The sequence below is a fragment of the Engystomops pustulosus genome, chromosome 1, assembly GCF_040894005.1.
Source record: "Engystomops pustulosus chromosome 1, aEngPut4.maternal, whole genome shotgun sequence".
NCBI classification, from domain to species: domain Eukaryota; kingdom Metazoa; phylum Chordata; class Amphibia; order Anura; family Leptodactylidae; genus Engystomops; species Engystomops pustulosus.
In genome coordinates this window covers 140,152,660-140,441,017 of record NC_092411.1, presented here as the reverse complement: position 1 = coordinate 140,441,017, position 288,358 = coordinate 140,152,660, and the positions used below count along the sequence as shown (strand labels likewise).

Below are 288,358 nucleotides of genomic sequence, written 5' to 3'. Positions count from 1 at the left end.
TATAAATTGTATGTCATAGTGACAGTATTTAATATTCCATATTACGTAAGTGAAAAAAAAATACCATTTGTGATCAAAAACCACATTTGTGCCATTTTCTCGTTGGCTTGGTTTTACTGCTTTCACTGTGTGCTCCAAATTACATGTTTCCTTTGTTCTTTGGATAGCTATAATCCCGGGATGCCAAATTTACATATGTTTCATTCTGATTTAACACATTTAAAACAACTAAAACCTTCTATACACCCTCTTCTGACTCTTTGAGAGAGGGGGGCCTTTAGTCACTTATGGGTGATCATGTATGGGGGAGAAGGGCCATTAGTCACTTATTGGGGGAACATACCCTTTTAGGCAACCTTATCAAATTGATTTAGTGCTTATAAAAACCAGTGACTTGGCAATGCTCATAAAAAACAGTACAGTACTCGTAAATCTCTGTCAGCTCCATAGTGATGAACGGGCCAGCCCGCCCATGTGCGACCGGCTACTCCGCTCATCTCGCAGAGAGATAAGGGGTCTGACGTGGGTATATCAGACCCCGCGTACTCGTGATCTGTGGGGGTCTCATAACTGAGACCCCCCCAGATCAGCAAGCTAGCTAATTTGTTTATTGGGAAAACCCCTTAAAGCCATTCATTTGATTCTGCTTTCACTTAAAAAGAATCACAAGGAAAGTACTGGGACTTTACATATTGAATTTTATGTGGAGTTCTACATGTATAACTTGCATCAACAGTTTCTTCTTAGTCCCTCATTACCTTTAGTTAATTGTAATTTTTTTTTATTTGGTCCCACTAACAGATCCTTTTCCCTCCATGGAAGAATTAACAAAGCTGTATGATATGTTGGACGATAAAGTAGAAGAATAAAATATAATTTAACAGTACAAATAGTCAACTCATAATTTCTCTGTAAGGTAAAGGTTAGGTTCATTGTTCAGGTTTATCAGATGTTTGGACACAAAATGTGCAAATAATATCAGAGGAAAAAGTAAACTGTAGGTGTACATTTACCTTGGTTGCTGGTATCAGAACTTCAAACCTTGCTGATAATGGCTAAGGTAGCACCCTGTTCATGTATAAAAACATGCAAGCATTAGGTTGGCTCTACATGCTCATATTACAGTTCTATAGGTATGAGGGATAAGCCAGTTGATATCATTCACTCAGTAACTCCCAAGGTTTTTAAATGTACCTAATGGTTCACATGATGTTTCCGTCAAACCTACACTCCTATTGTGACATACAAAGGTTAGACTATCCTGACTAAACACTAGCACAAAATATGGCTATTACAGCCAGTCCCCGACTTAAAGGGGTTATCCAAAACAATCGAAAAATACATATGGGGCTGGTGGGGGGATGTTTAAAAAAATAAAGATGTACTGGCCTCTGCAGTCCCTCCCGGTGTGTCCCAATGCTCCTGTTTGTTTACAGCTTCCGGCCACCTTGGCTGACCAAAAGCTGTGCACAGTGCAGCTTCCATACCCCTGTAAACAAACAGGGGCACGGACCACAGAGATGACACGGGACAGCAGGAGGGACTGAGGCGGCAAGTACAACTTAATTTCTTTAATTGGCCACATAAGTATTTTTCATTTATCTCTGACAACCCCTTTAAGGACACCCAACTTACAGATGGCACCTAGTTACAAATGAACCTCTGCATATTGGTAATTTACTGTACTATAGCCCCATGCTGTAGTGATTAGCTGTAAAAGTTATCAAATGTCTTTGCAATGAAAGTATTTCATAATCCTTGTCCTTATGACAGCCCAAAAGTTAGAAAAAATACACATGCACCAAAACATTTTGTCTAGAGTTACGCCTATAAAATATATGTGTTCTGGCTTACATACAAATTCAACTTAAAGGAGATCTACCACCAGGATTAAGCATTGTCTACCAAGTACACTTACATGCTGGTGTGTGCCTCCATGGCAGTACTTATAAAGTATCTATGCATGTAGAACCACAGATTATACAAATGAAAATTTTTAGAGCACCTAGGGTTCCCTGAAGGTTTACAATGTTATTCCACAGTCAGAAAGGGGCTACTAGGTCTACTATTTCTGGCCATGTGGTCGGTTATGAAAGTTTTCCTTTATCAGGAAGCTATTTGAAGTCTTTCTAGATGCAATGTGAATTTTATCTGTGTGAATACTTTCGACAATGTTGCATCTTCTAACGGGTCACACAGACAACAGAACTAAAAGTCTCTATGGGAAGAGTCTGGAGGGAGGAGTCTGTGGATCAGTGGACCCTCTGGACCACCGCAGGAGATGGTATGCGGCCCGGGGTGGCAACCAAGGTACAGGGATGTGCAGGAAACAGTCCAAGCCTGAAATGACAGCAGCAACACAGAGGAACACTGGTGACACTGGCATGGACTGGAGACACCGCTGGACTGGAACCCTGGAAGGCACAGCAGGAAATACGGAGGCATCTGGATACGCTGGAGGAACACTGAGGCGTCTGGAAACGCTGATGGGCAATCACTTCAACAGGAACCGCTGTGGGAAGCGAGGTGTGGAAACCTTGGAAGTTCCATTAGAATGCTGAAGATCCGGCAGGGAGAGAAGGGAGGTGCCGGATTATAAGGGCGAGCCACATTAGCAGGAGCCAATCAGGAGGACGCTGGCCCTTTAAGGCTTGAGAAGTCCGTGCGCGCGCCCCCTAGTGGTGAGAGCGCGCGACTGCAGGCAAGGAAATATGCGGCCTACACGCTGGGAGCCGGAGCACAGACAGGAGCCAGGAGAGGTAAGTGAGGGCAGGGGGACAGGGACCGGCAGGCAGCGGAGCACAGGTGAACCCGCGATCCGCAACATGGATCGCGGGAGCACCCGTGACATATCCTTTGCAATTTCATCTGCAATAATCTCTACTATGTAAAAAGTAGTGTGTAGCTTCCTCCAAGTTGTATGTGTATAATGGCCCCAGCCTAAGCCACCTCATTTTATGGTATAAGTACACATCTACACATATAATTAACTTTTTGGGGGTCATGAATATATGGAGAAACCAATGTGTTATCTGCATTGTAGTCAATTTTAACTTTGTTTGATCTATTATTGAAATTGCTTATATTATAAAAAGTATTTTTGTTTGTTTTTATTGTAATTGTATGATGATAGTATTTGAACAAAGTATAAACATAAGAACTATAAACTGTATCTCTCTATAAGTATCTCCAAAGTGTCATCTATCAGATATATATTGGTATTTTTAATGTAATGTTGCATTATTATTCTCTACTAAAGAATCATACATTGGGACATGAAATGCACATAGGTCAGTAATGTAGAATACATGAAGTAGATAAAACAAAAATAAATCTGTACATATATATCTCATTGCATAAGTAGCACTAATGCCTCTCCTACTAGATTTTCAGGGTTTTTTGTACATAATATATAGTATATTATATAATTAATGCTTTCAGTAACTGTTTTAGTTTTACCAGTATGTACTGTAATAATAATGTTATGTAATGGCAAAACACTTAAAACACTTACGCAATATAATTTGGGATTGCCAGGTTCCTAGTTTGACCCCTTACATAAGAAAGTTAAAGCAGTAAAGAAACTATGCCTAGTTAGTGGAAGCAGACAGGTGGTCAGTTGTCGTACGTAGTGTCAGAGAGATTGTCACCTATTCCCACCAACAGGTGCAGGAGCTTCATCACCACAAGCACTCATAACTCTGGGAACAGATCACAGAAAGGAGCCAGAAAAAAGGAGAAAGATAATAATACCATCTGATTGTGAGGGACTAAGCACCTACAAGTTTACAAGCAAAACCTATAGAAAAGAGACTTTAGAGATGCCAGAAGGGCAAGATATTTATAGGCCAGTAAGGGCTAAAGACAGAGAGAAAACTAAGAGAACATGCCTGCAGGAACCATTGAGTGGTGGTCATGTTTCCTTGTGCATTTCAACAGTTTGCACACGTCTCAGCTTTGGGCTTGGGCTTACTATCCTACTCCCCCTCATCAATGGTCCCCTTTACAGGGTTAAACTGCCTGACCAAGCTTCTCTCCATGCCAGGGATGCACTACATACACAGCAATGGAAATAATCCATTTATTGCAAATACCATTGGCTGACACACCCACTTGTGAAATACATTGAATCAGGTTTGTAATAATGCTATTATATTATTATATTGTAATAATGCTATTAAGGTCTAAGAAAATCATACAATTAATGATAGTTTATAAGGATTATATAACTAGATAGAACTGCCAAAATAAATATAGATTTTCTTTGTTGTAAGCAAATGGCACAGCTTTTTGAAGTGACCTCTAATAATGCTATTATTTTGGTATTATTATATACCATATATATATATATATATATATATATATATATATATATATATATATATTCGTTTTCTGGCTTAGAAGCCCTGAAATAGTCACAATTACTGTCTATTTACTCCCTTATGCCAACTTCACACCAATTAGGCGTGGAGGGACATGAAGGGGGCTGCACCAGGAACTGTTTCAGGCTGCAGCGCAAAACTCTGATAGGTAGGACCTGGTGTAGAATTACCCAGCAGCGCAACCAGACTCCAGATTTCATGCTGAAGCCTTTTGATACATCCAGTGCAGGGTGAGCGGCAGGTTTTCATCATTCCTGACAGTTGACAGACGGGTCCTTACTCTCGTAATTTACTAACTGGTCAGTACTGCAGTGCATTTTATCCTTCATTCCTTCCTAGGACAAAAGAAAAGTTCTTCCAGCATTCCAGTATTTGTGCCTACCCAGAAAGTGCTAATAAAATGTTGTTATGGGCACCCCAAATGGACAAGCCCTGAACAATACATACGGTACATGGAGACTCAAAAGTTATGTCTTTAAGAATGCGATAATAAACACTTGAAACCAACATTTGCTGCTGTTTTTCACGCCCTACATGCCAGAAAACAAATGTAAAGGAAAAAGTCATGATTTGAGTGCATAACCACTTGCAAATGTATACAAAATCTTTATACATAAATATGATACATTTCCCAGTCCATTTAAAAAACAAGTAAAATATTGAGAAAAACTTGAATATGTATGGTATATGCAGGGAGTGCCCCACTCCATCATGCCTACTTTTCAAAAAGAGGGGGGAAAAGTCATAATTTCCTGGCCATTGAACTGGAATTGCGACTTTTTATGCCCTGTATACTACAAAACTGGCATAATATGTTTATGTTACTTTACCTATAAATAATGTGCACCAATATAGACATTCGGTGAAAACATGCTTACAGGTATATACTGTGCAATGAGACTAAATATACCCTATGGCAGAGAGTTTCTATATAGAGCTGGTACATAGTATGTGGTGTATATTTTTTTTGCTTCTCCAGGGGAATGGTGTATAAAACATGCAGAAAAGCGTACTTTTTCAAATCATCATGTAGTAAAATAAAAATTGGAATGCTCCACCTAGGTACAACAAGCCTGCAATTAAAAAGTTTTCCAAGTAAAAAACTGTGAATCACTGATCATTACTTTCCTGTAAGGAGGTGGCAATAAATCAGAAAGTACCATGTAGAGTTCTATTTTAATGTCTTACATAATAAACTTGTTTTAATTACAAATTAACCATTTGCATTTTAGACTTTGTAAATATGTACATGGGAGGTTTCTGTAAAATGATGAACAATTGGTCTTTATTAGTCACTGGATCCTTCATAGGCTACTACCGTCCAACTTATGAGAATCTGGTGTTGCAGCTAATTTTTCCACTGCAAATGTGGAAAATGCAACTCATGATCTGTATAAATAGGAAGAGCAAAGTTTTGTTAGTATTATATAACCATCTGTTTGATACAGAAAAAAGGTCAACTCCTGACATGATGTTCCAGATGTGTTCTATTGCAATGATCCCCAACCGCTGGGCCACCGCCCAAGACCCGGTGGTGGAACACTTGATTTCCAGTAACCCATGCCATAGGTTCGCCACCACATATATATACAGTCCCCCTATAATAACTATATATAGTCCCCCTATAATAACTATATACAGCCCTCTATAATAACTACATAAAGCCCCCTATAACTATATACAGCCCTTATAATAACTATATACAGCCTCCCCATAATAATTAACTACATACAGTCCCCCTATAACAACTATATACAGCATCCCTATAATAAGTAACTATATGCAGACTCCCATTATTGCTATATACAATCCCACTATAATAACTATATACAGTCCTAGCTAAAATACTAAAATTGTACTCACCTTCCATCGTTCTGTCGATGTGCGCCATTCTCATCTTCCAACGTGGTGTCAGGATGGATATCAGATGCAAACAAAGGTGGCGCCCCCATCTTTGTTTAAAACCAATCATCTATGGCAGAGCAGGGAATTTATTGTTCCCTCGCTCTGCCATAGACCAAAGTAAGGCTCATCGGCAGCATTTGTCCCCAAGAGCCTGGAGCCAAATACACTGTTGGCGATTCAGGTGGTCATGCGGAATTGCGGAATCGTCCACACTTTGAGGCGGCCCCTTCAAGGACAAAGTGGTGGGGTCCTTGTTCTAGCCACAAGGAGTTTTATAAACTCTCCTTGTGAGGTGGCGAGCTCAATATCCTACCAGTACTCTCTTTTGCATTGCAACAGTAACAGTACATCTGATTGGTGACACAATTACATATTCATTCCCAGGCAGATGCATTACCATTTCCAGACACTTGAGGTCCCCCTGGTTTATCAGGCCATAAAGAATACCCTATTGAAGGAGAGGGATGTTGATTTCGCAACACAAGATTTAACCCTGCATTGGCAGCGGTGTTGCACAAGCATAAAATAAAATGGTCTCCAGTTGTACTACAGCTGAATGGATGAGGCATGATGTTATGCAGCACACAGGGATCACACGTAGACAAGATTATGAACTACAACTCACAGTTCTTTTATTCCAGAACTCAAACACAATAAAGGTAGCAGACTAAGATAACCGTCCAGGTCCAAGGTAGCTGGTTGGATAATTTCTGGCAAAGGAGGCTCACAGCCTAGTTTCAGTAGCTTTGGGCTGGAGAAGTTAGGAGCTGCAGGCTCAGAGCTTCAGGAGGCCTAAAGTCTACAGGCAGTGGGGCACATTTACTGACGGATGCCTTTCTGACAGACTTTTTTTTAGGCGAAAACTGCTTGCACAGGTATTTATGAAGGGTTTGCACTGTTATTGTGGGCGTTCTGGTGCTCTGTCTGACCATGCATCGGATATAACATGCAAATTGTGTCGCGCGTTAAAGTTGTTGCATTTTAAATGTGCAACACAAAAAAGTTGGTGAACTCTGTCGGATCAGTGCAGGGAAGCGGCACTTCCATGATTTCTGGCGCACGTTCTTAATGAATGTGTTGCACCCAGCATTATACACTGGAAGAGCACTTTTAGTTAAGTTTTTAGGGCGGATTTAACAATGTGTCTCAGGTCCCGCCAGTCTCTAGCTGGAAAAGACTAGTTTGTTGCTGCCCCAGATTTATCACTGTGATGATTAATTCTTGTGCAGCATAAGACTGCCGGTTCCTACTTTAGACCTACTTTTAGTTGGTCTAAACTGCGACAGAATTTTGTGCGGGCGGAGGATTCCCCACAAGCCACACACCTGCGAGGCCACACCCTTCTCCCAAAGGCCACGCCCCTTAATTGGTCAAGTCGGGAAAGTGGCAAAAAAAGGTCTAAAAGCCTTGATAACTGTGGTGAAAGGCATTTTAGACAGTGTTTTTAGCGCAAAACCACCAGAATTGTGGCGCAAGTGCGTTAATAAATCCCCCCCAATATGTGAACCCTTTCCTTCCAGGCAGATACTGTGCTGCAGTAATACCAGTTATGGTCAGTATATACATACTAGGGAAGTAATACATAATTAAACGCAATGGATATATTATTAAAGGCAATTTCATTTAGAAACCACTCAGAGTGTAGTATCCAGTTGGCCATGCTTCATCTACATCTCAGAGATATTAGAAGTGCATAAGGTTTGTAAAGGACCCATCCAGCAGGCCATTACAAGTGTATGAATCACATTGGGGAGGTTTAAAATGTACATAAATCTCCCCGCTCTGCATGGCACTTTGGGTGTGAAGGGATGGAGAATGAAGTAACCAGGGGGTATGAACACCCCAGCCTGACGCATTTACTATAGTCTCTGCCAAACTATAGTTGAAATCTCTGCCAGGTCAGACCTGATCTAAAAAGGTCCCACCTGGGGCGAGATTGTACCTGAATCTAAGAGGCTGGAGCCTCTTAGGATGGTGGCACACGTGGTGTTTTGAACCTGTTTTTAGGCCATTTTTAAGCAGTCTGTTAAAAAACACATGCGTTTTAAGACTGCTTAAAAACGGACTAAAAACAGGTTAAAAACGCCACATCTACATGCCTGCCCAGGCCTCCCCTGCTCCCCCGGAAAACCCTTTGAACTGGCAGGTATGGGGGGAATTTGCATGCTTTTCTGCTAAGAAACTGGTTGAAAAGGCATAATAAATCTCCCCCACTGTGTTTGGGAAATTTTGTTATGCATTTGGTTTCATAAATAAAATCTAGACAAATCTTTATACTTAGTCCATATTAAAAAAACTAACCTGAAGTTGTGTTGGCAAGGCTTATTTTTATAGAGTTATAACATATATATATTATATTACCCAGTTATTTTATAATGATTGGCTTGTGCAACAAATTATAAAGTAAACAGAGCAATCATTTATTTATAGCCTTGCAGCTTTGAAACAGTTGGTAAAGTTACAGGATTAGCCTCTGTTCACATTAGTTTTGGCATATACATCAAGAAAACCACTGGTTTAAAAAACAAATGTTTCCATAGGCCTCTGTTTACCTAATGGATGCCCAAAGCGTGTTAACCTTTTCATTTGCAATTCTCGTCAGGAAAAATGGACCATTCTACAAGTATTAAACCTGGGCCTGCATGAAAAAAAAACAGAAGTTTGGCCAAATGTGACAGTCCATAGTGACTTGGAATTCACCACATACATGAATCATAGCTTTCTGAACAAGCCAACACTAGTGTTGAATTTTAGAGAGAAACAATCTTTTTGGAGACAACTAACAAAAAGTTATTTTGAAATTGATGTATTAATAAAAATAATCTTTACATAGTACATTAACAACAACAAAAAATAATTCATGAAAAATATGTGGGTAGTACTATACTGTATTTTTAAAATAAATGCACCAGCAATTTTATAGGGCATTGTTATACTGGCACATTTATGCCTTTTTTGTGCTGTCAGATGCCATATTACCTATTCATCCATAGAAGCACTGCTGCAGAGTATTTCAAATATTTGATGGTGCATGTTACTGCAGGGGCGATACATGCTGCTAACACATTCTTTATAGATGCATTGCTTGTAGACACAAGAATCTCTATAATAGCCAGTTTCAGAACTGTCATTTACAACGACAAACGATGCAGCCCCACCTAAGAAAAACAAGCCTACCAATACAACACAGTGGGGGTCATTTATTAAGGGCCCGATTCGCGTTTTCCCGACGTGTTACCCGAATATTTCCGTTTTGCGCCGCTTGTACTTAAATTGCCCCGGGATTTTGGCGCACGCGATCGGATTGTGGCGCATCGGCGCTGGCATGCGCGCGACGGAAATCGGGGGGCGTGGCCGAACGAAAACCCGACGTATTCGGAAAAACCGCCGCATTTAAAAACCGAAAATGTGTCGCATAAGGACCGCTTACCTTCACCTGGTCCAGCTCGGTGCATTCCGGCGCGATGAGTTTACTTTCAGCGCAGCAGCGCCACCTGGTGGACGGCGGAAGAACTACCTTATTAAATCCCGGCCGGACCCGAATCCAGAGCGGAGAAGCCGCCGCTGGAACGCGAATGGACCGGGTAAGTAAATTTGCCCCAGTGTTCCAGGTTTACATTGGTGAGTCATAGGGCACCATTTGTTCGAAGATTTAACTCAAATGAGATCTCAGTTGAAAACCAAATGAGTTAAAGTATATATAATTTTTTAAAGCATTGCAATTGTAGAAGAATAGCTAGAATAATTGTTTTCCACTGTAAGCGTAATCAAAATATTTATGCTGCACGATAAAAAAGGCAGTTCCAGCGTGAATTAGATGCATGCTTAACAACAATAACAATACATTCATACAGACAGATGGTGGTGCAGAAAAGCATGCAGTGTTCCCCAACATACTGTCAGGATCAGTGGATCCTCTGGACCACCGCGGGAGATGGAACTAGCCGACACCTGGGACCGGAATCCAAGTGGCACCTGGTTTTCACCAGAGCCCGCCGCAAAGTGGGTTGGACTTGCTGCGGCAGGATACCACCAGGTCGTTCCCAGGTGTGACCAGCCCGCGGTGGCAGCCGAGGTCAAGGTACCTTAGCAGAAGACAGTCTCGTAGTCAGGTCCAGGCTCGGGGTCAGGGCAGGCGGCAGAGATACGAGGTCAAATCCAAATCCGGGGTCAGCAACGGGAGGTCCAGGCAGGTGGGAACAGGAACACAAGCACATGGAACACAGCAACACGGAGGAACTCAGGTAACACGGGAACACAGGACTTGGGAGCGGAGACACACAGGAACGCAGGAATACATAGGAGAAGTCCAAGTTCACCTGGAACTGGTTGCACAGAGATCTCCAGAATTTGGACACAAACTGAACTCCTCGATCCGAGACGATGTGCCCAGGGAGACCATGAAGCCGGAAAATATGCTGGAAGAAGAGGCTGGCGAGACGTGGAGCAGAAGGCAAACCTGGTAGAGGGACAAAGTGAGCCATCTTCGAAAAGCGGTCAGTCACCACCCAGATAATGGTGTTGCCAGAAGATGTCGGCAGATCCGTAACAAAGTCCATAGCCACATAAGACCATGGGCTGGTAGGCACGGGTAACGGCAACAGAAGACCAGCAGGTTTTAGTCGTGAGGGCTTGTTGCGGGCACAAGAGGCATAGGAACCCACAAAATCCTGAACGTCCTTGACCAAATCAGGCCACCAGTAGAATCGGGAAATTAAGTCCACAGAGCGCTGCACCCCAGGGTGCCCAGCCACACGAGAGGAATGTCCCCATGTCAGGATCTTCTTTTGGAGACCAGGTCGCACATAAGTCTTGCCGGGAGGCAAGCACAAGTCTCTCTGGCGGAACAATATGCCTCGGAGCAGAGTCCTCCCCCATAACATCAGAAGCACGGGACAAGGCATCAGCCTTTATGTTTTTCTCTGCAGGACGAAAATGGATTCGGAAGTCAAAGCGAGAAAAGAAGAGGGACCACCGGGCTTGATGTGGATTCAAATGCTGAGCCGTCTGCAGATACTGAAGGTTTTTGTGGTCCGTGAAAATGCTGACTGGAAATCGGGCTCCCTCCAGGAGATGACGCCACTCCTACAAAGCCAGCTTGATGGCTAGAAGCTCCCGATCTCCAATGGAATAATTTCTCTCCGCGGAGGAGAAGGTTTTGGAGAAGAAACCACAAGTGAGTGTTCGTCCCCTGGGACCCTTCTGGGTAAGGACTGCCCCAGCGCCCACGGAGGAGGCATCAACCTCCACCTGGAACGGCTTTTCAGTATCCGGTCGGGTAAGGACTGCAGCAGGGGAAAAGGCAGTTTTTAATTTCGTGAAGGCTTCTTCTGCCACTGGTGGCCAGACACGGGGATTAGCACCCTTTTTTGTTGTAAGCGCCACCATCGGCGCTACCAGAGATGAGAAATGTGGGATAAATTGTCTATAATAATTAGCAAAGCCCAGAAATCTTTGTATAGCTCGCAGTCCCACTGGGCGTGGCCACTGAAGAACCGCAGATAACTTGGCAGGATCCATCTGCAAACCTTTATCAGAAATTATGTAGCCGAGGAACGGAAGGCTCTTCTGATGAAACTGGCACTTCTCCAGCTTGGCATAGAGGTGGTTCTTCCTGAGGTGGCTGAGAACTTGCCGTACATGAGACTGGTGGGACTCCAAATCGGCAGAATACACAAGGATGTCATCCAGATAAACCACAACACAACTGTACAATAAGTCCCGGAAAATATAATTCACAAAGTCCTGGAAAACGGCTGGCGCATTACAAAGTCCGAAGGGCATAACTAGATATTCAAAATGCCCATCACGGGTGTTAAAGGCGGTCTTCCACTCGTCACTCTTCCTGATACGGATGAGGTTGTAGGCCCCACGAAGATCCAATTTGGAAAAAATTCTTGCACCCCGCAGACGATCAAATAGCTCCGTGATAAGCGGCAGAGGATAGCGATTCTTAACGGTGACCTTGTTAAGACCGCGATAGTCTATACAGGGTCTATACAGTGCCAGCTGGTGAGGAGGATTTGTGGATGAAACCTCTTTGCAGATTTTCCTTAACATATTCCGACATAGCGGCTGTCTCAGGAACCGAGAGCGGATACACCCGACCCCATGGTGGAGAAGATCCAGGCAGCAGGTCAATGGGGCAATCATAGGGACGATGTGGAGGAAGGGTCTCGGCTTGTTTTTTAGAAAACACATCTGCAAAGTCCCGGTACGCAGCTGGAAGTCCCTCCAGAGGCTTAGGAGACAAGGTAGCAGTCTCTCTTTATGTAATGCACCAACTTGAAGGAGCAGGGGTTCAGTGCGAAACCAGATGGGCACGGAGAGAATCTGGCCACTGACTGAGGCAATGGACAAGGGCTTCTCAAGGCGAACCACCGGGAAGTGATGCAGGGCGACCAGTGCAGCATCTACAAAGTTCGCTGTGGAGCCTGAATCCAGGAAAGCAGAAACCTGGACCGGAGTACCGGTGCCAATGCTGAGGAGCACGGGGAGAATCAAGCGTGGAGAAGCTTTATTCACACCTCCTGAGAAGCCTAGGTGCTGGCGTTTCCCAGGCGTTGGGGACGTACAGGACAGGTCCCGACGAAGTGCTGTGGGCTGGCACAATACATGCACAAGTTCTCCTGACGTCGTCTGGAACGCTCTTGTAGAGTGAGCCGGGTTCGGTCAACCTGCATGGGTTCCTCAGCAGAAGATTCAGGCGGGAGCTGGAGCGGCCTTTGGAAGACTGGTGCCAGATGAGGAAGGCGTCTAACACGGCCTTGGGGATACTCAAAGCGTAGTTCCTCAGCGCGCTCCTTAAACCAAACATCAATTTGAGTAGCCAAGGTGATGAGGCCACTCAGGGTAGATGGAAGGTCCCGAGCTGCCAGTGCGTCCTTGACCTGCGCAGAGAGCCCTTCCTTAAATGTAGCAATGAGGGCTGCATCGTTCCAAGCAAGTTCGGAAGCCAGGGTGCGGAATTGAACTGCGTACTCTCCCACAGATGAGTTGCCCTGACGCAGGTTCAACAATGCAGACTCTGCAGAGGAGGCTCGTGCTGGTTCCTCGAAGACTGACCGGAACTCTGACAGAAACACGCCGAGGCTAGACATAACCGGGTCGTCTCTGTCCCAAAGCGAAGTAGCCCAGGCCAGGGCTTTCCCGGAAAGAAGGCTGAGGACAAATGCCACCTTGGATCGCTCTGTGGCAAATTGCGACGGCATGAGTTCTATGTGCAAGGAGCACTGGGTTATGAAGCCCCTGCACATCTTACTGTCAGGATCAGTGGATCCTCTGGACCACCGCGGGAGATGGGACTAGCCGACACCTGGGACCGGAATCCAAGTGGCACCTGGTTTTCACCAGAGCCCACTGCAAAGCGGGTTGGACTTGCTGCGGCAGGATACCACCAGGTCGTTCCCAGGCGTGACCAGCCCGCGGTGGCAGCCGAGGTCGAGGTACCTTAGCAGAAGACAGTCTCGTAGTCAGGTCCAGGCTCGGGGTCAGGGCAGGCGGCAGAGATGCGAGGTCAAATCCAAATCCGGAGTCAGCAACGGGAGGTCCAGGCAGGTGGGAACGGGAACACAGGCACACGGAGCACAGCGACACGGAGGAACTCGGGTAACACGGGAACACAGGACTCGGGAGCGGAGACACACAGGAACGCAGGTATACACAGGAACGCAGGAATACACAGGAACGCAGATAATCACCAGGAAGCTTTCTCTTAGGCTGTGAGGCACAAAGATCCGTCAGGGAACACAGGTAGAGGCAGGATTCTTAAAGGTGAGGTGTTCAGCCAGTGCACCAATTAGCGGTGTGCTGGCCCTTTAAATTTTCGGAAGGAGCCGCGCGCGCCCTAGGAGGTGGGGACCCGCGCGCACGGCAGTCCGGGCTAGAGCAGGAGCCGGGAGAGGTGAGTGAGACCGGGCAGCAGCGGGAGCACACGGAGGAGCACGGATGCGTCTGCGATCCAAAACAGGGATCGCGGGAGCACCCGTGACACATACATTCTTGGCACTGAGTTTTACCATTGTATACTTCTTTTGCAGCAATTGTAGTGTAGTAAGTATATATGAGACAAAACCTATGATTCAAAAAAGACAAAAAAAAGTCTATGATACCATAGTACAGTATGTAAGACAAGAATAGAAAATAAATTGCCTACTGCTACCAACTCCAGGAGGTCACAAATGTATAAGTGTCCCCTGCGTAAGCGATTCTGTTACTGTGTGATGTGTCTTTAATATGTTTTTACACAGTCATAACTAATATTAGAACTGTGAGTAGTAAAGCGCCCATACCTTATGTCAAACCGCCCACTTCCTAAAAGTGGCAGGTACCACGCCCCCTTTGATTCAGAAGTACACACCCCTTTGATTTAGTCCTATTTCTCTCCCTTTTTTATGGGGTTCCGTAATGTGAGGGTACCTGGAGCCTGTGCAGAGTAAATCCCCTTTTATGTGATCTATAGCAGATTCATATTATATTGGATGTCACACATAGTTTAATTTAACTTTAATTGTATATTTATCTAATGCAGTGTTCTTACTTGAAATATAAATTGAAACCACCTATGATTCAGTCCTATTTCTCTTTCTCCCTTTTTTACTGATACAAAAAACGATCTCCCAGATAAAAAGAAATATTACTATGTTGTAACACAGAGTTTAATATAACTTTAATACAAAGTTAAATATTGAGCAAAAATGTATACAGCAAAGAATAAAATTGTGTATGTTTTCTGTAGAAGGTCTGGACAAGAGCCTGTGAGAGGCTCAATAAGTTTAGAATCTAAGGGTCGCTCTGTCCTTATATTCTGTTCTCAGCTGATAAGATCCCATTAGCACACTGCCCCTACATTAATTACACTGTATGATGCAATATGATGTATCAGAAAAGAAAAAACAAAGTTACATGAATGCTGAAGTGCTAAGATAAGGGAAAATCTGTCAGGAAATACCTGACAGGATATACTTTTTACACAAAAAAACTGAAGTTTAAATACACTTACCCAATATGCTACATCAGCATGTATAAAACTAGTAGAAACAATTGCATTACACACAGTTTATAATAAGGGGAGCCCCCTTTTCTATGGGAGTAAACTGCCCTGTGTTATCCCCGTTAGGGTGGATGAAATAGACATGCCTCTGCGTGTAGAAGTGAATTATCCGAATGGTTCAATCAATGCCATTTTTATTTCTTTAAGATTCTCTCGCGTAGTTGAATTACCCACAACTGTAGAGGGGATATTTAGTTCAGCCACGGCAGAAATATGTCTCATGGCCCACAATGACTAGACATGGAGGCAGCCGGCAGCTTACCTTGCATGCAGTATATTCTAAATGTTACTGAATTGAAACAAGGATAAATTAGAAGTTGTTAGAGATTAATTTCGGTGGAGGAGGAGCAGAGCGGCAGGACGTAGCGGCATGACGTAGCCCGCGTCGGACTCGCCGTGCGATCCCCCGCACCCAAACCCGCACCCAAACCCGTACCCGGACGCTTTATTTTTTTTTTCCTTATATAGGTGGCATGGACTATCATCCTTGAGAGAGGAGCTTATAGGAAACTTTGGTGGACGAACCCCATACTATTCTTGTGAACTCTTATAGCACCGTCGATGAGATTCTTTGGACATTAGGTCATTTATTAATTGCTTTGTATGGTCCAACTCTATTTGAACTAAGTCTGATGACAAAGGTTAATGTGCGATACTAATTGATGGTTATTAAATACTATGGGGCCAAAAGCGAATGCCAGAAAATCTCTGGGGACTTCCCCCTTGAAGGGAAAGACAGAATCTCAAAGTAAGATTGAGAAATTGTGGAAAACTCCCCCAGTGAAGACCAGAGGGGTTGGTAAAGGTAGTGGGCAGGAGGGGCAACAGGAAAATAGACCAACGGGATCAAGATATACCCCACTGGATGTAGAGGAAGAGGAAGAGGAAGGAGAACAGGGTAGAGAAGAGAATGAAGAAGTGTTAAAAGAAATTCTGTACTCAGTTAAATTGTGTAATCATTCAATAGAAGGGTGTCAGAATACCATTGAAGACCTGTCCAAGCAGATAGGGGCAGTCAGGAACGATATATCTCTCTTGAGAGAAGATGTTTCTAAAGTTAAAGAAATGCAAAAAAATCTCAGAGGAAAAAATTAAAAAAGTCGAACATGAGTTTCTTTCTTAAAAAAAAAACAATGAAAAAATTAAATCAGAAAATAAAGAACTGAGGGATAAGATAGCAGATCTGGAGGACCGCTCTAGGCGGAATAATCTGCGGTTTATAGGGATCCCAGAGAAGGCAGAAGGGGATAATATGATCAAGTTCATCCATGACTGGCTTATAGATAAAGTGGGCAAAGACAATTTATCTTCAATATTTGTTGTAGAAAGGGCTCATAGAGTTACAGCAAAAAGGTCCCCACCAGGTTCATTTCCTCGCTCAGTATTGTGTAAAATTTTGGTCTCAAATGACAGAGATTTGATTCTGAAGAAATTACGAGACCACCCGGACCCTACAGTGAATGGGGTAAAAATCTCGGTCTATCCAGATTTCTCTAGGGAGATACTAACTAAACGGAAATCATTTGATGAGGTAAAAAAAGGATGAGGGAAGCAAATATTGTATATGCAATCATGTTCCCCGTGAAATTAAAGATCATCTATCAAGGGCAATCACATTTTTTCGGGGATCCTGAGTCAGCATCCGAATGGCTGGACGCTAAAGGCCTGTAAATTATGAAGAGAATATAGAAATACGGGTGTAAGCGAAGGGGATCATAGGCAGGTCCTGAGCTAGGAGTTCCATTGATACGGGAGCAAAAAGGGGGAGGGGAGGGGGAAGGGGGAGGAAGGGCAGGGTGGGTGGCACTGGTGGGGATCACCTTTGTGTTTTTTTTGTTTTTTTTGTTTTTTTTTTTGTTTTTTTTCTTTTTCTATTCTTTTCGTGTGTTTGTTGTGCTCTCACTTGAGGTCCTATGGGGATTAACCTGATATCGTGGAATATAAGAGGGCTAAATAACCGGAGAAAAAGATGTATTATTTTCGATCTAATTAAAAGACGGTTGCCAGCGATCCTGGTTCTCCAGGAAACACATTTAATCAGGGAGACAGTAACATGTCTGAAAAAAAATGGTGTATACAAGAATTCCATTCAGTATTCTCAAATTACTCTAGAGGTATATCTGTTCTAATACACAACGCTATTGATTTTAAGGTCTCTGATAAAATGATCGATGGAGAGGGACGGTTTATATTCCTATATGGAGCTTTAATGGGTATCAAATGTGTACTAGGTTTAGTATATATTCCGCCCCCCTTTAAATTGGAGATTTAAAAAAAATATATGTTATTCCTGGATAAACACGAGAACTGTCCGTCATTAGTTATGGGGGATTTTAATTCGGTTATGGTTCCTAGTAAAGATAAATGCAGCTCCAGTGGGGAACCGGGGAACTTGAGGGACACAACCCAACTATTTAAGTTTTGCGGGGAGATGGGACTGCTTGATGTTTGGAGAGAGTTGGGCGACAAGACTCCCACTTATTCGTGCTATAGTACAACATATAAAACACGGTCGCGCATTGATCTAGCTCTGGTTAATGGTCAATTTTTTCACTATATTGCGAAAATGAAGTATTGAAACAGAGCGGTGTCGGACCATTCCCCAATGTTCCTTCAGTTACAGCTAGGGCAAAGGAGAGAGAGAGTTACCCATTGGAAACTTAATGCCCACTGGCTATTCCTATTAGGGGACCTGGAAGTAACAAGAAGGGAACTCGAATTCTTTATTAATACCAATTTAGGTTCGACTCCTATCAATTTAGTATGGGAGGCTCTTAAACTACATTTTAAAAAAATTTTATGTAGAGAGATTGCGGGACTGAAGAGAAGGTTCTATGAGAAAGAGAATACCCTACGTAAGAAGTTGAACATACTAGAGAGAGAAGCTATTAATAACAAGACAACAGAGGCAACTCAGGCGCTAGAAAAATGCCAGAGGGATTATAATTCTTATTTGAAGGAAAAAGCTCAAAATAAAATGCTCTTTCTGGGTCAGAAATCATTTATGGAAGGGGGTAGGCCTGGGAGTGGATTAGCTAGGAGAATCAAGAACCAACAGGATTACCATTTTTTTGTCAGTAATTAAAAAAAAAAGCTCTGGAGAGTTGGTCCATTTAGAGAAGAACATTGTCACAGAATTCCAATCATATTTCATGGACACATATACCTCAGACTTAAAAGCAGTAGGACCTAGGATTCAGGAGTATCTAGATCAGCTGGAATTCCCGACCCTCACAGAAGAAGCTAGTGCACTATTGGATGCCCCAATATCTATTCAGGAAATGTGGGAGGCTCTAAAAACATGCACGGGAAACTCATCCCCAGGTTTGGATGGGTTTCCCTTTGAGATATACAGGAGATTTGGTGACATTCTATTTCCTGTATTACTGAAAGTGTGGGAGGCTAATTTGGGGGAGAACTAGGGTTTGACTAAAAATAGAGTTTTTTTGTTAAGATAAAGATGGGGGTGGGGTCTCTTTCCCATCCCCCTTTCACTACTTTGTTTCATCACAAGTACAATTTACAGGGGAAAGTAGAAATTCGGCAGTTTTTAAGGAACTGCTGAATAAGTTCAATAATATAGGGGATAATATATTTGCACTACTGGAATCTGGAAGGTTGATGAAAGAGAAAGGGGAGAAACCCCCAATTATGAATTTGATTCACAATACATGGAAATAGTTTAGAACTATTTTAGGAATTCAGGGTTCCATTATCTTTTCACCTTTATGGCATAATGAGCACATTACAGAATTATGCAAGATAGAAGAATCACAATTTTGGAGAAATAGGGGTCTAAGGTATATATCTGACTTATTTCACGAGGGTTCACTGGTGTCCTTCGATAAATTTCAGATTATTTCAGAGTGGAGAAAAAGTTAATACCTAGAAATAATGTTTCATATCTGTGTCAGAAAGATGCAATAATAGACCTTGTATTTTCTACGGTGCCCGATAGCCGCACCACTACATCTATGTCAGTAGTGGCACTCATTACTACCATTTACTGCTTGTAGTTACTCAACTAGTTGTGACCGTAGAAACTAATTATCGAGACATAGTCATAGCGATGCCTGTGTCTCGTTAGAAGGAATGACTTGCGTCTCTCTCCATAACTGGATATGCCCAGTGTGAAATTTATACCTTTCAAATGACTTTGTCTTATAAATTTAGTCTTATTTCCAACTTCTACTATAACAGATCATTTAATCAAATAATAATTTCATTCAGATTACCAATTTAGTAGTTTTATTATAAAGTACACTACATTGTAGTAAAATTTTGTATATCTGGCACATTTTATATTTACAGTGAATTGTATTGAATTGTATTTCTTGAATAAAAAATAAATAAATAAATAAATAAAAAAAGAGAGATTAATTTCATGTTTGCCAATAGCTCTACTTGGTGAGAATAGTAGAGCGAGACTGCTTTTGCAGCCCATATTGTCAGCATCCACTGTATCTAGTCCATCTATTATATTACATACTTCATGCATTACATTTCATTTCCAGGTATATTTCCTTACCTTAAAAAGATGAAGATATGAGGAGTCTTCTATTCGATCGCAATGCCTACTGGATAATGCAGCTAAATACTAAATTCACTCAAGAAATGAGAAACGAAATAATGTTGCATTATCATTAGAAATATCCATGCCTTAATGTCCCTGATCCTGAATGTCATTTTGGTGTTAGTTATTTGCTAACTTGTTTTAAATTCACTATTTGCATTTGTGATAACATTTTAACAATATATAATATGTGTAGTAACATCATATAATTAATTACTAAACATCAATATGCATCTGTGATATGGCATATTTATTTATTTATCACATAATGAAGACTTGCAAATATATCCATCCACATGAGAATCAATTTAATATTGACTATATTTATGATTTATATACCATATCCGGTAAAATCTCTACATACCTAAATGTATTGCGTTGTGTGAAGTAGCGCCATATTTTTGCATTGTCATAGCGCATGTTCAACATATTTCCAGATAATTACAGATAGGAATAGAGACACTTTGGTGAAAGAGTTTACTCAATTGTTCAGAGCAAACCCCACAAGAGGAAGGAATTGTCTCTACTAATCAGAGATTTAACATCTGAACCCCTTAATGATCGCCCTATCGGGATTCTACGGCGGTCATTAAGGGTACTTCTTCTGACGCAACACCTTTCTACAGTGGCGTGTCAGAAGAATATTTCGGGACACCGGGTTTAGCTTGTGCCGATGCCGGCACTAACACCCGGGATTGGAAAAACTCAGATCCCGGGTGTTTAGCCCCTTACACACCGGGGCGTGTAAGTGTCCCCACCGTGGATCGGACCCCTCCCACATACAGAAGTATAAGACCATTTGACATTAGACAAGCAGTGACTTCAGTATGAGACCATTTGTGATTAGACAAGCAGTGACAGGGTTATGACGGGTTCACATTAGACAGGCAGTGACTGCAGTATGAGACCCTGAACATGGACCCAAACTTCTGACTGAAGTGCGTGTTTGGGTCTTTGTACCCAATTAGAACCATATTCGAAACAGGATAGAAATGCAGTGGCTGCATTGTGAGACCATTTGACTCTGGACAGTGACTGCAGTTTGAGACATTAGACAGGCAGTAACTTTGGTTGTGAGATTTTTTTATGTAAGTCAAGAGCCAAAAACTGGCGTTTTAGAGCAAACTTCTTTGGCACCTTCTGATGAAGTAGAATCCCGGTCTAATCTATCCTATACACATGTTTCCCCTAAATGTTACAAATGAAAATTATGAAATGTCACACAGATAGGAAGCTTACATAGAAGAAGATATTTTCAGAGCAAGAAGAAGACCTTCAAATGGATACTGATGTGTCTGTAGTGAAAATGTTTGTAATTGGACCCCCGCAGCCTTTGTGCAGTGCAGTCAGGAAAGGCCCAAGCGAGGGAAGCTGCATTTCAGTGAAGACTAAATACCTGAGATTACAGGTAGAACCTTGCAAATACCAAAACAGAGATAGGGTGAAACCACAATGAATTTACATGTACAGCTACAAGTGAGCACTAGAACTACAAGTCCCAAACTGGGCACCATGTAAAAATTGATACTTTCAAACAACTGAATTACTGTCATTGTCATTGTAATTCAAATAAAAATAGCTCTTACGTGATCTCTTGAGATTCTTTTTTCCCATGAGAGATTATTTTTTGACTTAAAGAAACTTAGTGGCCCACATTTATTAATAGTGAGGTTAACTACAAATGCAGAGGGCACCTGATACATGAAGACCAGAGCATGTTCCTCATGAATCTTCCGTGCCCTGTGGGCACCCAAAGTGCATGGGTTTATAGGGCGTGTGCCACAATTATGTTGGACTTCCGCACCAGAACACCTCTTCAGCTGCACAGTATTGTGTTGCACAGTGCAGCTGTGGTGAAATGATGGGGCAAACACTTTTGCACATGTATTTACAGACTGCTTAATAAATGTGGACCATTGTATTCATCCATAAGTATTCTACACCTCCCTATGTGAATGCTTATTGTTTTTACAACTACTATCTGATGGAGCTAAAAGTGAATGTGATGTCATGTAACTGCATGCTTGTGACTGTATGTGTGTTCTGGGTCACATTGTGTAGATCAGGTTTCTAACCTCCTGTGCTGAACAGTGATTCAGTCTTATTTCTAGTAAAACATGTTTAAGAGCTGCAGTCTCCTCTAATTACCTGTATTTCTAAGAACTGGGTAATGACATCATTGGGGCACATTACTAAGGGCCAGTTTTCTGACGGACTTTGCACTTTCGTTTCAGTGCAAACTGCTTGAACGGGTATTTAAGAAGAATCCAACGTTTTGTGGCGCAGCTGCGCTATTCTTCATGTGAAAAATGTCAAGTATTTGCAATTAAAAGAATACTAGAATAATAACTTCTGTGTGAAATACAGGTGCAAACACCACTACAGGGCACAGATTTGATCTTAGAGTCCTACACTGGCAGTGGGTACATTGCGGTACGAGTGCAGGGTAAAGAAAGACTTCAAGGAGCTATCTGAGATTTTGCATAAACATTTCCTTTTGGCTGCAGAGGTCACACCACACTTTTTCCAGCAGAGTAAAAAATACCCCTTTTCGCCTTTTTAGACCAGGAGAAGTAGTGACTTTGCAATAATGTAAATACACATTGTAGAGTTCTACAATATGTTTAGGAAGTCTCCATTAATGCAGGGGAACCATTTATAAAGCTGTTCATGTTCTTGCCTGCTCTTGCCATTTTTTCCTTTTAACCAAAAAAGGATTAAGATATAGGCCTCATGCCACTATATGGGTAATGTGAGCAAACAATGAAAACAACTTTATGCAATTAAAATTAGTGAAACAGTGGGGAACATTTACTAAGAACAGTGCAAACTGCACTAAATGCAGTTTGCCTGTGTAGAGTGTGCCAGATTTAGGACTTCTGGCGCACATGCTGCAAGAATATGACGCCCTCTGCACTGCTCCGACAGAGTGCACCAACCTCTTTTTGGTGCAGCTTTAACATAGGGCTTGCGACATACTTCCGTCGGACTTTGCATATTATATCTGGCACACAATCTGATTGAGCACTGGAGCACCCCCTAATTTGTTTTGCTTAAAGACTATTGAAGCTGCGTCACAAAAGGGTCGCATGCAACACAATTGTGGTGCGGACACTTCTTAAATACCTTTGCAAGCAGTTTGCACCTAAAAGAACGTGCAAAGTTTGACAGAAAACTGACAAAAATGTCTTAGTAAATATTCGCCAATATCTAATTATTAAAAAAAAAAATTTAGATAGCAAAATAAACATAAACTCCAACTGCCGTGACAAGTAGAATAATAGTGTAAAGTTTTCTACAGAACTTAGTGAGTGAGGAGTACAATAGGTAGGTGAACGTATGTTCCCGACCTCTTCCATCTAGTGGAGCATATGAGAGAGTACAAATGGTGGAGAACTATGTTAAAAGATAGGGCACATCAGGTCCCGACACCACCCCGTCAGGGTTTTATAGGGACGTCCTGCCCTACACACCCCATTGGGCGCACTACCTCAGCCCATTTCTCCTCTTCCTTTGTCGGTTTTGTATCGATTCACTAATCTTCTTGCTCCTTTATATTTTCTGGATTTTATTGTTTTGATTCCAATAAAAGTCATCTTTTAACATAGTTCTCCACCATTTGTACTCTCACAACTTAGTGAGTGGCACAAAATTCAAACCTAAAAAATACTGAATTGTAGGGAGGTTTTCAAAATGCTTAAAACAGAGTGTTTTCACAGCTGTTGTATAAAAACTTGTAGCTGTATGCAGTAATGTAAGGCATTTGTATAGTGCATACAGTGAATGTAAGAGAATCTACTGCACATATACAAAATACACTATGCCTTTATTGTAAACATATACATATATTGTAAACATATACTTCCCATATATATTGTGAGCCCTCACGGGCAGGGTCTACTTCCCACTTCTTTCAGATCTCTTTAGATTTGTATTTGTACTTGCATTTGTTCTCGTCTTAGTGTTATGTACAGTGGGTACGGAAAGTATTCCGGACCCTTTACATTTTTCACTCTTTGTTTCTTTGAATGTACATTAAAGAGCACAAAAAAGAACTTTTTTGATCCTACCAATTGACTGCAATTAAACAAATTTGTGGAAAATTTATAGCACCCATCATGGTTTTCATGTAATCTATAAATAAATTATAATAATGTCTACAACCGATGCTGTTAAAGTAGAAGTATACATTAGAAAATGTCTTTATATCAGCTCACCCCATGGCAGATAATGCCCTTGATAGGTTACAGTTTGCTGCATTGTATTGTATACCTAGGGCAGTGATGGCAAACCTTTTAGATACTGAGTGTCCAAACTACAACCAAAACCCACTTTTATGTCGCTAAGTGCCAACATGACAATTTGAGCAGTAAGCTATTGATCTCTGCTGTATCACAAGTTTCAATTGTATTGGCGTCCTGAGGACACCAATACAATAGAAAGCAGGAGACATTTGGATTGCAGCTTCCCTCCAGGATCCCCTGCAGAGGAAGCAGGAGCTCCAATTATAATCCATCTCTTTGAACACCTTCTGGCCTCTCCTGTAGTCCTGGCAGCCAAGTAGGTGTCACTTTATAATAGCACGGAGCGTGGCGCGTCCTTGGCTGTATTGGACTGTCGAAAGAAGCCTTGAGTCCTATCTGGCAAATTCTGTGCTGGGTGCCCACAGAAAGGGCTCCGAGTGTCACCTCTGGCACCCGTGCCATAGGTTCGCCACCACTGACCTAGGGCAATAGAAAGAGTATTAAATGAGCTAATTATTTTGATCTGTTCCACAGAGGCTGCCAAAGTAGCATTTTTTGTTCAGAAAAGCAAAGGGTGTGTAGGAAAGTAAAGTTTAGGTAAGCTGGTGTTTTCCTGTGATCCTCAGAATACCTTTTTTTACTTATAATTTATCATATTAATTAACCTCTTGCTGCTAGTACTAGTACAGCACAGAGTCTAGCTAATAGTACGCCATGCCGTAATGGTATGGTGTGGAGCCGATGCTGGTTCAGCTCTGCACCAGCGCTGAGCCAGCATCGGGAATCGCTGGGTGTCAGAGGTTATCTACCACTGACTTCCCTGTGTAACACCCCCAGTCGAAGCGAGCTCCGATCGCTGGTGTTAACCTTTTAAATGTCACAATGTTATAGCAACCCTAGAGGTTGTCCATAATAAAAGTCAGCCTATGCATCAGCATTGTTGCAGTGTAAATACCCTGCAATACATCAGTATTGCAGGGTATTATAATGAATAAGCATTAAAACGATTGCTTGTATCATTAAAAAAGTTTTTTAAAAGTAACAAAAAAGATTTTTAAATAAAAATAAACTAATAATTGTAAAAAACTGAAAAAATGCAAGCAAAATATAGAAATTTGAAATAGCAGTAATTGTACTGACCCGTTGAATAAATCTAACATATTACTTAGGGTTAATGGTGAACATCAAAAAAAGGTTTAAAATCGATTATAGAAAATACAGTAAATTGAACGTTAATGCTGCACAGTGTTCAGTGCACAGTGTTTGTTCAGCAGAGATAAACTGATGAGATAAAGAAACATACATATACATGGAAAACAAGTATTTATTGGTATTTCACGTTCCCTCTCTTCTCAACTCCTCCATACAGAACCAATCCCACAGTTCCCAGATTTTATCAAACAGCAGGGTTCGGTTGTTTAAGGAGGCAGTCAGGGATTCCATACTGCTAATTTTCCGTACCCTGCCGAGAAGGTCCAGAAGGGAAGGAGGAGTCTTTATTTTCCAAAATTGTGAATTAAACACCTTGAAGCCGTGAGAATGTGCAGCTTTATTTTGGTATCTCTCTTACCCTTGGGTTGAGCGGATATATTCAGCAAGTAAAATAAGGGAGAGAGTGGGATATCTACTGCTGTGACTGAGTACAGAAGGGTCCGTGCCTCCTGCCAATAAGACTGTATCTGAGGACATGTCCAGAAGACATGCTGAAGGGAGCCCCTGGCTGAGCAGCAATGCCAGCAAACATCTAGTGCAGTGATGGCAAACCTTTTAGAGACCGAGTGCCCAAACTACAACAAAGACCCGCATATTTATCGCAAAGTGCCAACACAGAAATTCAATTTGTGATTTATACTCCCTTCTATGTCACAGATTTCATTGATACCAGCCCCTGAGGACACCAATAAAGCAGAAAATAGTCCCAGGTAGAGCTGTCACTTTAAAATAGCTCTGTGCACAGTAAGTCCTGGACTGTCTGGGACTTCAGGAAGATACCTGGAGTCATCTCTGGTGATGGCCTGAGTGCCCACAGAAAGGGCTCCGAGTGCCACCTCTGGCACCAGTGCCATAGGTTAGCCATCACTGATCTAGTGTGTCTGGGAACAGTCTATGCAAAAAGGAAGGTGTATAATACCAGTGTAACATCAGCTTATACATGTTTTCCATTTGCATAGTGAATACAGAAGTCTTATCTGCACTTCGCCAGATCAATTGCCAGGTCTCCTGGGTTATTGGTCCCCCTCGCTATCCATTACAACTTGGCCATGTATGGGTGTGATACAGGTTCATCTAGGTTGGGGTACAATAGTATCAAGTAGATTTCAGAGACAAGGCCTGAAGTGTGAATAGTGGACTTACATATAAGCTCAAACAAAGTAGGTGTGGAGAAATGCTATTCAGGGACTGCAGCAAATGTCTAATGCGCACGTAGTGAAGACTAGCTGAGGGAAGGAGAATAAATTTTTCCTGCAGAATTTCAAAAGGGAGGTTTTCCTATCCCAGTAATCTACAATGTCTGCAAATCTGAATAATCCCTTATCATGCCATGGCTTCATTTCCAACCCAGATCGCATAGAAGGGGTGTGTAGAAAATACTGCATTCTACCAAAGAAGGATAAAGGTAGGCTGTTCCAGTTAGTAAGCAAACTCCTTATTTCATGGAAGGGGGAAATTTTGTGCATATAAAGAGCTATGGGAAGAGGTTAGAAATACCCCTAGATACTCAATTCAGTCACTTTTCCAGTTGTATTTGAATGTAGATTTAAGATTTTCTACTAGTTGTTTTGGGAGGTTGAGTGGCAAAGCCTCAGTCTTGGAGATATTTACTTTATAACCTGAAAGGTGGCCTTACTGCGACAGCCGTGCTTGCAAATTGGGAAAGGAGAGTAAGGGTTGGGTCAGGGTAAGCATGATATCATCAGCAAATTCTGCCAACTGAAATTCCCTATTTCTGATTGTAATGTCATGAATATTGGGATCGTGTCTGATAATTGAGGCTAGAGGTTCTATGTTGAGTAAAAACAAGAGGGGGAAAAGTGGGCATGTTGCGTGCCCTTTCTTATCTGGAAAGGTGATAAATATGCATGAGGGAGTTTAATTTCAGCAGTGGGGTTCGAATATAATCCCTCCAGTGCTTGAAGGAAAAGGCCACTATACGTACTTTCTAGTACCTGGCAGTGCGCAGAGGTCCTGATAAATATCCCCCATTGTTACTAATCACAAACTGCATTGCCTGACTTTCCAGGTTCTACCTGCTGAGTCAACTCTTGTTTCTCTATCTTAGATTATTTTCCTCAACGTTTTCCACAAAATGCTGTAGCCCCACAGGCCCCAAGGCTGCAATAATGCTTGTTCCTAGTTGGACCTAATATCTCAGACCAGGCAGGTTAGTGCTGCAGCTTTTCAGTCTCTTGCAGTCTCTCAAGACACTCACCACAAGCCCATGTCATGCAAGTACCCACCATCGGAGGAATACATACATAGGAAGCAGCATTCTGTTAATGGCTTACAGAATCCTCAAAATAACATGTTATGTCATGGTAAACAGTGTATAACACAAGTACAGCATAACACAGCCCCAAGTTATTTTATTACAACAGGTGCAGTCTAGAAACATATCTGCCAAATGGGAATAGTTCATGGTTTAATGTTTTAGCTACATAATTCTACTACCAGGGACAGAAAAAATGATGTTAGACAATTTGGTTACTAGCAGTACTGAAGGAGTACAATCATCACATCTTATGAATTTGGTGTATTCCATACCTCCAAAGTGTTATGATGGAGGAAAAGGAAAAAAGTTGAAAAGTATTCTGCCCTAAACCACACTCTTCGGCCTACCCACAGTATTCTCATAATGTCCTTAATGGCCTTGACACTGTATACTGCCTCCCACACTGTACACTCCATTTCTGAGACATCCAACCATGAATGGACCCCACTCTATAATGCCCCTGTTTCCTGTTGAAACATATTGAAATATATATATATATATATATATATATATATATATATATATATATATACACACACATATACCGGTATATATTGCCCACCCTTCTTTTTAGTTCCCACTTATATCATTCTCTAACCAGCCCCCTCCCTTCAAAGCTCCGTTTTTTGCTGGCCACTTTCCTGTTGGATACTCACATATAATGACCCATTTAATTTTGGTCCCTTATTTAAAGTGAGAGCTTTAATTTATCCCCCCTTACTTATAATGCCCCCTTCCCTTTCTGTACCCCCTTCCCATTGTACCCTCTCTCTTGTTTATGTATAATTTAAAAAGTAAATAACAATAAAACAACATATTGTCACGACTGGGAGTCTGTGGACCCTCTGGACCACCGTGGGAGGTGGTACTAGCCGACCTGGGACCGGAGTCTAAGTGAATCCCAGTGTTCACCAGAGCCCGCCAAAAAGCGGGATGGACTTGCTGCACCAGGTCGTTCCACAGGTGCGAATAGCCCGTGGTGGCTGAAAAGGTAGTAACACAGGAGACAGTACCCGGAGTGACGGCAGGAGAATAGCACAGGAAGGCACACTAGGACTCACGTCGGGAATCGCAGGAGCTGGCACGCAGGTATGGAGGACCACAGGGACGGGCTGGAACACAGGACCACAGGAACGGACTGGCACACAGGAACGCAGGACCACAGGAACGGACTGGCACACAGGAATCACAGGAACGCAGGAATCACAGGAACGGACTGGCACACAGGAACACAGGAATTACAGGAAAGGACTGGCACACAGGCACACAGGAATCACAGGAATGGACTGGCATACAGGAATCACAGGAACGGACTGGCACACAGGAATCACAGGAACGCAGGAATCACAGAAGCTTTCTCTTCAGGGGAGTTTGAAGATCCGGCAAGGGGCTAGCCCTTTAAATCTGAATGAGCTGGTGCGCGCGCGCCCTAGGAGACGGGGACACACGCGCCGAGCCGCAGGAGCAGGAGAGGACATCGCTGGAGCCAGGGTAGGTGAGATGATCGGAGGTCCGGAGGGACGCTGAGGGGATCCAAGACAGGGATCGCGGGAGCACCCGTAACACATATACTTCCCTTCCCTAGTACCCTGTAGCAGCTGTGCTACCTACCTAGCTGTGGTTGTATGCATCTTTGAAGTCGATGATCACCAGTGAATTCATTGTTCTATTAAATTGTACTATTGTATTTTATTTGTATTATTATTTATTGTAGCTCTAGATTTTATTTTGTGACATCCTCCTTGAAAAGCGGAGCAGTCCCTGAAATATATATGCTACAGGAGTGTTCCTAAAGGTAGAACATCCTATACCTTGTACCTAACCTGATCTCCTGACATTGATCCTACTGCTAATCCTTATTGGTGATTGATTGGAATGGCTCTCCACAGTAAATGCCTAGAAATGAAAAAGAACAACAAGTAATTGATACTGTTATGTTATGTTACTGTAATGAAAAGTTATACAAATTACTAGTATACTTTCTGTACCAATTCCTTGTGGTTTTCTAGATCTCTGCTTGCTGTCACTCTATGGAAAGCTTTATTGTTTATTTGCAGTGGACAGAAATCTGACCATGGTCACACAGATGCACAGATCGTTATAACTCTGATTACTGCCTGTGATGAGCCGTGCACCTGTGTGACCATGGACAGATTTCTGCCCACTGGAAATAAAAATAGAAGCTTTTTGTATATTGGAAAATTGTATTATTTTCATCGTACAAACACTAATATTAATTTGCCAAAATGGGAATACCCCTTTAATTCCTTGAACACACATTCCTTCCAACTTTGATGACTGCAGAAGAGAGATCTGAACTGTGGCCCCCTCTTAGTATAATGTCTTTTTCCTTAAAGGGAACATGTCATCAGGAAACTAATTTTCACTAAAGAAAGGTTGCAAAAGCCCATTACAACTGCATTGAAAATATGCTTTTCTGCCTTCTTTAAGCATTTGCAATATAATATAATTGGCTTTCTGACAGAGTTCTCTGGTGATTCTCAGGGTTCGCTTTGGTTTGGATGCATTTAAAGAAATCTAACTTACTCATGAGCTCTCGGCCCCCACCTTTGTTCTCAGGTAAAACTCCCTTCCCCACTGTCATCTCACTATGCAGTGAGCTCAGTCCCTGCGTCAGTGAAGGAGGAAGGAGTTGTACAGGAGTAGAAAGATGGGGGCTGAGAACTGAGAAGTGAGTGAGCATCACAGACAAATAGCATGTTTTTTTTTTTAATGCATCCCAACCAAGGCAAACCATGGGACTCAGAATTATGTCAGGAAGCCAAGTAAATTAAAACACACTTTTATTGTAATGCAAAAGTTTAGAGAAGGCAGAAAGGCATCTTTGCAATACAGCTGTAATGGGCTTCTGTAACCTGTTTTGAAAATTAGGTCCCTGGTGACGTTAAAGTGCCCCCACTTATAATGTCCCCTTTTATGTACCTATCCTCACTTATATTGACCCTATATATAATTACACCATATGTGTAGCCTTTGTTACATTTAAATGAGAAAGTAAATCCACAATCGTATATATTAAATCCAATACACTACGACTATCCTACTACACTAATCCAATATAAAATTCCTTTAGTATTTTTTTGCAAAAAGGAAACTGTTATTTGTCTACATCAAGGCAGAAAAACACTAGGCCCTTTGTTATACAACCAACATTATACATATTATCAGTTTACAGGATTACTGACAAATTTAATATTATATATAACAGAAGAAGCAAACTCCATACGTGATATTGCAGCTCAATGATGCCACCCACAGGCATCATTCTAATTATGTTTTTGTCAGATATTTACTACTTACTATAGATGCAAGTTAAAACAGGACCTGTCGCCCCCGAAAAATACCCCCACCAAATTAGTTCCCCCTAATCCTGTCCCCAGCCCCTTTATATTTATTGAATTTTTATTATAATGTGTGTGTGCATACTTAGTTTTAAACGATCCGACCTTTTACCAAATAAGAGGTCGGATCGTCGTACAGGTCCCCAGGCAGTCGAGCGTATTCATGAGAGGGCCGGCTGACACACCCCCTCCACGCCCATGTCAATCACGGACATGTAAGAATCGCCGGCAGCAACGCAAGTATTTTGCAATCGCTGCCGTCTCTATGTGATGCGGCGCGCTAACAGAGGGGCTTATTCACAGCACTGGTCGCATGTTCGGCAGCCGCTGTTGGCGCGCCGCATTGCATAGAGCCGGCAGCGATTGCGCAATACATGCCCTGGTGCCATCGATTCTTACAGGTCCCTGACTGACAGGAGCGTGAAGGGGGTGTGTCGGCCGGCCCCCTCATGAATACGGACGACTACTAGGGGACCTGTAAAAGTATCATTGTTTAAAACTAAGTATGCACAAACACATTTTAATAAAAATTCAATAAATATAAAGGGGCTCGGGACAGGATTAGGGGGAACTAATTTGGTGGGACTATTTTGGGGGTGACAGGTCCTCTTTAAGTAAGATATACTTATTCATACCTATAATCCCATTTCTCAAACAATGACAGACAGGGCACATTTACTTACCCGGTCCTGTCGCGATCCAGCATCACTTTCTCCGTCGAGGATTCGGGTCTTCCGGGGATTCGCTAAGGTAGAGAGCCCGATGTCCACCAATTGTCGCTGCGGCGCCGTGGTCCGCCGGAGTTCACCATCCTATCCTGGGTGCATGTAAGCGAGTGTCAAGCGTCACATTTTTTTTTTTAAATACCGTGTTTTTTCCGAATCCATCAGGTTTTCCGACGGCCACGCCCCCGATTTCCGACACATGCATGCCGGCCCCGATGCGCCACAATCTGATCGCGTGCGCCAAAAGCCCAGGGCAATTCAGGGAAAAACTGCGCAAATCGGTAATATTCGGGAAACTCAACGAAAAATAGCGATTCGGGCCCTTAGTAAATGACCCCCATAATGTCAACAATTTTGTTGTAACTATAGAAATTCAGATATGTATGGAGGCCACCTATCTATTGAGTTTACTGTAGATTATTTGTAGTGCTTGATATTAACATGCTGGATTCATTTTATGCAAAGAAATACTTTCCACCTGAAGTGCCTGGAAATGATCTCCTGTTTATCCTCCATTTTTAAATCAGACTATACCTTTTTTTCTATTATTGTCTTCTGCCACAATCACCCTTTTACATGTTTGCATGATGGTTGCTGACATGGCTATCATTCTAAGTATTGGCAGTGCAAAAGCAATGGCCCACATTTAATAAAGTGTTTGCACCAGTTTTCTGTCTGACTTCTTGTCTGACTTCTGACTTCTGTCTGACTTCTTGTGTATAAATGTGTATTTATAAAGTGCCTGCGCCAGTTTTGTGATGTAGCAGCACTGTGTCCGACAAGACAGAAAAAAAGGGCGTGTTAGTGCTTAGACAGAGTTTGCACCACACTTACTGACGTGCGCCACAATTCTGTCTGTGCCACAATTCTGCAGCATGAACAAAGTGCTCCAAAAAAATGGTGCTGTGGTGCTCACTCTGCACGCTCCACAGGCAAACTGCACATAGTGAACTTAACTAGTATTCATAAATGTGGGCAATTGTGTGAATGTGACCTAAAATGTACATGTAATATTTCTATGTAGCAGTAGAAGGGAACCCACAATCAAGTTTGATGGTGGGCCCTATGCCCCCCAGTCCAACACTGTGCTTTTCTACCAATCATACAATACCTTCTTTTTCTAGGTCCCTAACCTATCAGCCATTCTTTATGTTATAATCATTAGCATTATGCTGTATAAAATTAACTTACTAAAAAATAGGTCTAGCAATGAAGGTCATTAGACTATAGCGCCACAAGCAGGAATTCTTAATACAAACAAAATTTTATCTCAGTAACCTTCAGCTATTATGATTTTACCTTGTATGTTAAAGAAGTAAAAGAACATTGCGAATCTTCAAGGATTATGATTTATCAGTTCACTGTGACCGACATTCAGTAAAAGAAGGTCATTTACTATTCAGCTCATATTCTTCATATTCAGCTCATATTCTTCATATTGCACTTTTCTACACAGTAAATATACAATACATTTACCTTTTAATAAGATTCATTTCCTCTTTCCATTAAAGTTAACAAAAAAGCTGACTATTAGTGAGGTATTGTTGGTGTTAATGTTAGATAATAAAAAAACACATAAATAGGTTATAGGTTTACACATTGTAAAAACTACAAGAATTGTTATTTACCAGTTCAATTGACTAATCTGTTTCTAGGTTGACGGAGTGAAAAATGTTTTGTGAAGGTCAAAAAACAATTAAAAAGCAATACCCATAAATCTCACAACACTTCTAAAGCCCCTTTCACACAACTGTCACGGGTGATCCCCCGTCCCCCGTGCCCCTCTCCAGCGCACCGCAAGCGCGACTTACGGGTCCTGACTCCTGCCCTGCTCCACCATCTTCGGCTGTGCATGCGCGTCCCCGACTCCTAGGGCGTACGCGCACCGGCTTCTGTAGATTTAAAGGGCCAGCGCGCCACTAATTGGCGCTGGCCATTTCAGGTAAATCCTTAATTTAATCCTGCCTCTTCCTGTGATCCCTATGTGCCTATAGCCCTAGAGAAAGCTTTGTTTATGCCGTGTGCTGTTTCTGTGTATTCCCGTTGTGACCCTGGTTCTGCTTTTGACTTCGCTGCTTTGCCGCCTGCCTTGACCTATTGCTACTCCGATCCTGCGCTGCCTGTCCTGACCTCCTGCCTGTCCCCGACTATGAGATTGCCTGCCGTTTCTGTACCTCAACCTTGGCTGCCATTGCGGACAAGTCATGCCTGTGGAACGACCTGGTGGTACCATGCTGCAGCAAGACCATCCTGCTTTGCGGCGGGCTCTGGTGAAAACCGGGTACCACTTAGACTCTGGTCCCAGATAGTGGCTTGTCTCATCATCCGCAGTAGCCAGAGGATCCACAACCTCGAAGCCTGACAACAAGCGTTTGTACACACACATTTCTGACATCCAAGACTTGCATTCTATTCGGTTGGTTTTGTCAGACATGAATCCGATTGCAATGCAACAAAAACACATTGCACTCAGAAACGCATGCAAGTGCAATGCGTTTTTCACTGATCCATTGCCATAGTAAAGATAGACAACAGCGTGAAAAAATGATCAAACACGCTTGTCAAAAAATTGACATGTTGAACAAACTCTGACTGAAAACTGATTAAACTCTGTGGAAAGTGGCAGTTTTTCACTGACTAAAAAATGATCGAACACTGATCTGACTCTGAGGAAACACACTGGGGCACATTTACTTACCCGGTCCAGTCGCGATCCAGCGGCGCGTTCTCTGCACTGGATTCGGGTCCGTCCGGGATTTAATAAGGTAGTTCCTCCGCCGTCCACCAGGTGGCGCTGCTGCGCTGAAAAGCATTTTAACGCGCCGGAATTCACCGAGGCCGTCTGAGTGAAGGTAAGCGGGTCCCCAGCGACACATTTTCGGTTCTTAAATGCGGCGGTTTTTCCGAATACGTCGGGTTTTCGTTCGGCCACGCCCCCCGATTTCCGTCGCGCGCATGCCGGCGCCGATGCGCCACAATCCGATCGCGTGCGCCAAAATCCCGGGGCAATTCAGGTACAATCGGCGCAAATCGGAAATATTCGGGTAACACGTCGGGAAAACGCGAATCGGGCCCTTAGTAAATGACCCCCACTGTTGTTTTTGGTAGTCATTCTTGAAACAGATCTACCTCTGATCCAGTCATTAGGTGGTTATCATTGTGGCCAGATCTGCTCATTTCCTCTATGTCAGGAGGCCAGCATTTCAAGACAACAGGACTATTTGGACAGTGTAGCACTACCTGACAACGTGGGCAAAAGACTGAAAAAGCATGTCCAACCTACTGTAGAATAGCCCTCTCTCTGTATTCAAATATACTGTTGTGAGATAGACCTATTTATGGAAAGTCCACAAGATTCTGGAAAAATTTACAACAAAAAAGTTGAATAACTTGCTTGTCAGACAAGGGAATGGGGCTTGGAGGAAAATGGATAGGGCTTGGTTTGGCCAAAGATGCAGCACAATGTACCATTAAATGCCAACTAAGCAAACAAATGTGTGTTGTAAAGATAGACTAAACAGTCTATAGATGCAGAGATTTAATAGTCATCATTATAATAAAATAGCTGCATTTTAAGACATGACGATTTACAGTGTTTGACCACTATTCTGTCCCTGTAAATCGCTATGGGCTGGCCATGGTTGTTTCAGGTGGAGCTCACAGTTCTACATTTGACTCTAGTTTAATATGGCATTAGTTCATCTTCAATGGGATGTGTACCAAAATGTACAAGGTGATATTTAAAAGGTCTTGAATTGTTAGTGTTCCAAAACATTTAATCCTATAGTGGTATGTTTTTCTACAAGCTGGTTCCCCAAAAAATGCAGACTAAAGACTTAAAGGACATCTACTATCAGATTACCTAATGGTAGATGACTATTACTTACCTCCCCATCCTGTGTCTCAAGCTTCATTTCCTATTTCTTTGCATAGCCGCATTTCTGTAAAAAAATAAGTTTAAAAGATAAGCAGAGCACCATCAGATTCCACCATAATATAATTTAGGCACACCCCGGGGCAGCGCTAGAGCCAATCTGAGAACCGATGACGTTCCTGGCTCTATTCACATCTCGTGCTAGGCAGATTGCCAACAGCGCAGGGAATGTTTATGCTATTAGCTATCTAGAGCTAATGACATCACTGGCCCTCAGATCGGGGCTGGTGCAGCCCCGGGGCGTGCATAATTTCTATTACGGGGGAGCCTGATGGTGCTCTGCAGAGCACCACAGGCTCATTTGCATATCTTATAAACATATTTTTTACAGAAATGCGGCCATGCAAAGAAATAATAAAAGCTTGGGACACACGGGGATAGGAGGGGGAGGTGAGTAATTGTCATCTATCATCAGGTAATCTTAAGGTAGATGTCCTTCAATGGGAACCTGTTAGCAGAAATGGACCTAATAAATCACTACCAGTAGGTTGTCAAGCAGCTAAATACATTCCAGAACCTGTTCCTTTCACGGTTTTTTTTTATTGACATCATCCAGAAAATAAACTTTGAAGCAAGTTGAAAATTAGATGTATAATGCCACAGAGCATTGAGCTTAGTACTGAAGTTCAGCTTCTCCTGTCTCAGAATGTACATTTCACTGTAATTGACTGCTCTGCATGAAAGGACATCAACAGTTTTCCTGAATACCGGTGAATAGCGACAGCAGAAGGGGCATTCTGAGGATGGAAGAGCTTGACTTCATTATTAAACTCTCTACTGGTAGTGGTTTATAAGGTCTATATCTGCTGACAGATTCCCTTTAAAAATTCAATAATTAAAGCCTATTTCCATTCACTGAATGTATATAAATAACTTTGGCTTAATTTTAATGCATGAATTAATGCATTAATGAAAAAATAAATTGAATCTATGTACACATTTTTTAAATTGTGTCAAATGCACTCCCTATTCACTTGTTTATAATGCAACAACAAAAGCTTGATTGAGAGGTTGGAAAAACAGATTGAATGATCTGCACCTCTACTATACATCCGTCCTCTTGACTGATAAGCAACATTAACAGATATAACATGAAACACTTTCCTGTTCTATCGGTTTAGTGTGGCGCATCAACCACAGACTGTCATAAAGCAACTTGCACCATATGACAGGCTGATAAAGAAGCTACAAGAATAGCTCTATAATACTACATATTATCAACCATGATGGTGATTCTGCACCCTTCTCCTTAGTTAAACTGCAAAGTTTCAAATAAATATACCGGTAGATTAAATTTGACAGTCCATATTTTTCAAGTCTGACAGGTTTCTGACATCTAACATTCCCAGATGATTTTGAGATTTTGTTCAAGGCAAATTGCAGTTCATGTTATTCATACTTGTATAGTCACACCACCCAAATGATGTAATAATAATATAGGCTTATAAATAAGAGCAGTTTTATTACATTTTTAACCCCTTAATGACTGCTGTATCAGGTTTTTACAGCGGCCATTAATTGTATCAATTCTGATGCGCTGCCTTTTTACATTGGCGCGTCAGAAGAAGATTGCGGGACATCTAGTCCTGCTGGGGCTGGTGTTGGGCTGTGACATGACAACCCAGACCAGGGTACTAACACAGGTGATCGGAGTTTTTCAATTGGACTAAATAAATATTGAACCTGCTCGGTGAACGACGTATAAAAAAATATACAAAAAATCTTCCTGTAATATATTTTTCATCAAATACCCTGACCCTCACAAAAAAATGTTCTAAAAAGGGATCAAAAATGTGTTTGCCCAAATCTGATACAACTGAAAAGAACAACTCTTTTTGCAAAAAATGAGCCTTCAACCAGATCTGTCAACAGAAAAATACAGAAGTTATGGTCCTAAAAAATTTTATTTTCTCCAATAATGGTTTGGCTCAGTAAAATTGAGCAAAGATAAGAAAAAACAAATAAATGAGGTATCAAGATAATCGTAGTGAACCAAAGAATAAAGATAAAATGTTTTTTTGATGTTATGGCAAGCGGGGAAAAAAAAGTGCTACAAATCCAAAATAAAAATTGATGATTTTGTTTGTGTCATGAATAAGCTGAATAAGCTTTAGACCTCCAAGATTAATTATCTATACATTGAATCTCACTCGGCATATATCAAGCCCGCATATGTTCGCATTACCAAAAAAAAAAATTCTATAGACTACTTCTATGCTCGGCGGTGCACCCATACAGCAGTTTACCATCATGGGTTATCGCTACATTCTGGAGAAATTGGGTATCAAACTTTGCAGAGCATTTCATCATTTAGTTCATTGTGAAAGTGTCATTTTTGGCTTAAATAAGTGTATTTTCCCCCCAAATTTAAAAGTTTCTAAATCACTTCCATTTTGTTTTAATCCATATGAAACACTTAAAGGGTTAATAGACTTAATAGAAGTTATTTTACATACATTGAGGGGTGTAGTTTCTATAGCTTTACTATAATTTAGTCACTTGAAAGCTGAGTTGTCCCTCAAAATGTGAGCTGTTCTCACCCAGAAAGGGCCCAAAGGTCGAACCCTCACTTGCGGCTTCTTCTCTGTGGCAGAGAGGAATTATTCCATAGGTGATCGGGGGCTTCTGGCCATAAAGCTAGCTTTGTAAGAATGGCGTTATCTTCTGGAAGGAGCTTGTCAACCAGTCTGTATCTAAACAGACCACAAGAATCTCCTATATCTCCAGACTGCTCAGTGCCTAAATCCTCACCAGGCTTGTTGGTCCCTTTTCTGCTCCCGCTTTAACTTCATGATACATTTTCATCCTGCAGAGAAGAATATTAAGGCTGATGCCCTCTTGTGTGCCTCTGATGTAACTGGGGAAGAACCGGTTTCTAGACATATTGTTCCTCCTGAACAGCTGGTTCTTGCTGCTCCGGTGGTCCTTCGGCAACTTTTTCCTGGCAAGACCTACGTCCGGCCTGCCCTTCGGAAGAGGATACTGACTTGGGTACGTTGCTGGGCACCCTGGGGTGCAATGCTCTGTTGCTCCTGTGCTGCCTGTCCTGACTTAACGCTATGTCCCCGACTCTGATCCCGTACTGCTTGTCTCAAACTCCTGTCTGTCTCTGACTACATTTTTGCCTTACGACTCTGTACTACGCCACTATGGACATAGTCATGCCAGTGGAGCGGCCTGGTGGTACCACACTGCAGCAAGTCCAACTCGCTTTGCGATGGACTCTGGTGAAAACCGGGTACCACTTAGACCCCGCTCCTAAGTGTAGGCTTATGTCATTGTCTGCAGTGGTTCAATGGGTCCACTACCTCTGAATCCTGACAGTAAGATGCGCCCATGGATCCCACCAAGGTTCCGCTACCTGAACTGGCTGATCTCACTATCATTGTGACCCAGCAAATTGCTGTGCAGTAATACATAATAAAGAGGAGGATGGTATTTTATATAGGGGCCACAGTATATAGCAAAGACAGTGGGCACAATATTCATCTATATTTATTACAAGTTGCACAGTATGAATTAAAAGGAGGGACTACGTGTCTCCATTCATTGATAATAATAACTTTATTGTCCTCCAAGGGGAATACAGTTGTAACTTGCTATTCCATAAAAACAAGATGCATTAGAAAACATTACAATTAATAAAACAAACATACATGCATGTACAACTAAGTCATATAAACATAAAAACACAGATAATAAACAATCCTTAAAATAACCATACCCCATAATAGTTTGTTCATATCCATTAAAAATAACTACCTTTAAACTTTACCTCACTGAGCAGGGATGAAACCATTCTTCATTCTTTCTGTTTTACAATTCCAATCATTGTACCTTCCGCTAAATACGCTTTGCTGTCCAATGAACGTGTCATAATTCAAGTTACCCGGATTTTCAATAATCTTGTTAAATCTTCTAACAACACGTTTCCTAATCACCGATTCCCACGGTATTCCAACCACTGACTGTCACAGATGCTCCTGCGACCCATGTTCCAGGTTGCAGGTCAACCTGTGTGCCTCTCTGCACACCTGGAGCCCCGTGGCTGCATTTATCTGGCCCTGTTACACCGATGGTCCCTTCGCTCCAGCGTGCGCGTCTTTCCCTCCTAGGGCGCGCACGCACTGGCATTCTGAGATTTAAAGGGCCAGCGTGTTGATAATTGGCTTTAGCCGGCCCTGTTAAATGCCGAATCTTCGAGACTTGTGCCTTAAAAGCTTGTTTCCCTATGTGCAGTGCGTTTATATTGATTCCCATTGTTACCTTGATTCCATTCCTGACTTCGCTCTCATTAGACCCGAGGCTATCATGGAGACGGATCGCCGCTCCCCGATGACGTCACGGGGAGCGACGATCCTAGGTAAGATGGCGGCGCCCATGCGCCGCCACCTTTTTGAGGCTGCCGGCAACATAGTACAACATAGTATGGGGGTCCTATATGCATGTAAATTAGAGTGCTTTGTCCACATGTAAAATAATTTGGGATACTGTAGATATATGTATATAGGGATCGGAATTGGTTCTGGTACTTTTTTTCTGCATGAAGCTCAGTTATAGTACTGTACTTATGCATTGAAATCCATATAAGTACTGTATTTATGAACTAAGCTTTTTTCTGGTGAAGAATATATGTAGATGCTATTATAAAAATTCTTAATTCTAATATTTTAAATTTGGTGAGGGAGGGCCTGTTTATGCATTGTATATATTTTAATCACCTGGTGGGGGCACTTTTTTTTTAGATCGACCCAGTACAACACAATGCTGAGAAACTGCTCTGATGTCAAGCATAGCTAATGCCACTGTGAAAATTCAGTATATGCAGCATACACATCACACCTAGTGGTTTTGTGTAATGCCAGAACAGGATACGACTTCTTATCATAACGAGTAACTCGAGACTCAAATAAGATGCATTGAATAATTTTTATTTATATTTATGCAATCCACAATACATCATACATGATGTAAAGTGATGATAATATGACCTAAATTCAGATATGGATTGCAGATACTCAGATGGTAAATAAGCGAAAACAGCTGTTAAATCTATAGATATATGAGCTGAATTGGAATGGTGCTAGAATGGGATGTCAGGTCTGAAAATTCAGTTCACTAGGTTAAATGCCAAGGGGCATATTTATCAGGACCTATGTGCACCGCCAGTGGCGCAGAGTCCCTGAAATAATCGCAAATGCTAGCTTATTGCTAGCTTTTGCGATAATTTTCCCCAATCCGCCACCTTCACGGCAGTGGGGCGTGAAGGGGGGGGGCGGCCAGACGGGAGTGGGCCGGCGCAGGGCGTTACTGTCCCCGCGCCTAAGCGCACTCGCTGCTGCCGGCGACTTTTCACGTATGCCTGGCGTAGGGTAAACGCTGCGGTGCTGGCAGCCCGATACATCAAGAGGCAGAAGCCTCTTGATGTATCGGGTTGCGATTTTGCAGCGTATGATAAATATCCCCCCAAGTTTCTATAATTGGCAAATTTCTTTAATTTTTATAATTTACACTACATTGGTGGGTAATTACTGAGGTTCCAAACAAAACAAGAAAAAGGTGGAATGCGTACACAAGGCTAGACAGAAATAACAAAAAATGTTTATTGGACAAGTAACAATTTTAAACACAATCAACCTTGCATATGATCTTCGTCATCAACTGGATGTACTGGACCAGCATGACATCGTCCTTGCCCAAACATGGCTACGGACTACAACTTTATTGGACTATTTTTATTACTTGACTTCTTTTTGAACCCAATAGGCCAGGTTTTGGAAGGGCTATGACCCTCCTGCCTATTAAACCTTTGGTGCACATTGACTCTCGGGCGAGCATTGTTGGCTGCCGATCTTATTCACGTGTAAATTACTGCATATCTTTGTTCATGTGTACTGTTATTAATTTTGTTATTCATATACTGTTGTGTGTAGTTGCCCCCCCCCCAACCCAGAGGTACCTGTCAGTATATTACTTGCCTTATTTGCATTTTCCATCGGAATGTTGGCCACACTAAGCCTTGGTGCAGTGTATGTCTGGCCAGATTGCCACGCAAGCACTAAATATGGTGATATATCCTAATATAATGTACGCCTGCGTCTACTTACCTTAGATTATTTGTTTATTTTGTATACCATCCACACGTCCTTTTATGAGCATATTCGTCTGGAAAGGGACATAATGCGCGAAGACATTTCTCAGGCTTGGTACAGCCCATACTTGTACCACATATTTTCGAACGTCACATATTTTAGCCAGTGTCTTTCCGCATGGTTAGCCATTTCTAGTAATAAATGGTTCTGTTTGTTTTATACATGAGACCTGATTTCTTCCTTATTTATGCACGTTTTGGGTCTCTCCACAATATATGTTGGAGATCCCGTTCCAGGCTACTTCACAGCCTTGCATAGCTATCTGCTATGCCTTTGCCTTGTCATTGATTATATGCTTGATAACTCACAGCCTACACATTTTTTTATTATATTTTTTTATTTTTATATATATATATATTTTTTTGTTTATGTGTTCACTCACCCCCCTCCTCCTTTTGGGATAAATACTCTTGTACCTGTTCATCTTTATCTTAGTCTTTCTGCACGCCTGTTCCAGGTGCACTTCCTAGTGTTTTGTATTTGCATCTCTATTGTGCCGATCTTAATGTTTTGGTAATATGTATACTGCATTGTTTTTTAACACTTTGTACAGAGATATTTTTATTATTTTCTTGTAATGGTCTCACCCATGGACGGACATTTACTTGTGCTTGATTGCTAGCACTGCTCTCTAGGACCTCCGACGTACCACATGACCAGTCACTTGACCGGTATACAGCTGCAGGTACCAATTATGTTGATTCATCTATTACTGCCTCTGGGACTATGATTGGTTGGGGGGGGGGGGGGGGGAGGTGGCTCCCATATATACCCGGGAATCCTTCACTTACCCCTGAGGAAGTCACCGAATAGGTGACGATACACGTGGGGTCTGCCTACCCCCCCCCCTCTCTCTGCTTACACCTGCCTGCCTTGCTTTATTGTCTTATTCTACGACAACATGGTATTGTATATGCTGGGCATGTAGGGATCAATGCATCAGAGCTTTGTTACATTGTTCAAATTGCACTTTTCATGCATCATTTTTTGCACTTTAGCTCTATATGGTTATTCATATTCTGGTCCTTATGGTTACTGTAGTTCTACTATTGGCAGACTGTAGTAGGTGGTTTCTAGGGCAACTTGGCCCTTGGCATCTTTGTACACCCCTCAGGTGTACTTTTTAAGTGTTTTTATATTTATTGTTCTTCTTGATTGTGTTTAAAATTGTTTCTTATCCAATAAACATTTTTTGTTATTTCTGTCTAGCTTTGTGTACGCATCCCACCTTTTTTCTTGTTTTGTTTGGATTGTATAGCTATCAGGGTGCGTTAGCTTACATACATTCGTATACCTTGGTAGTGCCTGTCCTACACAATTTCGGTCTAATTACTGAGGTTCTGACTAGAAACTAAACCCAGCCAGGAATTTTGCAATGGTCATAGTGACATCAGATGTGATTTCATAAAATGAATTTGCAATAGATGGTGCAAATGCAATTTAAGTGCCCAGTTACCAGAGGCAAAAAAGCAAAACAGTTACATGGGTTATCCACAGCAAACACTGGACGGATAATGTGCATCTTTGTAGATGGCAATTGTAAACAACATATTCCTATTTAATGGTATTCCAATAATCCAATTAAATGGTAAAGTTGTGATTTACACTTCCATTACACTTCCATTTCACTGTCCATTATGTATTCATATCTGGAAACATTCCTGCAACACCTAGGGGTGTAGATCCATCACTTTAAGGGAATGTGTTGCCAAAATAATTTTCAAAGATGTTTTCATGTAAATTAAGGGTTTTGTGGAATTTTAATTTTCGCCATATTTTAGGGAATATAAAAAATGATTAAAAAATAATCTTTATTTATATAGCGCCATAAAATTCCTCAGGGTTTTACAGATTATGGGGAACACATAGAAATAAGATAATATATTACAGAGTAATAACAGTCATATGAAACAATGGGAATGAGGGCCCTGCTCGAGAGAGCTTACAGCCTTTGAGAATAAAGGATCTTCTGAGGTCCATTGACCAGCACCACTTCTAGACAAGCTGGAGACCACCAGGTGCAGGCACATGGGTATGGGAGAACTGTGCTCACTCCATAAAAAACAGACCGTGCATTGTTGGTCCTCTGCAGTGTGGTGGATCCAGGAAATCTGGTCAGCGTGCGCTCCATTTTTCAGAACAGTCATGTGGCACCTTGTTTTATTTTTTTCTTGTCCGGGCCCCCGGACTCCCAGACGTTAAAAGAAAAAAAAATATCATAAGTTATTATTACCATGTACTGCTGTCGGCCATTAGAAGAAGCATGATCTGTGAACCATGTAAAAATCATTTGGTGTTCTGTGCTTTGGACTGAGTGAAGTATCTGTGATGATGTTATGATTAGGAAGGGCAAGTGCTGCCTTTGCCCTTCTGAAAGCAGAACACATTTGGGAAATACGGCATACCGTGTATGGTACTGTGCTGATCTGGTTGTTGAACTTAAGTACAGATACAGTGCAGACAAAGCTGTCTTCTCCATCATAATGTCATCATGGTAAGATACTGTTCACTACCTAAGCATAGGCGATAGGGTCTGCTCTGGTCCCTCTATGACAGTGGTGGAGAACCTATGGCACGGGTGCCAGAGGTGGCACTTGGAGCCTTCTCTGTGGGCACCCAGGCCATCACCCACCATTCAGGACTACTTTCCCTGCAGTCACAGGCAGTCCAGGACATGCCACGTTCAGCACTATTGTAAAGTGACTTGAAGTACAGGAGGAGCAAAGAGTTGAGGACAGAGCTGGATTATCATTGGAGCCCCTTCTCCGAGCCTGTGATTCATCCTGCTAAGGGGACCTTAAAGGGAACCTACCACCACGAATCTACCTATAAAGGTAGATCGGGTGGTAGGTGGATGTAAGGGACGTGAGGAGAGCTCTTTTTAGGTTATAAATATACAATATCATACACCAATGTTTCACTGATTCAGATAAGGTGACCAAGATTCCAACCTACATAGGTTCTGACTCGTAGTTGAAATTCCGTATGTTTAATAATTGTGGAGGCCAAACATACGGAATTTCAACTACGAGTCAGAATTATTGACCATGTCCCACCTCATAGATTAGGGGGAAATAGGCTACATAGACTTCGTAGGAAAAAATTGGAGTGGATCCATAGATTAAACACTCTGAAACCCAAGGGTCTCAATATTGAATTTAGAACCACGGAAGTTGCTCTATAATGGGCGTAAACCTATGTAGGTTGGAATCTTGGTCACCTTATCTGAATCAGTGAAACATTGGTGTATGATATTGTATATTTATAATGATTATTTCCTACCAAGCCGTATACTTACCACTTTTTCTTCTTTTTTAGATCTCGCAAACACTTCACTAGAGGCACCCCACTGTTTTCTTCACTCTGCAGATGTGATCTCCGCTGATTATCCTAAGGATCAGACACTACATATCATGATTCACCTCCTTCAGTAACCTTTATTGATCTATAGGGAGACTGCACTTATTTTGGGTTGCAAATGGTCTCTATTATGGGCCAGATATAGAGTGATAACCTGACCTACATTATGCACCCGCTGGACTCCGGTCCTGAAAGGGTAGCTACGGATCGGGCCGTGCTGATAACTCAGTCACGATAATGTGACTGATGTCTGTGCATGGCACTCTGTGGACCCATTGAGACCCGGCACCCGTTTTTGAGACAATAATCTTGTATTTATTATACACTGCATGGTTCTCCCTTTCACAAGATGGCGTCACGTGACTGCCAGCTCTGTTTATATGAGTCACATGATTGTATCAGAGGCGGTGCTCCATGGGGGCACGCCACTATTCCACATCCTGCCAGCTACTGATCCTTAGGTAGGCGCTAGATCTTCCTTTTATTATGCACATGACTGCACTAGGTCTCTAACTTAATGTTTATATGTAATTGTAAAGTCCTTTTTGTATTCAAATATGTGATTTAAACTTGGTATTGCTGTGATCACATGACCTGTAAGATGATGTCACTTCCTGTGTATTTTGTATAAATTTTTCACTGTGTTACATGCACCTTTGCTTGAGAAAGGCTCCAGATGCAAGGAGCCGAAACGTAGCCTTGACACATGTGTGAATAAATGAGTACGTTTTTCTGATTTCCACAAATCTCGGAGTGCTGCCATTTTTTTGCTGTTCTATATATATATATATATATATGTATATATATATATATATGTATATATATATATGTATATGTATATATATATATATATGTATGTTTATGTTTATATGCTGTGTATATGGTATGTATGTATGTATATGCTCTGTATACGGAATGTGTGTGTGTGTGTATTTCCCGTATGTCTGTGAAAATGCTGTATATACTGAATGTGTGTGTATTTGCTGCATGTGTGTATATTGGGGGTGAGGCGGCTGTATGTAGCTGTGTTACTGGGGGTGAGGCGGCTGTATGTAGCTGTGTTACTGGGGATGAGGCGGCTGTATGTAGCTGTGTTATTGGTGGCGAGGCGGCTGTGTGTAGCTGTGTTACTGGGGGGCGAGGGGGCTGTATGTAGCTGTGTTACTGGGGGCGAAGCGGCTGTGTGTAGCTGTGTTTCTGGGGGCGAGGGGGCTGTATGTAGCTGTGTTACTGGGGATGAGGCGGCTGTATGTATCTGTGTTACTGGGGATGAGGCGGATGTATGTAGCAGTGTTACTGGGGGTAAGGCGACTGTATATAGCTGTGTTACTAGGGATGAGGCGGCTGTATGTAGCTGTGTTACTGGGGATGAGGCGGCTGTATGTAGCTGTGTTACTGGGGGCGAGGGGGCTGTGTGTAGCTGTGTTTCTGGGGGCGAGGCGGCTGTATGTAGCTGTGTTACTGGGGGCGAGGCGGCTGTGTGTAGCTGTGTTTCTGGGGGCGAGGCGGCTGTATGTAGCTGTGTTACTGGGGGCGAGGCGGCTGTATGTAGCTGTGTTACTGGGGGCGAGGCGGCTGTGTGTAGCTGTGTTTCTGGGGGCGAGGCGGCTGTATGTAGCTGTGTTACTGGGGGCGAGACGGCTGTATGTAGCTGTGTTACTGGGGGCGAGGCGGCTGTATGTAGCTGTGTTACTGGGGGCGAGGAGGCTGTATGTAGCTGTGTTACTGGGGGCAAGGAGGCTGTATGTAGCTGTGTTACTGGGGATGAGGCGGCTGTATGTAGCTGTGTTACTGGGGGCGAGGAGGCTGTATGTAGCTGTGTTACTGGGGGCGAGGCGGCTGTATGTAGCTGTGTTACTGGGGGCGAGACAGCTGTATATAGATGTATTACTGGGGGCGAGGAGGCTGTATGTAGCTGTGTTACTGGGGGCAAGGCGGCTGTATGTAGCTGTGTTACTGGGGGCGAGGCGGCTGTATGTAGCTGTGTTACTGGAGCGAGGCGGCTGTATGTAGCTGTGTTACTGGGACGAGGAGGCTGTATGTAGCTGTGTTACTGGGGGCGAGGAGGCTGTATGTAGCTGTGTTACTGGGGGCGAGGCGGCTGTTTGTAGCTGTGTTACAGGGGGCGAGGAGGCTGTATGTAGCTGTGTTACTGGAGCGAGGCGGCTGTATGTAGCTGTGTTACTTGGGGCGAGGAGGCTGTATGTAGCTGTGTTACTGGGGGCGAGGAGGCTGTATGTAGCTGTGTTACTGGGGGCGAGGAGGCTGTGTGTAGCTGTGTTACTGGAGCGAGGCGGCTGTATGTAGCTGTGTTACTTGGGGCGAGGAGGCTGTATGTATCTGTGTTACTAGGGGCGAGGCGGCTGTATGTAGCTGTGTTACTGGGGGCGAGGAGGCTGTATGTAGCTGTGTTACTGGAGCGAGGCGGCTGTATGTAGCTGTGTTACTTGGGGCGAGGAGGCTGTATGTAGCTGTGTTACTGGGGGCGAGGAGGCTGTATGTAGCTGTGTTACTGGGGGCGAGGCGGCTGTATGTAGCTGTGTTACTGGGGGCGAGACAGCTGTATATAGATGTATTACTGGGGATCAGGCGGCTGTATGTAGCGGTGTTACTGGGGGCGAGGCGGCTGTATGTAGCTGTGTTACTGGGGTCGAGGCTGCTGTGTGTAGCTGTGTTACTGGGGGTGAGGCAGCTGTGTGTAGCTGTGTTACTGGGGGCGAGGCGGCTGTGTGTTGCTGTGTTTCTGGGGGCGAGGCGGCTGTATGTAGCTGTGTTACTGGAGGCGAGGAGGCTGTGTGTAGCTGTGTTTCTGGGGGCGAGGCGGCTGTATGTAGCTGTGTTACTGGGGGCGAGGCGGCTGTATGTAGCTGTGTTACAGGGGGCGAGGAGGCTGTATGTAGCTGTGTTACTGGGGGCGAGGCGGCTGTATGTAGCTGTGTTACTGGGGGCGAGGCGGCTGTATGTAGCTGTGTTACTGGGGGCGAGGCGGCTGTATGTAGCTGTGTTACTGGGGGCGAGGCGGCTCTATGTAGCTGTGTTACTGGGGGCGAGGCGGCTCTATGTAGCTGTGTTACTGGGGGCGAGGAGGCTGTATGTAGCTGTGTTACTGGGGGCGAGGAGGCTGTATGTAGCTGTGTTACTGGGGGCGAGGAGGCTGTATGTAGCTGTGTTACTGGGGATGAGGCGGCTGTATGTAGCTGTGTTACTGGGGGCGAGGAGGATGTTTGTAGCTGTGTTACTGGGGGTGAGGCGGCTGTATGTAGCTGTGTTACTGGGGGCGAGGCGGCTGTATGTAGCTGTGTTCCTGGGGGCGAGGCGGCTGTATGTAGCTGTGTTACTGGGGGCGAGGCGGCTGCATGTAGCTGTGTTACAGGGGGCGAGGCGGCTGTATGTAGCTGAGTTTCTAGGGGCGTGGCGGCTGTATGTAGCTGTGTTACTGGGGGCGAGGCGGCTGTATGTAGCTGTGTTACTGGGGGTGAGGAGGCTGTGTGTAGCGGTGTTACTGGGGGTGAGGCGGCTGTATGTAGCTGTGTTACTAGGGATGAGGCAGCTATATGTAGCTGTGTTACTGGGGGTGAGGCGGCTGTATGTAGCTGTGTTACTGGGGGCGAGGCGGCTGTATGTAGCTGTGTTACTGGGGGCGAGGCGGCTGTATGTAGCTGTGTTACTGGGGGCGAGGCGGCTGTATGTAGCTGTGTTACTGGGGGCGAGGAGGCTGTATGTAGCTGTGTTACAGGGGGCGATGCAGCTGTATGTAGCTGAGTTTCTAGGGGCGCGGCGGCTGTATGTAGCTGTGTTACTGGGGGCGAGGCGGCTGCATGTAGCTGTGTTACTGGGGGCGAGGCGGCTGTATGTAGCTGTGTTACTGGGGGCGAGGCGGCTGTATGTAGCTGTGTTACTGGGGGCGAGGAGGCTGTATGTAGCTGTGTTACTGGGGGCGATGCGGCTGTATGTAGCTGTGTTACTGGGGGCGAGGCGGCTGTATGTAGCTGTGTTACTGGGGCGAGGCGGCTGTATATAGATGTATTACTGGGGATCAGGCGGCTGTATGTAGCGGTTTTACTGGTGGCGAGGCGGCTGTATGTAGCTGTGTTACTGGGGGCGAGGCGGCTGTGTGTAGCAGTGTTTCTGGGGGCGAGGAGGCTGTATGTAGCTGTGTTACTTGGGGCGAGGAGGCTGTATGTAGCTGTGTTACTTGGGGCGAGGAGGCTGTATGTAGCTGTGTTACTGGGGGCGAGGAGGCTGTATGTAGCTGTGTTACTGGGGGCGAGGCGGCTGTATGTAGCTGTGTTACTGGGGGCGAGACAGCTGTATATAGATGTATTACTGGGGATCAGGCGGCTGTATGTAGCGGTGTTACTGGGGGCGAGGCGGCTGTATGTAGCTGTGTTACTGGGGTCGAGGCTGCTGTGTGTAGCTGTGTTACTGGGGGTGAGGCAGCTGTGTGTAGCTGTGTTACTGGGGGCGAGGCGGCTGTGTGTTGCTGTGTTTCTGGGGGCGAGGCGGCTGTATGTAGCTGTGTTACTGGAGGCGAGGAGGCTGTGTGTAGCTGTGTTTCTGGGGGCGAGGCGGCTGTATGTAGCTGTGTTACTGGGGGCGAGGCGGCTGTATGTAGCTGTGTTACAGGGGGCGAGGAGGCTGTATGTAGCTGTGTTACTGGGGGCGAGGCGGCTGTATGTAGCTGTGTTACTGGGGGCGAGGCGGCTGTATGTAGCTGTGTTACTGGGGGCGAGGCGGCTGTATGTAGCTGTGTTACTGGGGGCGAGGCGGCTCTATGTAGCTGTGTTACTGGGGGCGAGGCGGCTCTATGTAGCTGTGTTACTGGGGGCGAGGAGGCTGTATGTAGCTGTGTTACTGGGGGCGAGGAGGCTGTATGTAGCTGTGTTACTGGGGGCGAGGAGGCTGTATGTAGCTGTGTTACTGGGGATGAGGCGGCTGTATGTAGCTGTGTTACTGGGGGCGAGGAGGATGTTTGTAGCTGTGTTACTGGGGGTGAGGCGGCTGTATGTAGCTGTGTTACTGGGGGCGAGGCGGCTGTATGTAGCTGTGTTCCTGGGGGCGAGGCGGCTGTATGTAGCTGTGTTACTGGGGGCGAGGCGGCTGCATGTAGCTGTGTTACAGGGGGCGAGGCGGCTGTATGTAGCTGAGTTTCTAGGGGCGTGGCGGCTGTATGTAGCTGTGTTACTGGGGGCGAGGCGGCTGTATGTAGCTGTGTTACTGGGGGTGAGGAGGCTGTGTGTAGCGGTGTTACTGGGGGTGAGGCGGCTGTATGTAGCTGTGTTACTAGGGATGAGGCAGCTATATGTAGCTGTGTTACTGGGGGTGAGGCGGCTGTATGTAGCTGTGTTACTGGGGGCGAGGCGGCTGTATGTAGCTGTGTTACTGGGGGCGAGGCGGCTGTATGTAGCTGTGTTACTGGGGGCGAGGCGGCTGTATGTAGCTGTGTTACTGGGGGCGAGGAGGCTGTATGTAGCTGTGTTACAGGGGGCGATGCAGCTGTATGTAGCTGAGTTTCTAGGGGCGCGGCGGCTGTATGTAGCTGTGTTACTGGGGGCGAGGCGGCTGCATGTAGCTGTGTTACTGGGGGCGAGGCGGCTGTATGTAGCTGTGTTACTGGGGGCGAGGCGGCTGTATGTAGCTGTGTTACTGGGGGCGAGGAGGCTGTATGTAGCTGTGTTACTGGGGGCGATGCGGCTGTATGTAGCTGTGTTACTGGGGGCGAGGCGGCTGTATGTAGCTGTGTTACTGGGGCGAGGCGGCTGTATATAGATGTATTACTGGGGATCAGGCGGCTGTATGTAGCGGTTTTACTGGTGGCGAGGCGGCTGTATGTAGCTGTGTTACTGGGGGCGAGGCGGCTGTGTGTAGCAGTGTTTCTGGGGGCGAGGAGGCTGTATGTAGCTGTGTTATTGGGGATGAGGCGGCTGTATGTAGCTGTGTTACTGGGGGCGAGGCGGCTGTGTGTAGCTGTGTTTCTGGGGGCGAGGAGGCTGTATGTAGCTGTGTTACAGGGGGCGAGGAGGCTGTATGTAGCTGTGTTATTGGGGGCGAGGCGGCTGTATGTAGCTGTGTTACTGGGGGCGAGACGGCTGTATGTAGCTGTGTTACTGGGGGCAAGGCGGCTGTATGTAGCTGTGTTACTGGGGGCGAGGAGGCTGTATGTAGCTGTGTTACTGGGGGCGAGGCGGCTGTATGTAGCTGTGTTACTGGGGGCGAGACGGCTGTATATAGATGTATTACTGGGGGCGAGGAGGCTGTATGTAGCTGTGTTACTGGGGGCGATACGGCTGTATGTAGCTGTGTTACTGGGGGCGAGGCGGCTGTATGTAGCTGTGTTACTGGAGCGAGGCGGCTGTATGTAGCTGTGTTACTGGGACGAGGAGGCTGTATGTAGCTGTGTTACTGGGGGCGAGGAGGCTGTATGTAGCTGTGTTACTGGGGGCGAGGAGGCTGTATGTAGCTGTGTTACTGGGGATGAGGCGGCTGTATGTAGCTGTGTTACTGGGGGCGAGGAGGCTGTATGTAGCTGTGTTACTGGGGGCGAGGCGGCTGTATGTAGCTGTGTTACAGGGGGCGAGACGGCTGTATATAGATGTATTACTGGGGATTAGGCGGCTGTATGTAGCGGTGTTACTGGGGGCGAGGCGGCTGTATGTAGCTGTGTTACTGGGGTCGAGGCTGCTGTGTGTAGCTGTGTTACTGGGGGTGAGGCGGCTGTACGTAGCTGTGTTACTGGGGGCGAGGCGGCTGTATGTAGCTGTGTTACTGGGGGCGAGGCGGCTGTATGTAGCTGTGTTACTGGGGGCGAGGCGGCTGTATGTAGCTGTGTTACATGGGGTGAGGCGGCTGTATGTAGCTGAGTTTCTAGGGATGAGGCGGCTGTATGTAGCTGAGTTTCTAGGGGCGAGGCGGCTGTATGTAGCTGTGTTACTGGGGGCGAGGCGGCTGTATGTAGCTGTGTTACTGGGGGCGAGGCGGCTGTATGTAGCTGTGTTACTGGGGGCGAGGAGGCTGTATGTAGCTGTGTTACTGGGGATGAGGCGGCTGTATGTAGCTGTGTTACTGGGGGCGAGGAGGCTGTATGTAGCTGTGTTACTGGGGGCGAGGCGGCTGTATGTAGCTGTGTTACAGGGGGCGAGACGGCTGTATATAGATGTATTACTGGGGATTAGGCGGCTGTATGTAGCGGTGTTACTGGGGGCGAGGCGGCTGTATGTAGCTGTGTTACTGGGGTCGAGGCTGCTGTGTGTAGCTGTGTTACTGGGGGTGAGGCGGCTGTACGTAGCTGTGTTACTGGGGGCGAGGCGGCTGTATGTAGCTGTGTTACTGGGGGCGAGGCGGCTGTATGTAGCTTTGTTACTGGGGGCGAGGCGGCTGTATGTAGCTGTGTTACATGGGGTGAGGCGGCTGTATGTAGCTGAGTTTCTAGGGATGAGGCGGCTGTATGTAGCTGAGTTTCTAGGGGCGAGGCGGCTGTATGTAGCTGTGTTACTGGGGGCGAGGCGGCTGTATGTAGCTGTGTTACTGGGGGCGAGGCGGCTGTATGTAGCTGTGTTACTGGGGGTGAGGCGGCTGTATGTCGCTGTGTTACTGGGGGCGAGGCGGCTGTATGTAGCTGTGTTACTGGGGGAGAGGAGGCTGTATGTAGCTGTGTTACTGGGGGCGAGGAGGCTGTATGTAGCTGTGTTACTGGGGGCGAGGCGGCTGTATGTAGCTGTGTTACTGGGGGCGAGACGGCTGTATATAGATGTATTACTGGGGATTAGGCGGCTGTATGTATCGGTGTTACTGGGGGCGAGGCGGCTGTATGTAGCTGTGTTACTGGGGTCGAGGCTGCTGTGTGTAGCTGTGTTACTGGGGGTGAGGCGGCTGTACGTAGCTGTGTTACTGGGGGCGAGGCGGCTGTATGTAGCTGTGTTACTGGGGGCGAGGCGGCTGTATGTAGCTGTGTTACTGGGGGCGAGGCAGCTGTATGTAGCTGTGTTACAGGGGGCGAGGCGGCTGTATGTAGCTGAGTTTCTAGGGGCGAGGCGGCTGTATGTAGCTGAGTTTCTAGGGGCGAGGCGGCTGTATGTAGCTGTGTTACTGGGGGCGAGGCAGCTGTATGTAGCTGTGTTACTGGGGGCGAGGCGGCTGTATGTAGCTGTGTTACTGGGGGCGAGGCGGCTGTATGTAGCTGTGTTACTGGGGGCGAGGAGGCTGTATGTAGCTGTGTTACTGGGGGCGAGGCGGCTGTATGTAGCTGTGTTACTGGGGGCGAAGCGGCTGTATGTAGCTGTGTTACTGGGGGTGAGGCGGCTGTATATAGATGTATTACTGGGGATCAGGCGGCTGTATGTAGCGGTGTTACTGGGGGCGAGGCGGCTGTATGTAGCTGTGTTACTGGGGGCGAGACGGCTGTATATAGATGTATTACTGGGGATTAGGCGGCTGTATGTATCAGTGTTACTGGGTGCGAGGCGGCTGTATGTAGCTGTGTTACTGGGGTTGAGGCTGCTGTGTGTAGCTGTGTTACTGGGGGTGAGGCGGCTGTACGTAGCTGTGTTACTGGGGGCGAGGCGGCTGTATGTAGCTGTGTTACTGGGGGCGAGGCGGCTGTATGTAGCTGTGTTACTGGGGGCGAGGCGGCTGTATGTAGCTGTGTTACAGGGGGCGAGGCGGCTGTATGTAGCTGAGTTTCTAGGGGCGAGGCGGCTGTATGTAGCTGAGTTTCTAGGGGCGAGGCGGCTGTATGTAGCTGTGTTACTGGGGGCGAGGCGGCTGTATGTAGCTGTGTTACTGGGGGCGAGGCGGCTGTATGTAGCTGTGTTACTGGGGGCGAGGCGGCTGTATGTAGCTGTGTTACTGGGGGCGAGGAGGCTGTATGTAGCTGTGTTACTGGGGGCGAGGCGGCTGTATGTAGCTGTGTTACTGGGGGCGAAGCGGCTGTATGTAGCTGTGTTACTGGGGGCGAGGCGGCTGTATATAGATGTATTACTGGGGATCAGGCGGCTGTATGTAGCGGTGTTACTGGGGGCGAGGCGGCTGTATGTAGCTGTGTTACTGGGGGTGAGGAGGCTGTGTGTAGCGGTGTTACTGGGGGGTGAGGCGGCTGTATGTAGCTGTGTTACTAGGGATGAGGCAGCTATATGTAGCTGTGTTACTGGGGGCGAGGCGGCTGTATGTAGCTGTGTTACTGGGGGCGAGGCGGCTGTATGTAGCTGTGTTACTGGGGGCGAGGCGGCTGTATGTAGCTGTGTTACTGGGGGCGAGGCGGCTGTATGTAGCTGTGTTACTGGGGGCGAGGCGGCTGTATGTAGCTGTGTTACTGGGGGCGAGGAGGCTGTATGTAGCTGTGTTACAGGGGGCGAGGCGGCTGTATGTAGCTGAGTTTCTAGGGGCGAGGCGGCTGTATGTAGCTGTGTTACTGGGGCGAGGCGGCTGTATGTAGCTGTGTTACTGGGGGCGAGGCGGCTGTATGTAGCTGTGTTACTGGGGGCGAGGCGGCTGTATGTAGCTGTGTTACTGGGGGCGAGGCGGCTGTATGTAGCTGTGTTACTGGGGGCGAGGAGGCTGTATGTAGCTGTGTTACTGGGGGCGATTCGGCTGTATGTTGCTGTGTTACTGGGGGCGAGGAGGCTGTATGTAGCTGTGGTACTGGGGGCGAGGCGGCTGTATATAGATGTATTACTGGGGATCAGGTGGCTGTATGTAGCGGTGTTACTGGGGGCGAGGCGGCTGTATGTAGCTGTGTTACTGGGGGTGAGGAGGCTGTGTGTAGCGGTGTTACTGGGGGTGAGGCGGCTGTATGTAGTTGTGTTACTAGGGATGAGGCAGCTATATGTAGCTGTGTTACTGGGGGCGAGGCGGCTGTATATAGATGTATTACTGGGGATCAGGTGGCCGTATGTAGCGGTGTTACTGCGTGGATAGTGAGCAGGAGGACATGTATGCACGCTGCACTCAGTGGGGGCCTCCACCAGATTTTACGCCCAGGGGCCCCCACCAACCTTAATCCGGCCCTGGGAGGAGCAGAGAAAGGGACCATAAAAGGAGGTGGGGGGGCATTGTACACCTCTCCAGGCTCCTCTTCTCCTTCCTACTGCACTGCTCAGGTTCTGACGCTTGTTTTATCTGCTGGTGTTAGGACCCAGGGCTGTGTAATGTCGGGAGCAGGAGAGGACTGGTAAGTACAGAGCAGCTGACATGTACTCACAGCTCGGGTCCCCTCTTGCTACAGGTGCTGCACTGTCCTGGGTCCTGACACGGCACATACGGCCAGTTTCAGAAGACAGGACAGAAGATACTGGGAGCCATGAGGATTTGTGAGGCGTACTCACCGCTACCCAGCATCCTGCACCAGTCACTGGTCTCTGTAGGCAGCAGTGTGCAGGCCGCAGCCCAAGGCTCTGAGGATGTGTTCTGTATGAACTAACGCAGTACACAGCTGCTCTGCCCTCTGGTGGCCAATAGGTGTATGATTATATGATTTTATAATATGTAAAAAGCAATAGAAAATCACCCAAATCATGATTTTTTAATCAATTAAAGCACAGTTTTTTTTATTGGTGACTCTTTTAAGCATAATACTCGGACTAACAGCCTGAGAGATGCCATCACTCCAATGTTTTTGTGGAGGCTTTCAAGTGTTCTCTTTGGGACTTCTCGTCTTCTGTCACATGTATATCATAGTGTTCCTCTTGCCTCTCTGAACCTCTTTTAGCCCGATTGTGCTTTTCATAAACTAAATACTAGTTGTAGTCTGATAGGTTGCCATGGACAACATGATGCCTTTTGCGAACACAGTTCTTATGTACAAGCCATAGTCATAGCTTTTACATCATTACAAACTGAAATCATATTACCCCTGTTTATAAAAAAATACTGCATGACACATCTTTGTAAACTAGTTCCTATAGAAATGAGTAGCTACCCTGGCCAACCAATCAGATTACAGATATCATTTTTCTAAGGCATTTTGAAAACTGAAAGGAGCAATCTAATTGGTTTCTGTGGATGGCTGTTCCACCTCATGTTTAAACTTATGTTGTTCAGTGAGAGACATCTCTTCAGCAGAGGGAGTTATTCTGAGCTGTATCCTGAGGTAATATTCTGGCCTAACATTCTTCCTTTTTAGGCTTTCATTTTTCTGCTCACATATTGTATTGTGATGGAGTCTTAGGACATATATTATTGTTAGTAACTGGAGTTATTGGGATTAGGTGACATTTATCTTGTACTAATCTTGCCTGGTTAAAGAAATGAACACATATTTCTGTGTGCATACACATACATTTACACTTTTTCACATTGTAAGGATTTAGTTGTCTTTTGATGGAAATATTGTCAGAGATTTACCAGGGCTTATATGACATCTCACATACAAACCATTAAATAATCACAAATATTAGCCAGTAAATTAGCCATTAGTTTGATTATTTCTTCATTTCCACCACCCCTATAATAAGTGGGTGTGAAGGGAGCGTAGCTGGCGATGGAGTGGGCTGGTAGAGGGGGTTCCTGCCCCCAGATTATGTGCTACAGCCGGTGATCTTTCAGGAGTGACAGTTCCCAAGACTGCAGCACAATTTTACACCAGATAAGTCCTGACATAGAATTATACCCCAGCAGAGACGCCCCCCGCCGAATACATCAACAGGTCAGAGTCTTCTGATGTATCCAGACGGGCCTCGTACATCAGTATTTGAGCAATATCCCCTTGTTCAGGTCTCACAATGGGACAAAGTCAAAAAAAGTTTTTTAAAAAAGCTCAAATTAAAAAAAAAAAAGAATAAAAATCCCCTAATGCCCCATCACATATAAAAATCTAATTTTACCTTAGTCAGCCTATGAATTCTGCGCAGGCTGACAGGCACAGTGTTAGCTGAAAGCACGATCTAACAGGCACTTACTGCCAGCAGCGCTGGTGTCCATCATAGAACCCAGGGCTGCCATGGATGAGGTCAGCACCGAGCCAAGTGAGTACCCGGAACTGCCCCCATAGATGCCGCGGTCACCTTGACCGAAGCGTCTATAGCAGTGGTGGCGAACCTATGGCACGTGTGCCAGAGGCGGAACTCAGAGCCCTTTCTGTGGGCACCCGGGCCATCGCCCCAGCACACCAGACAGGACTCAAACAATCTTCCTGCAGTTCCAAGCAACATAAAAGAAGCTGCTTTCAGTCATATATTAACCCCTTATCACCGACACTAGTTTTCAGCTCAATGACCAGACTCGATTTTTCAAATCTGACATGTCTCACGATAATTGGTTATAACTTCGGAACGCTTTAACATATCCTGGTGATTTTGAGAATGTTTTCTCGTGACACATTGTACTTCATGCTAGTTATAAAATTTAAGTGATAAGTTTTGCGTTTCGTTCTGAAAAAAAGTGAAAATTTGGCAAAAGTTTGTAAAAATTCTTCATTTTCCAAGTTTGAAATGTTCTGGTTTCCAGACAGGAAGTAAAACTACCCAAAAAGTTTGATAATTAACATTTACAGAATATCTGCTTTATGTTGGGATGATATTTTATGCTTCCGGTCATTTTTCTAGGATGTTATGAGGTGCAGAACTTTAGGTGCGATTTTTCTTATTTTCATGAAAATTGCCAAAACTCACATTTTGAGGGACAACTCAGCTTCCAAGTGACTTTGAGAGGCCTAAATAATAGTAAAACCCCATAAATTACCCTACTATAGAAACTTCACCCCTCAACACATGTAAAACAACTTCTATTAAGTCCATTAACCCTTTAAGTGTTTCACATGGGTTAAAAAATATGGACCTGCGATTTAGAAACTATGGAATTTTTTTGGAAAATACATTCATTTAGGCCAAAACTGACATTTTCAGAATAAATTAAATGATGAAACGCACTACAACGCTTGATGCCCAATTCCTCCCGAGTGTACTGATACCCCATATGTGGTGGTGACCGCTGTACGGGCGCACGGCCGAGTATAGAATGAATGGAGGCGCCATTCACAGCAGATTTGTATTGTCACATTGTACAACCTATACATTTTTATTTTTTTTGGTAATGCGATCATATGAGGGCTTATTTTTTATGGGATGAGATACAATGTATAAATAATTTATTTTGGGAGTCTAAAGCTTATTCATCAGATTTTATTAACTATTTCAAGGGGGACACAAACAAAATCATCAATTTTTATTTTGGATTGTTAGCATTTTTTTCCCCCCGCTCACCGTAACGTAAAAATAATATTTTATCTTTATTCTCTGGTTCACTACGATTACGGTGATACCTCATTTATATAGTTTTTCTTATTTTTGCTCAATTTTCCTGAGCAAAACCAATATTGGAGAAAATCGCATTGTTTTTACTATTGACAACTTTTCAGGGCCATAACTTCTGTATTTTTCTGTAGTCAGATCTGGTTGAGGGCTTATTTTTTGCGAAAACAGTTGTTCTTTTCAGTCGTATCATATTAGGGAACGTAACTTTTTTTGATCACTTTTTAGAACATTTTTTGTGATGGTGTTTGATGAAAAATTGTATATTATGGGAAGTTTTTCGAGTTTTTTTTTTACGTAGTTCAACGAGCGGGTTCAATATTGATTTAAATTTATTGTACAGATTAATACGGACGCGGTGATACCAAATATGTACGTGTTTTGTGTTTTATTTACTTTATTTGCATTTTATGTGTTACTGGGGAGATTATGGGACTTTTATTTTATTTATTTATTTAATTATATTATAAAAAGATTAAATTTTTTTTTTTTTACTTTTTTACATTTTCTACTTCTTGGCTTGAATAAGCGATCATCCGATCGATCATCCGATCGCTTATTCAAGCCTTTACACTGCAATACACTTGTATTGCAGTGTATAGTGAAAGTAACTGAGCATGCTGCGCATGCTCAGTTACTTACAGCCGGGTCCTGCCAGGAAGGCAGGACCCGGTGAGAAGAGGAGCCGACAGCCCCGGGTCACTCGTCGGAACCCGGGGCAGCGGCAGGAGGGATCGGATCCCCCGGTAAGCACACCGGGGGGGTCCGATCCACGGGGGACACACTTGCACGCCGCGGTCATGCTTGACCGCGGCGTGCAAGGGGTTAAACACCCGGGATCGGAGTTTTTCCGATCCCGGGTGTTAGTGCCGGGTCTGGGCTGTGATATCACAGCCCGACACCGGCACCAGCGAGACCCGGTGTCTCGAAAACTTCTTCTGATGCGCCGCCGTAGAAAGGCGTCGCATCAGAAGAAGTACCCTTAATGACCGCCGTAAAAACCCGATAGGGCGGTCATTAAGGGGTTAAAGTGATACGTACTTGTTACCTTGTTACTTGGGACTGTAGGAAGAGGGAGAATGAGTAGAAAGGGCCAAAATATCTTTGGAGGACCTCCTGCTGGCCCCACGATTCTCTGTGTACAGAGGGACACTGTGCCTGTCAGCCTGCGCAGAAGCTAAAATGATGCAAATTTTCCTCTGGAGACCAATATGATTGAAAGTTGGTGAAGAACAGGAAGCAATAAGTTACTGCTTTTGGTTGGCACCTGGCAATAAATAAGAGGGGTTTTGGGTTGCAGTTTGGGCACTCGGCCACTAAAAGGTTCGCCATCACTGGTCTATAGGGTTTAGCAGCTGGGATCCCTGCTGTTACTGCAGGAGGTCGGCTTTCACATACAACTGAGCTCCAGCAGCACTCACACATGCTCTGCTACTGAGCCTGAGCGATCGCTGAGACCTATATGTACGTTGGGATGCGGCAACAGACTACATTTTGCGATGTACATGTACGTCCTATTGTGCCCAGAGGTTAAAGGGGTATTCTCGTCTTGGCATTCACATTCTGTTTCATTAATTCGCCATACATAAACATTTCTTCAATTAGATGTTATTAAAAAAAATTACCCGTATTAAGATAATTTCTCATAAATGTAGTGATAAGGTCCCTTAGAAAAGAGACTGACTCCTCAGATACGGCCACCTCTGCTAGAGGGATTGCACAAAGAAACAAAATGTCTTTTGTATATAAAATGTCCGGGAGTTACTGCATGTCCCCCAGCCGTCCTCTGGTAATGATTGCAGAATCCAGGTGGTCAGGCAGGGCTCAATAGCACATGTCTGGCCACTGCTACCAAAATGTGAGGTGGTCGTATCCGAGGAAGCTATCTAATTTCTAAGGGACAACATGAATACATTTATGAGAAATTAAGTTCACACAGGAACATTTTTTTTAATAACATCCAATTGAAGAAATGTTTACATATGGCAAATGAATGAAATTAAATGTAAATGCCCAGATGGGAATCCCCCTTTAAGCATGAATTTCCTCCTATTGCTGCTCATCTTCTTTATGGGTCCAGGTAACATTGCAGTGCAGGTGTGCAGGATGGGTGCTGTGCTAGTTGTGCTTTTGCACAAATCTATTAGGAAGTTCTACGAATGTGAATTCTTGAGTTAATATAGAGGAGCAAATGTAAGTTTGTAGCATAGAAAACTGTCTTGGAATCTAGTTACACACATGTCTAGCCATGAGAAAAGGTAAGTAAGAACATATGGATCACCTAAAATATCTTGGAGGAGATTTATCAAAGATGTCTCAATGTAAGACCTCCTGCACACGAACACACTGGGCCCCGTGATTGCGTCCGTCTGTCATCAGAGTGTGATGTCTGCTCACATGCCAATATCAGGAGAAGAGACTACCTAAGCCTCAGACTTGGGCAGCAACGAGACCTGCTCTATAATTTGTAGCTTAGGCACCGTGGAAACCACAGCCATGGGAATGAGGCTGGAGCCCATAAAAAGATATGGGGAATTAATGGCTAGCACATGACCCCTTTCTTTATACATTCGTGTGCAAGAGGCCATAGACTGCAGAGTTAGGCCCCTTTCACACTTGCGTTTTTCACGCACGTTTTCTGCGCGTGCTTTTGACGCGCAGAACTTGCATTGCATCTGCAATGTCTTCTTCACACATATATATTGTTCTTCACATGCTATTTTGTTCGCACCGCTCCGCGCGTATCTCCCGACAAGTAAGCAGATGTGCCGAACATCTGTAATCTATTCTGCACTGTGTTCTGCACTGTGTTTTTCTCTTAAATGATCCTGTGTTCACTGTGTTCACTGTTTTTATTCTATTCTTCACTGTTCTTCATTGTGTTTTTTTAATTAATTGATCGTTCGCGAGCAGGGGAAATACTGTTATACTGGTCACCTAGCAACCCTTACGTTTAAAACGCATTGCACTCGCATTGCACTTACAATGTTTGCGAGTGCAATGCGTTTTTGATACGTCCCCATAGACTTGAATGGGGCGTGAAAAATGCGCGTGAATCGCAAAAATAGAGCATGCTGCGATTTTGACGCGCGTGCAAACGAACGCAAGCACGTGCGTGCAAAACAACGCAAATGAAGAAAGACCCATTGAATACAATGGGACAGAGTGCAATGCAAGTTCTGCGCGTCAAATGCACGCGCAGAACTCGCGCGTGAAAAACGCCAGTGTAGAAGGGGCCTTAGACTAGAAATTTTTATGCTGTACCAGAATTCTCACAGTGTCTAATGTTGGTTGATAAATGATAACTCTGACGTGGTATAAGACTGTCTAGTCATATTTCACACCATCTACCGTTTGGTCTAGTTCATGGCAGAAAACTATGGCAAAAAATGATGCATTTGCATAATTTGTTTCACACCAACTTTTCCCATGAAGCTACACCCCTTTTTCGAGGACACGTCCCTTTTGTCATACTAGTTGTAAAATTCTCTGAAAAATGGCTATAATTCTTGTGGGGTTAAATGTGACGCAAGACAAAAATATGTAACTTTAATATCTTTTTTGCAGGTGTCTCAATGTTAAAAAAGAACAATGTCCTGTTTTCAGCATTCCAGTTTCTTTCGTTGGACTATGAATATGAGGTAGACCTAACAATATTGTCAGTATTCCGTACTGTAAAGCGGAAATGTAAAATAACTTAACCCCTTAGTGACCACCCATACAGGTTTTTACATCGGTCACTAAGGGGCCTTAGGCTAGGCCTACAGATTTTTTGTCAGCCTAGACTATGTTCTGCACGGGGTCCCCTGTGCAGGGAAGAGTAGTATCCCGGCTGTCATATTACATCCAATCATACTGTTAACCTGTTAGATCCCATGGTATCCTGCACATTGACCACGGGATCCATGAACCTCCCTCATCCACCCACCACCCCACGATTGCATTGCTGGGTTCTGTCTTCTCATTAGGTCCCAAGCCTGTTTTCTGAATTGCCTGCTCGATCCAGCCCCTGGCTGGACCAAGCAGTCTGCATGTCAGCTTATGCAAGTGCATAGGCTGACACTTCTAATGCAATGCAATACATGGTTATTGCAGTGCATTAGTATGAACAAGTGTTAAGATGAGCACTTGTTCATGTCACATTACAGTATTAATTAAAAAAAAAGTAAAGAAGAACACAAAAAATGAAAAATAAAATAAAAAAATTCCCCTAAAGCCCCCAATACAGATGAAACAATATATAATAAAAAAAAAAGTATGAAATTACAACACATTAGGTACCACCGCAAACCAAAAAGTTATTCCCGGCGGTTAACCCCTTAACGGAAAAGCGCACCCAAATGCCATTTTGCAACACCTACATTTTTTTTAATAAAAAGTGATCAAAAGGTGTACAGTCCCCAAAATGGTAGCATTGAAAATGTCATCACGTCCTGAAAAACCTTACACAGCTCCGTAAGCATGAAAAAGTTATTAGCATCAGAATATGGTGAAATTAAGAATTTTGTTTTGTTCTATACCTGTTACATTTTTTAAATAGATCAAAACGGATTAAAACCTATATAATTTGGTATCCCTATGATTGTACTGAACCAGAGAATAAGTCAGAAGTGTAATTTGGAGCACACAGTGAAAGATGAAAAAAACAAAGCCCACAAGAATATTACACAAATGCTTTTTCTTGTCAATTTCTCAGCATTTGGAACTTTCTCTCACTAACCAGTGCACGGTATGGTATACAAAATACCGTTATTAAGAAGTACAATTTGTTACGGAGAAAACAAGCCCTTATTTGGCTATATACACAACAAAATAAGAAAGTTATGGATTTTTGTAGGTGGGGACTAAAATATAGAAATGTAAAAGCAAGTCCAGCAAGGGGTTAAAATGCCCCCTATACAAAATGGAGTCATCTCTGGGGGGAATGGGTTTCAGGTACCTCAGGAGCTCTGCAAACATGTCCTTCCCTTCCACACCCCCGTGTGCCCCGATCAGCGGGTTAAATCCACAAGTGGGGAGTGTCACGGGTGGTCCCGCGACCCACATCGCGGGTCGCGGGCTCCCCCTTGCCGCCCTGCCCCCGCCAGCGCGCCGCCAGCGCATCTCACCCGTCCCGGCTCCTGGCTCGCTCCCCTCCGCTGTGCGCGCGCGTCCCCAACTGCTAGGGCGCGCGCGCGCGGCACCTTCTCCAAATTTAAAGGGCCAGCGCGCCATTAATTGGCGCTGGCCATATTGCCCAATTCTTCATAAGCCTGCCTCTTCCTGTTACCCTTGCCGGATCTTTGTGCCTCATAGCCTTAGAGAAAGCTTACTAGCGATTATTCCTGCGTTCCTGTGTATTCCTGCGTTCCCGTGTATTCCTGTGTTCCCGTGTATTCCTGTGTGTTCCCGCTCCTGTGTTACCCGAGTTCCTCCGTGTTGCTGTGTTCCGTGTGCCTGTGTTCCCGTCCCCACCTGCCTGGACCTCCTGTTGCTGACCCCGGACTTGGACCTGACGTTGCATCTCTGCCGCCTGCCCTGACCCTGTGCCTGGACCTGTCTACGAGATTGTCATCCGCTAAGGTACCTCGACCTCGGCTGCCACCGTGGGCTAGTCACACCTGGGAACGACCTAGTGGTATCCTGCCGCAGCAAGTCCAACCCGCTTTGCGGCGGGCTCTGGTGAATACCAGGTACCGCTAGGCTCCGGTTCCGGGTGTTGGCTAGTTACATCTCCCGCGGTGGTCCAGAGGATCCACTGATCCTAACAGTAAGATCCGGCCATGGATCCGGCCGAGGCTCCTTCTCCCAGTCAGCCTGATCTCGCCACCATCGTGATCCACCAGTCCCAGCAGATTGCTGCACAACGGAATCAACTGGAGCAAGTCACCGCCATGCTGCAACAGCTGCTAGCTACCCAGCATCAGCAACAGTCTCCTGAGGTGGCCGCTGCGACTCCTGCTACCCCGGCTTATCTCCCTGCTGCTGAACCCAGGCTACGTCTCTCTTTGCCCGGCAAGTATGGCGGGGATCCCAAGGTGTGCAGGGGCTTCATCACCCAGTGCTCCCTGCACATAGAACTTATGCCGTCGCAATTTTCCACAGAGCGGTCCAAGGTGGCATTTGTCCTCAGCCTCCTTTCCGGGAAGGCCCTGGCCTGGGCTACTCCTCTTTGGGACAGGGATGACCCGGTTGTCGCTACCCTCTCGGAATTTCTGGCAGAGTTCCGGTCAGTCTTCGAGGAACCGGCCCGAGCTTCCTCTGCGGAGTCTGCATTATTGAACCTGCGCCAGGGTAACTCATCTGTGGGAGAGTACGCAGTTCAGTTCCGCACCCTGGCTTCTGAACTTGCCTGGAACGATGCGGCCCTCATTGCTACCTTCAAGAAAGGACTTTCTGCGCAGGTCAAGGACGCGCTGGCAGCACGGGACCTGCCGTCAACTCTGAGTGGTCTGATCACCCTGGCCACTCGAATTGATGTGCGGTTTAAGGAGCGCGCTGAGGAACTACGCTCCGAGTACCCCCAAGGCCGTGTTAGACGTCTTCCTCGCCTGGCACCTGTATTCCAAAAGCCGCTTCAGCCCCCGGCTGAATCTTCTGCTGATGAACCCATGCAGGTGGACCGAGTCCGGCTTTCTCTACAAGAGCGTTCCAGGCGACGTCAGGAGAACCTGTGCATGTATTGTGCCAGCCCAGGGCACTTCGTCGGGGCTTGTCCTGTCCGCCCCCAACGTCCGGGAAACGCCAGCACCTAGGCTTCTCAGGAGAAGCGTCCCTAGGTGAGAATAAAGCTTCTCCACGCTTGACTCTCCCCGTACTCCTCAGCGTTGGCACTGGCACCCAGATCCAAGTTTCCGCCTTCCTGGATTCGGGCTCTACAGCGAACTTTATGGATGCTGCCCTGGTCTCCCAGCATCACTTCCCGGTGGTTCGTCTCAGGAAGCCATTGTCCATTGCCTCGGTCAGTGGCCAAATTCTCTCCGTGCCCATCCGGTTTCGCACAGAACCCCTGCTCCTGTAGAGAAAGACTGTCCTTTTTTGTGCTGCCCCAGTGCACTTCCACTCTCCTGCTGGGCCTCCCCTGGTTGCAACATCATGCCCCTGTTCTGGACTAGTCTTCTGGGGAGATTCTCCGCTGGGGTCCGGATTGTTCATCACACTGTATGAAGGTTCTACATCCGCTCCCTGTCGGGACTTCTACCTTGTCTCCTAAGCCTTTGGGGGGGCTTCCCGCTCCATACCAGGACTTCGCGGATGTGTTCTCCAAGAAACAAGCTGAGACCCTTCCTCCACATCGTCCCTACGATTGCCCCATCGACCTGCTGCCTGGATCTTTTCCTCCTTGGGGTCGGGTGTACCCGCTCTCGGTAACTGAAACAGCCGCCATGTCCGAGTATGTCCAGGAGAATCTACAAAGAGGCTTCATTCGTAAATCCTCCTCTCCGGCAGGTGCCGGCTTCTTTTTTGTCACCAAGAAAGATGGCTCTCTCCGCCCCTGAATTGACTATCGCGGTCTTAACAAAGTCACCGTTAAGAATCGCTATCCTCTGCCGCTGATCACGGAGCTGTTTGATCGCCTACGGGGTGCGAGAGTCTTTACCAAGCTGGATCTTCGTGGGGCCTACAATCTTATCCGCATCAGGAGGGGCGACGAGTGGAAGACCGCCTTTAACACGCGTGATGGGCATTTTGAATATTTAGTTATGCCTTTCGGACTCTATAATGCGCCAGCCGTTTTCCAAGAGTTTGTCAACGATATCTTCAGGGACTTATTGTACCGCTGTGTTGTGGTTTACCTGGATGACATCCTTGTGTATTCTGCTGACCTCGAGTCCCACCATTCCCATGTACGGCAAGTGCTCAGCCGCCTCAGGGCCAACCATCTCTACGCCAAACTGGAGAAGTGCCTGTTTCATCAAAAAAGCCTTCCATTCCTCGGCTACATTATTTCCGATAAAGGCTTGCAAATGGATCCTGATAAGTTATCTGCGGTTCTTCAGTGGCCACGCCCAGTGGGACTACGGGCTATTCAAAGATTCCTGGGCTTCGCAAATTATTATAGACAATTCATTCCTCACTTCTCGACTCTGGTAGCTCCTATGGTGGCGCTAACGAAGAAAGGTGTCAATTCTCGTGCCTGGCCCCCAGCGGCTGACCAGGCCTTCACGAGACTAAAGTCTGCTTTTTCTTCTGCATCTGTCCTTACCAGACCAGATACCGAGAAGCCATTTTTTGTGGAGGTTGATGCCTCCTCCGTAGGAGCTGGAGCGGTCCTTACTCAGAAGGGGCCTAGGGGCCGTACTCTATCTTGCGGCTTCTTCTCCAAAATTTTCTCCCCTGCAGAGAGGAATTATTCTATTGGAGATCGTGAGCTTCTGGCCATCAAGCTTGCCTTGGAGGAGTGGCGTCATCTGTTGGAGGGAGCCAGATTTCCAGTCAGCATCTACACTGACCACAAGAACCTCCAATACCTACAGTCGGCTCAGCGGTTGAACCCGCGTCAAGCCCGGTGGTCTCTCTTCTTTTCCCGTTTTGACTTCCAAATCCATTTTCGCCCTGCCGAGAAAAACATCAAGGCTGACGCCTTGTCCCGTGCTTCGGATGTTATGGGGGAGGACTGTGCCCCGAGATACATCGTTCCTCCTGAGAGACTTGTGCTGGCAGCGCCGGTGGACCTTCGGCAATTACCTCCCGGCAAGACTTATGTGCGACCTGGTCTTCGAAAGAGGATTCTCACCTGGGGACATTCCTCTCGTGTGGCTGGGCACCCTGGGGTGCAGCGCTCTGTGGCCCTAATTTCCCGATTCTATTGGTGGCCTGATTTGGTCAAGGACGTTCGGGATTTTGTGCGGTCCTGTACCTCTTGTGCTCGTAATAAGCCCTCACGACAAAAACCAGCTGGTCTTCTGTTGCCGTTACCCGTGCCTACCTGCCCGTGGTCTCACGTGGCTATGGACTTTATTACAGATCTGCCACCATCATCTGGCAATACCGTTATCTGGGTGGTAACCGACCGCTTTTCCAAAATGTCTCATTTTGTTCCTCTGCCAGGCCTGCCGTCTGCTCCACACCTTGCCAGCCAGTTCTTCACCCACATCTTTCGCCTACATGGACTTCCGTTGCACATCGTCTCGGACCGAGGGGTCCAGTTTGTCTCCCGCTTCTGGCGAGCCCTGTGTAATCAACTGCAGATAAAACTGGACTTCTCTTCTGCGTACCATCCTCAATCTAATGGACAGGTTGAAAGAGTTAACCAGACTTTGGGCTGTTACCTGCGTCACTTTGTCTCTGCCCGTCAGGATAACTGGTCCACTTTGCTACCTTGGGCAGAGTTCTCTTATAACTCCCTGGATTCGGAGTCTGCTGGTGCATCACCCTTCTTTGTTCTATATGGAAGACATCCACGTCCACCCCTACCTCTCTCCGTGTCTGCTGATGTTCCTGCTGTGGAAGAGTTGGTAACGGACCTTAAAGCTATTTGGGAACAGACTCGTCAGTCCCTGCTTCAGGCCTCTGCCCGCACCAAGACTCAGGCCGATAAAAAACGCAGGTCTCCTCCCATCTTCTCTCCAGGGGATAAAGTGTGGCTGTCTTCAAAATATGTCCGGTTGAAGATTCCCAGCTACAAGCTTGGCCCTCGCTATCTGGGTCCATTTGAGGTGCTGAAGCGTATTAACCCTGTGGCCTATAAGCTGCGCCTTCCTCCCACCATGCGCATCCCGAACTCCTTTCATGTCTCCCTGCTCAAGCCTGTCATCTTGAATCGCTTCTCCCAGCAAGATTCTCCTCCTACTCCAGTGGCGGACTCTACCAACACCTATGAGGTAAAAGAGATCTTGGACATGAAGACGGTGAGGGGGAAGCGGTTCTTCTTGGTTGACTGGAGGGGGTTCGGGCCTGAAGAAAGGTCGTGGGAGCCAGAGGACAACATATTGGATCGTAGTCTTCTGCAGAGGTTCCTCCAGCCTAGGAGGAGGGGGAGGCCGAAGGGGGGGGGTACTGTCACGGGTGGTCCCGCGACCCACATCGCGGGTCGCGGGCTCACCCGTGCCGCCCTGCCCCCGCCAGCGCGCCGCCAGCGCATCTCACCCGTCCCGGCTCCTGGCTCGCTCCCCTCCGCTGTGCGAGCGTGTCCCCGACTGCTAGGGCGCGCGCGCGGCAACTTCTCCAAATTTAAAGGGCCAGCTCCTGTGTTACCCGAGTTCCTCCGTGTTGCTGTGTTCCGTGTGCCTGTGTTCCCGTTCCCACCTGCCTGGACCTCCTGTTGCTGACCCCGGACTTGGACCTGACGTTGCATCTCTGCCGCCTGCCCTGACCCTGTGCCTGGACCTGTCTACGAGATTGTCATCCGCTAAGGTACCTCGACCTCGGCTGCCACCGTGGGCTAGTCACACCTGGGAACGACCTAGTGGTATCCTGCCGCAGCAAGTCCAACCCGCTTTGCGGCGGGCTCTGGTGAATACCAGGTACCGCTAGGCTCCGGTTCCGGGTGTTGGCTAGTTACATCTCCCGCAGTGGTCCAGGGGATCCACTGATCCTAACAGGGAGAAACTGCACAGTATATTTGTAAATGCATTTTCTACTTTAATTCAGTTTAAGTGGGAAAATTTTAGGGCTAAATGAACGTATTAATAACAAAATTAGGGAATTCCAACCTTGATTTTGTTTTAATTTCTGTAACACTTAAATAGTTAACAAGCTTGCTTTGTGTTGTTTTCTATAGTTTGAGGGGTAATGTTATTAGAATGGGGTGATTTGTGGGGGTTTCTATTAATACGACTTCAAAACCCCCTATAGACATAAAATGGTCCCTAAAATAATTAATTCTAAAATGTTCTTGAAAATTTGAAAAATGCTGTTCAATTTGTAATCTTTCTAGCATTGTAATAAAACATAAGGACACAAAACTGAGATATGACAGACACAAATGACACAAAACTAAGATATCATAAATGTTTATTACCGTATATTACCGAGTTTTTCAGCACAATTTTTGTGCCCAGATAGAAAGTGGCACATCTGCATGATAAAAGTTTTTTAGAAATTGTTTATCTATGTCTGCATTAGAATGATGAAAACAATGAGCAGTATTTTTTTCTTTCTTTTCAGTTTTTCAAAAAGCAAAAACTTGCAACATCTTTGATGCTCATCCCTTTTCCTCAAGAAATTCTGCATAAAGAAGAGTATTATCACAGCAATATATTTGTCAATGATGTGTACAGGAAACCCTGGAAAAGATGTAAGTTATGTAATAGTTTTACTACTGACATACAAAGGAATGCTGTTTTTTTCATGTTTTTAGCCCTTTTTGAGAAAAAAAATCACAGAATTGCGAACATGTACATTTTTAGAACTAAACATGATGCCATCATGGCAGGGCAGTGGCAGCCAAATCAAACTCCATGCTTGTAATTGTAATAATAGTACAGTTATATACATATATAATCCAAAGAAAAGCAATTGAGACAGGCACCTGCACTTTTGGTGAATAAACAAAATGCTTGATGTGCTGCCGCAATTGCTTTTCTTTGGATTATATACTCGCTTTTCCTGTGAGTCAGGTGAGCTGAGGCTGGCACCCTATTTTTCGGTTATAAACCTTCTCATTATTGTGCTGATCCACCTCCATATGTGTTTTTGGTTTTATAAATGCATACATGCTGCAGGCCCAAAGAAATATAACTGTTGTATATGGAGTACTCTGTTGTGAATGTGATTGCTGGTCCAAATATCTTTGACATTTACATGTCATAACATATGACCCAACCATTGCAACAGTTATGGCATAATCAATAAGGATAAACAGAGGTCTCTATCCCATATTGGGGCAGATTTATAAAAAGTTTCCTAAGGTTAGACAGTGCAGAGGTGGACTAGACAGTCTTATTCTGCACCAGATATATATATAAGTGTCTGGTGCTGGATGATAAATCTGTAGTGGGACTTTCCAACCTCAACCTCAGAATGTCAATTCAGTCCAGTGATATGAGATTCCAGTCAGAGTGCTCACTCCCCTTCCCTTCTCCAATCATCCATGTACGCCCAGGATCCGGTCCAGGCGACCAATCGGCTGTGTGAATAAGACATAAGGCTGATTACACAGGAGGGATATTGTTCCGTCAAATGCACACACAGCAGGTTTAACAGAACAATGTATTTCTCTTCTTTGCCAAATAGTTTTGATTGTGAAAAAGTAGTACAAATTAAGAAATAGACTAAGGGACAGACTAAACAAGTATTGGGAAATGTATAATTTAAAAGTAGGATAAAACTCACAAATTACTCCTCATTAAAATCAAGCGTTATAACTCAGGGACACTTACTCATAGATCCAGGGACTGTGGTAATCTTCTTATATTTGTTATCCATGGCCTCCTTCCTTCTAAAAATCTACTTTTAAATTTATGCTAATGATCCAGAAGATTTATAGGCGTGTTACTGAAGCCTTCTGTGCTCTGGTTTCACAGGTTTTTGTTACACTGCAGCAGCATGTCTCAACCTTCCCCTGCTCCCTCTGCACTTGGGCATGGAGCACTTCCTACTCACTGCACTAGTGTTGTAGGAGCAAGGGAAGGCATGCTTTGGTGAGTCATTGGATGTCTCCATTAAGCCTTCTATAATGTTAAAGGAAAATGGCACACTTCCAATAGAGGATTAATGGTTTAAGGTTTATCTGCCTCTCATGTCTATCATGCAATCCATACATTTACTTTAAAGTAACTGTAGCCTTTGAAATAGTAGAAAAAATATTGTGCTTGTGGTATACCCTGCCTAGAATTTAGTCATTTTTTCATATCTTTCTACAGCTATTCCTCTTTGCAGAGTTAATGAAGAGGACTCTGTGACTGAAGTTTGGAGAAGATATGTTTTATTTGGAGACTTTCTGGAAAAGTATGTAAATGCACATCAACATGTGGTCCCTATATTGTGATCACTAAAAATATAAATAGTATCCATAATCACTGCATATCACTGTAGGTAAATTTTGCCACTGTGCTTAACACTTGTTCTGACTTATATCCCACCTGCAGTGTCTATAAATGGCCTGAATTCTACTTTGTTTTCTTGTCTGCTGTGCCACGCAGCAGGGTATAAAACACAAAGACATAGAATAATGGAAGTAATATATTTAGAGCAGGATCAAAGTATCAATCTAAAAGCCAATAAGCTAATATGTTCCAGCAGAGTCTTAATCCATGGGCTGGGCCATTTTCTCTATATTTTCAGCCTACAAGTTCACAAGAAAGCAATTATATTGGTTAGTTAAGAGGATTAAGTGTACCTATAAAGTAAGCAAGCAGTCACTGAAAAAGGTAGAAAACATTTATTGCATTACTGTAGGTTTTTACGTTTGTAAACCACCTTTGTCAGTGTTGCCGGAAAATGTTTATCTGCTATATATAGTTAGTTACCGGTAATCCTTAAGTCTTACTATAATTAGTCATGTAATATTGGACATAACAGATTACACAGATAAAGCTCTCCCTTGCTGGCATCTTATGTACCTTAATAAGTTGCCGGAATAGTGAAAAGAAAAGCATACATAACTCTTAAAATGTATACATAACTATTGTTGTACAGCACAATTTATTGTTGTGAATCAAGCATTACTGAGTATTGCCAATGTAATTTCTGTACTTTCTCTATGAATAATAAGGCAGCCTACACCATCAAATAGGGAGAAGTCTATTGACATTGTTCCAAGTTCAAATCCTTACTCTCAGGTAGACCTTGAGGAAGTGTGTTTAGTGCCTGAGCTGAATGTACCTGAAGAGAAGTCCACACATGAGGAATCTTGGAGGACTATTCTGTCAGCTACCCTGGAAGGTAATACAGAACCCATGTAGTGCTTTCAGTAATCTTGTGTTGTATGAGGCTGCATTCACACATTCAGTACAAACTGTATCACAACCACATCCTAAAGAACTGCATTCAGTTTTGACGCTTTCTCTAGTGAAGTTGTTGATTTTTCAGTAAAATAAATGTGTCAGCCCTGTTAACCTAATAAACTGCACCTAAAATCAACTACACCTAAAAACTTAATGCAGCTATTTATGATTCAGTTATGAATAATTTGTAACCGCATCTAATCAGTCTTTGATAATCTACAGAGTTTGCTCCCAACCCAAAAAACAAATATTATGATTCTTTTGAGGCTAAAAACTTTGCTCAAAAATTTGTACATGCAATAGCAAAAACCTCTCTTGCCAAAACATTTATAAATGCTCCTTGGAATCTGAATTGGCACTGTTATCTGAAAACTTTGAGGGCTACATGAGCAATATCTACTTAATGATAGTTGCAAGGCTAGTCCCAGTACTAGTTCTGTGTTTCTTTACCCTGAATACCCCAATGCGTTTTTTATGATGGTATTTGAAGATGGCACAGTCCAGGACACGAGTGGAACTTTCTTCAGACATTTTAATAGGACTAGATGGTGCTTCCAGGACATTTGACAGATGACCATCACTTTATATACATACTTTTACCTCCACTTTTACCTTTCCACAGAGGGGAAACTGGCAAAGTAGCAGTGATATTCAGACACCAGAGCCTTAAAAAAAGGGCCATAGAGAGCAGAAGAAGAGTGAGGATATAAGACAATGAGGCAACTCGGAAATTGTTGGGAAACCCGGTGAAAATGTGCTCCGCTGACCCTTAGTAAATGAGCCCCAATACCTCCTAGGGCATCTTGTTGGAGGTGTGAGCCAAGTTAACTTTTTTTCTCATTCTTGGCACATTGTCAGATTGTGGGAGCAGACTAGCCATCAGCTGTAGGAGAAATGGCCCAGTGGCTAACAGCTAATATGTGTGGAAAAATTAGGTTATAGTGTCAATGAATAGAAATGTGGGGTCATAGTATATTGGAGTGGGAACATATGTGGTTGGTGTAGAGGTCATAGTCTATACGAAATGGTGTTACACTGGCTAATAGTCGTGGGGTATTATTTTAAGGGTCTCAAATTATGAAAATAACTAAGAGAGTTTTATACTTAATTTTATTATAATTACTTAGAAACTAGTGAATCTAAATCATTGTTGCCTTTCAATGGACCTTTAATAACTTAGTACATAGTACAGCGGGAGTCATAAATATGGCCCTTTACAAGAGTACAAAAAATTGAGATGCAGAAGTTAGCCAGGAGGAAAGGGGGAAAAGATCTCTGCATGAATTTAAAAGATGTACACTTAAACAGTTTTCCAATATACTCTATGCTTTATTGATTTTACACAAGTCTGTACAAGATCTGCAAATGAATATAATTTTAAGCCCCTAGCTTTATCTGTAGCACATGGGAGGGGCATACCAGCCACATAGAAGCAAACTTTTTTTTTTACTAAATAAAAACCCCAAAAATCAGAGCAGGTTTATGGCATAATTCTGTGGTAATTGTTTAGTTAGTCAAGGTGACAGTTTTTGCTACCTGTCTTAGACTGAGAGATACAGAATCTTTGCGAGACCTTGGTTTATCACTTTTGGATATGGCCACATGCATGCTATGTAACACTGCGCATTACAATGACACATTAGAATGGCAGCAGGAGGTACACAGAGGCAGATTTCTGCAAAGGTGGATGGTCTGGTTAGAAGGATAGCGTGATGTAATCCCTGACCGCCTGGAAAAATGTCAATGCGTACTTTATGTTGACATTTGTTGTTATGTTGTTTGGAAAAACTACAATAAAAATACAATTATATAAAAAAAAAGAAGGATAGCATGATGTATTCTGTGCTTCACATCAATATCCAATCCTGGGACATCATCGTGTCAGAAGGTGCTTGCAGAACTTTAGACCATCACTGCAGACAATAATAAAGGAAGCCGTCAGCAACTGATCTTGATGACTTGTGAACCCAAGTGCATTTAGCATAGGAGACCATTAATAATTTCACTAATGTATTTCTTTGTGTGGTACTCATACTCTATTTTAAATAAGTTAAAATGTTTTAATGGGATATATCTAGGGAGGTTTAAGAATAGGGGGGGTCATTTATTAACACCTTTTGGCATAGAAATAGTTGCAAATCACTGGTTTGCATCTTTTTCTATTTCATTTGTGTAAATAATTTTGCAAGAGAGTCTTTTGGCCACCTTCACCACTTCCCGGATGTGGTTGTGATGATTGTAGGGAAAAGTTTGTTTAACCACATCTTTCACATCAGGTTGCTGGCATGAAAGCTCTCTACCATTGACTCTACTACATTGATTAAGGCCCACTTTCAGTATACTTTGCATAGTCTAACACCAATACACTTTTAACCCCACTTTTAAGGATGCAGGGTTTTCGCTCATTTTATCTCTCCATCTTCAATAATCTATAACTTTTTCATTTTTCTGTTTGCAGAGCTGTGTGAGGGCTTATTTTCTGCGTAAAATTTTTTTTATTCTATGCCGTGTACTGGGAAGCTGAAATAAAAATTCCAAATGCTGCTGACAAAGTGGTTAGATTATCAGGGTACAGACTTATCCACACTTTAATTTAGCTTCTGAATATGCTACTAGTATCTGGCACATAGAAAAAGAGAGATGAGACAGATCAAAGATAAGAGAGATGAGATGAGAACCAGGAGATGTATATAACACACAAAAACACACACAGAGTGACTCTCCCTCCTTGATAAAGACCTTATCTTATCTGTTGCTTGTAGAGTAAGTCTGTGCATGCTGCTGCTTGCTGGCAGGAAGTGTCTGTGTGTGAGCTTGTCTTGTAATGGAGGGGGAGGGGCAGAGATCACATTGCATGGAGCAGACAGGAGAAGCTATTCATGAGAAGAATCTGTTCTGCTTGACCAAAAAATATCTGAAGATTTACAGTCAGACCCTGGGGCAACTGAAATTGTATAAGAACTGATGGAGACAGGTTGAAATTATATCTGTGGAATTCTGTATTTTTAGTTAATAACAGTGAATAGTGAATAACAGTGAAATAACAGAATAACAGTGAATTTTGTTATCCTGAGTATATTTAAGAATCTTGTCTTCGTGGGAATACCCCTTAAATTAATATAACCTAGAGAGCAGATGTAAGGTTTTAAACGCCTGGCTAGTATTTCACTTAATAATGTGAGAAAATAAAAACAGATGACACAATCCAGCATGTCCTGCTGCATGGTGTGATGTGTTGAAATAGTGCCTCAAGGCTCCGCCAATAAATTATTTACCGTATATACTCAAGTATAAGCCGACCCAAGTATAAGCCGAGGCCCCTAATTTTACCACAAAATACTGGGAAAACATATTGACTCGAGTATAAGCCGAGGGTGGGAAATGCATTGGTCACAGCTGCCCCAGTGTATATAGCCTGCCAGACCCTGCCCCAGTGTATATAGCCTGCCAGACCCTGCCCCAGTGTATATAGCCTGCCAGACCCTGCCTCAGTGTATATAGCCTGCCAGCCCCTGCCCCAGTGTATATAGCCTGCCAGCCCCTGCCCCAGTGTATATAGCCTGCCAGCCCCTGCCCCAGTGTATATAGCCTGCCAGACCCTGCCCCAGTGTATATAGCCTGCCAGACCCTGCCCCAGTGTATATAGCCTGCCAGACCCTGCCCCAGTGTATATAGCCTGCCAGACCCTGCCCCAGTGTGTACAGGCGGTCCCCTACTTAAGGACACCCGACTTACAGACAACCCATAGTTACAGACGGACCCCTCTGCCCACTGTGACCTCTGGTGAAGCTCTCTGGATGCTTTACTATAGTCCCAGACTGCAATGATCAGCTGTAAGATGTCTGTAATGAAGCTTTATTGATAATTCTTGGTCCAATTACACCAAAAATTTTGAAACTCCAATTGTCACTGGGGCAAAAGAAAAAAAATTGTCTAGAACTTCCATTATAAAATATACAGTTTCGACTTACATACAAATTCAACTTAAGAACAAACCTCCAGACCCTATCTTGTATGTAACCCGGGGACTGCCTGTATAGCCTGCCGCCGCCAGACAGATCGCACAGAAGATATACAGGGGTCGCTGGAAAGGTGAGTTTAGATATATTTATTTTTTTGACTCGAGTATAAGCCGAGTTTGGGTTTTTCAGCACATTTTTTGTGCTGAAAAACTAGGCTTATACTCGAGTATATAAGGTATGCGCTTTATTGGCAGAGCCTTTAGCGCCTCAGGCTCATTTAACAATACCAAATTGATAACAATACCAAAAAAAACAATTGAAACAGAGGTGGAATGGTATCCCGTAATCCTCTAAATTTGCACAGAAAAATATTGCTGTAAAGCATAAGACAAAAAGCTTTATTAGATATTTGATAAAAAAACATACAAGGAATAAAATACAAAAAACAGACATTTACACGCTGGGAGAGAACCAGTTAATGCCGAGGAGGAGGTCTAAAAACATCTAGGAGGCATGGAGTATTAAAAAGTATTTTATAAATAAATGAAGTCAATCTAAAGTGCCAACATGAGCAATAGTAAGGTAAAGGTGGTAATAGATGGTAGACTCATGTGTAACAATTACCTAGGCACCAAGAGTATACAGCCTCCAAGGTGGATGAACACCCCGAGTTCCTGTAAAGTTCCTGTAAAAAGAACTTTATTGGCAATGGAGACGGGAGGTGAGTATAAGCATCTAACATCAGGTTATCTGATGGTAGATGTCCTTTAAATAGACATTTCAATGTAAGCTATCAAGATATCTGAAACAATTTACTGGCAAAATAAATAATTATTCATTGAATATTAATGTGAATTTCTGGGCTTTTTCAGACTATCTGCTGCCTAAGGAAATTGTATTCATAGACCATCTTGCACAATTTGGCCAGCGTTTACCTAGATTGAGATCTCTACTAAGCAGATTAAAAACATTTCCCGTTCAAGACCCACTTGAGACCTGGCAAAGAAATATTCCTGCAAAGGAATTGCTTTTTAGGTATGTTTTAGTCTAAATGGTAATTTAGTCTAAATGGTAATTTGAAAATATAAATTAATAATTACAATTACAAATTGTGAGATACACTACAATATCCTTCTTGAAGGAAGATCTTCTCGCATAATATCCAAGAAAAAGCGATGCAAAAAAACTGACCAGATGTAAAAAACAATAAATGCTAATTTTTATTTAATCCAACAATACTCAAGTGAACAAACAAGGAATAAAAACACTTAAAAAGGTGCACAAAAGAGTTGCACCTGTGAGGGAGCACAGAGAGTGTAAAGCAGTGCCACAATCACAAATCCTCTGTCGCCTGCCAATATGAAGTCAATATGAAAACAATATATGACAGCAAAAAGGTTCAAGAGTACAAAAAATGCCTTCAACCTACCGCCACTAAATTCAATATTGTGCAGCAAGTAAAAGTACAAAGTCTTTTATAGAGTACCAAGAATCAATTCCTTTATTTATATAGCACACACAGATTACCAGATCACTACCAGATTAGAGCTTGCCAGATCACTCCCTGTCCTGGGACACTTATTCATATATCAAGGCTCTGTGACTGTTTTAATCTTCTTATTTGTTATCCATGTTCTCCTTCCTTCTAAAAATTCCCTGGTACTCCATTAGCACTTCTTCCTCATCTTTGCCTGATGTAATTTCATGACAGCGGAGGAAGTTTCAGTGGAAGGTGGAAAGTGTTACTGCACATTGTAACATCCTGTGAAGCTACAACATGAAATGCTTCTGGTAATGTCCTCCAAAGTTAATTCAAGAAGGAAGGAGGCCGTTGATAACATATATAAAAAGATTACCAGAGCCACAGTGCCTGGATCTATGGGTAAGTGCCCTTGGTTTATCGTTCCTGATATTGATGGTAGTTCAAAAAAGTTTTTTTATATGCACAAAATAAGATTTTACACTCAACAGTATTCTCTAAAAGAAGTAAGGTAAAAAAAAAAGAACATTTTAGTGAATATAGAAATATTCTGCAGAAAAAAACTAAATAAACTATCTGAATGCAGTACAAAAAACATGTTTGTGCCACCTTCTTATGAGTTTTAGAAGGAAGGAGGTCATGGATAACAAATATAAGATTACACTTAAGATCATGGCCTGGATCTATGAGTAAGTGTCCCTGGTTTATTATGCTTGGTTTTGATGGCATATTTCCTTTAAGTTGACATTTTTTGCAGGGCTAGTTGATGTTTTCATTGATACCATTATAACTTTTTGTTAATTTTTTTACGGGTGACATAAAAGGGGAGATTCGGACATGTGGACTTTTTTCTTAATATAGCTCCCTATAGCTCACCCATCGGATGCCAAGCACACATGGGAAAAAAACTAACGCAGACAAAAAAACTGCAGATATTTCTGTGTGAATAAGACCTAAAGCATTTTTTTCTGTTAAGTTAATTTATGGCTAGTGCTCGCTGAACAATGCAGTGAACTCACGTTGGTTAACAGGTTTATCTGGATTGGTATAAAGGCTACAAAATTTCCATCTTCTATAAGAATAGGAGTCTTTGTGAGCACTAGTCACCAGAAATGTAGTCTGATGTTTTACTCATAACTAAGGGGAAGACCACAATGCTCCCATTATTCACTAAGAATGACAGCTTTGTGGTATAAAGGAAACATTATACTTTTTATGAATTAACATGCCATTACCTTTTATTTTGTAGAATGAACACATCAAGGAAAATTGAGGAATACCTAGAGCCAGAACAATTCTTGGAAGAATTCCACAAGCTTCCTCCAAGTACAGAGAAGGTACAGAGCACCATTCTAACATTTGCAAGTAAACACTAAAGGATTTGTGTAACATGTATTGTATCTGATATGACAAGTAATTAGATAAACTGCTTCAGATGAGATAAACATCTGTACAGAAACTTTCTTGTAAATCTTTACTGTGAGCTTGCTCCTGACAGTAATTTATATCTGGTTATAGCAAAAGTACTGAACATTTAAACAGAGAAATATTTCTTACTTCAGCTGCCCATATACACAACAGCTGTATATTGGCTTTACCTGGCAATTTTAATGGTTAAGCAAAGGATCTAATGCGTATGGGGGTTTCTGTGCACCAGTGTGAACACTGTTCTATTCCTGTATTTCGGTTACCTGTTCAGTCCTGTGTTGGTTTCTGTGCGCCAGTGTGAACACTGGTCTATACCTGTATTCTGGTTACCTGTCCGCTCCACCGTCCAGCAACAGCCAGACGAAGTCTTTCCTGTCATCTTGTAGGGTCACTCAGGGACCATCAGTTAGGTTCCTGATAGTGGGTTCGTCCTTATCAGGGCGGTTTATCTGCTTTAGGCAGGGCCTTAGCCCGCAGGGAGGTCGCAGGGTGAGTTCGCCACTTACCTAGTCTGACAGCTAGCGCCAAGCCTGGTTGTGGTTGCGCGGTTTGCTGGACAGGTGCTGACAGACATGCTCCACTGTGTGCCATTCATCTTACTTTTCTGGTAAATGTTTCGCAGATACTTTATAAATACATGTACAAGCAGTTTGCACTATGAAGAACATATAAAGTCTGACAAAAAACTGTTGCAGGGGCTTTAACCCCTTCCCGACATTTGACGTAATAGTACTGCATTGCGGGAGGTGCGTTCCCGCAAAATGCAGTACTATTACGTCATGCTTCTGGCACCGGCTCCTGAACGGAGCCAGCGCCAAAAGCTGCGGGTGTCAGCTATATATTATTGTCAACACCTGCTCTAACACTCGCGATCGGAGATTTCTCAGATCGTGGGTGTTAACCCCTGACACACCGCGGGTGCGCTAACCACGGCGTGCTAGGGGCATTTGAGAAGAATCGATCATAACCCCCCCCCCCCCCGCGCGCGGCACCCCCCCTCGCTTGTTCAATGTTCAAAGTGAATGTTAGTTATTAAGTATTTTTGCGGTTATGACTAGGTATGGAAAAAGTAGAACAGTTCGAAAATCAATAATTTTTTCAAATTTTCACCAAATATCTGATTTTCTCATAAATAAATGCAGAACATACCACCAAAATGTTTCAACTAACATGAAGTACAAAGTGTCACGAGAAAACTATTTTAAAATCACTTGGATATGTTAAAGCGTTCCAAAGTTATAACCACTTATAGTGACACAGGGCAGATTTGAAAAAATGGGCCGTGTCAGGAAGGTGAAAAGTGGCTTCGGCGTTAAGGGGTTAATAAATGTGGGCCACTGTTGTACAATCAATATTAATTAAGCATAGTAAATGTGAACAACATGAAAAATATGGATACCACACAGGAGTCACCCGTGTATTGTCTGTATTTGTAGACCAATTGCTAAATAACCGAGTCATCTGACATATAGATTGGCAACAATTTACTCACTAATGACACATGGAATTTAAAAATGGAAAACAGATCCATTGCTTGCGAGTCGAGAACAGCACACGTTCATGTGCTGATAAGCTGACACTGACAGTACAGAATAAATATTTAATTATAATAATAATTCTTTATTTATATAGCGCACACACATTCTGCAGTGCTGCACACAGTTTGCCAAATCGGTCCCTGTCCCCAATGGGGCTCACAATCTAATCAACCTTCCAGTATGTTTTGGAGTGTGAGAGGAAACCAAAGGACCCGGATGAAACCCACACAAAATATTTGGATCAGAGTGCTCATAACGGGGGGAATTCATCAAGGGCCGATGCATTGTGTACCATATATTGATTTTCCCCCAGCCATTGGCAGGCATTTATCATTTTTTGCCTAGGGTGGTACAGGAAGCGTGCTATAATTTTCAGTACATTGCCTGAGGCAAATGCTTTTTACCCATATCCGAGTGTCATTAAAATGTGACTTTTATTTCTATCAAGATAAAAAGTACTCCTAAATTATTTGAAGCAAATAAACTCATTTGAACCTGTATATTCCTAAACTAGGGTTTATTAGGATATCTGCAGTTTCCCAGGTCCTCACATTAGCAGCCTGTAATGTAGCGGCCACTCATTATTTTTTTGGCACTTTGTGCCTAATAGTGGCTAGCTCCGTCTGCAGTTCAGAGCTGCCTATCTTTTGCTAATATTTAGCTCTACTGTTCCACACTACATTGAAATTAAAATAAAAAATCTATCAGCCCCCCAACATATTTCTCCAGTTAAACTGGCTTCCTCAGGGGGGCGTGGCTGGAGCCTGACCGAGATGGCCGCACATTAAAAGAGCTCTACAGCCCCGGTGCCGATTTAACCCCAAAGGAGGGGTTCTACCCTGGCCACTAGGCACAAAAAGACCCCCAGAAGGGGAAAGAAGCCACCAGGACCCCAAAAAGGAAAAAAAGTGGGTGAAACACCGCTCACCCGGTTCCTTCTTCGCTCCGCGGACACCTCCGGAGCAGGATCCGCCTCTTCTGAAGGGTGATTCCAGAGAGATCCTGGTAAAGCTGTATGACATCTCCCTTCAAGTTGAAGTTCTTATTTTTCCTCGCGGCAAACATGATGCGTTCCTTTAATTCAAAGTCGTGCACACAACAGATGACATCCCGTGGGTTTCCTCCCAGTGTTTTAGGCCTCAAGGCTCTATGAGCTCTGTCAAGCTTCACCTGTATTTCCGGCTCTCCTAGTAGCGCTGAAAAAAGTGCTTGTAGTGTAGCGCGAACATCCTCCTTGCCCTCCACCTCCGGTAGACCCCTCACCCTAATATTATTACGTCTTCCTCTGTTATCGAGATCTTCCAGGTGCCTGGCCATATCTTGTAGTGTAACAGATTGGGAGTGCAAAGTATGTTGCGTATGTGTGATCTGACGCCTTGAGTCTGCCTGCGCAGTTTCCAGCTCATCAATTTTCTGCGTCATACACTGAATATCGCGTCGTACCTCTGAAATTTCAGACTTGAACGCTTCTTTAACTTCAGCGATCAGCGATTTAAAGTCCTCTTTAGTCGGCAAATTCTGGAGATGAGCGTGCCAGTACGATTCCGGAGCTGATGGCCTCTTGTCTGTCCTAATGTCCACACTATATGGCTCCGGCGATGACGCCCACTCTGGGGAAGGAGCTGCATATCGGGTGAGGGTGGGGGTAGCACCCAGCTCCTCTTCTTGCTCTCCTGACCTGGGGACATACGGGGTACCCGGGATGAATTCTCTTGGCAGTGTCCGTTGAGGGGTTCGTAGGGGGGTACCCCTAGGGTGTCTCCCATATCCTCCATTATCTTCCTGGCCAGGGCCCGGTTCATTCTCCTGGGGCTGTATCTGGGGTGCGGTGGCAGTATTTGACTGGGAGGGCTTCACCTCTCCGGTATTGTGCTGTGAGGCTCCCTGGTCAGTGTCCTGTGGTGGGGCCACTTTATTGTGGCGCTGCTGCGACGCTGTAGTTTGGCGCTGCTGCGCCGCTGTAGTTTGGCGCTGCTGCGCCGCTGTGGTTTGGCGCTGTTGCGCCGCTGTGTTTTGGCGCTGCTGCGCTACAGGGGAGCCACGCTGCCCTTTAGGCTGGGGGCTAAGATGGCGGCTTGGCGCGGCCTGTGACGGGCCGGCCGAGTCTTTGCAGCCCGCATGTGAAGGCGGCGCCGCGGTAGTCGCCGCGGATCCCCGTCTCCCTGCTGCTGGTATGGGGGCCATAGCGGACGCCTCAGGAAGCTGCGGTGAGTCACCTTTTAGGTCGTCAGGTCTCCCGGCTGCACGTGGGCCCGCGGATCGGAGGAAGAAGCGGGTGAGCGGCGTTTCGCCTGTCCGACCAGCGTCTCGGGATCTCGAGGACTTCGTTCCCCTTCTGGGGGTCTTTTTTGCTTTTGGGGCCAGGATAGTTCCCCTCCTTATAGCGGAATTAGGCACCGGGGCTGCGGAGCTCTGTTAATGTGCGGCCATCCTGTCCAGGGTCCAGACCACGCCCCCTGGGGATTCTCATCTTTACATGCACTATTGTAACGTTATCAGTAGGTGGAGTGGTCTTCTTCACCCATTGATTAGTGTCAATCTTTACATTGACTGCCTAGGTAGGTTTAGTTTTGGAGCTGCTTCCTGGATATTCATTTATAGATATTTACAATATGGATCATAGAACTTTTCTGTACTAAATACACTATTTACAGTCAATCATGCTTATATGCCTACTTTGAAAGAGTTAGCCTAAGTTTACCTATTGAGGGTCATAGAAAGGCTACAAAGGTGAAGCCTTCATTTAGGCCTTGCAGACTTCTACATTTGAATCTATGGATCCACCGTGCCTCCGTTTGTAACAGTAATCTGTCGAGGTTATCTGTTCTGGGACCCAGTTTCAACTTCTCAATTCCCCAGAATTTCAGACAGTTGACATCTCCCCTATGTACCAATCTGATATGTTTAGAGATTGGGGTGTCTTTGTTGGTGGTGATGGAGCTCTGATGTTCCGATATCGGTCTACGCAATTCTTGAATAGTTTTTCCAACATAGAGTAGGGGCACGTGCATTGCGCTGCATACACAATCCCCTCACTCTTGCAATTTATGTATTGTCTGATGGTAAATTCTTCTCCATCTCTGGGGTTAATACATTTTCTGGTTGGAAGCATGAATTTACAAAAGGTACAATTCCCACACGGGTATGACCCTGTTTGGGTGGAATGTAGCCAAGTCTCTTTCGCAGGTTCTCTGGTGAAGTACTCCTCACCAGGTAGTCCTAAAGGTTTTTTCACCAGAGAACATGCGAAAGAGACTTGTCTGTTAATTTAGTACAGAAATTGTTTCTTCCTATTACAAAAATGTGACTTATTATATTGCATTTTACATGATACTTCTTGAAATAATATTTTTCTACTTTTTTCCCTAATGTCTAACATATTTTTTAAGTTGATCTCATACAAGAAATGTTAAAATAAATGTTAAAAAATCAGACAGAGGCCTGTTCCACACTTGCAAATGTGAAGAGATGAACTCGCATCACACTCGCAACACATGCTGCCCGGGTCTACCCGGCTAGGAGATCCGGTCAGCATGCATTGCGAGTGTGATGCAAGTGTAGAGCGGGCCTGATTTTGTTAGTTTATCATTGGATGACTGGGGTTAGCAATGGGATTTTGCTATCCAATAAAATTTGGCAAATTAAATTACCATACATTTTTTTCATATTTGGGATTAGCATGACCTCTTCCTGCCTTGTATTTTGGAATTGCCGTGTTCTTCACAATCCAGATGCCAATTGTCAGAACTCAACACAACTTTGCAGCTTGTTCCTGAGGACATTTCAGAAGAGAATGGAAAGACAAATATAAAAGGTGAAGATTAACATGTTTACACAATGTTAACTCTTGCTCTCACCTTGCAGATTAGTTGTGACCAACATGATCTAACCTGTTCACACCTATGAGACCACTTGGTTTCAGAAAACAATATGACCGATGGTCATTGGTACCTGAATGTCCAGGTCCATTTTTGCCGTTCTGAAGTGCGCTTCTTTAAATGACAATATTTCTGGAAAAGCTTTACATATTATAACAATTTTCACTTTTTTTTCATTACATGTGAGACTTTAACTTGATAGGATAGTTTTATTAATTACCAAAATATGTTTTAAATATGTACAGCATTACTCCATCACCCTTTCCCAGTTATATTATATTATATTACAGGGGTTTTCCCACGAAAGAAAATTCTCACATTTCACTCCCCTAGTGATGTTAACACAATAAAGATCATTTTAACCCCATCACTGCTGCTCAGTGCAAAATCCCAGAGTGTGGGCGGAGCCTCACTAAGCAGACACATTATTGTATTATCCATCTAGTTCTGTGGGGTGACAAGGCTGTTACATTATTAGGGTAAACGGTATATATACACTTTCATTTGGTTTCTGACATTGTACTAACAGTGACACACAAAGAGAGATGAGATAGATAAGAGATGCATGAGATTACACAGGGGCTGACAGACTTTTACACTGTTACATTGTGAGCCTGCCTCCCCCTTCCCCTGGATTACTTAGCTCCTAGTAGCTTGTAGTTTTCACGATCTCCTGGCAGGAAGTAATCAGTGAGTGTCTCTGAGCTCCGTGCAGGGGGTGGGCTACAGCCACAAAGCAGAGAGACACAGAAATCTCATCTGCACAATCTCACACAGCAATCCAAGATGGCGACCGACTTTTAGTCAGAAGTTACAGGGTTGTGTCTAGGGGCAACTGAAATTGTGCACACCAGGACTGATAGAGACAGGTAGAACTTATAGCTGTGAAATGCTGCATTTTTGTTAATAACAGTGAATTAGAGAATGTGTTATTTTATTATCCTGAGTGCATATAAGAAACTTGTCTTTGTGGGAATAACCCTTTAAAGGGGAGATTCTGTTTAAAATGACACAAAAATTATGTTTCTAGGTACCATGGTTTAGAGCAGTGATGGCGAACCTTTGAGAGACCAAGTGCCCAAGCTACAAACAAAATACACTTATTTTCCCTGAATTGCCAACATGGCATTTTAAAGCAGTAACTTACTGCTACCTGTTCTTCCACATCTTTCAATCGTATCAGCCCCTGAGGCCACCAATACAGTTGAAAGAAGGAGGACAAATACAGGCTCTCATTGTAGCTGCTCTCCAGGGTCTCTCTGTACAGGAAGAATGAAGGGTCCAGCAGGATAAGCTTCAAAGATAATGCAGCCCTTTCCACATCTTTTCACTTTTCCCACAGTTCCACACAGCCAAAGAAGTTTCGCTTTAAAATAGTGCTGAGAGCAGTATCTCTTAAGTTGCCTAGGACTGCAGGAAGATTTGGTGGATTTTTTCCTGTCTGGTGAACTCTGTCCCGGGGTGATAACTTGACTGCCCACACCCGTGCCATAGGTTCGCCACCACTGGTTTAGGGTATATATCCATTTGAAGTTGGTCACTCTCATGACGTTTATAAATGTCTATTCTGCACAGGGCATGTACAAATAGGATGTATATAGCTATATGGCAGTCGTTCGGGGGTTAAAGAGCACATCTGACATGTCAATCTTAGCTTCTAATATAATATATCTCTTAGGAAATAAAGATTCTGTAGGAATCTATTCTTACTTTATGTTGTGCAGTTCCTGTCCCTATTAATATTATATATAGCAGTGGTGGCGAACCTATGGCACGGGTGCCAGAGGCGGCACTCCAAGCCCTTTCTGTGGGCACCCGGGCCATCGCCCCAGGACACCAGACAGGACTCAAAGACTTTTCCTGCAGTTTCAAACAACTTAAAGATGCTACTTTCAGTCATATTTTAAAGTGATACTAACTTGGCTACTTGGGACAAAGAAGAAGGAGAATGTGTAGGCAGGGCCAAATTATCTTTGGAGGACACTTGAAAGAAGCTACAATGATGCAAAAGTTCCCTATTCCTTTCTATTGTGTTGATGTCCCCGTTGTTGAAGAACAGAGAGCAAAAAGTTACTGCATTAATTTTTGGTTGGCACCTTGGGATAAATGAGGGGGGGGTGGGGTTGGCGTTGCAGTTTGGGCACTCGGTCGCTAAAAGGTTCACTATCACTGATATATAGTATAACCAGTATGTATCTCAGGAAGTTTTACATACAGTGTATGTATACGTGACATAATACAAAAACAAGTACGATAAATGTGATCTAAATGAGTGACAAAATGGTACATTGGGAAATAGGACCCTGCCAACAATGTTTCACAATCTACTACTGGAGTGTGATGGAAGAAGCTGTACCTATTTAAGTAGGCATGTGGAGGTGGATTTTCAGGTTGCTTTTGAAAGCAAGGCTTCAATCATAGATGACATGTTCCATTGTATGGTGGGATAGAAAAGGCATAAAGAAAAGGGAAAAAGGGCTCATAAGGTGAGTAGGTCAGATACAATGGGGATCATTTAATAAGGGCCCGAATTGCTATGTTTCGTCGGGTTTCCAGAAAATTTACGGGGGGTTTTTGGCGCATCGGCGCCGGCATGCACGCAACGGAAATGGGGGCGTGGCCGTCGGAAAACCCGATGGATTCGGAAAAAATGCAGAAAGAACGCGCTTACCTGCACCCAAGATAGGACGGTGAACTCCAGAGAACTCCAGCGAACTTCAGCGCAGCAGCGACACCTGGTGGACATCGGGCGCACGACCTTAGTGAATCACCGGAAGACCCGAATCCTCGACGGAGAAAGCGTCGCTGGAACGCGATTGGACCGGGTAAGTAAATCTGCCCCAATATTTTAGTGACAGGCTTACCAGATGTGGTTGTACTTATCCTTAGGTACACCTGTAATGTAAGCAGGGTCTCTTTTTAGGGTTGATTCTGCCTTGTGAAGCTTTAGTTACTGCGCGAGCCTGAGTCGCAATAGAGTAAGAATGTGAGTCACTTGCACACTGAGATTGTTAATATACAGAAAAGAATTCTTTATTTTTCTTAATCATAAAAGCACCACAATGTGTTTTTTAAAGTGGAATTGGATGGCTCCCCAGCTTGTCCTGCTTAAAATGAACCTGTCGCCTGAAATATCATTTTTAGATGGTGACAAGTTCCAATAGCCTATACTATGCTGATGCCTTTGTCATAATTCTGAATACTGGCAGCAACAACTGCAGCAGTCTGTGTGCCTGTGTCTCAGTCTACTCAATGTATTCTTCCTCTCCTATAGACCATCTCCCACCTTCCCTGCTCAATGCACATGACAGGAAGAGGGGATGGGGAGAGGCAGAACCATCTTTTTGGCATTTGTAATGTAATGTAATGTACAATTTTGGCAGCCGCTCATTAGTGACACTGGTTATAGTGATTTTGTTAGAGTGATGATGTTAGAAGCCATATTGTATTGGGTCAAAAAGGAGTTGGATGAGAGGTAGGACATCTTAAAGTGTACATGTTGCTTGAAGAATTTTGAGGCAAACTGGAGAAGTGAGATGGGTTAATAACTGGACAAAACGCACCAAGGGTTTGCTTATTAACCGTTTTACTACCATCCAATATAAATATACATCACAATTAAGAGGATTCACATCCATACAAGGCAAGTGTCTACTGTGTTATAGAGAAGATACCTACTGATTACATTATTTAACCTAGTAGGCTCGGTGGTCAACCTGTTATGCATGGGTGCCACCACTGGGAAAATGATCAGTTTCCATTACAGCTGAAGCCACTGAGATGCTCTGCTGGCTGTAGCTTCCTGAGCAGGTTATTGGTATTGATGGAAACCATGCTTCACTGCAGGAAAAATGAAAATTTTAGTTATTTGGTTTTTTACAGTAGCTGAGGCCACTACTAAAGAAATATTCATCCCTGATTCCATTAATTAAAAAGTATATTTAAAAAATTTGGAAATAAGTGCCAGTTAAAATTTCCCCCCTGTCGGCACTTCAGGGCCCATATCTTATAAGCGGCTCCAACCTCTTAATAGATATGGGAGCGCAAACTCCACCAGTTTGGAACTAATAAAAGGTTTGATCTGGCAGAGCTTTTTGCTACAGTTTGTGTCGGGAGCTTTTCACCCCTGTCCCGCTCCCTTGCACACTCAAAGTAAAGTGACATCCAGGTAGAAGAAGCCAGGAAACCTCCAGGGATAGGGAGATTTATGTACCTTCTCTGCCAGAAGGCATAAGGAATCTCCCCCAGTATATTTTTCTGTACTAATTAAATCTAGATCTGAGGCAAAATACAACAAAACATGTCCAATACCTTCTGACAATTTTGATGACTGCATCTATGGAAAGATGATTGCCATTATGCAGTCTCATAAATGTCTTCTTATGCTGTATTTTTGTCACTGCACATTAACATTTGACCGCTGCACTGGGCTTTTCACAGCTGTTATCTCAGCTATGCAGAACACATGTGTTTCCATTCAGAACCATGAGGCTTCAATTTGATTGAAAGTGATGTCTCTTCTGCCATTGTTTTTTCTGATACATTTAGAAGTAGAATAACAAAATCACCACTATATCAAGTTAGGAAACCATAAAGTGTCTGTTTCAATAACAATTTATATGCCCTTCCCTTGTTCTGATATTGATTGTATCTATTTTCAGGCTTGTCTACCAAACTCAATGCTGAAGATGTTTTCATTGAGCAAACTACATCTCACAGAAAATTAGATACATGTAAAGAAGAAACCATGGAAAAGGCTGGTACACTGAATTAAACAGAATGTCCTATATAGTTATATAACTAGCCATAGGAATGGGGGACGATTTTCAAAATTTTTCAATATCTTTATTAATGTAAAAAATGAACTTTGTAAAACAGATGTTTTACAAAATTCATATCTCATTAATAAAGATGCCAGAAAACATGTTAAACACGCCCCCCACCCACCCCCTAGACTGAACAAGCAGTCTAATTAGGGCACTCTACCACCAGTATACTAGATGTCCTTTGAGCCCCTTCTAATAGTCACTTCTGTACAACACGGATGTGACCCTAACCTGACAAATAAATCAATGTCAGTTTTACATTCTCACATACATGCAATGACATATACATTCAATTAAATGACCTATACACATAGATTATTGCACACACATAAGAGAACGGAGAAGACATAGCACACACTGAAGTACATAGTCTTCATCCTGTGTATCAGACTGCTGTAATTATCCTACCCCTGTCTTGAGACAAGGGATATGCACCAAAAATATGCATATGCTGAATATTGGTACATTTTTCTAGGATAAATTGAGCCAACTAATACTTGTTGCACAGACCAATTTCCATGAGTCTGGCATCCATCTTCCACAGGTTCTTATATACCATATTATATGATCTATCCATGAAAAACGTTACGACTAGGATATGCTCTACTTTCTAAAGATTTGTAAAGACTGCAAAAATAATGTCTTGTGTATATGCCTTTAACATTGCCCCCCAGACCTACATTTAAAAACTAAAACCTGAAAAATGACATATTCCTGGTAATCTTAACTCTGACACATCTGAGAGTTTACTGTTTATATTAAATTATGAAAAGTCACTTGAGAAAAATATACCCAGCATTTACATGTTTTTTAAAATTTGCAGAAATATATGGATTTTAGTACTATTTAGTACTGGTACTTTATGACATTTTTAATATTTGCCTTTTTCCCCAAGTCTGTTTTAGGCCAGGATGTGCCTATAAGATGGAGGTTCCCATCAGTCCACCATACTTAAAACCACAAGATACTAATAGCAGGAGCTGCAATAATCTTGAAGAAAACCCATTATCACCTGATTCTACCATGTGAGTTACCTGGAATTTTTTATGGAATAATGGTATCATTTATTATATATTGACAATAACGTGTTGCATTTTGTCCATGCCCTTTCCATGCAAAGAGCACGTCTACAAACCTGTTCCATAGGTCACAATGAATCCGTTCCAGTCTGCTGTAAAGCATATCACTTAATGCTATTATTAGCAGAGGAGAAGCACATAGACCTAGAAAAAAACAATGTTTTAAACTCTGCAGTTGGAAGACCAATACACATTTGGCAAAAGTGATTTATTTTTTTGCTCTTTGGTTAAGTACAAAAGAAATTTTGTAAAACAGTCAAAGCAAAAATATAATGGGGCTGACTTTTTTAAGGAAAAGCAGAACAGCCAAAATCAAATCGTTTTTTTCATCAATAACAGTAATGCACCTCTTAAAACTGGCCACATTAAACATGGCAGTTAGGAGTCTTTATCACTAATTTAAGACATATCTTATTTTAAAACGCAAGATTTTTTGTGGTTTGCTTTTCTGATTTTTTTGGTGACTTTTCAAAATGTTGCATATCATAATTCACACTCCAAGCAGCACAGCACTGAACTCCATCTCACAAAACACACCAAATAAAAAGAAATAACAAAGAAAAAGTCACTGAACAATAATACATGTGCCCCATTGTATTTTATTATTATGGCAGTTTTACAAAACTAACTGGTTGTGGATAGTGATTGTCACTTTAAAATGAAAAAGGGTTGTTCCACTATAGACATTGAGCAGCAGATGAGTGTTGATTGGTCAGAATGTTTAGAGGAAGAAAGCGACAAACACACTTGCCAGTAACACGTTATTTACCTATGGGATTGCTGGAGATAGCTGCATAACAAAGGTTGTCTATTTCAAGCGGTTCCATAAAATTTTATATGGCCTTCATTCAAGTAGAGAAGAATAGGACCCATCATTGGTGGCAGTCCCAATAACAGGCCCCTATGGATCAGACACTTTTGTGTCTCTGTAATGAAAATAAATGATAAATGTTGGTAAATGATGGAAATTCTAATTTTTTTAATTTCATTTGTGGGTGAAATCTGCATTAATCAAGCTTAACTTTTTATCAACACTGATGTTTTGTATACCAGTTTTCAAATTACAGATGCCAACAATGACATTTTTGAAAGCCTGGAGAGCCATTCTGATGTTAAAACACTGAGACTTCCAGGTAAAATTACTGTGGGGAATAGAATTCAGGCACAATGAAACATATTTTATTCATTTAATATGTGCACATACTAGATGAGTGTGCACATACTGAGTGTGTCAGGATAAAATATACAGGCAGTGTACATACAAGATAGGGTCCGGAGGTTTGTAATTAAAGTTCTAGACAATTTTTTTCTCTTTTGTCCCAGTGACAATTGGAGTTTCAAATTTTTTGGTGTAATTGGACCAAGGATTATCAATAAAGCCTTATTACAGATACACCTTACAGCTGATCATTGCAGTCTGGGACTATAGTAAAGCATTCAAAGAGCTTCACCAGAGGTCACAGTGGGCAGAGGGGTCCGTCTGTAACTATGGGTTGTCTGTAAGTCGGGTGTCCTTAAGTAGGGGACCGCTTGTATATTGATATACATGTTTACTTCTACAATATTTTTGATCAATATAACTTTGTAGATTTTAGACACATTTAAACATCTCAAGTACTCTAACTCCATGCAAAACTGGAACTATAACCTTAGGATAGACATGTAGTGGCACATGCCTTTATAATTTAATTTTTTTTAATGCTCCTTTTTACTCCTTGCTATGCTGCTTTTTCAGATGACTTCTATGGGTGCCTTGTACTAATAGAACCTAGTGCACCAGTTATTAGCTGTTGAAAGCAGCATTTTCATGGTCTTACTTTAGAACCATTGCTAATGCTTCAACTTGGTAGGCAGATGCTTAATAATGAAGTACTACCCAAATGAGTCCTCTTGTAGGACAATAAATACTGTAAAAAAAATGAAACTTTAAAGTATTTAAATAAAAAGGTAAACGTAAAAACTATTTTCCTCTAATAAAATAATCTGCCATGTGGAAGAGGCGTTGGTTCTGTTCAGTGTATTTGGCTGATAATACAGAACTCCCTCTGTTATGCTACCAGAGGCTTGAAAAGCTGATCACATTCCCTTTTTAGCACACATTAGCCCCATTTCCAGTGAGGACACTAGTTGCTGACTCTATGGGGCAGATTTATCAAGAGTCTGAAGGTCAGAATATTTCTAGTTGCCCATGGCAACCATTCACACTTTTCACTTTACCAGTGCTCATGATTGGTTGCCATGGGCAACTAGGAATATTCTGACTTTCAGAGACTTGATAAATCTGCCCCTATGTCTTAGGTACTGATTTTAGTTAACATTTAGACCATTCACAATATCCATTGGTCCCTGTGGTTGCCTTACTGTCTATTAAACCTATAAATAATTAATACAACAAAACCTGATATTCAATCACAAAATGAGGCTTACATACAGGTGGTCCTCTACTTAAGAACACCCGACTTACAGATGACTCGTGGTTACAGACGGACCCCTCTGGCCACTGTGACTTCTGGTGAAGCTCTCTGGATGCTTTACTTTAGTCCAAGTCTGCAATGATTAGCTGTAAAGTGTCTGTACTGAAGCTTTATTGATGGGAAAAGGCAAGGATACCGGCACTTCAAGAAGGACGTCACAGGGTGCGATAACAAAGTGTTTTCTTTATTGTTTAAAACGCCATGACACGAGGACTGATAGGTTGACGCGTTTCGACGGAGACCGTCTTAATCATAACCTGCCAAACGCTCTCTGAGCTTGCACCTTTTAAACTGTGCGGTTGTCACGTGGATCGAGTCGCGCCCCCGAGTCACATGACAGAAAATCCTCCCACCTTAGTCACATGACCGGGAACGCGGCTCGAGAGTGCACAGCTCAGGTGAGTGAATACATACTTAAAAACCTCTATTACATAAAAACATTTTGGCGAATCCATTGGTGTCAGTTGTTTACAATGTTTACCAAATGGATGTCAGTAACTTTGTACACAGGGAACAACCTATGATATAGCGGAATATAATATAAATTATTCTTAATGCAAGTCTCTTATTCAGAAAAAACCTTACACTTATATCATTCAGAAAAGACCTTACACTTATATCATTTTGGTTATCAAAAAGAGTATAAAAATAATGTGCTATAGTCTACTCTTTAGTGACATTCCTAGAAGATTTAAAGGAAAAAGGATAAAAGGAATTGGAATTAGAACGTCATGCAATACACATAGAATGGCATATGAACCCAAATATATATCTCATGTGTCCCATGAGCACTATGCATTATGTTTTCTGTTTATGTGCATACATAACTTATCTATGTGCTCAAAATACTTGTGATATATAACCATAGTTTTTTCGGGTCCCTTAAAGTCATAAAATGGGCTGAAGGTTTTTAGAAGGACTGAGTCGGGGAGTGTGACAGGGAATGTGACATAACGCTATCTAATAGGTTAGAATTATGTCCTGCCTCTTGTTCATACCCTGTGGAGTTCTACTTTCCATTATAAAAATCCAGTAACTTTCCCTGTTTATTAATTTCCTTTTCATATTGCCTCCTCTAATTGGTTGACTGACTTTTTCAAACCCAGTCCATGTAAAAAAAATTGTAGATTTTTTATGTGACTCTCTAAAATGCCTAGAGGCTGCTGATATTCCTACTGCTTCATTAGTAATATCTGATAAATGGCGACGTATTCTAACCTTAAGGGGGCCTGTGGTGTGTCCTATGTATTGGATATTGCACTTAGTACATTTAATGGAGTATATCGCATTGCATGTGTTGCAATTAAGATATGACCGGATAGGATAACTTTTATTGGTGGTACTCGATGTTATATTTGTGTCTACTGTGATGTAACTGCAGGCTTTACACTGTATGTGTCCACATTTAAAGCAACCTTTGGTATTTAACCATGATCCACTGGAGTTCTGACTCCTGAATAGACTGGGTGAAAAAGACCCACCCAAAGTGGGAGCCCTCTTCGCCACACATTTAATGCCATTATTTAATATGGTATACAGAGTTGGGTCCTGTAACAAGATCGGGATAAATTTTTGGACAATCCTAGTTATTTCTTTATATTGTCTGCTATATGTTGTGGTAAACATTATAGGAGTTCCGGATTTATTTGTGTCTAGAGCATTACTATTTTTATCTTTATGTTTATGTTCTTTATCTTTCAATAAATCTTCTTGTTTGATATGTTTAATCTTACATTCTGCTTTCTCTATATTGTCTTTTTTGTAACCTCTTTGGTAAAGCCTAGATTTAAGACTAATTCTCTCCTTTTCAAAGTCATCATTGTCTGTGCAGTTTCTTCTCAGTCTTATTAGTTCTCCGTATGGTATGTTCTGTGTCACATGTGGGGGATGGCAAGATGAGGCTAAAAGAGTAGTGTTCCTCGCCATTTCCTTCCTATAGGGTATACTTTTGACTCTGTTATTCTCCCCTATTAGGGTGACATCTAAAAATGGGATGGATCTTCCCCCAAACATAGATGTAAATTTCAAGTTCATGGGGTTATCATTGAGATAATCCACAAAGTCTTTAAAGGATGCTTCTGAATCCCTCCAAACCCACACCAGGTCGTCTATGTATCGGCCAAACCATACTATGGAAATTTTGATTCCCCACTGATTATCACTGGGGAATTTTTTTTTTATCTTGATCTACCATAATAAAATATACAGTTTCGACTTACATACAAATTCAACTTAAGAACAAAACTATGGACCCTATCTTGTATGTAGTTTGCATTTATAGGTTTCCTAAAGAACACAGAGTTATCTCCAATATGTCACAAGATACTACAACTTCCATGAGCACTCAGTTCTCAGTAACAGCTCCTCCCTCTTATTCTCTGCTCGAAGGGATCTCTGAGGTGATGATTTAACAGGCTGTCCTGCTAGGTTACCACAGTAATGGCAACTAATAAACTACATGTTTCTCGCAGTAACTGTATTTTTCTGCAAATTCCATCACTACATTACATCAGCCCCACTGAGATGGTGTCTCACCACCACACCAACCATACTAGATGTGTCACATCTCTCAAATATCTCCGTATATCAGTATGACCTGCCATGTGCTGGTTATCTCCATGTACATCATCATCCAGTTCCCTCCATGTGAAAAACATCTCTCCCTTCCAAAACATATAGTCCTATGTGAAAAAATACGTCCTATGTGAAAAAATACACTCTCCTCCCTTTAAAACTGCTGTTTGGCGTGGATGCTTTCTTCCACAAACAGCGCCACACCTGTCTACAGTTTGTGCTGCTATGAAAAAACTGTGGCTGAGCTCCAATACCATGAATTATCCAAGACAACCCCTTTAAATCCACAAACATGTAAAATTCACCTACCCAACATACAGTGCTTAATATGAGGCAATCCCTGAACACTTCCAACGTAGTGGCAAGTAAATGAATATCTCCTCTCCCACCAGGGATTATAGGGGGGGCTACTTTGCCCTCAAAGGAGCCCACACCAAATGTGGGCGATTCAGGCAGTCACATAGCCGCTCAAATTGCCCACAGTATGTGCAGGTCCAGCAGAGGCAAAGGCAAGATGGCGGCTCCCTGACACTAGTGGTGCACTGATGTCACACACTGCACCTCCAGCAGCCGGAAGCCTCCATCTTACCGTAGCCCAAGGGCAATATCCTGACACAGCGAGGGAAGAGGTCAGCGAGCATTGGTGGAACGGGACAATGTGATTACAATTTCATCAGTTTACCTTGGGATGTATATAGTTATTATAAGAAGGGGGCTGTATATACTTAGGGGGCACACTATATATAGATTTAGGGGGGGGGGCTGTAAATAGTTATAATAGGAAGACAGTATATAGTTATAGGGGGCTTTATACACTCACCGGCCACTTTACTAGGTACACCTGTCCAACTGCTCGTTAACACTTAATTTCTAATCAGCCAATCACATGGCGGCAACTCAGTGCATTTAGGCAAGTAGACATGGTCAAGACAATCTCCTGCAGTTCAAACCGAGCATCAGTATGGGGAAGAAAGGTGATTTGAGTGCCTTTGAACGCGGCATGGTTGTTGGTGCCAGAAGGGCTGGTCTGAGTATTTCAGAAACTGCTGATCTACTGGGATTTTCACGCACAACCATCTCTAGCGTTTACAGAGAATGGTCCGAAAAAGAAAACACATCCAGTGAGCGGCAGTTCTGTGGGCGGAAATGACTTGTTGATGCCAGAGGTCAGAGGAAAATGGGCAGACTGGTTCGAGCTGATAGAAAGGCAACAGTGACTCAAATCACCACCTGTTACAACCAAGGTAGGCAGAAGAGCATCTCTGAACGCACAGTACGTCGAACTTTGAGGCAGATGGGCTACAGCAGCAGAAGCCCACACCGGGTGCCACTCCTTTCAGCTAAGAACAGGAAACTGTAGCTACAATTTGCACAAGCTCATCGAAATTGGACAGTAGAAGATTGGAAAAACGTTGCCTGGTCTAATGAGTCTCGATTTCTGCTGCGTCATTCGGATGGTAGGGTCAGAATTTGGCGTCAACAACATGAAAGCATGGATCCATCCTGCCTTGTATCAACGGCTCAGGCTGGTGGTGGTGGTGTCATGGTGTGGGGAATATTTTCTTGGCACTCTTTGGGCCCCTTGGTACCAATTGAGCATCGTTGCAATGCCACAGCCTACCTGAGTATTGTTGCTGACCATGTCCATCCCTTTATGACCACAATTTACCCAACATCTGATGGCTACTTTCAGCAGGATAATGCAACATGTCATGAAGCTGGAATCATCTCAGACTGGTTTCTTGAACATGACAATGAGTTCACTGTACTCAAATGGCCTCCACAGTCACCAGATCTCAATCCAATAGAGCATCTTTGGGATGTGGTGGAACGGGAGATTCGCATCATGGATGTGCAGCCGACAAATCTGCAGCAACTGTGTGATGCCATCATGTCAATATGGACCAAAATCTCTGAGGAATGCTTCCAGCACCTTGTTGAATCTATGCCACGAAGAATTGAGGCAGTTCTGAAGGCAAAAGGGGGTCCAACCCGTTACTAGCATCGTGTACCTAATAAAGTGGCCGGTGAGTGTATAGTTATAATAGGAGGGCACTACACTGTACTATATAGTGATTACTGAGGGAGCTTTATATAGTGATTGCTGGGGGAGTTGTATATAGTGATTGCTGGTGGCTGTATATAGTGATTGCTTGTGGGCTGTATACAGTGATTGGTGGGGGGCTGTATACAGTAATTACTGGGGGGCTGTATATAGTGATTACTGAGGGAGCTGTATATAGTGATTGCTTGGGGAGCTGTATATAGTAAATTGCTGGTGGCTGTATATAGTGAATACAGGGATCTGTACATAGTTATTGCTGGGGGCCTGTATATAGTGTTTTGTGTACCCTGCCTGCACTACATTCAACGGGGGCCCCCACCAGATTTTGCACCCAGGGGCCACTACCAACCTTAATCCGGCCCTGTCTCCCACAGTCTCCTAACATGCAGTCCCATGTAAATGTATCCCTCCTGTCAATCCTATCCTGTCAATCCTATCAATCGCTTGACACACAAGGAAAAAGTTGGAGTCCACTCCTGAACCCAAGGTAGGCACTTGCAGTCTAAAATGTGTACAAACTATCCATGACACCCACAGAACAGTATGAAAAAAAAGACAAAGTAAAAAAACAATAAAGTGGTAAAAATAACACATAACCCATCTACCAAAAAATTAGGGAGATGAGAAAAAATAGGTAGAAAATATAATTAAGTAGAAGCATTGGGATCTCTGAAGTTAAAAGAATTAACATTAAAGTGAATGTCATTTGTAAAAAGTAATGTAGAAGATGTGTTTTCTTTTCCGAAGAGAAATTATTGCTCAGTGCGGAAAATAAAATAATGATCATGTTGGTTTTCTTGTGCCTTCTCATGGAATATTTCTTATGCATTTCTTTACATCAAAGTCATGGGAGACTGAACATCTGCATCAAATCTGCATCAGCTTGTGGTTTTCATGCAGAATTGTCTCATCCTACAGGGAGAAAAGAGGGGAAAAAACACCTTTGTATAAAATATGCATAAAAACTAAATAAAAAAATCTGCATGAAAAACCATATGGATGTGGATTTTCACTCCAATTTTCCAAATGACAATCTGAACATTGTGCAGATAGCCTTAAAGGACATCTACCATCAGATTACTGTTCTCACAGGGGACTTCTTACTTTTAGGGGTGGCACCATTTTTCATTTACTCCAGCACATCGTAGAGAAATTATTTCCATCAGTGCTGGCAGGTTACTAGCCAACTGTCAGCAAAACTCAAGCATGTGCTAGAAGTCTTTCCTTGCGCAGCCCCATTACTAACCTGCATGAGTTCGAAGACAGCCGGCCAACGCCATCGTCTATCTTCGATAAGTGGGAGAGAACGAGGGTTGCATGAAGAGTAAGAGATGATGGAGCCATACAGCGCTCAGATGACGTCAGGCTGAGCGGCTCAGGCTCATTTAATTAATGAAAAACGGTTCCATCCACCCGTAGAGGTAACGAGCATGCCTGTGAGGACAGTCTACCATCAGTAAACCGACGGTAGATGTCCTTTAAAGGGAACCTGTCACCCGGAGACCCATTTTTAGCACTCCCCAGCCCCCAAAGAGCATAGTACATACACTACAGGAAAAAAGATATGTTAAATAGTAGCTTTCAATAAAATAATAAAAATAATCTTTATACAGCGCCATCAAATTCCGTATCGCTTTACAAATCAATGCCATTTTCTCTGTGACTAGGCACTTGTCCCCTGGGAGTAGCTATAGAGGGGCAGATTGTGTGTCCTTTTCAAATACATGAAAACACCCATCACCTGCCGTAGCAACGCCCCCTACTCCTCTATAGCTACTCCCAGTGGACAAGTGCCTAGTCACAGAGCACATGGCATTGAAAGTTACTCTATAACAGATCTTTTCAGATGTATGTAGTATGTTCTGTGGGGACTGGGGTGTGCTAAAAATGGGTTCCCTTTAAAGTTGTAGGACAACTGCCAACTATTCAAAGTATGCATAGATTTTCCATGCAGAATTATATTGTAGCATAATAATCAACAATATTTAAAAAAAAAATCTTTAAAATACACTTTAGATTTTATTCATGTGGTGCAGATTTTTTTTCATCTACAGGTTTTTCATCTACAGGTTATAAAATTTACAAACAAATTTGTGGTATAATAAAAAAAAAACGGTGTCCTTGCATTCATGTAAGTGAATGAGATAGTAAACTGAAAGATTTCTGTTTACCATAAGTATTAGGTGTCTGTTATTCTATTCCATAACAGAATAGACAATACTAGCCTGATATGAAGGATAACTTGTTTTACTTTGCTTTGTGTCATCCTGGATCTTTCTATATACAGTAAATACTGTATGACCAGTGCTGTGCATATCAGCAATTACAATGTAAACAGATATAACCAGGTGTTTCATTTTGTAGTTCCAATTATTCAGGAAGAAACTGAACAACTTGTTGTTAAAGAACTGAAAGAGAAACTAACCATCAGTCCAGATACAGCTACTGTTTTTACTGTGAACGAAAATGAGAGAAAACTGGGATTGAACATTGAAGACCATAACAATATAGAGAATTTTAAAATTAATATTTCCAGTACAGAAGAGCTTAACCAAAATGGAATTGAATCATTCAAGAAAATTTCTGACAACAGGGAGAGTAAGTTTACTTCAACAGATAAATAAATGTGTATAAATTAAAAGGGAGACCTTGCCAGGATTGGTTGGGGTCCACTTTTTTAGGGACAATTATTAATAAACTTTAGGTATATAAGTGTTAACACTATTTGTACCATCACTGAAAAGTATAGAGATGTATTATATAACACTGTATAATATATACACTGTGAATGGAGATAGCCCTTTTATAGTGTTGTTATATGAGTGAGATCTTGTGCACTGGTTTGTAAAAAAGTCATAACACTTTTTCCGTTTACACAGCAGTATAAAGGCTACTGCACAAATTGTACTTACTAGTGTTAACCATTCAATGTACTGGGAAGCTGGAAAAAAATTTAAATTGCAGTGAAATTGATGGAAAAATGCTGTTTCAAATACATTATGAAAGTTTTTGATTTTTTTTTTTAATTTTTAAAATTCTTTTTTTTTTTTCATTGTGTTTTTTCAGGCATCTTTGGGTGTTTGAACCCTAGGCTGTCTGATCGCTCATATAATAAGCTGTAATACACCTGCACCTGTCCACAAAATAGCTGTCATAGTCTCTGACTGGTAGTGTGTGTGAAAGTCTAAACACACCTCCTGTCTTATGAATGCACAGCTTCTATTTCTCATTGTGCTGTTAGAAAATGAAAGCGGTGTTGTTACTTACTGGTGCTTCTCACCACCATTTTACACAGAAGTATCCAACAAATGTTGGTGGCAACATTCATAAGAATGGAATCAGGAATGTGTGTACCATATATTGTTTACACATATACATATAACACCTTCACTACAGCGTAGAAGAAAGTGAAAAAAAGCCGGCTCACCCAACCTTAGGATCATCAGGGCTGTACGCTTTCAGTGGTAATCTTCTGGTGCACGGAGAGACTAATCTATAACCGTATAGCACATGCAGGAAAAGGAAGTGGTAGACCGGCACAGCATGAAGACCGTCACATGGGTTAACGCGTTTCGACGGATACCGTCTTAATCATAACCTTAGGTTATGTGGCGTTTTAATCAATAAAGAAGATATTTTTTGCATCGTACCCATGTGACGGTCTTCATGCTGTGCCGGTCTACCACTTCCTTTTCCTATATATCGTTTATGTAAGATTTTTTGCTTTTTTGGTGGTTTTGGACTTGTTTGATTTATCTTAAAGGGTAATATATCAGACAGCTGAGTCTTTGGGTTTTTTGTGACTTTTTTTAAGTCACAAATTCTTCTGCAATCCCTTCTAAACTTTTGCCTATGGCTGTTCAGGACTTGAGAGTATTTGCTCCAAAATTACAACTTTTTCATACATCCACATCTGGTTTCTAAAGGTATAACAGGCCCAATACTGGAAACCTGTAGTGCAGCGAACTTTGCTAAGTGTGTTGAAAAGTCTTACATTTTGTCACATATATGACCACAAAAGTCACAAATATAAGAGAAAAAAAAGAAAAGCCTAAGGCCCCTTACACACTTGCGAGTGTGACGTGTCCATTGTGCATCACACTCAGGCCTCATGCACACGAACGTATGCCTGAACACTGCTCACTACACCCCTCTCCATAGAAAATAGTTGGCTCTATGTTTTTGCTGCAACAGCTCAGAACGGTGAGCGATTGTTATCCTCACTTTACCGAGCCTGGGCGCCATAGTTGTCTATGGGGGACGTATGTATGGCCACAAGCTCCCAGAGGCCTCATTGTGTGTGGTAGCTGGAATGCTAAGCTTTGGGGCCAGACTTTACAGCCAGCCAAATGTAATGTGAGTTGGACGCCCATAAAGTTAAATTTTATCAGACTCTTAACCCCTTATCACCGACACTAGTTTTCAGCTGAATAACCAGACTCGATTTTTCAAATCTGACATGTCTCATGATAATTGGTTCTAACTTCGGAACACTTTAACATGTCCAGGTGATTTTGAGACTGTTTTCTCGTGACACATTGTACATCATGTTAGTTACAAAATTTAAGTGATAAGTTTTGCGTTTCATTTGGAAAAAAAGTGAAAATTTGTAAAAATTCTTCATTTTCCAAGTTTGAAATGTTCTGCTTTCCAGACAGGAAGTAAAACTACCCAAAAAGCTTGATAATTAACATTTACAGAATATCTGCTTTATGTTGGGATGATATTTTATGCATCCTCTCATTTTTCTAGGATGTTATGAGGTGCAGAACTATAGGTGCGATTTTTCTCATTTTATGAAAATTGCCAAAACTCACATTTTAAGGGACAATTCATCTTCCAAGTGACTTTGAAAGGCCTAAATAACAGTAAAACCCCATAAATTACCCTACTATAGAAACTTCACCCCTCAACGTGTGTAAAACAACTTCTATTAAGTCTATTAACCCTTTAAGTGTTTCACATGGGTTAAAACAATACGGACCTGCGATTTGAAACTTACATTTGATGCCCAATTCCTCCCGAGTGTAGCTATACCCCATATGTGGTGGTAACGGCCGGGCAAGTTAGGCCCTACCCTGTGGATAGGGTCTAACTTGCTTAGATGGGGCAACCCCTTTAATCTATTTTGCTTATTGATTGGTAACAAGCATCAGGTGTTTAGCATTTTTACAATTACATTGCAAAATAGAAAGTGGTGAAACAGTTTTTTATTGTCAATTTCACTGCATTTTCAGCTTCCCAATTTATTGCATGGTGCCAGTAGGTAATGCAAGTTGTTATGCAGAAAAAAGCTCTCATATGGCTACTGTAACAATGCACAAGTTATTGTGGTTCAGAGCCGATACATGTCACCTAGGTGCCTGGTAATCTTTGTCAGTAACCTTAGGTTGCTGTCACTTATTAAATGTTAGTGACTGCCATGTAGCCAGGACTGGTTTTGCCTGAGGCATTTAGTATGTTAATTTATACATAGTATTTCTTAGATCTTTTTCATATCAAAAGTCCCAAAAAAGACATTCAAAAGACTGGCAAATGCAGACAGCCTCATGATACATATCCCCAACAAAACACTTTTTTTTTTTTATTAGTTTTACTGAATTTGGAAGTTTCCCAGTTTCCCAGTAAATTGAATGGGATATTTAATGATGCTAAAAGGAAGTATATTTTGTCTCACAGAAAACAAACCATCATAGTCTCTGTAACAAGAAAAATAAAAAAAACAACTTCTGGCAATTTGGAGTGCTGCCAGGAAAAAACATAAACACAAATACAGGAAAGGTTTTGAGATGTTAAAGGGGTTAAAAAGTAAATTATTTTGCATAGCTTTATGATCCTGTAAGAGTTATGGTTCTTTGGAGGATCCTCAGGTTAGAATATAAAAATATCTTATAATTTAACTTTTTTTAAGATTAAAGCAATTCCATTTTGTAGCTGATGACAGGTTTCAATAACCTATGCTATGCTAATTTTATAAAAGCATTTGTCAGCATTCTGAATCATTTCAGTACTTACCTGCATTCTTCCTCTAGTCCATACCATCCCCTGCCTGCTCAACGCACATGAAATGAACTGGAGTGAAGGTTGAGCAGAGGAGACTGAGACACAGACTGCTACAGGTGCCCACCCTTGGGACACACCACATGCTGCTGGCAGGGAGACAGGTTTTGTAAAATCAAGTTATATAAAGTAATGAAATGATTCAATATGCTGACAAAGGCATTTTATAGCCTATTGGAACATGTCACCAGCTAAAAATGAAATTCCAGGTGATAAGTTTGCTTTAAGTAGTTGTCTTCACTAACAACATTTTATTAGACATAGGCAGAGTTTTGATTTATACATATTATTCAAATTTAAAGGGAACCTGTCACCAGGGACCTCATTTTCACTAAAGACAGCTGGCAGAAGCCCATCACATCTGAATTGAAGATATACCTTTTTTCCTTCTCTAAGCATTTTCATTACAATATACGTGTTCGTTTACCTGACTTCCTGACAGAATCCTCTGTTTAGGCCTAGGGGTTGGCTTTGGTTTGCATGCATTTCAAGCAACATGTGACTTTCTTGTGCTTCTCACTCAATCACCTTTGTGCTCCTGTACAGCTCCTCCCTCCCCTACTGATGTCAGTTCACTAGGCAGGGAGTTCTGTTCCCGTGAAGGAACTCAAAGGTGGGGGCTGAGAGCTGAGGAGTGAGCAGCACACACAAGTCACATGATGCTTTTTTAAATGCATTCAAACCAAAGCCCAACCCCTTGGACTAAACAGAGGATTCTGTCAGGAAGCCAGCTAAGTTAAACATACAATTATATTGTAATGCAAATGCTTAGAAAAGGCAGAAAGACATACCGTATATACTCGAGTATAAGCCGACCCGAGTATAAGCCAAGGCCCCTAATTTTACCACAAAAAACTGGGAAAACCTATTGACTCGAGTATAAGCCGAGGGTGGGAAATGCATTGGTCACAGCCTCTCCAGTATGTAGCCAGCCAGCCCCTGCCCCAGTGTATATAGCCTGCCAGCCCCTGCCCCAGTGTTTATAGCCCCCCCCCTTCCCCCCTCGTGCAGCACAACAATACCAGATGGATCACACAGAAGATCTACGGGTGCCGCCAGAAAGGCGAGTTTTGATTTATTTATTTTTTTGACTCGCGTATAAGCCGAGTTTGGGTTTTTTCAGCACATTTTTTGTGCTGAAAAACTAGGCTTATACTCGAGTATATAAGGTATTTGCAATGCAGGTGTGATGCGCTTCTAGAACCTGTTTTAGTGAAAATTAGGTACCTGGTGACAGGTTCCCTCACAAAAAGTAGCTTAGCTAACTAATGACCATCTTTCTGCTTTATTTGTTCTAGGAATATTAGAAGAGGTTTCTCTGATAAATCAGAAGACAAGTATTCCCAAATACATAAAACAGTTTTCATGCTATGACTCTTATCTGTCTGAGAAAGATATCTCATCCACACAGAGCAATGTATTCTCTACAAATACCAATGCAGATAGAAAGACAGAAGCTATAAAAGTAATAACACATGGAGAAAGAATAGATCAATCAAAAGCATTTTTACCTTTGCTTAAGGATAACATGGCCAAGCAGTATCTTACACCATCCAAAGAAATATCATCAGCGAGCCAAGCTAACATAAGACAACAGCAATCCTGCCAATCGTTTAAGAGTATGGGTGAAGGTCTAAGTGGGCATAATCCCCAAGAAAAAGATTGGGATCTGCTTTCTAGTTTTATTGCCGTTAGAAGCAGGAACTCATTAGGCCACAGTGTATGTAAACATCAAGAAAATGTTTTACCACAAGGTAATGAATAATTCTTTATTTAATTTTTAGTACAGATTTCATGTCAGCATATTCAAATGCCTTATAGAGGAAGGTGCATCTCCTGTCAAAGGATTATTTTTTTCTCAAGGTTTAATGAGAACTTATTACTATAACACATCTATTAAAAAATAAATATTTGGAGGTTACCCCAGTAGGGTTGTATAAATAGGCACAGTAATGTCAATACTAAACTGCCTGTCAAAATCCAAAACATGGGTTAAAGGGAACATGTCATCAAGAACAGGCACCCCCTCCCTCTGTGCCTTGTTGAAAAGTGCAGTGCTCTTGTCCCAGCTTAAGTCTGCCTCCCATCAGTAAAATCACTCCCCAACCTTTCTCTGGCCTCGTCTATGTTGGCTCTGGCAATTGCGGAGTATGTGGCATGGTGAGTAGATCTGAAGTTTCCCTCACAGTGCTCACTACTAAATACACCATGAAGTGAGAGGAAAAGTATTCTGGTAAGGACAGGAAGTGGACAGGGAGAAGACTTCCTATCTGCTCAAGCTGAGATGTTCCTTGTTCTCTGGTGTTAAAACCCATGATCCCTCTCATCAAATCAGTATAAGATTATTATTGTGAGCCCCCAATCGGTCTCAAATTTTTGAATACATAAATAGTCTCCTACACTTGACCCCTGCTGTATTGTATCTACTAAGGTTATATTAAGATGAGTTGACAGTATTGACAGTACAAGAGGATCCATTGGTTCAACCCAATAATGAACCCCGGTGGTCCAGCAGAAAACAAAATTTGATGGCAGATAGAGACTATTTCATCAGGAATAATAAAGAGTGAGCCCCCAGACTAATTTTTTCTGGTGGGCCTAAGGAACCCCAGTCGGACCCTGGATAAGCACGCTAATGCTTGTATATGTTGCTTACAGTCAGATATGAGTCTGTTTGGGGTCCATTTTATTTACAGACCTATTCACTTTTATAATAACTGAACTAGGTCCATGAAAATGGGCCTGTATGCCTGATCCATTATAAAAATAGTGCATGCGCTAGTAATTCACAGATCTCAGATGTCACAGTGATATACCTTATTTTCCGGAGAATAAGATGAATTTTAAACCCCAAAACTTCTTTTCAAATGGGGGGGGGGGGTGGCTTATACGCTGGTTGAGGAGGGCACCTTACTGCAGCAAACATCCACCGGTAATATCTGCCATCAGTGCTAGCTAGGAAGGGTAGCTACAAAACCAGTAGGGCACTGGGGGACACTGACTACTATGGGGGCACTGTGTCTAATGTGGGGGCACTGTGGATCATATGGTGGACACTGTGGCTGATGTGGGGGGCATGCTGGCTCATGTGGGGGGCACACTTGCCATGGCAGTGTCCCAGGTCATTTAACAGTTTTGTGGGTTCCATGAATTGGCTCATTGGAATGTTGTGAATATATACAAATTCATCAAATTTGTCTAACAATTCAATATGCAGTATATAGCACCACCTTCTATTATATATAGACAATGATATATACTAGCTATCCCTTGGCTTCCTCTTCCAATGCTCTACTCCACCCCGATGCTACAGAAAACTATCCAGAAGTGACAAGCTTTTCTTAGCTTTTGCATGCCTACTCTATGACTCTTGTCTATTTTATCAAACTTCATTAAAAAAAATCTGACATTTCTCGAAATGGTATCAAACTCATCTTGCAAAAAATTACTCCTCACAAAACTCCATATGCCAAAGTACAGGGCTGCCACTAAGAATTTCTGGGCCCTTGACTGACACATTTTGTGGGCCCCCACTTCCTCAGGCACTTTAGTTTAACATGTTGAACCACAATGTGGGCAAAACCTCATAATTCCTCCTCAGTTGAGGAATGTCATAATACTCACCTCAGCTTCTGCAGAACCTAATACTACACACCTCTTCTGTTCACATTCCTTTCCCCATAGGGACACATGTACACTAGGTTCCTTTAAACATGTTCCATTAAAGGACATCTACCACCAGAATGAAGAATTGTAAACCAAGCACACTGACATACTAGTGTGTGCCCCCTCTGGCAGGATCTTCTCTTCTTTTATCATCTTATTCCCTGGCTTTTACAAAAAAAGGTTTTTAAATTTATGCAAACAAGCCTAAGGAGCTCCTGACTTCATAGGTGTTAATGGAGCCTGGAGCCCCTAAGGCTCATTAGCATAATATTTGAAGCCTTTTTTTCGTTAAAACCAGGGCATGAGAAGGTAAAAGAAGAACATATCCTGCCATAGGGGACACACACCAGTATGTCAGTGTGCTTGGTTTACAATCCTTCATCCTGGTGGTAGTTGTCCTTTAAATATAACAGCAAAAATTACTTGCACTGCAGCTCTATTTTCTCTGTTATAAACAACGTAAAAACAGGACGGATACGATGGAGAGGAGGCCTTACATCTATAATATACCGTTCTATACATCACTAATAAATAATGTCCTATGCACAAATAAATCACCTGCATAAAAGAAATAAACACATTCATATTATCATATATACCCATTAATAAGTACAAATAAACATACATAAACATAAACACGCAGAAATATCCACACACACATATGTATGTCAGACACACACACTAAGCTTGCATTCACATGGGGTATGCGCGCTGTGCAAGCATACCGCTGTGCGAGCATACCGCTGTGTGCTGGAGAGGAAGAGGAGGTAACCCCCTCCTCCCTCCATATAAAAAAAGCAGCGCACGGCCGCACACCAGGGAAAAGATAGAGCACTTTCTACCACACATGTGTGTGCACCCCCGCCGTGCCGCCATTGCGGCCGCATGTACGTCCCCGGAGACCTCCGTGTGAATGAACCCTAAGTGTGTAATTCATGCAGGAGGGCAATCCCCCCCCCCCATAATTTGTAAGCCTTCTAAACAAAGCTTTCCAAATTGGAAACAGATGTATCATGTGATGTTCTGTATCCGTATGACGAACTTATAAAGCAGGTATATTCCATGGATTAACTACGGTACGTAAATGTGCAAGACTTAGCTACCAGCCCTCAAAGCTACACCACTTATCTGTCTTTTCTTTCTTTCTTTTGTTTTACATTTTTAAGATTATATTGAACAGAAAAGAAGAATTACCAAAATGGAAAACATCATGTTATGCAAGTTTACTTCCAAAGCTGTACCAGATAACTTTCCTAAGCACCAGACATTAATAGTCCATGTTGCACCTTCTGGTATGACATATTAGTATTTAAAACATAGATATTGCAATGCACCACAGCTGAGTGAAGCTTCTGCTATTGTATATAGTGACATATACAATATATCAGTATGTATTCAGTTTTTTACAGCTTGTATGTATCGGTTGAATCCGCTAGTCACCATATAGCCCAAGGGTGAGCTTGCTTGTTTTTCAGTTGTTTGTAATAAAAAAAGAGGAGCTCTCCACCTGACTACCTGTCAGACAGGACCCAGCTGTCAGACAGGACTACATAAACTTACATTAGAATAAAATAATGGGGAATATTTACTAAGAACAGTGCAGTTTGCCTGTGTTGGGTGTTGAGTGCGCCAGATTTAGGATTTCTGGGGGTCTGTTCTTCATAAATCTGGCACCCCCTGCACTGATCCGACGGAGTGCACCATCTTTTTTTGGTGCACCTTTAAAGGGAACATGTCATCAGCAATTGGCTTAATAAACCACTACCAGTAGTATATTTTCAAACAGTGTAACACTTTCTAGTCTTTGTTTCTTTCATGTTTCAGTGTGATGGCATCATTCAGAAAATCAACTTCAAAGTGAGAGGTAAATTGGTTGTATAAAGTCAAGGAGTTTAAGACTGAAGTCAAGGTGTGGAGCTCTGAACGTCTCCTCCTCTGTGATTGACATCATGTATTGGACTTCAGGAGATCTGGTTAGTGATGTTTCTGGATGCTGGACCATCAATCACAGTGATGGGGGCTTTCTGAGGAGGAGAGAACTTTATTTCACTGTTAAAATCTCTACCACCATGAGTTTATACAACCAATTTAAATCTCACTTCAAAGTAGATTTTCTGGATGATGCCACCACACTGGGTCATGAAAGAAACATGATCTGGAAGGTATCCAGCTGATTTAAAACATATAGGTCTAGTAGTAGTAGTAGTGCCTTATTAGGTCAATTTTCTGATGACAGGTTCCCTATAACATGGGGCGTGCGACACACTTCTTTTGGACATTGCATGTTAAAGCTGGCACACGGTCCAACTGAGGACCAGAATGCCCCCTAATTTGTGTCACATGAAGACTAGCGCAGCTGCGCCACAAAAGGGTTGCATGCAACACAAATGTGGTGCTGACACTTCTTAAATAGCTGTGCAGGCAATTTGCACTAGAAAAAATGTGCAAGGGCCGACAGAAAACTGGCTCAAGGACCTTAGTAAATGTGCCCTAATGAGTGCAAAATAATAATTAGTGACAATTGGATTTTAAAAATGTTGGATTGTCATAAGAACCAGGATTAACAATAAATCTTAATTGCGGTCACCATTGATAACTGTTACAGCTGTTTATTGTAGCCTAAGGCTAAAGTACAGTAAATTACCAATTACCAGAGGTCTGTTTGTAACTAGGGGTCGTCTGTAAATCGGGTGTTATTCAGTAGGGGACCGCCTGTATTTATAGACACAACATTAATGTGTATGTATATATATATATTTACTTCAGACAATATGGCTCTGCATAAAATGTTTAAATCATTATATAATGAAAAATACATAATTCAGGGATAATATATCATAAAAAAATTAATATATCTATTAAACCAGATAAAGCTAGGTAGGGAAAAAAATATGTCTCAATGTTTATCAGAGCCCTGCATTCATCTATGAGACAATTTGGGGTACTATACATGTGAATACCAAAATAATGTTGCTAAAATATCAATTAAATGGCCAATGCCCTAATGACACAAGTCACTCTGCTCACCACAAGTGACTGCAGATGAGTCAATTAATAGATGACCCTGGTCCAGATTTGGTTAAAGGTATCCAGTAACCTGGCCTGGCTTTTACGGGTTTAGGATATGAATAGTGCATTCATATTCTCTTCATGAGAATGACATCATAATTAGGAGGCAGAGCTGAGCCAGATACATGGAGTGGGGAGAGCAGACTGACTGCAGGGTTGCCTAACTATCTGGCTGCTTCCTATAAAAGAATAAAAGATTATTTTTCATTCATGCTGCAACCTAGAAATATGCTAAAAACACCTCCAGCGGATGTACATATCACAGAAGAAGGTACTTTTAGTAGGCTTGTGAGTTAGTGTGGTGACAGGTTCGCTTTAAGTTATAAACCACTGAATATATGTACTATCTCATTTTTGTCGTTTGTAGTCATATGTTTTTATGAGCTATGTTTTTTTATCTGTAAACAGCAAGCCAGTGTGATGCTCATCACATCCTCCAAAATTTTGCTGAACCAGTGATAAAAAAACTGATCTGCCTTGAAGTTATTGCATGCATGGAGTGGAGTTTTACTTCGGTCTTTTTTGACTGTACTCGCTTCTTGTTAAGGGAGCAAGAAAAAATAATCAGCAGTATCGGTAAGATGGGTATATAGTAGAAGATTGTATTTCATCTTATAGGTTAACACCCCCTTTCAATTTACATTTATATATATATATATACATATATATATATATATATATATATATATATATATATATATATATATTTCACACAAAACATTGAGCCACTGGCCAAATGATGGGATTTGGGTCAGAGAAGTTCATGGAAAAAAGACCAATTACATTAGATATTTTATATTGGTTTGGTGGTTTGTTCACTTTGTGAATGTGACACAGTGATTATGAAGAATCCTCTTTAGAGCCTAGAATTTGCATAGTGTGCTATAATTGAAGTATCTCAGACAATCTCAGCTTTATCTTCTAATGTAAATGTAAAATGTATATGCTGTGAATAATTAGTATGCTCCTATTCTTTGATTCCTTAGGAAAAAGAAGTGACAAGGATGTGATGATATTTCAACATGCTGCCCTTCTTCACATTCTAGTGACACTTCGAGACCTCAATTTGATGTGTTCCTTGGACCCAACTCTAGGTCTGTAGATACGAATATTATCCTTATTATCTTTCAAGGTCTAAAACTGTCCTACCTACAGTATAGTGGAGGCTACTTTATCAATATGGGAAAACTATCATCCTCACTTTTTGATAGCAAGCTTTCATCCAATATTAAAAGAGAAAACATTTGGACATAATATCAATGTTAGGTTTCCTGCACACACTAGCAGTGTACATGGGGTTCTAAAGGCTACACAGCCATAAGAATTGGATGTGCTGCCATACAATACCATTTATGATGGTTCTCCTGTTGAAACTGTGGATCACATGTAGGGAACAGTAGTGCCATGTTTTGCTACCTCTTTATCCAATGTTTTTACTACTTGCAGAAAATGTAAGAGGAAAGCACCATCTAGTGGTATCATTGCTTCTGTGCTCATTCTTACATTTTCACTAAATGTAGTTATTTAAAAATAAAAACACTTACCATAGAAGTGGGGATAGTGAATATTTGTTAAGATAAGTTGAAAGTAACATTGAAAATTGTAGACTTAACCTCACATTACATTAGAACAGAAGTTTAGCACTGCCATCTATTACAAGCCTTGCCATACTTCATGTGCAGCTTGTTTATTCCTACATTGTCTACTATTTCTGCCATTTATCAGCTGTTCTGTGGCAGTATGACTATGTATTCAGACAAGCTTATGTTTCAGTGTCCTGTATTTATGTTATGGAGGGATCATGACAAGTATCGTGCAGTACATGTATACCTCTAGTGTTTAGAAAATCTGGAAGTGGGAAATAAAGTTGTACTGTGATAGTTACACTCCAGCCCTAGGCCTGTTTCTATTTTTACATGTTATTCATCAGACAACACTCCATGGAGCTGATGTAACGTTCACAGCAGGCGCCATAGGCCTCTTTATTATGCTGCAGTTTATAACATCACAAGATGAGCTATAGTACTGTAATCATCCTACTCCTTTTCATGACAGTATTTATAATACTTCTGTTTCTTTATAGAATATCTATGTAAAGCAAAGCAGAAATATGAGAGTGTACTTGGACCCTGTTTAGATCCTCTGTGGAGAAAGCTGCGGATCATTCAGTTTGCCAGAGATAAAGCAAAAGAAACAAATCCTAAGATCACTGCATTGTTGAAGTGGCTGGAAAAAGCCGCTATGGAATATGAACACCTCAAAGTAAACTCACTGCACCTTACAACTGTACTATACATGATATTTGGCTTGATTATAAATGTTATGGAAAAACCTTTATGAAATGGCAGAATGGGCAAGAACAATGTGATGCCAGAGTAATGTTACTGCATATATACTAAATTCAGCACAGCAAATATGTATGATAATATGTAGTTAAAAAGTAGTTACTTTTTTTAATTGTTTTTTTTAAATTGGATTTTCTAATATACAGCACTTTATGTGCTGTGAGGCTCTATTAATGTGCTAGGTGTAGTACATATCCACTAAGGGGAATAAGACTGAGTAACAGAACAAATTAGGCATCTGGGTAAAGTCATGTAGATTATTGGAGCTAACCCATAGGAATTTAAATTTACAGCATAGTGAGTGGGATGTATATAAGCCACAGTGTTAATTGTCACGGGTGCTCCCGCGATCCCTGTCTCGAATCGCGGTCGCATCCGTGCTCCTCCGTGTGCCCCCGCTGCAGCCCGGTCTCCTCATTCACCTCTCCCGGCTCCTGCTGTTCCCCGGACTGCCGTGCGCGCATGTCCCCGCCTCCTAGGGCGCGTGCGCGGCTCCTGCCGAAAAATTTAAAGGGCCAGTGCACCGCTAATTGGTCCACTGGCTGAACACCTCACCTTTAAGAATCCTGCCTCTTCCTGTGTCCCCTGCCAGATCTTTGTGCCTCATAGCCTTAGAGAAAGCTTCCAAGCGAGTATTCCTGTGTATTCCTGCGTTCCTGTGTATTCCTGCGTTCCTGTGTGTCCCCGCTACCTGAGTCCTGTGTTGCCGTGTTACTTAAGTTCCTCCGTGTTGCTGTGTTCCGTGTGCCTGTTTTCCCGTTCCCACCTGCCTGGACCTCCTGTTGCTGACCCCGGACTTGGACTTGACGTTGCATCTCTGCCGCCTGCCCTTACCCTGTGCCTGGACCTGACTACGAGATTGTCATCCGCTAAGGTACCTCGACCTCGGCTGCCACCGCGGGCTAGACGCACCTGGGAACGACCTAGTGGTATCCTGCCGCAGCAAGTCCAACCCGCTTTGCGGTGGGCTCTGGTGAATACCAGCTGCCGCTAGACTCCGGTCCCAGGTGTTGGCTAGTTCCACCTCCTGCGGTGGTCCAGAGGATCCACTGATCCTAACAATAATTGCACTAGAATATCTTTTAAACCTCGTGCACATGACCGTATACGGGGCTGTGAGCTAGAGACATAAATTTTCTTATTGCACCGTAACAAAGCTGAGTGGCCGCTTAGCTCCCATGGAGATTGGAGGGTTGAGCAGCACTAAGCCCTTCCATCTCCACCTGACTAAAACGGGCTGCAAACATTACTGTGATTTTTTTTACCTCTTTCAAGCAAAAATCTGATTTTATGCAGATTTCTCAAGTCCATAGACTTCAATGTAAAAAATGAAAATAAAATGCAAAGTTGTTGACGAAAAGTGACACACATCTAAAGCTACTTACAGAAAAACAACCCACTAATCAGGCAGGAAAAACTGAGATTTTCTTCTGTTTCTCACAGATATTTTGCATCAGTCTAGCATCTGTTTTCCTGGATAGAGATGAGCGAAATTCAGTCAAAATATGTTTGGGACAGGGCCTCTAGGCCAAACTTTGACCTGAACATGAACCCCATTGAAGTCAAAGGGGACCCTGATTTTAACACCCAAAAAGGCTGTAAAATGGGACCAGAAAGGGCTAGATGGTTGAAAAATTGTGGGAATAAAGGGATAGTTGTCCTCCCTATAATGGGCTAGACAAAGTAATTAAAATAATAACATAACATAAAAAAACAAAGAACTAATTAAAAGATATATAATTTTAAAAAAAGTTGTAAAAATTATGTCACAGCGGTTAAAGGCATCTGGGTGTTCAGTCCAAACAAGCAATGGGAAAACCACTCACCCTTCCTCTCATTGATGGTTGAAGGCATTCTAGGTGTTTAGACCCAGTTATTTGAATGTGGAATTTAAACATTTTTTAATTTGAAGTTCCATTAATCCAGAATTTAAACATTTTTGGAATTCAAGTTCTATTAATCTGGAATTCAAAAATGTTTGAATTTGAAGTTCCAGGAATGTGGAATTGAAAAATTTGAAGTTGACGTTCGGGGAATGCAAAACGGAAAGTTGTATGGGAGCCATGCTTTGTTTATCTTAATAAATGTTAGGATATACATATTGGTTGCACCGTCAGTGCTGAATATGTCCTCTGACAACACGTGCAAGGCTTAGAGGGCAGGCTATGGCCACATACCTTGGTGGAAGGTATCGCCTCCTCGCTTTTTATAATTCTTTATACAAAAAATAAGTGTGTGTTTACAAAACACAAATATGTAACAGTATGCCATATATTCGCACCTACCTGCCCTTGAACTTCTATTGTTAAAGGGGTTATCCAAGTTCCAGAATAACTTATGGCTGGGGTGGGCTATTTAAAAATAATAAATGTGTACTTACCTCCCCTAGCGCTGCTGATGTCCCGCGCTGCTGTTCGTCTGATCTGTGCGCCGGTTTGTTTACAAGGGGCACAGCGAGCTTACAATGCTGAGAGATAGGGACGGATCGGAGGAGCCGGCCACCTCGCCAGCCAGAAGCTCCCTCTGTAAACAAGCAGGGGCATAGATCAGATGGGCTGCGGCACGGGACATCAGCGGTGCCGGAGGAGGTAAGTACACATTTATTATTTTTAAATAGCCCCCAGCCCGGCCCCTAGTAACTTCACAGGAGCACGGCTGTTACACACAAATCCAAGATGGTGGCACGACCTTAAAGGGGTATTCCAGGAATCAGCATAATTCATATACAAATGGGTACTCAAAATATAAGCTAATGTGTAATTAGTTGTTATTTAAAATTTTGCTCCCCTTAGCAGAAAATGCTGATGACATAGACTGTAATGAAGAATTAAAATGCTACTGGCCCTTTAATCAGTCCGTTAATTTCCTCCGCGCGGTCCGTTGAGGAGCAGACACAGGAGAGAAGATGGACGCTGGTCACATGTCCACATCACATGTCTTGCACCTTCCTGGGCAGGTCATGTGATCACCACTACATTTGGCTTTAGTCGGTTGGTTGCAGTGCATCCAGTATGACCAGTGTTTTGGTGATGGCAGTTACACATCATTACTATGGTAACAGAGCAAGAAAACCTGTTATATCACCACTGGGAGCAGAGCATAAGAGGTAGGAGGAGTTACTGAGAACTAAAGCATCATGGAACTTGTAGTTTCCAGCGGCGGCCATCTTAGTGATAACTCCACCTACTTTAGAGGCCATAATTTTTGTGTAAATCATAAAATCAAACTATTTAGGCTCCGTTTTGCGACTAATGACATTGATTATTGTTGTATTCATTTATTTATATCCTCATGGGTTTTTTTGATAGATGTTCATATTCCCGGAATACCCCTTTAAGTCAGAAGTTACAGGGTCATGTCTAGGGGCAATTGAAATTGTGTAAACCAGGACTAATAGAGACAGGTTGGACTTATAGCTGTAAAATACTGTATTTTTGTTATTAACAGTGAATTAGAGAATCTGTTATTTTGTTATCCTGAGTACATATAAGAAACTTGTCTTCGTGGGAATACCCCTTTAATTTCGCTGCCAATTCCCCAGGCATCAGAAAGAAGCCAAAATCAGTTTCCAATTTGTTATTGGTCTGCTATTTTGCTGCTGCAGGCAGCATTGCAAAAGTTAGAATGTTCACTGGTAACTGAAGCAGTTAAATGACATGCCAATGATCATCAATCCACAATAGAAAGTTTCCACATGTAATATGCTATGTGTATAAAAAAAACACCAAGAATTGCACCTTTTACAATTTTCCCTTCATGGGTTTAGGTTGCAAAACCCTAGACTAAGAAAACCTGCACCAAAGTGTTGAGATGGTAGATGGCAATCTTGCACTTTGTATTGAAAAAAATTACAATACTAAGAAAAATCTATTGTTTTATACTTTTATAATGTTTTGTATAAATTTTTATAGCTCTTGTCTTCATTCTTGTCAGGTACTTATTCTAACACAAATGGATTCAAAAGTCATAGAGGAAACTCTGAACAATATCTGCAAAACTAAAGGTAAAGACTCTATATTACCATTCATGCATATTCTATAGTGAGTATAGAATTAACAATGTATTGACCTCCCTGACTGTAGTATGTAACTGCTGAGCAAGCTTTGTACCTTATCAACATATGCAGGATTGATGGTGCCACTTTGAGAGGTGTTTGGAACTCTCAGATAGTCTATGTTCTGGCAGAATAGACTGTAGATCTGATGTGCATACAATAAAAAATAGAAAATGTAAAATAATAAAAAGGTCTACATCACACTACAGTCTACCTCCATTAGAAATCCAAGGTATGTCTCTGTTGTATATGGCCAGTAACCTATCTGTTGTCTAAAGTTGAATTCACAAGTTCAGGCCAGGAAACATGGTCAATGGCCTACATTTATCAAAAACTGTGCAAACTGCGATAGGTGCAGTTTACCTGTGGAGTGTGCACGTTCTTCTTGAATCTGGCGCTCCATGCACTGCTCTGACAAAGTGCACTAACTTTCTTTGGAGCACCTTTAACATAGGGACACTGCATGATAAATGTAGCGCACGGTCCAACTGCATAGGAACACCCCTTTCAGTGCAGAAATTTGTGTTACATCGGTAATTCTTACATACATGTGCAAGCAGTTTTCACTTAAAAGAACATGCAAAGTCAGACAGAAAGTCAGACAGAAAACGGGTGCATATTTCAGTAGATATGAGATCATGTGTTGGCTGTATTCATTGGTCTAAAGGCAAATCAACTGACATGCATGGTTCAAGTAGTGTAGATTTTTACCGTGTTAGCCATGGAGAGCAGAAGAAGAGTAAAGAAATCCTGATGTCTTCACTCTTCTTATGGTTAGTTCAACTCTGAGACACATTTGGACACATGATTGTGGCTGATATATAGGCTAGATTTTTCAACTCAAACATGGCCATATGAACCAATCCCTAGGCTTCATCCAAATGACTTAGTTTTTTTTACTTGTTCTAACATTGATTGAACAGCTAGTACACATTCCCATATCTCCCTATGAGCTGACACACGGCTATAGTTTCTATGGCCTTGTAATGTCCCCCACTGCCCCAGTGATTTTTAATTGCATAATTAAAAAAAAAAAACGTGTATACTCACCTCTCTTTCCTCTGTCTTCCCGCTGAGCGAGTGTGTGATTTTCTTAGTGACTCTCCTGCTCTCTATAGTGCTGATGGCTCCATTCTACATTACAGTACCCATCCCTATTTGCGTGCTAAGGACACAGATAGTGATGAGAGTGGGGAAATCTGCCCAGAAAGCGTGTTTATCTAACTCGGGGACATCCAGGGCTCCGGCCAAAAGATCAGATTCACGGGCCTCGGATCTTTTGACTTAGCTATGCCCCTAGCTGCCTGGGAAAATAAACTAAGCTACCTACACACAGGACACTATGGGGTTAAGGCAGGCTGTGACTAGGAGCAGCTAACACTAGATTGACACTATTTTCTTCTGGGGGTCACATTGGCCTTGTGCTTGCCTTAAAAGGACATAATGTCTTTTTTTACTGCATAAATGTATCTATTCCTTTACAGTTAGGCAAGATACATTTATCTATACAGTATTACCATTACAATTTGCCCTTTGAGGGTAACTAGAAAGCTAAAGTCACAGCGCCTGGTCTCCAGTAGCCACCTTACAGCGCCTTAGCCCAATCACAGAGCCTACTCAGAGAAGCCCAGTCATAGTGCCTGCTCCCGAGTAGCCCAGTCACAGCACCTGCTCCCCAGTAGCCCAGTCACAGCGCCTGCTCCCTAGTAGTCCAGTCACAGTGCCTGCTCCCTAGTAGTCCAGTCACAGTGCCTGCTCCCTAGTAGTCCAGTCACAGTGCCTGCTCCCTAGTAGTCCAGTCACAGCGCCTGCTCCATAGTAGCCCAGTCACAGCACCTGCTCCATAGTAGTCCAGTCACAGCGCCTGCTCCATAGTAGTCCAGTCACAGCGCCTGCTCCCTAGTAGTCCAGTCACAGCGCCTGCTCCATAGTAGCCCAGTCACAGCACCTGCTCCCCAGTTGCCCAGTCACAGCGCCTGCTCCATAGTAGCCCAGTCACAGCGCCTGCTCCATAGTAGCCCAGTCACAGCGCCTGCTCCATAGTAGCCCAGTCACAGCACCTGCTCCCCAGTAGCCCAGTCACAGCGCCTGCTCCATAGTAGCCCAGTCACAGCACCTGCTCCCCAGTAGCCCAGTCACAGCGCCTGCTCCCTAGTAGCCCAGTCACAGCGCCTGCTCCATAGTAGCCCAGTCACAGCACCTGCTCCCCAGTAGCCCAGTCACAGCGCCTGCTCCATAGTAGCCCAGTCACAGCACCTGCTCCCCAGTTGCCCAGTCACAGTGCCTGCTCCCCAGTAGCCCAGTCACAGCGCCTGCTCCATAGTAGCCCAGTCACAGCACCTGCTCCCCAGTAGCCCAGTCACAGCGCCTGCTCCCTAGTAGTCCAGTCACAGCGCCTGCTCCATAGTAGTCCAGTCACAGCGCCTGCTCCCTAGTAGTCCAGTCACAGCGCCTGCTCCATAGTAGCCCAGTCACAGCACCTGCTCCCCAGTTGCCCAGTCACAGCGCCTGCTCCATAGTAGCCCAGTCACAGCGCCTGCTCCATAGTAGCCCAGTCACAGCGCCTGCTCCATAGTAGCCCAGTCACAGCACCTGCTCCCCAGTAGCCCAGTCACAGCGCCTGCTCCATAGTAGCCCAGTCACAGCGCCTGCTCCATAGTAGCCCAGTCACAGCGCCTGCTCCATAGTAGCCCAGTCACAGCACCTGCTCCCCAGTAGCCCAGTCACAGCGCCTGCTCCATAGTAGCCCAGTCACAGCACCTGCTCCCCAGTAGCCCAGTCACAGCGCCTGCTCCCTAGTAGCCCAGTCACAGCGCCTGCTCCATAGTAGCCCAGTCACAGCACCTGCTCCCCAGTAGCCCAGTCACAGCGCCTGCTCCATAGTAGCCCAGTCACAGCACCTGCTCCCCAGTTGCCCAGTCACAGTGCCTGCTCCCCAGTAGCCCAGTCACAGCGCCTGCTCCATAGTAGCCCAGTCACAGCACCTGCTCCCCAGTAGCCCAGTCACAGCGCCTGCTCCCTAGTAGTCCAGTCACAGCGCCTTCTCCATAGTAGTCTAGTCACAGCGCCTGCTCCCGAGTAGCCCAGTCACAGCACCTGCTCCCCAGTTGCTCAGTCACAGCGCCTGCTCCCTAGTAGTCCAGTCACAGCGCCTGCTCCATAGTAGTCTAGTCACAGCGCCTGCTCCCCAGTAGCCCAGTCACAGCACCTGCTCCCCAGTAGCCCAGTCACAGCGCCTGCTCCCTAGTAGTCCAGTCACAGCGCCTGCTCCCTAGTAGTCCAGTCACAGCGCCTGCTCCCTAGTAGTCCAGTCACAGCGCCTGCTCCCTAGTAGTCCAGTCACAGCGCCTGATCCCTAGTAGTCCAGTCACAGCGCCTGATCCCTAGTAGTCCAGTCACAGCGCCTGCTCCATAGTAGCCCAGTCACAGCACCTGCTCCCCAGTTGCCCAGTCACAGCGCCTGCTCCCCAGTAGCCCAGTCACAGCGCCTTCTCCCCAGTAGCCCAGTCACAGCACCTGCTCCCCAGTAGCCCAGTCACAGCGCCTGCTCTCTAGTAGTCCAGTCACAGCGCCTGCTCTCTAGTAGTCCAGTCACAGCGCCTGCTCCCGAGTAGCACAGTCACAGCACCTGCTCCCCAGTAGCCCAGTCACAGCGCCTGCTCCCCAGTAGCCCAGTCACAGCGCCTGCTCCATAGTAGCCCAGTCACAGCGCCTGCTCCATAGTAGTCCAGTCACAGCGCCTGCTCCATAGTAGTCCAGTCACAGCGCCTGCTCCATAGTAGTCCAGTCACAGCACCTGCTCCATAGTAGTCCAGTCACAGCGCCTGCTCCATAGTAGTCCAGTCACAGCGCCTGCTCCATAGTAGTCCAGTCACAGCGCCTGCTCCAGAGTAGTCCAGTCACAGCGCCTGCTCCCTAGTAGTCCAGTCACAGCGCCTGCTCCCTAGTAGTCCAGTCACAGCGCCTGCTCCCTAGTAGTCCAGTCACAGCGCCTGCTCCCTAGTAGTCCAGTCACAGCGCCTGCTCCCTAGTAGTCCAGTCACAGCGCCTGCTCCCTAGTAGTCCAGTCACAGCGCCTGATCCCTAGTAGTCCAGTCACAGCGCCTGCTCCATAGTAGCCCAGTCACAGCACCTGCTCCCCAGTTGCCCAGTCACAGCGCCTGCTCCCCAGTAGCCCAGTCACAGCGCCTGCTCCATAGTAGCCCAGTCACAGTGCCTGCTCTCCAGTAGCCCAGTCACAGCGCCTGCTCTCTAGTAGTCCAGTCACAGCGCCTGCTCTCTAGTAGTCCAGTCACAGCGCCTGCTCCTGAGTAGCACAGTCACAGCACCTGCTCCCCAGTAGCCCAGTCACAGCGCCTGCTCCCCAGTAGCCCAGTCACAGCGCCTGCTCCATAGTAGCCCAGTCACAGCGCCTGCTCCATAGTAGTCCAGTCACAGCGCCTGCTCCATAGTAGTCCAGTCACAGCGCCTGCTCCATAGTAGTCCAGTCACAGCTCCTGCTCCATAGTAGTCCAGTCACAGCGCCTGCTCCATAGTAGTCCAGTCACAGCGCCTGCTCCATAGTAGTCCAGTCACAGCGCCTGCTCCATAGTAGTCCAGTCACAGCGCCTGCTCCATAGTAGTCCAGTCACAGCGCCTGCTCCATAGTAGTCCAGTCACAGCGCCTGCTCCATAGTAGTCCAGCCACAGCGCCTGCTCCATAGTAGTCCAGTCACAGCGCCTGCTCCATAGTAGTCCAGTCACAACGCCTGCTCCATAGTAGTCCAGTCACAGCGCCTGCTCCATAGTAGTCCAGTCACAGCGCCTGCTCCATAGTAGTCCAGTCACAGCGCCTGCTCCATAGTAGTCCAGTCACAGCGCCTGCTCCATAGTAGTCCAGTCACAGCGCCTGCTCCATAGTAGTCCAGTCACAGCGCCTGCTCCATAGTAGTCCAGTCACAGCGCCTGCTCCATAGTAGTCCAGTCACAGCGCCTGCTCCATAGTAGTCCAGTCACAGCGCCTGCTCCATAGTAGTCCAGTCACAGCGCCTGCTCCATAGTAGTCCAGTCACAGCGCCTGCTCCATAGTACTCCAGTCACAGTGCCTGCTCCATAGTAGTCCAGTCACAGCGCCTGCTCCATAGTAGTCCAGTCACAGCGCCTGCTCCATAGTACTCCAGTCACAGCGCCTGCTCCATAGTACTCCAGTCACAGCGCCTGCTCCATAGTACTCCAGTCACAGCGCCTGTTTCATAGTAGTCCAGTCACAGCCCTGCTCCATAGTAGTCCAGTCCCAGCGCCTGCTCCATAGTAGTCCAGTCACAGCGCCTGCTCCATAGTAGCCCAGTCACAGCGCCTGCTCCATAGTAGTCCAGTCACAGCGCCTGCTCCATAGTAGTCCAGTCACAGCGCCTGCTCCATAGTAGCCCAGTCACAGCGCCTGCTCCATAGTAGCCCAGTCACAGCGCCTGCTCCATAGTAGCCCAGTCACAGCGCCTGCTCCATAGTAGTCCAGTCACAGCGCCTGCTCCATAGTAGTCCAGTCACAGCGCCTGCTCCATAGTAGTCCAGTCACAGCGCCTGCTCCATAGTAGTCCAGTCACAGCGCCTGCTCCATAGTAGTCCAGTCACAGCGCCTGCTCCATAGTAGTCCAGATTGATGAGAAAGCAGTGGCAGTGTGTGGTACACTAGCTGAAGTAGGAAGACAGTGGTGGAATTTTTTGCAATATGGAACTGCTACCTATTAACAGGAGGGGTCTGTTAGGCCATGAGATTGCCATCGTTCCTTGAGCGTCCTGTCCTGGGGTTCTGTGGTGGCCCATTAATGATTAGCTGTAGTGTGTTGTTTGTTTCCCTGTGTGATGGTGCCTTACAGACCTAGCATGTGACATGTACAGATTTGTGGTCTTGTGGTTGACACCCATGAGCTACATCCACACTGAATCTCCCCTCCCTCTCTTTGTTATCTCCCTCCTGCTAGTGGAGCCTGCTGGATGAAGGGAGTGGATAGTAGAGGCCTCCTCTCGTAGGTAGGTGATTGGGGCCCTTAGGGACCGTATCCCAGGTGCCTACCCATTAATCCAGCCAAGAATATTTTCATTCCCAATACATGCAAACTATTGCTCTATAACTATTGAGATATTGATCTTTTCAATGTTTGTTAATACCGAATGTAGTATAGAAGGTCTCTTTCACACCTTGAGGCCAAACAGTCTAAAACATTCCGAATGTCATATCTTCTCTAAACTGTTGTGTGGCATTTTGACAGGTTTAAGAGCAATTGGCTTATGTCCAGCAAGTGGAAATACATTTCTGAAGACCACTGATGTCCTAGACAGGTCAGTGAGGGTGAAAATATAAATGGAATGTCAAAATTCCATACTGTATAAATAACATCTTGCTAGATTGTGTTCAGCTTTCACCACGTGAGAGACGCTGTGCAGGGAGAGCGTGGATCCTCCGTCCAGCTGAGATTTACTGAGCATATACAAACATAGTCCAGCTCAAATGCACCGAAGGCTTGGTGTTAGTTAAAACATCTTTTCTTTTTACATGGCAAGTTTAAAAAGTGGACATGTACATCAAAATCGTCCAACGAGTTTCAGACGCTACATACGTCCTTAGTCATGGATAATACTGAATGATAAGACATGCAATTTATTCTAAATGTGGATGACGCGTGATGACTGGGTCACACCCATATGGAGCTGCGTAACCCAGCTGATCACCTGTTTACAACCTCAATATGGTAATTGAGTCATGTAGGAAAATGCAAGTGCAGCAGGAAAAACACCCCAACCAAGGCGTGTGCATGGCTGGCAAATGATAAAGAACATCTTCCTGCCAATTGGCTTAGGCTAAATTTACATCAGTATTCAAAGGTTCCTGCTATGCCCCTCCATTATTTAAATTGAATCAGCCAGCGTAATTTTCTTCCTCTTTAAAAACTGGAAGCATAAAGCAAGCTACTCTTGCAGTAGTCAACCCTATGGTGAACTGAAGAAGTTTCCATTCACCTTCAGTATTTAGCTCCTGTTATGCTCTTCAATAACATAAAAACATGATGGAAACCTCCAATGCAGGTGATCTGGGCCTCACCAGTAGACTACCACATACATTCCTAAAGAAAGGGGTCAAGGTAGATGGACATGATGTACATCTCTTTTGAATGGACGGAACACGACTGCACTAAATAGAACACCTTTTAATGGATTAGTGCCCACGGCCATCATTTTAACAGACAGACCCATTTTTCATGGATCACTCATAGACTGTAATTTTGATGATCTGTGAAAAATAGGAGGCAACATTTTAAAAGCTTGAAAATGCTGTGGTGATGGCACACGTGGGTGATGGCACACGAGGGTGATGGCACACGTGGCGTTTTTGGCCCGTTTTTAAACAGTCCGTCAAAACAGGTTTGACCAATTATCTTGATTGAAACTGGTCAAAGTTTTTTGACGCATGCATTTTTTGACGGACTGCTTAACAACGAGCCAAAAACGCGGTCAAACGCCAGGTGTGCCATCACCCTAAGGTGTAAAACTGGCTGCATCCAATAGAGGTTACAAGATGTAAAAAAAAAGCATTGTGAGGAAAATCTGAAAAAAATTTACTAAACTTTTTATGTGGATGTAAAATGTAAAGTGCTGTCTCTAACGGAAGCAACAATATGACAAAAAATAGATATCTTCTCAAGCAATGTTTATCAAGCTGTTATCACTGTTTTAGATATCTTGTCAGACACTCTTTGCTCTGTTATCAAATAGATTATCATTGTTTTTAAAGGGAAAATGACATGACAGTTAAGAAAAATCATTACAACATTGTAGTTACACTTTTGTGAGAAACAAAATGATACCCATAGTGGGGCTCATTTACTAAGGGACTGTCGGACGCATTTCCGTCGGGTTTCCCGACGATTTCCGTATTGTGCCGAATTGCCCCGGGATTTTGGCGCACGTGATTGGATTTTGGCACATCTGCACCAAATTGCACGCGACAGAAATCGGGGGCAGGCCGTCGGACAACCCGACGGATTTGGACAACACGTGGGATTTAACGTTTAGAAGTATATAGTGATTATTGCGAGCTGTATAGAGTGATTGCTGGAGGAGCTGTATATAGGGATTGCTAGGGGAGCTGTATATAGTGGTTGCTGGGGGAGCTTTATAAAGTGGTTGCTGGTGGAGCTGTATACAGTGATTGCTGGGGAGCAGTATATAGTATGAGACACTGAAGGGGTTAACTGTGGATGGGCGGTATGTTTCCCCTAGGTTTTCCTATTATGCAAGGCCTGAGTGCTGAGGTTGTGTTGTCCAGCACCTTGGACACAGGTGGTGGGAGCAGCCTAATCAGTCTGCATAAAGCCGCTGAGCAGAGCTAAAAGTGTGTTCTCTCTGAAAGGAGGCTGGAGAGCACACAGCCCTGACCTCTGTGCCTGGAGCAGCGACTTATTTTATGTACTAGTGGTGAGTTAGAGAAACTCTGTTTAGTTAGCACCCTGACGGGTAGGATTTTGTTTGTTTAATGCCTGAATGTAAAGGCTGTTTTATTTTGCTGCTGCAATAAATGCAGGCGAGACCTGTTTTGGACTGTACCTTGGTGTCACTGTCTTGAACAGCATCATAGCACCCCGCTACCTCAGACTCTACTGGGCCAAATCTCCCACATATGGTGCTTTGGATTGCGGGCAGTTCAAAAGACACACACCTGAAAGGCTTGCTACATCCTGCAACATTGCATGGCCTGGGTGAAAGCAGCAGGCAAATTGCAGGATAAAGCCAAGATGGAGGACTTTATTAAATACCTGCAAGAGGAGGCCAGAGCTAATCGGCAGCAGCAGCAGGAGGAGGCCAGAGCTAATCGGCAGCAGCAGGAGGAGGCCAGAGCTAATCGGCTGCAGCAGCAGGAAGAGTCCCAGGCTAATCGACAGCTGCAGCAAGCCATGCTCCAGCAGCAGGAGGAGAGGTCCCGACAGCAGCAAGCCATGCTCCAGCAACAGCAGGAAGAGTCCCGAGCCATGTTCCAGCTGATGATGGAAACGTTTTCTGGCATTATGGCAGCACCGCAAGCGACGACTACTGAGGGGTCCCATACTGGTTTGCAAGGGTACCCGGTTGTCCAGCATTCCGCACGGGCTGCAGTGCAGAAGGCTTTACAAAAGATGACGGCGACCGACGACGAGGAGGCGTATCTCACTGTGTTCGAGCGAGTAGCTGAGCGAGAGGAGTTACCAGCTGAGCAGTGGGCAGATGTCCTGGCGCCGTTCCTGACAGGCGAATCGCAGAAGGCGTACTACGACCTGAGTGAAACGGAGGCCCGTGAGTACCCCCAGCTAAAGGCGGAGATTCTGGCTCGTCTTGGGGTCACCGTTCAAGTTCGTTCCAGCCGGGCCCACCAGTGGGCATACTCTGAAAAACTACCCCCGTGCTCCCAAATGCATGAACTGATCCATCTTGTCCGGAAGTGGCTACAACCCGAGGACTTCACCCCAGCACAGATGGTCGAGAGAGTGGTTCTTGACAAGTTCACCCGTTCTCTGCCCTCTCGGCTCCAGCGGTGGGTTGGACAGGCCGGTCCCACAAATGCTGAGGAACTCGTGTCCCTAGTAGAGAGATATCGGGCTACGGAGGATCTTCTACTTATCTCTCCCACACGAAGCAGTGCCAGTGACAAGGCCATTAAACCATCTGGTAAGACTGCTACTGCAGAAAAAGGGAAACAGGTCAGGTTGGGAGAGGGTACACTGGGGGGCTTGGATACACAGAAACCCAGTGAGGCTCGTGACAGAGGTCATAGCCGTATCCTGTGCTGGCGATGCCATGAAATGGGCCATATTGCTGCCAACTGTCCCCTGTCAGTGGAGCCAATGGACTGCAACCAGACCCGGCGAATGTCACTGTTTGCCCGGCCGGTTCTGGCTGCCGAGTCAGTCACGGATGCAGAACCCCAAGTGTGTATGGTCACAATCGGTGGTCACACGGTGGAAGCCTTGCTAGACTCAGGGAGTCTGGTTACCCTGGTGCGGGGAACTTTGGTTGATCCTGGACTGTACAGTGGGCGTAAAGTGGGAGTGTTATGTATACATGGGGACACTCGCGAATATCCCACTGCCGTCATCAACCTACATACACCTTGTGGTACTGTCACCCATGAAGTGGGGGTGGTGGGGTCCCTGTTTCATGAGGCTATTATCGGCAGAGACTTACCGGTGTTTTGGGACCTCTGGAGACGAAGACCCACCTCAGGTGCTATTACAGATAATGGACATCGGATATGCCCGGCCTTGGCCCCTGAACCCTTCGAGGCCAATGTACCCACACCAGCAGTAGGGGTGACCCCAGGTGATGAATTCTCTCCCCTAGAGGTCCTAGCTGGTGAGGTCGAGGGTCACGAGGAGGGGGCCGACATGCCGGACCTTGAGATTTCCCGTGAAAATTTTGGGGCTGAACAGCTACAGGACCCTACCTTATTTAAAGCACGGGAGAATGTTAAAGTGATAAATGGGGTACTCCAAATACCAGGGGCTGACAAAATATACCCCCGAATGGTGATTGTTGGGGAACTGTTGTACAGGGTTGACCAGATACGGGGTGAGGAGGTTGAGCTACTTGTAGTACCCCAATCTCACCGTAGGCTGGTGCTAGATTTGGCACACAAACGTGTGCTGGGAGGGCACTTAGGTGCTGAGAAGACCCGAGAGAGGATCCTGCAGAGATTTTTCTGGCCCGGGTTGTGGGAGGAATTAAACCAGTATTGTAGCTCCTGCCCTGAGTGTCAACTTACTGCCCCGGTGTCCCACTTCAGGAGTCCTCTGCTCCCATTACCAATCATAGAGGTGCCGTTTGAACGGATTGCAATGGATTTGGTTGGCCCCATAGTCAAATCCACAAGGGGGCACCAGTACATCCTGGTTATCCTGGACTACGCTACGCGGTATCCAGAGGCGATTCCATTAAGGAACACCTCCTCCAAAAACATTGCTAGGGAGCTATTCCAGGTATTCTCCCGCACAGGCCTCCCCAAGGAAATCTTGACTGACCAGGGTACTCCATTCATGTCTAGAGTAATGAAGGAGATGTGTAAATTACTGCAGGTTAAACAGCTCCGCACCTCTGTATATCACCCCCAGACAGATGGCCTGGTCGAGAGGTTTAACAAGACTTTGAAGGGGATGCTAAAGAGGGTGGTCAGCAAAGATGGGAAGGACTGGGATTGTTTGTTGCCTTATCTGATGTTTGCCATACGTGAGGTACCCCAGTCTTCCACAGGTTTCTCACCCTTTGAGCTATTATATGGCCGTTCCCCGCGTGGACTCCTGGACGTAGCTAAGGAGACCTGGGAACAGGAAAGGACCCCCCACCGTAGTGTGATTGAACACGTCTCACTTATGCAGGACCGCATAGCGGCAGTAATGCCCCTTGTAAAGGAGCACATGACAAGGGCACAAGAGGCCCAGTCTAGGGTCTACAATAGATCAGCCAGACTCAGGACCTTTAACCCAGGCGACAGAGTGTTAGTTCTTGTGCCCACCGTAGAGAGTAAGTTCTTGGCAAAATGGCAAGGTCCATATGAGGTCATGGAGAAAGTAGGGGAGGTAAACTACAAGGTATATCAGCCGGGGAGGAGGAAACCTGAACAGATATACCACGTGAACCTCCTAAAGCCATGGAGGGAAAGAGAGTCCCTGATAGCCGTGGGAGTAGAAAAAGCGTCAAGAAGGTGACACCCGAGGTAGGTGTGCCCGATGCCAAGGTGCCTGAAGTACGGATCTCGGAGTCCCTCTCCAGGGCCCAGATTCAGGAAGCGAAGGAGTTTGTGCTCCGAAACGTTGATGTGTTCTCTAAGTTACCGGGTCGTACTTCAGTCATCAAGCATGACATCATAACCGAACCCCACATCCGGGTACACCAAAAACCCTACCGGGTCCCTGAAGCGCGCCGGCAAGCCATAACCGAAGAAGTCAGGCAGATGTTAGACCTGGGGGTTATCGAGGAGTCTAAAAGTGACTGGTCGAGTCCTATTGTGTTGATTCCAAAGCCTGATGGTTCCCTACGGTTCTGCAATGACTTTAGGAAGTTGAACGAGGTATCCAAATTTGATTCTTACCCTATGCCTAGAGTTGACGAGTTGATAGAACGACTTGGACAGGCTAGGTTCTTCTCCACCGTTGACCCGACAAAAGGGTATTGGCAGGTACCCCTTACTGACAGGGCTAGAGAGAAGACAGCTTTTGTTACTCCTGATGGGCTATTTCAGTATGTGGTACTCCCCTTTGGGCTACATGGGGCTCCCGCCACATTCCAGAGGTTAATGGATCTCGTGCTAAAACCTCACCGGAGAGATGCCTCGGCTTACCTGGATGACATCATAGTCTATAGTAACGATTGGGGAGAGTCATCTAGCCAAGGTACAAGCAGTGGTAGACTCCCTGAGGGCAGCAGGGTTGACAGCGAACCCCCAAAAATGTGCGCTTGGTCTGGAAGAAGCCCGTTACCTGGGGTACCGTATTGGGCGAGGTGTCATCAAACCCCAAGTAAATAAAGTGGAGGCGATACAGCAGTGGCCACGACCTGTGAGCAAGAAGCAAGTGCGGGCTTTCCTAGGCATAGTGGGCTATTATCGCCGATTTATTCCCGATTTTGCGACAATAGCGGCACCCCTGACTGACCTGACCAAGGGTAGCGGGTCGGTAATGGTAAAATGGAGTGAAGAGGCTGAGGGGGCGTTTCAGCGACTTAAGACGGTTTTGTGTGAGGGACCGGTACTGATCACCCCTAACTTCACCAAGACCTTTATTGTGCAGACTGACGCTTCTGACGTGGGCTTAGGGGCTGTCCTGTCCCAAGTAGTGGAGGGTGAGGAACATCCCGTGACATTCCTGAGCCGCAAGCTCACACCTCCTGAGAAGAACTACAGTATAGTTGAGAGGGAGTGCTTGGCGATTAAATGGGCTCTGGAATCCCTGAGGTATTACTTGATAGGGCGACAGTTTACACGAAAGCTCACGGTAGAACATCGAGCAGGAAAGCTGCATGGGAATGCTGATGCCCTGTCTCGTACCCACTGTCTGATGGCCAAAAGTGTTCGCCCCCACAGGGTCAAACAGAGGGGGAGGGTATGTGAGACACTGAAGGGGTTAACTGTGGATGGGCGGTATGTTTCCCCTAGGTTTTCCTATTATGCAAGGCCTGAGTGCTGAGGTTGTGTTGTCCAGCACCTTGGACACAGGTGGTGGGAGCAGCCTAATCAGTCTGCATAAAGCCGCTGAGCAGAGCTAAAAGTGTGTTCTCTCTGAAAGGAGGCTGGAGAGCACACAGCCCTGACCTCTGTGCCTGGAGCAGCGACTTATTTTATGTACTAGTGGTGAGTTAGAGAAACTCTGTTTAGTTAGCACCCTGACGGGTAGGATTTTGTTTGTTTAATGCCTGAATGTAAAGGCTGTTTTATTTTGCTGCTGCAATAAACGCAGGCGAGACCTGTTTTGGACTGTACCTTGGTGTCACTGTCTTGAACAGCATCACAGCACCCCGCTACCTCAGACTCTACTGGGCCAAATCTCCCACAATAGCGATTGCTGTTCCCTGACTGGACTACATTCAATGGACCACCACCTGATTTTGCGCCCAGGGACCCCCACCAACCTTAATTTGGACCTGGTGATGTGTCATTCATGAACAAGTCGGCTCTAAGAGCTGTCTCTTTTACGTGAACAACGGGAGTTCGCTCCCTGCAGTGAGCCGAAGGCTCAGTTAACCCTGCCCCTAACTGGCTCACCACGTCCTCTTTAAACCGATACAATTGGGCTAAGAGTGGTGTGGAGTGGGGTGACTGGCTGGACTGTGGCTCCCTATTATACATGTAATAGGGAGCCTTTCAGAATCCAGAAGTGTCAACTCTTCTTAGTGAGCTGAGCCTTATGAGTCAGGTCACTAAGAAGAGCCATAATTTCCATCACTCCTACACACGGAGAGCACAGTCAAATGATCTCCACCTCCTTCCTCCTATGTGAGTAGAGAGCAGTAGCCCCTCCCTTCTTTCAGTCCTTCTCTTGTTTACAACTCTATGGATCCAAGAGAAATCAGCACAGCCACAAGACAAGTTAGTGCAACAAAAGACTAAACTGAGAAGGATAGTAAAGAAATTGTTGCACATAAATAATCAAGATACAGCATATACTCGAGTATAAGCCGACCAGAATATAAGACGAGGCACCTTATTTTAGCACAAAAAACTGGGAAAACCTATTGACTCGAGTATAAGCCAAGGGCGGAAAATGTATTGGTGCCAGCCCATGCCCCCCCCCCCCCGTATACAGTCATGCCATAAGTTTTGAGAATGATACAAATGTTAATTTTTACAAAGTCTACTGCATCACGTTTTATAATGGCAATTTGCATATACTCCAGAATGTTATAAAGAGTGATCAGATTAACAGCAATTAATTGCAAAGTCAATATTTGCCAAGAAAATGAACTTTTTCCCTCAAAACACATTTCAACTTCATTGCAGGCCTGCCTTAAAAGGAGCAGCTAACATCGTTTCAGTGATTGCTCCATAAACAAGGGTGTGGCTATTGATGAGGACAGGGCTGGAGATCAATCTGTCATGATTAAGTAAGAATCACACCACTGGACACTTTAACCCCTAGGCGCACCAGGACGTTATAGTACGTCCCTGCGGCTAGATACTTAGCGCACGGGGACGTGCTATAACATCCTACTTCTGGCACTGGCTCAAGAAGCGGCTGTCAGCTGTCTATCACAGCTGACACTGCGCGCTAACACCCCCGATCGGACCCGGCTCTGATCGCGGGTGTTAACCCCTTACACGCCGCAGCCAAGCATGACCGTGGCGTTTAAGAGTGTTCCCGCTATGGATTGGATCCCCCGTGCCGCTTACCGGGAGATTCGATCCACTTCTGGGCAGCCCCGAGGACTGCCGAGTGCCCCAGGACTGCCTGATCTCCTTGGCAATCAGACCCCTTCCGGGTCTGACTGTAAACTGTCTGAGCATGCGCCTGCATGCTCAGACAGTTTACACTGCTCTACAATAAAATAGTATTGTAGAGCAGTGTATTGAACTTGAACCAGCGATCAGAGCATCGCTGGTTCAAGTCTAGGTATGGAAAAGTAAAAGTATGTAAAAACACTAAAGTTTACACATTAGAATAAATAAAAAATAAATACATAAAAATATAAGCCCCTAAAATGTCACTTTCCCATAAAAACACAAAAAAAACTATTGCCACGTCCGTAACAATCTGTATAAAAAAATAAAACAGAATCGTTACTGGACCTGCACGGTAAACGCCAGGAAAAAAAGCGCAAAAAAGTTGAGAAAAAGGATAATTTTTAATACCTTTAAAAAATGCTCTAAAAAGTGATTACAAAAATGTTACACACTCTAAAATGAGACCACTTAAAAGAACAACACTTCTCGCAAATAAGCCCTTAACCAGATTTGTCAGCCAAAAAATAAAAATGTTATGCATATGAAAAGATGGTGATGCTAAAATGAACAAAATTTTCTCCAAATTAGTTTTTATTCAGTAAAATTGAATAAAATACACAAAACCCCCACATATTTCGTATTGCTATGTCTGTGACATTCTGCATAATAAAACAGAATCGTTATTGGACCTTCAAAATGAACGCTGTAAAAAACAATTTAATAATATTTAATTAATATCCTTTTAAAAATTCTCTAAAAAGGGATTTAAAAAAGTTACGCACTCTTAAATAAGACCACTAAAAAAAACAATCCTTTTCACAAAAATAAGTCTTTAACCAGATTTATAAGCCAAAAAATAAAAAAAAGTTATGCATATGACAGTGATGCTAAAATTAACATTTTCGCCAAATTACTTTTTATTCTGTAAAAATGGAGGGGAAAAAAACATATAAATGAGGTATTTTCGTAATCGTGGAGACCCATAGAAAAAAAATAATATACTATTTTAACGGTATGGTAAACGGCCAAAAAATAAACACACAAAAAAATTTTCCTAAAAATTGATGATTTTCATTTCCTCCACCAATAAAGAGTTAATAAAATCTCACCAATTAGCTATAGATGCCCAAAATTATGTACCGGAAAAGTGCATTGCATGTGGCAAAAAATAAGCCCCTATAGGTCCACTTTAAAAAAAAAAAAATGATAGCCTGTACAATGTGACATAGCAAATCTGATCTGCATGGCGCCTCCTTCCCTCCTATACCCGGCCGTACGCCCATACAGCAGGTTACCACCACATATGGGGTATCGGTGTACTCAGGAGAAATTGAGTATCAGACTTTGTGGTACCTTTTTTCATTTAATCCATTACAAATGTTACATTTTCCACCCAAAATGAATTCTTATTGTCAAAAAATACTACAATTTGTAGATCACACCTCCATTTTGTTTTAACCCCTATAAAACACCTAAAGGGTTAACAAACTTTTTAAAAGTGGTTTTTCATACATTGAGGTGTGAAGTTTCCATAATGGGGTCAATTCTAGGTATTATTTAGGCCTCTCACAGGCAATTACACGTTGAGCAGGTCCATCTAAATATTAGTTTTGGTGATTTTCCCAAAAATGTGAAAAATGGCACCCAAATTCTGAGCCTCATGACATTCTAGTAAAATATGTGGAATCTTAAAAAACCATGCCAACATAAAGTAGACATTTGGGAAATGTATGTTATGAATTTATTTCTGTGCTATGACTATCTGCATCAAAAGTAGAGAATTTAGAACTTTGAAAATAAAGAATTTTTCAAAATTTTTGGCAAATTTAGTTTTTTTTCATAACTAAACACAAAAGTTATCATCCAAATTTTTAAACTAATTTGAAGTGCAATGTGTCACGAGAAAACAATCTCAAAATCCCCTGGATATCTTATATTGTTCCAAACCTATAAGCACTTATACATGGCAGATTTGAAAAATGGGACCGCGTCCTAAAGGCCAAAAGAGGCCGATTCCCGTAAGGGTTAACTCATTCTTACTGTCAATAAAATCTTTTGTTTCTCATAATATGATTGCACTTGTATTTCTGTATGTGATAAAAACATCTGACAAACACACATAAAAAACAGAAGGCAACAGATCATGTGAAAATATAATATTTGTGTCATTCTCAAAACTTATGGCCATGACTGTATAATAATCCAATTTGCTGATATAATGACTTCTGGGTTTTCTTGGATGTAATCCATAATCATCAACATTAAAGGGGTTATCGGGGTTTTAAAAGCTACTGAGAGCCAGGCTGGGGTGGGCTATTTAAAAATAATAAACATCTACTTACCTCGTCCGGCGCCGCCGATGACCCGCGCCTCGGCCCGTTTGATCCATGCCCCTGTTTGTTTACAGGGGCACAGAAGCCGCGCACAGGGAGCTTCCGGTCCACAATGGGGACGGCTCCTCCCATCCGTCCCTATCTTTCAGCGTTATAAGCGTTGGGAGATGGGAGCTTCCGGCCGGCAGGAAGCTCCCTGTGCGCCCTTGTAATGAAACTGGCGCACAGAGTAGACGGGCCGCACCGCGGGACATCGGCAGCACCGGACGAGGTAAGTACATGTTTATTATTTTTAAATAGCCCTCCCCAGTCTGACCCTCAGTTAACCCCAGATAACCCCTTTAACAGAAATAAAGACTTGAAAAAGTTCACTCTGTTTGTAATGCAAAACCTATAAAAACCTTACCCTAGAATTGATGTATATATAAATAAACAGTAAAAATAATAGCGGTTATTCCTGGCTTTTAACCCCGTAACGGAAAATAGCATCCAAAGTCTAAAATACCGCTTTTATCCATTTTAAAAAAATATAAAAAAAGTTATAAAAAGGCTGTACAGTCCTACAAATCATAGCATTGAAAACATCATGAAAAGTCGCACAGTTCTGTACACAGAAGTATAAAAAAGTTATTAGCACCAGGAGATGGCAAAATGTATAATTTTTTTTTTTTTTTGTACAGGAGGTTTTAATTTTTGTAAATTTCTGAAAACATTATAAAACCTTTACAAATTGGGTACCCCCGTGATCACACCAACCCAAAGAATGAAGCAGACATGTCATTTGGGGCGCACAGTGAAAGCCATAAATTCCAAACCCACAAGACTACCGTGGAAACGTGTTCTTTCACCATTTTCACGAATTTTTTTTCCTGGTTTCCAATACATGGCATGGAATATTAAATACAATGAAAATATTAAATCACTATGAAATGCAATTTGTTATGCAGAAAACAAGTCCTCACACAGCTATTTACATGGAAAAACAAAAAGGTTTTGGATTTTTGAAGGTAGGGAGTATAAAATGAAAATGCAAAAACGAAAAAGGCCCTTGGCGGGAAGGGGTTAAAACATGGGCCTTGTCCAAAAGGTGAAAATTGGCCAAGTCTTTGAGGGGTTAATTTAAAACATTGAATATATTATTTACCACTATTACCATTTTATCTTTTAAACTTTTTCCCTTGGAGCAATAGAGCCATCTGGTGAATCCTCTTTTGTTAATCTCCATGGGGGATATTTATCAGAAGTGTCAGAGGTAAAACTGTTCTAGTTACCCATGGAAACCAGAGCTCAGCTTTAATTCTATAAAACGGTGGTGGGAAAAGCAAGCCAGGGGCGGACTGGCCATAAGACCCACCGGGAGAAATCCCGGTGGGCCAATTGGTTAAGGGCTGGTCCGGGGCCGGTCCTGTACTGGTGGGGCCGGTGTAAAAATAAAAACACATGAAACTCACCTCTCCGACGCCCCGACGCTGCTCCTCTGCTTGATCCCAGTCCGGCCGCGGTGACAACAACGTACGCGCTGGCGTCGCACAGACCATGACACTGGCAAGCGGCTGACGTCATGGTCTGTGCGACGCCGGTCCGTACGGAGCTGTCACCGCGGCCCAACTGGGATCAAGCAGGGGAGCAGCGCTGGGGCTTCGGAGAGGGGAGTTTCATATGTTTTTATTTTTATGTACCGGCGTGGGGGTGGCTGTATACCAGGGGCTGGTGCTGTATAGCGGGGGCAGGCTGTATTCTGGGACTATGGGCTGTACACTGGGACTATGGGCTGTACACTGGGGCTATGAGCTGTATACTGGGACTATGGGCTGTATACTGGGGCTATGGGCTGTATACTGGGGTGATGGGCTGTATCCTAGGGCTATGGGCTGTATACTGGGGCTATGGGCTGTACACAGGGGCTATGGGCTGTACACTGGGGCTATGGGCAGTATACTGGGGCTATGGGCTGTACACTGGCGCTATGGGCTGTACACTGGCGCTATGGGCTGTACACTGGCGCTATGGGCTGTCATACTGGGGCTATGGGCTGTCATACTGGGGCTATGGGCTGTCATACTGATGCTATGGGTTGTCATACTGGGGCTATGGGTTGTCATACTGGGGCTATGGGCTGTATACTGGGACTATGGGCTGTAATACTGGGGCTATGGGCTGTCTGGCTGCAATACTGGGGCTATGGGCTGTCTGGCTGCAATACTGGGGCTATGGGCTGTCTGGCTGTAATACTGGGGCTATGGGCTGTCTGGCTGTAATACTGGGGCTATGGGCTGTCTGGCTGTAATACTGGGGCTATGGGCTGTCTGGCTGTAATACTGGGACTATAGGCTGTCTGGCTGTAATGGTGGGGCTATGGGCTGTCTGGCTGTAATACTGGGGCTATGGGCTGTCTGGCTGTAATACTGGGGCTATGGGCTGTCTGGCTGTAATACTGTGGCTATGGGCTGCCTGGCTGTAATACTGGGGCTATGGGCTGTCTGGCTGTAATACTGGGGCTATGGGCTGTATACTGGGGGCAGGGTCTCAGGGGCTGTATACTGGGGCAGGGGCTGTATGCTGGGGCAGGGGCTCAGGGGCTGTATACTGGGGCAGTCTGGCCGTATACTGGGGCATGGGCAATCTGGCCATATACTGGGGCACGGGCAATCTGGCCGTATACTGGGCAGACTGAATATACTAGGAGGGCCGGCTGTATACTGGGGGGCTGGCTATATATATATATATATATATATATATATATATATATACTACAGTGGGCTGGATGTATACTGGGGGGTTGGCTGGCTATATACTGGGGGGTAATGGCTACTAGTAATAGTAGCTATATTCTTGTATATAGGGGGCAGTATTATAGTAGTTATATTCTTGTACATAGGGGGTAGTATTATAGTAGTTATATTCTTGTACATAGGGGGGCAGTATTATAGTAGTTATATTCCTGTACATAGGGGGCAGTATTATAGTAGGTATATTCTTGTATTTAGGAGGCAGTATTATAGTAGTTATATTCCTGTACATAGGAGGCAGTATTATAGTAGTTATATTCCTGTACATAGGAGGCAGTATTATAGTAGGTATATTCTTGTACATAGGGGGCAGTATTACAATATATTTTACTTAGGGGCAGTAGTATTATACTAGTTACATTCTTGTTTATTGGAGAAAGTATTGTAGTATGTTTTTAGTGTATATATATGGCAGTATTAAGTTGTGTCATTCTCTGTGGTGTACATGTTGATTTAGACCATCTATTAACAGTTTGCATGGAGTTTAGTAACACCACCCACATCACAAGGCCACGCCTACTTGTTTTGACTCCGCCCACAGAATGGGGCCACTTTTACAGTTTTTTCCAGGGCCACTTTAAATTCCCAGTCCGCCCCTGATGTAAGCTGACCACCATTGTGGTTGTAACATCTATTGTCATCTCTCTGTTTTAACCTGATAAAAGGCATTGGTCCAATACTGAAACGCATTGTTTTTATATACCCCCCATTGATAGAAAAAAAAAATTATTTGATAACCTTGAGGATGCGCTACCGCAGTGAATATCTTTTGCTTGCAAGTAAATGAAACTCCAGTGTCCCGCGCCACCTTCTTGTCGGTCTGTGCCTGTATTTATTTTTACACAGAAGCTGTGCTGAGGTGAGCCTCTGGCCGAGGTGCCCGGCCACACCCACCTGTCCTCATATCTCAGCGCTTGGGCCATTCTCGATGACGATATTACAGGTGAGGAGATCCAGGGGGCCATAGTCAGCTCCCACAATAGTAACAATAGGATGTAATGGCCTGAAGAAATACTGTACTACGTTTTTTTTTATTGTATTTTTATTGAAAAGTTTTTGTAAAGTTTAACCACAACTTTTATACGTACTTCTATATTTTAACAAGTTATCTACATCCATATCTTTATAGACCGTATAATTCAATTTAGAAGAACAGTATTCAACATACCGTATATACTCGAGTATAAGCCGACCCGAGTATAAGCCGAGTCCCCTAATTTTACCACCGAAAACTGGGTAAACCTATTGACTCGAGTATAAGCCGAGGGTGTAGTATACAGCCAGCCCCCATGTAGTATACAGCCAACCAGCCCCCATGTAGTATACAGCCAGCCCCCAGTAGTATACATCCTGCCCCCAGTAGTATACAACTTGCCCCCAGTAGTATACAGCTTGCCCCCCGTAGTATACAGCTTGCCCCCCGTAGTATACAGCCTGCACCCAGTAGTATACAGCTTGCCCCCCGTAGTATACAGCTTGCCCCCCGTAGTATACAGCCTGCACCCAGTAGTATACAGCTTGCCCCCAGTAGTATAAAGCTTGCCCCCAGTAGTATACAGCCTGCCCCCAGTAGTATACAGCTTGCCCCCAGTAGTACACAGCCTGCCCCCAGTAGTACACAGCACAGCCCCCAGTAGTATAAAGCACTGCCCCCAGTAGTATACAGCCTGCCCCCAGTAGTATACAGCCTGCCCCCAGTAGTACACAGCACAGCCCCCAGTAGTATACAGCTTGACCCCAGTAGTATACAGTCTGCCCCCATCAGTATACAGTCTGCCCTCAGTAGTATACAGCAGCCCCTATACAGATAAAGAAATAAACTTAATACTCACCCTCCGTTGTCCCGATGTTCGTCGCGGCTCCCGATCCCCATCGCGGCTCCCGGCGGCTTCTTATGTATTTATTTTTATCACTGACTCGTGTATAAGCCGAGGCGAGGTTTTTCAGCACATTTTTTGTGCTGAAAATCTCGGCTTATACACGAGTATATACGGTAATAAATTTACAGAAACATGCAGAAATATAATCTTCCATCTATTGGGAAAAAAACATTTTCCACGGCCAAACTTCGCCATAACTGCTTAAGATCTGTAAAGCCCCTGCTTAGCTAAAATACAAACACCCTTATTTATTTAATTAGGGTATGTGTTACACATGGAAAATATGTACCTCCCCAGCTTAGAATTATTCATCCACCATTTTAAAATCAATCTCCAATATTATAACACATTCAGAAAATGTTACCCTTGGTGAAAGTCACTGAAATTACTCTGTGTGACATGCAGCTGTCTTCTCATGTTGTTGGAAGGATATCTGTCCTATGATGAATTGCTAGGTGAATGCAGGCATCTATCATAGATACCAACATCTATTAACATCTACCAAGATACATCATCATTTTCACACAACTACTATAGTTTAGTTGGTAAAGGTGTGTGTGTGTGTGTGTGTGTATTTGTTGGCATCCCCATTGTTTTTGTTGGCATTGGGGTTTAATTAATTTTTATATCAAGCAATAGAATTTTAATTAAAATGATTTTTTCATTTGACCTCTTCTGGTGTCACTTGTTTCTGGAGTTTGCTTATAGATTCTTGCTTGTTTGGCCTGCCATACTTCTATGTATCTAAGAAATATTTAACCTGCTTCTATATCTGAGGTTGCCTTGACAATGCTTTTGAAAATCAAATAATGGATGATATTGTCTAAAAACAAAAAAATATACAAAATTATAACACTAAATACTGTTTTTTTTACAGATTAACAAGCTGCTTTTGTCTCATATCCAACAACCATTTTATAGCAAGTGACTTTCCATGGACTCATTTCTCTCTTGTGATAGAGTATGACTGCACTGATTATTGGCTACAATTGTGTCAAAATATACATGTCTCACACATGACCTTCAAAATAAGTGTGCCGAATAATCTGAGTAAGTAATGAGTATAAAACCTGTTTGCAATAATAGTACTCTTAGTGAAGCACTGTAAAGACAAAATTTCAAGTCATTTAGAAACAATTGTCTATCTAGGTCTAACACACAAGAACCTACTCAGCCCATGAATTGGCTGGATTCCACATACCAGACACTCTGGTGGAGATTGCACTCCAAAAACTAGTTACCATAGTTACCGTATATACTTGAGTATAAGCCGAGGTACCTAATTTTGACACAAAAACTGGGAAAACCTATTGACTTGAGTATAAATTTGGTATATAGCCTGCCAGCTCATGCCCCCAGAATTAAGCCAGAAGCCTCTTGACCACAGTACATAGACAGGCAGTTCATGCCCCCAGTACACAGCCAACCCTTTGCCCCAGTATATGTCCAGCAGCCCCTGCTCCCAGTATATAGCCTACATCCCCTGTCCCAAGTATATGACCTGCCAGCCCCTGCCCCCAGTATATAGCCTTTCAGACCCTACCCCCAGTATGTAGCCTGCCAGGCCCTGCCCCCAGTATGTAGCCTGCCCGGCCCTGCACCCAATATATAGCCTGCAGCCCCAGCCACCAGTATATAGCCTGCAGCCCCAGCCACCAGTATATAGCTTCTCAGCCCATGCCCCCAGTATATAGCCAGCAGCACCTGCCCTCAGTATATAGTTAGCAGACCCTGCTCCCAGTATGTAGCCTACAGCCTCTGCCCCCTAGTATGTAGCCTGCAGTCCCTGCCCCCCAGTATATAGCCTGCAGCCCATGCCCCCCAGTATATAGCCTGCAGCCCGTGCCCCCCAGTATATAGCCTGCAGCCCATGCCCCCCAGTATATAGCCTGCAGCCCATGCCCCAATTATGTAGCCTATAGTCCCTGCCCCCAGTATATAGCCTATAGCCCCTCCCCTAAGTTTACCCAGCCTATAAGAAAAAGAAAAATGTGTACTTACATTCTGATGCGTCCCGGCAGGTCCTCTTCTCTTCATTGATGCTCTGGCTTCATCTCTGCATCCCCCGCACATTGTACCGTCGCTTGTGTCATGACATCAGCCGCTTGCTGACATCACAGTGTGTGGCGATGGCGACACACACACTATAATGTCAGGAAGCAGCTGACGTCATGACGCGAACGACGGAACCATGTGGGGGACCCAGAGCTGATGCCGTAGCATTAATGAAAAGTAGAGGACCTGCCAGGGAGGTGTTGAAAGGTGAGTACACATTTTGTTTTTTTAAAAACCCAAGCGATTTTCGGCACATTCGGCTTATATGGTGTATATGATGCAAGGAGTCCCTGCCCTGTCCATCATCTGTAATATATAAAGCTGAGTGTATGTGTGTTTGTATGTAGGTATGTATGTATGTACACTAAAGGAATCTGTACCCTCGTGTTTACATTCACCAAATTTTGCACAGACGCTCCCTGTGACTCAGGGAACGTCATAGACTGGGTTTTGAGCTGAAATTTTTCACCTTGCGCTTTCCAAAATCCACTAATTTATTACCATATACAGGAGCCATTGTCTGCTGCTGCTGTGGCAGTTGGAAGCTGAGCGATGACTGGTTGCTATTCTGTCACAGGTCAATATGAGCTCTGGCTTTGATTGGTTAATGTAGGCAATGAGTATAAGATGCTTATGTGTGAAGTAAAATGGATAGGGATACAGAGATATGGTAAGATGTATCAGAAATGTATGAGGTAAAACTGTTCTATTTTCCCATAGAAACCAATCAGAGATCAGCTGTAATTTTATAAACAGCTGTGCAAAAAGGAAACTTTCGATTAGATTGGTTGCCATGGGCAACTAGAACAATTCTGCTCTCAGACACTTCTTATAAATCTTCCCATAGACAAAGTGACAGTCGGAGACAGAGGCAGTCACTCAATTGAGAGTGTCAGAGACAGTCTCTTGAATGACAGTGTCTGAGATAGTCACTTTAATGGGAGTGTCAGAAATAGTCACATTAATGAGTGTCAGAGACACTCAAATGAGAGTGTCAGAGACAGTCACTCAAATGAGAGTGTCAGAGACAGTTACCGAAATAGACTGCCAGAGACAGTCACCGAAATAGACTGCCAGAGATAGACAGTCACTGAAAGAGACTGCCAGAGACAAACAGTCACTGAAAGAGACTGCCAGAGACAGACAGTCACTGAAAGAGACTACCAAAGACAGAAAAGGTCAGAGACGGTCAAAAAAGTTCATAAAAAAGGGACGGTCAGAGACAGTCTATAGTTACATATAAAATATTTTTTGCTATTTTGTAAGAGCTAAGAGCAGTTATTTACTATCCCGGGCAACACCGGAAGCAACAGGTAGTATCATTACATCATCACACAGTCTGGAATTCACAGACTAAGCACATTTTCAGATTAGATTAGCCCCTAATCTTTCTGCTTTTTTTTTTTTTTTAAAACAATTTTTATTTGGTTTTGCATTTTTCACACAAACAAAATTGACCATACAACAAAAGTGAGGGTGTATCGCCCTCTTCAAAGACATAACAGAATAAAACAGATTGACATTATAACATGGTGCTGTGTTTTACATGGTAGGGGTACCCGAAGTTCACATGACAGAGTGGAACATCAAGAGCGGGAAACCTCTTTTAGGACATTCAAATACACATCAAATTTTATGGTACCCTTAATGGACCCAAGGTGCCCTTCAGATTTTCCAAGAGGTACCACTGAGTGAGGGTGAAAGGTTGCATTAGCACTGTGATTTCCCTTTCATTCAAATAAGCAACAACCCATTTCCTCCATTTACCAAAGAAGTGTTTAGTCTTCGTTTTTTTCCCCCTCTCCGTCTCCAACCTTTCTATATACAATTGGTGCTTCATTTGTTCTATAATCTGTCGTATGGACGGAAGTTCAGGTTCCAGCCACATTCTCAATATACTTCGAACGGTCATAAGAGTGATGACATGAAAGAGCTGGGGGATAAATAAGGGCTGCAGTGGGGAGTTATCCTCTGATTCCTCAAAATAATGAAAAAGGTACAATATTGGCTCTAATGGTATCATCCACCCCCACACCTTATGACACATCTCCTGGATTTGTTTCCATAGCTGTTGCACATGTGTACATGACCATAGCCCATGAAACAGGTCAGTGGCATCTTCTTGACACTTAGGACAGGCCGTTTTCCTGTCTGGTTTTGCTGGAGAGGGAGGGAGATTAAAGGCATATATTGCCCTATGAAGTATACGAAAATGTGTATCCCTCCATGTTTCACTCAGTATTACTTTCCTAACTGTTTGCCAGCCTTTCACTAATTTCTCCCCTATATCTGCTGTCGTAATATGGCTCGACCATGAATTAAAGGCTGTTGCTTCCACCTTTTCGGTCATCCTATTTCTTAACCTTGCATAGTAAGATGATATATTTTGACATATTGTACCCCCTAGTATCTGAAAGTCAAATGGGTTGCTGGATATTTCCTTACTTACATCACTCAATTTTGTCATAATTACATCCCTCACTTGCGCATATTGGGGCAGATTTATCAAGCAGTCTGAAAGTCAGAATATTTCCAATTGCCCATGGCAACCAATCACAGCTCCCCTTTAAAATATTCATGAGCACTGGTGAAATGAAAGCTGAGCTGTGATTGGTTGCCATGGGCAACTAGAAATATTCTGACTTTCAGACTGCTTGATAAATCTGCCCCATTGTATAAATTGGTCAGTGCCTAGATCAAATTGTTGTGTAAGTTCTTCTATTGTCAGCCAACGAGGTTCAGAGCCGTGTAGTAGCTGCCCCACCTTTATTATTCCTTTCTCTTTCCATTTATGGAATAGCCTATTACTCCTACCCTGTGGGAAAGCAGGGTTGGCCCAAAGCGGCAAGTGCTTTGAAATTGCATAAGATAAACCATACCTTTTCCTCAGGACTCTCCAGGATGCTATAGTGTCTTTACATATAATTGAACTCTTAAGATTATACGGTATTTTCGGTAGTTGCGCGTGTAGTAGTGCTGCTGGGTTATAAGGGGAGCAGAATGCCTCTTCCAGTTCGTAATCGGAATAAAAGCTCGTCCTGTGCGTCCAGTCAAAAATGTGTCTAGCCATACAGGCCAAGTTGTATGTTCTTATACATGGTAAACCCATATCCCCCATTTCCTTTGTCATAATCAATTTTTCCCTTTTAATTCTGGGTCGTTTCCCGTGCCATAAAAAGCGGGAGAATGCAGCGTTCATTTTTGTCACATCCACATGTCTCAGTAGTATTGGCACAGTCTGTAACGGGTATAGTAGTTTTGACACGCTCATCAACTTAATGAGATGATTTCGTCCCAGTAGGGATAATGGCAAATCATGCCACTTGGTTAATTCAGCAAATATTTTCGTAAAAAGTGGAGGGTAGTTTAATCTGTACACGGATTCCTGCGTTCTACCTATTTTGATACCCAAATAAGTCAGTTCCGTACGTGCTATTGGTATTCCCTGATACGTGTTTCGGAGGGTTTGTGGGAAGGGTCCTTTCCCCAGGAACAATATAGCACATTTTGAAATGTTAAGGCGAAAGCCTGAAAAGGATCCAAAACTTTCTAACGTCTCTATGGTTCTAGTCAGATCCTTTTCTAAATCAGACATGAAAAGAATTATGTCGTCAGCAAATAGACCTGTGTGTAGGTGTCGCGATCCCATCTCTATTCCTTGAAAGACGTCTCCTTTCTCCAGGAGTCGAGACAAGGGCTCCAGAGCCAGATCAAAAAGAAGCGGCGAGAGTGGACACCCCTGTCTCGTTCCCTTCTGAAGAGGAAAAGGGGCCGAGAGGAAGCCCGGAGTGTTGATCCTAGCCCTAGGGTCTAGATATAGCATTTCCAGGTAAGTTCTAAAAGCACCCCTAAACCCCATTCTATCCAGGACCTGCCCTAGCCACCCCCAGCGCAGGTTGTCAAATGCCTTCTCCGCGTCGAGGGCAACCAGGGCAGGCACCTTTCCTTCCGTTTTCCTTCCCTCCGTCACTCCCAAGGCCATGAGGACCCTTCTCACATTTGTTACCGCTGCTCTTCCTTTAATAAAACCAACCTGATTACCTAGGATCAGTGATGGCAAAAAAGCTGCCAATCGGTTTGCTATGATTTTGGATAGGAGCTTCTGGTCTTGATTGAGTAGGGAGATAGATCGGTATGATCCCGGGTCGGTTGGATCTCGATTATCTTTGGGTATTAATGTTATATGTGCTACATTAGTTCCTGGGTATAATGGACGGTCTTGCAAGATATCATTAAACAAATTGGACAATTGAGGTGCTATCTGTTGGGTCATGGCTTTGTAAAATTCTCCTGAGAACCCATCAGGACCAGGAGTTTTTCCCTGTGGGAGCGTCTTAATGGTGGTCTGTATTTCTTCTGCTGATATTGGGGCATTCAGGGATGCTAACTGGTCTGGTGTTATTGTGGGTAAAGTCACCTTGTTTAGAAATGCGTTGCCCTGTGCCGGGTCGTATGTTATATCTGTATAAAGAGTTTTGTAGAAATCCCCCAACGTCTGATTGATTTGTAAGGGGTCTATAGTTAGGGAACCGTCAGGTTTTTTCAGGGCACCTATATGACGTTTGGGTGTTTTTCCTTTGGCTAGGTTTGCCAACAGACGTCCAGATTTGTTTCCAAATCTGCGGAGCTCCACTTCTTGCTGCGATCTGATAAACTGTTCCTTCCTATCTGCCCACATGTCAAATTCAGTTTTGGCCTGTATCCAGGCCTCCTTAGCATTTGGTGTTGGTGAGGACAAATAGGTCAAATATGTCTGTCGCACCAGGTCACTTGCTTTTTCAAATTGTCGTTTTGCGTTTTTCTTTAGGATCCCAACATGTGCCATTAGTTTATACCTTATTGTTACTTTAGCCACTTCCCAAAATAGGTGGGATTCCGTCATATGAGCCCCATTTGTCACTAGTATCTCTGTCCACCATCCTCTCATTAATTCTACAAATGTGTCATCTTTTACTAAAAAGGTCGGGAAACGCCATAGCCAATCTGAACCCTTGGGGTGTCTGTCCAGGAGGTTAAGGCTCACCGGTGCATGGTCAGATATTACTAGTTCTTCTATACACGTGTCTTGTACTCTCGTTACCAATGAGTCTGAAGTACATAGGTAGTCTATCCTGGACCACGAGTCATGTGGGTGTGAAAAGTGTGTAAATTCTCTCTCCTGAGGGTGCAAGAGCCTCCACATATCCTTGATACCAACATGTACCAAAAAGTCATATAGTCTTGTGTCCCTCCTGTCGTTTCCCCTATAAGTTCTGTCTTCCGATGAGACATGGACTGAGTTCATATCCCCACCTAATACTTTGTCTACTATAGCATCCTGGAGAATTCTTGTGGTCAGTGCCGCAAAAAAGGGCTGCTGACCGGTGTTAGGCGCATAAACATTATAAATACTGAGATCTTTTCCCTGGCTATGTATTACCACATTAGAAAGTCTACCCTCCACGTCACTGTAAGTTAATACTCCTGCCTTACCTTCCACAGCGGCGGAGCCGTAGACTGGCCCTACCCAAGATTTGTGCATTCGGAAAAAATCTGCCGTTGCCAGGTGGGTTTCCTGCAGCATGACTATGCCAGCCTTAAGTCTTTTTAGATGACGTAAGACCATGTTTCTTTTATGGGGTGATTTTAACCCCTTGACATTCCAAGTCACAAGACGCATATTAAAGTATGTTTGACATTATTGATGTGTCTACGGCTCCCTCGTTGGGTTTGTTCCCACTTCTCTTTTTCCACCCCTCACCTTCCCTCCCCTCCCCCCCCCATGTTGACAGCAGCACCTATAAACAAGAATAATTGAACAAAAAATGTAGATCAACTGAAATCTCCAACACAGTGGAGCAATAAACCAGGGCTCAACCATGTGTCCCATTAACTCGGTATCAGGGACTTCCTTTTTTCTGGTAATAGAGGCTCGCGCCTCCTCTCCGGGACTTAGACTGTGTATCCATCCCCCCCCCCCCATTTGTTTCACCGCATATCATAACATTCAGCATTAAATTCAACGCTACCCCTGGCGTATTTCTCTTAAGGCCATGTCATCAAGGTGGGGTTACAGTGCCATGTGCATCTTACCCCATACCATCTCTAGTCGTTCTCTTCCATTGGCATTCGATCTGTTACCACCTGCCTGTTGGATTCCCGTTGTGGCTGGGGACTAGAGATGGCCCATTCTGATCTCTTATGTGGGGATGATCTCCAGTTGTCCCGGTCAAATGCTAGCGGCGGTGTGGAGTGTCGTGGTGTTCGTCAAGGCGATCGGTGATCCTGTCGGTTGTAGATTTCCTCCAATAGTGCAGAAGCTGCTCGCGGTGAGTTTGCCGTTGTCAAAGTGCCATCCGGGTTGCGGATCCTAAGTATCGCTGGGTAGGCCAGTTGGAACCTCACGTTGGCTTTCACTAGCGCCGTGCATACTGTGCTATATTCTTTTCGTTTTCACGCCACCTCAGCAGAATAGTCGCCAAAAAGTAGTATTTTACGTCCCTGCATCAGCAGTGGATCCCTACGATTGCGATATCTCCTCAGGATGGCTTCTTTATCATTAAAGTCCAGATATTTTACTATTACTTGTCGTGGTCTGGAATGCTGTGATGCTGTGGGGCTTTCTGTGGCCGCAGGTGCCGGACCGATTCTGTGGGCCCTTTCCACTCTCCTTGGAAAGGCCAGACCCAGTGTCTTGGGGAGTTCTACCTCACACAGGTGCTGCAGGTCCACTGATGGAATGGACTCAGGAAGTCCTACCAGGCGCAAATTGTTTCTCCTGGCTCTATTTTCAAGGTCGTCAACCTTATCTTGAAGAGCTGTGAGTAATCGCTCAGTTTCACTCGTTTTATCATGCGATTCTGCATATTGATCTTCTAGTGCCGACACTCGTGTTTCCACTTCGTTCAGTCTACCTCCATGCCTGCTAACTTGATCTTGCAGGGCCTGCAGGGTGCTTTGCACTGCGGTTTGCAATGTCGCAGTGAGTTCGGGTACAATATATTTGGCCACTTCCGTGGCTAGCTTGGTGTAGTCTTGGTGTTTCAGTACCTGGTGAGTGAGCTGCCTGGTCTGTATGTTCCTCCATCGGTGTCAGCGACAGGGCCTGTGGAGCTGGCTCAGCTTGTGTGTTACCTGGCGGCGCCATCTTAAGAACGTGTGAGCCTCGTGGTGTGCCGACTCCTGTGGAGATTCTCGTGCCGCTTCGTAGAAGGTATCTTTCCATATGCCGCTCCACCGTTATCGGGTGTCTTTTTCGTTTCCCCTGGGGTTATGGGGGGGCTTATTGTCTGGTTCTCTTGTCGGTATGCGTCCCAGGCTGCGAGGAGCGGAGCTGCGCACGTCCTCACATACCAGCGCCGGAACCGGAAGTCTCCTTTCTGCTTTTTTAATACCTGCCTACATGATCAAGCAGTTTATCGTTCAGCTTCACAGTCTGTTACAGTGAGCAGGAGGAATCCCCCCACCCACTGTTTGCGAAAGTTTCCTCTGCTGTCATGAGATTAGGTAGGAGGGGAAATAGTGTAACACTCTGTGAAGCTACACTGGGGAGGGCTCTGGTAATGACCCCCGAGTCCTTCTGACTCATAAGTATAATTTAAAAGTTGATTTTAGAATGGGGGAGGCAATGGATAAATAGAAACTTAAATAAGAGCCCAAGAATGGGACATAGAACACCTAGTTTATTCCACAACTAAATAGTTGGGGTTCGCAGACATAAATAAAAAAAAAAACTGATTCTCACTTTTCTGCATTCAACTGCAGCAGTCCTTTTCTCTTTAGCATCTGTGCACACATCTCTGAAGCCTGCAGGGGTGACTATTTAATCACACTGTGCCTGTTGGCTTCAGAGCCCTACACAGAGCTATTAGAGGATAAGTGAGTATTGCCATTGGGTAAAATGGTGAAAGGCAAGTATCAATTTTTTTTTTAAAGAAAAGGATGTTGGAAGTGGGTTCATAAAGGGGGTATTATAGGTGCCCCTCTCTGATATTGCCCCTTTTCCTGCAGCTTCTGCCTTTTAACAACTCACTTTGGGAGCAAGAAAAAATTATACCTACTCTAATCAACAATGACAATATTTAAAATGCATTTATATTAATATACCATTTACCTGAACCTTTTGTATCTATATAACATTATTTAATTAATATATTAACTCATATATAGACAAAGACAATACTTCTACCAACCCATAAATACAAAAACGTTGTGTTATTTATTCACCCACTACAGAAGGTGAAACACATACAACACCAGAACATTTTAAATACTGCACCAGATCATACCATAAATCCATCCTACAGTAAAATACATCCAGTATTTTTTATTACATTCAGTATACATCCAGTATTTAAATACATACAGTGAATACAGCATTGAAACCAAGTTAGTGCACGTTTACAACACCATAATTAAGGAACACCAAATATAGTATCAAGCTGGGGATATGGGCAACAAATTGGATGTAGATGGTTATCCCCTGCTCAAAAAAGTATATACCAAAAAAACTTGAACCCAAGAAAGATTGGAGCATATACACTTAGCAAGCTAGAACAATGTCATCTTTATTAAATTTCTTTACCAATACATTAGCAGCAAAATTGAACAATATGCTAAAAATAAGCATAAAAATAGTGCATGTATCACAGAATAATGCCAACCATGGGCAAAGTATGTAGCATATATGGACCAACAATAAATAGGCTTGGACATAGACACAGCGACAAATAGCATAAGCTAAACATGTAATAAATATGTCTAAAAACCTAGAAACATAGTTACCATACCACTAGATAGACATGCACAGAAAAACCCTGAAACGTGTTTCGCCTGAGGCTTTCTCAAGGGGGAGTGTGTGGTTGTACTATGTTGAGAGTATATATATGTAGATGCACCAATAAAGAGAAACCAGTGCTTAGAGATAATTGAATTCAAGTGCGCAGAGGCACAGAGATACACATTGGGAGTCATTTAATAAGGGCCCGATTCGCGTTTTCCCGACGTGTTACCCAAATATTTCCGATTTGCACCGATTTCCCCTGAATTGCCCCAGGATTTTGGCGCACGCAATCGGATTGTGGCGCATCGGCGCTGGCATGCACGCGGCGGAAATCGGGGGGCATGGCCGAATAAAAACCCGACGGATTCGGAAAAATGCCGCATTTTTTAAAAAAAAATGTGTTGCGGAGCTTGCACTTACCTTCACTAGGAATAGGCCGGTGAACTTGAGTGCGTTCCGATGCTCTTCAGTGCAGCAGCGCTACCTGGTGGATGTCGGAGGAACTGCCTTAATGAATCCCGGCCGGACCCAAATCCACCGTAGAGATCGCGCCGCTGGATCGCGAATGGACCGGGTAAGTAAATCTGCCTCATTGAGTGTATGGAGTTAGATGTGTGGTATCGCGAGATCTCGGGAACGACACAAGATCACGGGACAGAGTCTGAAACCCAGATTATCGCGTTGTGTGGGGGTGACCAAGAGATAACTACGCGCATGCTCCGCAAGGAAGACTGAAGTCGCAAGGGCAGCGATCGGCAGCACCAGAGCCAGAAATAAGTACGCGCAAGGGGAAAGTGAGTCACTTGAGAGAGACAACTATGTTTGCGTAAAGTTGAAAAAATTCAAAACCTAATGGGCATAAATATGTGCAAAGATGCCAAGGTGCATGATAAAAATTGAATAGTTGAAAAATTTCCATAGTAATGCAATTACTGTTTATAAAGTGGCTGAATAAATAAATATATTACATATCAAAAAGTAATGTATTTATTTACTTTGTATATGCACAAGGGGCTTGGGCACGCACTGAATTTTTTTATTTATAGATACTGGTGATGTGCAGCCATTCCTGGTTACAAAAAAAGTTGTGGGCCTCAGCATTATATAAATCTACATTACAAAACAGAGACAGTAACCAAAATTGTTAGTACAAAGCACGATTTACCAGATATAACCAGATAATTGAAAAAATAAAAGGTAGGTGTTCAATTTAAAAAGACTGATTAACTGATTTAAAATGGATATATGAACAAGAAAATATATATATTTAATTTTTTTTTTCTTATCAATAATACTTTCTAAACCATTCTGTTCCTTTTATGTCAGACAACCCTAAGCACCACAACCACCATTGCAAGCATGTTCCATATGTTTTGCTGTCATCAGAGGAGCTTATTAATAACGCTGAATTACTTCACATCCTTGAGTCGAGGTAAAGTGAAAAGTCTAAGAACGCACATGCTACTCTGACAATTGTATCTGCTCTTGTTTGTCTAATCTTTCTATCTTTCATCTCATTGCATGTTTTCCAGATGGTGTTTATATATAACCCTAGATAATTTACTCTCTTAAAGAAATAAGAAAATAAAACACAAAAAAGTTTATTAAATGTCAAATGTACATGGTTTACCCCTTAGATTGCACACTGTAATAGTACAGCCAGAGAGTAAGAATCGGAGTTGCAGGGGGTTCAAACGCGACCGGGGATGGGGGGGCCTGCATTCTGCCATCTTGTCCATGAAAGTTGATTTACACAAACTGCTTAAATAGGGAGGAAGATCGGGCTAAAAGAAGACATTACATTTTTTTAAATAAAGTATACAGAGTTAACTATTATCTGCACTGTTGTTTCATTCAATTTTATTAAACCTTTCTTTGTAACCTTACATTCAAATAAAGCCCCCAAAATAAATACAAGCGGTTCCCTGCTTAAGAACACCAGACTTACAGACAACCCATAGTTACAAACAGATCTCTGGATGTTGGTAATGTACTGTACTTTAGCCTTAGGCTACAATAAACAGCTATAACCGTTATCAAAGGTGTCTGCAATTAAGCTTTATTATTAATCCTGGTTCTTATGACAACCCAACATTTTTAAAATCCAATTGACACAGAGACCAAAAAAAAATTGGTAAGAGTTATAAAATATACCGTTCTGACTTGCATACAAATTCAACTTAAGAACAAACTTACAGAACCTATCTTGTACATAAACCGGGACTGCCTGTACTTTATAAAAAAAAAATATTAAAAAGCATTACCCTTATGCCTGAGACTGCGTCCAGACATAGCGTTTACATAGCATTTTGAAACACAATAAAAAAGCTAAAGAGAGGAGATTAATTACATAGATGTTAACATTTGTGTTTACAAAATCCAAAAGTTACCACAATGTTAACATATATGTTAATTATTATGTTGACAAATGAATGTGTTAACATGATGTTAGCATATGTGTTAACATTGGGGCTTATTTACTAAGGGTCGCAGATTACACTTTCATCAGACTTTGCACCGTTTTTGGGATTTGAAAGGCTTTGACAGGTATTTAAGCGCTGGGATTGTGTCGCATGCGACACAAATTAGGGGGCGTGCCGTCGGACGATCCGACTGATTCAGAATGAGATTTAACTTTCAAATTGTGTCGCAAAACAATGCACTTACATACACCAGGAAGAAGAAGGGGAACGACACATGCAAGATATCGGGTGCACAATCTCAGTGAATCGCGGCACAGTGCATTATCGTCGGACCATGTACTTTCGGTGAACTCCGAAGACCAGGTAAGTAAATGTGCCCCATTGTGTTTTGTAAATGCAAATGTTACAACAATGTATTGGGGCACATCTCATCTCCTCATCTTTTGTATTGCGTTTCAAAAAGCAATGTAAATGCCACATGTGGACACAGCCTCAATGGTTCCATGGCTGAATTGTGAGTTGCATATAAACTTTTTGTTTTGAGTCCAATGATATTATCAATGATCCTATGAATGAAATTGTACTAGGACACGGGGCTGTATGGAAGTAGTACTTAGGGTCCATCTGCCAATATTCAACTACAGACATATATAACTATGTTTACTTATTAGCAAGGGTAGAACAACCTGTGTAAAATGTTTTATAGGGTGCCTTGCTCGAACTTTGAGAGAGAGTTCTGTTACATCATTGAGCACTTCATTTCATGTGACCCTGGTGATTTGATCTAAGGTTCTTTAACCAGTAACATCTGCTTTACCAAGTAACATTAACATCTAACACATGTATGTATCACATCACATTAAATCACAGAATGTCTCCATGGAGGATGTGGAGGAGTAGAAGTCCATGCAGTGATGCTGTGATTTCATGTATATACATGGGTTATACTTTGCAAATGTTACAGGGTAAAGGACCTTAGATGACATCACCCTGGTCACATGACATGAAGAGCTGAATGATAAGGAGACAAATGGCATGGGGAGGATTAGATGGGTGGGGCCGGCCGAGCAAGACACGTCTCCTCTGATGCCAGCTAAAATAACATAAAGTTTTATAGGCATATGAGGGAAACATTTTTTAGCTAAAAGAAGGGTGTCAGTTAGCTAATAGGGCTCTATGGGAACCTGTTATTAGCTGTATTTTTAAAAAATGTAGTGACAGGTTCCCTTTAAACTTTTAGTTATGCTTTAAAGGTAGAAGCAATCCTTAGTCCAGCACATTCATTGCCACACAAAAAGCTTATTTGGCTCAGCGTCAACTGCATTACTCTCCTCTCTGCTTCTGAACATTTGGATATGAGGGTAGCTCCAACAATGGTTCAATAGCTGAAGCTAAAAGTAGAGGTGACCAGGAACAACTCTATCCTATACTGTTATAATAAAGTAGCTGCAATGAACATAAAATAAGTAAAGTATGCATATATACCATTTTCTATGTTACAGATATAATATGACTTTTATTGAGAGACCCTGCAATGCATCTCTGCATCTATTGGGAAAGAAAAGTCATTTTGCCATAATAACGGTTGATGTATCCACTGTTGTTATTATACAGGTATTAATATAATTTTTAACAATATGAAACTAATTTATCCAAACTGAGATTAGAAACACACAACTAAAATTAGAGCTTTAGAGATTGTTCAGGGAATATAAACCATACAAGGCCCACTTGCCTCCCTCTCCTTTCTGGAAGTACAATGATTGTTTTGTTTGTTCTCTAGTGAGGGTTGTACACGCTTACAAAAAATGTGCCATTATTTCATAATGCCCATTTAAAGCAGTGAAAAAACCAGCAAGGACTAGCTTAGATTTGCCTTGAGAAAACTGCATAGAGAAAATGTATCCATTTTGACTTGGCAAAGTCAAATATATGCAATGCACTTCAAGAAGAAATATATATATATTTTAAAATATGCTAGAACACCACAAATGTTCATTGATACAAAAATAATGATTGTTCATCTCCTAAATTAATAGTCTTAACTGATTTGTTTTTCAGGATATACACAGGTGTAACTTTTAAAGTTTTTTCTAGTTGGGCTGACTGAGCTGTGTGCTCAACTGACTTTATCATAAGTGATTGGTGGGAGCATCCCAGTGACGCTACATGTTGGGAGGAACCCATTCTAGAATGGCTTGGCATCCCTCGACCAGCACACCACTGATATCAATGCCAATGCATGCTGTTATGTGTGTTGGTGTATCTAAATAACTTATATCTTATCCCTGATGAAATGTAGAAGAGTCCAGGATTTATATTATCATTAGGAGAGTCAGCTATAGACAGTACATTATCTGTAATAGTAACGGCTCGTGCATCTGCATGTCTATCACATCACCAGGGACAGATTATAGCCACTGGAAGTTATTTTAGAAGCTTTCCATTGAAGTACAGCAAGCAGAGATGTAGAAAACCATGAGGAATTGATACAGAAAATATATTGAAAAAAATATATAACTTTTCCTTACAGCATATCATTGATATTGTTTGTGTAAGTGGATAACTCCTTAACGCTCTGCGTCATAGCTCTACGGCGCAGAGGTATAAGGAGTGTATGAAGAGGGCTCACGGGCTGAGGCATTTTGCAGAAAACCCCCACCGCTAATAACCGCGGTCGGTGCTTGCACCGATTGTGGCTATTAACCCTGTCATTGCCGCTGACAAAGTCGCCGCTGGCGTTTAAAAGATCAGTTGCCATGGTAGCCTCGGGTCTTCTTTTGACACGAGGCTACATGGCTTCTGCAGATTCGTTACAATTAGCCAGTGGCTCATTGTAATGAATGACCTGCAAAAATGCCATATAGTGCAATACAGAAGTATTGCAGTATATGGTAGGAGCAATCTGACCGTCTAGGGTTAATGTCTAAGAAATAGTGGGAAAAAAAAGAAAAAAAAAGAAGTTTAAAAAAGAAAAAAAATGTATAAAATATTAAAAATTCAAATCACCCCCCTTTCCCTAAAACTGATATAAAACATAATAAACAGTAAAAATCACAAACATATTAGGTATCGCCGCATCCCAAAATGCCCAATCTATCAAAATATAAAAACGGTTACGGCCGGCGGTGACCTCCGAGGCGGGAAATGGCGCCCAAATGTCCAAAATGTGACTTTTACACCTTATTACATCACATAAAAGATGAAATTAAAAATGATCAAAATGTCGCACAGACCTCAAAATGGTAGCAATGAAAACGTTGCCTCATTTCGCAAAAAATGACACCTCACACAGCTTCGTGTACCAAAGTATGAAAAAGTTATTAGCATCAGAAGATGGCAAAATTTTTATTTTCTTTTTTGTACACATTCGTTTAATTTTGGAAAATGTATTAAAACACAATAAAACATATATAAATTTGGTATCACCGCGATCGCACCGAAGCAAAGAATAAAACTGAGGTGTTATTTTGAGTGCTTAGTCAAAGTCGCAAAAACTGAGCCCACAAGAACGTGACACGTGCGTTTTTTTTTCAATTTTTCCACATTTGGAATTTTTTTTCAGCTTTGCAGTACACGGCATGTTAAAATAAATAACATTATGGAAATGTAAAATTTGTTACGCACAAAATAAGCCCTCACACAGGTCTGTACTCGTAAAAATGAAAAAGTTATGGATTTTTGAAGTTGGAGAGCGAGAAATGAGCGGAAAAACCCTGCGTCCTTAAGGGGTTAACAACTGAAAGTTAATATTGAGTAAGTTCAATTAACTATACAGTGGGTATGGAAAGTATTCAGACCCCTTTAAATTTTTCACTCTTTGTTTCAGTGCAGCCAATTTTCACACCTGGATTTGGGGATGCTCTGCCATTCAGATCCTCTCCAGTTCCTTAAGGTTGGATGGTGAACGTTGGTGGAGGCCTTTTTCAAGTCTCTCCAGAGATGACCAATTGGGTTTAGGTCAGGGTTCTGGCTGGGCCAGTCAAGAATGGTAACAGTTGTTCTGAAGCCCCTGCTTTGTTATTTTAGCTGTGTGCTTAGGGTTATGGTTGTTCTGAAGCCCCTGCTTTGTAATTTTAGCCGTGTGCTTAGGGTTATCGTTTTGTTGGAAGGTCCAGAGCGCTCTGAAAGAGGTTTAAATCCAGGATACCTTGGTACTTGGCCGCATTTATCTTTCCTTCAATTACAACCAGTCATCCTGTCCCTGTGCTGAAAAACACCCGCTAGCATGATACTACCACCACCATGTTTCACTGTTGGTAATACAAGAAATATTGTATTCCCTCAAATTGGGAAAGGAGAGACCCTCCCCCCCCCGCCCCATTGCAGGTGGTTTTTGTATGCATGACATTGCTACTCTAAATTTTTCCTAGCAAATAGTGACAGGGAAGTTCCATCCATTTCTTAATATCTCTGTCGATTCTCTCAATAAGGGGGTGTAATTTAATGGGTACAATCTTGTGCTTTCTCTACCTAACCATATTCCCAAATATTTAAATTTATCTCTTACTATATTCAATCCCCATCGCTGATTCCATTTTTTGTCTGCTTTTTTATCTAATAACAAAATCTTTGTTTTGTGAGTATTTACCTTATACCCCGATATTTTTTCATATTCCTTTAAGAAAACTAAAACCCCTTGTATATCCCTTTCTACATTATTCATAAATAAGAGTAGATCGTCTGCAAATAGACTCATTTTCAAGTGTCTTTATATCCCCTGTTATATACCTTTCTGGTGAATTTTCCATGCTAGTGGTTCAATTGTGAGATTAAATAACAAAGGTGAAAGTGGGCAACCTTGGCACGTTCCTCTATCTAACTTTGTGAAATTTCCCCCTGTGTCTCCACCTGTGCTTGTGGCTCCCTATACATTGTAGCTATTGCTTTATAAAACAGCCCATTTATCCCCATCTTATTCATCACCTTTTTGAGCCAGGGCAAGGCCACACTGTCAAATGCTTTTTCAGTATCGACTGGTATAATTGCTGGATGTTCCCTATCCTGTGGCCATGCCCAGTGCCGTCATTACCGAGCGTACATTCTTGACCCCAACAAAGCTCAACAAGGCTCTTCTACCACGAAAGACTTCTGGGGTGGCGCCCGATGGTGACAAGCGGGTGAGCGTGTGAAGCGAGGTCCTCCGGCTCCAGGGCCCACTTGCCGGATGAAAGAAGGGGATGGACATGAAGTAAGAGGAGAGAGAGGAAGAAGCTCTCGAGGCTACGAGGAAGTGCATCACATGAGCGGACCACATGACACGGCAAGCTGCCGAACTGCGGAGCGCGGTGCTCCACGATGCAGTGGAGGAGGGGAGCATCGTGTGTAAACGCACTGTAGTGTGGAGCACAGACGAATGGTCCTTTGATACTCTGTGGGCTTCACATGGAGACACGATGCTGACCGTCTGAGGAGCAAGGATGGACACAAAGAAGCACAATCCGGAGCCGATTGGGGAGGATGAGTAGAGCCTTTTTTATTTTTTTCTTCTCATGGCAAAGGAAAGAATAAATGCAAAGCCCCATTAAGCTCTTACTACAATGTTTTGGACAGCTTGTCTTACTAGCCTATGCTCTTTGACTAAGAGAAACTGGTGAAGTAAGCAGAAAGAGGCATGTTGTGTCTTTTCTTTTATTATTCTCTCTTTGCTATTTAAAAGGATATTATTGAACTGTGCTACAGGGGACTGTATGCTTCAGGCAACGTGTCTGAACATATTATACTGTGTGACCACGGGAACTTGCTGAAGTAAGCTGAGAGAGGCAGCAGTACAGGCGGTTGGAAAGATTGGGGCTTTTGTGCTCTCCTTCTTATATTGTTTGCATTTCTTCTGCTATTCAAAAGCATGCCACCAAACTTCGCTGTGTAGGACTGCGGGGTTTTTTTTGCATGTGCAATATGAAGAACTGAGATATGTAAGATCAAATGTGGTTATCTGCTAAATCTCCTTTCTGCCTAGAGGATTGTGGCCCCAAAGTGCTCTGCTTACCTTGGCCATATTGCAGTGAGGTTTTTTTTGTTGTTTTTTTTTCTTCTTTTGGGTGTGGTAGTGATGTGGTAGCTCATGAGGTCAAATGGTCTGAGAGTAATTGGGCTTTCAGAGTTAGCTACAGAAGAACTTAGATCTATTATAGCCAAGGACATTCCTAAGACTTTGGGCCTGGAAAGAAAAATAAGAGTGGAGAGGGCCCACAGGCTGGGACCCAGAAGAACAGGAGAGTCCGAAGGAACCAAGTCCAGAGTAATGATTGCAAAAATGTTGGATTTTCAGGATAAATTTAAAGTACTGAGATTATTCAGATAGAAAAGAGATCTGAAGTGGAAGAACCATAAACTTCTATTATTCCCGACTATGCGGCGTAGAAAAGTTAGACGAGGAAGCAATTCGGCCCTCTATGTTTGAAACTGTATAAGAAAGGGGTAAGGTTTCGCCTGCAAGCTCCTGCAGTCTTGAAAATATTTTGAGAAGATGGGGTTATGAATACTTTCTCACAGTATAAAGAAGCAGAGGAATTTTGCAAGGAACTCCTGAAGATAGAATGAGGGTCAGGAGAGAAGAATACAGTGAAAGGAAACACAATGGATAAAAATACATATAAACTCCCTTTTTTTTCTTTGGGGGGGGGGGGGTAGGAGCCGGAGGAAGAGTGGGAGAAAGAGATGGAGAAGAAGATGGATGAGCCATTAGGGAAAAAAGGAGGTAAGGATAAAAGGTCTAGGAGTTGGGGGGTGCGGAGTGGGTTGAAGGGGGGAATGGAGAGCTCTGCAACTGGGTTTGCTAGAAACGGTAGAAGAACACCAAGGTACAGATGGGAAGTAATGTGATAAAAATTACATCTTGGAATGTAAGAGGTATAACAAGGGGGAAGATTCTTTCCCAACTTTAAAAGAGTCATCAATGATAGATTAGATGGGTCGGACATCAAAAGGACCAGCAAGAAAAGGGGTGAGGACGCAATAATGTTTAACATGCTGAATTCAGGGTCATTGGTAGATACTTGGAGGGTGCAAGATAGAAAAGAGAGAGAATATTCCTATTTCTCAGGGCAACATGAGACATGGTCAAGAATAGACTATGTAGTAATTTCATCTTCACTGGCGCAAAATGTGAAATCCACCAACATTTTTGACATCATTATATCTGATCATGCCCCTTTACAGATTGAGCTACAAATGTGGGAGAGGAAAAAAGGAATAAGTAGTACGCAAAGGAGAATAATAAATTATTGAAGGAGAACCCAATTGTGTTTTGGGAAACAAGCAAGCTATTCTTGAGAAGGGAAATAATGTCATATGTAGCAGGCAAGAACAAAAGAAAGAAACATAAGTATGTAGAGATAGAGAGAAATTATTGAGAGGCAACAAAGAAATATAGACTACTACCTAATATCGAAAATAAAGGAAGGCTGATAGAGAGCAAACACATTTTTGAACAGTATGTGGATAAGATCCAGCGAGATAATATGAAAAGGGGAGAGAGACCTTTATCGTTTTGGCAGTAAAACAGGGAAAATGCTATCAGGCATGATAAGGAAAGAGAGGTGAAGGTAAAATAGAGGGGTTACGGAATGAAAAGGGGGAGATTGTCAGAAATAGGGAGGGGATAAACAAGATACTGGCAGAGTATTACAGAAAGTTATATGAAGGGAGAAAAGAAAGTGAAGAAGAAATGGATAATTTTCTGGTAGACCTGAATGTCCCACCCCTGCCTAAAGAGCAACAGGAATTTTTATCAGCCCCAATTACAAGAGAAGACATAGCAGGTATCATTAAAAAAATACAGAAGGATAAAGCACCGGGGCCCGACGGATTCACTCCAGAATATTATAAATTGTTAGCCGCACAAATTATCGAAACATTAAAGGGTAGAAAACGGATCCAGCATCTTTCAGCCCGATTTCATTAAATAATGTTGACAGCAGATGTAATGTCCGATGTGATCCATACCTCTCAAAATGCGTTTGAAAAAAAGAGGAATAGTCTGGGAGTCCTTCATGTATTTTTTTGTTGCAAACTGTATGCAGAATTTCAGTCTTGCACTGAGGAGAGGCTTTCGTCAGCATACTCTGCCATACAGCCCTGACTGGTGGAGGAACAATTGGCTGCAATGAAACAAAGAGTGAAAAATTTAAAAGGGTCTGGAAACTTTCTGTAGCCACTGTATGCTCCAGATCATACTGACAATTTAATCCTTTTTTAAGTGCTGAAGGGCTACACAAGGTGCATTAAGCAATAAAAATATAAAAAGTAAACTTTTATCTTACACATGTGCATATCTCCTCGAAAAACAAATCAGTGAAGAAATCATAGATGTACAGGAAGGAATGAATATGGATATGGTATATAAATAGTACAAAGAAGTTAAAACACAGTATAAAAATTATGGTAAGCAACATTGCATACTCGCCAATCTTGATCATTGTACAGAGGATATTCTATAGAATGAATGTTACAAAACTTTGTAAGTCCATGTTTGTAATACCAGTTACTCTAACCTAGAGACAGTTTTTGGAGTGTGCCACAAATATAGTCCCGCGGGACACATCAATTATCCCTAATAGCACTAGAAGTAACTAATATAAAAAGCACATGTACTTCTAACTGTAAAGCTACCCATTGTCTACCCAGCAGTCATTACCTTTACTGTGTTGGTATAGGTTCGGGGTACTATTTCAGAAAGAGATACTAATTTGATTAAGTATTGATGACTGATTTCCAATTAAATATGTATGTGTATATAGACATGTGAGAGTGCAGGAAGTTGCTGACACAGTTGACCAGCAAGTTCCAAATTGAACAGCAGGACCTGAAAAATTATTCTTGCTACATTTTGATACATATATATATATATATATATATATATATATATATATATATATATATATTACTTTCAGATTTTTTTAAATTCTGGTAGTAAAATCTGGTAGTAAAACATACCTTTCTTTTATAGGTTTATTCCCTTTAAAATCAAATTTTTGTATTAACCAAAATACCATATATACTCGTGTATAAGTCGAGTTTTTCAGCACAAAAATGTTCTGCAAAAACCTCACCACTGCTTATGCACGAGTCAATAAAAAAAAAAAACTTATATACTCTCCCTCTGGCGGCCCTGATGTTGGTGCGGCTCCTCTTCTTTCTTCGGTAACAGCCGGCAGAGACGCGCCCATGTTATCTGCCAGCCGGCCGGCAGATCGCGCGGCCGCATCTCTGCCGGCTGTTACAGAAGACCGAAGAAAGTGCTGGGTGGGCTGGCTGTATACTTCAGGGGGCTGGCAGGCTGTTAACTATAGGGAGCTGGCTGTATACTACAGGGGGCAGTCTGGCTGTATACTACAGGGGGCAGTCTGGCTGTATACTACAGGGGGCAGTCTGGCTGTATACTACAGGGGGCAGTCTGGCTGTATACTACAGGGGGCAGTCTGGCTGTATACTACAGGGGGCAGTCTGGCTGTATACTACAGGGGGCAGTCTGGCTGTACACTACAGGGGGGCAGGCAAGCTGTATATTACAGGGGGAAGGCTTGCTATATACTACTGGGGGCTGGCTGGCTATATACTGGGGGGGCTGTGACCAATTAATTTTTCACCCTCGGCTTATACTAGAGTCAATAGGTTTTCCCAGTTTTTGGTGGTAAAATTAGGGGCCTCTGTTTATACTCAGGTTGGCTTATACTCCAGTATATATAAGGTAATCACTTCAAAAACTGTCACTAGAGAAACAAGAAAATAACTGACCTTATTTTACGAGTACCACAGACGAGTGTATAACAGTGTACAGACTTTTCTTTTTCTTTTTAGCATTTAGAGGAATTAATGCATGATAAATCAGCAGAGAACCTGATCTTGAAACTGGTAGCTCTGTCCTTGCAGTACAGCTTCTGTTGGGTCCTCTTATATGATAAGAGTAATCAGTCTGGGTAAGTACCTCTTCAGAGAAGGGACAGTATTACATTTGTTCTGTGAGAAAACATGTGATAACGCCTTGGCAGATGTAAATGCACTATGAACATCATCACAAACTGTCCATTATTTGGCCTAATCAGATGAGAGAGCGCATTCTTTTTTTAATTCTCCTTTTTTTGAATTAGCATTTTTATAGCTGTGTCAGCTCAACACTGACAGCACATGCATCGATGTATTCAGATGTGCATGTGCTTCTATAGATTATTGATCAGTGAAATAACTATAGGAACATGCTCTATTTTGGTCCATTTTGCAGACCAATTATTTCAAATGATGTAATCCATGCTTTTTACATACACACCATACAAACATATTTGTTTTTCGTAGGGTTTATTTTTTAGAAAAAGGTTCTTCTATTTTTTAATGACTTGTAAAACTGTCAATCTATGGATGACATACTTCCTACAGAAAATCAGTGTCAAATACTCTGTCAAAATCCTTAGGTTTTATGTTGCAGATTACAACAGACCTGATCTCAAGAGGCGTTCCCCCAAGTCCTTCTATTCATTACAATAAGAAGGGATTTATGCACAGGTTTTCCCGATGCAACCTTCCCCCAAGGCAAATTATAATATTTACTTTGGGCAGCATATGAGCTCCAAGGCAACCATGATTACCTGGTTCACTAGCCAAAATGTCTTTCCCCCTCTGTTTCCCTTACCCATGTCCATTCAATGGTAGTAGCAGTGGGATATTCCTTTTGTTATTTGCTTGGATTAAGTAATTAACCCTTGCACATAAAGACTAATGGAATCCTTGAAAGTACTGCCAAGCATCAGCGGAGAGTGTTACTCAAATCAGGGATCTTCACAGCCAATGTGTGTAAAGTTGTGGATCTAGTTACAGGCGGGTTACGTACAAGATAGGTTCTGCAGGTTTGTTCTTAAGTTGAATTTGTATGCAAGTCGTAACTGTATACGTTATAATTGTAGCTCCATGCACTATCTATGACTATCAGATTTAAAAAATGTTGGGTTGTCATAAGAACCAGGATTAACAATAAAGCTTCATTACAGACACCTCTGATAACTGTTACAGCTGATTATTGTAGGCTGGGGCTAAAGTACAGCAAATTACCAAAATCCAGAGGTCCGTTTGTAACTAGGGGTCGTCTGTAAGTCAGGTGTTCTTAAGTAGGGGACCGCCTGTACAGAACATTCCAATCTAGTGGGTGCCAGCCAAAGCAGTTTGGAGAATGGAAGAGACTCTAGTTGGTTCCCGTTTCTCAAACAGCTGGGACCATGACTGCACTTCATTTTGCAAGAACAGGAAGCTTAGCGAGAAGCTGCCCAATGCCAAGGTAAGCAAGAAGCTGCCTGACACCATGCTAGCAAGAGTTTGCAGAACATAAAGGCTAGAGGGAGTAAGCTAAAGCTTGTGCAGAACACAAGGCAGTCCTGAAGAAGCAGCTAAAGTTGACCAAAATGCAGCTACAAAGTGTCTTATCATCACCCCAGGGTGAGTACATGGACACTGTATACCTTAACCCCCATCTGGATCATTCCCCAACCTCAGAGAAAGATGGAGAGATCTGGATGTTTTTCCTCAAAAGTTTTGAAAGGATATGAAGAAAATTCCAACTGCTGCCTGCAGTGTGGGCTAAGTACCTGACACCCCGGGACTAAATGACAAACTACAGGGCGCGTTTTTAGCCTTGCCCACAACTGTGGAACACGATTATGAGGCTATTGAAAAAAGCCTTGTTCCAATGATTTCACCTAATGCCAGAGGAAAATGCTTTAAGGCTTTACAGTGCATGGGTGGTGACAGCAATAATGGTATTGAAGTGTGACTGTAAAGATGAGCAAAGTGGCTCTTTGCAGTCACGTCTTGAGTAGAGCAGTGTGTTGTGCACCCCCTGGGCTGTTCATGTGTGGAGTGGATTTTCCTGACAGGAACTAAACTATGCTTAAGATATCGTAAAGGAAGGGATTTCAGTGTATTTAGGAAAAGAGTTGTATTACTTTACACATTATGTTCTTACAATTTCAGGTACAGTCTTTCAGGTGAAATACTCCATGGTGTTTCTTTAATTTATTCTGCTATAATCCCCTTTACTTCAAAATCTGAAGATGTGGACATAAAGGTACTGGTGTTATTTTACAGTTTTCTGGTTTTCTTAGAAAAAGGTTTTAGGCACTTTATACTTTACATTAGGGAGCCAGGTGGGTTTAGAATAAATGCCACCATGTGATATGTCCTAATCCATTGCTGGAACAGAAACAGTTTTTAACTTGAAGATCCTGTGGTATCCTGTTTCAATTCAAACATTATTTGTAATAATAAACACAGTACTACACATTGTTTCTCCTATTTTCCCCCCATTCTTCTTGCACTCGGCAGTGTGTCTACGTAAGTTTCCACACCTTTACTTAAAGGGACAGCAGATTGATAAGTTCTTGTTGTTTCTAATTATTAAAAGGGGTCTTTGCCTGGACAGCACCAATAAGCAAAAAGACTCGTCTATTATCACAGCTCAAAAAAAATGCAGAGTTATTGTGCATGCACAGTGAACTCTCCGTTCAAAAAGGCGTCTGGAAGCGGGTCAGTAGACCTAAGTTCTCAAGATTGGTGAGGGTCCCGTGGCAACAGTCACTGGATATACTTTAGTTCTTAGAGAACTGCATCATCAAGTGAAATATATTCCAGAGTTAAACTTAAGAAAAGCGTTCAGATACACTGCAAGGAAATGGGATGGTAAAAAATGAGATTTTTGTTGAAATTGAACATTTTTGTTTCAGTAAAGTATTGCAGACTTGTATTATTATCGCTTGTGCTATTGAAAGAATCCCATTTTGGAGTTTTATTTCAGATTGCACATACAAAACTGAATTGATAATATAGTTACATCTTAGCTTTGTTTCTGCTCAGGTTTTAATTTCTTCTGGGATAGATGAGACTGCATCATTGATTCATCAAATTGTAGAGAAGACACTTATGTTAAGTAAATGTGACCCATACAAATGGTTAGACAGATCATGGATTTCTGTTCAGATTTCTGAGGTTAGTATTAAATCACTACTTTTATTTTGGGTAGTATACATGTACTGTGTACTGTATACTGTACATGTACTGTATACTGTACATATACACTGATGATCACTTGATTTTTTTAGAAATAATTTAATCTACATTGATGAACATTTGAAGGATTTTTTGTAAGGGGCACACCATGCAACTAGAACAGTGATCAACGTATTTTGAAAAAAGTGTGATTATCATACTTGGAGAACAGCAATGTCAGTAGCACATAGAAAGTGGCAGGAATTGTACAAGCCTTTGCTTTGAATGACTTCAGCAGATCTGCAGCCACAGGACATCACCAGTCTCTCACAATGCTATGGAGTGATTTTGGTCCACTTTTCTTCCAGTCTCTTCCACAGTCCTGTGACTGTTGTGAGTTTCTTAGCCATAACTTTGTCGCAAATTTTTTTCTTTTGTGTTTAGATCTGTGGGACTGTGGGCTGGCCATTTCATTGTTTCAGTGTTTTCTGTTTCAAGGATCTGGACAACCTGCTGCTAGAGGGTTTTGCCCACTTTGTAATGGCACACCAGTTTTGTATAGAGATGCTGCTCACAATCTTCAGGGACTTCTCTAAACTTACATTGGTGGCGGAATAGTTAAAACAAAAGATAAATCTGCAGTGTCTGCATGTTACAAATAGGGGGATATTCACAAGTGCGGGTGTATGATAGATGCGCCACTGCATTTTCGCAGTGGGATACATCAAGAGGCTTTAGCCTCTGTTCCTATTCCACCTATAGAACTTACATCTGGTAATTTATATCAAACAGTGCAAACATGTTCAACATTTGGCAAAAGCATTTGGTACTTAACCCTTCTCCAAGAGCGAAGAAAATGGCAAAGTGTCAAACCTAATTTACAGGCAGGAGATCTTGTTCTCTTGAAGGACCAGAAAGTGGGAAGAAACAAATGGCCCATGGGACTTATCTCAAACATCTTTCCTAGTGAAGAAGGCATGGTTAGCAAGGTGGAAGTGACCATCACAAGGAAAGGTGACTCCAAGTCCTTTATCAAACCTATATCTGAGATTTGATTTGATTTGAGATTGTGTTCCTCTTGCCTGTTGAGAAGTAAATCCTAGGAACTTTCAAAGACTTTGTGAGGTCATCGGGGTTACAATGATCTGAGACTGTTTAGTTTTAATCCATCTATTATTATTATTAAATGATGTGGAAATTCCCCATATACTGCCATATTTTGGTATGGCTATATATGGTAGGAGCAATCAGATCACCCCCCTTTCCATGGAAGTAATATGAATGTAAATGAACATTAAAAATCATAAACATGCTTGATATTGCTGCATCCCAAAATGTCTGATCTATCAAAATATAATAACTGTTATTCCCTGCGTTTAAAACCATAATGGAAAATATTTTTTTGCCATTTTGCAAAATCTAAAAAAAATTCAATAAAAAGTCATCAAATGGCCCAAAAGTTCTCAAAATGGTAGCATTGAAAATGTCATCAAAATTTTGAGATTTTTGAAGGTGGGGAGCAAAAAATGGAAACACAAAACCAAAAAAGAGCCAAGTTGTTAATGGATTAGATATATGAATATGGACACAAGGAAAAAAAAAAAGACAAGAAACTCATTTTTCTGATGCCTAAGGCCACATGCGGGTGGGCATACATCTGGCACCATGGCACCCTCCCCTCTCCATAGTGATCCACGGCACACGGCTTGTAACACAGGGAAAGATCCTGTCCTGTCTTTTCCCCCGTGTACGGAGCGGTATGGTGCCATGGCAGCACATTGCCAGTCTATGGGGAACATATGGCCCCTAATGCTGCAAGGATTAGCTAGTGGCTGGCATTCCTGTGTGATGAGATGGATTGGAGAGTAAAGACCAACAGCGAATTTAGGAAGAATATGTACAGGATGGGGCACCAGTGAATTTAATATTCTTTCATATTTCTTAATACATTTATACCCCAATCTCAGTAGCAACCACTCAATTTGCTGCTTTAATTTTGTACAGCCTTTCAATAATTTTATTAATAAGAAGAAGAAAAATTGGCATCTGATACGGTGATATGAGCAATTCTGTAAACATTTTACCTCCATTATAAATGCATCAGAAAAAGTATGTGAATATTACTTTTACTATAACACTTTAAACCCACACACTCAATTATTTCTATATTCATCCATAGTTGTACACATGTGATAGCTAAAATACTGACCTTATTATATCTATTTACTGCACATTTAATATGTGACCTGTGAATTGTGCCTGTAAATCATAAATCTAATCAGCATTATGTTCAAAACGGGAACCGTGGATCGTTGAGTAATTATATCTAGCATAATAATAGCAGAATAATAAAATTTCACATGTCCACTGTATGATAAAACCCAGAAAGGGGAAATGGGAGTACTGACCATACAGCATAAGGTATTTTACAATAATTAACGTAATCTGCAAGATAACTAGATGCCAATAGCTTGCATTTAATGTTATTGATGGTGCACATGAGCTAATGTAATATCAACAATATTTTCCAGGAAGAGAAAGTGTTACTTTCATTCCCATGCAACAATCCCATGGCGGCTCAGCTTCTGCTAAGTAGAGGATCATCATTACAATGGTTACTCTCTGCAAACCTTGAGCAACTTAAACAACTGTTCCCAGAAGTGCCCTCCAAAGTTCTGAAGGTTAGAAAATATATGTGCACTACATCTAATATAGCTCAGAAAATAAATCTAATGTCTTAAAGTTGTGAATAAGCAATAAAAAAACTAAAAAAAAAAGAGATAAAAGCTTATTATATTCAAACCATTAAAAATAGATGTCCCCGCATCCAAAAATAAAGGAAAAGCTGACAAGGTTTGAACTTTTCTGCAATGTGATTGCATCCATTTTTAATGGTTTGAATAAAATGCGTTTTAAACCATTTTCTGCTACTTGGAGTACTGGAACCTACTACCTTCTTGTTATTCATCTTGTGTTTTCCTGGAGTCCCCCTGCCCCAACCTACAACCATGTAGCCCTGCTGGAGTTGAGCTGGAAAATTTTTGCATGCCATTATGAGTGTAAACAATATGTAAAAAGAGATATTCATAACTTTGCATCTCATTTCATGGAAAAAATTTTTTTTGGCTTTTTTAAATTTTATTATTCATTTTCATTTACAAAAAAAGAAAAAAAGCACATAGGAAAAAACATATTTCATGCAAGTTGATCAATACATTTAGACTGCAATACCAAAAAAGAATAAGGAATATATAAGGTGTTTCTCTGGTGTTTAAGACTTAAAACTGGCTCGTCACAGATGTCTTGACCAAAATTCCCAGCATTTTAGTGGCTTCTTTTTTCCTATTACGTCTCCATTATACATATACAGTTCACAATCTTTTAATTTATTCATCCCTAGGATGACATCTTCTATCGAAGGTATGGAGTTACTTTTCCATTTTTTTAGGATTTCTGTAAGGACTATAGCACATAGCCTGAAGAAAATTTCTCTATGTTCCTTAGTCATTAAAATGTCTCCCTCCAAGATGTTGAGGAGGAACAGCTCAGGCTTAGTGGGCAGTTTCTTTTTACACAGCCCTCCGAACAGACTAGCTGTCAGCCTCCATAAGTTTTTAATAAGTGGGCAGCTCCATAATAAATGTAGAAGATCTGCTGGTTCTCTGCACCCTCTCCAGCATAAGTTGGGATAAGTATCATAAATATTTGCTAGCCTGTTGGGGGATAGATGCCATCTAGAGATGGTCTTATAAAAGCCTTCGCTGTGATTGAGACACTATAGGTTTTTTAGTACTTCGTTTAGTGAAGATAGCCAGACTTTTAGTGGGAAGATTTTCCCTATGTCTGATTCCCATTTTAGCATATAGGTTAGTTTGTTATTTGAATAACTAGTGGTAATTATGTCCCTATATGCTATTGAGATTCCTCCTTTATTTTTATTTTCTGCCCTTTTTTATTTTATAAAATTCGGCAAGTTTGAGTTGTCTATATGTAATTTTTCTCGTATGATATCTGATTTTAAAAACGCTTCTATTTTTTTATAACTAAGAAATTCGCTCTTTGGGATATTATATTTTTGGAGAACTTCGTCAAAAGAAATTAAAGTATCCCCCAGATCTGGGATGCATAAACTTAGAGCATCTAGCCTGATCTCTTTCCTCCGCAGAGACATCCCTTTTCTTTGTGAATGATAAAAATGCCATGCCTTCAACATTGCTTTTGTGGAGTCTAGTATTGGCAGGTTAATGCGCCACCCCAGCCACTCGCCAATTATCAGGCTTTTTAATGAAGTTCTTCTTAGCACCTCTTCTTCTATCGATATCCATTTTTTGTGCTTTGTATTTTCCCAGAAGAGTTTTATTGGCTCTATACATATGGCATCGTAATATCGCTCCAAGTTCGGATAGGCTGTTCCCCCTAAAAATCTAGGAGCAAAAAGTGTATCTCTGGGTAGTCTCGGGGGGCCACCCTTTCCAGATGTACCTATCAATATACTTTTGCATCCTACTGATTTCTCCCTTAGGGAACATTAGTGGAATACATCTCAAAGAATAAAATATTATGGGAATTATATTTCTTTTAACTGCTGCTATTTTATTTAGCCACGTCAGGTGGCATTTTTGTAGGTAGTTTATTATATTGTTTATTTTATTATTTAGTTCAGCTAAGTTTTTTATAACAATACCTTTAGGTGTACCTGCCAGCTGTATGCCAAGATATTGGAACCCATCTGCCGACCATACATATGTAAATGAGTCTCTAATCTCGCTTTCGATGGCTAGACTTCCGTTTAATAACATTACTTTGCTTTTTTTTTTCGTTAATTTTATAATAAGATACCTGTGAGAATTTTTCAACGAGCGTTTTGAAAGCCGCAAGGGAGTTGACCGGGTTTTCGCACGTGAGAATTATATCATCCGCATAGAGAACTATTACGTATACCGACTTTCTTATGCTTATCCCTTTTATATCTTTATTCGATCTGATCGCTTCTGAAAAGGGCTCTATAAAAATATTAAATAAAAGAGGGGAGAGCGGGCAGCCCTGTCGGACGCCGTTGCATCTCATATCATGGAATTTTTTACCTCATACATATTTGTATAATATAAAGGGATATTATGAGACTTTCTAGGAGACAAAAGTGCAAAAATGAAAACATTCATCTCTTTGGAGACCTCTGGGAACTGACCACCATCCTTTATTGACTTTTGTAAGGTCATCTATCCATCCACCGGAGAAGAGGGTGTTGATAATTGCAGGTTTATCTATCCATTTCCCGAATTTAAAGTGTAACCGTCATTTCAAAAAACTTTTGATATGTTGTAGGGCAGGTAATTTTAAGCCCTTTTGCAATTGGATTAGTTACCCGAATCTTGCTCCTTCCTCTTGTATTCTGCAGACTTCCTCTAGATGGCAGTGATCTCTCATATGTCTGTTACTATGGACATTGCGTCTTCATAAAGAAGCTGAGACTACGGGAGGGAGAGACACGCCCCCATCTCTCTCCCTCCAATCAGCTGATTACCTCATGTCTCAGTGCTGCAGCAGTCATGTGCAGGGAGAAGCCCTCACTAATGTAGTAACCAAACAACTACACTTATCTCTCCTCAGCTTCCCCTACTTGTGTATAAGCAAATAATCCACACAGACAGAAACTGCAGCCCCCCCTCCAACCATCACCTCACACAAGGAAGTAGCAGGAGACAATCTCCAAGTCTGCAAGCTGTGTCCTCATGTGCTGTGCTGGAGTGTTACTTAGATAGCTAGATAGATAGCTAGATAGGAGATAAATAGAAGATAGAGATAGATAGATAGATAGATAGATACATAGATACATAGATAGATCGTAGATAGATATATGAGAGATAGATGATAGATATTAGACTAGATAGCAGTGGCGTAACTAGGAGAGGCTGGGCCCCATAGCAGATTTCTGCATGGGGCCCCCCTTCCCCTTAAAAAAATATACATATGTAGGCTGCATTCACATAAACGTGTGCCCGCCCGGCTATAGCCTGGCAGGCACAAGTCTGGCACGCTGGAGAGGAGGAGAGGCGATAGCGGCTCACCCCTCCCCTCTCCATAGAGAATAGAGCCACATGGTCGTTCTTATGGCCATAGATAGAGCACGCACTCTCTCTGTTGCGGCCACAGCTCGAAACAGTGAGTACTCGTTGTGCTCACTGTACCGAGCCCAGGCGTATAGAAGCCTATGGTGGAAGTATATCCGGCAGCAAATTTGCAGTCAGATATACGTCCCTCATATGTTCTTGTGAATGTACCCCTATACAGACATGTTTATACAATTACACAAATTTATACACTGATATATACACACCTTAATATACTTATATACACATAAAGTTCTACACTCGTATACTATATTCAGTATATAGAGCATATACATACATACTATAAGCACAGTGTATACAAAAACACAGTATACACATATATACACACAATATACACAATATACATATATACACAATATACACAGTATATACATATATACACATATATACACAGTATACACAATATACATATATACACAATATACACATATATACACACAGAATACACATATATACATATATACACAGTATACACATATATACATAGTATACACAATATACACAGTATATACATATATACACAGTATATACATATATACACAATATACATATATACACAATATACACAGTATATACATATATACACAGTATACACATATATACACAATATACATAGTATATACATATATACACAGTATATACATATATACACAATATACATATATACACAATATACACAGTATATACATATATACACAATATACACATATATACACAATATACACAGTATATACATATATACACAGTATACACATATATACACAGTATACACATATATACACAATATACAAAGCATATACATATATACACAGCATATACATATATACACAGCATATACATATATACACAGTATACACATATATACACAGTATACACATATATACACAATATACATAGTATATACATATATACACAGTATATACATATATACACAGTATATACATATATACACAATATACACAGCATATACATATATACACAGTATATACATATATACACAGTATATACATATATACACAATATACACAGTATATACATATATACACAATATACACAGTATTTACATATTCACACAATATACACAGTATATACATATATACACAATATACACAGTATATACACAATATACACAGTATATACACAATATACACAGTATATACACAGCATATACATATATACACAGCATATACATATATACACAATATACACAATATATGCATATATACACAATATACACAGTATATACATATATACACAATATACATATATACACAATATACACAGCATATACATATATACACAATATACACAGCATATACATATATACACAGTATACACATATATACACACAATATACATAGTATATACATATATACACAATATACACAGTATATACATATATACACAATATACACAGTATATACATATATACACAATATACACAGTATATACATATATACACAATATACACAGTATATACATATATACACAGTATATACATAATATACACAGTATATACATATATACACAGTATATACATATATACACAGTATACACATATATACACACAATATACATATATACACAATATACACAGTATATACATATATACACAGCATATACATATATACACAGCATATACATATATACACAGCATATACATATATACACAATATACACAATATATACATAATATACACAGCATATACATATATACACAGCATATACATATATACACAGCATATACATATATACACAATATACACAATATATGCATATATACACAATATACACAGTATATACATATATACACAGCATATACATATATACACAATATACACAATATACACAGCATATACACAGCATATACATATATACACAGCATATACATATATACACAGCATATACATATATACACAATATACACAATATATGCATATATACACAATATACACAGTATATACATATATACACAATATACATATATACACAATATACACAGCATATACATATATACACAATATACACAGCATATACATATATACACAGTATACACAGCATATACATATATACACAGTATACACAGCATATACATATATACACAGTATATACATATATACACACAATATACACAGTATATACATATATACACAATATACACAGTATATACATATATACACAATATACACAGTATATACATATATACACAATATACACAGTATATACATATATACACAATATACACAGTATATACATATATACACAATATACACAGTATATACATATATACACAGTATATACATAATATACACAGTATATACATATATACACAGTATATACATATATACACAGTATATACATATATACACAGTATACACATATATACACACAATAAACACAGTATATACACAGTATACACATATATACATATATACACAATATACACAGTATATACATATATACACAGCATATACATATATACACAGCATATACATATATACACAATATATGCATATATACACAATATACACAGTATATACATAATATACACAGTATATACATATATACACAATATACATATATACACAATATACATATATACACAATATACACAGCATACACAGCATATACATATATACACAGTATACACATATATACACAGTATACACATATATACACACAATATACATAGTATATACATATATACACAATATACACAGTATATACATATATACACAGTATATACATATATACACAGTATATACATATATACACAGTATACACATATATACACAATATACACAATATACACAGTATATACACAGTATACACATATATACATATATACACAATATACACAGTATATACATATATACACAATATACACAGTATATTGAGCGGGGGGGCGGGAGGGGGGGGGCGCGAGGGGGGGGGTTCGTTTCCCGGGCGGGAGGGGAAGAGGGGCTGTTCACCGGGCGGGAGGATGGGGGGCGTGGTCAGGTGGTTGTCAACTGTGCCGTGTGTAATCGGCCAGCTGTGCCGCTATGCAGGGGGTAGGCGGGCCGCGGTCACGTGTGCCGGCGGACAGGTAAGGGAGGTGGGAGGCGGCTGGTGGGACGCAGGCGGGCGGGTCAGGGAGGTGGCAAATGGGAGTTTCAGGTCAGTGATCCATGAAAGGTGGGTGGGCCAGGAGACAGGTGGGCGGAAGCCGGGACCGAGAGGAGGGGCCCGGGGACACATCTGCCAGGCACCCAGCAGTGTATTCACGGACCACTTGGCAAAGCACTGCACACAGGGTCCGTGCATCCCCGGGCCCCTGAACCTCAAGGGCCCCGTAGCAGCTGCTACGGCTGCTACGGCGGTAGTTACGCCACTGCTAGATAGATAGCTGTGGTGTCATTGGTCAGCAGGGGCTTATTATGAGGTGACAGGAGGCAGGCTCCGCCCCTCCATCTTGCTAATTGTAGTTTTTTGGGAGCTGGAAATCCTGGTTGCTATGGGAAAACCATGCACATGAATTGGATAAAGGGATTCATTTGCAATTGGATTGAAAACTGGCTGAAGGATCGTATCCAGAGAGTTGTGGTCAATGATTCCTACTCGGAATGGTCACCAGTTATGAGTGGTGTACCTCAGGGTTCTGTGCTTGGCCCACTACTATTTAATATATTTATTAATGATATAGAGGTAGGAATTAATAGCACTGTGTCTATTTTTGCAGATGACACCAAACTGTGTAGTGTAATACAGTCTATGGAGGATGTTCATAGGCTGCAGGGTGACTTGGACAAACTGAATGTTTGGTCATCCACTTGGCAAATGAGGTTTAATGTGGATAAATGTAATGTTATGCACCTGGGGGCCAATAATCCAAAGGCAAAATATGTCCTTGGGGGAGTAAATCTGGGAGAGTCCCTTGTTGAGAAGGACCTGGGGGTACTAGTAGATCATAAATTGAATAACAGCATGCAATGTCAATCAGCTGCCTCTAAAGCTAGTAGGATCATGTCATGTATCAAAAGTGGAATGGACTCTCGTGATAGGGATGTAATATTACCACTATACAAGGCACTGGTTCGGCCACACCTGGAATATGCTGTCCAGTTCTGGGCACCGGTCCATAAAAAGGATGCCCTGGAGCTGGAGAGGGTTCAACGTAGAGCCACAAAACTGATAAGGGGTATGGAGGGTCTTAGTTATGAGGAAAGATTAAAACAACTAGATTTATTTCGTCTGAAAAAGAGACGACTACGAGGGGACATGATTAATTTATATAAATATATGAATGGTCCATACAAAAAATATGGTGGTAAGTTGTTCCAGATTAAATCAAATCAAAAGACGAGGGGGCACTGTCTCCGTTTGGAGAAATCAAGGTTTAATCACCGGAGGTGACAGGGCTTTTTTACTATGAGAACGGTCAATCTGTGGAATAGCCTGCCTCAGGCGCTGGTCACAGCAGGGACAGCGGATAGCTTCAAGAAGGGTCTAGATGCCTTTTTACAGCTAAATAACATTGATTGTTATGCTATATAGGATTGTTTCCCCTAAATCCCTTCCTCATCCAATCCCTACTCTTCCTTGGTTGAACTTGATGGACAAGTGTCTTTTTTCAACCGTATAAACTATGAAACTATGATTTATCAAAGCTTGTGCTAACACACGCCTTGACAGCACCGCAATTCCTGGGGAAAGTGGGCATGGATGGGCATGCAATGAGCCATGCCCTGCCCATGTAGGCATACTAGCTATAGCTGTGTAGAATTGTCCAGCTGCATCATGGTCAGGTGCTGAATGGAATAGAGGTGGGCTTAACATGATATGCAAATGCTTCATAAATCCCCCTCATGATCACTTTATTTCAAATGTTTCCTTTTTAGATGTTTACAGATACCACCACTCTCCATCATCTGAGGCTATCTACCTCCACACAAAGACCTTCTCAAACAGCATCCACTATGAAATGCACTGCTACCATGCAAGGAGTATCCACTAAAGATCAGGTTCCATGTATCTGCACCAAGATGATGCATCAATCAGATGTTTCCCTGAATGAAGCAAGTTCTACTAAATGTCATGACCAATCCAATCCTTCCCCATTCCAAAAAAGGAAACTCACTGATAATATATCACAACAACCAGTGGCTTCAGCCATTCACACTTTTGCCACATTTACAGAGACTTTAAGACAGTGGACATGGACAGAAAGTGGATCAGAACAACACTTGAACCAGTCTGCAAGACTACAAGGCAACATTTATCATAGCTCATTCTTCTCTAGTGAACACAGTTCATTTAACGAGGTTTCCCATCACACAAACTCTGGTCACAGAAGTAATGAACAAGAGCCACGTTTTTCCATTAACCAAAAAAGTTTCTATGCAGACTTGTTACATGAACAGAGTTCAACAAATACATCATACTGTAGGAGAGAATTTCAGGATGCAATGACCCAGTCACTGGCTTCTGTAAACCAAAAGGAGCTTTTCAAGCAAACACAAGAGACAGGTGTTCAGGTGTTCTCAGCTAGTAGCAAAAGAACAACCAAAGATTCTCACAGCGAAATATTTAAAAAGAGAAGATTAACACTGAGTAGTGTCATGGTAACAGAAGACAAGCCAGCAGGTACAGTGGAGAAATTTATCAAACGTGGTCAAATGCTGTAAATTGTGTGTTGTTGTGTATTTACTATAGTTTACACCAAAAACTGTTTTACCGACAGCTCAACTTCTTCATAAATATGACAAAGCTGATTTTTGTTTAAAATTGACAGCCATAGTAAATGTCTCTGGGTGATTCCCTAAACAAGTTTCCAGATATAAAAAATGGTATTTATAATAGCATGAACTTCTAAGAAAAGGAAGTGGTGTTACTGTACAATTCTTTCAAAGTCACCCCTCATTAAACCTAAGCTTTAGTAGGGGCAAAATATCCAGGCCCCAAAGCTTTAGGCAGCTGGCAAAAATGTAAACCCTTGGATAATTAATATATTTCTTCATAATGCTATACATTACATAGTAACCAAAGCATTAAAGGGAACCTACCACCACAAATCTATCTATAAAGGTAGATCGGGTAGTAGTTGGATCAATAGGCCTTAAGGATAGCCCTTTTAAGGGCTAATCCTCACGTCCCCGCACTTTTTTGGTAACTTTTATTAAACTAGTATCCAAATTTTGTTATGCGGCTACTGGGCCGTGGAGTAGGTTACTCCTCGTAGCTGCGCGCCCTCATCCGACGATCCTGCTGCCTGCGCAGAAAAGCAGGCCCGCGTCTGCGCGGTCACTGCTCCGAAGCCGGAGCTGCACAGGAGCGTGCCTGCTGTTCTGCGCATGCGCAGACGGCAGGATCGTCGGACAAGGGCGTGCAGCTACGAGGAGCTGCGCACCGAAGAAAGTGAGTAAGAGGAGAAAAGAGGATACCGGGGCGTGGAGTAGCCGCCTCGTGTAACCTCAGATACGGCTATTCCACGCCCCAGTAGCTGCATGACAAAATTTGCATACTAGTTTAATAAAAGTTACCAAAAAAGTGCAGGGATGTGAGGATTAGCCCTTAAAAGGGCTATCCTCACGTCCCATTGATCCACCTACCACCCCATCTACCTTTATAGGTAGATTTGTGGTGGTAGGTTTCCTTTAAACAAGCTGCATTGGATGGTTGAGACTTGGAAAATGAATCATGGAGTATGAAACTTTTTACTCCTTAAAAGGGGGTTTCCCACGAACACAAGTTAGGCCCTATCCACACAATAGGGCCTAACTTGCTGATCAGTGGTGATGAGACCCCCACAGATCACGAAAACGAGGGGTCCGATGGGGTCCCACATACCTCTGTCGGACCCTAGTCGCTCCATCAGAGTAATGGAGCAGATAGCCGCGCGTGACCAACCCCTTTAAGTTTCTCTCTTTAGCCAAAGGTCAAAACTATTGATCTGTAAGGTAGAAGCAGTTTAGGAATAGACCACAGGGTAACCAAGAACTCATGCCCTTTATGAGTTGTGCATGACAGAGTACATTCCCTATGCTTCATATAGATATTCAGCATACAGCATGTGAACAATCCTTTATATTCATAGCTGTACTGTTTATTGGTGGGCCCTAGGGTCCCAAAATTGTAATCTGTGATAGTTTCTTCTATCATGATGGAGTTCTAGTATGGTGGTTATTGAATATAGAACTATCCTTATGCACAACATATACAATATTTGCAATATATGTACAAGTGTATTACTGTACCTAATAGATTATTTCTTTTAAAATAGTAAGAACTGTCACTCAGCTGTCCCAAGAGAAGAAGAGAAAGTTGAGTTATGAGAAAGTTCCAGGAAGATGCGATGGTCAAACTCGCCTGAAGTTTTTTTAAGGATTATTTTACTATTGCAATTGCTAGTTTTTCTGTTAGAAAGTAACATATTTACCAAAGACTATTATTTTAACTTATGAGTAAAATAATAATGAATAATATATGGCATATTTTTTCCAGCCAGCGATTGGCTGCCTCTGGTGTTCAAGGTGTTTTCCATTTACGCAGTTGTCTGTGATTTATGTCTGTTAAAATAAAACAATAAGTCATGTGTATCTCTGCCTAGACTCCTGCTGTCCCGTAGCAGCTTGTATAGCCACGCTGAGTTTCAGTGCAGTAACAGGAGTGTGCCTAGAAACACACATCGCTGGCCTCTGCATGTAAACGGAAGCTGCTGCAGGAGAACGGGAGCGGAGGCAGAGGTAAGTTTGAGTTCTTTTTTTATTTTTGGAGACCCCTCAACCATATTTTAAAAAAATATATCATCCCGAACAATAATGGCATTTTTTATGTTATAAGTTTCCTGTTAAAAATCTTTCTCAGCAGCAGAAAAGTGTACTTGGTCTAAACTCTTCCTCTCTCTGTCCTTACTTCCCATAATTCCACAAAGGGGCTGGGCATCAAAAGAAATCCACTAATAAATTTGTTTTTTTTTTGGGGGGGGGGGGGCCTCTGCCACTCCTGTTTTTTGTTATATGTACAAATGTAATAGGCAAACATGACAAGAATTTGTGATTTGGTGATGCTTTAAGTGGTAACAATAGATCCCTGTAATCTATTAACATATTTTTGACCAACTATGCATTTTTTAGGTGAGTTTTCGCAAGTATAAGAGCTATATAGAAAATCCTTCTGGTTCCTAGAAAGATACTAGATACTAACCCACATCTTCAAGGACTGACTATGCAGAGGGTTAACCACCACATCTACTCTACTGCAATCTATAGTTGCAACAAAATTTCATTGTTACAGTTTGACCATTGCAATGCAAATGGTAAAAGCTGTGAGCTGGCAGTACACACATCAGCATTGGACTCGTGCACCATTGAAAAATTCTACACCAGGTCCTACCTGGCGTACAATTGTGCTATACACTGCACATGAATGGGGTGTCCCCGCCCCATTCTGGCTTAATCCATGGCCTGGCTCCTCTCCTCCCCAAGTGGCATAGAGGAGGAATTGATCACACCAGGAATTGCATCTTAGTCACGGCTTGTACCCCGATATTGTACACAGGTGTACAAAATGGGAGAAATATCCCCATGTTTGCCTATGAAAATCTTGTAAATGTAAGTATAAAAAAAGTGAAGAAATAGACCCTTAGTTTTCTGCAGGGCAGTCTTCTTTCTTCACTGATGAGACACCATTATGACAGGTAGATTGCTACCATAATCAGTACTCTTCATAGCAGCCTGTGGAGAGCCTGCACTTTATCAGCCTCTATTCTATCAGTCAGGGAGCCTGCATCCCGGTGACACTATAAGATCACATGACCCAACTAAAGAGAGAGACCCCAGAAACTTTTAGAGAGAAAGGGTCAACTGAATAATACTGGTAGAATGTCCCTTTTTTAAACTTAAAATTACTTAAAGTTTCTTGAGAAAGTATAATTTGTTTTGTTCTGTGCTACTGAAGCGTATGAAAACATAATTTATGTATCTAGGTAAATTATGAATGCAGTGCCAAAGATTTCATTTGCGCTTCCAGCTCTGTTACCACATGCATATACCTGTGCAAGACAAAGGCAGATTCCTAATGGCCATCAACATATTTTATTGAACAACAAAAAAAGTAGTATTTCAAGGGAAAGAGGCAACATTTCAGTGGTCTGTAACTTTTTTGCCAGGGCGAAGTAGTTTTAGAAACTCCAGGATGCGTTTATTCATCATCTATCCTGTGTAGAGTTTATCGATGTTGGAATGAAAGAACCCGCAAAACAATAAACGGTTTGTAAAGGCTGTAGATTTTATAGTGCTCTGTCCTCTTCACAACTTTTCCCATATAGTGCCATACACTGTATAGTAGATGTGCTTAGTATTGCATTTGAGCCACATGAACTTGAATGGAGCGGAGCAAATAGACCAATGCAAGTAACATCATAGGAATAGAAGGCAGTCACTGGAACGTTGCTATTCCTGACAACTGATTGGTTGGGGAGCAGGATTTCCGACTGCAGAAATAGGATATTACATCCTAAGGAACAATGTGGTGAACATATAAATTGATAATTATTGCAGCCACAGGCAAAGGTGAGTATAGAGTTTTTATAAGCTTTAAGAGTTGGGGTAGATGTATCTCATGAATAAATTAGACCCATCTTTGCCCATGGCTGCAAAGATCAATCCTCAGACACCAGTCATACTTTAGATATTGTTCCTTTATAGGTCTCTGCTATTTTACGTTGGGCTGTCTTTTATCCCAGACTTTTAACCCCCTCCTTTGAAGGTAAAGGAAAGGGTCCCTGCAAGGCGATCATGGGAGTCAATTAATTGTCCTGCAAGTAATGTAGTTCCTTTGGAAAGGGGAGTCCTGCAAAGGTTTTCAACAATCACCCCATACTGGCCACTTTAATAGCCAAATTTACTGGTTAGTTTCTGTTGGATTCTTCAAAACTGGAGAAGGTAACAGAACCCCCTGACGTAATTTTACACAACTTTTTTTTCACATATATATCAGTAGAAACACAGAAAAACTGACAGAAAATTCGCTTTTGCAAATAAAAGTGCAATATTTATTTTAAAGTTATAAAAATTAATATTTTCAAAGACCGAGTTCTACATATATATACGAATATAGTCTCATGGATCAGTATAAGATTTTCAAAACAGAGTTATACCTGTCAAGAAAAATACTGCTTCACTTTAAATAGAAAATGTTTGCAATATTTTACCATTCAACTTTATATCCCTATGTGTGAACATCGGATAAAATATGTAGAGGTGACATTGCTAAACTGCTAAATTTATAAAGTAACGTTTTGGTTGCCGATTGTAAAACTTTACAAAAAAAAAAAAAAAATGGAAAAACATTGGAAAAAGGCGAATAAATATCGTAAAGGTTTTGGCCACACGTGGAAAAACACCTTAAAGGCAGGCTGTAAATATATGCCAGATCTTCAAGCTTCAAGTGATAAATACCTAGAAATAAAAACAGTGAAAAGTTTTAAGCAATTTAAAAAAATAAAAAAAAACAAGCACAAAATGTATATGGTCAACAAACGGGCATGACTACAACTTTTCCATTCACTAGGAGGCCTCATGCACACTACTGCATGCAATTTCCAGGCTGCAAGCAATGAGCATGTTTTATTGCTTGCAAACCTGTCTGACATTGGTAGGTCAGCACCACTCAGCCCGCATGAAATGACTGGCCGGTCGGCATGTTTATGGTGCAGTGAGACAGTGAACAGAAACCTATAGGCTTGTTTGTCAAAGTTTGTGTGGCTAGCCAAAAGCTTAAAGGACATCTACCACCAGAATGAAAGACTGTATGCAAATTAGCCTGAGGGACTCCAGGCTCCATTAACACCTACGGAGCCTGGAGCCCTTGGGCTAACTTGCATACAGCCATTCATCCTGGTGGTAGATGCCCTTTAAAGCACACATTCATGTGCATAAGGCCTTGAACTGCATGTATGTTGTGTGTAATTTCTAACTTTCTAAAAGTCAGGTGTTTTTTTTTTTTTTTTTTGGCCTGGTATAGATCTATTTTATAGGTTTATTTTTCTTACAGCATGTCATCCAAAAAACACTCAGGAATGTATAAATGATCAACTTAGAATTTAAATTTTTACTCCCCACCAACAAAAATTCAGATTGCAATGAAATAATTTACTATTTTGTACAATATACTAAAAATCAGTTTATCCTTGGAGGTTATGACCCACAAACCTAGTTGCATAGAGTACTGAAGACGTTAAGAGTGGGGAGCAGCAAAGGAGGAACAGGGGAGCCAAAGAGAGAAGTAGAAGTATATCAGATTGCAGGAGCCAAAGAGAAAGCAAATAACTAGCAGGTGGGTTCCAAACAAAATATTTGGGGAATCAAACTTTATACACAGGACACCTAACTAATAAAAAGTTCCTAAGGAACATGGTTTATCAGAACTTCTTTTATTATAACTGTATATGCCGCAATCACTGAAATATAGTTCTAAAAGTTATGCAAATTACCCTGGGAGTGCTGATGCTACATTACCCAAGTGCCCTAGGGAGCCTCGTATTTTAAGTTATTCACCCATTCCTCTTCCCCCCCATAGCACTAGCGGTCGCACAGCCAAAGAACGCATAGAGCGGGGGACGGGAAGCACAGCTGGCACTACTCGGGGGAATGTATAAATTAAAATATGAGGCTCCCTGAGGCACCCTGGTGGGACTTGAACCCAGGACCCCAACTTTGTAAAGTAGAAGTGCTAACCACTCAGCCACCATGCTGCCCTGGGTGATGTAGCATAACTCTATGTTTCAGCGATCGCGGCATATAGACTTTTAATATAAGGGTTATAATAAAAGAACTTCTTATTAGAACACTGATGGTAGATATATTTTATTATGTTTGGCCCACAAAGCCCCTTTAACATATAATCACCTCTTTAACCCTGAAAAGGGATATTTTCAAAATTAAATAAAGCAGTAGTGGAACAGCTCAGTGACATCGGTTAAAAGGGGTTGTGTCACTGGGTCCCCCTGTGGACAGCGAATGTAATTTATGATTATGGAGGTCACAGCTGTTGGAGCTCAGCAATACAGGGATCACAAGTTCTGGTCACCTGACAGGCATTGTTCTAGGTGTCTTTCCTAACATATCTGCAAAAAAATTAAAATGGAGGAGAAAAAGGGCTTTTACCAACAAGTAAGTGGGGGAGATTTATCAGGGCTTGCACACCAGTTTTCAGGCATATAATTGCAATGCCAAGCGAACCACCAAGAATTGAGATTATTTTCCCCTTTAGGCCACACAATAACACAACTGTATGCCAGACAAGGCCTCGCATTGCATTGTACACCACCACCACAGCCAGATAAATCAGGAGACCAGAACCTCCTGATATATCCGGATGGGCGTATGGCAATTGTCCCCAAATGGAACAAACAGTTTGCAGTGCATTGAGCACAGATTTACCGAAGATTTTATCTTTTCCAAAACAGCAAATCTACGTCATCTGTACAACACAAACTTTTCATGTCTGTGGTGAAAAACTGTAGCATGTGTACATTAACCCATAAGAAATACTTACATCAGCAAGTATCGCAGGCTTACAAGAGTGAACATGACCTAGGCTCACGGAATGGATTACTCCCAGCAGGCATCCCAACCAAAAGGGCATCCTTACAGGCATTCTGCATACAATACTGTTGAAGCTCTGCCGCTGCTTGCGAGACCTGCATGCAAAAGCACAAGTGTTATTAACCACATGCAAGATGCTTCAGTAGGCATACCATTAGGGTAACTGCACTCGCAGAATATTGGCTGCAGGATTTACTCAAAGTCTGGAGCCACAATGCATCAGAATCCATTGCATTACAAAGATTGGCTTCCACACCATGATCCACAGCAATAAAAGGTCACTGGTCACTTATTTGCTGCAGTATTTTTATGCAATTTGCATGAAAAATTGTTAGAAATTCAGAAAACTACAATGTTTAAAAATGCAATGTGTGCATATAGTCAGTAACACATGGGTATATGTTTTAATCCACACCGGGCGTCTATCAGATGGTTGGGTAGATATATAGATGACCTGGTGTGGGCCGACACTGAATCTCTCTTCCAGGAGTTTGCCCTCTACCTGAATCGAAATGACATGAATTTGATTTTTACATATTTTTTGGGGGGGACTAGTGTCCCGTTCCTAGACATTGAACTTAAAGGGGTTCAGGAACGTGTCCAAATTACCCCTTATCGAAAAGAGACCGCAGGGAATTCCATACTCTTGGCTTCTTCATGCCATCCCGCACATGTTAAAAATAACATCCCTTACGGTGAGTTGGTTCGAGCGAAAAGAAATTGTTCGAACGAACTCACGTTTGAATTGGAGACTCAATCACTGTCACACAGACTTCAAAATAGGGGGTACCGAACGGATGTCATAAGGAAAGCGGAGAAAAAGGATACAGAGGGCAATACTCACCTTACCTTTAGTACAACGTTCAGTAGTCAATTCAATGCGATTAAGGGTATAGTTATAAAAAATCTCTCCTTTCTCACACAAGATCCAGAATTATATAATTTAATAAAGCATGGAGTTAGGTTCATTCCTAAAAAAAGCCCCAACCTTGGGTAACCAACTTTCCCCCAGTTTGTATTTAAGTAAGAATGTGAAAACTCCTCCTTGGCTTGCATACCCTGGCAACCACAAGTGTGGTCATAGGGCAGTGGTGGCTAACCTATGGCACGGGTGCCCGAGGTGGCACTCTGAGCCCTCTCTATGGGCACCTGCACCATCACCCCAACACAGAGTTCGCCAGACAGGACTCAAGGCCTCTTGCAGTCCCGGGCAGCCCAGGACACCAGAAGGAAGCTACAATGATAGTCCAAATTTCTACTCCTTCTTTCTACTGTATTGGTGTCCTCAGGTTCCTTTGCCATTTAAACATGTGATAGCGCAGGGAGTAATAAGTTACTGCTTAAATTGTCGCATTGGCACTTTGCGGAAAATATGTGGGTTTTGGTTGTAGTTTGGGCACTCGGTGTCTAAAAGGTTTGCCATCACTGTCATAGGGTATGTAAGATGTGTCCCTACATTACACCGGGTAATAGCATTCTATCATACTCCACAGGACAACAACATACTGTTAAATCATACATTAATTGCAATACCACCCATGTGATGTATGTTATCTCCTGCTCTTTGTGTAGAATACAATATGTTGGGTGTACCACGGGTCCACTAAAAATCAGGTTACTCAGGCACTTATCCGATGTATCCAATAATGCATTTAATATTTCGGCAGTCTCACGTCACTTTAGAGACGTACACAACAAAAACTGTTCAGGATTTACATGGCAAGTGGTTGAAAAAGTTAATCGCCCACCCAGGGGGGGTGATCATCAGAGAAAATTACTCAACAGGGAATCCTTTTGGATCTTTTCTATGGAAACAAGGATACCAAAAGGGTTAAATGCTAGACAAGATATCATTCTCTGTTATTAATATCTGTCGTTGCTTCCCCCTCTGGAATAGTTTACATTAGGATGTACCTTAGCTACCTGTATAATGTTTTATATGGATTCGATATAGTCACTCATATGTTATCCTTCTCTATTGTCTCTGTTTTTTCTTTACTATTACATAGTGTTTAATCAATGTTGATTTGGATAACATATACCGTATATACTCGAGTATAAGCCGACCCGAGTATAAGCCGAGGCCCCTAATTTCAACACAAAAAAACTGGGAAAACCTATTGACTTCGAGTATAAGCCGAGGGTGGGAAATGCATTGGTTACAGCCTCCCAGTATATAGTCTGCCAGCCCCTGTAGCATACAGCCTGCCCAACCCCTGTAGCATACACCCTGCCCAGCCCCTGTAGTAGGAAAAAAAATAACACTGTACTCATCTTTCCGACGTTCCCCATAGGTCCTCTTCTGTCTCAGACGGTCTCAGACAGAAGAGGACCTATGGGTGACGTCAGAAAGATGAGTTTTGTCTTTATGTTTTTAGTTGACTCGAGTATAAGCCGAGTTAGGGTTTTTGAGCACAAATTTTGTGCTGAAAAACTAGGCTTATACTCGAGTATATAAGGTATGTTACTGCGAATGTATACATATTATGTATTTATATGAACACTGTTTAAAATAATATCTACCCTTCTCGATATTGCTATTTTGTACAATGTTGCATACTCTATTTTATACTCCATAATTGATAACTTTTTAGCCTAATGGGCGTGACTTACGATGGTTTCACGGACACACTGTTACTATTAAAAGTTTGTCCGCTCACATTTTATATAGACCTTGATAAAGACACTGCCGTGTCGAAACGCGTCGGTCTGTGACGCAAGCTGTACATTTCCACATGTGATTTTACCCTTGGATCAATAAAGCAAGCTTAAGAACAAGTATTTTCTCTCCACTGTGTGCTGGATTTGAAGCTAATCGTTTCACCAAGTCTACATTTATATGGTCAAGCTCCGGACCAGTCCGTGCACCTTAGAGGGAGAGATACCGTCCAAGATTTTGGGGTGAGCTGGGTTTGGGGGCTTATTGCCTTCCGATCTGTTTTGCATCGTGTTTATATGTTTTAATCCATCCACAAGATGATCGAACCCTGAAATGCCAATAGATGTATTTATAGACCCTGCCCGGGCTATTTGGGACACCATACCACCCACAGGACCAGTGGCTTAGTGTACCAAATCGCCCTTTAGTTTTCCCCTAGGTTCAAGCTTTAAGAAAAAAAAAACACTTTTATACTTACCTTGGTCTGGAGCTCCTCGTGCCTGGGCAGTCACACAATGTAGCTGGCATACTATACCCAGCATCACTTTCCACGCACCTCTAGGCAAGTATAAAGGTTTATTTATTACAGTAACCACAAAGAGACCTTAGACAGGATGATTTGAGACACTAAACCACCTGTCAATGAGGACCTATGAGTGGTTCAGTGTCCCAAATCGCCCTGACAGGTAATCTTTAAATGAAGTCTTGAGCGAGCCAGCAATCAGCAGCCAGATAATAGTGGGTACTAGACCTTTCCCCAACAAGTACCACACTAACATCGTCAAATATTATGTAACTGAACCCAAGTAAACAGGATGCAAGAGCAGAAAATGGTAATCACAGCACTTTCCTACATTTCATGGATTCTATTTTAAGGTATCAAGTGACGATAGTTATACTTCCTCAGCCAAAGTCTGTGGGTTTCCCACAAGCTAATATTATACCATCCAGGCCTAAAAGCTTCCACGTGGTTAAAATAGATTAAGCTCAAAACTAGATGCTAAATTCTAATCTATGACTAAACTCTATGTTTGATAGAAACTGACATATGTTTCAGAAATCAGCAGCAAAGGCACCACCAATATGTAGATACACCCTGAAAAATATGCAAGCTTTTATGCAAACCAAGCATAACTATTGACTTTTTGATGCCAGAAATCAGGTGTAAGATGAATGAAATTCTGACTATGCTTTTTGTGGTGATATTTAATGCAGTTTTTTGTATACAAAGGACGTAAACAGCAATGGCACACACGTCTAGCACCGTACATGTCCTATCTTTCCCAGTGTGCACGGCCATGCATCTCTATGGAGAGGGTAGGGGTCAGCTTTCCTCCTCTCCAGCAAGTTGGGCATATGCACCATGCCATGCATAAATTCAGCCTTAAAAGAAGAAAACATGCTTGCCTCAAAACTGCATGCATGTTCCTAGCCATTTAATTTGACATTCCACAGCTGTCCTTTTTGACAGTATATGGCAGCTCTATGAGTACTCTCAAAGTGAAGCTTGTAAGGGATTGTCCGAGACCTGAAAGAAATTATATGAGGTCGGGATGGGTTTGCTTAAAAAAAAGAAACATTTACTTACCTCCGCGGTACCTCCCGGTGTGCTGCGGCCTAGTCTCTCCCAGCCGGGCTGGTAACAGCTTCCTACCAGCCATGTCTATCATTTCCCCATATCTCAGCATATGATACAGTGCTGGGATCTGGGGATGGATGGGATGGGTCATAGCACAATTACTGGAAAAGCCAGGAGAAATCAGAGTTATCATATTAAGGACAGGACAATTCTAATTCTAAACTTTGCCAAAGACTAAAGTTCGAAACCCGATAGCAGTGTTTACTGGAAGCGTGTAAGGAAGCAACTGTCCAGAAAAGTTGATGGTAATACTTGTTTGTGGTCACTTGCTCGTTGCACAGCATTTAAGATTCTTTTTATATATCACAAAATGCTTCTAATTATACTCTTACACTGGAAAAATTTAGCCATAGGCTTCAGTTGTTCTTCCCTGTAACAAGAGCATCAGTTTTACAATATTGTCTTTCTTGATAGTTAATTGGTTTAAAAAGCCCCCAAGGCAAATATTTCACAGTGATGCATGTGGGCACAAGTACACTAGCTGAATGCCATATAAAGAAGAATAAAAAATACAGGCAGTCCCCGGGTTACATACAAGATAGGGTCTGGAGGTTTGTTCTTAAGTTGAATTTGTATGTAAGTCGAAACTGTATATTTTATAATGGAAGTTCTAGACAATTTTTTTTCTTTTGCCCCAGTGACAATTGGAGTTTCAAAATTTTTGGTGTAATTGGACCAAGAATTATCAATAAAGCTTCATTACAGACATCTTACAGATGATCATTGCAGTCTGGGACTATAGTAAAGCATCCAGAGAGCTTTACCAGAGGTCACATGGGGCAGAGGGGTCCGTCTGTAACTATGGGTTGTCTGTAAGTCGGGTGTCCTTAAGTAGGGGACCGCTTGTATCATAAAAGGTAGCCCAACAGTTGTATAAACTAGCACAAGATCTCCTAAAACATAGCTGGCTAAAGAAAATAAGCTTTCTGGCTTATTTATTGATACCCAATACAGTAAAATAATATAATAAACATATCTCACTAGCTTTAGGATATAGCTTCCAATGCAAACTTGTGCCCTAGGTTGTCCCTGCTGATTGAGGGATAGGACACTGAGGAGGCAGAAGTATAACAGGATCACAGCACAGAAAATTTGAGAACCTTTATAATCTTTAAATACTGTAACAGATGGACATTCAGCAAAATTGTCTGTGGCAGAACTGTTCTAGTTGATGATGGCAACCAATCGGAGCTCAGCTTTTAATTACCCGCAATAGTTTATAAAATTAATTGCATAAGGACATCAGATAAAATAGATTGTACTAATTAGCGGGACATTGTGCCACATTTCATCCTGCTGAACACGCAGGCACACTAGCAGTGTCAGTTCCACACAGCCTGGTCCCTGTTGCATCTGCCTGGAAAGAAGATCTCTCCTTGCCAGGTAGTGTAATCCCTTAACTGCTGCATCCAAAGCGACCTTGGCTGAGCTGATATTACATTATTATACCCGTAGTGTGGCGGTTATTAAAAAAAAATTTAAAAATTCAAAATTGCAATTGTAATTCGTGCTTCCTTCCTCCCAAAAAACATAATAGAAAGAAAAAAAAAAAAGAAAACCTTCAACAATATGTTATACTTCTCAGAATATGGCAACACATAGGCATGTGGTTTCCTTAAAAAGGTATTTGCTAAAGTAGTAAAACATAAGAAAATGTTTGGCATCTCCTTCATCGTACTAATCTACAGAATCATTTTTACTGTATATATACTTGAGTATAAGCTGACCCGAGTATAAGCAGAGGTACCTAATTTTAACCCAAAAAACTGGGAAAACCTATTGACTCTAGTATAAGCCGAGGGTGGGAAATGCATTGGTCACAGCCTCCCATTATATAGCCTGCCAGCCCCCTGTAGTATACAGCCTGCCAGCCCCCTGTAATATACAGCCTGCCAGCCACCTGTAGTAAAAAAATAAAATAAATTAACATTCACCTTTCCGACATCCCCTGTAGGTCCTCTTCTGCTTCCGATGCTCCGGTGCCGCCTCGGGTCCTTCCACTCCTTTTCAGCTCCTTGTTTGTGAGCCGCCGGCATCACAAGGGGACCCGAAGAGGAGCGGAAGAACCCAAAGAGGATCCGAAGGACCCGAGGCGGCAGCGGAGCATCGGAAGCAGAATAGGTCCTACGGAGGACGTCGGAAAGGTGAGTAAAGTGTTCATTCTTTTTATAGACTTGAGCATAATCCGAGTTAGGGTTTTTCAGCACAAATTTTGGCTTATACTCGAGTATATATGGTATTATGTTTATTATACTGTATGGTGAACTGCGTGAAAATTTTAATTAAAAGACAAGTGGTAAAACAGCTGTTTTATTCTGATCCGCTGCAGGAAATAGTAAAGTTGAATTATCATGGTATTTTTACAATAGAAATTAACCCATTAAAAAATACAAATCTTACAGCAAAAAACAAGCCCTCATATAAGTTGGATAAAAAAAAATAATATAAAAATAGTGATGCCTTTTGGAATTTGAGCAGGGAAAAACAAAAGAAAAAATGCTGTGTTCTGAAGGCCATTTGAGGCCGTGTCCTAAGGTGTCCTAATGTGCGACATTGCATGCTTTGAGCATTCTTGGACTCCCAAAAATCATAATGACAACCAAAAACATCCAACATACATCCAATTTCTTAATAATGTGTATTGGCCCCTCTAACTTCAATGACAGTCTTTTGTGGTTGTTGTGGATGGGGCTCTTTATTTTCTCACATGTAGGTAAATGGCTTTACCCAACCACTAACCATGAGTGAAAAAATAAATAAATAAATAAATTACCGGTCAATTACCGGTTATTGTGTTTCCTTGAACTATAACAGCATCCACAACAGTGCCGTCTCTAGAGACCGGAATCCCAGACCTTAAAGGAAACCTACCACTTGGCAATAGGGCTTCTAAGCAGCAAATACCGTGCACCAGCTCACCCTGACAAGAAGTTCAGTCTTCAAAATATTAAGTTTCAAGAAGAAAGAGCACATGTTGTTGTTGGAGAAAGCAGAGAGACCATCACTAGTGTTCCATGGTAAGGCAGGGGTGATGTTACATGCAGAAGTATGTAGTTGGGCATCATCAGCATAGAAATGATACTGGAGACCAAATCTGCTGTTGTTTGTCCAATGGGGGCAGTATAGAGGGAAAAGAGAAGAGAATCTAGGACTAAGCCCTGAGGAGGGTTATCGATTCCCAACTTTAGTGACATAAAAGCCTGTCAGTGTATTTAAAATGTTTTATTTTGCAAAGAAATTTGATAATTAATTTAAATTGATAACATTTCAATAATTTCTCTAGGAATGTTAAAGTTTTTAATCATAAAAAGTTGTACAATTTTCCAGTACAAACAGTTCCCGGGTTATGTACAAGATAGGTTCTGTAAGTTTGTTCTTAAGTTGAATTTGTATGTAAGTCGGAACTGTATATTTTATGATTGTAATCCCAGCCAAAATGTTTTTGGTCTTTGTGACAGTTGGATTTTAAAAATGTTGGGTTGTCATGAGAACCAGGATAGCCCAATAGTAGACACTATTGATAACTCCTACAGCTGATCATTGTAGCCTAAGGATAAAGTAAAGTAAATTACGGTACCAACATCAAGAGGTCCGTTTGTAACTAGGGGTCTTCTCTAAGTCGGGTGTTCTTAAGAAGGGGACCACCTGTATACTTTCTATATCAATTCCTTGTGGCTTTCTAGATCTCTACTTGCTGTTATTCTATAAAAACCTTCTGTATTACCAGTGTACAGAAATCTGACCATGGTCACACAGGTGTGCAGCTCGTTATATCACAGACAGTAATCAGAGCTGTGTGGTATAAAGAGCGTGTTAAGGATCACACGGGCGCACGCTATGGGTATGATTGGAACCGTTGCCATCGCTGGCATCAGCGGTGTGCCTCTTCACCGCTATTAACTAAAAGAAGGAGCAATAATAAGGTATACAGACGTGACTATCCACCGACTCAGGGTAAGAATCTTACCCTGAGGAAGAAAGCCGTTGCTTTCGACAACGCGTTGGTGGATATTCCTGTTTGTCCTTCTGGACCATCCGTACCTTGTGGGTGACGTCACGGGTACATCTGTTTTTACTAGTCTGACTTAGCGAAGCTACCGGCCGGGGCTTCGCTATTGCTCAACTATTGCTTGGACTACAACGGGGACTATAGTGTGAACCTGGACCAAAGAAATCACACTGTTGGATTCATTTTGCTGGACCCGTGGAAACCCGCTAGAAGTGGTGCTACAGGTTAGTGTTCCACCAAAACATGACAACTGATCTTTTTTAGAGATAATCGCAGTGTTAAGAAGTCCAGTCCTTTCCCCCTTGCACAATTCTTCTTTTTATAACACACATACACTCACTCTTTCCAGCCAGCGCAGGTATACCTTATTATTGATATAACGAGCCGTGCACCTGTGTGAACATGGTCAGATTTCTGTCCACTGGTAGTAAATATAGAAGCTTTCTATAGAAGGACAGCAAGCACAGATCTAGAAAACCATGAAGAATTGATACAGAAAGTATATTGGAAAATTGTGTAACTTTTTGTAATACAAACAATAACATTAATTTTCAGAAATAGAAATAACCCTTTAAGCAATCACCCCTATTGCCCTTCCATGTATACCAAAAACTTTCCCTGGCTTAGCAAATTGATAAAACACCTAGTCATTATCTTGGTGCTCCATTTCTTAAATGTTATCCTTAGTAAACTTCCCTCACGAAGAGGCCTGTATAGTGCAGATATAACATATCATTCTTTTAACACCATTTTCTAACACAAAGGCATGCTATATCATATAATTACTAGTTAGTAAACCATCTGCAGAGTATCATGTGAGCATATATTATCTTACGGGACGTTTCGCATATGCACAAGCTGACATTATCATTCCCATCATTTCATTATCTGGGTTATCTAGCTGGCAGACTGTTCCGTGTATAAGGCATCCAGAATCAATAGCTGGGAAAGCACAAGAGAAAGGCATTCAGTAAATAGAGGCATATATTATTCAGCACCCCCACTGCCTGCAGGCTTGACACTGCACACAATTACAGAATTGTGTCACAGAGAGGGAGAGAGTGATAGGAGGATAAGCCAAAGCAGGATACATTCAAATACACCAACATGGTTAAATGTTGACTTTTGATAGGAGGGTATTTGTCAAGCCTTATAGAAAATCTACCATCAAAATTGAGCCTGACAAACCAGGGACAGTTACTCATAGATCCAGGCACCATGACTGTGGTAATCTTCTTATATTTGTTATCCATGGCCTTCCTTCTTAAATCAACTTTTAACCCCTTTAGGACCAAGCCCTGTGTCATTATAAGAGATTATATCGCTTTAACACATGTAGGTAATTTTGAGATTGTTTTGTTGTTATACATTGTAGTTCAAATTAGCTGAAAAAATTGGATACATTTCTAAAAGTTCTTTATCAAAGTTCTACATTTACTACTTTTCAGGCAGTTAGTCATAGTACCCAAATAACTTCATAACTAACTATCCCCAAATGTCTTTTTATTGGTATTGGCTTTTTATGCATCCTCTCTTTTTTCTGGATTGTTAGGAAGTTCAGAATTTTGGGTGCAATTTTTACCATTTTTACGAAAATCCCCAAAACATATATTTATAGGCAACTATCTAAGCGAGTTTGAGAGTAAATTATGCCATTTTAGAAACTACACCCCTCAATATATGAAAAAAAAAAAATCAACTTTAAGAAGTTTGCTAAACCTTTAGGTGGTTTGCAGGTGCTAAAACAAAAAAGAGGTGTAATTTTTTTAAGCTGTAACTTTTTTAGACAATACATTAATTTTGGCCACAAATTAAAAAGTCACCATGTATTAAATGAGAAAAACACTCCACAACGTTTGATACCCAATTCCTCCCGAGTATGCCAATACTTTATATGTGGTGGTGACTGCTGTATGGGCACACGGCCGGGCATAGAAGGGAAGATTTGCATTGTCACATTTTACAGGCTTAAAATTTATTTTTGGGGGAATTTAGACATAGAGGGGATTATTTTTTGCGGGATGAAATCCACTTTTCAGGTAGGCCATTTAGGAGAATTCAATAGCTAATAACGGAGCTGGTAAAAAAAATCATCAATTGTACTTTAGGGTTTTTAGCTTTTGTTCCAGCCGTTCACTGTATTACAAAAATAATATGTTTTCTTTATTCTATGATTACGGTGATAACCATAAAAAGCTACATAAATGGGTAACTTGTTTTGCAGAATATAGAACGCATTCTGTGAGAAATCTGCTTGTTTTTGCAACACCATGTATTTTTTGTTTACAGTGCTGTTTTAGGGCTTGCTTTTTGTGGGACAAGCTATATTTTTTACTGGTATCATGTTAAGGTAAATGTTACTTTTTGATCAGTTTTTATGCTGCTTTTATAAGGTCAGATGTGAAAATATAATTTTTATAATGAGTTTTTTATACTTTTTTTTTAAATTTTATTGAACCCGTTTTTACGGACACAATTTTCACTTTTTTATGTTGTATGTGTTTTTATATGGGATGGGGCATCAGGGGACTTTTATGACTGTTTTATTTTGCACTAGGGTGATGCAATACAGCATAGTTTTACATAGTCTTACAGCATATTAAATTGTCAGCCTATACATTCTGCATAGGCTTCCCCTGGGTCCTTCATCGAAACTCAGGGCTGCCATACCAATGACCGGAAGCATCTCAGGGCTACCATAGCAATGATCAGCACCTCCGTGCTCTACACGGAGGGTGCCATTCACTGCGGTATCACCCTATAGATGCTGCGGTCACCATGTAACTGTATCTCATGGTGCGGTAACTACCCACACCTTATGACGTACAGTTGCGCTAGGGTGCGGGAAGGGGTTAAAATTACACTCCTGGGGGAGTTACCAGAACCAGTCTGTTACACTGTCGCACCTCCCCCTTTTCCCTCAGCACCCTCCCTCTGCCTGACGTAATCTCACTGTAGCAGAGGAAGTTTCAGCACACAGTAGGGGGTTGAGTGCTCCTGTACTGTGTAACAGCCTGTGAAGTTATAGCATGAACCACAGTCACAATGCCTAGATCTATGAGTAAGTGCCCCTGGTTTATCATGCTTGATTTTGATGGTAGTCTTCTGTTAAAGAAAATCTACTCCATCAATTTAACCTCTGCAAAGCACCACCAGTAGAATCTGACTGCCGACATGCCTGTATAACAGATAATCTAATTAGATTTTCTAACCTTTTAAAAGCACTGGTGCTGGTTTGCAGAGGTTTAATTGCTGTGGTAATTTTCCTTTAATTCTGGCTCTAATAAAAATATTGGACATTTGCTACGTTTTACTTGCTAATGGAAAGTGGATGTGGTTATCATGTTTAACCGGGATGAACACCTGAAACATTTGAGAAATGGGTGCAAAAATACCTGAAAGAGGTTGTATAGAGGAACATTTCATGGCAGACTTTAAGATTCTCCAGATTTAACAGTCTAATCCAAATTTGCTACAACTTTAAAGGGAATCTGCCATCAGTTTATACACCACGTAGCTGACCTAACAATGTCTGCACTGCACTATTTTGTCAAAACTGCTGACAGCTTATTAAAGTTTTTCATAAAACGTATACATGCTCATTAAAAAAAAAAATCACAATCTGTCAACAGCTGGAGAGATAGAGAGGAAATCACATTGATTGAACTAGAAGTCCTAAAAGCTGAAGGTCAAGAACAACTTTCGTCCTGCATTGTAGTCAGTATCTGTCAAATAAGACCATAGTGGCGACATGAACACTCCATACAAACTGCTATATCCATTATATGCTTACAGTGTGCATGTATACGTTTAAAGTACATAAGATAAAGAATATATGATAACACCCAATGCCTGCCAGATGCTCCACTGATACTCCAACCTCAGGGTGTGTCCACACGTTCAGTTTTTCAGATGCAGTTTTTGATGCCCAAACCAGGAATGGAGTGAAAATAGAGGAGGAGCAGCACTTCTTAATGATAAGTCCTCATCCATTATGATCCACACCAGCTTTTGGCTCCAAAAACTGCATCTGAAAGACAGAACATGTGGCTGCACCATGAAAAAACTGAATCTGACTGGATGGGATTTCACTTTCCAGTCCAGTCATTTTTCCTAGAGATAAGTGGCACAAATGGTTGGCCAGGTTATGTAATCACATTCCCATATCTATCTGAGTCAGAAACTAGTCCGTAACATGGACGGTACATGGATGCCTACGATGTGTCGCCCATAATGTTAATATCCAAACAGATTTCTATGGGGAAGCCCGAGCCTATGGTCAGTGCATAAATCATGGACCGTGTGCTGGACAGATTTCAAGGACCAATTACAATGCCAAGGGCTGGAAACCCATAAGTACTTAAATGTAGAGCTAGAGAAGGCAAGTACACATTGATGGTTTTTCTTACACCAGCCTTCAGGGAATTTCCAGAATTTCAGGAAAACTCCTTTAGGGTGCTGTCACCATGTTAGTGTTTTGATTCATATTATAGTTATGTGTCAGTTATCTGGGACAAAGTAATGATCCAAAGTATATCAACTGAGAGTTGGCGTAAAAAGTGGAGATTGTGTCACTTCAAACAGATTCCCCCCTTCGGCAGACAAACACCCCACCCCAACTGATTCCATTTTGTAACAGAATCAAACGCACTGGGACGGCCCACTGCCAGTCGCATATGGGTTTGTATGCAAGTGTCTTGTATTATGTAAATGCAAGAATCCGGATGCCGATTGCCAATCACATGCGTTTGCATACAAACCCATATGCGATCAGCAGTGGGTCGCCCCAGTGCGTTTTGATTTCATTACAAAACCGAATTAGTTGGGGTGGGGGTGTTTGTCTGCTAGAGACTGGGGATGGGTGGGAAGGACGGAATCTGTTTGAATTGACACAATCTCCATTTTTTACGCCAGCAGTTGACATATGTGTCAGTTATCTGGGACAAAGTAACTATAAAAATGTCAGATTTTTGGAAAAGATCTTTGCAGGGGGCAAGCTCCGTTCTTTTTGGCACAAATCAAAGATAAAGTTAGCTAAATCAATTTGTGCCAAAAAGAACGGAGCAAAGGTGCAATCTAAGCCATAATGCTGCCACAATCAAGTAAGTGAGGGCACACCTAAATATAATGGATTCCCAAATCCTGCTCTTTACATAATTGTTATCCATCTCCTTCCAATCAATCTTCCTATAGTCCTGAAAAGTGCTTAATGCAGATCTCTTTTACGAGTCACACTATTAAATTGTATACTGGCAGATAGAAAATGGAATAAATTAGCAATTCCATTAACAATGATCTCCTTGTATCATTAAGCAGCAACTGTAATTAGTAAATAATTGACAAGAAATCACACAAGGAGAAGACTGATAAATAATGGATACAAAGTTACTTATTTTCCCTAACAATCCAAGTGTCCACATACACTGTAGTGCTGATCACTTTTCTGTCTGTCCTGTTACATGCTCTGAACATATAGGCTACAATCAAACATGCTTGAATAACAATTTCATAATATTTGTGCAAACATGTAATTACAGCAATCTAGGGGAATACAGTGTCAGAGAAGTGAAAGATGCCCACCCCTGCCATCTTCTCCCAGTTTGGTGGTTGGATCATCACTGTACTGCAATCATAAGAAGGAGGGGGTCAGATGAAAGCAGTCCTGGCACTGTATATGACAGACTGATAAGTCATGGCATGGAGGCAGCAGAAATAAAGAACAAAAACCCAGATCCAAACAAGACATGAAGATCCAACAAGTAGCAGTCCTTACCTTGATTCTCTCCACGCTGGCCTCCAGCTTCAGCTGTTCCACCTGTCTCAGCATGGTGCTCAGACTGGAGTTAGAAGACATGTCTATCCCTCAGAGAGAAGACTTGTAGCTGTTACTTCTCCTCAGACACTTCTCTGATCGCAGGGCAGGAAATGATCTCACAAGCAGCTAAACTAACAGGGACTAGCAGCCCTCCTACCCATCCAGAGCACAGCAGCCGCTTCCCAACTAGGATCATGAGAGGAGCTCATGATTGGGGCTCCACCTAGTGGTGCTAAAACGTGCTGCACTAGGACAAATCCATACAAAGTCTAATCATATATGTTTATGCATATCTCATTACAAGAATAACTAAAATTAAAGTTAAAATACAAGGAGAAAATAAAGCAGGGGTATGTATGGTTTTGTATGGTTCGTCACTTGACCAATATCCACCATAAAAACTTATTTTATTTGCAAACTGAGGCAAGAAACGTCTCCAAGACACGGTTTGCAGCCTTTTTTTATAATTCATATTTGGGTTAATAAATGTCCCCCAGTGAAGTCACAGCAAACAGACAGTAAACTCATACCTCCCAACCCGACCCCTAATGTGCCTACAAATTGTATTACTGCTATTACACTATGTAATCATCAGGCTCCATTCGCTCCAAGATTCGGCTCTTCTGGTTCCTGAACGGCTCCCAATTGAATGTATAATAGGGATCCTCAGGTCTATCAGTCACCCCACTCCAAACCAGTTTTAACTCAATTTATCAGGTTAAAGGAAGCGTGGTGAGCCAATTAGGGGAGGGATTAAGTGAGCTATCGGATCACTGAAGGGAGCAGACCCCCGTCGTTCACACGAAAGAGACGGCTCTTCATGCTGGCTCGTTCGGGAACAACACATCACTACTTTCCTGCCATTGCTCTGCATGACTCTGAAGCTGACATCACCACAGCATGATTGCCAGCCTCTGCCGCACACACCAGCAGCAGCAGAGGCTCAATGGTGGAGTGGGAGCATTCAACAAGCTGAACATGGATGATAAACACATCTATTTCACCATAGTTAAGGGAGAAGAATAGCTTGATATCACAGTACAGATATAATACATTCATCTCACATAACAAGGATAAGGAATACAGGCGGTCCCCTACTTAAGAACACTTGACTTACATACGACCCCTAGTTACAAACGGACCTCTGGATATTGGTAATTTGTTGTACTTTAGTCCTAGGCTACAATGATCAGCTGTAACAGTTATCACAGGTGTCTGTAATGAAGCTTTAGTGTTAATCCTGATTCTTATGACAACCCAAAATTTTTTAAATCCAATTGTCACAGAGACTAAAAATGTTCTGGCTGGGATTACAATGATAAAATATACAGTTCCGACTTACATACAAATTCAACTTAAGAACAAACATACAGACCCTATCTTGTATGCAGGGACGGACTTGTTTTGGGCCGGTCCGGGGCTGGTCCTGTACTGGTGGGGCCGGTGAAAAATGAAAAACACATGAAACTCACCTTTCCGACGCTGCGCCCCTACTTGATCAAGTCCGGCTGCGGTGACAGCTCGTTACGTGCCGGCGTCGCACAGACCATGATGTCAGCCGCTTGCCGACATCATGGTCTGTGCGACGTCGGAGAGGTGAGTTTCATGTGTTTTTATTTTTAGGTACTGGGGTGGGGTGGCGCTGTATACCGGGGGCTGCTGTATACAGGGGGCAGCTGTATAGAGGGGTGACCAACTGGCTGTCTGGCTGTATACACTGCGGCAGGGGGGTCTGGCTAAATACACTGGGGCAGGGGCAGTCTGGCTATATATACTGGGGCAGGGGCTGTCTGGCTGTATATACTGGGGCAAGGGCTAGCTCGCTGTATATACTGGGGCAGGGGCTGTCTGGCTATATATACTGGGGCAGGGGCTATCTGGCTATATACACTGGGGCATGGGCTGGCAGGCTATATACTGGGGCAGGGGCTTTCTGGCTATATACACTGGAGAAGGGGCTTTCTGGCTATATACACTGGGGCTGACCCTGTCTGGCTATATACACTGGGGCAGGGGCTGTCTGGCTATATACACAGGGGCAGGCGCTGTCTGGCTATATACACTGGGGCATGGGCTGGCAGGCTGTATACTGGGGCAGGGGCTGTCTGGCTATATACACTGGGGCAGGGGCTGTCTGGCTATATACACTGGGACAGGGGCTGTCTGGCTATATACACTGGGGCAGGGGCTGTCTGGCTATATACACTGGGGCAGGGGCTGTCTGGCTATATACACTGGGGCAGGGGCTGGCAGGCTATATACACTGGGGCAGGGGCTGGCCGGCTATATACACTGGGGCAGGGGCTGGCCGGCTATATACATTGGGGCAGGGGCTTTCTGGCTATATACACTGGGGCAGGGGCTGGCCGGCTATATACACTGGGGCAGGGGCTTTCTGGCTATATACACTATATACAATGGGGCAGGGGCTGTCTGGCTATATACAATGGGACATGGGCTGTCTGGCTATATACTGGGGCAGGGGCTGTCTGGCTATATATACTGGGTATATATACTGGGACAGGGGCTGTCTGGCTATATACACTGGGGCAGGGGCTGTCTGGCTATATACACTGGGGCAGGGGCTGGCTGGCTATATACAATGGGGTAGGGGTTGGCTGGCTATATACACTGGGTCTGGGGATGGCAGGCTATATACACTGGGGCAGGGGCTGGCAGGCTATATACACTGGGGCAGGGGCTTGCAGGCTATATACACTGGGGCAGGGGCTGGCAGGCTATATACACTGGGGCAGGGGCTGGCAGGCTATATACACTGGGGCGTGGGGCTGTCTGGCTATATACTGGGGGGGGCTGGCTGACTATATACTGGGGCAGGGGCTGTCTGGCTATATACTGGGGGGCTGGCTGGCTATATACTGGGGAGGGCTGGCTGGCTATTTACTGAGCGGACTGACTGAGTGGGCTGGTCGTATACTGGGGTGGCTGGCTATATACTGGGGGGTAGCTGGCTACTAGTAATAGAAGCTATATTCCTGTACATAGGGGGCAGTATTATAGTAGTTATATTCTTGTACATAGGGGGCAATATTATAGTAGTTATATTCCTGTACATAGGGGGCAGTATTATAGTAGTTACATTCCTGTACATAGGGAGCAGTATTATAGCAATTATATTCTTGTACATAGGTGGCAGTATTATAGTAGTTATATTCTTGTACATAGGGGGCAGTATTATAGTAGTTATATTCTTGTACATAGGGGGCAGTATTATAGTAGTAATATTCTTGTACATAGGGGCAGTATTATAGTAGTTATATTCTTGTACATAGGGGCAGTATTATAGTAGTTATATTCTTGTACGTAGGGGGCAGTATTATAGTAGTTATATTCCTGTACATAGGAGGCAGTATTATAGTAGTTATATTCTTGTACATAGGAGCAGTATTATAGTAGTTATATTCCTGTACATAGGGGGCAGTATTACAGTAGTTATATTCCTGTACATAGGGGGCAGTATTATAGTAGTTATATTCTTGTACATAGGGGGCAGTATTATAGTAGTTATATTCTTGTACATAGGGGGCAGTATTATAGTAGTTATATTCTTGTACATAGGGGGCAGTATTATAGTAGTTATATTCTTGTACATAGGGGGCAGCATTATAGTAGTTATATTCTTGTACATAGGGGGCAGCATTATAGTAGTTATATTCTTGTACATAGGGGCAGTATTATAGTAGCTATATTCCTGTACATAGGGGGCAGTATTATAGTAGGTATATTCTTGTATATAGGAGGCAGTATTATAGTAGTTATATTCCTGTACATAGGGGGCAGTTTTATAGTAGTTATATTCTTGTACATAGGGGGCAGTATTATAGTAGTTATATTCCTGTACATAGGGGGCAGTTTTATAGTAGTTATATTCTTGTACATAGGGGGCAGTATTATAGTAGTTATATTCTTGTACATAGGGGGCAGTATTATAGTAGTTATATTCTTGTACATAGGGGGCAGTATTATAGTAGTTATATTCTTGTACATAGGGGGCAGTATTATAGTAGTTATATTCTTGTACATAGGGGGCAGCATTATAGTAGTTATATTCTTGTACATAGGGGCAGTATTATAGTAGCTATATTCCTGTACATAGGGGGCAGTATTATAGTAGGTATATTCTTGTATATAGGAGGCAGTATTATAGTAGTTATATTCCTGTACATAGGGGGCAGTTTTATAGTAGTTATATTCTTGTACATAGGGGGCAGTATTATAGTAGTTATATTCTAGAAGTGTTATTCCTTTACAAGGAGGCAGTATGAGTCTCATTCTCTGTGGTGTACATGTTGATTTAGACCATCTATAAACAGTTTTTATGGAGTTTAGTAACTTCACCCACAGCACAAGGTCACGAACACTTGTTTTGACCCCACCCACAGAATGTGGCCACTTTTACAGTTTTTTCCAGGGCCACTTTCAATTCCCAGTCCGCCCCTGCTTGTATGTAACCCGGGGACTGCCTGTACAGTGCAGTACAGGGTTAATAAATACAGTATTACCTCAATAACAAAACAGGGTTAATACATACTGTGATGTCATGGTCAGTGGGCTCCAGTGCAAATTTAGGATTAGGGTCCAGGACACATAAGCCCTCACAGTCACACCTGGAGTTTTTTGAATGTGTTCACAAAACCAATGCAAACGCCTGGGGGAAGGACTCAGCCTGATCACATATACATTTCCATTGAAGCGCTTGCGAACAGTAACCAGCACCAGGTATTTTGGATTGTTTAAATGTGTGACCGCACCGCTGTCCCCAACCTACACATTATACATGACACACCTACTCACATATATGATTTATTCTCATACATACTGTATACACACATGTATCATATATACAATAAACCAGAGAGCCATGAATGCTGTATATTTTTAAATGTAATTCAGTGAGAGCCATACAATTGCCCTCATTTATTAATACCCCTGCACCAGTTTTCTGTCTGTCTTTGCATGTCCTTTTTAGTGCAAACTGCTTGCACATGTATTTATGAAGTGTCTGCAACACTTGCACTCTACCCAAGGCGACACAAAATTCTGCCCTGAAAGTAGCGTTATTGTGCACAGTCGGACCATGCACCACATTAATCATGCAGTGCACAACAGAATTATGTTGCATGCCCCATGTTAAAGGTAAGACAAAAAAGTTGGCGCAGTGCAGGGAGTGCTATATTCATGAAGAACATGCGCCATAATTCCTGAAAATTACGCATTACGCACACTTTACAGACAAGCTGCACCTAGTGCAGTTTGCACTGTTTTGTTCAATGTGGGCCAGTGTGTTTAAAACTAAATACAAGTAAATTTATGCAAGTACAAGTAATGAAATGTTCAGCCGTGCCCCCTCACCAATGAAATGTCAAGCCCTTCCCCCTCACCAATGAAATGTCCACGCCCCCTCACTAATCAAATATCCAGCCGCGCCCCCTCACCAATGAAATGTCCAGCCGTGCCCCCTCACCAATGAAATGTCCAGCTGTACCCCCACACTAATGAAATGTCCAGCTGTGCCCCCGCACTAATCAAATATCCAGCCGTGCTCCCTGATAAAAATAAACTTAGTTCTCACCCTCCAGCACTCACTCCTGGCATCCTCTTCTGCTGAGTGTGGTAGTGTGTGCGTGGCTGTAATGCGTAGACAAGGCTATATACTAAGTTTATTTTTTTATATACGCGTGTATAAGTGCTGAAATTGTACTGAAAAACTCGGCTTATACCCAAGTATATATTTGTCTGCGAGACAGAAGTAGCCATCAAAAAAGAAACATCTGGCTCACAAGCCATAGGTACTCGACCCTTGCTATACACAAACCATTTTTTGCAAACACTCAAATATAGGTGTACATACTGTGGGGTATTGCTCAGGTATAAGCTAGGTAGCGGTCGCAGACAGAGGGAAAGAGACAGTTCTCAGTTCAGTTCAGTGTTTATTCACACCACAAAACAAATGGAACAAAAATCCAGCATTGTCTTCATGCTTGTTTAAAACATAAACATACAGACCAGGCTTGGCCTTCTCACCCAGTAGCAGGGTCTTCACAAATAGTCCAAATTGTTGGTGTATGTTCACACCTTGCAGAAGCTGCTGCATAGCACTTAGTCCATTTAAAGTCCAAAACAGCCAACCTGTCCTCCATAGACAGGACACGTGTTTGCTCTTGGAACAAGCTTCTCCCTCTGAGACTAGAGCTCACTCCACCCTCTTGTGCACACTTCCAGCTCAGCTTTGTTAGCTGGAACACCCTGAAAACCCGGTTTGGACCGGTGCTTGAAGTTTGGTCCGGTGCTTGATTTCAGCTTGCTGCATTACTCTGAGCAACACAAGCTGAGAGGATAATACCTCCCATCCAGCAACAAACCCCTGACTGTGTCACATACCCCCTCCCTTTGTTCAACCTTGAGGGGATGAACACTCGCCAGACAGTGCACCCGGGACAGGGCATCTGCATTCCCCTGTAGCCGGCCTGCTCTGTGTTCCACTGTGAATTTGAAGTTCTGTAGAGACAAGAACCATCTGGTGACCCGAGCATTCCTCTCCTTGGCCTGGCTCATCCACTTGAGAGGTGAATGGTCAGTCACCAGTCGGAACTTCCTCCCCAACAGATAATAGCGGAGAGACTCGAGTGCCCACTTGATGGCTAGGCACTCCCTCTCCACTATACTGTACCTGGTTTCGGCTGGGGTGAGCTTGCGACTCAGGAACCCAACAGGATGCTCTTCCCCATTAATTTCCTGAGATAGTACAGCACCGAGGCCCACTTCAGAGGCATCGGTCTGTACTACAAACTCCCTCTTGAAGTCGGGTGTCACCAGAACTGGTGACCCGCACAAGGCCGACTTCAAAGCGGAAAAAGCCTTCTCCGCTTGGTCATTCCAGCGAACCATCACTGTCTTACGTCCCTTCAGGAGCCCTGTCAATGGAGCCGCTACAGTAGCAAAATGGGGAATAAATCTCATATAATACCCCACCATCCCCAGGAATGACTTTATTTGCCTGGTGGTGACAGGCCGTGGCCAACTCCGTATTGCCTCTACCTTATTCATCTGGGGTTTGATGACTCCACGCCCAATGATATAGCCTAAGTACCGTGCCTCCTCTAGCCCTATGGCACATTTCTTTGGGTTAGCAGTTAGCCCGGCCCTACGGAGGGAGTCTACTACAGCCTGCACTTTTGCCAGATGACTCTCCCAGTCAGCACTGAAAATGACAATATCATCGAGGTACGCTGACGCGTAACGCCGATGTGGACGAAGCACAATGTCCATTAAACGCTGGAACGTGGCCGGGGCGCCATGCAGGCCAAAGGGTAACACTTTATACTGAAACAGTCCCTCAGGTGTGATAAAGGCAGTTTTCTCCTTGGCAGCCTCCGTCAAGGGCACTTGCCAGTACCCTTTAGTGAGGTCCAAGGTAGAAAAATACCTGGCCTGTCCTAAGCGCTCAATTAGCTCGTCCACCCGGGGCATGGGATAAGCATCAAATTTGGACACTTCGTTCAGTTTACGAAAATCGTTACAGAAACGTAGCGTCCCATCTGGTTTGGGTATCAAAACTATTGGGCTTGCCCACTCACTTCTTGACTCTTCAATTACGTCCAGCCGCAGCATCAACTGTACTTCCTCCGTGATGGCTTGTCGCCGAGCTTCGGGCACCCGGTACGGCTTTAGCCGGACTTTTGCCTGGGGCTCCGTGACAATGTCATGTTGGATTACGGAAGTACGTCCAGGGAGGTCAGAGAACACGTCCGTGTTCCGACTAATGAACTCCTTGGCCTCTTGAGCCTGTTTAGGGGAAAGGCTGTCAGCAATGCGCACTGTGGCAGCCGCTTCCCCGGGAACAGTTGGAGGTACTGGTTTCCCTTCCCCTAAACATACCGGCTGCGGGGTGCTCCCAACGCAGGTCTCCCTATCTCTCCAAGGCTTTAGCAAATTGACATGGTAGACCTGCTCTGGCTTCCGCCGCCCTGGCTGATGTACCTTGTAATTTACATTGCTTACTTTTTCCAGAATTTCGTAAGGGCCTTGCCACCTTGCGAGGAACTTACTGTCTACCGTTGGTACTAAAACCAAGACTCTGTCTCCTGGGTTAAAGCTCCGTACCTTAGCTACTCTATTGTAGACCTGACTCTGGGCTCGCTGAGCCGCCTCCATATGTTCCCTGACAAGGGGCAACACTGTCTCCATCCGCTCCTGCATCTTAGTGACATATTCAATGACACTCTTATGCGGAGTGGGCTGTTGCTCCCATGCCTCTTTGGCCACGTCCAGCAAACCTCGGGGATGTCTGCCATATAGTAATTCAAAGGGCGAGAACCCAGTAGAGGCCTGGGGCACCTCTCGCACTGCGAACATAAGATAGGGCAGAAGCAGATCCCAGTCCCTTCCATCCTTGGACACTGCTCTTTTCAGCATATTTTTCAAAGTTTGATTAAATCTCTCCACCAGGCCGTCTGTTTGGGGGTGGTAAACTGAAGTCCTTAACTGTTTAATCCCCAGCAACTTGCAGAGTTCCTTCATGACCTTCGACATGAAGGGAGTCCCCTGGTCTGTCAGAATCTCCTTAGGTATCCCAACCCTTGAAAACATCTCCATTAACTCCTTAGCTATAAGTTTGGCAGAGGTATGACGCAGTGGCACTGCTTCTGGATACCGGGTTGCGTAGTCAAGGACAACTAAAATATGTTGGTGACCCCTAGCAGATTTAGGTACTGGACCCACAAGGTCCATGGCAATTCTCTCAAAAGGTATCTCGATAATTGGGAGGGGTACTAGGGGACTGCGGAAGTGCGGCTGGGGGCTAGTTATTTGACAGGTCGGACAGGACTTACAAAACTCTTCCACCTCTTTGAACACACTGGGCCAGTAAAACCGCTGCAGTATACGGTCCTGGGTTTTCTGCGGCCCAAGGTGTCCACCTAAAACATGTTGGTGAGCAAGATCCAGTACCATCCTACGATATGCCTGAGGCACTATTAATTGTTCAACATTCTCACCCCGTAGTTGGGTGACCCGATACAGTAAATTATGGTGAACCACAAAACGAGGAAAAACTGCCTCAGCTCCTGGTTGTTGTGGCTCACCTTCAACCATTAACACATTCCCCCAGGCTCGGGACAGAGTCTGGTCCCGGAGTTGCGCCGTACCAAAATTGTCACCAGAGACGTTTAAGTCTGACAATTCAGGGCCTGGCGGCAAGTCCACTACTTCCCCAACCATTACATTCATTGGTAGTGTCTCCCCATCATCCACCGAAGTGGCGGTCACCCCTACCGCTGGCCCTTCCGCCTCGGGTTCCCAAGGTTCTGGTTCTAGGTCTGGAACATGACCTTCAGCTATTGCTCTCCCTGACCCCTGGGGACTGACATGCAGTAACGATGGCCATAGTGCAGAGAATAATGGAAAGTCTCTTCCTATAATTAGGTCATAGGGCAGATTTGATGCTACTGCCACCTCGTGGACTTTCCTCCCAGCAGGTGTTTTTATGACCACCAGTGCGGTTGGATAATCTTTTAAGTCTCCATGAATACACAATACTCGAACCTTGCGACTAGTGAACTGAGAGGGTAGCGCCAGGGTATCCCGTACTATGGTCACTAGGCTCCCTGAGTCAAGTAGTGCATTAGCCCTGCACCCATCAACGGACACTGGGCACATGGGAGGTGCCCTATCTGCATCCAGGACGTCAGCGGTACATACAGGCCGTGCATAGAAGGAAGTACGGCGAGCGTACCCACAGTCCATAGGTTCGGAGGTCAAGGGGCAATTTGCAGCCACATGTCCCAGGACATGACAGCGCCAACAGCGGAGTGTGGGGACCTCACGAATCTTTGTGGAACGTTGTTTGGACATCGTTGGGGAGCTACTCCCAGCAGAAGGTCGGGGCTTTTCCTCAGTCACTGCAAGTGGGGGTGAGGGACGGGGTGGCTTACGTGTAGGGGTACAGTCCCGCACAAAGTCCTGGGTGGCTATGTAACGTTCCACCAGACCAACCAGCTGGTCTAAATTACCTGGGTCACCTTGACCTACCCAGCGCTGAATGGCAACCGGCAGAGTGCGCACAAAACGGTCTAGCACCACCCTCTCCACTATTTGGGCTGGGGTTAAAGTCTCAGGCTGAAGCCACCTTTTTACCAGGTGCAGTAGGTCATAAGCTTGAGACCTGGCAGCTCGGGATTCCACAAACCCCCACTGATATACACGTTGGGCCCGCACATAAACATTGACCCCCATGCGTGCCAGGATCTCACCTTTCAACTTCTTGTAGTCCAGGGCATCCTCCTGAGTGAGGTCAAAATATGCCTTTAACGCATCGCCAGTCAGGAACGGGGCCACCACTTCAGCCCACTGGTCAGGCTGCAGCCCCTCACGCTCTGCCGTTCTCTCGAACACCGCCAGGAAGGCCTCTACGTCATCCTCCGCTGTCAGCTTTCTCAGCGCAGTTCGGACTCTCTCTCTGGCCGCAGGCTGTAGCTGGGTCACCACTGTTGGAGTCTCACGCAGCACCTTTATTTGTTGTAGCAGTAGGTCGTTAGTCTGTTGCTGGGCCTGCATAGCCTCAGAGTGTGCCATCTGCTGTTGAACATTAGCTTGCACAAGTTGTTTAATCAGCTCCTCCATCTTGTCCGGTGATGCTAGCTGAAACTTTGCAGGTTTAATCCACGACATGCAACGGTGCCCAGGAAAAAAAAAAAGAACTCCGGTTTTGCACCACCCTCACTGCGTTTTGCCCGCTCCAAGCCACCAATTGTGGGGTATTGCTCAGGTATAAGCTAGGTAGCGGTCGCAGACAGAGGGAAAGAGACAGTTCTCAGTTCAGTTCAGTGTTTATTCACACCACAAAACAAATGGAACAAAAATCCAGCATTGTCTTCATGCTTGTTTAAAACATAAACATACAGACCAGGCTTGGCCTTCTCACCCAGTAGCAGGGTCTTCACAAATAGTCCAAATTGTTGGTGTATGTTCACACCTTGCAGAAGCTGCTGCATAGCACTTAGTCCATTTAAAGTCCAAAACAGCCAACCTGTCCTCCATAGACAGGACACGTGTTTGCTCTTGGAACAAGCTTCTCCCTCTGAGACTAGAGCTCACTCCACCCTCTTGTGCACACTTCCAGCTCAGCTTTGTTAGCTGGAACACCCTGAAAACCCGGTTTGGACCGGTGCTTGAAGTTTGGTCCGGTGCTTGATTTCAGCTTGCTGCATTACTCTGAGCAACACAAGCTGAGAGGATAATACCTCCCATCCAGCAACAAACCCCTGACTGTGTCACAATACATATAATTATATCCACCCAAAATATGCTAACCACATATCTATTATATACCACACAAAAAAGTAGATACCTGAAATTAGCATACTGCATGCATAAATATATACCAGCAATAAATATAGGGGTATGGGCACGTAACCTTTTTAATCCTAGTTTCACATATCCATAGAAAACACGATAAAAAGAAAGACAGCAACACTCCAAATGATGATGGATTGAAGACTAGGTTTATTCGACCAGCATAACAGCAATGTTTCCAAAACATGTCTTTATCAAGCATATAACAACAGCGAGAAGTACACAGCAGGACCTGTCACCCTAAAAAAAAATGCTCTTAGTGTTACCCCAGTAATAGCTTTATCTGAACCTTCCAATAAAGCTAGCAAACACTGCACTGCCATAGCCTCAGAACGCCGGACTAAGATTACAGTGATCTGGCGTATTCATGAGGGGGTGTTGCAAGGAGGCGGTGACTGCCGCATGAAGCCTGGCAGTCACCGACGGCCTATGTTGTTTGAGGGGCAGTCCGGGGATGAAGCAGAGGAAAGGGCAGCGCCTCGGACTGCCCCCGAATGAATACGCCGGCCTACTATAAGCTTGGTAAAGTGTTCTGAGGCTACGGCTGTGCAGTGTTTGCTAGCTTTATTGGTAGGTTATCAGGCTGAGCTGTATAATGTGAGATAAGAGGGAAATAGGCATGGCTGATGCAGTGAGCTGTATCAGACTGAGCTATCTGATGTGAGATGGGAGGGGACGTAGCTAAGCTTACTGGATGCTGGATCATGTACAGAGGCTCATACATGAGGAAAGAGAGGGAGCTGCCATCTGCATCTTACTTATATGTTCATAGCCCTACATGCAAATTTTTAAAACACCATTATTGGTAAATTAGTTTGAGCTGCTTTATAAATATGCAGTAACAAAATGTTTTCAAAGGTATACCCGGACTTTATATTTCTAGGTTGTGGTAGGTTGAGCCCATAAGATCTATCTGGTGGGCCCTACGAAACAAAGTTAAAGACTGCCACTTACTGTACAAATGCTTATTGCAGGATGAAAACGCACACATTTGAACCTGGCTTAACTATTCTGTTCAGTCTTTGCATATGTCTCAGGACTTGCTCATGTTTTTTTTTACATGAAAAACTTTATTATTATTTATTCTGGGTGCAATAACAATTTGCTACATTCAACAATAGTTATAGCAACAATTTTAGTAAAAACAGGATATAATTTTCTTACAAGGAGATCACATGAATGGATTCATCATCCTTGAATGATAGTACTCTAGGCTCTATTTATAGAGATCAAAGAAAGTCTGTTTTATGTTCCAAAACTGAAACATCATTGTGTAGTTTTGGAAATTCTCTTCTTATATGAGAAGTGTTGTCAAGTACAAAGAGGCAACCCGTTAAGTGTAGTGGATTGTTCAAAGAGGGAATTATATTAACCAGCACTTTTAAATGGGATGCAGAATTTATGCCTGCGGTACCTTTACAGTCATTCCACAAGCGTTAGAAGACACCCGGATATGATCTGGTTTCTGATTCTTTTAATGCCATGATTTTGGTACTGCATGGGCTGGAGGTCAAACTCAGCATTGAAGTTAAATCAACAAATACACAGCAGAAAGCCGCCAAGACTGTGGATTATTTCCGCAATGAAAATTATAAACCCCCATATACCATACTGCGACTGTTACACAATGCATATATTCTGCACAGAATTTCCACACATGAAATCAGTGTGTAGTATTATACGTGTTTGGACACCCTTAGTATTGTGCTTTCCTCGTCTTTCATTTACAAAGTGTTGTCATATTACACAATGCTGTACATTTTGTGGCAGAAGAGTGGAAATATATATCAAATAAATATCAACATATTAATATAAATATAATAATAAGAAAATATGGGAAATAATGGAACTGCCCATATATGATTATTTCATTCAAACTGGTGCTCTTCAGGGTAGATTGGCAATCACAATGCCCGAAATAATGGCCAACCCCAGGGCCATTATCCATTGCAATCTCTTTGTGGAGTAGCCGAAGCTGAGGCTACACGGCACGACTACTCCGCGCCCCGTTCCACCTACCAATTCAGTGCACAGCTCCTGTTAGTTGCGCATACTTGTCTGCAAAGCCGGGTTCTGCGCATGAGCAGAGAGCAGGCTGCCGGCATGCAAAGAACCAGGCTTTGCAGATGAGTGTGCGCAGTTACCAGAAACTGTGCGCTGAAGATGCATTGGTGGGCGGAACGCAAGAGGCTACTGGGGCGTGGAGTAGCCGCGCCGTGTAGCCTCAGCTTTGGCTACTCCACACCCAAGTAGCCTCTTTAGAAAATTTGCATATTAGGGGAATTAAAATGTATAAATAATAGGTAGATTTCCTTTAAGAATAGATTGTAGAGGAGAGTGAAAGACCGATTAGTAGGGAGTTACAGTAGTCTAGTCAAGAGTGAAACAAAGCAACAATTAGCATTTTAGCTAATAAAACAATTAAAGGTATATACAAAGTACATTGCCATAGCTGTAGGACCTGACATTTTACACAATGTAGAGCTTTTACCAATTTAGGGCTTTCGATTGTAAGAAATGGACGCATTCTGGAGATGTTTCTAAGATGCATGCGGCAAGACCGAGCAAAAGATTGAATATGCAGTGCAAAGGAGAGGTCGGAGTTCAGCACAACCCCAAAACAGCGGGCCTGCTACCTTGGTGCTAAAGTGATCCACAGACCAAGATGGAGAGGTTATGGTTGGGTCAGTTAGTAGATGGTGGAATGATTAAAAGTTCAGTCTTAGACTTAGATGGTTTATCCGATGGGGGCAGTATAGGGGGAAAAGCAAAGAGGACCTAGGACTGAGCCCTGAGGAATCCTGACATTGATAAAGATGAGAAGAGAAAGATCCAGATAAGGAGACACTGTGAAGCATCCTGAGGAGGATCTGGTGGTCCACAGTATCAAAAGCTGCTGAGAGATCCAGAAGAATGAGGATAGCATAGTCACCTTTGGATTTAGCAGTGAGGAAATCATTGTAGACTTTAGTAAGAGCAGCCCTTTACACTTGAGGCAGGTGCTTTGTTAAGTCTTCTTGCTTTTCCTCCTAGCTTGTGATGAGGGAACCAGTGAAAATCTGGGTTTCAAGTTCAAACGAACCTGAATTGGAAAAATCTGTTCAGGTTCTGGTACCTGTTAAAATGCTGTCGGTTGGTTTTAAAGGAAACACGTCATGAAAAAAGGTCATTTTTATATCACAAGTTCTCTAATATTGTGCATCTGAATAATACTAATTGTTTCATTAACATTACCTGGCTCCCTGACAGTAGTGCGTGGTGAGTCCCAGGGTAGATCAAATGAGATTTACTTGTGGCAGTGAGCTGACGGGAAGAGGGAGGGGGAAGGCAATGAGTGAGAGGAGGAGAAATTGAGTAGAAGACTGCACCCCCCTTGGGGCTCACCATGCAATGCTGACAGGGAGCTAGGTGATTTTAAAAAAAAAGTACTGGAATTATTCAGATGTATCACAAAGGCATATTTGAAATTAACATACCAGTGTCTATTTTAGCCTGTTAATATGTGAAAATGACCTTCCTATTGATTGTCCGCACACACACTGCCATGTTTTAGAGGGACGTTTACAATCAGGGTACATTTGGGGGAATCTTTATTTAAATAGTCTGTTTCCACAGGAAGAGAGGTTGTGTCTGTCATGTGCCACACTTTTAAATAGCATGTTTCCATGGTGAACTGGGATGGGGGAAGGGGTGGCGAGTGCCACTTGTCTATATAGTCTGATTCCGCAATGGTTTGGGAGAGGGATGGTGGGTACCACATATTTTAATAGACTTTTTGCAAGGCATTTGACACCGTGCCACACAAATGTTTGGTACATAAAATGAGACTGCTGGGAATAGGAGAATATCTGTGTATTTGGGTAAGCAATTGGCTTAGTTATAGAAAACAAAGGGTCGTCATTAATGGCACATTCTCAGATTGGGTTGATGTTACCAGTGGAGTGCCACAGGGGTCAGTATTGGGGCCACTTCTTTTTAATATTTTTATTCCTTTTTATTATTTTATTAATTGTATTATTTATTAATTTAATATTTTATTAAAGTTTCAATATTTGAAGATGATATTAAGCTGTTTAAAGTAATTAATACTGAGGCCGATAGTATAGCAATACAGGGGGATTTGTGGAAGATGGAGGAATAGGCTTGGGCCATGGAAACAAAAGTACAATTACTTGATAAAACTGCAGCTGAAAAAGACTTGGAGGTATTGGTGGATACTGAACTTAATTTTAGTGACCAGAGCCAGGCGGCTGCTGCTAAAGCAAATAAAATGATGGGATGTATCAAGAGAGGAATAGATTCTCATGATAAAGACATAGTTTTGCCCTTATACAAATCACTGGTCAGACCACACATGGAATATTGTGTACAGTTTTGGGCACCAGTGGAGAACTGGAAGATAGGAGAGCAACCAAGATTATTAGGGGAATGGGAGGACTAGAATACAATGACAGATTACAACATTTCGAGTTATTCAGTTTAAAAAAAAACAGCTGAGGGAAACCTCATTACAATGTACAAATACCTGAACGGGCAGCACAAGGATCTCTCCTTTCATACACATTGCGTCACGCTTTTTTGATACGTTTTTGGCGCATTTCAAAGGCTTCAGCCTTGATCACATGCTGAGGATACATTGCGTTTTAGCAAATGCAGTGGAATAGCAATGTAACCTCAGCATGTGATCAAAGCTAAAGCCTTTGGAATGCGTCAAAAAACGCATCACAAAAGGCGACGCAATGTGTCCACATGTGGGTGCGTCCACTTCTTCAGGTTTTCTGGTGTCGTTTTTGAAGCCAAAAGCAGGTGTGGATCATAAAGTGTGAAAACAAATAACTAAGAGAAGCTGCTCCTCCTCTTTTTTTACTCCACTCCTGGTTTGGACATCAAAAACTGCATCTGAAAAACTGAAAACGTTACCTCACCCTAAGGGCGCTGTCCCACGTTGCGTCTGCAAACGCAGACAAAACCGCGCCCACTGGGGCGGTCCGCTGGTCCGATCGCATTGGCGTTTCTATGGAAACGCCTGCGATCGAGTACGAGCCGCCGGTGTTTTGCGTTAAATTAATGCAAAACACCGGTGGCTCGTTCCGATTGCAGGCGTTTCCTTAGGGACCGCGGACCGCCTTGGTTGGCACGGTTTTGTCTGAGTTTGCAAACGCAACGTGGGACATCGCCCTTAGGGTGAAGACACACGTGGCGTTTTTAGGCCGTTTTTTAGTTTTCAGATCGTAAAAAACGCATGCGTTTTTGACCAGTTTGAATTAAGATAATTGGTCAAACCTGTCAAAAACGCATGCGCTTTTAAAAATCGCATGCGTTTTTTACGATCTGTAAAACGCAGACCAAAAACGGCCTAAAAACGCCACGTGTGTCTTCACCCTCAGGGCTCATTCAGAGGGAAGTTTTTAAGGTCCGTATGTGTTCTTTTTAATACATCTGCGTTTAAGTTTTTAGTGAATTTGCAGCTTTGTTTAAAAAGTCTGTAATTGAGTAATAACTCATTGGACACTGCAGGAAACGGGACCATGGCGAACTATGAAGGAAGGTTGTCTACAGCATGCTCATATGAGGAAAATACGTTCGTATGCATGAGTCATATAATTCAATTCCTGCAACTAGTAGACACTAGACTCGGCCTCTTATGTTCTTATCTGGTCTCCCGAATTTTACTGTCATTTGACAAAAGCCGACACTCATGTACAGCCACATCCGCCATGTACGAGAGCTACTCCATGTGCTATTCTGAGCGAGTAGTAAGCCCTCATGCCCTCCTCCTGGCACACTTTGCTCCTGTCCGGCGCTGTGCCTGTTGATAAAGTTATTGCAGTCAGCGGATGATCCGGCAGCTGCTCCTCCCCGGTGTCACGTTGCAGCTGGCGGCTGCTGACATGGCGGTCCCGGGGAAGGCGGAGGGGGAAGCAGCTGCGAGCGGTGTCCCTCTCCTCCTTCCCGGGTCCTCCATGTCTCTCCGGTTTGTCTTCCTCCTCTGGAGCTTGGCCTGTCTAGCCGGGCACACGGCAGCGCTCACCGAGGGACTCTACTGCGGCCAGCAGGTGTGCTATGATGTTCTGGGGGTGAGCAGAGATGCCAGCAAGGCGGACATAGCGCGGGCGTACCGGCAGTTGGCCAGGAAGTATCACCCGGACCGGTACCGGACGCCCGAGGACCGGGAGACCGCGCACAACAACTTCCTTCTGGTGGCCACAGCATACGAGACCCTGAAGGTAGGTTCCCGGCGGGGATAACTTATTTTGCCGTAATATATTGATGGTTAAACCTCTGTGCCAGACTTGTGGTACCCATACTATTGGCTGGTACCTTAAGCAGGGATTTCACACCTTGCATCAGATGTGATAACATGTAGTTGCGAAGTTCCATGTTGATAAATTGACATGCTTTGTGCAGCGCTGCGTAATCTGTGTGCGCTATATAATTAAAGAATTATTATTGTCTACCATATGCTGCCAGTGTGTGTGTCAGATCACTGCATAGTTTGGTGTCGGGACCAGTCGTCCTGGCCAAGGCTGACTCATAGGGAGAGATGACACAGCTGGCAACTGCTTATTGGTCGGGGACTGTGAACTTTGGCTTCTGACTAAACACAAATAGAATATGTGATTGAGAGAAAGGATGGTCATCACCAGAAAGCCCAAAATGTGTGATCTGACTTTTTGTAGTCTTCTAATGGCAGAGCTGTTGTCTGCACTTTATATAAGGACAAGGAAGATATAGACATGTAGGTTAGGATCAGTTCTCTTTACCAGGAGTGGTCATACACAGAGCACATACTTATCTTTATGTTATACCTTAGCTCTGCAGAGTCTCCACCGCTGCTTTTGGCGGAACCCAGGTAAGATATATCCAGCATGTAGTTCACAGTAGGATGTCAAAACCAGAACACTAACAGAAGATTAGACCCCAAAGAGACTCCGGATTGTAGACTTCACATGTCATCACGCTGCTGCACTCAGCTTGTTTACTTGGAATATCGGGGGGAAATGTGGAACCACAAACAAATGTTCATAACGGTCCAAAAATGGCCTTGGTTAAAGATGTTGAGGAAAGGTAATCGGTATCAGAATGATTAGTCAGTTTCCTACTTGAATTGGCATCATGTACCAGGCTAAGGCTAAAAACATAGGACCATGTTCCATCCAATAATCCTGGACTGTGGAACGGCCGAATGTCACAGAACAAATGTTGTGCCAAGGACAGGACTCGCGGCATCATATTATACATGTTCCAAAACACCCAGACAACAGCTCCATTTGTATCCACCATTTCACTTCAGTGCTGCTCCACAAGGATGCAGTGACTTCCATCCAGGTCTTGAATTCATAGACCAAGCACATTACTGTGTTTTTAGCCTAATTTGAGTAGCAGGATATAGATGCCATATAGTGTGGGCATGCATGGTCTTGCAATCACCATCAATATAGAAATCACCATCAATAGAAATGCTTTGTAATTGTTCCTTCCTTTATTCTATGTTGTTGGAACCACAAGAAAATCCGTAATAACATATATACACTTTGTCTACTGCTAGGATGAAGAAACGAGGAAGGATTACGATTATATGTTGGATCACCCGGAGGAGTACTACAGGCACTACTATCATTACTACAGTAGGAGACTGGCGCCGAAGGTAGACGTGAGGATAGTCATCCTTGTTACCGTGTGCGTCATCTCCATCTTTCAGGTAATAGCTGATCTATTGATTTATGGCTTTTTAGAATCCTTTTCTACCCTGGTGAACATAAACTGTCTCAAGATGAACTCTTCACTGTTACATGTCCTTATTCTGAGTGTAGATAGGGGTTTTCTTCTTATAAAAAAAAGTATTTTTTATACCCTACTAGATCATTCTGAGTAGCAGTCACGTGCAGTATAATTCCAGTGTAATTTTGTTATGAGCTGTCAGCACAATTCCTTAATTGATACGTCCAACTACCTCCATGGTCACACCGTCCATTCGCACCCTAGCTGCTAGGTGTCTCCACTTTATCGTTGAGTTATTGTCAAGTGTTAAAGTTGGCATATGCTTGCACAACCAAACAGATGTGTTCCCCTAGCAACTGTACGGACTTTGTAGTGATTGACAAGTAATTGAAAAGCAGTCAGTCCTCATTAGCACAGGGATTGAAAAAGATCTATTTTATAACATTGGCGGTAAGGTTTGGAAATTTGAGACAACCCTTTTAACTTTTCGCACCGTTTTTAACATAATTTTTACATAATAGTTTTCTTTAGTTTTACAGCTGGAGGAGCAGCTACAATGAAGCCATAAAATACTTAGCAACAGTGCCAAAATACCGAATCCAGGCCACTGAAATTGCAAGGCAGCAAGGTCTATTGAATCGTGGAAAGGAAAAGGGGAAGAACAGGAGATCAAAAGAAGAAATTAAAGAAGAAGATGAGGAGATAATTCGGGACATCATCAAGAATAAAATAGACATTAAGGGAGGCTACCAAAAGCCCCAAATCTATGATATCCTCCTGTTCCAAATCATTATCTTCCCCTACTATTTCGTCCAATATATAAGTTGGTATGCTTGGTGGGTGTATACATTTAATATTAAAGGAGAGGAGTATGGTGAAACAGAGAAACTCTACCTCATCCGTAAATACATGAAAATGTCACAGTCTCAGTTTGACAGCTTAGAAGATGAACGGAAGAAAACATTTCTAGAGGAGGAGCTGTGGATCCGAGAAAATTATGAAGTAAGTATTCCGTCCACTTTCTTTTAGGGTTGCATTATTTTGGATGCTTCGAAGAAACCCTAGATATGTAGTGACTTCCAGGGTATCATATTCAACGACTATTCAAGGAGCACCTGCTATTTTTTCTCACATGTCCATTATATTTCCCGGGAAACATCATGTTGGAGCTTTAGGAACCCTGTGCTGAGTCGTCATTTTTAATTTTTATTTTTTTTCTATTACATATTGCTAAATTAAATTCATATCTGACGTTTGCCAGTTGGGGGAGTGTCCATACATATTGCAGCAATGTATCTGGTGAAGGTTCTAGCACAATTCTACACCAGGCAGGACCTGATGTGGAATTCATCTTGACCCTTTTAAGGAATATATCAACAATGCACCAGCTTTTCATAAATCTCATCACTTATGCTATGCTTTTGGCCTAATGCTGGATGTTAAGGAGATTATGAATAATATAAATTCCTATAATGTCTGTGAATTTGTAGGCTGCTTTTATACATCCTATTATATGGTACATTTTCAAATTTTTGTCACTGATGTAACCTGTGTGTGATCCGATTTCTTCAGAACTTTGTCATTCAGACATAATACAAATTGGGGCAGGATAGCATATGGGCCTTTTGTTCATATCATGACTGAAATCTTCAGATGGTTAGAGGGGAAATCTAATAGTTACCCTGTTTAGAAAATCCTTCTAATTAAAGGAATTCTAAGATTTGAGTATAGGAGAAAATTGCATCTGTATCCACATATAGAGAGCCTTATAAGGTTAATACATATTGTCATTTCCACAGTTGTATAAAAAAGAGCAAGAAGAAGAAATGAAGAAAAAAATGGCTTCCGACCCACGATGGAAGAGATATAGAAGATGGATGAAAAATGAAGGCCCAGGAAGACTGACGTTTGTAGATGACTGACAATGACGCCTTGCTTGGGTCTCAAGATCTTATTTTCATAAAATAAAATATAGGAGGTTTTGTGATTTCGCCACTAAATCTCTGATACACACATTTGACTTATAGCTTGTCTTTTTTTCTCTGGTACTCTTGAGAAAGTAGGAGGCAGAAGTTAATTATAAATAATCTGCTTATTCTGTTTATCAGGAAAAGAAATGTATTTAGGATGATTAGTTTCATCAGTTTGGGGAGCAGGGGCACAGAACAGGAACATCGCAAGCTATTGCTTGTGTCTCTCTACAATTGTGGCTACAGTAGTGATACTGCTGTCATGGCTGCTAACGAGACCTTTTAATGGGTTTGCCTTCCAAATGTTTACATTTGTAGAACTTCCATATATACCTAGAACCAGCCTATTATTTATCCTGGTGTTTTATCTTGAAGTTTTTGGCCAAGGGAAGGACCAAATCTTGATCACTTTTTAACATTGTATTCAAATAAAAAACTACTTTGATGAATATTTAGTTAATGTGCCTATGCCTTACTTGCATATTCTGATTTTTATTTTTTTTTTTAAATATATGTATATTCCATTAAAACCCTCTCTTCTCCAATCTGTCATCCATCTAAATCCTAACTACTGAATTCCTTTGCAGTTAGGGTGTAAATCTACAGTTGTAACTTTAATAGAAGATTGTACTGCATATGGATCTGTCATCCAGGAGGTGACAAATGATTTAGTCTATGTCTTCTGCAGTCTATTGAACTGAAATTACCTGCGCTATATAAATAAATCATAGTGCACAAAAATGTATCCTTTTAATGTCAGTGCTATTCAATGTAAAATGGACGACTCATATTCTGTTATTAGGCTACTTTGTAGATTGGTAAAAGCAGACATTTTTGGTATTATGATAAATGTGAGGGCATTATAGTGTGCTATAAAGCACGTGATGCTCCAGAGGACGCATTAGCATGTGGCGTTTGTGTTTCGAAATATAAATCACAGGCTTCTACTACATGATCACCTAATGAAGTAAGATTGTATTCAGTAAGCGCAATGCAAACACCATCTTCAATAGCTGATTGCAGGAGAATTGTGTACGTCTTGTTTGTGGCCTCATCGATTCCATTCAGTTGACTTGTTGTTGGCATGGCCATGAATGGTAGGGCTGTGGGATACATGGCTGCAGCTTGTAGTGTTTGGGTTGGCATTGTTGGTTCAGTTTGGGTTGGAGACGGCATGGCTGCAGCTTGTAGGGTTGTTGCAGGCATGGAGGGGGACTGTAGGGTTGGTGCTTGCACAGATGTGCCCTGAATGTTTGGGACTGACCGTCTCGCATGCATAATTTCATGCATTAATGCTGCCAATTACAGCCTGCATGTTGCTGGTTTACAAATCACAGTCTGGTCTGTGTTGGAGCAAATCCAACTTCTTCAACATATACTATTCACAAAAAGGCTATTATGGCTACATTGATTTTAGATGAAACTTATGTTAAAAAGTCCAGGCAGCAGTGATTATATGATGAAAGTAAGGAATTTAAAAGGAACCTGGCACCAGATTTTCACTATTAATATTAATAACAAGTTCCCATAGCACCATACTAACTTGTGCCCACATTGTTTTTAGCAAAAAAATGCATGGTTCCTATCCACAGAAAATTGAGGAAGTCACAAGGGCATGTGCTATCATGCAAAACAGTGTTTCTATAACCTCCAGTTTGCTTTCCCCCCCCCAGATAGGGGGGACTTACCAGCAGATATGAGGTGAGAGAAGCACTGCCTTGCATGAATAGCACATGTCCTTTGGACACACTGCTCTTTCAGTCAGGGTACCAGGTAGGCTTACAAACTTCATTTTCTGGGTATAGGAACTATGCTTTTTTTTAACCTGAAAAGAGTGTGGTGGGCACAATTTATAAAGGTGCTATAGGAATTTTTTATTAGGCTTATTAGTGAATCTGATGACAGGTTCCGGCATTCCTATTGTACGGCACTGAAGTGTCTGCTAGGGTTCCGATAAAGCTAGGAGTTTATTACTGCTAAAAATGGGGTAGCACTAGGAGCTACTTACTTTAGTAACAGGTATGCAACATTAAAATTTAATAAACTTCTCTATTGTGTCCAATCACCTTTCTGTCTAGGACAAATAACCCTTTTCTATTGGAATAACTGTAAAGTACTTGGTGCTGTTTGCATGTGCCTCCTGAAAGTGTTTGGAAGCTACCGATATTTTTGGGTACTCATAGCAGGGGCGTAACTAGGAGAGCTTGCCCCCCCCCCCCCCCCCCTGCACCATAAAAAAAAAAAAAAAAAATTATAGAAATTTGTAAAGACACATTTATACATTTACGCACTCATGTACACACATTTATATTCTATACACACAAAGTTTTAAACTCATACACTCATTTTTATATACTGGTATACACTTACGGTATACGCATTTATAGACCAATACATACAGTATATACAAACTCATACAGAATATACACACAGTATTTACATCCATACATTTATACACACATACTTTATATACACATCAAATTTGCTCACCTACTGTATTAATATAGTGTATATACTAATATATACACTCGCCGTTTATACACATACATGCAGTATAAAACACACTATATACACACATAGAGGGTCATTTATCATATACCGGTGCTCGTGCGCCAGTGTATAACAGCCCTGCCACTGCTGCGGCTCAGCCGGATACTTCAAGAGTCGAGGTCTTGGGCAGGGCCTGGAGTAGAAATAAACACAGCTGGCAAATTTTCACATGTGAAAATCCACTCGATGCAGGGATTGCGCAGGAGCTGGACAGGAATGCCCCGAGCCGCCCCATTCCTCGTTGGCCGCACCCCACTGGCGTGAAAGACGGAATTAAGGAAAATAATTGCAAGTGCTAGCTATAAGCTAGCATTTGTGATCATTTAGGGCTTCTACGCCGCCAATACTGCATATACATACAGAATATATACACATACTGGGCATACATACACAGCAAGTATACACATACACTCACCGGCCACTTTATTAGGTACACCTGTCCAACTGCTCGTTAACACTTAATTTCTAATCAGCCAATCACATGGCGGCAACTAGACATGGTCAAGACAATCTCCTGCAGTTCAAACCGAGCATCAGTATGGGGAAGAAAGGTGATTTGAGTGTCTTTGAACGTGGCATGGTTGTTGGTGCCAGAAGGGCTGGTCTGAGTATTTCAGAAACTGCTGATCTACTGGGATTTTCACGCACAACCATCTCTAGGGTTTACAGAGAATGGTCCGAAAAAGAAAAAACATCCAGTGAGCGGCAGTTCTGTGGGCGGAAATGCCTTGTTGAGGTCAGAGGAGAATGGGCAGACTGGTTCGAGCTGATAGAAAGGCAACAGTAACTCAAATCGCCACCTGTTACAACCAAGGTAGGCAGAAGAGCATCTCTGAACGCACAGTACGTCGAACTTTGAGGCAGATGGGCTACAGCAGCAGAAGACCACACCGGGTGCCACTCCTTTCAGCTAAGAACAGGAAACTGAGGCTACAATTTGCACAAGCTCATCGGAATTGGACAGTAGAAGATTGGAAAAACGTTGCCTGGTCTGATGAGTCTCGATTTCTGCTGCGACAATCGGATGGTAGGGTCAGAATTTGGCGTCAACAACATGAAAGCATGGATCCATCCTGCCTTGTATCAACGGTTCAGGCTGGTGGTGGTGGTGTCATGGTGTGGGGAATATTTTCTTGGCACTCTTTGGGCCCCTTGGTACCAATTGAGCATCGTTGCAACGCCACAGCCTACCTGAGTATTGTTGCTGACCATGTCCATCCCTTTATGACCACAATGAACCCAACATCTGATGGTTACTTTCAGCAGGATAATGCGCCATGTCATAAAGCTGGAATCATCTCAGACTGGTTTCTTGAACATGACAATGAGTTCACTGTACTCAAATGGCCTCCACAGTCACCAAATCTCAATCCAATAGAGCATCTTTGGGATGTGGTGGAACGGGAGATTCGCATCATGGATGTGCAGCCGACAAATCTGCGGCAACTGTGTGATGCCATCTTGTCAATATGGACCAAAATCTCTGAGGAATGCTTCCAGCACCTGGTTAAATCTATGCCACGAAGAATTGAGGCAGTTCTGAAGGCAAAAGGGGGTCCAACCCGTTACTAGCATGGTGTACCTAATAAAGTGGCCGGTGAGTGTATATACATAAACATACACACCAAATATACATATACATATAACTACACAGCAGATATACACATATATACATACACACCATATATACATATACACAACATATATACATGCACACCATATTGACATATATACTATACATGCACACCATATACACATATATACATACATACCATATATACATAAACAAATACCCATAACGTTACTTGATTTTTTTTTGGTCCTGGTGGGCTGGTCTCGCCTTCTTCAACAGCAGCAGGCTGTGTAGTCCAGTGGGAGGGGTGTAACATGCAGTATAGTTTATTCAAAGAAAGGTCCTTAGACCAGTAAAATATAACTTTTATTTCTTGTTATAAAAAAGATCTACAATAGAAATAACAGGTAGTTTTAATATACAGGTACTGTATAAAGGTACTGACATACATTGGTGGTGTGTTTCAACAAGTCACACTAATGTCTTTTTACCCATTTTCTTATATCGGAAAGGTACTGACATACATCGGTGCTGCGATTCAACAAGTTACACATAAGTTAACACATGTATCTCACACCTACAGGGTGCTGTTCAAGTTGTGTGCTTGCAGGCTACTCACCTTTGTGCCCTACTTGACATTAATCTTGTTGGTCTGTTGTCCTATACTAGGATTTGTACACACACTAATATATCACAGGTCTGGTTGTCGCGGCAGTTGGACCCTAGATCTATGATTAGTTCTACACCATATCACCACTGGTTAAAATAAAATTAGCTCAAACAGACCCCCCCCCCTCCTCCCGACATGTTTTGCCACTACATGCCGTCCTCAGGGGGTATCGGGGCTGATCTATATAACTATATCTATCTAATATTGTTTGTTAACATACAGTATATACACATCACATGTGCACACACATTTATAAACATACATACAGCAAATACACATATATGCACAATACCATATACAGACATACAGCATATACTGTATACACATACAGTATATACACACACCATATAATAACAACCCCTTAACGCTCTGCGCCGTAGCTCTACGGCGCAGAGGTGCAGGGATTGTATGAAGAGGGCTCACGGGCTGAGTCCTCTTCATACAGAGGTGGGGGTTGTTGCATATTGCAGCAAACCCCCTCCGCTAATAACCGCGGTCGGTGCTTGCACCGATCGTGGCTACTAACCCGTCCATTGCATTTAAAAGACGGCGGCTCGCGGGCGCTGCCATCTTTATTCCAATCGCCTCGCCCCCGAACGTCATCGGGGGGCGGCGATCGGTTGCCATGGTAGCCTCGGGTCTTCGTTTGACCCTAGGCTTAATGGCTTCTGCAGATTCGTTACAATGAGCCAGTGGCTCATTGTAATGAATGAGCTGCAAAAATGCCATATATTGCAATACAGAAGTATTGCAGTATATGGTAGGAACGATCTCACTATCTAGGGTTAATGTACCCTAGATGGTCTAAGAAATAGTGGGAAAAAAAAGAAAAAAAAAGTTTAAAAAATAAAAAAATGAATAAAATATTAAAAATTAAAATCACCCCCCTTTCGCTAGAACTGATATAAAACATCACAGACACATTAGGTATCGCCGTGTCCCAAAATGCCCGATCTATCAAAATATAAAAACGGTTATGGCCGGCGGTGACCTCCGAGATGGGAAATGGCGCCCAAATGTCCGAAATGCGACTTTTACACCTTTTTACATCACATAAAAAATAGAATAAAAATGATCAAAATGTCGCACAGACTTCAAAATGGTAGCAATGCAAACGTCGGCTCATTTCGCAAAAAATGACACCTCACACAGCTCGTGCGCCAAAGTATGAAAAAGTTATTAGCTGCAGAAGATGGCAAAAAAATTTTTTTCTTTTTTGTACACATTCGTTTAATTTTTGAAAATGTATTAAAACACAATAAAACCAATATCAATTTGGTATCACCGCGATCGCACCGAACCAAAGAATAAAGCTGAGGTGTTATTTGGAGCGCAGAGTGAAAGTCGTAAAAACTGAGCCCTCAAGAACGTGATGCACGTGCTGTTTTTCCACATTTGGAATTTTTTTTCAGCTTCGCAGTACACGGCATGTTAAAATAAATAACATTACGGGAAAGTAAAATTTGTTACGCACATAATAAGCCCTCACACAGGTCTGTACACGTAAAAATGAAAAGGTTATGGATTTTTGAAGGTGGAGAACGAGAAATGAGCGAAAAAACCCCGCGTCCTTAAGGGGTTAATAAGGTCCTTTCCCTATATAGTGACACTGGTCATTATAAGTAGTGGGTCTGTATAGATTCGGTACATTGCAGTATTTGTGTGTCATACAATATCGTTATTAACACACATATATAATTAGAATTCTGACTACTTCATCAGAAATTACAGCCATACTACAACGTACTAACCCATAGGCACAGCCCCGTCCCCAGTATTAGCTGAAGCACGCTCTTCCACCCGGGCACAACAGCTGACAGACACTAATAGTACAGGAGCTGCGGCCGCCCCCTGCCCCGCCCTCTGCGAGCACTACCGGTGAACATGGCCGCTGCTGTGCCTTCAGCTGCTGCTCAGGATGAGCTCAGTAAGTTGGCGCACATTCTCGTGGGCTGAGGGGCGATGGGGCACCGCCGTGACTGGGCATTTGTATAATACCTGTACAGAGTGGGGTATACCTCCGTCGTGGCTTGCGTTGGTAGAGAATGAACCATGGGGGATTCCGCTGCTATGTGTGTGCTGACAAGGAGGAGGGGGCAAGCCCTGCCACTGCTGCTCTATAGTGGCCCTATACATGTGGAGGGCTGGGGACCTGAGGAAGGCGGGCAGTAGTTACTAGGCCTGTGTCCTGCTGTGGTACCCAGGCCTAGCTGCAGGACTTGCATAGTCATAGGCTGGAAGTGAAAGCAAAATCTGGAGCTCTGCACTGGATCACTCCTAGTACAGGGCACTGCCACTGCTCAGCTGTATGCCACACTGTCTGATAACACCAATCTGTACTGGATCACTCCTAGTACAGGGCACTGCCACTGCTCAGCTGTATGCCACACTGTCTGATAACACCAATCTGTACAGGATCACTCCTAGTACAGGGCACTGCCTCTGCTCAGCTGTATGCCACACTGTCTGATAACACCAATCTGTACTGGATCACTCCTAGTACAGGGCACTGCCTCTGCTCAGCTGTATGCCACCCTGTCTGATAACACTGGTCTGTACAGGGCACTGCCTCTGCTCAGCTGTATGCCACCCTGTCTGATAACACTGGTCTGTACAGGGCACTGCCTCTGCTCAGCTGTATGCCACCCTGTCTGATAACACAGGTCTGTACAGGGCACTGCCACTGCTCAGCTGTATGCCACACTGTCTGATAACACTGGTCTGTACAGGGCACTGCCACTGCTCAGCTGTATGACACCCTGTCTGATAACACTGGTCTGTACAGGGCACTGCCACTGCTCAGCTGTATGCCACACTGTCTGATAACACCAATCTGTACTGGATCACTCCTAGTACAGGGCACTGCCTCTGCTCAGCTGTATGCCACCCTGTCTGATAACACTGGTCTGTACAGGGCACTGCCTCTGCTCAGCTGTATGCCACCCTGTCTGATAACACTGGTCTGTACAGGGCACTGCCTCTGCTCAGCTGTATGCCACCCTGTCTGATAACACTGGTCTGTACAGGGCACTGCCTCTGCTCAGCTGTATGCCACCCTGTCTGATAACACAGGTCTGTACAGGGCACTGCCACTGCTCAGCTGTATGCCACACTGTCTGATAACACTGGTCTGTACAGGGCACTGCCTCTGCTCAGCTGTATGCCACCCTGTCTGATAACACTGGTCTGTACAGGGCACTGCCACTGCTCAGCTGTATGACACCCTGTCTGATAACACTGGTCTGTACAGGGCACTGCCACTGCTCAGCTGTATGCCACACTGTCTGATAACACCAATCTGTACTGGATCACTCCTAGTACAGGGCACTGCCACTGCTCAGCTGTATGCCACACTGTCTGATAACACCAATCTGTACAGGATCACTCCTAGTACAGGGCACTGCCTCTGCTCAGCTGTATGCCACACTGTCTGATAACACCAATCTGTACTGGATCACTCCTAGTACAGGGCACTGCCTCTGCTCAGCTGTATGCCACCCTGTCTGATAACACTGGTCTGTACAGGGCACTGCCTCTGCTCAGCTGTATGCCACCCTGTCTTATAACACAGGTCTGTACAGGGCACTGCCACTGCTCAGCTGTATGCCACACTGTCTGATAACACTGGTCTGTACAGGGCACTGCCACTGCTCAGCTGTATGACACCCTGTCTGATAACACTGGTCTGTACAGGGCACTGCCACTGCTCAGCTGTATGCCACACTGTCTGATAACACCAATCTGTACTGGATCACTCCTAGTACAGGGCACTGCCTCTGCTCAGCTGTATGCCACCCTGTCTGATAACACAGGTCTGTACAGGGCACTGCCACTGCTCAGCTGTATGCCACCCTGTCTGATAACACTGGTCTGTACAGGGCACTGCCTCTGCTCAGCTGTATGCCACCCTGTCTGATAACACTGGTCTGTACAGGGCACTGCCACTGCTCAGCTGTATGACACCCTGTCTGATAACACTGGTCTGTACAGGGCACTGCCACTGCTCAGCTGTATGCCACACTGTCTGATAACACCAATCTGTACTGGATCACTCCTAGTACAGGGCACTGCCACTGCTCAGCTGTATGCCACACTGTCTGATAACACCAATCTGTACAGGATCACTCCTAGTACAGGGCACTGCCTCTGCTCAGCTGTATGCCACACTGTCTGATAACACCAATCTGTACTGGATCACTCCTAGTACAGGGCACTGCCTCTGCTCAGCTGTATGCCACCCTGTCTGATAACACTGGTCTGTACAGGGCACTGCCTCTGCTCAGCTGTATGCCACCCTGTCTGATAACACTGGTCTGTACAGGGCACTGCCTCTGCTCAGCTGTATGCCACCCTGTCTGATAACACAGGTCTGTACAGGGCACTGCCACTGCTCAGCTGTATGCCACACTGTCTGATAACACTGGTCTGTACAGGGCACTGCCACTGCTCAGCTGTATGACACCCTGTCTGATAACACTGGTCTGTACAGGGCACTGCCACTGCTCAGCTGTATGCCACACTGTCTGATAACACCAATCTGTACTGGATCACTCCTAGTACAGGGCACTGCCTCTGCTCAGCTGTATGCCACCCTGTCTGATAACACTGGTCTGTACAGGGCACTGCCTCTGCTCAGCTGTATGCCACCCTGTCTGATAACACTGGTCTGTACAGGGCACTGCCTCTGCTCAGCTGTATGCCACCCTGTCTGATAACACTGGTCTGTACAGGGCACTGCCTCTGCTCAGCTGTATGCCACCCTGTCTGATAACACAGGTCTGTACAGGGCACTGCCACTGCTCAGCTGTATGCCACACTGTCTGATAACACTGGTCTGTACAGGGCACTGCCTCTGCTCAGCTGTATGCCACCCTGTCTGATAACACTGGTCTGTACAGGGCACTGCCTCTGCTCAGCTGTATGCCACCCTGTCTGATAACACTGGTCTGTACAGGGCACTGCCACTGCTCAGCTGTATGACACCCTGTCTGATAACACTGGTCTGTACAGGGCACTGCCACTGCTCAGCTGTATGCCACACTGTCTGATAACACCAATCTGTACAGGATCACTCCTAGTACAGGGCACTGCCTCTGCTCAGCTGTATGCCACACTGTCTGATAACACCAATCTGTACAGGATCACTTCTAGTACAGGACTCTGCCTCTGCTCAGCTGTATGCCACTCTGTCTGATAATACTGATCTGTACTGGATCACTCCTAGTACAGGGCACTGCCACTTCTCAGCTGTATGCCACCCTGTCTGATAACACTGGTCTGTACAGGGCATTGCCACTGCTCAGCTGAATGCCACCCTGTCTTATAACACCAATCTGTACTGGATCACTCCTAGTAGAGGGCACTGCCACTGCTCAGCTTCATTCCACTCTGTCTGATGACACTGCTCTGCAATTGATCTTTCTTAGTACAGGGCTCTGCCACTGATCAGCAGAATGCCACCCTGTCAGAACCCTATGCTAGGAGAGATCCAGTGCAGAGCAGCATTATATGCCACTGCTCAGCAGTATGCCACCCTGTCAGATAACACTGCTCTGTTCTGGATCACTCCTAGTACAGGGCACTGCCACTGGTCAACAGTATGCTACCCTGTCTGATAACACTGCTCTGTACTGGATCACACCTAGAACAGGGTACTAACACCGCTCAGCTGTATGCCACCCTGTCTGATATCACTGAGCTGGAGCTAGTGACTGCACACACTGCTATGTACTGCATCACACCTGGTACAGGGCTGTGCCACTGCTCAGCTGTATACCACCATGTATGATACATGTGATTGCAGTCAGTTCAATGTAAACCCCTTATGATAATAAAATACTATATTATGATTATACCCTGAATAGCATTGTTACCGTGTATTAAGGCATGCACCATTTAATGGCTATTCTACAGAATATCCATATGTGTAAAAAGTCTGTGTACATGACTTGGGTCCTCCGGTTTCCTCCCACACTCCAAAACATAGTGGTAGGTTGATTAGATTGTGAGCCCCATTGGGGACAGGGACTGATTTGGCGATTCTGTGCAGCGCTGCATAATCTGTGTGCTATATAAATAAAGGAATATTATTATTCATATATTGGTTTTACTTCTCAGTGAATGAGCTGCTGCAATCTGTTGTTGTTGATGAGCAAATCAGATTGCACAGATCAGGTGTGCCCCACAAGATAAAATGCAGTTGACACGCAATATGGAATTTCAATATACTCTGTGGGCATGTCTTCCCTGAGGATGCATTTAATCAAACTGCTGGGCCAATCCACTGGAAAATCAACCATGAAGTCCAAGTTCACACATGAAGTTTCAAAAAAATTTTTTAAATGACAAGGCTCCATCCCCAATTGCACATTGAGTCAACATTGTGTTTCCTGAGCATTTAGCCCGCAGGATTCTCATTGTGAGATTGAAACATTTAAAAATGCATTAGGAACTAGTGAAAGCGGCCTAGCAAACAGGTCAACTGAATGCGCATGTGCACGGAAAGTCAGTAGTTTTAGATTTAGGTTTCTCAGTGACATGTAGATACAACCATTACAATGTCAGCATTTGCTCTCCAAGAACTTAGCTCTTGGATACATTGTTGTATATTGATATTTGCTACAATTTTTTACATGTGTTTGTAAACAAATGCATAAAATAATGAAAACAATCCTGAAAATGTTGATTATATAGGGAACTGCAAGGCCAGCTGCATGAACCTCAGACATTTTGAGTTTAAAGGGGTTTTCTGACGAACACATGTTAGGCCCTATCCACATGTGATTAAACCCCTTTAAGGGCATATTCATTTGAGTTTCCGTGGGTGCTGTACTTTTTACTGCCCCCCTCCACTCCTTTATTTTAATGGACTGTGGGACCGATCCATTACGGTGTAGAACATGTCATAGAACTGTTTTTCACAGGTCACTCATATATTATAGTGTCAGGATTATTGTGGGGGGTGGGGATTAGCATATGTCCACACAGGTTTGGTGCAATATAGATTTTCAATCCGAATTTGTTGTATTCAGTGGGGCAGACGTGTTTAATATTATTTTTTGCCTTCTTAATTTAGTGAAAATTATTTTCTTAACAGATCAGCTTGAACGTGTGTTTTTACGCCTTGGCCATGCAGAGACAGATGAGCAACTGCAGAATATCATTTCCAAGTTCTTGCCTCCTGTTCTTCTTAAACTGTCTAGTGCTCAAGAAGGAGTACGCAAGAAGGTAAATGTTTTGTAAAACGCATGTTGTACTAACACAAGAATGTGCAAGAAAGACTTAGAAGACAGTCTACCACCAGATTATCGGTGGTTGACTGTCTTATAACGGATGCTCGTTGCCTTTATGGGATGATGAAAACATCTCCGTTGTAATTCAGGGTGCCCGAAGTCCAAAGAAATTAAAATTTTTAAAATATGTAAATGTGCTCAGGCTTACGTCACCTAAGCGCTTCATGGTTCCTCCACTCCTTAATTATGCATGTCCCCTGGTTCATTAATATTCACCCCCTCCGTCCGCTGGTTTGAGAACAGACAGCCGGTGATGTTATCTTTAAATCTCACCCATGCAAGAGAACTTTTTCCTCACACAGCCCACGGCTTACCAGTGCGGCTGCGCATGGGAGAAGTTCTTAAGTGAAACAGAAGGTGTGAGTATTGGGGCTTGTGTAACTATGGAGCAGAGGAGCCATGAGGCAGTCCCAGTGCATTGATCAAAAAGTGTTGACTGCACGGGGACTGAGCCAGACAGTTGCACTGCAAAAAATAGGGCAGGTCCTGTTTTGGACCTAATTAGCAACGTGGATGCTCAGCTCTCCTCCCGACCGTGTGTTCAGCCCGAGTGTGCACATAGATGTGTGTATATACGTTTAAAGGAAATCGACCACTTCGGAAACGTAAAAAAACCTATTAATACTCACCTCCGCTCCTCTTCACCTTGATCCTGGCACTGTCCATTGTGAGTCCTGAAACACCAGGATCACCTACAAAACCAAGTTATAATTAGCAGCACTGAGAACAGGAACAAGATGTCCAGCACTTCAGGTTGCTAATTATGAACAACTCTGCATCTCCCTCTCCCATGCTGGGAGCATAGGAGAGCGAGGCGACGTCACACGAGAGGCGTGGTAGAGGGAGGTTGGGAGGGCGTGCATAATTAGCAGCCTGGAGTGTCAGACATGTTGTCCCAACGCTCTGTGCTGCAAATTATACGTTTGTTTTCTAGGAGATCCCTGCGTGTAAAGACTAGTGGAGGACAGCACTGGGATGAAGGTGAAAAGGAGCAGAGGGGAGTATTAATAGGTTTTTTTATGTTTCCGAAGTGGTTGATTTCTTTTAATGAGTTAGTACCCTTGGCTCTCTGAACTGTACCTCTCCATTCTTCTCTTAGAAGGGAGCTGTAGCTTCTATTATAACTTAGCTTATATTTGGACACTCCAGCGGGCCAAAACCTTGAACACTGGAAAACACTTATCCTATAATTTCAGTGCAATGTGTTTTGTAGCTTGGGAAACAATACACTTTGGTATGTTTGAGCTGTTCTACCTATGACCAGTATAGCTTTTCCAGTAACTTTGAGGCACTAAAGCTGCTGCCCAATTGTTTTCTACAGGTATGAAAAAGGAGCCTGAAAGCAAGCTGTACACCACTTGCCACCCATTTATAAACTTTTATTATTGTGAATGTGTTTTACTTGACTTTGAAAAAGTCAATCTTCTTCTTCTTCATATTTCTAGGTCATGGAGTTACTTGTTCACTTGAACAAAAGAATAAAGAGTCGGTCCAAAATACAATTGCCAGTGGAGACCCTTTTAGTCCAGTACCAAGACCCTGCTGCTGTCTCTTTCGTTACGGTATGCACATAAAAAAAAATAAAATTGCTTTTACAGACCGTCCCCAACTTAAGAACACCCAACTAAGAGATGACCCCAGGTTAAAACAGACTTGTGGATCCTGATAATTTTCTGTAACTCAGCTCCGGGCTGCAATGATCAAATTTAAGAGTTGTCAAAGTTGTCTACAGTGAAGTTTTATTGTTAATACTTGTTCCCATGACAACCCAGAAATTTTGAAAATTGAGACAAAAAAAAATTAGTTTGAAATTACAAAATATACATGCTCTGAGTTACTTACAAATGCAACATAGGGACAAACCTACATAATCGATTGTTATAACCCACGGACTGACTGTGTCAGAGAAATTAAAAGGATTTCTGCCACACAATAGACTTTGAGGTTGTTTTTCAAAGTTTAATTATGCGCTGAAGATTGGGGATAACATTTTGATTAGTTGGGGACCCCAATCGACCACAAGAATAAGTGTAACACACACACACCATAATTGATGGATCAGCGAATTGAGAAAGCATCCTGCCATTGCCAGGGAAGACAATTAAACATGGGACAAGCCCTTTAGGGTACTTGCCACTTCTGTCATATGAGTTTCAATATAATTTTATTGTCCCCTTGAACCAATGACTCTGGCACATACTTTCTTATAAGTCTACATATTGTTGATCGTCTGTTAATCCACTTATACATGTTTGTATAAATTGACAGTAGGTTGTTTCACCTAGTCAATAATGTATTTCTTAACACAGCTTGATGTCAGCTCTGATTTGATTTGATACATCCCAGCTTTTAACAAGTTCTCTATTCATACATACATTTCTTTAACATATATCTAATTGTAGAATTTCTGAATATGTTGTAGCTTTTGAAGGCCAACAAATGTTGCACTTAACTACTTTCAGAACTTTACTATAATCTACATAAAAATGGGATACCCCCGTCTGCCACTGGAAAAACAGTGTGAGCTAGCACCAAGTCTGCTAACCGCTATGGAAGGCAAACCTCAGCCTCAGCAAGACAGGTAATGCAGATTTTATGTTATACATTTATTATCATATTCTTTCAGTTTATATGTGAAAGCTTGTCTGTTGGCATTTTATTTGTAAGTTCCCCATATCTAGAATAAACTTTTTGATCTTTAAAAGGGGTGTCCAGTAATACATTTTTTTTTATATACGGTACATTGCCGGGAATTATAAAACATAAAAGTTCCTATGCTCACACATCACCCTGCTCCTGTTAAGCTGTGGCGCTGCCAGCCACTGTCTTTATTTGTTTAAATACAGAGCACGGTGGTACAGTCCTGACCTCTCCAGAGCGTCTGCTATAAATGAAAACTAAAGCTTTAGCAGGTGCGCAGCAGTGGCCAGGATGGCACCACTGGCTTCTGCTTACAAACAGAAGCCGGCTGTGACTGGTAGCACCCTGGCGTGACGGAGCATGGGGAGAGGTGAGTACAAGTGTTTTGTTGTCAAGCCCCATCCAGCCATATATAACAAAAATTCACTATTGGACAACTCATTTAAGTAATGTGAAAGCCTGTTCAATTTAGTTGCCTAATTGTTGGTTACAAATATTCCCATCCAATGATTGACCTATGCACTATTACTCTGTGATTGGTGTTGGTCTGATGTGTGCAACCCTCACATATCTGAAAATAAGGGAACTACAGCACTGCTTTATTATCTTAAATGCATCCTGAAAATCACCTGCACAGTTTGTGAGTGTTGGTATACTGTAGCCCCTTCATTAATAGACTTGTTGGGGGTCCCGGGGATTAGATCCACACTGTTCCTAAAGCCATGGCAAATCGGAGATTACCTTTTGATATATATTCTGCTTGGGGATTGTATTTGGCTGGTAAAATAAATGACTGATATACTTGTAAGCTGATGTAACTTGTACATTTTTACTTAAAAAATATTAATATTTAGATTTCTACATGATGTGTTTTATCATGTTTTTGTCTGAAATGTGCTTAATCCTCTTTACAGTTTGATGCATCTCCTGATACCAGCGCTTTATCATATGAAGTATTCCAGTGAATCTTCCAAGTCCAATACAATATTTAACCTTGCTGAAAAACCAAAGACTGTTCAGCTGCTGTTGGACTTTATGCTGGATGTTTTGCTGATGCCTTATGGGTAAGTTACAGTACCCTTGTATTTGGCCACTCTTGAGTTTTTAGCAGTGCAATCAAAGATAATCTTTTATCCACTGAAATCATTACTTTTCTCTTTACATTGTGTAATTGTGAGCATATTTTTTTCCCAATATATAATCTCTATATCTATGACACTATATATCTTGATTTCTATAGATATGTGTTAAATGAACCTCAGAATCGTCAGGGTGCACCATCTGGCCAAGGCTCCGCAGCAGGAGGGACAGTAGGAATCCCACAGCCTCCACCTGGTTTAAGCTTTTATGCTGCAAAGCGAGTTGTGGGAGACACTCCATGGACAGCAGAACAATTGGAACAGGTATACCGCTATAGGTTATGTATACCACTGGTCACACTTTTGTTTTTCTATTTGAAATATCCCCAAATTAGTTCTGGGACTGTTCAGGTATTTATATTCCAGTATCTGAAGGTTTCCAAGCTTGTCTTTGTTGCAAAAATATGAAAGGATGTTTCTGTCCTTTTATAACAATATTTGTAAGTGACCTGTTACACATACTAACTGACTGAACAGTAAGAGGAATAGACATCCTCGGAAAGCTTGGTCCCAATAATTATCTCATAAGCATCTACTATATAAAAGATGAAGTTGCCAGTAAATTAACATTTGTCAGGCAATCCTTGGCCACAATCTGGGAACAATCTGGGAATTCCTCAGAAATGTTCAATGCAGATACTATTATTTGTCCTGTAAAAGGTCCTCAAGGCTTTGATTCTCTGTGTCTTTGTGTTTATTGTATAAGCTGCTGTTCTTTTCCTACAGTGCAAACTTGGGGTAGTAAAGTTTTTAGAGGCAGAACAGGTGCCTGAGCTGGAGTCTGTCATTCATTTGGTAATTGCCTCTAGTGATACCAGGCATAGTGTGGCTACTGCAGCTGACCTGGAGCTGAAGAGCAAGCAGAGGTGAGATACAATAGGAAAAGTATTTTCTATAACTTCCCATTACAGTTCTTCTTTGATGCATTTACACTGATATTTAAAGTTGTGTTATAGTTCAGTATACAATGAAGTAGTATTCTTGCTGTCACTACTGTTCCCTAATCTACTGGTGCACAGATGATTTGAATTTGCTGGGTTAACATTAAAATTATTTAATTTTCAGCTTAATTGATTGGAACGATCCAACCATTATTGGAAAGATGTACAAAGTTTACTTGGGAGATATACCCCTTAAAACCAAGGAGGTAAGAAATCCTTTAATGCACGTAATATGTCAAGCACTGAAAATTGTTTTCTCCTCTGCACTATTTACAGCTTGGTAGAATAATGTATATTTTAATTTCATTTTTATAGGGAAATTTACTAAAACCAGAACTTAAAAGAGATCCTGTCAGCACCCGTGTTAAACTAAAAATAGTACCTCACCTGCTGAGGTCAAGATTGGCTGCCGAGTTATTCCCTGCTAATATTCAGGTATTTTTTCTCAAGCTTTAGAACTGCTTTCAACATTCCTCTTAATACTATAGATACCTCTCAAATGAAGAAATCTTTAAAATGTACACATATTACAGGCAGTCCCCGGGTTACATACAAGATAGGGTCTGGAGGTTTGCTCTTAAGTTGAATTTGTATGTAAGTCGAAACTGTATATTTTATAATTGTAGATCCAGACAAAAAAAATTGGGCCCCAGTGACAATTGGAGTCTAAACATTTTTTGCTGTAATGGGACCAAGGATTATCAATAAAGCTTGATTACAGACACCTCACAGCTGATCAGTGCAATCTGGGACTATAGTAAAGCATTCAGAAAGCTTCACCAGAGGACAGAGGGGTCTGTCTGTAACTATGGGTTGTCTGTAAGTCGGGTGTCCTTAAGTAGGGGACTGCCTGTATATGTATCTGTCCATCTTTTATCATTTGGAAACCATCATCTTTTTACTGGACAACCTGCAGCTCACAAGCATGTTCTATATGGCAGGTTCTCCTGGTAGATGCCCAGAATGTTATGCTCTGAAAAGCTCTGAAACTACATCTGTACTATTCTGCACTTCATAGCACTTGAAGTTTTAATAATCTGACCAGTTGGTTCAGAATGTGACTTCAGGGCTTCTTTCCTTTTTGCAGGTTGTTTATGATGGGCTTTTTGGTGGAAACACGAATGCCAAATTGAGGATGCTGTCTTTGCAATTTGTGCACCATATTTGTGGAACGTAAGTAACTGAAAAAGGAACTGAACTAGGAATGTGTTTTCCTAAGAAAATCACTAGGCATAGAAAATTCACAAAAAGGAAAATATATCCAAGTACTTTCTTTCAATTGTTCTTATTGTGTTTCACTGAGAAATGTGTTAAAGAAATATGTGTTTTTTCAGGAGTTAAACTACTGTTTCTGCTGATGATCCCATGTCGGGTTGTTAAACCACTGGCTAAAGCCGGTGATTGATGGATCCAATCCTCAGAAGGGCGAAGAGATTGATCAGCTGACCACTGAAATTGAGCAGCAGAATATTAAAGTGGTTGTCAGGACTCTAAACAAAATGTATCTCAAGCCTGGGATCTATAAAAACAATAAACTGTATCATTACCACCTCCTGTTGTCCTGTGGTGCTCCCTTTCAGCTAATTACACTTTCAATGTGTATAAGTAGTCGAATGGGAGTGCCTGCCTCTGTAAACATACTGGGTCATGGCAGTGATGGGCATCACCATAGGACAACGGGAGTGTCGAAGGAGGTATTAATAAACTTTTTTTTTAAGCTCCCCCAGGCCAGATATACAGTTTGTTTACATCCTGGACAACCCCTTTAACACATTAATCCTGAATAGATACGATACAATTTGCTCTGTGAAAGTCCAAAAAATCCTACAGACCAACAGAAGAGACAGATCTATCATTTTAGAGAAATTGCTGTTTTTTAATTAACAAATTAGCTTCTCACTTCTCCGGTTTTCTGCTTTCATTTTTTTAGACCTTGTGTAAAGAGATCTTGTTGGTTGGTGAATGGAGTAAGGAAAACCAGTGCACTAGCTGGCATGGACCTCTCCTTGGTGCTCCCAGATACTCATTTGCAAAAAAAAAAAAAGACAGAATTTCTCTAAAGTGATGGGTCACTGGGGAAATAGGATAGTTATTCTAGGAAAACTCTTAAAGAGATCTAAACTATACTCAATTAATATGTAGGCATTTTGGGAGTTGGTAGACATCCTTTGCTATAGGTGTTGCTTTAGGTGCTGTAATAATCAATATTTTTTTTCCTTAACAGTTGTCCTGATGCTAAAATAAAACCTTTAGGTCCGATGCTGCTGAATGGTCTTACAAAGCTGATAAATGAATATAAGGAGGTAATGTTCTTTTTTTTTAACCATTGAAGACTACGTGGGGAAAATAGAAAATCTGAACATATCCAGTAATTGTCACACCAAATATAAATATGTGCCGATTATTAAATACTACAACATTGTATATTCTAGAATATTAAGTTTACCTGTTGCTGTATACAATGTTCTTTATTCTTGGCTGTGATTTTTATTTTTCATGTTGAATGTCTAGGTAGTGTGTACAACACTTTTTTTTTAGGGGGAGGGAATATGTTCTACACCTTCTCACATTTGTTTCTTCTCTTTCTGTAAAGGATCCAAAGTTGCTTTCCATGGCATATTCAGCTGTTGGTAAACTCTCAGGGTATGTTGACTGGGGTAACTAATGTTTAATTGAATACGTCTACAGTTTGCAACCTTTTATTAAAAAGCATGTTTTTGTTTTGCCTTTATTTCTGTCTAGCCGGATGCCTCAGCTTTTTACAAAGGATCTTGCCTTAGTTCAACAGTTTTTTGAAGCCATGAGGAAGGTAAGGTGATTCTAGCATAATGGGAAGAAATATGTCATAGAATTTATACAATTTACAGTTGTTGGTCGTATCAAAATTCACACCTAAGCCTCTGAGCTAGACTCATGGCCTCATTAAGCTTTGTTTAAGGCATGCCCATGCAGTGATTTTCTATTGCCATTGGCATTGTAAGCGGTACTTACCCAGCCATGTCAGACTGGCTGGAAACAGATGATCACTTTCCCCTGCTTGTGGCCTGCAAAGTGCACACAGTCGTGTGCATGAGGTCTTAAATGGACAAAGTAGTTTATTTCAAGAAAAACTCATCCGGCCATGATTTATCTTGGTTTTTGTACTTGTTTTGAAGTCATTAATGTAGAAATTTTATATTGAGCATGATTTTTCACACTAGTAACTATAAGACAGAAAATATTAGTGTATTGACAATTCATTTAGCTATATTGTCAAATGTGGTAATATGGATTAATATTTTTTTTCCTCTAAGGTCTATATGCTTAATGATGGGAGGTATTAAACATTTTGTCTCTAAAATGAAAATTTGATGTAACAATATTTGTTCTCTAGATTCTGGATGGTAGCGTTCACTATTCTACATCCATGGTAGCTATTTGCATGGATTGAATTTTTGTGGGAGGCACTTGGTTGGTCGATTGAGCAGTGCTTTGAGATAATCAGTATGCATGATGCTGAATATCCTAAAGATATTTCTCCAGCTTTATTATTATCAGATTGGTTGGGATATAACTTTTAGTATTCCTGGTAATTAGCTGTTTATCCACTTTTTTTGTTTACCATACAATGTTCCATAGTGCCTGATATAGCTCAAAATGGAAAGATGTGTAGGTACACATATCCCACACATCGCCACATACAGATAAGAATATTAAAAGAAAAGATTAGTTAAGGTCTCATATCAGTCTCATATACTTTGAGCTATACTGACCTGTAATAGTGGCCACAATTATTACTAAACATATGAACTGTGCCTGGTAGACATCAAAGTAGATATAGCACTTGGAGATTAGTGGAGAGTCAGTCCCTCACCAATTGGATATTAATAACCTACATAGGGATTTTGACAAGTTATAAGCATTGCATTATGATGTTGAGCCTGTTATCAATTCTTACTAATTTCACAAGAGTGGAAATTAAGGATTCTTTTTATTTTAAGAACTCAACAGGGGTTTTTTTTTATTGTTATGAAATGAGTAAGGCTTGAATTGCACAGTAAGTTTTACGACTGGACACCAGAGTTGGTAGAACGAAAGGAGGAGATTTATAGGTTTTTTTTTTTACCCTCAGGGGCCTGTCCCCAAAAACCATATAGCATAAAGCTTGTCATTGTGTAGTAAACTGTTATGCAGTTATATGATAATACACTATATTTTGCAAGAACCCACCATTTGCAATTTACATTCTTTCAAAAAATAGAAAAATACTGATTCATTTAGTAGCAGCAAATCTATAGCAATTTATGCACTGCAGTAAACTAATGTAGTTATTTTATTCCTTTAGGTTATAATCACAAACATTTTTGCTAGTCTGTTACAAGTATTGAGGTCATTTTATAATTTTTCTGCGGATGTGTGGACATACAGGTTGTTTAAGCTACAATAGGGCGATCACTTACAGAAAATCTACCATCAAAATCAAGCATCATAAACCAAGTACAGTAACTCATAGATCCAGGGACTGTGACTGTGAATCTTGTTATATTTATTATTCATGATAATCTTCCTTCTATAATCAATTTTAAAATGATGCTAATGAATCTAAGGGGCTGTTTCCAGAACCCCTCAGTGCTGCAGCATCACAGGCTGTTACAATAAGCATAACATGTATATAACCTGTATAATGGTGTAATGGCTCCTTTATGTGCTTCCTGGTGCTGGCGCCCCCTGCAGCCTGTGTGTGTATAGGAGAGATACAAGAGCTCCAGACAGCCATGTTGTAGCAGAACATGTCAGCTCCATGTGTAGCTGATGTCTGTGTCTCACACATGTGTATTAGGAGGGAGAGCATGTCGGCAGATAAAGCACAGACACTAGCAATGCTTTACTATGCATTACACACAGACATGAGCAGGGGGAGGGGTAACATCACAGCCTCTGACCATGTGACCAGCCCCATTTACATAATAAAGAATAGATGATTTTAGAATGATTAATGTATGAATTGACTAGATAAAGGCTGGGATGGAAGCCTTGTGAGCTGCTCCAACAAGTAGTGGTGACAGAAATCGTGATAGAGACCTGATGACAAGACTACCCTCTAATGTATAGGGTAGTTTTGACAGTGGACATGCAGTGTATTTTATCGTATATAGCTGTTGCAGTGGGTGTACTTACAGGAGAGAGAGGAATGAGAGAGCCGAAGAACTAGCCTCTGATAACCGCTATCTTCCAGAGACTGTAAATGAATCGGTTTATTTCTGCAGAAGTATATTTGCAAGTCCCTTAAGAACTATTTCATTTTTCCTTCTGTCCAAACTATGTTATGTGTAAGAAAGCAGGCTACAAAACGTACTGTTCAGGGAAAGCTCTCATTTATAGTAAAACGCATTAGACTATATTCGGAGTTTAATACAGGCCTGTAAAAGGGCCCATAATGCTTGCACAGCTGTTGTTGAAACCTTACGGAGGTTGTCCACTTCTATGTCTACTTTCAGTGGATAGAAATCTGTCCATGGTCATGTGATGTCACACAGGTACAGGAGCCATTATAATCACAGAGAGTAATCAGAGCTGTGTGATACTAACAGCTCATGCACCTGCACAACATCACATGACCGTGGACAGATTTCTAACCACGGGAAGTAAACACAGAAGCTTTCTGTAGAAAGACAGCAGGCAGAGATTCAGAAAACCACAAGGAATTGATGGGGAAAGTATATAGGAAAATTGTATGACTTTTCGTTACACCAACCATATCAATTATTTGTTGAGAGAGGACAACTCCTTTAAGTTCCAAAGTAATGATGTGAGAGTGAGTCAAACCTTCTCTTCATGTTGTTACTGATGAAGAGTAGAGATTCTGAGCAATTCATACAAAAGTTATTAGAAACTCGCATAGCTTTTCAGTAAACAATGTTCATTTTAATATTCAAAATGGAAACCCCATTTAAAAATGCCTGGTTGCATATAAAACATCTGTTTAACTGTGAGATTTGGATTAATTGGTGTCATAACCGCATGCAATATTTTTGTGACAAATGAAAATGACTGGTCCAACTTGACAGTTGTACTATATGTATTATACACCTTAAGAACAAGATTTTTTTTGTTGCCTTTCAAAAGCCATTACTTTTCCCTGGTTTTACTTCAATACGGCTGTATGAGGACTTGATTTTACAGGACTGGTAGCGTTTTTCTGTGTTGCTATATAACATATAATTATTGATTAGCTTCATTGACCTTTTTTGGGTGGGGTTGGCAAAGAAAACCTTTTTTTAATAATATTTTTAGTACTAGTACATGTTATATGAAATAAAAATTTGTATAGGCATTGTGAGAGCAATATTTTTTATTTAGCCGTTTTTATGAGATTGTTTTGGGTGGTTTTTATTGCCGCTTCTGTGTATTTTTTTTGTGTTTTGATGAATTTATTATGTTATCATACTTTGCTTCTCTTCTACAGGAAGATATGGATGTTAGACTTTCTATCCAGGAAGCCTTGTCTATGATGGTTGGGGCTTACACAAATCTGGAAGGCGCTCAACTGACCCTCATGGAAGCTCTTGTTGGATCATACTTGGTAAAGGTAAAAAGTAAATTTTTCACTACCTTTTTAACAATCATAAAGCCATCCCAGGCGGGTAACTGTTACTGTTATTATTGTATTATACAGTAGATGCCCAACATAAACAGCTGTGTTGGTGCTGGAACCGATCACAGTTGTTCAGTGCTCTGGCACCTAAACCTCAAAGGCTTATATATAAGTGTCAATTCAATTGTTTGAATTGACAACCATGAGCAGGGGCGTAACTAAAGTGGTAGCAGCCATAGCAGTTGCTATGGGACCCACAGTGTCCAACACCAATGGATGCTGCATATTGTACAGCATAATCTTTATATAACAGTACACATTTTCCACCAGTGGCGTAACAATACCCGTAGAGGTTGCTACGGGGCCCGGGATGAAAACCCAAGATGGTATCGCCCTTGTACAGTCATACGGACCCCTGTGCCGTCCCTCTGTCCCTGTCTGCCCACCTTATCTGCAGGCCGCTGGACTTGGCCTCTTCATTTGTGGCCACTCAGCCCGCCCACTTCTTTTGGCGCGACTGCCCCGCCAGCCTAGTTCCCCCGCGTTAGCCCGCCCCAGTCTGTTGGCCGCTGGTCCTACTCCTTCTGCGGCCGCCCGGCTGGCCTTGTCCATCTGTGCCCCAGTCTCTTCACGTCTGCCTGGCCAGACTTGCGGTCGCAGAGCTTAATCCATCGGCAGCCGCCCGACCGGCACGATGCTTCCGTGGCTGCCTGGCCGGCCGACTCCATCTGCGCCCGGTCAACCGGCTGGCTTAACGCGAGCCGGCTTACTATTTCCGCGGCTTCCTGAACAACCAGCCTCCCACAGCAGCCGGTCTACAAGAAATGTAAGTCCCTATATATGTAAGATTGATGTATGTGCTGTGTGCATGTGCTGTGTGTATGTGCGTATGTGCTGTATTCTACTTGTGTGATATGTTCAGTATTTAACCATCAGGTATCTAACAGAATAGGATTAAATGCGCATGTGTAGTATCTGTGCATGTGTAGTATCTGTGCGTGTGTGTATATGCTGTATATACTGTATGTGTGGTTATATGCTGTATGTAGACACATGCATTTAAATATGTATATGTGTATAATGTATGTGTATGCTGTATATTAATGCTGTATATGGTGCTTTTATACTGCATGTATGTGTATACACAGTGGGTGTATACCATATGTAAAAGAATGTGATGTGTGTATGCTATATGTATGTATATAAATAGTATGTATGAAACTTTGATGCATATAAACTGCATGTATTAGTGTATAAATGTATATATGAGTACATAAATGTGTGCATATGAGTGTATACGTATGTATGTGTGAAAAAGTACATAAAAGTGAGTGTAGAATGTTTTGTGTGTATAAAAGAGTGTCATTGTATAAATGTTGGGGGAGAGGTAGAGGACTGAAGAATCACAGGACTAGGGATCTCTCCTATATAATTCCTGCCATGTACTTTACCCATATGGTCATAAATGTATATATCCGTGGATAAATTAAGTGTGCATAATTGTATAAATGTGTATAAAAATATACAGATATGTATATTTTCTGAGGGGACGGAATGGGGGGCCCATTCAGAAGTCTGCTATGGCCTGCCGCTCTAAGTTACACATTGTGTTGCAATATACTGTATGAGCAGTCAGACTCCTTAGGGTTCCAGCATCGTAGTAAAAATTCAAACACACACAAGAACATACATAAAATTAAAAAAGAAAACTTAATTATATAAAGATTGGATATCACATGACCAAAAATTGCTGATATATAGACACGATCGCCCCTTGCAGTGCAGTGGATGCTGTAACAGGAAAAACAGTCCATAATATCTGATATGCCACTACTTTACTATTTTGCCAAGTGTGAAAAGTTAAATGATCACTTCTCAAAATGATTTAAGTGCAAACAGCTTGTACTGCAAAATGTTACATCTTATGTAGTGTGTGTATATATAAATGTTATGGGTTATGTGACAATACATGGATTTTTCCCTTGATTTTGTAAATATAGCAAAAACTTTATAAATTTGCTATCTCTCTTGATAGCTGAGACTGCAGCGTTATGAGTCCTTACAATAACACTATAAATCCTGGCATTTACCTTTCCAGTTGGTAATCCAACATAAAGTGTAATATGTTTACCTTTATTAACTGAAGACATTGGCAGCCATTATTTGAACATTATTTGATTTATTTTGTCTTTTCTATTTTATTTAAGCCTGAAGTGCAGGTGCGTCAAATAGCCGTGAAATTTGCAAGCAGTGTTTTTGCTCCCGACCACATTCCTTCGCGATACCTACTGTTACTTTCAGCTGGAGACCCGTAAGAGTTTTGCTATTTTACATTTTTATATGGGAATTATATTTGAAGTTGTCAATGGGATGCAAAACCTAAAGTAGTATTACCTTAACCCCATTTACGACTACCACACGGCTTTATACGTCCTATTTGCACATGCCACGTGCAGAAAGGGCGTTTATAAACATCGGGACAGTGGAAAACTTCAAACTGCTTTAGTTTCTAGGTGCAAGGGATATAGGTTTTTTATAGGCTGAAGGCAGAATATAGAAGGAGCTGCAGTAAAGGCATTCACTTTGCAAAGTACGTGCACCCTCTGCATTTGAACAAGTGATAGATTGATGGAATAATATATATATATGTGTGTGTGTATATATATGTATATATATTTTAGTTTTGCTACATATTAAAGGAAACCTACCATCAGAAATCTATTAGCCTCTCCAAATAGTGGGAGCAATGGCTAATCCATGCCCCAGTAGCCTCTTTCGGTTATTAGCATATTAGCTAGATAAAGTGTAGTTTAGTTTAGGAAGTATTTTATTATTAGTTAAATATAGAGTAGGGCTTAGCATGTTATTAGCTACCTAAAATCAGGTTTAACTTAATAGGTAGATATTTTATGGTACGTTTCCTTAAAAAAAAAAAAAAAAAAGTTTATCGTATATACTCGAGTATAAGCCGACCCAAGTATGAGCCAAGGACCCTAATTTTACCACAAAAACCTGGTCAAACCTATATTTTTTTTTACTCGAGTATAAGCAGCGTATGGGTTCTCAGTACATTTTCTGTGCTGAAAAACTAGGCTTATACTCGAGTATATATGGTAATCAGAAAAATGACAAAAATAGCTTATTTTTTCACATTTGTAGTCAAAAAGAAAAAAATATGAAATGAATAAAACTATTCTATCAAGTTAATGTTTCACATGTCATGAAACAAACTAAAAATTGTTGTGATAGTTAAAGCTTTTCCAAAGATATTGTCATTTAAACAAAGGACATCTACCATGATTTTGACTGATAGATGTACAGTGTTAGATCTTTATTCACTAATTGGAAGAGTGTTTAGTGAATAAAATAAGGGCATATAAGCTTAGAAAGTAACTTTTATAAACAATATGTAAATTAGCCGGAGGAACTCATGCTGCCGTCGTCTGAGCACCCCTCGGCTTTCCTGGGCTTTAATTTATCCTTGCTGTAAGCCTACTCCTACTCCCTGCTGAGGAGCTAGGAGAAAGCTCTCGCACCGCTTTCCCCACGCTACAGCTCTGATGTCACCGGCCGGCTCCAAGCTCCTCACCTGGAGCAGGAGTAGGCTTACAGCAAGGAGGGGGGAATGAATTGATACTCGTGGAATCCGAGAGGTGCTCAGGCGACATCAGCCTGATCGCCTCCATCTCATTTACAAATTTTGTAAAAGTTAATTTACAAAAGATTTTAAATTGACTTGGTATAGAATTGACATTTTTGCTCTTTCTGAAATCAAAAATACCCATTAACTTTTTTTACAGTTAGATATTCTAGATCAAAGTGCACTGCTTAGTGACATGTCTGCAGGATATCCGTATAAGAATGTAAGGTTTCGATACTAAGGCTTCACACTGATCAGCTATTCCTGCCCCTTTATGGGGCTCAAACCTAGACACTTCCAGTTGAAGATGGCCATAGTATAGCAGGAACTTTTAAGTTCATTTTATTTAGATGGAGTTGTTTTTTCAAGCTTGGTGTGGTATATAGGTTCCAGCTCCTGAAGGGGGTTTAATGTGCTGGGTACATATGGGGTCCAGTTTGCATAGGGGGCCAGACAACTTCTATATATATATGTTGATGGTTTGATTTGTCTGTTTAATATTTGTGGAATAAATACACAACACCCAACATTACAATATTCGTTACACATTCCTCTGAATGTGGTTATATACCACCGTACTCCTATACATGTCTTCGGTATCTAATGATGGTCCATATGATCTCAACTTTACTGTGGATTGCTATGAAGAAAGAAATAAACAAACAGCCTTACGTTAAGCTATTTCTGAATTGAGTAAGCAATAGTATCCTACTTGAGCACCGCTACTACTCCTAGGAGTGACTTGCATTTCCACAAAAAATCATTATGGTATATTCCTGAACTGGTAATAAATATATTTTTTTCAGGGTAACTAGTAATGGACATTCCATAGGATAGGTTAGCAGTGTGCCACTACACAAAGGGTGGAGCATGAAGTAGACTGCTCTGTCTGTAGTGTGTCTATGACGGCTGCGCCTGCAGCTATGTTGTGACGCTTATCCACTAACGACGGAGGTATCTGCTACCTGCTTGATCTCTTATGGGTGTCATAACATTGCCCAGAAAGCCCTTTTAAGGTCCAGTTAGTATAGAGTCATTGTGTTGCCTTGATAGATGAACTAATTATTTATTTGTAGGAGAGAGGAGGTTTATGGAGAAGCTCAAAGAGCCCTGAGGACATGTTCTGCCAACAGTGAAAACGAAAGCACACCTTTGAAACTTCCTTCTTTCCCAGTGATGGTCAGCCATATCATGGAAAAGGTAAAACACACAGTTTATGATAGACTAGGAAATATATTTTAAAAAATGTATCTAAGGCTCCTTGCACACGAACGTATGCTCACCCCAGCCGTAGCCCAGACAAGCATACAGCCGCACACAGGAGAGGGGTGAGTACTGCGCCATAGTACAGTGAAATATAGGACATGTCCTATATTTTTCTGTGCATGGTCACGGTGCAATGAGACATGTGACGTACAAGATAGGTTCTGTAGGTTTGTTCTTAAGTTGAATTTGTATGCAAGTCAAAACAGTATATTTTATAATTGTAACTGCAGCCAAATTTTTTTTTGGTCTCTGTGATAATTGGATTTTTAAAATGCCATAACCAGAATTAACAATAAAACTTAATTGCAGACAACTTTGGCTGTTATAACTGCCTAGGACTAAAGTACAGTAAATTACAAACATCCAGAGTTCCGTCTGTAACTTGGGGTAATCTGTAAATTGGGTGTCCTTAAGTAGGGCACCGCCTGTATCTAGTTGCAAACTGTGTGGCCGGATATCGGTCACCCCACACGTTCCTGTGCATGAGGCCTAGGACTAAGCTGAATTTCTGAACTTGCATGAAATTGTCATATATGGTTGCCAGAAGGATCAGATCCACAAGTACCAAATGTGCTCATTGATCTTTCTGCTGGCAGTCCCAGGATGTCTGCGTTTTCCTTAATCCATCCATCCTAGTAAGCGTATTGTAAACAATGACACTAATCCCTCATGAATGGTGGGGGCTAGAGAAAAAAAATTCCAGTTGTGTCTGAATCCGTGGAGCGGCGTACAAGCAGTTGTCAGTGAAGGTGGTGAAATTACTTATTTAAAGTGGATCTGCAGAATTAACCTTATTTGTAGATATTATAGCATATGCTGAATTTATAAAATAGTAAAAAATTACTGTCTTGTCCTTTTTGTAGGCAGCCAGTCGTATGAAGACGCCTGTTAAATTCGTAACAACTACTTCTGTTCTCCCTTTTAATCCTGCTGCATTCCTAGAGGTATAATTCTTATTGCTTATTATAGGAACAGGCTGCACAGACCTAATATGCAAGTTTACATACTAATTTTTCTTCATTTAGATAATCCTGTATCTGAGAATGTGTCTGGCTCACAGCGCAGGTGTAGATCCAAGCTGCCAATCTTTAGCAGATATGCAAGACCAGGCACCAGCTTTAGGATGCTATGTAAGAGAGCTAATCTCTAATGACATTACTGCACAAGATTCTTCCAAAAATGGAGACGTAAACCCTGTGGAGATGTACATAAGCCTTATTCAACAACTTTTATCTGCAGCCGGAGGTAAAATACAAAAATCATATTTCATATTTATCAGTATAATATAATATGCCATGTATTTGATTTGGCAGATTTAAAGCAGAAATTTCTGTAATTATTCCTTGTCTTTGTATTGAGCATTGATGTGCTTGCACTAAGCCAGTGAAGGCAATGCTTTTAGAGACCGTAAAGCAGTGGTGGCGAACCTATGGCACGGGTGCCAGAGGTGGCACTCAGAGCCCTCTTTATGGGCACCCTTGCCATCACCCCTGGGTAGAGTTTGCCAGACAGGACTCAAGGCCTCTTGCAGTCCCAGGCAGTCCAGGACCCTAGAAGGAAGCTACAATGATAATCCAAACTTCTCCTTCTTTCTACTGTAATGGGGTCCTCAGGTGCCTATACAATTTAAACCTGTGAAAGAGAAGGGACTAATAAGTTACTGCTTAAATTGTCGCATTGGCACTTTGCGAAAAATACGTGGGTTTTGGTTGTAGTTTGGGCACTCGGTGTCTAAAAGGTTTGCCATCACTGCCGTAAAGGGTTTTGGTTGTAGTTCGGGCACTTCGTGTCAACGCAGCATTTTAAGCTTACTACTCCTTGCTTTGTCACGGCTTTCAATAGTATCAGCATCCTGAGGACATCAATACAGGAGAAATTTTAAAGAGAACCCGTCAGGCAAATTAACCCCCTAAACTAAATAAATTTTCATAAACTGCCATTAGAAAGCATTGCCTCTATCCCTTCATTGTCCCTCTACATGCCTGTAAACCTAAGCAATGTGGTCCTAAAGCTGTATGCAAATGACCTGTGGAATGTCCAAAGAGTCATTAGCATATTCAAGCTGTCCAGCTTATTCATGAGTGGGAGGCACAGCCAAACCCCCCAGTGCTTGACTGACAGCCTGTATAATGATGTGAGGTATAATGGTGTAATGCCTCCTCCATGTGATTCCTGGTGCTAGCGGCCCCTGCAGCCTGTGTGTGTATATGAGATACTCCTATACATATGACTGACAGCCTGTATAATGATTTGAGGTATAATGGTGTAATGGCTCCTCCATGTGCTTCTTGGTACAGGCGACCACTGGCTCTGAGTGTCAAATCTGTCACCTGTCCCAAAGGTTCGCCACCACTGCCCTAAGCCCATCCTATTATACTATTAAAAAACTTTGCACATGGTTATACAAAAAACTATTTATTTTGATTGCAGGGTTACAAGTTATGTATTGCCTCCTTGAGATTGTATCTATATATCCAGAGAGATTGGCTGCTTCTTTAGTAGATAAAATAGACTGGATAAAGGTATGTAACAGAATTGCAGTATTTGTTTTAAATGTCAATTTCTTTACTGTTTTTCATTTCCGTTCTACTTTTCCTTGCCGTTCTTCTTCCCCCGATATTTACAGTTTACATGTATTCTTTTTAATGTAGTTAGTTACTGCTGTCAGTAATTTTTATCTTTGGGTTAATCTCAGAATCTGATGTCTGCTAATAAGGAAGAAATGCGGGAGTTGGCAGCACAGCTGTTTGCAGTAGTTGTAGTTGCATTACCTGCTCCTGAGCTAAAGTCTAAAATTCAAGGCCTCATCAAGACTGCCAAGGATCCACATGTGAGTATAGACCGATAATATACATGGAACATAATACACTTTGTAAATTCTGCAGTATATATGGGGTTGTGCTGTTTCTCTGTTATTCCTCCTATTAATTAGTGCATAAATTGACAATTGGGAGGGCATGTCACTTCCTAGTTTTACACTGACTAATTAGCTGTGCCAGAATAATATACATAAGGATAACTGGTAAGCGAATGACAAAACCCAGTTTTAATTTATTAATTGAAATAGAGTTTTATAGAAAATAAATAGATTTACTCACAGGACTGTTACAAATGGTAATGGGTCCTCTTTAACTTTTGTGTATAGAACCCAGAGGCTCAACATGGATCCCTTCTGGCCTTGGGGTATTTGATTGGAAGATACTTGGACAATACCAAAACTAAAAACCTACAGGAACAGGATGAAACCATCAAGACCTGTGTGGAAACCATTGGTAAGTCTGTTATACGGGCATAAAGCTCTCGGGGTTCAACATGGCATTTTGTGAATAAAAACATACCACTTAACCACTTACAAAAATTATTTTATAAAGCTTAGTACTGCACTTGTCTTTCTTAGACAGTCCCTTACTAGAAGCAGCAGGGTGCCAGTGTGACAAGCTGCTCTTACCATTTGGCAGTACAGCTGACTCCCTCTGTCACAATCTATGGCAAAGGATCAGCACTTTAACTGCTATTATAATCGACATTGTACCTTGTAAATGTAATTTTTGTCATAAATTCACACAAGTGTCTAATCCGTTTTGTGGGAATCTCCGTGGCAGTTAGGCCGCCTGCAGACGAATGTGTGTAACCCATGGAAACGGGCCTGTTTTGGTCCAATCCTATGGATAGCAGACTTTGTACAGGTCAGGATATCGAAATATGATGCAAGGACTCCCTCTTTGAAGCACGAACTGTTGTGCCGGCACTGTTACATTTCATGCATCTTTTCCAGTGCGTACACAAAAACAGACACTCCAGATGCATTGTAAATACACTCTTAAAGGGGCGTTTTTTGTGAATGTGCAATAAGATAAATGTCCCACTTATTGCTTAAGAAGAAAAGCTACATTTTATTGGGGGTTGTGTGCAATGCCGCCTGGCATTTGACTGTATGTTTCTAGCAACGTAAGCATAGAGCCATTGGATTTTTTTTTGTTTTTTAAGTAAAGGGAACCTGTTACCAGAGACCGTCTTTTAGACTCCCCCCATGTCCCCACAGACACTAAACAACATATCTCCAAACAGTTTTTATAAAAGTTCAGCCCTTCGTCATCGGACACGTTATAAAAACTCCTCCCTTTCACTCCTTGGCCCTTCCTTTTCTTCTTCTACTCAATGACCACTGCAGACAAATCTCACACTTGTGTGGTCAGCACCTTCTGCTGGACACCCACCATGCAATGCGGTGCATGCGCTCCTAGCAGTGAAGATGGATCCGGTATGTCCACTCTCCACATACACAAAAGAAGGTGCTGACCTTGCAAGCATGAGATTTTTTTGTTTGTTTTTTTTTTAAAGTGGCGGGAAATTAGTATTTTCCGTGGGAGGGTGGGGCTCTGCTTCTTGCTGAACATGCCATAGTAAATGTAAATCTAATTTGTTGTTTTAACTCAAAATGGAAGAACTTTTATATAAAAAAAAAAAACCTGTTTGCAGCTATGCTGTTTAGTATATGTGGGGTCATGGAGTCTAAAAGAAGGTCTCTTTCAGAAATTACATCCTGTGTTTCAATTTATTTTTTCTTCAGGTACATTACTGGATAATGGATCTCCCTTGTCAGTTGCTGCAATTACAGCCTTAGGGGAGATCGGGAGGAATGGGGCTCTGCCAATACCAGATGAAGGATCTGGGTTCACCAAAAAGCAGCTGGTAGAAAATCTTTTGGCCAGAATACCTTCTGGTAAAGAGACAAACAAGGTAAAATTTGCTCTCTTATCAATTTCTTGTTTGTGTTTACAGTATTCCTATTACATGGAACAATCAGTGTAAGAGACAGTATACTACCACAGAGAAACGGAGTTACAACGTTCTTATAAAATCAATACATATAATCTTTATTATACACACAAGACAACACAAAATTGTATTGTCATGAATTAAAACAATATGATTGTGCAGAGGAAATCCAAAACAAAAAAGGTCCGGAGAGACAAATATCCACATAGATGTACAACAGGGTATACAAATTCAATATGAGTCACACCTCACTACTAAGTAAAAGACAAGTGTCCTACCCATTATACGTCGTCTGTGGCTGCCTTATATGTATTGATTTTATAAGAACGTTGTAACTCCGTTTCTCTGTGGTAGTATACTAATTATGGTGGAGTAGTTCGAGATTCTGAACATGGCAGGCTATGTGCCGAGTCCCTAACTTCAGCAACATGAAGATAAGGTATTTATCCTGAAGGAATTCAGGAGATTGATGTAGTTTTGTCATAAAAGGCTCAGAATTTTCTCTTTTTACATTTCTGCTTTTTGACAACTTTGCCCGCATGAGTGAATTCAATTCTCGTGTTTATGGTAACCAAGGGTTTAAATTAATAATTTTAAGTTATTCTCATGCTTTTTAAACAAGATATCTACACTTCTTAAAAAAAATAAAGGTAACACTCAAATAACACATCCTAGATCTGGATGAATGAAATATTCTCATTGAATACTTTGTTATGTACAAAGTTGAATGTGCTCACCACAAAATCACAAAAAATCATCTATACCAATGAAATTTACTACCAATGGAGACCTGGATTTGGAGTCACTCTCAAGTTGAAAAACACACTACAGGCTGATCCAACTTTGATGAAATGTCCGTAAAACAAGACAAAATGAGGCTCAGTATTGTGTGGCCTCCACGTTCCTTTATGACCTCCATACATTGCCTCGGAAGGCTCCTGATGAGGTTGTGGATGGTCTCCTGAGGGATCCCCACCCAGACCTGGCACATGACATGATGTTCTAGATGGGCTCAAATGGATTCAGGTCCGTGCCACGAGCTGGCTAGTCCATAGCTTCAATGCTCTCATCTTGCAGGAACTGCTGACACACTCCAGCCACATTAAGTCTAGCATTGTCCTGCATTAGGAGGAACCCACAGCCAACCACACCAGCATATGGTGTCATAAGGGGTTTGAGGATCTCATCTCGGTACCTAATGGAAGTCAGGCTATCTCTGGCGAGCACATGGAAGGCTGTGTGGCCCTCCACAGAAATGCCACCTCACACCATCACTGACCCACTGCCAAACCAGTCATGCTGAAGGATCGTGCAGGCAGCAGATGGCTCTCCACGGCATCTCCTGACTCTGTCTGTCACATGTGCTCAGTGTGAAACTGCTTTCATATGTGAAGAGCACAGGGCAATAGTGGCGAATTTCCGATCCTGGTGTTCTCTGGCAAATGCCAAGCATCCTGCCAAGCACAACCCCCATCTGTGCATGTCAAGTCCTCATACCATCCTCGTGGAGTCGGTTTCTAACCATTTGTGCCGACTCAGGCACAACTGTGGCCTGTAGGAGGTGATTTTGCAGGGCTCTGGCAGTGCTCTTCCTGTTCCTCCTAGCACAGATGTTGAGATAGAGGTCGTGCTGCTGGGTTGTTGCCCCCTCCACGTCTCCTGGTAGCGCCTCCAATCTACCTAAAAGACACAACTGTATGAGTTGCACTACCTGAGTCACTTGTGTGGGTTGTAGAGTCTGCTTCATGCTACCATGGGTGTGAAAGCACCACCAACATTTAAAATTAACCAAATCATCAGCCAGAAAGCGTTGGCACGGAGAAGTGGCCTGTGATCCCCCACCTGCAGAACCACTTCTTTATTGAGTGTGTCTTGCTAATTGCCTGTGGAATTGATTGTCAATCAGTGCTGCTTCCTTTGTGGAAAGTTTGATTTTACAGAAGTTTGATTTACTTGAGTTACATTTTTGTTGTTCCCTTTCTTTTTTGAGCAGTGTATATAGATCGATATGCCCAGCTTATTCTCCTTCATATCATACTGCCTGCAAGTACATTTCATGATGTCAGATTAGCTATAATATATGATGGATTAAAATGTTTGTACTAGATACATTGTAAAAAAAATTGTAGTTTTAGTAAGTGAACCTGACTTGGTTTTCCAGAATAACATAATGACAAGTGATGTTTGCAAATATAGTACATATGGTTAAAAAATTGATTGTCTTATTGTTGTAAAATTCACATGATGGTGAAATATATTTTATATGCTGTCGTTCTTGGGTTTTTGTAACTGTAGTTACTTGAAGTTTCTAAAGGAAAACTGTTTAAATACAACAGGGGTAATTTATGAACTACCCCTTTGGCGTTCCAGCGCCCTTATCTACAAAGAGGCTTAAGGACGGGCACAGTCTCCACCAGTTCAGACCTGGCACAGATTCCTGCTCTAGTCTGCCCTGGCATTCACATGGTGTCATCTTCAAAGTGGCATGTGGGGCGGAAAAACTCTCCCTACTGACAGAGATGGGGAGATTTATGTGCCTTATCCACCAGTATCTATGCATAATTAATCTCTCCTCAATATTTTTTGTATTGTTTTACATCCCCTGCTTGCTTTTTACAGGCTAAAGAACGAGCCATAAGAACATTGGGATATTTTCCTGTTGGGGATTGTAGTTTTTCCCATCAGAAGATGCTTTTGCAAGGATTAATGGAATCAGTAGAAGTAAGTTACCGATTTGTCTAAAAAGGTGTATTTTTACATCGATAAACACACAAGTTTCTAATAGATATTACTAAATTCAGTCATTCATTATATAGTCTTCACTATATAGCGATTAAACCAGTGATACATAGTGAATAGAGGAAGCAATCACGTGATCACGGGGTGTCCTCATGCCTGTAGAACTAATTTTAAATATCCAAATAAACACTACATACATAACTTAAATATCCTAACAAATCACATTTTTGAGAAGTACATCTGGGTTACATACACTAAACTTGTCAATTAACTTAACAACACACAGAACTGCTTATCTGAACAAAGCAAATGGATTGCCTCAACCTACCCTAACGATTGTAATCTTCAGATGTGAAATGTTACCGGAACCAGTTTTTAAGATTTTTTTTTTTTTTGATCATTAACAAAATATGGGATAAAAACTTTAAAACTAAATATTGCTTTACTTCCTAGGCAAAACAAATTGAGCTCCAGTTTACTATAGGCGAGGCAATCACAAATGCAGCTGTTGGAACAAAGTCCACAGCAGCCAGGGATGTTTGGATTGTTCCTGAGGAAGACTATCGGCCATGTGCAGGTAACTTTGGTGATATTGACATCCTGCTATATAGATTCTTAACAATGTATTTACTTTATTTTGCTTCATTGCTTTTTTACATATTTTTTTTTACATTTTATTTACAATATTCTGTCTTTTATGACCGTAATTCCTGTTCTCAATTATACTAGATGTGAAAGAGAATGATGTTGTTAAATGGGTATTGGACCAGGTTCTCAACAAGCATATTGGCAGTGTGAATCCGCATGTCAGACAGGCATCCTGTATATGGCTGCTGTCGCTTGTGAAGAAACTAAGCAACCATCAAGAAATAAAGGTTGGTTATAAATCTGGCACTATTGGGCAAAACATACATCATGCCCTAAATATATATGTTGTGCATGCAGTCATCCCCTTTTCCTAGAATTTACACAGTGTGAATGTATGTCAAGATTTCAATCATAATTTTATGAGACCATCACGATCCGTCACCATGTCAGTTCTAATTTTCAAATAAAAAAATAAGGTGTCGGGCAAACTATTGACATCTATGAGGAAGTCTGTTAATAAAACATAACAAATACTGTCTTTGTAGTGCACATGATATACATTTGATTAATTTATTGTTTAACATTCATCCTTTCTCTCTTACAGTCAAAGCTTAAAGAAATTCAAAGTGCCTTTATATCTATCCTCTCTGATAATGATGGTATGTACCTTCTGCATTGAATTGCCCCTAGTATGTGCAAAGTATTTGTTAGCTTGTGATTTTAGGCCTAGAATTGCAAATGATTGTTACTTATCATTAAAGTAAGATATTTACATAATATTTTACCATTTTGAAATGTAAACTAAGCAGTATTTAAAAGCAAAAATTCCTCTGGTATTATTCCCCTTCCAAAGTTTGGGTAACTTGAGATGTCGGGCACTATCTATGCAGTTTAAGTCTCAGTCCATTTATCAGCCTAATTCCTTTGAGTCTATTGATAATTGCACAAAATCTGTTGCAGAACTTAGCCAGGATGTTGCATCGAAAGGTCTTGGGTTGGTATATGAACTGGGCAGTGAACACGACCAACAGGAGCTGGTGTCCATACTTGTGGACACACTTATGACTGGGAAAAGGTACTGTGACTCCTTGTGTTTTAAGTGTGTGTTATTAATCTGGTCTTAAGGTGATATTGCTAATACTAGATGTCAGCACAATGTATAGTTAAAACTAAATATTTAAAGCCATTGGTTTCTTTTACAATCAAATAGTACATGTGATGATAATAGTAATATTCTTTACTGAGGAAAAAAATGTCTATTTGCTTTTTCCTTTTCTTCCTGCACTTAGCTGTTTATCTAAGTAAGCTTTCACTCCATGCTAACATAGACCAGTAAAGAGAAGCTGCTAAAGTCTCTAGTGACTTAACTCTTTACAGACATTTACATATTAAACTCTGCCTTACAGAACTGAATCATTACTCACCCAGGTGTGTGAGGTAAGGAGATGATCTTTAGCCATCTCTCCTTCAGAACAGTTCTCGGATACAATGACTACTACACAGAAGAGGGGAGGGAAGAATTTTTCTTTATTAAAGTGTACAACAAACATAACTAGTATCTGCAAATAATTAAAAGTTGGCTTCAAATCGTTAGCTGTGCTTTTAATTTTCTGCACATTTCCCCTGTACTTTTTATATTATTGAGAGTTTTTGTAATGTGTTTGCATGCATATTACTGCAAGGCTGTGCTGCTGGAAAACATTGTATTGTACTGTACTTGGTTTTGATTTTTTTTCTTTAAATTCTGCATTAAATGTGTATGTGACTTTAAAATATTTTCATAGGGAATATTTCTGCTGAAGAAAAATTATTCATTTAATTCTGTACAAGGGCAATTTTAATCTATATTGTTCTGTTTTAGGGCGAAGCATGAAGTTTCTGGAGAAACCGAGGTTTTCCAGGGTACATCCATTGGCAAAGCTCCAGATGGGTATATGTTATTTTTATTTTAAATGTTCTTAGAATAAATGTAAAAACCACAAACAATAGGCCTGGAATTATACATGTTTTGATCGTGGGGAGAATATAAGGCACTGTCAATTTTTTTTTTAAATTTTAGCCTATTACTCCTTTTGTAGCACATACACTTTAAATTTTTGTTAAGACATTTTAGGCAAATGTTCATATCAAAAAAACTAATATGACTTTCAGTAACACATAATGCATAATAGTAGCTCAGCTACTAACGAAGACTAACAACAAAATTGTGGAATATACCCAATTGTAACTAGTAGTATAATTTTTGGGATAAGTGAAAATAATAATAGTAACCAGTAGTAATTTAACAGTAACATTAGTAGTTAACAGTTAAATTTTTTTCCAATAGTAGTAATATCACAATCTTCTTCTGGTTTTCCAAAGACAGGGGCTGTCTACTTACAAGGAGCTGTGTGCGTTGGCCAGTGACCTTAGTCAGCCAGACCTCATATACAAGTTTATGAATTTGGCTAACCATCATGCTATGTGGAACTCGAGGAAGGTAAAATCTTTCATTTTATATTTGAGATATGTTCTCATAGGATGCTTCTGATTCCTTACTCATGTTAATATTTCTGTGTGTGTTAGAACATTTACTGTATAGCCGAACCAATAATCCCATCATATTTAAAGGGGTATTCTCATCTGGGCATTCACATTCAGTTTCATTAATCTGCCATATATAAACATTTCTTCAATTGGGTGTTATTAAAAAAAATGTTCCTGTGTGAAGATAATTTCTCATAAATGTAGCCATGTTGTCCCTTAGAAACGAGATGGCTTCCTCGGTTACGACCACCTCATATTTTGGCAGCAATGTATTGACCCCTGCCTGACCACATGGATTCAGCAATGATTACCACAGGACAGCTGTAGGATATGCAGTAACTTCCGGACATTTCATATACAAAAACCTTTTGTTTCTTTGTGCGATCCCTCCAGCAGAGGTGGCAGTATCCAGGGACACAGTCTTGTTTCTAAGGGACCATATGACTACATTTATGAGAAATTATCTTCACACGGGAACATTTTTTTTAAAAAACAATCGAAGAAATGTTTATATATGGCGGAATAATGAAACTGAATGTGAATGGCCTGACGAGAATACCACTTTAAGTCATGGATATTTTCTGCAGTTGGGTCAATATAATGTTGTTATATTGGTAGCGATTGATGCCTTTCACAGGTTAATATAATCGGTCAACAATTTTTTTTTTTCATTTGTCACAGGGTGCAGCATTTGGTTTTAATGTTATTGCCATCAAAGCTGGAGAACAGCTTGCTCCCTTTATGTCACAGTTGGTTCCACGCTTGTATCGCTATCAGTTTGACCCCAACACTGGAATCCGCCAAGCTATGACCAGTATTTGGAACGCTCTAGTCACAGACAAAACTGCAGTAAGTTCATAAAATCTTGCCAGTTTCTTCTAGTATGCTGCATTCATGAACTGAGCGGCTAGAAAATATCCATTTCTACAGGTTCATACGCATGGCTATGGTTTCTATGGCCTTGTGTATAAGCAGACTGTCCAAGCCAAAAATTATAGAGCAGGTCATATTCCTATCCATATTTATTCCTACCCAAAATTGGCAGCTAGATCATGGCCCCCCAGAGAGTTGTATGGCACCAGGTCACGGTGTGGTAAGCACTCTGTTTCACTTCACTCTGGCCTGGTTGCTTGGCTCTCTATGGAAAGTGGAGGGGTGAAGAACTCTCACCCCTTCTGTCTCGTTCACCTGACCATGTGCTCGCTTGGGTTACGGCCCTGGCGAGCACACGTTAGTGTGCAAGAGGCCTTATACTGTATATTTCTATAAATTAATAATTTTAATAAAATTTGTTGCCATATTGTTCCCAGGTGGATAAGTATCTGACTGAAATCCTTCAGGATTTGATAAATAACCTTACAAGTAACCTGTGGAGAATCCGTGAATCCAGGTATGTGGTAAGGTTGTGTACTACCAGGAGAGCACTACATACAGATATTCAGATCACTGAATGTTTATTGCATCTTGGTGATTAGGGCACAGACCTGATAGAGCAGTGTAAATTCTCTAAAATATCTTCAGATTTCAACCTTACTACTTACAAATTCTTGCTGTTTCTTTCCTTGTTGCAGCTGTTTAGCATTAAATGACCTTCTACGTGGTCGCCAGCTTGATGATGTTGTTGACAAGCTTCCTGAGATATGGGAGACACTCTTTAGGGTCCAAGATGATATAAAGGTAAGCTATTGTTCTTACCGAGGATATAGAAAATAAAGCGCTAAGAAGTTAACATTTAAAGTATGTACATGATGGAATTTCACCCACAGATCAGCCTTTTATAGCAGCTGATAAATACAGAAGAGAACAAAAGAAAATACCTCCGCTCTCTGTGTTTACCTGCACATGTTGCATTACACAACTGTGGCAATTAATTATAGAACCAGTACATTTCTTAGCTGTTCTTGACCCAACATACAAACTGTTTAAGACTCTTATGATGATATTGATTTGATAAAAGTAGTGATAAATTGAGAGGCAATTTTTTCGTAAGGGCTCACCACATTAGATATAATGTACTGGCACAATTCCTGTGTCACTCATGCCATATTAAACAGATTTCCAACACTCTTCATCAAAATCTCAAGTCTAAGCTATTTAGGATCATAGATTTTAGGTGTAATTTATGCCAGTTTCTGTTGACAATGATATTTAATTTAGCAAATTAAGTCCACCGCACCACACCTCTAAAGTAATGTTCTTTGATAAATGTGCATCTATTCTTAGATAAGTAAACAAAATGTACATCTGACTATAAACTAATACCTTTTTAATCTGCACTTTATAGGATTACATATAAAGACTGATCACTTACTGAGACTGTGAAAATAGTTGATTTTAGGGCAGTTAGGTTACTATATTTAATAAGTGCCCTAGCATCCCTACTTATTTGTTTATTTCTCAACAGGAGTCTGTGCGAAAGGCAGCAGAATTGGCTTTGAAAACCTTAAGCAAGGTATAATGCTCTATTAACTATTATCCTGAAACACATTAAAAAGCAATTAAATTGCTTTAATTGGTTGTTAAAATGAGAAGCCAACTCTGGCAGCACTTTATTTCCCTTGGGTACAGAGGATCATGATGTTTAAATTCAAAATGATCCGTGGCAGGTTTCAACCACTTTAATTTATATATCACTAACTGAAAGGGATGCCCCATCAAAAACTATTGTTTTCCAAATGTTTATTTAAAAAATTACATTTGATAGTTAAGTTACATGGGGTGTTTTTTTCTTTTCTCTCTTTTCTCTCCTTTGCTCTTTTAGGTGTGCATTAGGATGTGTGAACCATGTAAGGGAGCAACAGGCCAGAAAACGATTGCTGTTCTTTTACCGTGCCTTTTGGATAAGGGGATTATGAGTACAGTGACTGAAGTACGGGCCCTTAGGTAAGTGGACTAGACTATAGTTTCATTGTCAGTTTATTACTGCAACCAATTTCTTTTTTTTTTTCTTACTAAAATAAATAGTGATTCGATTTTGAGCCCCATTGGGAAGAGGAACCGATTTGTCTGTGTGCACTATATAAATAAAGGAAGGATTATTATTATAGTGAAGTAACCACTCTATTAACTATTAACCTGCCACTGGAGGGATAAAAAGTAGCTACAAAATGTTGCTTTCTATGTTGCAGGGCTATACAATTCTTGCTAGCACCAAGTACAAGGCTTTGAATATTGAAAGATATTGTATTTAATTCTGCATTTTATATTAAAATGACTGTTTGTGGTTTTATATTAATAGGCATTTCTACCCACTAGAATTTGTGTAATGCATATTGCAATGCCTGATCAGAAAAATAGGAGTGCCAAGTGTGGTATAATGTCATGACTGCATCATTTCTGATTTCTGCAGCCCTTTTAAACATACCGTATTAACATTTTGCAACTTTTTTTTTCTAGCATCAATACACTGGTTAAAATCAGTAAAAGTGCCGGAGAATTATTGAGGCCTCATACCCCAAAGCTCATCCCAGCTTTACTGGAATCTTTAAGTGTTTTAGAACCTCAGGTGTTGAATTATCTAAGTCTCAGAGCTACAGATCAGGAAAAGGTAAGTGTTAACTAGTAAATTATCTGGATTTCTATTCTATCGGCTGATTTAAGTGTAAAATGCTAGTCATTGATCTACATAATGAACCTGAGTGAAGTTGCTCCCCCCCCCCCCCTTTGTTCAAATCTGACAAAATTGGTGTAAAACGTTTGTGCTACATTTGTGCTGGTTTGTGCAGCAGAAATTTTCGTTTCTGCTGCTATCGTTTTTAAGATATTAATAAAAGTTCCAGAGGTCAACCAGCCCCCCCCCCACCCCCATCACCCAAATCAAACAAAACTGGTGCCAATCATTTTTGGTATGTTTGTGCTGGTCTACCACCGTGTGCTGGAGGTGAGGAGGAGGTGACCCCCTCCACCCTGCATAAGAAACAGTGGCACACGGGCGCACACTCGCAGAAGGATAGAGCATGCTCTATCTTTTTGCGGTGTGCGGCACGGAGCGGTGTCACACTTGCGGCACCATACCGCCGCCGGGCTGCCATTGCTGTCTATGGGGACGTATATATGCGGCCACAAATTTTTTTCCAGAAGTCATCAGAGTTCATTCCTTCCAATGTACAATGTGTTTGCTAGCTCCCCCTGGTGATTAAACATCAAATATTTGAAAAGCACAAATGTTGCAGGGTTGATTGGCTTCAGTTTTGTTTCATTTGGGAAAAGTAGGGTCGGGGTTGACCTCTGATGGCCTTTGGAAACTTTTATCAATATCTTGAAAACAATAGCGGCACAAACGAAAATTTCTGTTGCACAAACCAGCACAAACGTTTGACACCAATTTTGTTATATTTGAACAAGGTTGGGGGGCCGACTTCACTCAGGTACATAATGAAGGTATTTTGGTCATTTGAAGAGAGAAAGATCTGGATTGCACATCTAAGCATTATACAGTGATCTATTTCTGCTTGGCTACATTAACAAATCAAACTCAACGTTCTTAGTAACATTTTGATTGGATTTCATAATCGACCTCATTTTAGTGGGTCACTAGGTTAGTGGCTGTAGGCATCACATGGTGTCTACCATTGCTACAATGCAGCAAGAGTCATACATTACAGCACTGTGTGAGCAGTTCTGCAATGCTCACCATTCCATGTGGTCTCAGTAACTGTATGAGACCAAGTAGGCAGTCACTATATGCAGTCTCCTGTAAATCAGAACACTACATAATGAAAGTGTTTATCTTTGGGATTCATTGACTGGGGGCATACTATTATATCTAAATTAATATGCCCTAAATCTTTTTAATGTAACATCTATCAAATTGTGTGATTTTAATTTGAGCAGGCTGCTATGGATAGCGCAAGACTAAATGCTGCCAAATCCTCCCCCATGATGGAGACCATAAATATGGTAAGTATATTTTTATTGGTTTACAGTTTGTTCATTTTTTTTTTAACAATGGTATTTGCATAAAGAGGACCTGTCACCAGATTTTGACCCCTCTGACTTACAAGGCCTGCTGATAAAGGGTTACAAGTACTCCCCATATCACCTAAAATTAGCTGCCAGTGAGGCCCTGTACGGTTTTCTGATATGCAAATTAGCTTTTCTGACTCCTCTCTGGCAGCCTGAGAGAGAAGAGTCTGAGATACCAGTGAACCATGCTCTATTATTGTGACTGACATTTCTGAGACTGTCTGCTAATATTCAACTATACATATAATGCTCTATGTACAGATGGGAAATATTGTGTCAATCTTTTTACACTGTGCCTTATGTTACATTTATGACACCTGACCAGTGACATCATCACAGGTCCTTTAGCCTTCTAGAAATAGCAAGTTGTACACCATGTATGTGATTACATGAAATCACAGCAGCCTCCATGAAGGATGGAGAGGAGTAGAAGTCCATGGAGGCTGCCATTGTTAAAACGCTATTGTTAAAACGCTAAAGGACCTGAGATGATGTCGCTCTGGTCACATGACATAAACTGTGACCAGTAAGGAGGCATAAGGCATGGGGAGTATTAGATGGGAGGGTCTGGCCTAGCAGGACATGCCCCCCTCTGATGCCATCGAATATAAGATAAAAGGTGATTTATGTGGATGTAATGAAACAATTTTTAGCTAAAAGAAGAGTGTTAATCAGTTAATAGGGATCTATAGGTACCTCTCACTGGCTGTATATGTCCAAATGTGGTGACAGGGTTCCCTTTTACGTGGAGGAATCAGAGGAACTTTCAGTCCTCAGTTCTACTGTATGCTGTGGATGAGGATAAGGGTCTGTAAAGGGGCAAAACTTGCAACATTGTATCATAGATAATGTCTATGGTAAATAATAATAAAAGACTACATCACACAACAAAACTTTAATTCTTTAGAAATAAATAATATAATACAATAATAAGTTTTGCTTGTATTTCAATAAATTGCTGTTTCAAAGAAATATTGTAGCCCCAACTCATTGGATCTGTGTGTCTTAACTAAACTTCCAAACGGGCGTGCTCTCATATACCACGCACATCATGCTGGTTATCTACCTGTGGAACAAAGAATAATCAGGACTTGCATCTGTTATCGGTTTCTCCTTACAGTGTATTCAGCATCTGGATGTCAGTGTCCTGGCAGAACTAGTTCCCAAACTGTGCGAGTTAATCAAGAGTGGACTGGGGTTGGGCACAAAGGTAAGAGCAAGAAAAATCTGAACCATTAAAAGGATATCTTATAACTTGGGGTAGTCAATTGTCCATTTGTTTCCTGCCCCTTTGTCAGATAGGAGAGGATATTTATGATCCGACTACCAAGGTTTTGGGGAAATAAAGAAAAAATTATCAAGATCAAATAAAATCTGAGCTTTATTTTTCAGAATTCTAAAACAAAAAAAATAAAATTTATTATGACGGTTATTTCCATTTCCTGGAGTCATGAGTCAGCAGACATAGATATAGGTTATAACGCCAGCAGAAGAGGTGTAATGATGACCCAGGACATGATAGTTTCCTAGATATCACAGAAATTCATCCGATGATTTATAATCTTCTGTTCTCTGGTTATAACCATAGAAGTACTGTATTTTCTATTTGCATTTTAAAAAAATGTGCTTTTTTTCTTTTTTTAATTGTGTAGGGTGGATGTGCCAGTGTTGTTGTGTCTTTAACAACGCAGTGTCCTCAGGATCTGATGCCGTATTCTGGTAAGCTGTCTCACTTCATATTACCCTATTACAGCAAAACCTGTACCTTAAAGGAAACCTACCACTTGAAGTGGTAGGTGTAAGATTTGAATACCCGAGCACCAGCTCAGGGTGAGCTGGTGCCGGAGCTTCTTTTTGTTAGTGTTTTAAACCGCTGTATTGCGGTTTAAAACACTTTTTAAACTTTATGGCCGAAGCAGCTTCGGCGCACCATGCAAGCGGCTACATAAGAAATGAAGGAGATCCGCGCGCATGGTGCGCCGAAGCTGCTTCGGCCATAAAGTTTAAAAAGTTTTTTATACCGCGATACAGCGTGTAATAGAGTTTGAAAATTCGAACTTATATTCTTAATCGCAATGAGCATTATACAGTCATGGAAGCGGGCAGCTGCAAGTTAAAGTAAAGTCTCTCTGCTCCACCTATATTTGGACTGACTTCTCTCCTTATAGAGATGTAACTGGCCGGTTCTCCAGATTGGATGGGGGTGGCCCGTATCTCTTGCATTCTGGTGCACTCATGATACATCGAGGATGCATTCTGGCCAGGTTCTGTGATACAGGGTGCACTGTTATCCACTGTCTGTATAGCGAGCTCATTGGTCAGGTTAGGGTAATCGTCATGGAAGCTGGCTGGAGTAAATCCCAATGTATTGTGAGTGTGCTGGAATACAATCTTTGGTGACAGGTTCCCTTTAACTCGCTATACTGTCCACATACTAAGCAGTAAATCATCATTAAATGAAGTCTAGAACATCTAATGGGTAAATATAAGGTAGCAGGAGCACATTTATTCGGGCTATGTATACATTATAGCTAGATGTATGTAAAACAATCCAAATTTCCTGATAATGTTTTCTTCACTATTGTTAAATAGGGAAACTTATGAGTGCTTTAGTAAATGGACTGTGCGATCGAAACACGGTAGTGCAGAAGTCATATGCCTTTGCTTTGGGGCATTTAGTCCGGGTAAGTATCAGAGACTACTTTTCATTGAATTGGCTTTATTCGTCATTTAAGTAGTCATATTTATGTTGACTATATATTCTTCAAATGTATGTGTTCACAGACAGCCCGGGATACAAGCACAGAGAAACTTCTCCAGAAGCTGAGAAGCTGGTACATGGAAAAGGAGGGTGAGACACACTGTCATATTTCAACACATACCTATAAATACATTGACAAAAGCAATCCTATACATGGGTATAAGGAAATCATGATTGGTTATGACTTTCTTCAGAGTCAGATTATGTTTTTATATTTCAGCTATTTTACTTGACTTTGCAGTAAACTCAGACCTCTTTTATGTCACTTCATGCCATTTCATGGAAACTGGTGTCAGTATCTGTCATTCTATTCTATGCTATCTTTATAGAGCAAGCATACAGGACAGGGTGCACTTTAACAATCCATGCCATCAGCCGCTACAGTCCTGATGTACTAAAGAACCATGCTGGCATGGTGTTGCCCTTGGCCTTCCTTGCAATGCATGAGGTTTCAGATGATGAAAAAGGAGAAAAAGAAGACTCAAACCTTTGGAGGGAAGTGTGGCAGGAAAATGTGCCTGGTAAGTTAAAGGGGTATTCCCACAAAGACAAGATTCTTAAATATACTCAGGATAACAAAATAACACATCCTCGAATTCACTGTTATTAACAAAAAAAACAGCATTTCACTGATCTAATTCTAACTTTTCTCAATCGGTTTTGGTGTTTACAATTTTTGTTTCCCTGAGATCTGACCGTAAATCTTCTGACTATGGTCAGTTGCTTCTCTTGTCTGCACACTGCAGTGTTTCCTGCCCCTCTCCCATGCATTACGAGACCAGCTCAGACACGGGCACTTTCTGCCAGCAAGCAGCAGTGTGCAGAGACTTGCTCTACAAGCTACAGACTGATAAGGTCTTTATCGGGGAGGGAGGCACATAGCAGAGCTGACTATGTGTGTGTTAGCAGGACTGATAGTGTTATTTTGTTTTATATCCATCTCATTGATCTCATCATCTCTCATATTTGATCTCACTATGTGTCAGATACTAGTAGCTAGTTCAGAAGCTAAATGAAAGTGTATATAAACCTGGACCTTGATAATCTAAGCACATTGTCAGCACTAAGCAATTCATAACACAGAGGAATCATGAAGTGTCTGCTTAAAGAGTCCCTACCCACACTCTTACAATCTTACACTGACCATCACTGAGTTACAGGAGCTAAAACTGCAATAAAACTGAGTAATATTGTAAAGTATGGGGGTTTAAAATAATCTTTGTGTAAACATCATTAGGGGGTTAAAATTTTAGAACTTTTTTTCATTGATGTATTTTTCATTTAAGTATTTGATTGTGATGCCAATGAATGACCAGAATGTTATATACAAGATTAAATGTGTAAAAAGGAGATTACACACTTGGTAGTATTTTTGTAGTTCGTTGCAGGGGGGGATCCGGATTAGATATTCTAAAATATCTGGTTACAGCTAAATGGGTCATTACGAATTATTTTTTTAATCTGCAGGAAGTATAAGTGGCGGCATTCGATTGTACATGAAGGAATTAATAGACATTTCACAGAAAGCTCTACAGTCTCCATCCTGGAAAATGAAAGCTCAGGGTGCTGCAGCCATGGCTTCAATTGCAAAGCAACAAACTGGATCACTGGTCCCTCCACACTTGGGAATGGTCATTGGAAATCTCTTGCATGGTTTACCTGGAAGAACTTGGTCTGGAAAGGTATGGAGTACTGGTGTTGGAAGATGAGCTAAATGACTTGCACATATAGAATATGCTATAGAAAATAGTTTGTGGCCATATCCCCCTTCCAAAAAAGCTATTTATATGCCGTTTATAATTGTTACATATGACAATACATGGCTCTTATTCTGTGATTAAATGACCACCATGTAGCTTCAAGAGGGAAAAAGGGTTACATTGACCTCTATGGATAGCATCCTGAAAAGAATCTATACTTGCTTTTTGATTGTGGTCAGTTTCTCACATCCGCTACAGCCTAATCGAGTCTACAGCTGCATGCAGTGGGAGTTCACTGTCAACACCAGGGCTATCCCACTCCTTAATTTCCCTAACTCAGACTCCCACATACATGGGGCATGTTTAAGTGATAAATTTACAGTACCAATGGTTATTGTATCGTAATGGTGATAAAAAGCCAAGTTATTTAGGTAGAACATAAAAATATTTATTGGAATGCAACCTTAGAACTACAACGTTAATAAATTGTAATTATGCAAGCACTATGTGGAAAAAAAACATTTTTCAACAAAAATGTACTGAATAATATTTGTTTAGTGAGTCTATGAATTTGTTCTTTGAAACAGTATTGCCTCTATTAGATCCTCCGTCATAGATGACCTCAAGGCAAGAGAACTGCCTCTCCACACAGACTTTGATCGGTGGCAATACAGTAAACACACAGGCAACATCTCTAACAATTTCAAAATATAGAGGAATTGCCTGATGAATGGTTGAACTGTCAATATCAGGCTTTTCTCTAAGAACATCTGACTAAGTCTTTCACATGTTAATGTTGCACAGCGCTACATATAAAGACTTGGCTTCTATACTATAATACTGTTATAAAACAGTTTTCCCCTCATATTCTATCCATAGTGTATAGACTCCATTAGAGCCGCTATCTTATACAAACATGAACTCAGAGGAAAAGCAAACTAAAACATATAACAATATACCTAGAGAACCTACACTGGACAATCCTGCCTTAATCCAGTTTTCCGGATCACTCAAGCAGTTCTAAAAAAAGTGCAGACTTTTGATCTGTACAAGAGGAGCTTTACCACAATGCATGTACATGCATGTTCAGCCATATTCATCTCAACTTTAAGTATACAAACATGAGCTCAGAATAAAGGCAAACTAAAATGTAAAGCAGCATACAAAGAGAATTACACTGGGCAATTGATTTATACAGTTTATTAAAACGTTAGATATGTTAAGTATTTACCTTAATCCTGATTTTCTGGTCACGTTAGAAGTGCTAGAGAAGTTCAAGCATTTCCCAGTGCCTGTTTACTGTGTAGGAGAAGCTTCACTACTGTGCATGAGCAAAACGTGCATCCACATACATCTCAACTAAAAGCCTACATTCATTTGTAAGATATTCCATAATTTCCACAAATTCTTCAGAAAAAGTATTACGCACATACTGAAGTGAACTAATTGTAACAGTTTATTATATATTTTCGGAGTCCGAGTAAATCCATCTTATTCCGCCTCCACCAAAATGGTCACTGACTCCCAACTTCACAGCCCTTGTCAACACTATATGGGGTGCTGCGCTGGATAAATACTGATAAATATTGGAATTGTGCATCCATGGTTTTCACTTATTTCTTATTTATGTAATGTATAATACATTTATTTTGCAGGAAGAGCTGTTGAAAGCTATTGGGACAGTAGTTTCTAGTTGCAGGTGAGTGGTGTTTGTTTCAAGCAGCTTTTTTTTTTGTTTTGTTATTTAAAGTATTTGATATCCACATTGTGCTATCAGCAGTTATGCCAGGTATGGAGCTCTCTTGCTTTCACCTATTTCACCAGATATTCTACCAAAAACATATGTATTGCTATAATAACTGTACTGTACTGATGAATGTCACTAATTTTTTTCCCGTATGGCTTTTCATAAACAAAATAATCATATTTATATCATAATGTTCATCTTTTGTCCTGAGATGTGTTACAGAATGTACAAATTACTCACCAGCCATTGAGTAGTGGGTCAGCCTGTCCCAGTTTCACGGCCATTTATGTCTAACAGCCACACCCTATGATGATTACAGTGCAGTTTTGGTTTGGTTATGTGATGTTAGATCTTTATAAGAGGAAGAGAATTGGTTATACTTAAAAGGGGTTTACATGTAAGCTTGCTCCCCTACTTCACGTGACACAAGCAAATTTAACAGAATAGCAAGAATGATTTGCCAAGCACAATTTTTGGGTTGTATCTGCGGTTGATGTTAGATATACTACTGTATTATTTTATAAAGGGATGAGCCTTACTTCTCCTTTCCCCATGCATGAATTAGCGTTGCCTATAATGGCTAAAAGTAGAGAGTTCCTGTAGCAGTCTTAACATCAGGGCGGTTGATATTACTGGTTTGGTGTGTCATTGAACGATAGGGAACTTCCTACTTAAAGGTCGCATAAGAGGCAAAGATTTCCTATTCCCATCCTAGATAACATATATGTATATTCCTTTCCTTGTTCTTTACCTAGATATTCAGATTTTTCTGACGGTGCTGCATATATTTGTGTTAAAACACAATATGTAGCGAAAGATGACGGCACTCACCGATTCCAAAAACGTGGAAAGCGTCCTTTATTGGTGGGGAGGCATGCAGGGGGGTAAAAAGACATGCCTCTTCACCAATAAAGGACGCTTTCCACGTTTTTGGAACCGGTGAGTGCCGTCATCTTTCGCTATGTATTGTGTTTGGACATCTTCTTACTTATATCTGATTGAGCACCACCGGGCAGTCCTGCCGTGATCACCTCTGCCCCTGGAAAGTCGAGCTACGTGTTGGGCTGTCGGCAGTATCGTTGGGGCTGTGCCCGCCAGAGACATTTCTCCACTTAATATATTTGTGTTACTTGCTCTTTACAGTGAACAGCTGAAGGAACCAGTTCCTGGACAGCCAAGTATAGAAGAAATCATTCAGGCAGTATTGAAAGAGTGTCGGAAAGAGAATGTCAAGTACAAGATTATAGCACTGAAGTGTGCTGCAGATGTGCTAGAATCCACAAAGGAGGATCGCTTCCAAGAATTGGTTGATATCCTGTTTCCTATGATAAAGAAGGTAAAAAATCCTTCTTAATTTGTTAGGAGTCCTATGCTAGCCAAAGTGAGTGTGTGCTTAAGTTTGAAATGTATGACATTTATTAATATATGTGCTTTATATTATGTGTGTATGAGCATGTTTGTAGTTATAAGTGAGACTTTGTTCCACTTAAGAAATTAGTTGTCCAGGGAACCCTCCTGGTGGCTTTAATGCTGATCACCAACTGGGAGTCTCCTGAATAAAGTCAGAAAGTTGCACAATTCCACTGCATTTGGAATTTTTTTTCCAGCTTCCCAGTACAATGAATGTTGCCTATACGAATTACAATTTGCCCCGCAGAAATATCTGTAAACATGAACATCTTGTGTTTTATGTTAATATTTTGTTCATTCACTCTTGTATGTTCAGAGTTCTAATGGAACTGTGGGCGCACGATCACCAAAGGAAGAGGAAGATGATGACGATGAGAATGAAAAAGTAAAAGAACGGCACACAGAATCGTTGTTGTGCGCCTTCTCAACTCTAGGCAAGGCCTGGCCGAGAAATGCTGACACGCAGCGTAAGTTATATGTATATATGCTAAGGTGTCCGATGCAATAATTATATTTCTCTGAATCCTGGAAGTGCATTACTAGATGAAGTGTGTATGGCTCTACTGTGCACAACCGTACTGGTAAAGCAATGTGTCTGCATGTCAGCCGTTGGCTTAGTCCCAACCAATCCTTCATCAGCAGGTGGCTTGAAAAGATGATATGTTTATGCGCCTCCAGTCGAATTCTGCACCTGTTGTTATTCATGACGCCTTATCTGTGAAAGGAACACGGGGAGCATTTTTCATTTACCGTATATACTTGAGTATAAGTTGACCTGAATATAAGCCGAGGTACCTAATTTTACCGCAAAAAAATGTGAAAACCTATTGACTCGAGTATAAGTTTAGAGTGGGAAACGCATTGGTCACAGCCTCCCCCCACTATATAGCTATTCAGCCCCTGCCTCCAGTATATTGGCAGCCAGCCCCCCGGTATGTAGCCAGCCAGCCGGCCCTCAGTATATAGCCAACCACCCAGCCTGCCTGCACCCAGTCTATAGTCGGCCAGCCTGCCTGCACCCAGTTTATAGCCAGCCAGCCTGCACCCAGTCTATAGCCAACCTGCCCAACACACAAAAAAGGCACACACTCTGATGTCTGCATCGGTTGACGTCAGAGCCTGTGTGCCGCAATGTCGCACAGACCTGCTGGACGTAAGAAGAGGACCTGCAAGGGGCGTTGGAAAGGTGTGTTAACTTCCTTTTTTTTTTTTTTTCTCAAGTATAAGCCTTTGGGTTTTTCAGCACATTTGTTGTGCTGAAACACACGGTTTATACTAGAGGTTGTACGGTATTCATTGCACCATTTTGGGGTACACATAATGAATGAGGTTTCATATGCAGCATAAATGACATAACATTAAGATTTATGTATTTTTTCCACCAGTTAAGATTTTTAATAATTTATTCATTATTTAGTCTTCAAAAAGAAAGCGAGTAACCCCATCATCTGTTCACTACATCTGTAAATGGAGGGATGGAACACAGGGGTTAAATGAAGTTCATGTATGTTGTTAATGCGTTATTGCTGTTTTTCATGGTTAAATAGGCTGCTACCGTTTTGAAGTTTGCAAGTTAATGTGTGAAAGGTTGAAGCTAAGCACGTGGAAAGTTCAGCATGCTGTACTTCAGTCTATGAACGCGTATTTTCAGGGGTAAGTCTGGTCCAGGTGTGGCTGAATATTATTCCTTCATATATGTGATTTATTATTTGATTTATTCTGTTAATATCTTGAGGCATGAATATTTTCCTCTTTTTCAGTTTACTTATCTTAGAAAAGGAGCATTCAGACATTACAGCCCTTAAAGAAATCCTCACAGAGGCCTGTCCAGCGCTTTCACATTCTCTAGGTACTACAATATTCTTGTTAATGTGCCACATTATACAGCTGATCATTGGAAGGGAGTCCATACTCTGACTCTGCACCACGTGCTCAGGGTGTATAAACATAGCATGTGGTCCTGGAAGCAGTCAGCTCCTATAGAAGCCGGGCGATGTAACTAGAAGTCATTGCATAAATTCCACTTAGATAAACATCAATATGCATGAAGCCTCTGTATAGGCAATTTTATCATTAGACAAGATGCACAGGAACTCGGTCTCTATATCCAGAGATACACAAATTTCAATGCAAGAGAGTTTGTTGTTAAATGAAGGAAGTAACATTGTGGTTTTTATCATTTTCATTCACTGCTATAACTTCTGTTATACTTGCCTTCTGCTGCAGGAAACTAATGTCTGTCTTTTTGTGTGGCAGAAAATAAGAGTTATGCATCTGTAAGAACAGAAGCCATCAGTGTCATAGAAATACTTGTAAAGAAACTTGAAGGTAAGCAGGAGACTAATGAACATGATCTGAGCAGCAGCAGAGGTCACACAACATCTTTTGAGGCAGAGTAAAGATACTCTCTTAAAAGAGTATTTTTAGTTGTGAATGAGTACAAAAGTTGGAGTAATGCACATTAAATATTCATCAGGAGTAGATAATCAGTAGTATCAGTCTTCCACAGATCAATAAGTACTTGTGGCAATTCCAAATGCATCTTGTAGCATACACTAAACATATAAATAAGCCTTGCCTATTCCTTGGCACTTTCACAGGCATTATTACTACTGCTGCAGAGAGGAGTGACTTTTAATGACAACTTCCCGAAATATCAGATAAGATGTATTTATTAAAGTGAAAGGTTAATGATGATAGATAGCAAAATTCTGCTGGAAAATCTGAACTGGAATAAATGTCTCTTCTTGAGAACAAAAAAAGTATGTATAATTTAATGGAAACCAGTCCTCAACCAACCAGGTGGCTCCTTCAATTTCGGGGTGGTATGGAATCCAAACATTTCATAGGAGTTCATAGGCCAATCCAATTTGTCTGAATTAATTGGAATTTCTGGAGTACTGGCCCTGAAATAGTCATGGCATGCCACCAGGAATTGTGACTATTTTCCCCATGACACAGCCTCCACTCCATGAAGGGGGCCGGGGTGGGTCGTTCCTGTGCTGGAACCCCTGGATAGTTCGGGATGGGGTTTAATCATGGCATGATGTTATGATAAATCGCCCCCCATATAATGTGATGTGGTGTAGATGACCACCAACTGCCTGTTTTTTCTTCCAGTTCTGTGCTCACAACAGCCAATAGGGAACACTAGGATCTTTTGACAGAAGCTGTTTTCCTTATCTTTTCTTTATTTTTAAAATTGTTTTGTAATATTTTTCAGATTCGCAGCAATGGGAAAGCCTTACACTAGACAATAGAAATTTGCTTATTTCATCGTTATCTACTATGGAACTAGACAGCAGACCAGACTTGAGAGATAAAGGATTATTGTTGAAGAAGAAGTTGGAGAACTTAAATTAATCTTTATAAAGTAAACGCCTGTGGAACTCAACCAAACATGTTTCGTGGATTTTAAGAATTCAAAAGAAGATTACATTACGCTGTAGCATGCATCATTCCACGCCTAAAATAAATATTTCCATAAAGTCCCTTCTCTTGTACGTTTTCTGCATTTTCTAGGTCACACTTGTAGCTAAACATGGATGTAAACAGCTGCAGGTTAACTTGTGCGTTTTTTGGTGCCACTATGTACTACAGCAGAATCCATTCTTAAACCTGCTTGGAATCAGTCAGTTGTGTTTTATTATAAATAATGGTCTTTATTGTCAATTCCTCAGTAGTAATTGTGTTTTTTTTTCGGGTCTTTAAAACTAATTAACACTTTTAATGGGCTGGTAACACCAGTAACAATTGAAAATATGCACAAAAACAGATTTGTGAACCTACATCAGCTGCATCTAAAGCCAGCATGAATCTTGTCATGAATTTTGAGGTATTGACTCTTGGGATAGGCATGTACTATTATCACTTTGTTCCAAATAAAATGACTTTAAACCCTCTTCAAGATTGGGAGAGTAACCTCTTTTAAAGAGAACCTGGGAGCAAAAAGTGGCCATTATTAGTTTTCAAGCAACTAATCACCTTCCAGATCATGTTTGAAAACAAACTTTGAAGTGAGAATAGGCTGCATAAAGTTTGAGGTGGAGAGACTAGGTCTGAAGTCAAGCTCTCCTGCCACATGATTGATGACACGCACCAGATTTCAGTAGAGCCATTTAGTGATGTTCCTGGTTGCAGGGTAGTAGTTGTAGCAAAGGGGCTTTCACAGATAGAGGTTGACTCGATCGCTGAGCACCGGATGATTCATTTTCCCACTGGGCCATGAAAGGTGTGATCTGGAGGGTGTTGTTCTGCTTCACAACGTTTTCTTCATCATATAAACTATGAATCCATGAAAAAGCCTGCCTCACTCTATGTAGACTCAACCCCACGCAGCTCGATATCCAGTCTTGGAAATCTCTCCCTCTTTAAGCAGAATATTGGGTGCAAAGATTTATAAATGATTTTGTCAACGGGGCTTCCAGTATTCTAACATTGTTCTTTATAGTGAGTTATCCACTTGAAACTGTAGTACAGTAGAAATGTTAGTTGGAAAAAAAAACCTACAGGTTCAAGAAAGAATTCTTATTCATTAATGGGGTTTTTCTGTGGGTGGGACTACTTCTACAGGCTGTGACAGGGACCGACAGTCAGTGACTGATAAAATATTTTTACTTCTGTTTTGTTATAGCTAAGAGCAGTTATTTACTATAACGGGCGGCGCCTAGAGCTAGTATATACATAAAAGAACCGCTGACTAAACACTGGCATATTCTTCTTCAGGATTCTTATCTCAAGAAAATTCTGGAAGAAAAACCATCAATCACCTGGTCCCCACCCTTAAAAGCATTCAGGTTCCCAGTGCATTAAGACAGCACATTCAGAAAGAAAAATCATTTGCACCAACACTTCCTCTCATGCTACAGGCGAAACCTTTAACATGAAATACCACCTTACATGTCATAGTAAGTATGTAATACATGTAATCTAATAGAAATATGGAAAACAGTACGTTGGGAGGACCACCCAACCATTACACTGCAGACTCAATGTTGGACCTGTGCTGATTAAGTTTTAAAAAAAACAATCATTGACTTTCTAGGCACTATGAAAAAATATCCCTATGAAAATAAGTATTACACCAATTGATCATATTTCAGCTAGTACGTAGTACAACACAAATTGCTATACCCACAAAGGCAGGATGTAGCATTAAAGGCCTTGTCCAGGATTTGTTCTGTAAGACAACGGATGCTTGCCTTTCTCTAGCATTTTGTTCAGCGTAGCACATCCCAATATCACCAGTCGTTTGGTATACAGAGGGTCAGTGGTGATGTCACGTCCATAGTATGAACCTGCTACAACCTTAGGACTGTTTCACACAAATGTGCACAGCCCGTGTAAACGTGCTGTATGGTGGCACGATCCCATTGGCTGCACACAGAGCAGAGGACGGGAGTCCCTGCACTACATAGAAATATAAAGCAAGGATGTTTCTTCTGCTGGCCGAGGCTCAATTTTTTTTTTTAATGAAAGTCGCCTAAATGCCCCATATAGTGGAAAACTCTAAAACACAATCAAATGTGAAAATCACAACACATATAGGGTATCTCCACGTCCATAATGAGCCGTACAATAAAATAAAATCATTACTGAATCCAAATGATGAACGCCTAAAAGAATTAAAAAAAAAAAAACTAAGCAAAAATTGATTTTTGCGCATCTAACCAAACAAAACCATAACAATTGATAAAGTGATTAAGTCTGCATGATAACAATAAGTACAACTCGTCCCGCAAGAAATAAGCCCTAAAACAGCTCAATCAACAAAATATTAAAAATATTACGCTGCTTAGTAGATGGCAATGCAAAATCAATAGATTTTTCTCTCCAAATGTTTTTATTTTGTAGAACAAGTCAAACATCAAGAAGCTATATAAATGGGATTTCACCGTAACCGTACTGACCCATAGAACACAAGTAGCATGTTCTCTGTACTATTTGGTGTATAAAACAAAAAACCCTTAAAATTCAATTACTGAATAGATTTTTTTTTTGGGATCCCATCCCAAAAAAAGTTAAAGGTAAAATGGGGTATTGTACTCCCAAATATAGTGTTACTGCAATCCTTGAGTAGGTGTAGTTTTTACGATGGGTTCACCTTTTGGAGGTTTTTACTGCTCTACTTAGGGGCTCAGCAAATGCGACATGGCGCCTGAAATCAGTCCCAACAACATCCGTCTCCCTCCCTTCCTTCTGAGCCGCACTGTGCGCCCATACAGCAGCTTGTGACCATGTGTGGGATATTGCTGCATTCAGGATAAACTGGGTAACAAACTGTGGTGCGCTTTGCTCTTTAACCCCTAAAAAATAAAAATTTAGGGGCCAAAGCAAGGTTTTTTGGGAAAAGATTTTCACTTGCAAGAGCCAACGTAAATACTTTCTAAAAAGATTATTATAAATTCTATGAGCCGTGTAGTATGAATGTGTAAATTTTAGGACTATAATCATTTTGTCAAAATTTAAAAATTACAAATAGAACCTTTATTTTGTTTTAATTCTTGTGAGGAACTTAAAGGGATAACAAGTGTACCAAAGGCTATTTTGAATAGTTTGAGGGGTGCAGTTTTATAAATTGAGCAATTTGGGGAGAGTTTCTAATGAATATAACTTTGAAAACCCTTATGAGGGTGAATTGTCCACTAAAAATATTGAAAATTTGGAAGGAAAAAAAAAACAAAAACTGTTTGAACGGTGTTAGGTAGCAACCAATTTGGGAAGTTAGACTAACTGTATGATGAGTATAACATTTAGAAATCAGAAAAATAGGAACATTTTTAAAATTTTCACCAGATATCCTTTTTTTTTTTTTTTTTTTACAAATGAGTGCAATATATTTAAACTAAAGTATAGCATTAATGTGAATTACAACATGTCATGAGAAAACAATCTGAAAAAAAAAAAAACTTGGTAAGATAAAGTGTTCCAAAGTTATAACTGCATATTGTGACACAGCTCGATTTTTCAAATCTGTCTGTGTCCTAAGGCTGAAAATGAGCTTAGTCCTTAAGGTGTCAATAGTTAATATAGATCCGGTGCAGTTGTTTTGCCAGCAGAGGGAACGTCCTTGTATTATATTCCCATATACTGCAGGTACTCTCGTCCTCTGTGTGTAGCCCATGGGATTGTGCCACGTATACACAGGTGACACACATTGGCATGAAACAGTCTTTATGGCTGGGAGGAGGAGGAGGGGTGAGCAGACAAGATCGTTGCCCCCCTGAATAGCCATGTGAATGAGCCCAAGCAGCACACAAACACGTTTGTTGGTCCAATTCCACACATGTGCAGCAGGCCTTACACAGATACAAAGGCCTCTGGAATGAGGAGGCATGAAGATGATAAACATGTAAGGGTGCTCTCACACTGGCGTTTCTTCACTGAAGCCATTTTGGAGATTGTTTTTCTCTTCCTGCCTTCATTGATTTTTAACTGATGTCTTACTGAATCATTCCTTTCAATGGGCTTTTTCACTCTTCTTTTTGTGTTCACTAACATTGGACCAGTGGAAAAACTGCAGTGTGAAAAGGCCCATTGAAATGAATGGTTCTGTAACGTATCAGGCAGAGAAAACCGTGTAGCAGGATCATATCTGCTTAGGAGGCAATCCTGTGAATATTAACTGCTGGAGATGAGTACCATGGCTACATGTTTCCTGGCCTAAGCATGCTTACAAAGCGACAACACCTTAGTGGTTTAGTAGCTCTAGACTGTAACAAGTACTTTTCTAAAGTAATCAACATTTACACTAAAGTTAAGGCTAAAAAGCAAATGAATATCTTAAAGAATTTATTTATACAAAAAAGGAAATTAAGTTGGTAGGGCATTTCTTAAGTCTAAACAGTCACAAAATAATGGACTGCATTGCCTTAGTCAGCTGAAAAGTATTAAAATGTCCGAGTTATAAATGAATCCACTTGGCCTTTAGGTGTTATAAAATTCATGTTATACATCAAAGCTAATGTTTCACCTTATAACAAGAAAATATATACAATGAGGAAAGAAATGGCACATCTCACGGATGTCTAAAACAGACAAGGACAGGCAGGAGGTTAAATACAAGGGAAATGTAATGGAGTTTAGATTATTTCAAGCCATCCATTCTGATTGTATAGTATTAAGTCTTTGCTTGAATCCTTTAAGCATCCACTTGCATGCGGTTTCTTTTATCTTTAGATTTGCTCTTGTCCAATCTCTGCTGACCAGTAGGTGCTCCTCCATTCTGATTCTGTGCAAACCGGGCAACTGTAGACACTCCATCCACAAATTTTGTCTTGAAGAGGACATTGGCGTTGTTAAACATCCCGTCTTTCAGTGACACAACTATGAACTATAAAGAAAAGAATTCACAATGTGTTACTTGGGTAAAAAGCAAGGGCCAAAGTAAATTGTAAAGTAACATCTGACCTATTGCTACAGTTCCACATACCTGCGAGTGTCTGAAGTGTGTCCGAAGCATCTGACCAATGTTTTGTGTATGAGAGAGGTCCAAAGCAGCATCAACTTCATCCAGAATATAAATTGGGGCAGGTTTAAAAAGTAACATGGCCAGAATGAGAGACAAAGCAACCAGGGATCTAAAAAAAATAAATAAAAATATTAACACCAAGATAATGACAGAAATATAGGAGAAAATATTAAGAACACTTGGTGTAGAAGAAGAGAATGCAAGTTATGTATATTTCTTTTTAAACTATTGTTCTTTACAATATAAACATCAGGCAGCGTTCTGCAAAACTGCATAAAATTCTGTCTCAAAAATTCCTTGGAAAAGTTTTCATGCAATGTTTATGCAGTATACACAATGATTTCAATTCGGATTTGTTAAAATCATTATTGTCTCAATGTAAATCTGCAGATTGCAAATTTTAAAGGGAACCTGTCATCAGGATTTTACATCTTAACCTAATGAAATGTTCCCGTTAAAAAAAAAAAAAAAAAACTCAATCTGCTTTTACTGGTTCTCACTTATAAAAGTATAAACTGTATCAAGTCATCCGCTCAGTTGCAAGAGGGAGTGATGGCTGTGACTAAATAATGAGGATGACACAGGGGCTCAGATGTCCCCATGACTTGATGCAGTTTACTGGCAGGGAGCCAGGTAAACTTTTATAAGCGAGTAGAAGATTAAAGCAGATTGGAAATTTGTATTAAAACACTTTCATTAGGTGAAAGTGAATACTGATGACAGGTTCCCTGTAAAATATCATATACAATTGTATTGTACTAAGAGTATTGCATTAAAAGAGGTGCACTGTGTGCAGCCGGTCTGAATGGGGAATTGAATTGAATTATGTGGATAGTTTATCAGGAAATCTTGAAGTATGTTATAGAAGACAATCATTACCGTTGCCCGCCACTTAGTTCTGTCAGATTTTCTTTCCATGTGCTGCCCAATGCAACTTTAAACTCCAGTCCATCCAGCGCTCCCTGCCCTTCTGGAGGGGCAAGCATAGCATTTGCCCCAGGTAAAAGGGTTGAAAAGATGGAACCAAAATCTTTATTAACCTGGAAAACAGAGGAGACATGTTTACATGAACAGTAGGAATGCTTACTATGGAGAATAGCTGCATGAATCTATGTAGTACACCAAACACCTAAGGTCTAAACTCCAACAACAGATACCTTTTGCCATGCAATGTTCAATGCCTCATTTTTCTTCTGGTCAAGTTCTTCAATGGTGTCCAAAATCTTTGCCTTGTCATTCTCAACTATTCTCTTCTTCTTCATTAAGTCATTGTACTGTAAAAATAAATAAAAGAAATTTCAATATATTCACACACGACAAGAAGTCATACAGAAAAGCACTGCAAGAAATTCAGATTTTTACGGCTACACCGCCTGCACAACATGTAGGAAGTGTCTGCTTTGTTTGCAGTTCTCTATGCAAAACTATGCCAGCCCCCAGAGGTCTATGCCTCTTCATGTATCTGCCAGTAGAAAGGGGCGAGCGCACGTATCTTGACTTGAATCAAGCCCCTGGTCACATCAACTAATAACCCAATGACTCAGGAGCAGTCAAGAGAAGATTGTAATGGATACTTATATCAACATCTCCTTCCCGGTCTCTGTTGACCACATGTATTTCATAAATTTGTTATAGTCTAAGTTCCAAGCTTTAGATCAGAACTGAATGACACAAGGTCTTACCCTCTCTTCTGCTTGTGTTAGCATATTCATTGCCCTCATGTTGACATTGCGCCCCAGTTTCTCCTTCATTTCTTGAAGTTTCTGTAGTCGCTGTCCTGCCGCTTTGGGGTTATTTGTTTTGAAGTCATAAGCTGTGTTTTCTTGGCCAAAGAGATGTTTCTCAGAGGAAATCCACTCATAGTCATTAAGCATTTTTGCAACCTTATAGCAAACAAGAAAAGAAAAAAGGTACATTAATATTTGCAAATAAAAAAACCAAAAAACGAAAAACACATGGTTTAAAATAAATCTGTAAAACTTCATTAAATACAATGTTTTATATTACCACAAAACAGACCCTCAAAAAATGTACCCACAGACACAGAACCAACATCCCTACAGTGAATAGAAGGCAAGTTACAAAGATATCTTGTAATAGCTGTGGGGCCACCAAGCCCAAAAAAATGCTCAGGCAAAGAAATGCTACCAAAAAGAGCAAAGGGCCACATTGCAACATAAGCATTTTTTTAAGAGAATCTTTAAAGTAGTTTTCTACAGATAATGGAAAACCCTGTAGGGAACAGGGCAGAACTGCCAAAAAACCAAAGTGTACTCGCCCTGCTCTGACTTCTTGTTTCTGTTGGCCTTTAAGTCTCAGTCAATGACAGCTTGGCCAGAGGTGCTGGGGGTTAAAGGTCTCACTTGGGCCATTCATTGGTCACCTCGGAAAAAAACATCACTTGTGAGGAGGCAGCTGAGAGGCCAAAGAAGTTCCTGTGATCCTAGGCACTTCTGGCCAATGTGTCAGGCTGAAGACTAGCACAACGCGGTAACCAGAAGCTGAAGAAGGGTAATTACACCACCTTAAGTGGTTTTCCAGGATCCTGAAGGGTACTAAGGAACAGGTAATGCTGACCCACATGGCTCAGCTTAGCAATGACAGTTACCCTGGCAGCAGCATCTGCACTGTCTTTCTTGTGCTTGCTGATATTGTGCTCTAGCTCCTTTATTTTCAACTGGGTATCATTGTTGCTTTCCCGCATCTTTCCTGCTTCAGAGGACTTGTTTTTAATCTCTTTGTCATGCCCCATAATAATTTCCTTCTGTTTGGCCAGTTCCTCCTGAGCTTTTTTCACCATCTCCTGCAAAACAAATAATTTCTAACTTAAATTCAATGTTCTAATGCAAAATCCTTGCATTTAGAACATCCTTGCACCGAGGAATACACAAGACGTACCTTATTTTTAGCCACTTCAGCCGCCATGCTGTCTACTTGTTCCTGATAGCTTTTCATGGCTTCATCCACAGCTTCAATTTGCTGCTGGTAACTTGTCTGCTCTCTTTTTAGTTCCTCAAGCTCCAATACAAGAGCATCAACTTCCTAAAGAAAAACAAAAAATCAGATGAATGAAGAAAGTCCGAAAACTAAAAAGCAGAAGATATTTCCTGTGAATCCTCAACCACCAGGGAAGTTCTCCAGATAGAAGCAGGTCTCATTTTGCACCTATCATGGATTCATACAATACCCTTTGGAAGTCAAATTACTCCACAAATTGGATTTAAGTTTTAATATAGCTTTTCTTTGTGATGTAGTAGATTACTGTATGATGCAGAGCTCCAGTGCTGTCCCAGCTGAATTGTTCTGCACTAGATAGCTGTACAAGCAGTAACACTTAATCTGTGTCCAGATTGTTTGTGCACGTTCGCATGCATGCCCTGAGTGCTATTGGCATCAGTGCCCATAGCTGATGTCACAGCCAGTGAGTCCCTCCCACTTCAGGAAAAGCTGAAAGGGTTTTATAGATAAAGGGCTAATAGATATACGAGGTTCTCAGGCTAGGAAGGAGCTAGCAGTATGATACAGGCATTGTTGGAATTATTGTCACAGGCTCTCTCCAGCTGTGATAAAACTATTTTTTATCAAGAAGCTTTACAGGTACACTTTAAATAGCGTCACTGTGCAGAAAACAAGCCCTGATATAGTTCTGTATTTGGATAAAGGTAATAAAAGTTATGGATTTTTGAAGGTGGGTTGAAAAGAATGAAAACACAAAAACGAAAAAAAGGGCCAAGTAGTAAAGGGGTTAAAAAATTATAAGCATATTAAGTCTTTATACAGACTTTATACGATTGGTATAAAAATCAGCAACAAAACCCACATGCATTTCATGAAAAACAACAGAGCAAAGATTTATGTGTTAACGCAATGAAAATAAGAATGTGACACTAACTTGCTGTTTTTCTTTCATCTTCTTATTTGAAGCATCGGCTTTCTTTTTCGCGGCATCCAGTTTCTGCTGCGCTTCCTTCAGTTCTTTCTCTCTTTCTGCTTCTGCATTTTTCATCTTGTGCTCAAGCACTTTATATTTCTCTTCTGCTTTTTTCTGGACCTCCTTAGTTTTCTTCAGGGTTTCTTCACATTCATCTTTCATTGAGAAAAGCCAGGCATAAATAAGTCAGATCATACTAAAGTGTGACTTCTGCACTACCACTGGGCATGGAGTGATCTATTATTACAATGGACACCACAGATGCTCAAGTCTCCTCAAAGTGTGGTAGTATCTCCATGACCAAGTAAAACTACCCAAATACACTTTTGTGATTGCCAAGGAAAGGCAACGCAAGACTAAATTGTACCGCCCCGTTCATTCATATGAGCAAGGTTACACTACACTTCCATAGAGGGAAGCTAATTTATAGCACTGGGAGAAACTAGCTTCAATGAGGGAGCATCCACATGCTCAGTTTTTCAGATGCAGTTTTTGGAGCCAAAAGCAGGAGTGGATCATAATGGGCGAGGACTTCTCATTAAGAAGGGCTTCTCCTCCTCTATTTTCAATTCCATTCCTGGGCATCAAAATCTGCATCTGAACAACATGTGGATGCACAATGAGGGAAAACAAAACAGATGCACACCAATAGTTTGCTTCAGCTGTTCCAGTTCCTCCTGTTGTTTGTGATAGGAGCTTTGCTGTAATTTAGTTTGAAGGAGATCTGCTTCCTCAGACTTCATCTCCCATTGCTGCTTTAACTGCCGATACCTGGTAAAAGAACAAATGGCATCAAATGAACAAAAATAGATCAATACATTTCCCAATATATTTTCTGTATCAATCCTCATGTTTTTCTAGATCTCTGATTGTTGTCATACTCTTGATTTCACGAATAAGACTCCCCTCCCCCCAAATGAGATATTGATAGATCATCTATATCTTGTATACCAAAAAGTTTTACAACTAAAAAGTGAAAAAAAGCTGCATAGGTGCCCAAATGTTGTTAATGAAAATGTAAAAAAATGTAAAATGGCATCATACACTGCTCTGTACAACAGAATAGTAATTTAAAAAAAAAAAATCTACAAAAAGAAAGTTTAGTCTTCATTGGCTAAAGTGCACACTGTACCTTTCTGCTGTATTCCTTAGGGAAGCCAGTTCTTTTTCCACTGTCTGTAACTCTGCCTCTTTCACTTTAAACTCATCCTGAACATCTTTGATCTCCTGCACTTTAGATAACACAGATGGGGCCTGGGACCGAGCACCTTTGGGTACAAGATTACAGTTATGGTATAAAATGTAGATTTTTTTTATTTGCAAGTGCATATAAAGCATAATTCTGAATCCAGTTACCTCCACTAAGTGTTCCTTGTGGATCAAATGTATCTCCGCCAAGAGTAACCGTTTTGGTTAACACTCGTTTGTCAAAGGTCACCTTTTTAGCATTGTCAAGTGAGTCACAAACCAATGTGGTCCCAAACACATACTCCATAGCTTTCTGCAGTTCAGACTCATAACCAACCAATGTAAGGGCAAGATGCACATTGTCAGCTCCAACCTACACAGAAAAGAAACTTTTCAGTTTTTGCATTCTTTAAAAATGATTACATATAATATTTTGTTGCCTTATATAGATAAGCTTCAATTTAATACTTACCAGGTTTTTTGCGACATTGATAGTATCATCTCCTATACGGCGTGCTGAAATTTTATTGAGAGGAATGATTGTTAGTCTCCGCTTCAACTCTCCTTTTTCAAGCAGTTTTTTACCTGTAACCTGAAGAGAAACAAAACATTTAACTCAATCATACAGATTTCCCCCCAAATACCAGACTATAGAAAAATGAAAGTTACCTCTGTATCAACAACAACGTTGTACAGCCGGCCTCCAGCCACCACTTCTAAGGCTGTGGCATTAGAAATGTCTTTTACAGAGATGAGGGAAGCTACAAGACCCTTCACACGATTTCTATCCCAAGCCTTTTCTGGGTCCCTATTAGCACAAAACACAGTAGCTTAAAGTAAAAAAACAAACAAACCTGTAGCAGTGTACATTTCATGTGTGTATGTAATATCAGATAAATCCTGCTTAAACTGGCAGTGCTCAATGCTAATGTGCTTTCTCCTCAAAGTCACATAGGAAGAAAGGGAAAAAAACCCCATAAAATTCCTTAAGGGGTATTCCCACAAAGACAAGTTTCCTATATGAACTCAGGATGGCAAAATAACACACTCTAATTCACTGTTATATCTGTGAAATCTGTGTCACAGCTCCCCTTTAAAATATTCATGAGCACTGGTAAAATGAAATCCGAGCTGTGATTGGTTGCCACGGGCAACTAGAAAAAAAATTCTGTCTTTAACCGGTTCTCGACCGGCCACCGTGTATTCACGGCGGTCGCGTTCCGATGCATGGAGAGGGCTCGCGGGCCGAGCCCTCTCCATAGCCGGTAAGTCTCTGCTGCATATTGCAGCAAAGGCTTACCGGCAACACCCGCGATCGGTGCCGGCACCGATCGCGGGTGTTTTCTTGCAGAACGCTGCCGGCAAAGCCGCCGGCGGCTTCAAACAGATGGCGGCGCATGGGCGCCACCATCTTTCCGAGGATCGCCGCTCCCCGTAACGTCATCGGGGAGCGGCGATCCGTTGCCATGGTAGCTTCGGGTCTCATTGTGCTATCAGCACATTGTAATGTATGAGGAGTAAAATCCCCATATACTGCCATACTGTAGTTACCGGTTAAGACACTTGATAAATCTGCCCCAGTGTGCTAATCGCACATTGTAATGAATGGGTTAAAACAAGACCTTTGGAAGACCTGAGGCTCTCATGGCGACCGATCTCCGCCGTCATGGGGAGAGACAATTCTCGTCAAGACGGCACCGCCATTTTTTTTTTTTAAAACCACCAGCAGCATTGCCACCGGCGATGGACGGGTTAGCAGCACTGATTGCGCACGTTACCGGTTTAGCCTTACCAGTTATGGAGAGCGCCGAGTCCGTTAACCCTCTCCATACACCCACACGGTCTATGTGTCAGATACCGGTACAATGTTCAGAAGGTAAATGAAAAAGTGTATATAACCCTGTACCCTGATAATCTAACCACATTGTCAGCACACAGAACTAGAGGGATCATAATGTGTCTGCTTAGAGAGTCCCACCCACGACCTGGAATTTTACACTGACCATCACTGAGTGATAGGAGCTAAAACAGCAATAAAACTGTGTAAAAAATTGTGTATTATCACCAGGGGGTTGAGATTTGAGAATTTGCTTTCATGGGAAAACCCCTTTTAAAATGGGCATTCACTTATATAGAAATATTTAAAAATTGTACACATAACTAGTAATCCTCCAGTATGTGTAATTGTGATAAGACCACAGTGAAGCTTGGAGTATCAAATAAAGATTTATTGTTGACAAATTATTTTACACAGTCCACATTTCTAGCAACGCCCTTACCCAAACCTGCAATCTTGTAACGTACCTGTATTCAAAGTGGAGGTTGGAATAGCGAGCCATCAGGGACTCATAGGTCTCCCTAAGGCGCCCTACATTACGAGATAACTCCCTGCGCTTTTCCAATAGTTGTTCCTCTTTTCCATCTAAAAGGTACAAAACATTTCTAGGAAATTCTTACACAGCTTTACAAAAAGCAATAAATCAAACTCTTATTGACCTGGCAGGGCTCACCTTCATAATTGAGTTTCTGCATTTCCCCTTCCAGTTTCTCCTTGCTTTTCTTCACAGCTTCAAATGTCTCGTTGTCTTTCTTATAGCCACTGTCCATCTTCTTTACTTCAGCCTGTTTGGTTTTTAGCTCCTGCTGTGAATGTTTCAGTTTCATCTGAGCCTGAAAAATAGAATTTGTTTTACATATATATTATCTTCAGCTCTCTTTAAGGTCTTCCCTGCCAGGATGGTTACATGTTTAAAGGACATGTACCATTAGTTTACTGATGGTAGAGGGGTCCTAATAAGAAGTTCTGTTCCTCAGGGCATTGGTTTTATTACTCTATATGCCATTGCATTGGGACCACTAGCACCTGAACACCCCAAGCTAATTAGTATAACTTTTATAACCATTTCCACAATTGTGGCATATAGAGTTCTGATAAAAGGAAGTTCCTCATGAACTTATTAGTAAACTGATGGTAAACAAAACACCTTACCTGTTTGGCTTCAGTTTCTGCCTTGCTGATGTCATTCTTGCAGGTCATCATCTGCCCTGCCAGTGTGGCCTCCTCGCCGTCCTCATTACTAGACAGACCAGCGGACACAGCATTGAAATGTTGCTGTGCAGTAGTAAGGGCCTCCGAATCCTTCTGACTGGTCTCCTGCAGGGTACTAAAGCTGTCTGTGATCTTCTTAATTTCCTTCTCTTTGTTATTTAAAGCCTTGGCATCCTTAAACATAATGAATGTTAATTAATGTCAGCATTAAAAAGATAATTTCTACCATAGACCCAATTTTTTCCCTCCCTATCATACCTCTTCCTTACTCTTAAGCAACTCCTTGCGCTTCTTCTCTTCACCTTTTAAGTTTTGTTTTTTCAGATCCAAGGCACTCTGTGCTTTAGTGTCTGCTCTTTGAGCTTCGGCAAGGGTTTCTTCAAGTGTACGTAGTGCACCTCCAATTTCCTTTAATATGAAGCAGCTTAAATTTACGTCCGTGGTGTAACTTCACATATGTTATTCTAATTCTCATTTAGAACAGTTTTCCACAAATATAGAATGTATTGAAAAATAAAAAGTCTATCAGTTGGTGACCCCTGTCTATGCTTTATGCACTGTAGAATGGTTCAGCAACTGGACCAGTCATTCCTGTCTGATATATCATAGTGTCATAGTGGACTCCTGACCGTCACATAGCAGCAGTGTTACCAGGTGTTGAATTTACAAAATTGTCACTCCATTAATGTCCGTCTCTAGGGGTTCTTTTTATTATTAAAGAATGAAAATAAGCTAAAGAATGCAAATATAAAAACAATGAAGGAAGTTTAACACGTTCCTTCATATCCTGCATGCACAGAATGCAAGTCTCAGCAGTCACTGACAGCTGACAACATGCAGCAACACCTGTGGTGTTAACCCTTAAAGCACCCAGCTTGATCAGAAAATAGCTTGTTCATGTACAACAGTCAATTTTAAAATCTCAAAACACATATGATAACGTCGCTCTGTAACAGGCTGTACAATAAAACTAGATTGTTACTGAACCCACACAATCTTATACTATACAAACATTTAAAAAGAATTGGAATAAAGGCCGTAAAAAAAGCAACAGGAAGTATTCAAATACAAGCTGCTAACCTACCCAACTGCCAAAAAATGTTAAAGTTATGCGGCAAAGAAGATGTAATATAAGTGGGAATAAAACAGAGATGCATCACAGATTTTTGATGTTGCAAAATCTCTAAGGGTGAAGACACACATGGCGTTTTTAGGCCGTTTTTAGTGCGTTTTCAGATCGTAAAAAACGCATGCTTTTTTTCCCGATCTAAAAACGTTCTACTAAAAACGGCCCAAAAACGCCACGTGTGTCTTCACCCTAAGGTGCCAGTATACTGGAATCGCAATGAAGATAGCCAAATTTACAAACTACACCCACCCAAGG

The 288,358-nt window shown here is 42.1% G+C and overlaps 5 protein-coding genes across 8 annotated transcripts in view; 3 read left to right on the top strand and 2 right to left on the bottom strand.

Moving 5' to 3' along the window:
• The first annotated feature begins 55,249 nt into the window (after window positions 1–55,249).
• On the top strand, window positions 55,250–178,594 carry SHOC1 (shortage in chiasmata 1). Its single transcript, XM_072154740.1, has 28 exons — window positions 55,250–55,298; window positions 61,988–62,061; window positions 69,509–69,638; window positions 71,206–71,290; window positions 72,057–72,226; window positions 77,123–77,285; window positions 78,980–79,067; window positions 84,375–84,510; window positions 89,236–89,334; window positions 90,296–90,425; window positions 91,533–91,612; window positions 99,957–100,190; window positions 104,951–105,406; window positions 108,485–108,610; window positions 110,796–110,963; window positions 111,374–111,481; window positions 112,471–112,649; window positions 116,666–116,735; window positions 123,035–123,104; window positions 139,601–139,773; window positions 150,866–150,971; window positions 153,465–153,576; window positions 161,764–161,882; window positions 163,921–164,014; window positions 164,800–164,931; window positions 167,463–167,612; window positions 175,943–176,687; window positions 178,324–178,594. The coding sequence occupies exons 2-28, from the start codon at window positions 61,996–61,998 to the stop codon at window positions 178,422–178,424; spliced, it is 4,290 nt and encodes a 1,429-aa protein (XP_072010841.1). The 5' UTR covers window positions 55,250–55,298; window positions 61,988–61,995; the 3' UTR covers window positions 178,425–178,594.
• Window positions 178,595–181,272: 2,678 nt separating this feature from the next.
• Window positions 181,273–198,040, bottom strand: GNG10 (G protein subunit gamma 10). The gene is made up of 3 exons (XM_072154736.1): window positions 197,730–198,040; window positions 183,600–183,744; window positions 181,273–181,501 (listed from the first exon to the last, which is right to left on the bottom strand). Exons 1-2 carry the CDS (start codon window positions 197,808–197,810, stop codon window positions 183,619–183,621), a joined length of 207 nt encoding a protein of 68 aa, XP_072010837.1. The 5' UTR covers window positions 197,811–198,040; the 3' UTR covers window positions 181,273–181,501; window positions 183,600–183,618.
• A 16,870-nt stretch (window positions 198,041–214,910) lies between these two features.
• Window positions 214,911–218,886, top strand: DNAJC25 (DnaJ heat shock protein family (Hsp40) member C25). Its single transcript, XM_072154732.1, has 4 exons — window positions 214,911–215,371; window positions 216,694–216,846; window positions 217,398–217,868; window positions 218,666–218,886. Exons 1-4 carry the CDS (start codon window positions 214,982–214,984, stop codon window positions 218,786–218,788), a joined length of 1,137 nt encoding a protein of 378 aa, XP_072010833.1. The 5' UTR covers window positions 214,911–214,981; the 3' UTR covers window positions 218,789–218,886.
• A 6,520-nt stretch (window positions 218,887–225,406) lies between these two features.
• On the top strand, window positions 225,407–274,011 carry ECPAS (Ecm29 proteasome adaptor and scaffold). 2 transcript variants are annotated; one of them, XM_072154724.1, is made up of 50 exons: window positions 225,407–225,556; window positions 230,726–230,856; window positions 232,367–232,483; window positions 233,384–233,502; window positions 234,476–234,625; window positions 234,802–234,964; window positions 235,427–235,566; window positions 235,766–235,847; window positions 235,957–236,076; window positions 236,729–236,814; window positions 237,866–237,944; window positions 238,235–238,284; window positions 238,384–238,450; window positions 239,015–239,050; window positions 242,087–242,209; window positions 244,423–244,526; window positions 246,932–247,055; window positions 247,985–248,065; window positions 248,147–248,366; window positions 249,552–249,643; window positions 249,817–249,951; window positions 250,267–250,393; window positions 251,692–251,861; window positions 254,520–254,621; window positions 255,093–255,216; window positions 255,369–255,514; window positions 255,832–255,886; window positions 256,188–256,302; window positions 257,089–257,157; window positions 257,589–257,706; window positions 258,435–258,602; window positions 259,064–259,143; window positions 259,325–259,430; window positions 260,158–260,205; window positions 260,515–260,636; window positions 261,150–261,300; window positions 262,587–262,652; window positions 263,839–263,928; window positions 264,371–264,437; window positions 265,311–265,402; window positions 265,503–265,569; window positions 265,809–266,000; window positions 266,947–267,161; window positions 268,835–268,878; window positions 270,070–270,262; window positions 270,653–270,803; window positions 271,884–271,989; window positions 272,097–272,185; window positions 272,593–272,664; window positions 273,560–274,011. In XM_072154724.1, exons 1-50 carry the CDS (start codon window positions 225,514–225,516, stop codon window positions 273,697–273,699), a joined length of 5,547 nt encoding a protein of 1,848 aa, XP_072010825.1. In that variant the 5' UTR covers window positions 225,407–225,513; the 3' UTR covers window positions 273,700–274,011. The 2 variants fall into 2 exon arrangements, with proteins under 2 accessions (XP_072010825.1, XP_072010829.1); XM_072154728.1 differs by lacking the exon at window positions 239,015–239,050.
• Window positions 274,012–278,110: 4,099 nt separating this feature from the next.
• SMC2 (structural maintenance of chromosomes 2) overlaps window positions 278,111–288,358 on the bottom strand; it is a 22,584-nt gene continuing 12,336 nt past the window's right edge. For all 3 annotated transcript variants that reach the window (XM_072154712.1, XM_072154718.1, XM_072154716.1), the window contains 17 exons: window positions 287,233–287,382; window positions 286,915–287,148; window positions 286,436–286,595; window positions 286,230–286,347; window positions 284,595–284,733; window positions 284,398–284,517; window positions 284,094–284,298; window positions 283,870–284,005; window positions 283,384–283,508; window positions 282,699–282,892; window positions 281,705–281,848; window positions 281,415–281,609; window positions 280,489–280,689; window positions 279,964–280,080; window positions 279,686–279,846; window positions 278,768–278,915; window positions 278,111–278,668 (listed from right to left, as the gene is read on the bottom strand). In XM_072154712.1, coding sequence (XP_072010813.1) covers window positions 278,477–278,668; window positions 278,768–278,915; window positions 279,686–279,846; window positions 279,964–280,080; window positions 280,489–280,689; window positions 281,415–281,609; window positions 281,705–281,848; window positions 282,699–282,892; window positions 283,384–283,508; window positions 283,870–284,005; window positions 284,094–284,298; window positions 284,398–284,517; window positions 284,595–284,733; window positions 286,230–286,347; window positions 286,436–286,595; window positions 286,915–287,148; window positions 287,233–287,382 — 2,739 coding nt within the window. In that variant the 3' untranslated portion in view covers window positions 278,111–278,476. The remainder of the gene's footprint in view (window positions 278,669–278,767; window positions 278,916–279,685; window positions 279,847–279,963; window positions 280,081–280,488; window positions 280,690–281,414; window positions 281,610–281,704; window positions 281,849–282,698; window positions 282,893–283,383; window positions 283,509–283,869; window positions 284,006–284,093; window positions 284,299–284,397; window positions 284,518–284,594; window positions 284,734–286,229; window positions 286,348–286,435; window positions 286,596–286,914; window positions 287,149–287,232; window positions 287,383–288,358) is intronic.

What these genes read in the sequence shown, in the direction of transcription:
- ECPAS (XM_072154724.1), top strand. Translation starts at nt 225,514, where the DNA reads ATGGCCGCTGCTGTGCCTTCAGCTGCTGCTCAGGATGAGCTCA. An exon ending in AGACTGCCAAGGATCCACAT is followed by an intron (nt 249,952 to 250,266) that starts GTGAGTATAGAC and finishes TTTTGTGTATAG; the next exon opens with AACCCAGAGGCTCAACATGG. An exon ending in GACTGGGGTTGGGCACAAAG is followed by an intron (nt 263,929 to 264,370) that starts GTAAGAGCAAGA and finishes TTAATTGTGTAG; the next exon opens with GGTGGATGTGCCAGTGTTGT.
- DNAJC25 (XM_072154732.1), top strand. Translation starts at nt 214,982, where the DNA reads ATGATCCGGCAGCTGCTCCTCCCCGGTGTCACGTTGCAGCTGGCGGCT. An exon ending in CAGCATACGAGACCCTGAAG is followed by an intron (nt 215,372 to 216,693) that starts GTAGGTTCCCGG and finishes GTCTACTGCTAG; the next exon opens with GATGAAGAAACGAGGAAGGA. An exon ending in GCGTCATCTCCATCTTTCAG is followed by an intron (nt 216,847 to 217,397) that starts GTAATAGCTGAT and finishes AGTTTTCTTTAG; the next exon opens with TTTTACAGCTGGAGGAGCAG.
- SHOC1 (XM_072154740.1), top strand. Translation starts at nt 61,996, where the DNA reads ATGTTAAAAAAGAACAATGTCCTGTTTTCAGCATTCCAGTTTCTTTCG. An exon ending in TAAAACACTGAGACTTCCAG is followed by an intron (nt 91,613 to 99,956) that starts GTAAAATTACTG and finishes TTCATTTTGTAG; the next exon opens with TTCCAATTATTCAGGAAGAA. An exon ending in AACAGAAGACAAGCCAGCAG is followed by an intron (nt 176,688 to 178,323) that starts GTACAGTGGAGA and finishes CTTTTAAAATAG; the next exon opens with TAAGAACTGTCACTCAGCTG.
- GNG10 (XM_072154736.1), bottom strand. Translation starts at nt 197,810, where the DNA reads ATGTCTTCTAACTCCAGTCTGAGCACCATGCTGAGACAGGTGGAACAG. An exon ending in CCAGCGTGGAGAGAATCAAG is followed by an intron (nt 183,745 to 197,729) that starts GTAAGGACTGCT and finishes TTTTGCATGCAG; the next exon opens with GTCTCGCAAGCAGCGGCAGA.